The sequence below is a fragment of the Ornithorhynchus anatinus genome, chromosome 1 (genome assembly GCF_004115215.2).
Source record: "Ornithorhynchus anatinus isolate Pmale09 chromosome 1, mOrnAna1.pri.v4, whole genome shotgun sequence".
Taxonomy (NCBI): domain Eukaryota; kingdom Metazoa; phylum Chordata; class Mammalia; order Monotremata; family Ornithorhynchidae; genus Ornithorhynchus; species Ornithorhynchus anatinus.
Window position 1 is genome coordinate 21,913,483 of NC_041728.1, and position 280,997 is coordinate 22,194,479.

The window sequence follows — 280,997 nt, forward strand, 5'->3', positions numbered from 1 at the left end:
GACTGACTGATTTAAAAGATCAGGAGAGCATCTCTGCAGAGAGATGACGGACGGGGCGATGAGCTGAAGTTGGTCATTTTTGATGTGATGGGAAAAGCATCTCTTTGTTTCTGAATTAGTAAGCACATTAAAATGCATCATTAAATTTTCACGTGGCGATGCAAATTCAAAGGAAAGAGTCGGGAGAAGCAGAAAAATGACGGGTGCCAGTTTGGAACAGTGCAGTAGCAACAAGCAGGTTAAAGCCAATGTCACCCTCTCCTGACTGACTGGATTACCTTGCTGACAGGGCGATGGCCCCACGCACCCTGCTGAACTGGCTCTGGGGTTGGCACCCAAAGGGGCAGAGGAGGAATTGCTATGCAGGGTCCCTCTGTAGACCACGAACTTCCCTGCCAGGTCTAAGGCGCATTGGTTTCCACCTCCAAAAGGAAGACCTATTGATCTTGGAAAAATTGTATCTTGCAAGGACCCGTCCCCTTGAGTTAATGCAACCCCAAATTCAACCTAGGCAACTCGTGATGATTTGTTTATGTTTTAGACTTCTGTTGGGATCGATAGAAATTTCCCAGAAGGGGGAGATTCAAGGTTATTTGTGTTTTGCTTCAGTGCAGACATTATGTGTGGGGCCTGGACACTCACCACCGAGCTGTCTTTGGCTGGAACGACTCAGGTCTTGGCCTATGGGGCCTTGGCGATTCTGTAGCTGAGGAGGGAGAAGATGAAGCAGGGACTGAATCTCCTTCCCCAGGCTGGACTCCGGCCAGGAGGTGCGACAGTGCTAGGTTGGGGACCAGGTTGGGATTCTCTAATCAGTCAATCGTATTTATTAAGTGCTTACTGTATGCAGAGCACTGTACTAAGTGCTTGGAGGAGTAAAATAGAATAATAAATAAACATATTCCCTGCCCACGACAAGCTTATAGTCAAGAGGGGGTCTACAGTCCATATCACAGTGTGCTTTGGTGGAATTCCAGAAACAGGTCCTGGGAAGTGGATCCTTGTCTGACACCGGGAAAAGGAGAATGAACATTTGTAGAAACCTAGAGGAGAGTGAACTACTCATTTCATGCTCTGACTCCCAGTGATAATCCCTGTTCAGTGGAGCTCTTGGAATAGCCATGCCCTCTTTGATTTCCTTCTCTGTTTGTGTAATCTCCAAAGGCTCGAAGAAATGTTCAGCCTGAGCCACTTTGGTCATTCAGTCGTTCAGTCAGTGCCACTGCCCTGACCCACCCTGATTCCTGGCCCTCCCAGCCACTTGCAGCAGTTCTTGTAAAACGAGGCTCGGCTACCTAGAACGAATATCCAATGGGGTCATTCCGGCCTCCGATGCCACTCAGTTGCTGCCGCCTAACCTGGCACACTTTCCCTTGCTCCTTCTTCTTACTTAATGTAGTGCAATGCCTGTATCTCCTGCTAGATTGGAAGCTTCTCGAGGGCAGGGGTCATTCTTGCTACTTCTGTTGTACTTTCATAAGTGTTTAGTGTGGCACTCTGCACCCGACAAATGCTCGAGAAATACTAATGAGGCTCTGGGCTGAATATATCCCATTCACTATGGGGTGAGACCCACCTCGGAAATGGGGAAGGTTTATGGATTAGGAGTTCGGGAGCCTTAGACTTTAAAGCAGATTGTGAGTGCCCTGTGGGATTATGGGTACTGTTTCCATTGTACTCTCCTAACATCTTAGAGCGGTATCCTCAGAAAGTAGGTACTCAATAAACACTCCTGATGCCTTGATTTGCTTGATATTCCAGGGTCTTCCAAGTAGAAGTCCACAGAACCCAGGTCCTCTGTTTAATGCACCTGCCGTTCATCAATCCGCCTATGACCTCTGTGTTGTAGACAAGAAAAAGGCCAATCTGGTTTCCTTCCTTTCTCTTCCAGATGGCTCTCAATTCTCTCGGGATTCACAAGTTGAATCACTCACCCTCTAGACTGTAAGTGTGTTGTGGGTGGGGAACATGTCTGCCAGATTGGTTGTATTGTAGTCTCCCGAGCACTTAGTACAGCAGGCTCTCAATAAATACCATTGATTGATTGATTCTCTGGGCCATAGTTTCCTCATCTGTAAAATGGGGATAAGACATCTGCACTCTCTCCTTCTTAGATGCTAAGCCCTGTGTGGGAAAGAGACTCCGTCCGATTTGATTATCTTGTATCTATCTCAGTACTTAGTACAGTGCCTGGCACACAGTAAACTATCAATCAATGCCCTAACTGACTTCCTAAATAAATTAATTGGCAACTGTATGCAGACCACAGAGGAGTAATATCAATTCAGCGGAAGCACAGAAAGTTCAGTTTTATGTGACAAGAAAAATATTGTCCAGGCTTGTAGGGCAGACCCAAAGAACTCCAGAGCCAGCTGACTTGGCCCATGCTCCTTTGCTAAACCCTTCTTCCCATTTTTCCTAAAGGCAAAAAAATCTTGAGTCAGCATTAAAGGCCAAATTTTGGTTTGGCTCAGAGAAAACATCTTCATCTTCTTTGGGTTAAATTTGATGTCGCTTAAGAAAATAAGTCCAAAAGGACAGAAGAGCGGTAATAAAAGCATTTTTACTTTTGTCACATCTCCTATGATCCATCCCTTTCTTTTGACTGGCTAGAGACCAAAGCTTTCTCTCTCAGCAAAGGTCAAGAGGTAGAGAAACTGGAGAGCTTTAGAGTACCATGCCCAGTGTCCAAATGGTTGAGGCAGAAACAGCATGAGAGATCATGCCACGACATCAACTAATCAATAAATCATATTTATTGAGTACTTGTGCAGAGCATTCAACTAAGTGCTTAGGAGAGTGCATTATAACAGAGTTGGTAGACACATTCCCTGCCCGCAAGGACCTTACAGCCTAGAGGGAGAGAAAAACATAAATATAAATAAATTACTGAGGATAATAATAATGTTATAATAATTACTAAATTATTGTGGGGCTGAGGATAGGGTGAATAAAGTATGCAAATTCAGGTGCAAGGTGACCCAGAAGGGAGTAGGAGAAGAAGAATTAAAGGGCCTAGTTGGGGAAGGCCCCTTGGAGGAGATGTGCTTTAAATGGTATGTTTCGGCCATTCTAGCCAAGATTGTTGCAATTGAGTTCAGCTCCATGTGGTCAGGAAAAGGATTCCAAGGACTTTTAGTTTGGTGCAGAGGTGGATGGACAACCACTGGAGGTTCTTCTTATTATTATAGTGGTATTTGTTAAGCACTCACTATGTGCCAAGCACTGTTCTAAGTGCTGGGGTAGATACAAGTTAATAGGGTTGGACACGGTCCTTGTCCCACATAGGGCTCACAGTCTTAATCATCATTTTACAGATGAGGGAACTGAAGCACAGAGGAAGTGAAATGACTTGCCCGAGGTCACATAGCAGACAAGTGGTGGAGATGGGATTAGAACCCAGGTCCTTCTGACTCCCAGGCTGGGGCTCTATCTACTAAGCCATGTGGCTTCTCTGTATCTACCCCAATCCTTAGAATGCTTAGCACAAAGTAAGTGCATAGTGGTTAGCACTGATTATCATTATTATTATTACTGCTACTACTGCTAATAATAATAATAGCATTTGTTAGGTGCTTACTATGTGCCAGGCGTTCTCAGCGCTGGGGTAGCTACAAGGTAATCAAGTTGGACACAGCCCCTGTCCCACATGGGCATCACAGTCTTAATCCTCATTTTCCAGATGAGGGAACTGAGGCACAGAGAAGTTAAGTGACTTGCCCAAGTTCACATAGCAAAGAGTGGCAGAGCTGGGATTAGAACCCATGACCTGACTGACTCCCAGGCCCATGCTCTAACCAGTACGCCATGCTGCTTCTGCTTATTCCACTGCCTCTTACTTTGTTTGGGATTTGGGGGGCACACTGAATGAAGTTCATTTCCTGAGGATCCAGACATGGATTGTAGAAGGGATTTTTGAGAGGCCATCTAATTCTCTGCCTCTGGTTAGTACCAACTTCAAGATTTCCCAGAAAGATCAGTGTTTACCCTTTTCTTCAAAATCCCTCCAGTGTTCTTAGAATTTTTTTTCTCATGTCTAACCCTCACCTCTAAGCTGCATCTGAAGTTGGTTTCCTTCAAACCAACCAACCATCTTTTGGGGAAGGAGAGAAAAGCAGTGCGGCCTAGTGAAAAGAACATGGATTTAGGAGCCAAAAGAACTGGATTCTAATTCTGGTTCCATCACTTGTCTGCTTTGTGACTTTGGACAAGTCACTTCAATGCTTTGTGTCCTAGTTACTTCATTTGAAAAATGGGGATTAAGACTGTGAGCTCCTCATGGGATTGGGGTTGTGTACAACATTATGAAAAAACCAAAACAAAAAAAGGATATTCACTGCCACCCAGACAATACCTCTTCATGAACTTGAGGAGGGTAATTTAGGCCTGATCACCTTGCTCTTCTCAGGCAAATGGATCCCAAACTGTCATTCAGTCCCCAAATCTTTCTCCTTTGCTGCCCTATACCTCCCCTCGCCCCCACATCATTGCCATTCAGAAGGTAGATGGGACAGAAAGAGGCAGGCCCAGGTGACCCATTCCCTGGGCACCAAGGCCAGAGGGAAAGGAGAACTGGCTTTCAATCCTCTGCAAAAACCAAGTGGTCAGATCTGGGGCAGCTCCTGTCTTGTGAGGGAGCATGGAGGCTCACGATCCTCAGGTGGGACCCTTCCACCTCCCTTTTTTTTGCTTTGTCTTGGCTTGTTCTCAGAAGCCATCCCCCTAGGGGGTCTGTTCCCATTATATCCCTGCTGGGGTCAAGGAGAGCGAGAACGTTCTTCCCCTCATCAATCAGACAGTAATCTTCAAACAGGCCTTTGGCGAGAAAGGGGATGATAAAAGATAGATTCAAGGTATTCTGAATTGCCACTCCCCCTTGAATTTTAAAGAAAAAGGAACCAAAGGGGAAAAAAACCCCCTTTAATGAGACATGATTAAGCCAAAGAATTAGAAAACTCCCCAGGCAAGAGCCAAAACCCGGCCTAAAATCCTCATGGACGAATGCAACAGGACTGGAGCACATCTTCCTATCGTTCCACTGGACTGTACAAAGCAGGTGCAGGAGAATAATCTCTACATTTTTATTAAGAGGAAAAAAGGAAGGCAGCAGGTAGTCCTAGAAGAAGGTTTGTACAGGACCTTTGAAGTTGTTGTCAGGAACACAGTCTAATTAGATTTGCCAAGAGCCATTACTGGAAAGGCATAAACCTCTTCAGAGCAGCTGGATCAGGCATGACAAGGAAAACAGCAGAAAAAAAATCAAGGGAAGGCTTTGATTGTTAGTACTGTGTGGGACAGGGACTGTGTCCAACCTGATTATCTTGTATCTACCCCAGTGCTTGGCACATACGTGCTGAATAAATTTCCCTAATTAATTGAGACTATACAAATGGCCAGCTAGATAGATGTGGATACAGAAGAGCTGAGAGTCATAAAATAGATAAATGCTAACCGTTTTTGCTGGATGGGTACGATTAGAGGGCTGCAAATTAATCACGGAAGACTTCCTGGAGGCCCGTGGATTGACAGGTGGGAGAGGACAGGCATTTGAGAAAAATGCTGCTTGTCTCCTTTGCTGTGGGCCCTTGAGATTCCCTTTTTTAGGAGAGGAAAGGGCACTGAGGCAGAATTGCCCTTTCTTTAGAGCTTGGTGAGCTCAATGCTTATTGTTCAAAAACTGGGACTGGATGACTGCCTCCTTGCCCAAGAGAGGGGGTGAAATGGCAAACCAGATAAGCAGTAAGTCACAGCTACAAACATTTGCAGGACTTAGTTCAGTGCTCTGCACACAATGTTTGCTTAGTAAATACTATTGAATGATTATTGTCTTTCTGGGCTGCTGGACTGAGGAGAGGAACGTACCTCTTTCCTGGTGGGAACTAGGAAAGGAAAGGAATACCCCCAGTTCACTCACCACCGGCAGAGCACATTGGTGGGGCTGGATGACTGCCTCCTTGCCCAAGAGAGGGGGTGAAATGGCAAACCAGATAAGCAGTAAGTCACAGCTACAAACATTTGCAGGACTTAGTTCAGTGCTCTGCACACAATGTTTGCTTAGTAAATACTATTGAATGATTATTGTCTTTCTGGGCTGCTGGACTGAGGAGAGGAATGTACCTCTTTCCTGGTGGGAACTAGGAAAGGAAAGGAATACCCCCAGTTCACTCACCACTGGCAGAGCACATTGGTGCTGAGGAGAAGGTGAAGGACGTGTTCAAGGTCACCGGAGGGCAAGAACATGTTACACCTGATACATTCCAGTGCTCTGTCAGCTGAGGCCTGTTGCAGAGTCCTTAGCTGAACATGCCCAAAGAATTTGAATCTGCACAGCTGAGAAGGAAAGAGAAGATTCATGCCCTTCAAGCTCTCCAACCTGCCCGGAGTTGGGATAAATGCAGGCCGAACCCTGTCCCGCCTGTGATTTGTCAGGGGTTTGGCTCTGGGCCTCAGTTTTCCCCCCACTGTAAAATGGGGGTGATGGCACATGAGGCTTGGTAGGCAATCTGGCCTTGTCCCTGGAGCCGGTCCCTAAAATCATCCTCCAAGAGTTGAGCCAACAAGTAGGTTTTACTTCTCTCAGACACCTAGCCCTTTAAACTTTAAAGATTCCAAAGCCCCTTAGGGTACAATGAGACTTATCCCAGGCTCTTTAAACCAGGGGCTACAACTGCAGATCAAGAGGCTACTGGCAGCACTGAAACTCCCTGGTGAAACCTGTGGGGTATAATGGGATGGCAGCGGAAAGACACACGTGCCATGGTTCTTTGAGGAAGTTCACAGAGCCTACTGGTTGGTGAGTGGGGCACCGACCGGGCCCCTGGCTCCCTCCCTGCTTCAGAGCTATTGCACTGCCTCTCCCGGGGCCCTGAAGACCAGGAGCAGCTGCCGAGGCATGGAACGTGGCAGCAGGAATCGGGGAACAGGGAAGCTGGGCCTTTCAAAATCCTGGACGCAAAAGCATCCAGGCCTGTCTCAGCACTGACCGGGGGACAGACCAGCTGCAGATTGGACAGTCCTGTAGTAAACCCGATTCATGGCCACCCTTGTTGCTCAGCAGCTCTAAATGTTCTCATAGACTTTGGGATGGCGTGGGCTGAAGTCACAGAATCTGTGAACTAGTGGAAAGAGCACAGGCCTAGGAGTCAGAAGGCCTGGGTTCTAATCCTGGCTTGCCACTCATCTGTGTGACCTTGGGCAAGTTGCTAAACTTCTCTGGGCCTCAGTGACCTCATCTGTAAAATGGGGATTAAGACTGTGAGCCTTGGATGGGCAGGGACTGCATTCAACTTGATTATCGTGTATCTGCTCCTATCCTTAGCACATATTTAGCATTTAACAATTACCGTAAAAAAGCACTGTACTCAGTCCTGGGGTAGATACATGATAATCAGGTCCCACATTGGGCTCACAGTCTAAATAGGAGGGAGAACAGGTAATGAATCCCAATTTTGTAGATGAGAGAACCGAGGCACAGAGAAGTTAAGTGTCTTGCCCTGGGTCTCACAGCAGGTAAGTGGCGGAGCCAGGATTAGAAGACCCAAGTCTTGTGGCTCCCACCCCATGTTCTTTACACTAAGCCACACTGCTTCTCTAAACAAAGCAGATCTCAGAGGCAGGGAGCAAAATAATAATTGTGCTAGGCAGAGGAATTTGATTTGTGTGGGGCCATTTGCATTTTAAAATAGTATCATCAGGTTCCTTTTATGGCACTCTTTTTCTAGATAACTCAGGCTCTAAATATACATTTTGGCCTGAATTATCAGGGTATTTCAGGTGTTTTTTTAAGCCTCATCAGATTGGCCTATGCTACACAAGACCTGCGTTTCCAACCATTTAATATTATGTACCCAAATTTCTTTTTTGCCATTTGGGATCCAATCTTTCAACCCCCTTGAATTTTCTCAAGTCATCATGTTCCATTTGGTCTCCATACCCAACCTCTCTTCTCTTGACACATAAATCAACACCCTCAACTCTGCTCTCTCCACTGAACTCAACTCCCTACTGCCCTGTCCATCCATCAGTCTTGAACCACCAACTCACAGCGAGCTTCCTCCTCTCTTGTGCTCCCACTGCAGAGCATCAGGTTGACCTTATTCAGCTGAAATTCACCCTTGCCTGTTTTAACCCTGCCCTCTTCTCCACCCCACGAACATCCCTCTTCATCCTTATCGATTCCCATGTCCACTGGCCGTGCTAGCTATTTCAGCTTTTTACCCCCTCCTAAAGCCCCCCCACCCTCTGCCCCATCTCTTGCCCCTAATGACCATGCCACCTATTTCATTGATGAAGTAGAAGCCATCGGGTATAATATCCCTAAGATCTGGCCTGCACCTCTTCAGTCCCACCCTCCTTCTGCCTCCTCTTCAACTTTCCTGCAGTATCTCAAGAATAGATCTACTTCCTCCACCTGCACTTCTGACCCCATCCCTTCATACATTATAAACAGATGTACCCCCTCCTTTCTTCCTTTTCTGCCTGCTGTCTTTAACCACTCACTCTCAAATGGCTATTTCCCTGCCTTTCAAACATGCCCATGTACCCCCATCCTAAAACATGCCCATGTCTCCCCTCCTTTGATCTCCATGGCACCCTGCGGTTATTGCCCCATCTCTCTTCTTACCATTTCTTTCCAAACTCCTCAAGTGAGTTGTTTACATCCCCTACCTCCACTTCCTCTCATCCGATCTTCTCCTTAACCCACTGGAATCAGGCTTCCATCCCCTTCGCCTCACAGAAACCAGCCCTTCCAAGTTTACCGGTGATCTCCCACCATAAGCCAGTCCACCGACATTGCTCTTCCAATGCCAATCTACTGGCTGTACCTCAGTCTTGTCTACCCACCACTCTCCTCTTGCATATGTCCTCCGTCTAGATTGGAACTCCCTCCCCCTTCATATGCATAAAACCACCACTCTCCCCATTTTCAAAGCCCTGCTAAAATCATATCTCCTCCAAGAGGCCTTACTTCATTTAATCGTATTGAGCCCTTACTGTGTGCAGAGCACTGCACTAAGCACTTGGGAGAGTACAATACAGCAATAGAGACAATCCCTGCCCACAATGAGCTCACAACCTGGGGAGGGGCGGGGAGACAGACATCAATACAAGTAAACAGACATCAATATAAATACCTGACTAACCCTTAATTTCCCCACCCTAATGACCCTCCCTTCTGTGTCACCTGTGCATTTTGGTGTGTGCCCCTTTAGCACTTTAATACTCACCCCACAGAATTTATGTACATATCCACCTGTAATTTATTTTAATGTCCAACTCCCTTACTAGATAGTAAGGTCCTCATGGGCAGGGATTGTGTCTACCAACTCTATTGTATTGTCCTCTCCCAAGTTTACTGTGTTCTGCACCCAGCAAAAGCTCAGTAAATACCTTGATTGAATAATGGGGATGTTGAGGGGGGTGGGATGTAGACAGATGCAGCCATTAATGGCTAACCCTGAAGGCTTTGGTTCAGCAACACATATTTTCAGGAAACATCAGGCAAACCCATTCCTATTTGAAGAAGGAATTGTGTCTACTGACACTTGTGCTCTCCCAGTGTTTAGTACACTGCTCAGCACTCAGTAAACTCTTAATAAATGCCATTGGTTGAGTGAAGACCCCCACACCCAGTCACACAAACTGATTTCTTCCAAAACCTCCAACTGCTATATTGCATACCTGGCAAAATGAAGAATGCAAAAAGTTTATTCCCCGAGAGGATTCTGAGTTGTGCATGGGATTATATTAAGATTACAGGGAAAATTTTATTCCAGAAGACTTCTGGAGACAAGGGGCCCATAGAAAATAGCATCGTTTGCAAAAAAGCTGAATTTGTGAATGGATTTGTCAAAATAAAAATGCAGCACTGCAGAAGAAAGATCGAAATTGCTGCTTAAATAGAAGCATCTACAATTGCCAGTTTTTCCTCTTTTTTTTTTTTTCTTTTTTGGTCAAGCTGAACATCTGATTCTTGGAGAGTTTAAATTTGCATCAGATTGTTGCAAGTAAACATTCTGAATGAAAGAGAAAACATTGAAGTAAGTAATTTACTTCCAGTGTTTGCTTATTAGTTTATTAGTCATACTCCTCATGGAGGCAAAAATTTGTTTTTAAAAAATGTGTCTATTTCTTTGGGAGTAAATTATAAAAAACAGAAACATTGGATCCAGTTGGGTACATTTGAGCCATTACTAGACTAAAATGAACATTGAGGAGGCAACTGACCAGAATTTATCCATTCAGTGTCTACCCTCCCGACTTAACTCAGATTGGAACGGTGGGGAACCCTCAAGCTTCTCCGCAGCCCTAGGTGAGACAACCACTCATGGGGAGAATCGATCGGATTCAGTGGGCTGAGGGCAGAAGAGACAATACATTTCCCCACCCGCACCCTGGCCCCAGAGCAGTGGACAAGGTTGAGGCCAGGGGGCTGGTGGGCCGTGGCCCGCACTGGGGAGCATTCTGCTGTCTGCACAGCTTCTACCTCTCAAAATGATGTCAAGAGCCACGATGGAGGGGCGGAGTGATGGACTGACAGGAGGGCAAACTGGTGCTGCCCACACCAATTGACAAATTAGAATTGGGAGCGGGCCGTCCTCACGCATCATCCTGTATCACCTTCAACTTAGAAGTTGTAGTAATAACACTGTTTCAGTCGCTGGTTCCAGGGTACTGTACAGACGCTTGGGAAAATACAACATGGGAAGTGATGTGTTCCCTGTCCCCAAGAAGCTTACACTCTGATGGGATCCATGGGTGTGAGGACCACACTGAGATTGTCTTGCAAATGATAAAGATAGAATAGGGCACTGTTTCTGGCTCCTTATCATTCAGAGAACATGGTACAGACTCCAACCATTGAGAAGAAAGGTCTGTTTTACTGCCAGTAGGGCATGTACTAGAGTTTTTGCAATCCATTAAACTGTAAGCTCCTTGTGGGCAGGAATTGTGTCTACCAACTCTGTCGTTTGGTACTCTCCCAAGTGATTAGTACAGTGCTCTGCAGCCAGTAAGTGCTCAATCAATGCCACTGATTGACAGTACAGCAGTGGTGTTGGTTTGCTCTGGGCAGTCCACTCTCGCCCGGTCCCCTTGATTTTTTTTTAAGGTATTTGTTAAGTGCTTACTATGTGTCAAACACTGTTCTCAGCACTGGGGTAGATACTGGTGAATTAGGTTGGACACAGTTTCTATCCTGCAGAGGGCTCGTAGGAAAAACAGGATAACTGAGGCACAGAGAAGTTAAGGGACTTACTCAAGGTCACACAGCAAGCATTTGGCAAAACTGGGATTGAAACCCAGGTCCTCTGATTCCAAGACCCGTGTTCTTTCCACTAGACCATGCTGCTTCTTGTCCATAAGAGCCAAACTCTAAATTTGATTACTATAATTCTCCTGGGTTGGAACCGAGATGCTGATGAGAAACCCAACCCCATCACGGAGAGGAAATAGAAGAAGACTGGAAGCTGTATCAGGAATGTGGAAACATGGCTGTTTAGGCCACATAATGATTTTAAAATGTAGACATAAAGCCTGGACCTAAGAGAGCCACCCTGAAACAAAAGTTTCATTTAATTTGCATTGAGGATATTCTGGAGCGAGTGGCTTTGAAACCAAGGTAGCTTCACTTTGCACTAGACCTCAGATGACGTGGACTCAGTATACTGTGGTAATTAGGCTGTGGCTACGGGGAGTCAGTCTTACAAGGTAGAAGCACCTGAGGTCACCCTAGACACCCAGCAGGATGGAACCAGGTCAGTACATTAGGTGCTGCCATTAATTCAGTGTTTTCCGTGCAGGTTTGGGCAAGAATGCTGCTGGGAATTCGAGAACGGCCTCCTTCCTCATCATCAATGGTATTTATTCAGTGCTTACTGTGTGTAAGACACTGTACTAGTCAGTTGGGAGAGTATGCTACAACAGCGTTGGTAGACACATTCCTTGCCCACAGTGAGCTTACAGTTTATTGGGGGAGGCAGACAAGCACAAGCTTGTGGGGGCTGGGCCAGTCACGCTACTGGAAGAAGTGACATTATGCACATGCATTGCAAGAGCACAACCCTTCCTTGATGGGAGGACTGCACATGCCTTCGTTTCAGAGACCGAGAGATATTTGTCTTGCCTAGATAGAATGGGCGATTGAGATCGCAATGCTGCATTTTTCTCCCCAAAGGGCATAAATGGTGTTGAAATGCAGAGAGAGATGGGGAACACACATCTATGAACAATCCCTCCTGGCACATTAGGAGAGGATGGGACTGTGTGGACTGGAGCAGGAACTTGCTCATCCCAGGAACAATTTCCCCCGACCACCCCCATCCTGCCTGGTTGGTGAGAAGAAGGGTGGGAAGGAGAGTTAGGGCTAGGGATCTGGTAACAGTTGCAAATGCCGAGGAACAAGTGGCCAAATATGGACATGTGGAGCTGGACTGTAAGCTCCTTGAGAGCAGGTGATGTGTTTCCAAGAGTACCAGCCTTTATTATACAGAGAAGTGGCGTGGCTTTAGTGGAAAGAGCACGGGCTTAGGAGTCAGAGGTTGTGGGTTCTAATCCCAGATCCGCCACTTGTCTGCTGTGTGACCTTGGGCAAGTCACTTAACCTCTCTGTGCCTCAGTTACCTCATCTGTAAAAATGGGGGTTAAAAAATGTGAGCCCCACGTGGGACAATCTGATTACCCTGTATCTACCCCAGCACTTAGAACAGTGCTCTGCACATAGTAAGTGCTTAACAAATACCATAATTATTATTATTACTATTATAGCAAATATTTACTGTTACTCCCTACTGAAGGCCTACCTCCTCCAGGAGGCCTTCCCAGACAGCCCCCCTTTCCTCTGCTCCCCCACCTCCCCACCACCCCAACTCGCTCCCTTTGTTCTACCTTCCTCCCCTCCCCACAGCACTTGTGTATATATGTACATATTTATAATTCTATTTATATTAATGTGTATACATCTATAATTCTATTTATTTATACTGATGCTATTGATGCCTGTTTAATTGTTCTGATGCCTGTCTCTCCCCTTCTAGACTGTAAGCCCACTGCGGGCAGGGATTGTCTCTCTTTGTTGCTGAACTGTACTTTCCAAGCACTTAGTACAGTGCTCTGCACACAGTAAGCACTCAATAAATATGATTGAATGAATGAATGAATGAATATCTTCTGTTTTACTCTCCAAAGTGCCTAATTCAGTGTTTTGCATTCATTAGGCAGTCAAAAAATGGCATCGGTTGGTTGATTGAGCTTCTGTGGTCATCTACTCCAGCCACCTGCCTTCACTCTGTATTTGTTTGGTAATTTCTTCCAAAGACTACAGAAGCTTCCCACGAATACCTGTCTTGCAACCAGACATTGATGGAATCTCTTCCCGAAGGACCTCTCTTCAAGGCTCTCTTTCCAGCTCGAATCTAATGGAGCTATCTTGAAGTTGAGTGCGCCCACAGAGATACACTAAATGGGACCCGTTCGGACTCCCGGGGGCCCCCCTCCATGGGACAGGAGCCCCTGGGTAATCCCCCAGGCTGTGCTGGGCCCACCCACCCCCAAACAATGCCACATATGACTCTCAGCAGGAGGTCAATCAATCGGTGGTATTTTCTGAGTGCTTATTATGTGCAGAGCACTATACTAAACATCTGGAAATAAACAGTGCAATAGAGTTGGAAGGCATGATCCTTCCCCTTGAGGACCTTACAGTCTACAGGGGAAGATGGACATTAAAAATAAATTACAGAGAGGGAAAATATAGAATACAAGGATATGTATATAGGAACATGGGGTTGGGGTGAGTATCAAAGTGCTTAAGGGGTCTCCTGCATACAAAGTCGTGAAGTCTCTCTCTAGTTACATGCACACCGTATATCACTGTCCTTGGTGTCTTAAATTGGAGCTGCTGACGGTGAGATTGCAACCATGCAGGTAGTGTCTGGGAAAATCAAATTGCGCTCCTTTAATGATTAATAATAATTTTGGCATTTATTAAGCACCTACTATATGTCAGGCACTGTTCTAAGCACTGGAGTAGATACTAATTAATCATGTTGGAAACAGTCCCTGTCCCACATGGGGCTCAATCTAAGTAGGAGAGAGAATAAGTATTTTCTGACCTTCTGCCCTATAGGCTACCCTGCATGCCAAGAGGGTGGCCAACAGACACTGCCGGCAGAGGCCGTCCGCTGACACCACGGCCTCTCTTCTAACAAGAGACCAGAACGGGGCTGCCTCAGTTTCCTAGGATTTTTGGATTGAGGGGAGGGAAGAGATCTTCCCTAATACCAACAGGAAGAACACTTGATTGGTTTTGGCCATGGGGGTAAACCATCCACACCCTCTCACCTCGTCAGGCAATGCAAGATGGTCAATAATAGTAATAATTGTGATATTTATCAAGTGCTTACTATGTGCCAAGCACTGGGGTACATACAATATAATCAGGCCTCACGTAGGGTTCATGTTCTAAGTAGGAGGAAGCACACGTTTTGAATCCCCATTTTGTAGAGGAGGGAACTGAAGCAGAGAGAAGTTAAGTGACTTGTCCAAGGCCACAGAGCAGCCAAGTGTTAGAGTCGGGATCAGAACCCAGGTCTTCTGACTCCCAGACCCATGTTCTTGTCACTAGGCTATGCTGCTTCCATCACTGGTCAGCAAGGAGAGTGCAGCCTCTGGTCATTAAGTGGGTTATCTCTGCAAGAGAAGTAGCATGGCTCAGTGGAAAGAGCATGGGCTGGGGAGTCAGAGATCATGGGTTCAAATTCCGGCTCTGCTGCTTGTTAGCTGTGTAACTTTGGGCAAGTCACTTAACTTCTCTGCCTCAGTTACCTCATCTGTAAAATGGGGATTAAGACTGTGAGCCCCACATGGGACAACCTGATCACCTTGTATCCTCTCCAGCACTTAGAACAGTGCTTTGCACATAGTAAGCACTTAACAAATACCAACATTATTATTATTCTTATTATTATTAAGACCTCATGAGCAGCAAACCCTACCTTGTACCAAGTACTTGGGGAATGTTCAGAAAATGTGATCTCTGCCCTCGGGAAGTTTTCTGAATTTCTCTTCAAAATGGAAATGCATTTCTTAGACTCGAGGGGGAAGGAGGAGTGAAGGTTGTTGACTTCATCAATGCCCATCTTGGCTACGCTCCTTGCCATAGGCAAAAATGAGAATAGACTCTGTTTGTAATACACTTAGTGATCCCCCATGGGATGTATCATATATCACTGCAGCCTGGCATTAGGGAAAGAGCCTGAAGTTCTGGCCTAGCCACCCTCTTGATGACGATAATGATACTTTTTGTCTTTTGTATGGTGCTTTCATTGTTTTCCAAAGGGCTTTCATATCAGTTAACCCATTTTATTCTCACAACATCCCAGTGAGATAACAAATGGCTGGCAACCTCATTTTAAAGATGAGCAAACGGAGGCCCAGAGAGGTTAAGTGATTTGTCCAAGGTCATCTAACAGGCCAGGGACAGAGCCAGGACTAGAATTTGGGACTCCTGTTTTTTTCACTGAGCCACACTGCCTCTTAAAGAGGGAGCTGCCCACCCCTCCCCACCACATGACATCCAGAAAAAGCACAAGGATCCCAGAGGATGGGTGGCCTGTCTGGCTCTGAGATCATCTGGGACTGTCTGTCTCCTCCCTGAACAAGACAGCAGGTGTTTGCCATACATGCTCACTACTGCTTGCTTGAGCACTCTCTCTCTCTCTTTCTCTCTCTCACACTCACCACACACACAAATACACTCTTCTTTCCCAGTCTCTCTCTCTCTCTTCCTCTCTGTGTCTGGGTGAGGGAAAGGAGTGGGATGAGAGAGAAAAAACAAACAGGGAGAAAAAGGAAAGAGAGTGGAGAGTAGTCTTAGAGTTGCTGTTTGGGCTGATGCTCCAGGCCTTGATCAGAGAGTAGAAATCTCTCACTTCATCTAGGCTCTCCAAAGTCATCAGGTCCTTGTTGTTCTCCCGGATAATTATTTCCACTCTCAGCATTACTTGCTACCCAGAAGAAAGTGTCCAGGCAAAGCAGCAGTCCGATTTCAAGTTCTCCGGGCTTGAATCTCGATAAGAAATCTCAGGAACCTTTGGGGTTAACCCTTGAGACCCCTCTTTTGGAGCCTCGAGACTGGAGCTGTAAGCAAGGACAACGACCCACCGCATCTGCTCCTATGTTCAGAGCAAGTGGACGTTGAGATGGCAGGGAATGTCATTGTTTATTGTTGCGTTGCATTTTCCCAAGTGCTCAGTACAGTGCTTTGTACACAGTAAGCGCTTAATAAATATGATTGAATGAAAGAATGGAAATGGGGAGGGTCGGACAGGTGGCTTGCTCTGAAGTAAGGATCTGGTGCTCCTAGGATGGCCACCGTTGGTCCTTGTGAACACTGGACGTTCAGACACTCGTGATATCTCACGTTTACACCAGGCATTCAGCATGATGATGTGCAAAGCCATTTCGTGGGGGTCTGTCCAAGATCACCCAGATCCGGAGCCTTCTCTGGGGAACCCCTATCTTAGCCACTTGCTCTAGTTAGTTGTTTTTTCCTCCCAGGGACCTGTCAACACAGGTGCCGCTTCCGAGCTGTGGATCTCAGGAACAGGAGACTGCACACTAGAAATAAAAATGCCAGAAATAAATGCGTCCAGTTGCGCACCCAAATTGTACAGGGCAGAGGCTGGCCGAGAATCAGCAAAATGGCCACCCTCTGGGCTTTAACCCAAGCAGGGCATGGTGACTGAGGGGAATCCAAGTGTCCATTTGGGGCTGAAGCCCCTTGATGACTTGTTACTGTTTTTCTCGGTATTCCCTTGTTCCTGGGGCCCCAGCCTTGGCCTTTGCCCTTCTGTGAACTGGAGAGGCCACGTGCTCTTCCCCAAGGCTGTCTGAAGATGGGGGCTGCAGGGGAAGGTGGGGCCCAGAGCCCGCTGACCCTGCCGGTCATTCACTTCCCTGCTGCTCAGAGCTGAGCGAGTTGTGGTAAGCGTACCTGTGAGGCATGGGTTGGGGCTGAGGATGGATGGAGCTCTGACTGCCAGGGGGTTTAAGGCTCAGAAGGGCAGGACCTGGAGACCTGGAGATGCACTGGGGAGTTAGCAGTGGGGGCCTGACCCCAGAGAGCGAGCTGGACCAGCAAATTAACAGTCACTAAGGCAGGAGGATAGAAAAGTCCTGGTTACTGAGCAGGCCTGGAGGAGGAGGGGTTTCCTAGGGCCTGAGTAGGGCAGAAGGAAATTGAGTGGTGCAGCAACCTCATGGAGTCTGCAATAAGGCCCGATCCCAGACCCCCGGCCCCTGGCCCGCCCTCCTCCTCCTCTTGTCCTCGAGGCCAGTGGCTGGCAGGAGCCCTGGGAGAGAAGCAGAGATGTCTCCCAAGGAGAACCGGAAGGAAGGGAGAATCTGAAGCGGGGGAGCCGATCCCCCTGAAATCCCTCCCCCAGTCCTGCAAGCCCGAGGTGAAACCATCCCACTTCCCCCCCGGAAACTGCCCATTGGTGCTGGCATATTTTTCAGGCTTGGAGATACCTGGATTGTAGAGGCGCTGTCTGGATGAGTCAGGTTTGGCTGGGAAAAACAAAACACCGGGAGGTGGGGCAGTGATGCGCAGGAAATTGCAAGCAGCCTGGCTGTCCTCGGAGCAGAAATTTTTCTTGTCTGCTTTTAGGAGATTACTTTTCCTCTAGCTTAACTGGACCTCTGCTTTATCATTGCCGCCCAAGCTTCCAGCTGGAAGGAATCCTAAAGCTAAAAGCCTGAAACTTCTAGAGAACGAGGGCATTTGGCAGGGGCCGCTAATGCCGAAGAGTCTCCCAGGCCAGACGGCTTCTGGGTAATCGGACGGAAATTTTTATCTGCGTCTAGAGCTCTGGGCTGAATTGGATTTCTTTCTCTAGACACCTGCTGCATGCTTGTTCACAGTGGCTTCTGGGAGAACTCTGGAAGGCAGTGGATAAAAAAAAATATTCCAGTGGATTTGTTCTATCTCTTCCTCCTTGCTATCCTCCTCTCCTTATTTGCATTCCCCTCCCCCCCCCCAAAAATTAGCATGTCTGCTGGCCTGAGTCCTGGCCTGACTGAGTTCTGGCCTGAGAAGCAGCATGGCTCAGTGGAAAGAGCCCGGGCTTGGGAGTCAGAGGTCATGGGTTCAAATCCCAGCTCTGCCACTTGTCAGCTGTTTGACTTTGGGTAAATCACTTAACTTCTCTGTGCCTCAGTTACCTCATCTGCAAAATGGGGATTAAGACTGTGAGCCTCACGTGGGACAACCTGATGACTCTGTATCTACCCCAGCGCTTAGAACAGTGCTCTGCACATAGTAAGCACTTAACAAATACCAACATTATTATTAAAAAGGGGGTGCCCCCGTGTTAGGTCTTGGAGTGTCACCGGGCAGACTGCATGTCGGCTCCCCACCGAGAAGTAGCGTGGCTAGTGGAAAGAGCCCAGGCTTGGGAGTCAGAGGTTGTGGGTTCTAATCCCAGCTCTGCCACTTGCCGGCTGTTTGACTTTGGGTAAATCACTTATCTTCTCTGTGCCTCAGTTACTTCATCTGTAAAACGGGGATGAAGACTGTGAGTGCCACCTGGGACAAGCTGATAACCTTGTAACTCCTCCAGTGCTTAGAACAGTGCTTGGCACGTAGTAAGCATATAACAAATACCACCATTATTATTATTAGCACTGCGTGGCCTTTTGGAGGAGTTAAAGGTGCTGGGCCTTCCTCCTGGGACTTCACTGGATGGACCCCAGCCCAAGGACCCATAGCTTCTCCGTTAGAGAGCAGCATGGCCTACTGAAAAGAGCTAGGGCCTGGAAGTCCAGAGGATCTGAGTTCTAAACCTGGCTCTGCCACTAGTCTGTTGTGTGACCTTGGGCAAGTCACTTCACTGTGCCTCAATTCCCTCATCTGCAGAATGAGGATTCAATCCCCCTTCTCTCCTACTTAGACTGTGCGCCCTATGAGAGACCTGATTATGTTGTATCCACCCCAGCACTTAGTACAGTGATTGGCATATAGTAAGTGCTTAAGAAATACTATTATTTCTTTGGCCATTGGTTCCACCTTCAACTACCTGGGCTGCCATACGGAGCTTGTATAAGACCACCCTTCAGTGGAGCTGGCCAAGAGGGAGCCCAAGAGTACAGGAAGCAAAAACAGCTTGCACTGGGTCCATCTGGTCTGTCTTCCTCAGTATACTGCAGACTTCTTGAGGGCAAGAAGCAAGTGTCTTCTGTTGTCCTCACCCAAGAATTTAATGCTGTGTTTTTTCACTCAACAGATCCTCAATAAATACCACTGATTGAGTGATTGCCCAGGTGGACACCGGAATGATATTTCAATCTGCCATTTGGTTTATGACAAGACAGTGCTTGAAAATTTATGAAGAAAGGAGGTACATCAATTCGAAGTTTCGCTACTGGAGGGAGAGCCAGAGTTCAAAGGGGCTAGGCACCAGCCAAGATCCACGGCCTCTTTCTACCATGGTTCCAGCTTCAGACCCTCCTTATTGGCAGAGTATCTCAGTGCATCTGAACCACGGACCCTCGGGCTGGGCTGGGGTGGGAGGGCATACCAGTGTTCCTAGACTTCTGGCTTATCTCCTTTCTGGTCTCTGCTGGACTGAAGGCTCCTTGATCATGGCCTGGTGGAAAGAACTCGAGATCGAAAGTCAGGAGTCTCAAGTTCTCTAGCCTTGACTCTGCCATTTGCCTGCTGTATGATCTTGAGCAAGTCACTCAACTTTGCTGGGGTTCAATTTCCCCATCTGTAAAGTGGAGATAAAATACCTGTTCTCCCTACCCCTTAGGCTGTGAGCCCCATGTGGGACAGGGACTGTGCCCGATCTGATTATCTTAGATCTACCCCAGTGTTTGGTACCTAGCACTTTATAAGTACATTATTATTATTTTCATGCCTAACAATTCTTCCGTACTCTTCGGAGCACTCAATACAGTACCTTGCACAGAGTAGGGGCTCAGTAGATATTGCTGATGGATCGACTAATTTCCCATGGTGGAGAAGAGCTCAGAACCAAGTCTGTTGTGTTGTACTCTCCCAAGCACTCAGAACAGTGCTGTGTACACAGTAAGTCCTTGGTAGATATTATTGATTGATGGATCGATTGAGTGGGTCCCAGGATCCGGGCTGCATAGAAAGTTGGGGTCGAGAAAGAATCTGAAGTCTGCACCCCTGAGCTCTCCCAGAGCCTTCTGAGACAGGATTCTTCCCCTCTTCTGGGCTTCTGGCAGGTGAGAAAAGCATATGCAGAGGCTAAATCACCCGCGGTGGCTTAGACTCCGAGCACCGGCAATCTCTGAATTGTGTCTGCATAAACCACTTCTTTTCAGGAGGTCAACAATGAAAAGGGCCTTGAGTTAGCATCAACTAGTCAAAAGGGCCTGCACTTGGTCCTTCTGAGTGTCCGGGCTACTAAAAGTATGTTTAATGGTTCTATTCTGCGCATGCCATGACTCAGTGCTCTGAATTCTATTTTTAATTTCTGCCTCTTTGTTTAATTTTTCCACATATCAGATGGACAGTGATGTGTCCGAAGGACATGGACTACCTCGACCCTGGAAACTTTGCTAATGGCTATTCTTGTACTTTCAAGATTTACAGGATTATCCCAAGTGACACACCCAATGAAGGACCTGTGATCACTTACTCAGATCATTTAAAACTCCATTTAACCCATTAGAGGTGTGGGGGAGATTTCTGCATGTTTCCTTACCTGCTGAGAATGCTTCAGAAAAGGTCACTTTTCACTTCATTATTGGATTATGTACCCATTTCCTAACAACTGTATGTCATGTGTTAATACTTGAAGTTATTTTCCGCCTAGGATCTCATGGCCCACTGGAAAGAGTCTGAGATTGGGTGGTCAGGGGTCTCAGGCTGTAGTCCTAACTCAGCCACTGGCCTGCTGTGTGACCTTGGTCAAATCACTAAACATCTCTGGGCTTCAGTTTCCTCATCTGTACAAGAGAGGTCCGATACCTGTTCCTCCTCTTAGACTGTAATCTTGGGTAGGACAGAGACTGTGCCTGATCTGATAATCTTATACCTGCAGCACATAATACATATTAGTAAATATTGTAATTAATAAGAGGGATACCATAGCATTAGAGGATTGACTTCTGTCTACAGCAAGAAAGTTTCTTGTCCCCAAAATAAAACCAGTGGGTATTTTGAGATTTTCATAGGGCCCTTTGCTGAACAAAGTGGTGAAAGTGGTTTTAAATCAAATCATCACTTTGGTATTTGGGGGCATTGAGTGCACTTGAGGATGAGTAGGTTATATGACATGTTCAAAACCACATCACCACCCAGGTCTAGAAACAAAGGAAGAATCCACAGTTCCTTTCTCATCCTTCCTCTGCTAGATAGTAAGTTCTCTGAAGGCAGGGACTGTCTCTACTAACTCTTTTGTACTCTCTCAAGTAACTGGTATAGTGCTCCGCTCATGGTACACAAAAAATCACTTATATTAATGTCTTTCTCCCCTTCTAGCCTGGAAGCTTGGTATGGTCAGACAAGTGTCTGCTAACTCCATATTGTACTGTCCCGAGCACTTAGTGCTCTGAACATAGAAAGTACTCAGTAAATACCACTGATGGATAGGAGGAGCTCAATAAATACTATTGCTTGATCAACAGTTCTTTCCAAATATGGAGCAAGACAGAGCAGCAGCAGGTAAAATCCTCCCGGCAGCCCAGCGGGTGAGCTGGCTTCCCAGAAGGGCCTTCTCAGCAAAGAAATGGCCATCCCAAACATTTGCATATGGGCAGTGGGGTCCCGGAGGCAAGTGGGGGCTGGCCCAGGCCCGGACCCTGCTCTGCCTCTGTGGGACTCAGGAAATACAGTGACATGGAGACGCTGAGTTTTTTAGGGACTTTAGCTCTTCAGTCTTTCAGCCCAATCCCGGGCCCATAGCATCAACAAATCAGTGGAATTTATGGAGTGCTCACTCTGTGCGAGGCACTATACTAAGAGCATCCTAGCTGGGCCTATGCTAGACAACTATCAGGATAATTAGGGGTCAAAGCGCCCTCCAGCCTGACTCATCTGGACACAGCCTGAAGGTGAGGGCCCGGACCACTCAAGTCCGGAGTGTGTTTTCGGCCTGAATTCTCCCAAGACCTTACTCGTGAAACCCCAGTTCTGGCCCGAATGGCCATGGTGATAAGGCAGGGTGAGGTATGGGTAGATCAGAAGAACTGCCGGATGCAGGGGCTGGGTCACATGGGTGGGGCTTTGCCTTGGCAGGACCCAGGGGAGGACCTGGGAACGGGGTCAAGCCTGGACGTTAGTCCCCTCCGTGGAGAAAGAACACCCCTGGAATTTCTGTTTTTTCCTGTGTCTTCCTCTGGGCAGGCCTCTGGCAGAAAATGGCGGCTCTTTCTTGTGAGTCGATGCAGAAGCGCAAAGAGGGCGGAAAGGAATGGGTCTCCGCTTGGCAGCTTGGCCCCTCGCCCCACAGCTTAGTCAGCGCATTCTCTCCCGATCACTGAGAACGGCTGGGTTTAATGAGCTGCAACAGCCCGAGAAGATCAATACCCTGTGAGTGGGAGGAGGCTGTAAGCAGGAGCCTGGCTTTCACCGGGGCCCCATCCACACGGGTGCCAGCGGGAGGAAGCTTCGGTGGGCGTGGCCGGTGCCCGGAGCTGCAGAGAGGCAGGGAGAGCCAGCGATGGGAGGAATCTGGGCGGCTTGGCTGTGTCACCAAAAAGGGAGCAGAAGCAGAATTTTACATATTGTCGATCTACTTGAGCATTTAAAGAGCTACCCTATAAGGCCACATCTTGGAGACAAAGTCAGGAAGTGCTTGCAGTATGTCAGGATGAGCTTAGTGAAGGCAGCGTATCAGAGTGGAAACAGGATGAGACTGGGAGACCAGAGAACTGGGTTCTGCCCTGAAAGCTCTGCCACTGGCCTTCCTGGCAACCTTGACAAGTCACTGAGCTCCTTTTTTTTAAAAAAAAAAATTATTTGTTAAGCACTTACTATGTGCCAGGCACTGTACTGAGCACTGGGGTAGAAACTAGTTAATCAGGTTGAACAGTTTGTGTCCTACAATGGGCTCACATTCTTATACCCCATTTTACAGATGAGATAACTGAGGCGCAGATAGGTGAAATGATTTCCCAAGGTCACACAGCAGACAAATAGCAGAGCCGGGATTAGGACTCAGGCCCAGCTGACTTCCAGGCCAGAAGTTAAGTGACTTCTCAGTTTTCTTCACTGCCTTGTGCCTCAGTTTCTTCAGCAATAAAATGGGAATAAGACCTCTGCTCTCTCTGCCTCTCAGATTGTGAGCCCCATGTGGGAAGGGGACTGCACCTGATCCGATTGTCACGTATCCATCCCAGCGGAGTACTTGGCACGGGGTAGTGGATCGAGTATGGGTCTGGGACTCAGAAGGTCATGGATTCTACCACTTGTCTGCTGTGTGGCTTTGGGTAAGTCACTTCACTTCTCTGGGCCTCAGTTATCTCATCTGTAAAATGGGGATTGAGACTGTGAGCCCTACATGGAACAGGGACTGTGTCCAACCCAAATTGCTTGTATCAACCCCAGAGTTTAGTGCAGTGCCTGGCACTCAGTGGAAAGAGCACGGGCTTAGGAGTCAGAGGTCATGGGTTCTAATCCCAGATCCTCCACTTGTCAGCTGTGTGACTTTAGGCAAGTCACTTAACTTCTCGGTGCCTCAGTTACCTCATCTGTAAAATGGGGATTAAGACTGTGCGCCTCATGTGGGACAACTTGATTACCCTGTATCTACCCCAGCACTTAGTACAGTGCTTGGCACATAGTAAGCACTTACCAAATACCAACATCATTATTATTACATAATAGACACAACCAATATCACAATTATTATTATTAGTAGTAGTAGCAATAGTAGTAGTAACTTCTTAAATATCAGAACTAGCTCTGGAAAATCAAACCAAACAACAAAAAAAAGGCATTGTTTTACCCCTTTAAAAAACCATACTACAGCGGTCCTCAGAACCTTGCCTGTAATTCTATCTTAATGCATAATAGAGGGAGATGCAGAGAAGGCAAATCATGATTATCAAGAATAAAACGGTTTCTGGTGGAGGAATGCAGATGAGATTCGGACACTAGTGTGGAAGAGATGACAGCCGAGAGGAGGAAGGATTGAAATTTACCAACTAGTGAAGGGGGTGGACAGGGCGAGCCCCAAACTGTTGTTAGCTAAATCCCACAACCCCCGCAGTAGAGAACATTCATTGAGGTTTGGAGGTGGTTGGTGCAAAACAAACAGAAGGAAGCATTTCTTCACATGGTGGGCGGTAAGCATATGGAATTCGTTCCCACAGGAAGTTGTGCCAGCTGAAAATATCAGTCTGTCCAAGGGGGATCTGGATGGATTTATGACCGAGAGGTCCTTAAAAGGTTACCGGAGGGATGATTAGCGTTCGGTACCTCCCTAACCGTGGAGGTCGAGGAGGGCAGGCATCACTCCTTCGCAGCAGAGACAGAACACTGGCTGGCTGGATCACTGCTCAACCCTGGGAATGACATCTGAGCTTCGCTTCATCTTGGTTTCCTAAGAAACGATGTGAGCTCTGAAGAGAGAGCTCTCTTACACTGTACTCTCCCAAGCGCTTAGTACAGTGCCGCACACACGGTAAACGCTCGGTAAATATGATTGACTGGGGACAGCTCTGACTTGGGCAGAAGTGATGGGCTCAGTGACCAGAGGCATTATTCAAAGGGCTCCACCTTAAGCCCCTCTCGGACAGATGAATGTTGACCCTCTTTAAAAAGAAAGTCCTCCTGGAAGAAGACTCTGGACACAACACAGAAGGGTCATCTGTAGCATGGCCCAGCCCTCCACCTTGGGGAAGTCAGACAAATCTTTCTGAGCCTCGCTTTCCCCTTCCGTGGATTAGAACAGTCCCGTCCTTGATAGGGTAATTGCTTTAACCCCTGGTTCCGCTACTCTCTTGGGCCTTCCTCTCCCCAACTCTGCCAGGTGGCAGTGAGGGAGGGAGAATTACTAGCATCTGTCATCTTTATTCCAGACAGAGTATCCCTTCTCCATCTTTTTTTTAATGGAATTTGTTAAGGGCTTACTATCTAAGTACTAAGTACTAAGTGCTACGGTAGATGCAAGCTAATCAGATTGGACACAGTGCATGTCCCACGTGGGGCTCACAATCTTAATCCCCATTTTACAAATGAGGTAAGTGAGGCACAGAGAAGTGAAGTGACTTGCCCAAGGTCACACAGCAGACAAGGGGTGGAAGAGGAATTAGAACCCAGGTCCTTCTGATTTACAGGCCCATGCTCTATCTACTAGGCCATGTTGCTTCTCTATCTATGCCAGATCAATCCATCGTAATTATTGAACATTTACTCTGCACAGAACACTGTATTAAGTGCTTGGGAGAGTACAACGTAAAAGATTTGGTAGACACGTTCCCTGCCCACAATGAGCTCACAGTCTAGAAGGGGAGACAGACATTAATACAAATAAATAAATTACGGATATTTATGTAAGTGCTGTGCCAGAGACCTTGGTCCCTCCTTTCTGCACCCACCTGGAAAAGGTGCTAGATCTGCTAACTTTAATATAAATAATTGTGGTATTTGTCAAGCGCTTGCCTAGTGCATAGCACTGTTCTAAGTCCTGGGAAAGATACAAGATAATCAGGTCAGACACAATCCCTACCCCATGTGGGGATTATAGCTTAAGGGCGAGGGAGAACAGGTGTTTATCTCTGAAACACAGAGGAGTTAAGGGACTGGCCCAAGGCCATCCAGCAGACAAAATGCAGAGGTCGGATTAGAACCCAGGTCCCCTGACTTCGATACTTGTGATCTTTCCTCCAGGCCACACTGCTTCACTTCGTCTTATCACTGTTCGGGCAGTCCCTGGACTTCTGGTTCCTGAAAAATCTATCTTAAATAGAAACAGAGGAAGTCACAACCAACTTTCTCATAAGGATAATGTGGAAATGGGGAAATTGATTCCTATACTCACCCAAACTACCCAGAACTGACCCCTCAGTCACGTGGTGATGAGCAATAGAGCTATATGTATGTGTTTCTATTGTTTCGGAGAGGTTCCATGATCGGGTAGCTAGTGTTTTACTCCTTCCAAAGTTAAAAAGAAAAGACACAAAAATGGACCTTTCTGGCTGGCTCCACCTAATAATCAGGTATCTTTGCCTTCCTGGCTCCCTTCTTTGGACCTTCCACTCCATCACAGCTTTAAAAATGATTTGTCCATTGTTCCTTTGGCTTCTGTGCATCTGTCCCCGCCCTCCCACCCCCAACTCCAACCTCTGATGGACTGCAGGTGGTGGTCAGCAGAGCTACTGTGTGAAGTTACAATCATTGTGTTGTAAAACCGAATCATTGCAGATTTAGAAATGGTGTCTGTAGTGTACATCAAAACTCAGAACATGGTAAGTCAAGAACTGCTACGGGGACCAGATGAACAAAACGGTAAAGGGGCATCTATTGCTACTCTGTTCTCGGCCTCCTGCAGAAGGACAGAAAGTCAGGATCGTCTCTGGAAATGGAGCCTGACTTTCCTACCCTGACAGCCTGATGTTATACAAGGGAGACCTTCAGGGAGAGCTACTGGCAGCATTGAGCACGACAAGGCGCTACCCATCCCCCGAAAGAGCTCACACTAGAAGGGCGATGCATGTAGACCCTCTGTGGCAGAGAGGCATTTTGCCAGATGCTTTAAAAATAGCTTTCCCTTTTCACATTTTCACCACTCCCGCTTGCTATCCTTGCTAGATGAGCATGTCAGTGAGAGTTCTAGTTTCTGTTCTCACCCTGATGATGAGAAAAGGGACATGGTGTTTTAAAGAAAAAGGGGGGATGGTCTCTGAAGGAGGTCCATGGTGGGGAGGCACTCTTCAGCCAACAGGACCACAGTGGAATTTTTTGGGTTTTTTTAATGGTATTTGGTAAGGGCTTACTGCATGCCCAGCTCTGTACTAGCACTGGGGTAGATACAAAATAATCCCACATGAGACTCACAGTCTTAATTCCCATTTTAGAGATGAAGTCCCCGAGGCCCAGAGAAGTGAAGTGGCTTGCCCCAGATCACACAGCAGACAAGTAGTGGAGGCAGGATTAAAACCAATGTCCTCTAACTCCCAGGGCCCTGAGCATAACGAGTCAATTACTCTTCCCACCTTAAAAGTCTTTTTGAAGGCACACCTCCTCCAAGAGGCTTTCCCTTAGCCCTTATTTCCTTTTCTCCCACTCCCTTCTGCATCTCCCTGATTTGCTCCCACTATTCACCCCCAGAGCACTTTTGTACATATCTGTAATTTATATTTATGGTCTTCTCCTTTAGACTGTAAGCTCGATGTGGGCAGGGAATGTGTCATATTGTTAAATTGTACTCTCCCAAGCTTTGCACACGATTGATGCGATTACACGATTGATACGATTAAATACAATTGATTGATTGAGTCTGAGCATCTGGCAGGAAACAGGATCTTCAGGAACAGAATTCAAATCTAAATCAACCTGGTAAAGAAACTGGCAATACATCAGTAGCATTTACTGAACCCCTATTGAGTGTAGAGCACTGTTCTAAGTGCTTACCAGGACAGTAGAGTTAGAGGACATGTGAAACCTGAGACAAGTGGTTGGGCTGGTCAATATGTAGGCCGTGGTCTGGCCGAGATGCCAATCTTGTATTTACCACTGAAGGTTTTTTGGGGGTCAGTACTTGGCCCGTGATTCTAGCTGCTCTTTCTAAAAGGAGGATCATTCTAGAGGGTCACTCTAGCCAGCGGATGGGGAGAAGGGTGAACATTTAACAGGCTGGTAAATCTATTAAATCATCAACTGGAGGACAGTGATTGGGTGTCTTGCTTCTGCTGTACTCTCCCAACCACTTAGCCCAGGCATCACACTCAATATGTGCTTAATGAACACCATTGATGATGGGGATAACTCTCTGCAGAGTTGGTATAAAGTGCCTTCTTGGCTTGGGTAGCTATAGGTATGGGTAAAGGCATGCCAGGAATTCATCTGCCTGAACCAGTGAACATTTTCTGCCTTCAGGTAGGTGAGGGTGAATCTAACTATGAAAGCTGGGTTTCATTATAAGCTGCCAGGATTCACCTGAGGACAGATAAGGGCTAGACGAAGCAGCCTTGCTGCCTGAAACACTTCCTAAGTAGTTCTTTTACTGGCTTTAAAGCACCCAATCAGCTCTCACTTTTCAACATATCCACTCTCTCTTCCCAGTAGAACCAGCTTGCATATTTTGCCCCTCTAGAGCTAAACTACTCTCTGTGCCTCATTCTTGTCTGTCTCTTGTGTGCCAGGCACAGTAGTAAGCACTGGGATAGATACAAGCTAATCAGGTTGGATCCAGTCCATTTCCCACATAGGCTGACAGTCTTAGTCCCCATTTTATTAATTAATTCATTCATTCAATAGTATTTATTGAGTGCTTACTATGTGCAGAACACTGTACTAAGCACTTGGAAAGTACAATTAGGCAACAGATAGAGACAATCCCTGCCCATTGAGGGCTTACATTCTAATCAGGGGAGACAGACAGACAAAAACAACGGCAATAAATAGAATCAAGGGGATGTATACCTCATTAACAAAATAAATAGGGTAATAAAGATATATACAAATGAGCACAGTGCTGAGGGGAGGGGAAAGGAAAGGGGGAGGAGCAGAGGGAAAGGGGGGAAAGGGGGCTTAGCAGAGGGGAGGTGAAGGGGGGGGCAGAGAGGCAGCAGAGGGAAAAGGGGAAGCTCAGTGTGGGAAGGCCTCTTGGAGGAGGTGAGCTCTCAGTAGGGCTTTGAAGAGGGGAAGAGAGTTAGTTTTGCGGAGATGAGGAGGGAGGGCACTGAGTCACAGAGAAGAATAATAATAATAATTCTGGTATTTGTTAAGCACTTACTATATGCCCAGGCACTGTACTAAGTACTTGTATGGATACAAGCAAATTGGGTCAGACACAGACCCTGTCTCATGTGGGCCTTACAGTCTTAATCCCCATTTTACAGATGAGGTATCTGAGACACAGAGAAATTAAGTGACTTGCCCAAAGTCACACAGCAGACAAGTGGGGGATCAGGATTAGAACCCATGACCTTCTGACTTCCAGGCCTATGTTCTACCCACTATGCCATGTTACTTCTCTACTACTCAACTTGCCCCAAGTCATAACAGCAGTCAAAGAGCAGAGTCAGCATTAGAACCCAGGTCCTTCTGATTCCCAGGCCCGTGCTCAATCCACTAGACCATCCTGTTTCTCTACCAACTCTGTTGTATCATTCTCTCAAGCACTTAGTACAGTATTCTGCACATAGTAAGTGCTCAATAAATACCAGTGACTGTTTGATTCATCATTCTCCAAACTAACTCTCCTTCCCGTCCCGCAGGCCTGCAATCTCGGTGTCATCCTTGACTCGTCCCTCTCGTTCACCCCACACATCCTATCCGTTACCAAGACCTGCCGGTTTCACCTCTACAATATCGCCAAGATCCGCCCTTTCCTCTCCACCCAAACGGCTACCTTACTATTACGGGCTCTCGTTATATCCCGGCTAGACTACTGTGTCAGCCTTCTCTCTGACCTCCCTTCCTCCTCTCTCGCCCCGCTCCGGTCTATTCTTCACTCCGCTGCCCGGCTCATCTTCCTGCAGAAACGATCTGGGCATGTCACTCCCCTTCTTAAACAACTCCAGTGGTTGCCTATCGACCTCCGCTCCAAACAAAAACTCCTCACTCTAGGCTTCAAGGCTCTCCATCACCTTGCCCCTTCCTACCTCTCCTCCCTTCTCTCTTTCTACCGCCCACCCCACACGCTCCGCTCCTCTGCCGCCCACCTCCTCGCCGTCCCTCGGTCTCGCCTATCCCGCCGTCGACCCCTGGGTCACGTCCTCCCGCGGTCCTGGAACGCCCTCCCTCCTCACCTCCGCCAAACTGATTCTCTTTCCCTCTTCAAAACCTTACTTAAAAATCACCTCCTCCAAGAGGCGTTCCCAGACTGAGCTCCTCTTCCCCCTCTACTCCCTCTGCCATCCCCCCTTTACCTCTCCGCAGCTAAAGCCTCATTTTCCCCTTTTCCCTCTGCTCCTCCACCTCTCCCTTCCCATCCCCACAGCACTGTACCCGTCCGCTCAACTGTATATATTTTCGTTACCCTATTTATTTTGTTAATGAATTGTACATCGCCTTGATTCTATTTAGTTGCCATTGTTTTTACGAGATGTTCTTCCCCTTGACGCTGTTTAGTGCCATTGTTCTTGTCTGTCCGTCTCCCCCGATTAGACTGTAAGCCCGTCAAACGGCAGGGACTGTCTCTATCTGTTGCCGACTTGTTCATCCCAAGCGCTTAGTACAGTGCTCTGCACATAGTAAGCGCTCAATAAATACTATTGAATGAATGAACTCTCTTCCCCCTTTCAAAGCCCTACTGGGAGCTCACCTCCTCCAGAAGGCCTTCCTAGTCTGAGCTCCCCTTTTCCTCTGCTCCTCCTCCCCTCCCCATCGCTCCAATTCCCTCCCTCTGCTCTACCCCCTTCCCCGCCCCAAAGCACTTGTATATATTTGTATGTATTTATGATTCTATTTATTAATGATGTGTATATATCTATAATTCTATTTATTTTGTTGCTAGTCCCCCCTATAGACTGTGAGCCCGTTGTTGGGTAGGGATTGTCTCTATCTGTTGCCGAATTATACTTTGAGCTCTGTACACAGTAAGTGCTCAATAAATACGATTGAATGAATGAATTTGATGATGATGATGGTATAGATTTGGACATTTGTCTGGGGTTGCCCTAACCTTTGATTAGTACCCTCTCTTCTTTACCTTTGAAAAGAAAAATTGCATTCTGGGTCTGGCAAATCATCCCAGTCTGCTGCCAGGGTAATAATAATAATAATGTTGGTGTTTGTTAAGCGCTTACTATGTGCAGAGCACTGTTCTAAGTGCTGGGGTAGATACAAGGTAATCAGGTTGTCCCACGTAAGGCTCACAGTCTTAATCCCCATTTTACAGATGAGGTAACTGAGACACAGAGAAGTTAAGTGACTTGCCCATAGTCACACAGCTGCCAAGCGGCAGAGTTGGGATTCGAACCCATGACCTCTGACTCCCAAGCCCATGCTCTTTCCACTGAACTACGGTACTTGCAGCCAGAACACCCCATCTACCTTTCAATGGGTATTGAGAATCCCATTTAGAAGCCTGAATTACCTTCACATTCAGATTTTGAAGCATTCAATTCAAGCTGCACAGAGTAACTCGAAATAGTATTCAAGTCAGTATTAATCAGGCATAAAGCCCATTTAAAAAAATCTTTGGGAGATAAACTATTCATATCACCGACCTGATCAAATCTCCTCTGAAGTGAAAATATCCTGCAGCATTTTATCTAGTCGGCCAGATAGGAGTTGAGGGACGGGAGCTGGAGTGGGGGTGCCAGTTGTTTTGGAAAAAACGCTACTTTCTGTGGCTTAAGTTGAAATATTTTGTTTAAAGAGTTGGATCTACAGGGAGATGGGATCCAGTTAATATTGGGTATTAATTTCAGAATGTTTTCATTCCAACTTCCTCCACGCTTCCTCTCTGGGGTACCAATCAGAGAATGGTCAGGTGAGTGAACGGGTGAAGAGAGGGTCATTTTCAGGAGAAGCTGCCCACAGGACATTGTCAGATACAGAGGGACCTGGCCGGTGGCACTTCCCAGGGACTGGTCACTTAGACCCTGGCTAATTTGCATGGCTATATTCTTCACCCTAATCCTTTCGTTCTACAAAAAAAACCTCAGAAGGCCCATTACTTCTGGTTTGGAAACTGGAGGGTTTGGATAAAGCGTAAGGTTCACCAATCCTGTTGATGCTGGAAGATTTTGAACAGCCGAGTGGGAAAGGCAGGGGTCAAGTAGCTTTTTGAGACCCTCCTCCTGACCCTGACCTCCATTTTGCTCTGTGATTATGGACTTTTGACGTTTGTAGGGCATCTGGTAGCTATTTGTTCCTATCCCCCAGGCCTTCCTGATGGAACAAACTACTGCCTCTAAAGAGTTATCATCATCAATGGTATTTACTGAGTGCTTAGTTTGGCAGAACACTGTACTAGGTGCTTGGGAGAGTACAGTACAACATAGTTGGCAGACAGGTTCCCTGTCCACAGCAATCTTACAGTCTAAAGGATTATGTTTTATGATTTGATGGATCATTTTCCCAGCAATCTCTCAATATTGCTCTTGGGATCTACCCCTGGAAGCTGGCAGGGATTGGGTGGCCGTTATACTGGTTTTCAGCTGACCTATCTCCTCTCTGCCTCAGATATGGCATCAGGCGCTTTTCTGTCTGGTATTTTTATTTTCAGAAGCAGCTTCCCTCTACCTCAGCTCTTGCCATCAAGTTGCGTGGCTCATATACACAGGGAGCTGGAGGGGAAATGTAAAGGTTTTGGAGCCAGTGGCAAGGTGACCCAGCTCCCACCCAGGAGAAACACTCTGGGTCTGGATGGCAATGGGGGGACTGCTACAGGATGGTGCCTCAGACACAGTATGCCCAGTGGAATGGGTATTTTTTCAATGATATTTATTATGTGCTTACTGTGTACCAGGGACTGAACTAAGTGCTGGGGTAGGTACAAGTAATGAGGTAATTAGGTGGGACATAGTCCCTGTCCCTTATGGGGTTCACAGTTTTAATCCCAGAGGAGGTAACTGAGGCACGGAGAATTTAAGCGACTTGCCCTAGGTGTCTACCTGTCTGGTATCTGCGAGGGCTGTCCAGAGCTATGCTACTCAGGGGACAAAATGGAGATTGTCCTGAAAACCAGGTTGTCTGGGGGTTCTTCCCTACCTCCCGAGGGTCACTCCAAAAAGTAAACTTTCTACTCGGCCTGGGAGGAGCATGGGATGTGAAAAGGCCTCAGCGTTTCTGACTCTTTGGGGTAATAACTTCCATACAAGGCCCTTCTTGGTGATAAATGGCCCAGTCAGGTTAATGGCTTTCATCTCCACTCTGGCCCCTCAGCTGACCATTAATCCTGCGCAAATGTCCTGCCCGCTGATTGGTTTTCTCTCCAATCAATATCATTCCGCTTGTTAAGATGGCGAGTTGGAAACAAAGTGGGTAGAAAGTGATAACTGCATGGCTGAAAGCAGATCAGATTATTCCACTTTCCAATCTATTTTTCTGTGCAAAAACAAAAACAGTGTGGATGGGTGGTATAAAAAACCCTGTCCCCATGCCTAGCAGTTCACCTGTGCGTTCTGGGTGAGGCAGTGAAATCCAGGCCCTTGGGTCTTTTTCCTTAGTTATCACTGTCAACTTTTGTGATTTCGGTAAACCTAACATGGTCTATAGCGAGGTTAATATCATGGGTGGCCACCTCCATCAGAGGATTGCCATAAAAATGTCACTCAGGTCCCATAATGTTTTCTGACATCTTATCAATTTGGCCTAATGAAGCAATCTGCTTTCCAGTGGAGGCTTGACGGTCATAGTTTCTGATTTTCAGTACTTCTGCTTTCTGGGCTGGCCTCACCCGGTGTTCTCCTGCTGCGATATCAGTGGGTTTAAGAAATCCCAGGGTGCCATACAAACCCACGTTCCCACTGCCCAGCAGAAAAAGGTTGCTTTCTGGGGAGAAAAATTATTCCAACCTCTGTATCATTGACTGTTATGGGGAAGATACATGATAATCAGGTCAGACACAGTCCCTCTCCCACCCAGAGCACACAGTCAAAGAGGGAGAAAGAACAAGGTGTCTGAAGTGGCATGGCGTAGTGGAAAGAGCATGGGCCCGGGAGTCAGAAGGTCATTCATTCAATAGTATTTATTGAGTGCTTACTATGTGCAGAGCACTGTACTAAGCACTTGAAATGTACAATTCGGCAACAGATAGAGACAATCCCTGCCCAATAATGGACTCACAGTTTAAACGGGGGAGACAGACAGCAAAGCAAAACAGAACAAAACAAAACAAAACATCATCAAGATTAATAGAATCATGGAGATATACCCCTCATTAACAAAATAAATAGGGTAAGAAATAGTATATACAAATAAGCACAGTGCTGAGCGGAGGGGAAGGGGGAAGAGCAGAGGGCGGGGAGGGGGGTGGTGGAAGGGTAGGGGAGGAGGAGCAGACACAGCTCAATATCTACCAAATACTCAATGATGGGTTCTAACCCCAGCTCCACTACTTGACTGCTGTGTGACCTTGGGCAAGTCACTTCACTTCTCTGTACCTCAATTGCCTCATCAGCAAAATGGGGATTGAGACTATGAGTCCCACATGGGACAGGGACTGTGTCCAACCCGATGTGTTTGTATCCACCCCTGTGCTTAGTACACTGCTTAACAAATACCATATTATTATTTCATAGATGAGGAAACAAAGGCACAGAGAGGGTAAGTGACTTGGCAAGGGTCATGCAGCAAGCCAGAGCACGGCTAGCTCTAGAACCCGGGAACCTTGATTTCCAGTCCCTTGCTCTTTCCTCTGGGTGATGTTCTCTCACGACTGTCAATCAAAGGAGAGCCATTGCTTATGAAATCCAAGATTTTAATTGAATAGGATGGGTTTGGGGAAGAATCAGCAGGAGCTGAGGTTATTTTAGACAATAGAAAGAAATAAATTCAATGTGGCAACCAAAAAAAAGCCCTTTGAGTTTTATTTAAACTGCTACTCCATCGCCTGGAGACGAGTCTGTTCTCGGTTTTCTGTGGTGCACACATGCGAAAGGCCCCTAAATAAAACTGAATAGGCCATACAAGTCATTCTCTATTTTCAACTTCATGAAGAAGTTCAAGGCTAAAGGAGCTATTTTGAAGGTCGGCTAGAGGAATTCTGAGCCTGGAGGACCCGTCCCTGCAGCAAGTCAAGGGGGTTCTGGCTGAGACTTGAACAATAAAGAGAGAGAAGGAGCCAATCAGCTTCACTTTTCTGGGCTCCTGTGTCCAGCTGGGGGCTAGGATATGCCTGTGGGACCCCTGCTAGTCAGAGACCTTGATGCCTTTCAGGATTCAGGTGCACCCGATTGGTATTGGAGAGGGAGGGGAAAGCAATATGAATAGCTTGTTGAGGCCACCCTGATTCTTAGCCTTCCATTTCTGAGACTTCTCCCTTTTGCCTGCAGCAACCCCCCTTCCCTCCAATCTGCCAGGCCAAAGCTCTCCCCATCATCAAATCCTACCTCTTCCAGTCAGCCTTAAAGACATTCTTCACCGCCACTAGTTTATCTTCAGCAATCTGCACCCAAACCATCTCTAACACTTCAGTACACATTCATTTACCTAACCTTCTAATTTCAGCACTTATCTGTCTTTCTTCCCTTTCTCATTTTCCTCTTACCTCTTTCCTCTCTGTGGTTGTCTCTCCTGGTCTATTGTAAGCTTCTTAAGGGCAGGGATATTATCTCAAAACTCTATTGAACTTGAGCCCCAATTCAAGGCTTTATTGAAGGCATATTTCCTCCAGGAGGTCTTCCTTGACAAAGCCTTCATTTCCTTTCTCCCATTCCCTTCTGCATCACCCTCACACTTAGATTTGCTCCCTTTATTCACCCTCCATCTGCCCCACAGCACTTATGTACACGTCTGTAATTTATTTCTATTAATGCCTATCTTCCTCTTTAGATTTTAAAGTTAATTGTGGGCAAGGAACGTGTCCACTGATTCTATTAAATTGCTACATTGTACTCTTCCAAGAGCACACAGTAAGCGCTCAATAAATATGATTGATTGCTTGACTGATTGATTGATACAGTGCTCTGCGCAGAGTAGGGGCTCTGTAAATACCACTGGTGGACTGAAACTGACCCAAGAGAAGATCAATCTGTTTGGGACCCGTCTCCCCCTAGAACATGACAGGACTAAATCCATTCATTGTTCTTCAACAAGCAGACCAAGAGCTCTGCTGTGAATCAGGGAAGAGCATGGCCATTCCATTTTCTTCTCCAGTAGCTGCATCTCTTTGTTTACCAGCCCAGAGAAATAAGCTTCAGGGTCACATTACAAATCCGGCTATAAATGAAGTCAAGGTCTGAGCTGCTTCTGGGCAGTGAGAAATCTGTCCTTTCTTTTCTGAAGAGCTTTGGATCCCAAATGATTTCCAATTCAAGAAACGGAGTTCTTTCCCCTGCAGAGTCTCCCTGCCATCCTAAAACTCTCTCTCCACTTCCTTCCCTAAGCCACCATTTTGTTCCTGAAAACTACCTGGTCGAGGCTTCCTTCCTCCCACCTCCAGCCCCAGGGGAACTTAATTTCATGGGCAAAAGAAACAGTTGCAAGTGAATGCAAGATGTGCAAAATGATTTTAGATCCTCAGGGAAGAGAGATGCTGAACTATTAAATGTAAGGGGGTGTCCAGAGATGTTTTTAATAGCTGATTCCCAAGCACTGCCCCACTCACATTTTCATTTTTCAACACCTGGGTCAAAACCACCAGTTCTCATGACGCACCTCCAGAACCGTCAGCCCCTTCGTAGAAAAGCCAGGCCACATGTCTTCACCTCTGGTGATCTGGTACCTCCAGAACTGCCAGCCCCTCCGTGAAAAAGCCAGGCCACGCTTCTTCACCTCTGATGATCTGGATGGATGACGTGGTGCAGCCTGCTCTCACTTGTGGAAGGACTCACAATCCACTTTGTGGAGACGGTGGCGGTGGGGTGGTTTTGGAGCACCTACTGAGCACAGAACATTGTACTATGCTCTTGGGAAAGTATGACAGAAGCAGAACATGCCATCCCTGCCCATATGAGTTTGCCATCCCTGCCCACATGAGTGTACAGTCTCTTTGAGAGAGACAGACATAAAGAATGATTTATAGATAGTGGGAGTGGTTGGAATAATGAGAATCAGGGAGAGAGAATATTTTAGGTCTCTTTCCTGCCTGTTGCCTGCAGAAACAGAAGAAAAAAAACCAACCTGTCAGTGTAACAATTTGTTAGTAGTCCGATGAAAGGTTTGTAGGGGAAGAGATTGACACTATGGGAAAAAATGCGGTTCGGGATTAGCTGTGAATTGCAATTATCCATGTGATCGCGACCCCAGTCACCATGGATAACTCAGACTGGTTGCATATGAAAGGAAATGGTCTCTTTCTAGTGAGCTAACAGTAATTCATAGAAGCCCAAGGAAAAAAAACACAAATGGAAATTTGTTTGGTTTTTATCTTGCTTCATCATTCTGACCTTATCCCTATTTTCAGCGGGAGAGCTTTGAATTGTGGGTTAGCAATAAAGCATCACGGATATTTCAGTCTAATTTATATTTATTCAGCTCCTGTTACCATAGCCCCTGAGGCAAAATTAACACAATATAAATAGTATCATTTTGAAAAGCTTTCCTTTTATTAGACAATTTCCTCTGTTCTCCAATATATGTTCGTTTTCCTCCGGGAACAATTATTGGTGGGAGCTTTTTGTTATTTTAATGTATCATTTAAAATTAGCTTCTCCCCCTTCTCTCGATAAGACACTTTTATGTAACTATGAATTCAGCCATTGGGGGGCTGATGGGATGATGATGATGCACATTCAAGTGGTTTCAGTCTCCTAGCCCCTCCCACATGAGTTTGGTTTTCTCATTATTCAGTATTGGTTTAATAAATTCTCAGAGGCGATTCACAAACCTGATTTAGAGATGGGGAAAAAAGAACCTAGGAGAAAAGACGATAAGAAGTGGGATTATTTTGAATACTTAAAGAGGAGAAGGGCTAGAATCCTGAGAACGCTGATGAGCTGGTGATAACCATTCAAAGGAAATGGCCTTAAGATGCATGAAAGATTTCGACTCTCCTTCTCCCCATCCAGCTTTTATAGATAGCCTAGTCTTTTACAGGGGATTGGTAACTCTCCAATGGGTTGTGCTCATGGAAACAATGCAGCAGGTCTGGGATGTGTACTTCCTCCGGATTGGCCAGGGAGACTGCACAATTGACAAATTATGTCTAGGGATGCTGGCAGGCCTGCCCTCTTTCCCTTCTCCCTCCCTATTCCCTGTCCCCACCCCCCCAAACTCGAAGTATATGGAGCTTTATGATAGGGTCTCCTTCCTTGAGATTTCTCTCCCTGTCCTGGAACATGCCATTCTGAGGACCTTCCCTCTCCTATGCCACCTCCCAGGGCCTGATCTGATTCCTCCTGCGGAAGCTCCCAGCTTTCACGGTTGCGGGGTGGGGAGAGGAGTGGTTAGGGTACACAGGGAGCGGGGAGGTATTGCAGCTTAAGGGTCTCAGGGTTCAGAGCTGGCTTGGGTGTAGATGACTGTGGCCAGGACTGTGATGCTCCTGGGTAATGATGATGGTATTCGTTAAGTGCTTACTCCAGGCCAAGCACTCTTCTAAGCACTGGGGTAGATATCAGGTTATCAGGTTGGAAGCAATCCCTGTCCCACGTAGGGCTCACAGTCTTAATCCCCATTTTACAGATGAGGTAACTGAGGCACAGAGAAGTGAGGTGACTTGCCCAAGGTCACACAGAAGACAAGTAGTGGAGCCGGGATGAGAACCCAAGTCCTCCTGGCTCCCAGGCCCATACTCTATCCACTACGCCACCCTGTTTCTCTGGGTGTGTGACTTGTGGTTTTGCAGATTTTTTTCAAAGGCCGAATCCAAAGGAAAAACACTGTGCACTGGTTGGTTTGTACCCAGTACATACTAAAACAACTAGAGGAAGTCAACTTTAACCTACTGTGTCTATGATATGGCTCTCTGCAATTCTATTTAACAGAAAGCACACCTGTGTTATAGTGTAAAGAAAAGTCCATTCACTGCCAGCAATCTGGTCCCTGCATTACTTGCTCACGTGTATGCGTTCAGCTGCCCTGCGCCTTCTAGATGGTTGCTCTTAGTAGGTTACTGTACAATACAGTGCTATCTGGCACTGAGAAAATGTCAGTGAGAGATTGGTATCAAACTGTGGGAAAAGAATCAGCTTTGCTTAAAGCTGGCCGCTTCCAACCAATTGATCAATCAATTGTATTTATTGAACACTTTCTGTGTGCAGAGCACTGTACTAAGAGCTTGGGAGAGTAAAATACAACAGAATTAGCAGAAATATTCCCTGCCCATAATGAGCTTACAGATTTCTCCACCAATTTTTACAAAGCTGGCCCCTCCAGACTGTAAGCCCCTTGTGAGCCGGGAGCATGTTTACCAACTCTGTTGCATTACACCAGGATTTCGATTTAACATGTTTGGCCTGTACCAACTTGGTGCTTGAGTAACAACATGTCTCCTTTGTCTTGAACTTTCTCTGCTATTAATCCATCAGTGGTACTTATTGAGCATTTAATGTGCGCAGAGCACTGTACTAAGCGCTTGGGAGAATACACTGTTTCCCTGTCCACAGGAGCTTATAGTCTATAAGTGGAGACAGACATTATTAAAATAAATTATGAGTTACGTATGCAAGTGGTGAGGGGCTGAGGGTGGGGTGAATAAAGGGTACAAATTCAAGTGCAAGGATGACGTGGAAATGAGAGGAAGTAGGGTCAGTCAGGGAAGGCTTCTTGGAGGAAACATCATTTGAATAAATCTTTGAAGGTGGAGGCAGTGGTGGTCTGTCGGGTATGGAAGAAGAGGGAGGTCCAGGCTACAGGAAGGATGTGGGCAAGGGGGCGGCAGGGAGACAGATGATACTGAGATACAATAAATTGGCGGTAGAGGAGCCAAGTACGTAGGCTGGGCTATAGTAGGAGATCAGTAAGGAAAGGAAGGACGGGGTGAGCTGACTGAATGATTTAAAGCCAATGGTTGTGGAGGTGGGTGGGGAACCACCGACGGTTCTTGAGGAGTGGGGAAACACGGACTGAACTTTTTTTTTAGAAATATGATCCAGGCAGGACTTGGGGATATTCTTCCGACAACACGCTCCTGGAAGGAATACGAGGGGATGTCGGGAGAAATGGTTGCGTTTCCATCCGTAGCGTCATATGTGGCCTGTGTACTCTAGGGAGAGTTTTCCTTGAGCCCCTGGTTCTGGGGGAAATGACAGTATTTAATCATCTTCACTCCCAGGAAGTTCTCCTTTCTGTTGAAATTAAGTTCCTCCTGCTAACTTTAAGCACATTAGACCTTTGGAGGAGGAGGACCAGCCTGCCAGCACCTTCTTTATGTAAGCTCATCCAAATGACCATACCAACGCACGATGTCAGAGTACTAACTAGCCCCTCATTCCGGGATTCCTGCACAGGCCCAAGGAATCCGGGATCCAGCCTGACCCCCGTCTCCCTCAGGCTGGTTAGCCCAAGGCAGGTCCTGGTGTGAAGCATAAAGGAATGAGTTCCTGCTGGCCTCCCTCTCTGAGGGCTTGTCAAGAAAGGGTAGCTAGCCTCATGGGCTGCTGGGATGGACTGTCACAAGCACAACAGGATAGGCACCAACTCTGCATTGTGAGCTTGGGGATCTTAGGTGAAGCAGGGCCTGGGAGGGGATGGGCTTCAAGGAGCCTTCTGGCCACCACTTGGGGTCTTTTGAGCCCTGAGAAGGCAATGGCAGATGTTGTTACAGACCTGGAACGAGGCTGGGGGTCTCGCTCAGACAACTGATGCGGGGCCAGAGGTCCCATTGTCCTCTGAAGAGGGCACCTATGCATGGCAGCAGCCCGGTCCCAGTTTTGGTTAACACACGCATCCTTCCAGCCAGGTGGCACCACGGTGCCACAGTCTCTTAATCCAGCTTCCACATCTGACTGAGTTCAGTTTGGCACCTCTCCCAAGGATGTAGGACCCAACCCTGGTCCAATCAGGGCTCTGCTCCAGACTTTTCTCTGGGTGCCATAATCCCAGGTCCTTTAAGCTCCCTCATTTATCCCATTTTCCACTCTTTCAGTCATTCTTGTTGCTCTTCTCTGGGCCTCTCTTCACTCCAGTTCCTTTAAATTGGACTCAACTAATACAAAGCCTAGCAGAGGGTTGCTTTCTGGCTCTTAAAATATATATTCCCGTCCATCCAATTCCAGCTGATTCTAGCTTTTGATATAAACAGAGCACTGCTGGCCTTATCAAACTGTGGTCTTCTGTAAGCTCCAGGTCTCTTTGTGACTTAGCCTTTATTCTTCACCAGTACCAGTGTTTATTGAGGGTTAACTGTGTGCAGTAAACTCTCTACTACTGCACTACTTCCTCGCCGACCTCCCTGCCTCCTCTCTCTCCCCACTCCAGCCCATATTTCACTCTCCTCCCTGGATCATTTTTCTACAGAAATATTCAGCACATATTTCCCCACTCCTCAAGAATCTCTGGTGGTTGCCCATCCACCTCTGCATCAGAAAGAAACTCCTTACCTTCAGCTTTAAACTATTCAATAAGCTCACCCCCTCCTACCCTACGTCACTGATCTACTACTGCAGCCCAGCCTGCACACTTCGATCCTCTAGTCCCAACTTGCTCACCGTGACCCGATCTCATCTATCTCACTGCGACTCTCTGGCCTTGAACTCCCTCCCCTTCTATATATGCCAGATCACCATTCTCTTCATCTTCAAAACTTTATTAAGGTCATATCTCTTCCAAGAGGCCTTCCCTGATGAATCTCTCTTTTCCCCTGACTCCCTCTTTCTGCATCATCTATGCCCTTGGATCCATACCTTTTAAGCACATGATATTCACCCACCATCAGCCCCACAAGCATTTATGGACTCATCTGTAATTTACTTTTATTAATGTTGGTATCCTCTTCTAGACTGTAAGCTTGTTGTGGGTAGGGAATGTGTCTACCAACTCTGTTGTACTCTCCCAAGCGCTTGGTACAGCACTCTGCACACAGTAAGCACTCAATAAATATGACTGATTGCTGTTCTAGGCAATTGGGAGCCTAAAATAAAAGTAGACATTACAGTCCCCATCACGCAGTTTACAATCTAAAGGGCGAGGCAGGCAGACACAGCTAGAGAAGCAGCGTGGCTTAGTGGCAAGAGCCCGAGATCAGGGGTTCTAATCCCCGCTCCCTCACATATCAGCTGTGTGACTTTGGGCAAGTCACTTAACTTCTCTGTGTCTCAGTTCCCTCATCTGTAAAATGGGGATTAAGACTGTGATCTCCACGTTGGACAATCTGATTACCTTGTATCTACCCCAGGGCTTAGCACATAGTAAAACCTTAACAAATACCAACATTATTATTATTAGCTAGGGAGGCAACATAGCCTAGTGAAAAGAGCAAGGGCCAAGAAGTCAGAAGGCTTGGATTGTAGCCCCTGCTGTGTGACCTTGGGTGAGTCTCTGTGCCTCAGTTTCCCCTTCTGGAAAATGGAGATAAGATACCTGCTCTGAGATTAAGAGCCCTGTGTGGGACAGGGCCTGCATCCAATCCATTTATCTTCCATTTACCTAAGCCTGGCGCTTGGCATTAGTGAGTGCTTTAAAAATACCCTTCAAGGGGAATGGCTTAGACTGCAAACCCTATGTTGGACAGGGATCGCGTCTGACCCAATTAACTTAGATCTGCCCCAGGGCTTTAGCACCGTGCTTGGCACAGAGTAGGAGCTTAGCAAAATAGAGAAGCAGTGTGGTTTAGTGGTTAGAACATGGGCCTGGGAGTCAGGAGGACCTGGATTTTAATCCCGGCTCCTCCTTGTCTGCTGTGTGACCTTGGACAAGTCACTTAACTTCTCTGTGCCTCAGTTACCTCATCTGTAAAATGGGAATTATAACTGTGAACCCCACGTGGGACAGGAGCTTAACAAATACCAAAAATTACAAGAGGAAAACTAGGTAAGCAACAAAAGTAAGCAAAGGATATATAAACAAAAGGATTAAATAAACAGACACAGATGAGCGACAAGGTGATTTGTTGATGAGGTGACTTGCCTGGGAGTTGGGGGTTAGGTAGTGAAGACCTTTTTTCCATTTTTGGCAGTGCTTTGAAAATGGGGAGGGCTGTGTTTCGGCAAACTGGGGGAGTGAGTTCCATGCCAGGGGAAGGGCGTGACTACTTGGGCCTGTTCCAAGGAATGGATGTAGGTAGAATGTTTTTGCCTTTTACTTTAAAAAAAAAAATTTTAACAGCATATGTCAAGTGCTTATTATGTGCTAGGCATTCTACTAAGCACTGGGATAGATACAATCTAATTGGGTTGGCCACAGTTCCTGTCCCACATAGGGCTCACAATCTCAATTCCCATTTTACAGATGAGGTCATTGAGGTCCAGAGAAATGAAGTGACTTGCCCAAGGTCACTCAGCACACATGTGATGGAGCGGGGATTAGAACCTAGGTCTTTCTGACTCCCAGGCCTGTGCTCCAACCACTGGGCAATGCTGCTTCTCTTTTACTTGAAATCTTCCCTGTCACCATGTATCCCATTCTTGTCTTTAGAAAGGTTGGTAATCTTATTCAGTTTGGTGGTCATCATTGCCAAAGTAGTTGGCCACCCTGAATTCTATCACCCCCCTGGCTGCATAAACAGCGCCAGCTGCCTCAGGCCTGGCACCCGACTGTCAGCTCAGTGTCATCCCTTGGGGTTTGACTGCTGAACTGGGTGGATTTTGAACCTGTCAATCAGTTAATCAATCATTGGTATTTATAGAGTACTTACTGTGTGCAGAGCACACTAAGCATCTAGGAGAGTGCAATACAAGAGTTGTTAGGCTCGTTTCTTGCCCACAGTGAGCTTACAATCTAGAGGGGGAGACAGACATTAATATAAATTTGAGGGCGGGGCATACACCAAATAACCTAAAGGTCATAGACGGAAGTGCATACACGACACAGAAGGGAAAGGGAGTCAGGGAAAAGAGGGCTTAATCAGGGAAGGCCTCTTGGAAGAGATGTGACCTTAATAAGTCTTTGAACATGGGGAGAATGGGGGTCTGGCATACATGGATGGGGAGGGAGTTCCAAGCCAGAGGGAGGATGTGGAAAGGAGTTGGTCGAGAGATAGATGAGATCAGGACATTGGGCAAGCTGGAGCTAGAGGATCAAAGTGTGCAGGTTGGGCTGTAGTAGATCAGTGAATTAAGTAGGAGGGGGTGAGCTGATTGAGTGCTTTAAAGACAATGGTGAAGAGTTTCCGTTTGATGCGGAGATGGACAGGCAGCCACTGGAGGTTCTTGATGAGTAGGGAGATGTGGACTGGGCGTTTTCTGTAGAATAATGATGCAGGCAGCGAAGTATGGGCTGGAGTCGGGAGAGACAGGAGACAGGCCTGTTATCCAGCTTGTGACCTCTGTGGGGTGCAGGAAGATGACTGTGGGAGCTGCGATCTCGGCCCGCCTTGTGGGTCCCTACCCTGCCCATGATTCCATTTCTTTGTGCCCTTTTCCCCCAGGTATCAACTCTGAGGCCCTTGGACTGCACATTCATAACACTACTAATAATGGGGGCGTTTACTATCAATCAATCAATCAATCAATCAATGGCATTTACTGGGCACTTTCTATGTGCAGAGCACTGTACTGAGTGCTTAGGAGAGGACAATACAACAGAACTGGCAGATACGCTCCTCACTCACAACGAGCTTACGGTCTAGAGAAGTAAGCAATTACTATGTGCCGACCACTTACTATATGCTAAGCACTGGGGTAGATACAACGGTCCCCATCCCACAGGGGCACAAAATCTAAGCGGGAGGGAGAGTATTTATCGTATCTCCCATCAAGCAGAAACTCCTTGCCATTGTCTTTGAAGCACTCATCCCCCGTCCCCTCCTACTCCACCTCACTGATCTCCTACTACAATCCAGTCTGCACACTTCACTCCTCTAATGCCAACCTACTCACCGTGCCTTGATCTCATCATTCTCATCGCCGACCTCTCGCCCACGTCCTGCCTCTGGCCTGAACCGCCCTCCCTCTTCATATCTGACAGACAAATACTCCGTCAAAGCTTATCGAAGGCACATCTCCAAGAGGCCTTCCCTAACCAAGCCCTTTTTTCCTTTTCTTCCACTCCCTTCTGCATCACTCTGACTTACTCCCTTTATTCATCCTCCCAGTACTTTCGTAGATAATTTATTTATAATAATATTAATGTCTGTTTCCCCCTCTAGGCTGTAAGCTCACTGGGGGCAGGGAATGTATCTATCATATTGTACCCTCCCAAGAGCTTAGTACAGTGCTCTGCACACAGTTATGATCGATCAATACGATTGATCGCTTGATCTCTCCATTTTACAGATGAGAAAACCGAGGCCCAAAGAGGTGACTCGCTCAAGGTCACGCAGCAGACTTGTGACTAAATTAAAGGTAGACGTTAACATCTAATCTTTTCTGGTCTACGGGTTCTTTCTCCGGACTTCTCTGAGCGAACAAAAAACAGGCATAGGATGCATTTAAAATCCCTAACGCTGGGTTTATTAAAAAGAGGCATGTCATTGTCTTGTAAAAACAATTATAATTTTTGTTCCCTGCAGTCCTCCAAGGCCCACGGTGCTTATTCCTTGTAATGTCGTTGGGCAGGGAGGGGCCGTGGCCGATCCCAGAACTGCCCGTGGACTGGACAGCCCGGCTCAGCCCAGTCCTGCCCAGAGGAAAGGAAAACAGTCTAACCACGGGATGCTCTTCCAGCCTCCATTCCGGGCAGACCTGCAGACCCCGACCAGGGTCCCAGAGGGACCAAAGGGCTGAGGTGGGCACTGGGGAGGAGGGGCAGATCTGGGTGAAGGGAAACTTTCGTGTAAATTTGGGGGTGCGAGGCGTAATGAGGGGAACTCGGTGCCCCGGGCCCACCAAACCCAGGGTTTAGATCAAACACCCCTCATCCCCCATGTAAGCACCCACACAGACCCTACGGGGTGGAGGGAGTCTGGCTGCTTCTGGGATCTGCCCGTGCAGGGTGGAGGGTCCCAGGGCATCCTGGCCCCAGCTCCACATCCTCCACTCCCCCGGGGCCAGGGGTGGGCCTGTTGATCCTGGGGCCGGCCGGGCACCACCCTCCTCTTCCCTCCTCTGCACCGGCCTCATCCCTACCTCCGGATTGCCCCCCAGGCCGGGTGCGGGTGCCCTTCCTAGCCCCTTGCAGCCCGCCGGGGGCCTCGGCGCTGGGCATTGTCCGCACACCTCGTCCCTTCTGCTTCCGGGCCCGCCGGGGAGGGGAGCAGGGGGATGATTTGCTGCAGATGACATCAGCCCACGGCTGCCAGAGCAGCAGCAACGCGTGGGACTGTCGGATCCCCCCACCCCCACCCTCTCCTCCCCCTCCCTCCTCCTCCTTCTCCTCCCTCCCCCCAACTCCCAGCCCCTCCGAGTGTCCATATAAAAGCCCGGCCGCCTCCCCTCCCTCCCTCACTTTTCCTGCTGTCCGGCTCCTCTCGGCAGCTGCAGCTCAGAAAGCACGGGTGGGGGTGGGGGGGGACAGGGAGGAAGGACCGGCCCCTCCACCACCACCACCACCAAAACCAGGAGGAGGAGGAGGAGGAGGAGGAGGGAGGGTGGGGGGGGGGGAAGGGGGAGGAGGCAGCACCTTTGGAAATAATCCTTTCTCCCTGCCGCAGAAGAGAGGAGCGGCCAAGGAAGGGAGGAAGCCACAGCTGCTGCAGCAGCAGCAGCAGGAGGAGGAGGAGGGAGAGCAGCAGGCCGCAGGTTTCAGGATGGCGACCGTGGTGGTGGAAGCCGAGTCGGAGCCCTCTTGTAGCATCCCCAACCCGCTGTCCACCTCCCCCAGCCTCTCGCACCGCTTCCTGGACAGCAAATTTTATCTGCTGGTGGTCATCGGGGAGATAGTCACCGAGGAGCACCTGCGACGGGCCATCGGCAACATTGAGCAAGGTAGGCGAGGGAAGGAGGATGGAGGATGGAGGGAGGAGGAGGGGAACGACCCCCAACCCCGTCCCTCCGACCCCCAGCCCTGCCCACCCCTGCGGGATCTCAAAGCGCAGAGGTGGGAAGAGGCCACCATCATCGCCCTCTTCCCTTTTCTTCTCTTCTCAGAGCCCCCCCCCCCCCCTTATGGGCAAAATTGGGGGAAGGGAGGAAGGGGGCGTTGGATTTCTGTAACCTTGAGAGGTCTGCCTGTCACCGGCCTCTTTAAAATGCTGGTCTGCCACCCTAAGGGGCCACACTGCAGATAATCATTCGCTCGTATTTATTGAGCGATTACTAAGGACTGTTCTAAGCGCTTGGGAAAGTACCATTCTGCATTAAAGCGAGATAGTCCCTGCCCATACATATCTGATGTAGACCCCTCCGTGGGGGTGCGGCAGGTGGGCGGGGGGGAATTATATGCGGATTGCCCCCCTCCCCAACCGTCCCCTGCACCCAGCGCTCAGTACAGTGCCCGGCACAGATTAAGGGTGTAACAAACACCATCATGATTATTATCTCCAGTTGAAAACGTCGAGAGCAACTGGTCTGCAAGGATGCCGGTCCCCACCCTCCATCCCCGCCCTCCCCGCCTCCCGTGGGCTTTTTTTCCTCTAAGCGTCTCTGTAGGGGGGCTGGGTGATGGGTGGGGATGGGGAGGGGGCAGGGAGGAGATGCCCCCTCCCCTTAGCCAACTCACCAGCCTTTCTCTCCGCCCGCCACTCTCTCTTTTCTTCAGTTTTGGAAAAGGCCCGGCGGTTCAGAGTTGGTCCTTGGATGGGGTTTTCTTTAATAAAGTGGCGACCAAGCGGGTGGGCCTGGGGGCAGTGGGGGGCATCCAAGGGGGTCAGGTCCCGCATCTTGCCTCGACCGGTTTCGTCCGGGAGGCGGGGAGGTCAAGGTGCAGGCTCGGGAGACCTGCTGCAGCGGCTGCAACGGCTGCAGCAAGCTGCAGCAAGCTGCAGCGGTAGGCGGGGCCGCCGGGCTTCCGTGTCCTTGCCTAAGGATGCCCGCACCCAAGGAAAGAGGGTGGTCCCTCCTGCCCCCCGCTTCTTCTCTCCTCTCCATTGTTAGCCCTCTGAGCCATCGTTCATTCATTCGTTTATTAAGCGCCCACTGGGTGCAGAACACTGGGCTCAGCGCTTGGAAAGTACAGTTGGGCCACAAAGAGAGACAATCCCTCCCCACATCGGGCTTAGAGTATACGGGGGGGATGAGGAAGGAGATACATTAATACAAGTAAACAGACATCAGTAGAAATAAACGGAATTATATATATAATGGGGCTTAGTCTGGAAGGCCTCTTGGAGGAGGTGCGCCTTCAGTAGGGCTTTTAAGGGGGGAAGTGTGATTTGAGGATTTGAGGAGGGAGGGGATGCATTTTTTTCTTCCCTCTTCTTTTTCCCCCTCCGTGGCCTCGCCCCTCCCTCTTGCAGAGGTCGCTGGGGTGTCCTGCAGCAGAGCCCCAGCTCACCCACGCTCGCCCAGTGGGCATCTGCCCAGAAAGACCGGCTGGTGGGCGTGGTGCAGTCCGCACTGCGGTCCCTACGGCAGCCCCTAGCCGACACAAAGGGCCTTCACCCAGCCCCTCTCCTCTTGGCAATCAATGGAAGAATATCTCGAATCTTTTCCTCTCCCCACCCCACCCCTTCTATCCCCCCCCACCCCAATTATCCCACCAGTCCTTATTTAGAAATTGCCACTTGGGCACCTAACAAAAGGCTGCAGCCAAGGGCGGGGTGGAGAGGCGCAGAGCCGCAGTAGGTAGCACTCTCCAGCCCAAGCTTCCTGAGGCTCTTTTGTCTCTCTTTCACTTTAAAGCCCTGAGTTTTTTCTTTCGGAGAACGTGGTCGGAGTAGAACCGAAGGTATTTTATTCCCCAAAAGCCAGACTAAAAGGAAGCTTTGTGAGAGCATCATCTCTTGCCTGGCATTTCATTGTCAAGCTGCAGCATCCAACTGGACCACTCCTTGACTTCGTTCGGACATTTCCCCCACATTAGTTATTTTAGAAAACGTTTTCCCCATCCATAATGAAGCCCGACTTTTAGGTTCAGTTAATCTGGGTGTGGACAATTTGGGATTTCCGAAACCCTTTTTATTTTTAACGCAGACGACGTTTCTCTCTCTTAGCAAGAGTCTGAAGTAGGGCGGCGTTGCCGGAGCCTGCTGCTTCGTCCTATTTGGTATAGGTTGGGCATAGCCTAGGGCCTGCTGCAGATGGAAATTTTAGGGTAGTAATGCGGTCCTTTCCACCTGCACTGTCACGGACTCGCCGGCAGCGCCGACACGCAGGTGTGGTTCATCGTCGAGACCAGGACTTTAATGGCCTCTTTCCACTGCTGATTTCTTCACCACCGTTTGCTACAGTGCGCTACTTCTGGCCTCTTCTGGTGGAATGCTTAGTCATTGTCAACCAGCCACATGCAGATTGTACTTAATACTTCTTCATCGTTATTTTAAATGGCTGATTCTTCTGCACCGTCGGTCAGCCAGGCTTTACTCTTATTTCTGCATGCCACCCAAGTTTTCATAAAGCAGAAAAGAAAACTTGATTCCCATCAACAACTGACCGACAGAGTTATCTGCCGATCCCAAGAATATGTTGCCTTTTCTCTGAAAGTATCTCTTTCAAGTCCTAGAGTTCCTTTGTGCAATTTGCACAACACCCACTGCTATTAAGAAAAACTCCAAGCATGAGAACTCCCAAAATATATTAGATATTTTAGGAGCCTACCTACTCATAACTTTGGATAAGAAGGTTTCTTCTATCATTTTTTTGCCAGATGACCTGGTTAGGAATCCGGTGCTGTGCAGATAACTTCTCTGGTTTTCAGCTGAGAGGCCTGGGCACAGCCCCCTCTAAGCCCAATGTGGGCAGGGAATGTGTCTGTTTATTCTTATATCGTACTCTCCCAGGCGCTTAGTACAGTGCTGTGCCCACAGTAAGCACCCAATAAATAGGATTGACTGACTGATTCATTCAATCGTATTTATTGAGCACTTACTATGGGCAGAGCACTGTACAAGCGCTTGGAATATACAAATGTCAGCTGGGAAGTAATTCTCTGGGGCAAAAGTGGCCTTTGGGGAATTCTTGGAAAAAAGGGTGCTTTCTGGAAGAGTAGCTCCTCATCCCAATCATCAGTCCTCAACAGAAGCTTCAAGGATCGGGAGATCTAGATGACTTGACTATTTTATGCTTGACTGCGTGGTACTGGCCTTGAAGACTAAGCAGTGATTTACAATTACTGCAGGGAGGCCATTTCCAAAGAGGAAGCTGGCACTTGTGATGATGATGTAAACCAACAGGTTGACCCTAAGTAGCCCTGGATGAATGCCAGTATTGAAGTCTTTTAATCTTGGGCAGAGGGAAAGGATCACTTGAAAGGTTCTCTACCTCATCTTAAAAAGCAAGGAGGCCTCAGGTTATGAGTCTTCCAGTGCCTGAAATCACAGGTCTTGCTTTTCTTCCTGTTGGGACTTTGCCTGCCGAGATCTGTTTCTGAATCATCTGAGCCCTCATGGGTGTTCTTTAAGGATCTGTTTCCCACAGCACATGGATGCCCTGCCACTCCTTTCGGCATAAGCAAACAGAAGCCAGACCCAATTCTAGCAGTCTATTCTGCTATTGACTTTTTTTTTGTTCATAGCAATTTAAGAAACCCCTGCAAAGAGAATTCCAGTGTCATCCAAAAGATATTTTAATTGCAGGCTCTGATTGCAGTTACCCGACAGCAGCTTTAATGATCCAAAAATATAATGAGGAATAATTAGCAGTAGTGTAGTGATGCAAACTAGGATTAAAGGGAACGGTCTTCCTTTAGAAAGCACCAAAGGAGTTCCATGTGGCTAGGTAGAGTCAGTCCACATCTAAGAGTGGTGAGTGGCCCTCATCTTATTTCCCTCATATCTATTTTATAGGGAATTGCTCCCGCCTGCCACAGATTATCCTGATTCACCTTGACCCCACCATAATGGGTGCTACCTTTGGTAATATTCAAAATGCATCATGGCAGTCAGGGCACAAAGACACTTGATGGCCTTCAATGTGGTTCCACACTGAATGGAAGCATAAATGGAGTCAGTTATGATTAGAACTTTGCTTGCTTGCATTATTCTTCGCCATCAAAAGCTCTCTTTTGCCCTGCACAATTAGCAACAGCAGCAGTAATAATAGTAATAGTAATGGTATTTATTGAGTGGGTGTAATTGACCACACTCAGGCCTTGGGAAAGTTCAACAGAAGCAGGGGACACTTCCCTGCCCATAAGGAGCTTATACTCTAAGCCCTCTCTGGGCCTGTTCTCAAAGCTGAAAATGCAAGTCACTTTTACAGCTTTGACCCCTAGGTCGCGTATCTAAAGCACATTAACATTTAGGGCTCTGTGACTAGAGGCCATTTCCAAAGAGGAAGCTGGCACTTAAAAAAACGATGATACAAGGCAACAGGTTGATACTGGATGAATGCCACTATAGTTTTTTAATCTGCTGAAGAGGGAAATGATCACAGAAAACCTCTCTACCACACCTTAAAAAGCAGGGAGACCTCAGGACATCAAAAACACACCCTCCCCTGTTTTATGTGGGTCTCTACCCAGTTGCAGTATTTATTCTTCGGGTCGTCCTTAAGGTCCAGTTTTCAGAGGAAGCAGCAGAAGCCCAGAAGGGAAGGGACACCAGGGAAGATGAGGGGAGCTTGGGCTAGGTGCCAGGGTCTCTACTGCTTTACCAATCAACTCCACCAGACTCTGGTGCCTTCTTCTATTGCTCCTCTTATCTGTACAAGAACCTCTTCAGTGAGAGCAGGCCATGGGAACCATCAGAGAGGGAGAAGAGGATTGGCGAAGGACAGTTCTGGTTCTCCCTTTCTATTTCTGTCCTTGACTTGCTCTGTGCAATCAAGCTTAGCCCAGCGCTTGACTTTTCTTTTATTGACCGATGCACCTGTAAAATAGAGGTGCTGTTAAACACACCAGTGCTAATGATGGCAAATCTTTTTTTTTTTAATAGCATTTGTCAAGCACTTGCTCTATGCCAGGCACTGTACTAAGCTCTGGGGTAGATACAAGTTAATCAGGTTGGCCACAGACCCTGTCCCACATAGGGCTCCCAGTCTTGATCCCTGTTTTATAGATGAGGTAACTGAGGTCCGGAGAAGTTAAGTGACCTGCCCAAGGTCACACAACAGACAAGCGGCGAAGCTGGGATTAGAATCCTGGTCCTTCTGACTCCAGGCCTGTGCTCTATCCCCTAGGCCATGCTGCTTCAAATCGCTTTGAACTACCCCCGGGAAGGGAGCTGGATGATATTAATAACACTTCGCGGTCCTCAATTTATAAGGGGACCCAGGGAATTAAGTCATTTTGTATTTTAACTCTGATGACATTGAAAGTGCGGGGGTCAGATTATCATTAGAACTAATGATAATAATGCTGCTGCTTTTAAGTTCATCTGAAAGAGCAGCCTGTCAGAACTGTTTGAGGATTTTATAGAAACTAAGATGTTTTCAAATCAAAAATGTAGATTTTATTTTTATCAGTGAAATGGCAAGCCCAGAGGTGCCAGGGCAATAATTGCCAGGCCCACAGGTGCCAGGGCTCAGCCCCAACAAGCCCTGGCACCAACTGAGCACTGATAGTTGGTGGTGGCAAGTAGGAGGAAAATTCAGTTATTATGTTGCTGTAGTTGACGCAGGAGGTGGCGTAGTTCCAAATTCCTTCATCTTGAGCTAAAAGAATTAAGTAAATTAATTATAAAATTCTCCCCAAATAGCAATAGTGATTATCATTGTTAAGGAACAATTTGCTTGACAATTTTCTTAAATTTGAACTACTTTTGGAACTGTTGAAGCACCAAAAGCAATTAAGCACCCTCCTTTTCAGTTGCAGCATTCCTGTAGTTAAAAACATGACTAGACAGTGTTTAATTAGAATGAGTCTTTTTGCTATTGAGCTGCAAACTCCTCACAACGAGTTTGGAAAAAAAAAAATAGATCCTAACGGGCATGATAAGAGTTGGGAATGACTGGCCACGTGGTCTATAAGAGGAAGCTTCCGAAAGACTAACCTGATTCTGACATTACTTGAGAACAAAAGGTAAAATATTCCCTTGTATTTTAATTAAAAATGTGAGCTGTATCATTATTAACTTTATGACCCCTAATGATAGGCTTGAAAGAGAGTGGTACTCAGGGCCTGGCCAGTGGAGAATTTGATAGACAATACCAATTAAGCAATTCAGACAGGAACCCAGTGATATTTCACACTAGACAAGTCTGTAGCGCATATATTGAAGTAAAATATTCTAATGCATTCAGACCTCTCAACCTGTCAAGCTCCCAGTGTGAGGCGAAAAGAAGCCATTTATCAACTATGCATTAAAAAGATAGGCAAATCTCAACATGCATTTCTTGTTAAAATTTAAATACTCCATTAGTCAAATGCAAACTGAAGCTATTAATGCTACCAAGGAGACAAATAAAATGGAGTGTAATCATTTAGCCTTATTTGAGGAACGTTAACTCTTTCATACCTGAATTATTGAGCATCACTGTTAAATTTTATCAGCCCGGCGGCTCTCCAGATTTGAGGATATTTAATGGATTCACCTCAGTTTGAAATTTTTTTTTGTTGTGTGACTAGTTTTTCATGTGCAATCCAAGACATTTACTGGTGTCACGGGGGTATGTTTGAAATGAGGCCCTGAACTATATTTTATATAATTAATTGCCAATAAAAGCAGTGCATTATCAGGTGGGTATGCTAGTTCTGAACTGTAACAGCATTCGAGAATATGGTGGGATAATGCTCCCATATTGGTTTTTTGGGCTGCGTGTAATGAAACCTTTTATGTTGAGCGCCCTCTCCCCTCAAGAGGGTCATCTGTTCCAACTGAGCATGCATCTGGTGGAGTACCTCTTCTAACTTGGGGCTCCCTTCAGTGCTGTGGAGAGGAGAGAAGCAGCTGGCAAAGTTCAGTAGTTGGAAGACATCTATCTCTCCTATCTGGTCCTCTGTTCCCAAGACCCAGTCCCCTGTGCCTCAGACTGCTGCTGGTCCTCCAGTCATTTCCCCAAGGAAGGCAGGACAGGTAGTGGCAGCAGGAGAGAGGAAGAGATCGGAGTGGTCACCAAAGCAAGGAACTGGCTTTACTTGTGCCTTTTACCTCTGCAGCTCCCCTAGCTCCTGCTCACTCCTTGACCAACCAGTTGGGTGCTCTAATAAATGAGTTTTTAGGATTTATAAAAGGGATATTGCTGTCCTGGCATATTGAAGTTTCATAAAATAAGCCACAGTGCATAAAGGGATGACAGTTGAACCTGCTCAAGGTAAACTCCAGAGGGGAAAGAAAATACCCATTTCCCCCTTTCATTCATTCATTCATTTCTTCAATCGTATTTATTGAGCACTTACTGTGTGCAGAGCACTGTACTCAGCACTTGGGAGAGTACTATATAACAGTAAACAGACACATTCCCTGCCCACGATGAGCTTACAGTCTAGGTTTAAGTCCTGTTTAGACTTGTGAGCCACATGAAGGACAAGGACTCTGTCTGACCTGATTATCTTATATCTACCCCAGGATTTGGCACAATGTTTGGCACAGAGTAGGCCCTTAAATACTACAATGAGTCTTATTATAATCCAAGTCCTGAAAGTCAGCTAAATCATCAGAGTCATGCTCCATGCACTGACACTGAGGAAGTGAGAGACAGAAATTAAAGAGGGAGCTAAGGCAAGGAGTGGGAGAGATTGACTTTAAAACCGAACTATTTATAAGGAGGGTTGGCGATCCCCCGCTCAAAGTCATTGGTCCACCCCACAGGGGTGGTAGAGTATCCTTTCAGCAGCCCAGACCCGTTGGGCACTTAATTTGGAAATCTGGCATTTACATTTTATAAGGTTTGTCCTGCCCTCATCCCCCCTCTCCATCCCAAGGCCCAAATCAGCAACGACTCCCTGCTCCCTTTGAGATGGTCACCCACCCTTATGGAGAGCCGTGCAAATCTTAAAATCCGGCTGGTGGGCCCATCTCCTCTCCCCAAACCCTAAAAATGATTGAGCAGTGTTTTCCAAACCCCGACTACATGTTTTCTATTCTCTCTATCTTTGGGCAGGAATCCGATCATGGGACACAAATCTGATTGAGTGCAACTTGGACCAAGAACTGAAACTTTTCGTGTCACGTCATTCAGCACGATTTTCTCCTGAAGTTAGAGGTGAGGTTTTTTTTTTCAGTATTGGTCAATGTAGAGTTTGAAAAGGAAACAGTAAGCCATTGGTTTGGAGGGCCTCTGTATTTTTATTTATTTATTTGTTCATGTGGTGGGGGATAGAGGATGTTGTGTATTTTGGGATGGTCAGACTAGGTGTTATTTTAAGGTACTGAACCTGGCCCCAAATAAATGTTGGGAAATGAAAAAGAATCATGCTGCATGGTGAGTAATCGGGGCAGGAAACTTGGTTTATATGTCGTTCTTTGATTATTGCCTGAGTTTTAGATAAAACACAGTGCTTAAGGGTGTCTCGTTGGACCCCTGCCGCCCTCTTCCCTTACCAGATACAGCTACAGGGATGCGTTAACAAAGAGAGGATTGACCCCGGTATTTCTCTGTCCAAGATGGTCATATTCCCACCCCATTTACCATCCTGGTCAGTGTCCCATCCCACAGTTGGAGAATGAAACCTTGTGTTTGGGATCCTGAAGTGAATTTTTCATTCTGCCTACCAATAGTTCAGCCGGCAGTTGATGCAGGCATCCACAGCTCTTGACTGGATTCTGTCCATGGAGCAAGGCAGACCCAACCTTTCCGGCACAGGGCAGGGCCCTCAACCATCTGGGACACTTTGGTCCTGGACCCTGACAGATATTTCTATCTTTCTAGATTTCTGAGTAACATCAATGTCCAAACGTAAGCTCATATCTCTGGAAACAGCTACAGTGGTAGCATCCTCTCTTCTTAACCTCTATCTCCCGTCTTCCCGTCTCTCTTTCTCTCTTGTCTGTCTTGATCTGGCTTTCTCTCTTCCTGCCTCTCCTGCCTCTGACACTCTCTTTTTCTGCTTCTCTCTGCCTCCTGCCTTTTTCTGTCTCTCCCTTTTTCTGCCCTCTTTCTGTGTGTCTCTCTCTCCTTGTTTGTCTCTCTCCCTCCTTCTCCCTGTCTTCCTCCTTCTGCCCCATTTTCCTCCTTCTTTCCCTCCCCGCCCCGGCTCTATCACAGTTTCCACCACTGCACCTGGAAACCCTCCAGGCTGGCATGTTGCTCTCCCAACCAGAGGAGTGGACACCTCAGGGCTGCTCCCTTGGCAACCTCCTCCAACCTCCAGGACGGTTGGAGTTGCACACTTCTTTTCAGCTATGGCCAATCCCACTCCAGGCATTCCTCTGTTAGATCTCTGTCTTCCCCTTTACAAATCTTTTTGGAAATCCCCAGCTCAGACTGGGGTGCTACAGCCCAAGTCTTTAACCCCCAAAGGCTTGCTGGTAAAGGAGGCCAGATTTCCGGTAGCAGAAATAATAGTATTTACTGAGCACCTACTAGAGCAATGCATGGTGCTAAGCTGTTGGGAAAGCACAACAGAAACACAAGACACAACCAGATTCTGAAGGTTGGAATGTATTGAACTGAATACCACCTTTGCAGCCCTCCTATGTAAAGCCCTCTGAAAACTTACTCCACAGTAGTAATGCCTTTAATCTCCCTAAAACCTTGTGAAAGCCAGCTATTAAATGATTTGGGAATCATCACTAGGTCCATGTGCTGCAGGAGGCGATTTACTAAACCCAGGTACTGTATCAAATGTGTTTTTAAACTGTCCTTGAAATTTTACTTTTTTCTGATTTATGTCAAAGAATGAAATAGGATTGTTCCGTGGAAAGCTGATCGGTTATTTCAGCATGTGGGTAAAAACTTAAGCTTTCTGTCCAGTATGGTTACAGCTTCCCTTGTTCAAGAATGGAAAAAAATAATGTCTGCAAGACCACTTTGTCTTTGGGCCAAATGACAAAATTCATCATTTCTCAGGAAGAATTCCTCTGTTTGCATTATGCAGCAATAGTGGCTTTCAGCTTGAGGAACTCTGTGAAAGCCCCTATATTTAAAATGGGAGGAGTGGGCCTGGAATTCTTTGGATTCCCTACAGAATGGGTCACTTTTGGAGCTGGAAATGGGGGTCACTAGTTCAGGCCACCCAACTCCATCGAGCAGAAAGAACCTAGATGAGCAAGCATGCCCCTAGCATTCCTCCTGTCCAAACCCTGAAGCCAATTCTGTCCTGGGTCCAAGGTCCAGCCAATGAGGCCCTATGGTGGGCCTTTCCAAGACATCCGGCTGTCCCCCCGTGAAGCTTCTGGCCTTTGAGTCTGCCCCAGTCAAAGGAAGATTGGAGAGCAGAGAGCTGAGGTGTAAGAAAGACTGTCCAGTGATCTTTCCCCCCCTCCCCTCAAGCCCCCACTGCAGCCAATCAGTCAATGAATCATATTTATTGAGTGCTTACTATTTGCAGGGCACTGTACTATGCACTTAGGAGAGTATGACACAATATAACAGAAACATTCCTTGCCCACAGTGAGCTTACAGTCTAGAAGACTCGGTTCTTCTAGCTCTCCCCAACCCCTCCAACTTGGAGCTCCTCACCTCCTTCCCCATCTCCTTCAGCTCTCTCGATTCATTTGCATTCTTTCCTTTTTCCTTACAACATACTCTTCCCCTTCCCTTTAAAATGTCTTCCTATTCCTTTCAACCTCTGCCTGGCAGAAGTTAACCTTCTGCCACCCAGCCTTTTTGATTCCACCAAACCCTCTGGTATTTCAGTTAGGTGGCCACCAGAGCTACTGGGGAAATGACCAGCCCTTCTGTTTGGGGGAGGCTAAGACCAGCCTGGAATGGTCATTGGACTGACTGAGTATGGCTTTTCTTCGCATCTTATGCTTCCAATTTTCTCACCAGCAGCAACTGTCCACTTGCTCTGCCTTTGCGGTGGGTTAGTTCAGGGTCAAAGTCCCTTGTGAGATCATCTGACTGTGAGATATGGCCTGTGAGTAAATGTCAATGATGGTTTCAAACAGCTCTTTCCATGCTTACGATTTCGGTAGTTTCTCCCAAGTAGTCATTATCCTCTCCTGGGTGGTTAAGAAAGGGTCAAAGATTTGGTGGGGCACTGTTTTTCCCATGATTATCCAAAGTTTGAGGTTTTCCTATGTGGGTATCCATGGTGACTGCTTGTCTTTAGCTTGGGTGGCATACTTCTTCTAAGGTCCTGTACTATCAGGAGCCTAGGGGTTGTGACAGAAAGGGATTTGGAATTGTTTCTCTACAGAAGCTCAAAACACAAGAAATGGGGTAAAAGTCTCTTCAGAATACATCCTGCTTGATCATGGGAAAAAGCCCTCTGAAGTTAAAGGCCCCATTCCTGGCAATGAGAACCTACCCCTCCGTGAAGTGGGTCTGGTCTCCATCACCACACAGGCTGGGCACCATTATAGGACTATAGAGAAGCAAAGTGGATGGAGCACGGGCCTGGGAGTCAGAAAGTCATAGGTTCTAATCCTGGTTCTGCCACTTGTCTGCTGTGTGACCTTGTTCAGCTCACTTAACTTTCTGGGCCTCAGTTATCTCAACTGTAAAATGGGGATTAAGATTGTGAGTCTCACTTGGGACAACCTGACTACCTTGTATCTACCCCAGTGCTTAGAACAGTGCCTGGCACGTAGTAAGAGCTTAACAAATACCATCATTATTATTATTATTATTGGTGTGAAGCTTGGGACTCCATGGTTATCAAACTTGATCAACTTCTCAATTAACAGGCTATGTTCTATAGCTTAGATCTTTTATCCCTTTGGTTGTTGTTGGGAAATAAGCTGCTTAGGTATCCGAATCTAGTGTCAGCGTTCAGACGGGTTGCTGATAAAGTATTTGGTTATAGGATTTCCCACATAACCGTGGCTGTCTTTAGGCTTATATAATTCTGAATTATATGTGTGCTGTCCCGCATATATGCCTCCAGACCCCTGCCATCTGCATACTGCACTCTCTTATGATTATTATATTTGTCGAGCACTTACTATGCGTCAAGCACTGTTCTAAGCGCTGGAGTAGAGACAAGTTAATCTTGACTATCTCAAAAAAGTGATGAGCCTGAGGAGTTGGAAGACCAGGAAATCGAAGACCTATTTTGGCATTAGTTTCCAGGCTCCTTTTTGCCTCCCCAAGCATAGCAGTCAGTCAATTAATCAATCAATTGTCTCAGGGCAGCTAAGATTGTGTAGGAGTTTTCAGAGCCCTAGTCTACTGATGGGATCAGAGACTTTTGGAAGGTCTTCAAATGTAGTTTGCAGTTGCTTTTACTTTGCTGCTAAGTTGCTATGAATCTTGTCATGCTATGGTAGTTCTATCCGCTATGCTGCATTTTGCTCTGAAACCACATTGCAATTCAGGTAGTGCATGTTGAACAATAACTATAAGCATAGTTAAAACTGAGGGAATTCTGCAGGACTTAAAAAGTGCCAATGTAGTTTCCAGGTCAGCTCTTTCACTTCTGTTTTTGAAGATGAAAACTATCAGGGTATCTCACTGCTCTCCCCTGCTGGAAAGACCCTATCAATCAGTCAATGTTATTTATCAAGCATGTACTGGGTGCAGAGCACTGTACTGAGCACTTGGGAGAGCACAATACAACAGATTTGGTAGACACATTCACAGCCACAGGAGGCTTACTGTCTAGAGGGGAAAACAGACATTAATATAAATAAATTTTGTATATGTATGTTAGTGCTGTGGGACTGATTGAGGGTGGGGTGAAAACCAACTGCCCAAAGGGAACAGATCCAAGTGCAGTCCTCTGACCCAAGCTCCCAAAGAACACTGTGAACCACATATCTTTAATTCTTTTTATTTATAATAATGCTGTTGCCTGTTTACTTGTTTTGATATCTATCTTCCCCTTTCTAGACTGTGAGCCCATTGTGGGTAGGGATTGTCTCTATTTGTTGCTGAATTGTATTTCCCAAGTGCTTAGTACAGTGCTCTGCACACAGTAAGCACTCAATAAATGATTGATTGAATGAATAAATGAGTAGCATCTGATTGGATGACAGTGTAACTTTCTTCCCATCTTGTTTCACCGATCTTACTGTAGACCAACCAGTTATTTCCCTGTGGAAGACTCCTGGGGAATGAATTCTTCCAGGTTAGTAAGGTTGTCATTTTCCACAGTGGAGTCTATAAAATGATGAGTCTTCGTGCTTAACCTGGACTAAATTATCTTTGGCAAAAGGAGGCTAGTCTAGACCCTGTAGTTTACTAATACTAATAATGTTGGTATTTGTTAAGCGCTTACTATGTGTCGAGCACTGTTCTAAGCGCTGGGGTAGACATAGGGGAATCAGGTTGTCCCACGTGGGGCTCACAGTCTTAATCCCCATTTTACAGATGAGGGAACTGAGGCACAGAGAAGTGAAGTGACTTGCCCACAGTCACACAGCCAAGTGGCAGAGCTGGGATTCAAACTCATGACCTCTGACTCCAAAGCCTGTGCTCTTTCCACTGAGCCACGCTGATTCTTGGCTTCCCTGAAACTGGCTGCAAAAGTATCCATTGCATGGTTGGTCATTTTTGTGATGAAGCATTTTTCCAATGGGGGCTCAATTGTGCTTCAGGGTTAACGGGTCAGGGTCGGTCGGTCAGTCAGTCAATCGTATTTATTGAGCATTTACTATGTGCAGAGCACTGTACTGAGCACTTGGGAGAGTACAATATAAAAGTAAACAGACACATTCCCTGCCTACAATTAACTTATAGTCTAGAGTCCAGCTGATAGTCTCAGTCCTACCAGTTTAGGCCAGTGACAGTGACTGCTATACATGGCACCTCCCACCTCAAGATTAATGAACAATGTTCATATACAGTGGGGAGGCTTGATCTGAGAGCATGTTGAATCAGATTACCACTTTTCTCCAAATATACTTTCCTCCTGCCCTAACGAAAGTGTAGAGTTGATCACCTCTCCCTTCCTTAGGAGGGTTTGGGAGAGCTGGGCTGGGTTCGTTGACCGACTCAAATGTAACTCTCCTCTGCCCCACAGTCCTCAGCCATTCTCCTCCAAAATCTCTCAAAGACCATCAATCAATTATTTGTATTTATTGAGTGCTTACTGTCGGCAAAGCACTTTACTAGGCTCATTGGAGAATACAATATAATAGAGTTGGTAGGCACACTCCCTGCCCCCAAGGAGTTTACATTCTAGAAGGATTTTACAGTCTAGATTACAGGCTAGACTCATTCACCCTATGATAAATATTCCTGAATTTAGGAAGTTAACTTTAAAGATTTATCTTGTTGATACCATCCGAGGGACCTCATCAATGAATCAATGGTATTTATTGAGCACTTTATCAAGTGTTTGGGTGAGTACCATGCAATAAAATTGGTAGACTGGATCCCTGCCCTCAACAATCTTAGTGGGGAAGAGAGCTGTGGGAAAAAAAACTATTGGTAGAAGATTTGTACCTAAATGCCTTTGTGGGGTTAGGGTGAGTAACAGTGTGCACCATTCTTTAGCAAAGAGATCTTGATTTGCCATCCTACCCTCAAGGCTTTTACAGTCCAGGGGAAGAGACATTAAAATAAATTACAGGTGGAGGATATGTACCTGAGTGCTGTGGGCTGGGATGAGTAACCAGATGCTAGAGGTACACCTCCCATAAACAAAGAGATGTTGATTTGCTATGGTCTTTCTTGTATTAACAGTCTCCACACAGAATAATGAAGATGGTCTGCAAATTCTGCCAGTTTGGGAAAATTTTAACTTGTTGATTTCCTCCCCCGGCCCCCGCCCCCGCCACCACCCGCTGTCAATAAGCAGAACTTGACCTCTAACTGTATCACCACTAGTTTAGTGTCTCATGGACCACCCTGAGGAAAATATAAACTGAATTTTAAAATTGTACATGGCACCTTTTTTTACTGTGGCTAAAAATGTGTGCTTTTGCCTCAGGAGGAAAATCACAACAGACTAGTAGTAATTTTTTTATGAGAGACTGTTGCTTGGGTTTTGCTCGCGGATAGTATAATGTGAATTCAACCCCTTTGAATGAAATCACACAAATCCTCTTCTCTCATTGACATTAATGAGGCACGATTCTATTGCTAATATTTTCCCAATGAAAAACTATGAAGTCCTCCTGGAAAAATTCTAAAGATATATTTTTAGGCATCTTTCTCTGTCTAGACTTGGATGTTTAGTCTGTCATTGTGTAGAATTACAGCTTAATTGTATGGGACTAGAATGCTGCTCCCGCTCTCTGACAGGGAGTAATGAATGTGTTTCCAGGACTTTTCTCAACCTCTCAACAATAAGGCACAAAAATCTATGTTCCAGAGGTATTAAAGAGTCTGACTTAACCCTGAAAAAACCAGGGATTTCAAGGGGGAGGTGAATGCTTTATCCTTAACATGCTTCCTGAAGGCTTTGATGTTACTACACACATGAGGCCCTTCTGTCTCTCTCTGCACTTTGCAAATGGCTTTCACTAGGTGGGGGGAGGGGTTTGGTATAAGGAAGATGACAAAGAGAGAGCTTGATTTTTGTTAAGTGTCCAGGCCTGCATTTAACATCCATTCAGGCCAACGCTCTCTGTTGAGAAGGGAGACTCCCCCATTTTAATGCAAATTATTAACCATTTTCTCACTTTGTCTCCCTTTTAAGCTCTCTGAATCCCATTTATTTCAATAGGGTTAATCAGCTACCTCCCTCTTGCAGTCCCTACCCTGGTTCTTCCATTCAAATGTTAGCAGTCAGGAATATCAGATCTACGATGGCCAGACCACAAGTATTCATTTGTCCCCTTTGAAATAGAAAGAGGGGACTAAATCCCTCAGAGGAGATGTATGGTGCAACCAAAGCCTAATTTTGGTGGGATTTCCATCGAACCAATCCCCCAGAAATGGGGCCTTGAATTCCAGCCTTAACTGGACCATCCCTGGGTTCTTTGTATTCAAACCCTCCTATTATGTTACTGTGGTTTCTGAGCCATTTTTTTTTCTTCCTGCGGTGACTAGAGAGAGATAAAATGGAGGTTTTGCCCCGTTTTTCAGGCCCTTCGATTTTATTTATAATAGTTAATGAAGGCCCATTTCAGGCCAGTAAATACATCACCATAGGAATCCCCATTCACCCCTCTTTGTGGGGAAGAGTGGATGGTTTGTCCTAGAGGCCTTAATGGCTCTCAAATGGGCTCTAATGATGACTGTGGAGCCAGACTAAATGGATATTCACAGTCGGGAGAGGGAAGGGGAAATTGGCTCCCTGGGCCCAGCGGCCATTTTGGTGAACGTCAATACTCCTCCATTAAGGCCAACAAAGTGTGCTCCTTGGCAGCTGGCAACAAGGCTAATCACCGGCAGCGATTCATTTGGAAGGTCAGGGCTGCTGCTCCATTTCTAAAGCTCCAACAAAAAGCACCCAAAGGACCTCATAACTTTCAGGCAGGATAGTGCTCCTACAAAATGGCTCATCTTCCCACTGGGTCCTGTTGCACTCTCTGTGGAGGGCAGCCTCTGGAGTCATTTGGAGCTTGGGGCATGGAAGATTCTCAGGATGTGGAGGGAGATGAGGAGTGGGCAGGCACTTATTGATGTTAAAACAATCCCACTCTGTTGCAGAGTCTGAGAGTGTGACTGCTGTTTTAGTCCCCAACGAGTTTGAGTGAGCTTGTTGTAAATTCTTGCAAAATAGAGGGAAGGGGGAGATGCTAACAGGCACTGAGCTATGCCTGCGGAGCTGCTGACTCCTTCTTAATAACAAAGGCTACCCTGAGACTGTCTCCAGGTGCCAGCAAAAATAAAGAATGCCACAGCTCATTAAAGAGTTGCCAGGACAACCTGAGACATTCACCTAAAATTCATACTCTGGAGCTTACCACTTTTGTCTCCTCTATCAGGGCCCAGAGGCAATTTCTATAGCATTTTGAAGTCAGCTTTACTAAGACAAACGTAAGGCACTGAACAGTACCCATGGTGAAAGGCCCACATTGTATAAGGTTCCATGGAGGCAGTAGGGGAAGCAAATCTTAGCAGCAGCCTGCATTAAAAAAATAATGACAAGATGGCCATCTCTGATTTAAAATTATAACCGCTATTATTAATAATGGTAATAATAATAATAATGTGTCAAGCACTGTTCTAAGCCCTGAGATGGATATTGGATCATCAGATCGGACACAGTCCCGGGCCAAAAGGGGCTCACGTCTTAGTAGGAGGGAGAACGGATATCATATCTGCATTTTACAGATGAGAAAACAGGCCCAGAGAAGTTAAGTGACTTGCCCAAGTCACACAGCAGGTCCTGACTCCCAGGACCGTGCTTTTTCCTAGGCCATTACAAAAGTACTGAGGGGCTGGGGTAGGTATCAAAGTGCTTAAAGGGTACAGACCTACGTGATGTAGAATGGGGAGATGAGGGCTTAGTTGGGGAAGGTCTCTTGGAGGTGTGATAGCATCACAGAGAGGAAGATTTAAGCTCCCAGTGAGATCTTGGAATTCAATTTTTGGTAATGGCCTTGTTAAAGGGTGAAGGCCCAAACTCTTCTTTATTCTTCCCAAAGAAGGGATGTGAACAACACCCCTTCCAAGTCCCAGAGGGAACTGGGGTTTGGTTGGGCTTAGTTCTCCTTAGCAACGGCAGCTCATTACCAGGACTAGGGCTCAGGGGGGAGACCTGAAATTGCACTGGGGCACTGGGAGGTGTCTGCTTGGAAAAAAACAAGATGTTAAACCCAGCTCCCAAGAGGCTGCCCAGCCATCTTTGAGAGGAGAACTTAGCTCCAATTTGTTGGTCAGGCCCACCCTTCCTTAACAAAACAAATTTCCCTCCCCAAGGCCTTTTGTGAAGTCTTGTTGAGCCACAAGGCCATACTTACCTTGTCTTTCCAGACACCCGACAGGTCAATTGGACTGGGGAACCCCTTCTTATCTGCTGATAAAATTGCTAATAAATTGACAGTAGAGCCCATCTCTTCAAAGAACTCAGTCACCCAATAGCCTCTCTTTATTTTTTGTCTCTCTTTATTGCTGTATTGTACTTTTCCAAGTGCTTAGTATAGTGCTCTGCACTCAGTAAGCCCTCAATAAATATGATTGATTGAATGATAGCCATGACCTCATAAAATCTTGCTATTTCTCCAGGAAATAGGTAGGTGCACTCTTCTTTATAGATAGGGAAACTGAGGCAGGGCATGGTGAAACAACTCAACTTTCTGGTTGTACAGATAAGTGGAAATGTGCAAATATTTTTTATCCATCTCTCCCTAATTTAGAGTGAAAGTGCCTTATGGGTTGGGATCATATTTTGTGTGTACCTGTTGTTTTTTTCCAACTGCTGAATACACCCACTGGGTACTCAAGAAATACTCTCACTGCTTCTCCTGACTCTTAGCACTCAGGATGTGCTCTACTGTTGACTTCATCATTGGTTAGCTCCTAAAAACCAAGAGAAATTGGCTTCCAGCCACTGCAATGGATCCTTGTTTTCAGAGCCCTTTGGCTGCAGTTATGTATTAGACAAGTCTGGTCTTCCCCAAATAAGATGGCTCCTCATCTCTGCATTCTTTATATACCTATGCCCCAAACTAATTGCCTCTGCCCCATTCTAGATGTCCTGAAAGAGTTATTGGGAATGTAACAGCCACCTCTGTTCTCCTTCAGCTCTTAAAATGTTCTCGTTATGGGCAGCGAATGTATCTGCTAATTCTGTTGTATTGTGCTCTGCCAAGCACTTAGTACACTGTTCTGCACCTAGTAAGCATTCAATAAATACCATTGATTGATTGTTGGTGAGGCTGCTGGGAAAACTTAGATAAGGAATTTGGGTTTGTTCTTTCTCCCTCTCATCGGTCCCCTTAACTGCAACATGTTTGGAAGAGACTGTAGATGTACGAAGTTTTGGACGCTTACCTCTAAGACTTAGGTAGCTTTATCTTCCCTGAATAATATAGCTACTTTTGCCCCACATTCTTTAAAGTATACCCAGTTCTGCACTAACACCTACTTTCCCTGCATGGTTTAGATGCAACATGCTGCAAGAATGTGTTCTGCCCGCAATAAGAGTCTGTTTTGGCTTTGACGTGATCTATAAGTTGGCAAAGGTAGATTCGGTGTAGAAAGATGTGTTTAACTCATGTGTGTGGCATCAATCAGGATGAGATGCTGCTATACTTGCCTACCCCTGCCCCCAGTCTTACTGAACTGTTCCGTTCGGTGTTCTGTGTTTCTTTGTGGTTCTGCAGCTCTGCAGTAAAATAGCAGTGAGTGACAGGGGTGTAAATTCATTCATTCATCCAGTCATATTTATTAAGGCCCTACTATGTGCAGAGCACTGTACTAAGCACTTGGGAAATTACAGTACAACAGTAAACAGTGACAATCCCTGTCTACAACGAGTTCACAGTTTAGAGCTCACAGGTGTGTAAACCTTCTACTATTGTTGGGCAGAACAATAATACAGGAAATTTTATTGAAAAATGTCTGTCATAGTGGCACCTATCCTCAACTCATTAATTCCCATTGATTTAATGGTTACTATTATGCAGTATTTATTGCTTGTCCACTCTGTGCAGGCACTTGGAAGTCATACCAAGAAGCTAAAGATCCAATCCCTGTCCTCAACTAACTTGTAGTCTAATAGTAAATGGTGATGTCTTAGGATAAGAATTAAACTTAATTCTCCCGTATTTTGGAAGGTTTCCAAATTCTTGCACATAGGGGACAGTTTGTGGGGCAGACTGCAGTAAATTAGAATATGCGTCATTATCTCATAGCATTGGATTTACAGGTTAGCCAAAATTCCCTACCAATAAGACACATATGAAAATATCATTTTGCATGAAGTATGTTCCTGAATGTGTTGTATATTGCATCAAATCCTGGACTTTTGTCTGTGTTTTTGGATTTTTTTTAGGTCAGTAAAAACTTAATATTAGAATTCTGAAAAGTGAATTTGCAATCCATGATGGAATGAATCCTAAAGTAGAAATCAATTAATTCCAAACGAGCCAAAAGGTGGTCAGCCATTTTGAGCAGTTGCCCGGTGCCATTTTAAACTTACTAACTTATTAACATGTGAGCCTGATCTCTCGGGGGTAGCTGAGACAGATTTGGAACAACAACCAGGTAGAATTCTTCCTTATAAACTCCCCTGCTATTAGCTAAATGGGTTCTAAGTTGTTTTGCCAAAAGGAGGTTAGGGGAGTGTAGCTTGATTATTTTCATTTCAGGAGCTAATCTACAAGATAAGTGCTGAGTCAGGTGTTTCTTTCTACACCTGTATTCAGGCTCAAAAAATTAATTTAAATTATTTTAAGAACAGATCAAAACATACCCAAGATGCTGAATGTTTTTGTGGTACTGCAGTTGAATCTAAGCGAGGTTAAAAAGTTACCAGTGTGTTGGATTCACACTTTAAGCCAAGCCCTTTGAGCTTCGCTTGAATTAGGTGTGGACTAGAATCAGTGATGTAAGTACAGGGTAGAGAAAGTGCAGTGCCAAACAGATCCTCTACCTAAGGACTAAATTGACCCCTGTGGCACATGAGACCCTGGTCTTAGCAAGCCTTTGATCGAGGCAAACAGAGGAGAACGTTAACTAAAAATGAAATACGAAGCAATTCCTTGGAGAATAGATGCTCATACCATCCTGATTCAGGTATAGAGTGGCCATTTGTCCTATTTTATACTATACAGCCTGACATACAGCTAGTCGGTTCCATGTTTAGTTCAAATATGGTAGTAGAAGCCCTTATGTCTGGTATTTTTGAGAGCAACGATCAGGTCCTCTAATTCAGTTGTACTCCCTCAAGTTCAGTGCCCATAGTAGACACTGAAGAAATCGATTAGCTAAACATCCCAACTACCTCAGTCTCAGCTCCTGCTGCCAGGTGCCGGGTCTTGGATGCGGCATTCATGTTCAGTCAGACCTGAGAGGAGAATGTGTTCAGGAGAGGTCAGCGGACTCTCTGGAGAAGCATTCTAAATTCAGGTGAACCCAGACGCATTCCTGTGAAATGTGGTATATGACATCACTTCCTCCTACTGCAGGCCCAGTGTAATGTGTGTGACATCACGTGTGCCTCAGTGTCCGGTGACTATCCATCCATCCTTATGGAATGGAGGATGGGGGTACCAACCCCCCAAACTTGCTTTTTCTCATGGCCTTGGGGCTGTGTCTTAGAGAAGAGACAATTTGGTTCAGTGGAGAGAGTGAGCATTTAACAAATAGCACGGTTATTATTAATAGAACAGGACCAGGGCAAACACCAGGCCATTTCTGTTTCCAAGAAATGCATCAGAGCAGGTGTTTATAAATATGGCCTGCCCGTGGTCGTTACCACAGTCCTTTTTAACCATAGTTGATCCTTGGTTTCCCAGAAGCTGTCTGCCTTTTAACTATGTCAGTGGTTTTGGGGCGTCTCTCCAGAAAGTGAATAAGGCGAGAAGGCAAAGGTGAAACTCAGCATGGACAATTTGGCTACTTGTGGTTCCTGACAATAATAATCATGACATTTGTTAAGTGCTTACTATGAGTCAAGCCCTGTGTTAAGCACCGGGGTAGATTCAAGATAATCAGGTTGAACACAGTCCTGTGCCACAAGGGGATCGAAGTCTAAGTAGGATTTAATCCCCATTTTACAGATGAGGAAACTGAGGCATAGAGAAGTGAAGTGACTTGCCCAAGGTCACACAGCTGATGAATGGTAGAGCTAGAATTAGAACCCAGGTCCTCTGACTTCCAGGCCCGTGCTCTTTCCAGTAGACCATGCTGCTTCCCTAAAAGTTTGTTTCAGATGGGGGTTGAAATGACTAGCAAAAAATGAGGTCTGAGGCTCATTTGTGGGAGTGATTTGTTCAGCTTCTATTTTGTTCTCATTAGCATAGAAAATTGGGAGTTAGCTGTATTTAAATCATAAATATTAACTATGGACATCTGGACACATGCTGAATTAACAGCTCATAATTTAACAAGTCAGAACATGTGAAGAAGAGCGCACTCATGTAGAATTGCTCAAATCAAATTTGTACTGACAACACAAAACTTGTCCTTGCATGCCTTTTGGATGTGAACCTGAGTAATAATTACCAAGGAGACGTGTTCAAGGTACTCAGAAAACTGATCAATCCTTATTTCTGGTCCCTCTGAATTGACTGATAAAACTACTGAAGTCCTAGTTGCCAACATTGCATTTTAAGTGATGTGGAGAAAAGGGACAGAGATTTCAGAGGGAGTAGGGCTCCGAGTATGGGAAGGGTCGATAGGCTTCAGAGAGCTAATGGGCCAGAAAGCCACCATTTTGAGACTTTTCAGCCTTGATTGGCAAGGCTAAAGTCTGGCCAGGGAGCTGGGATGAGCGCAGCTGGGCTCCCGTGGAGATGACACCTGTGCTCTATATCAATATGAGTCATAGAGCTGACTAAAGGGGCTATAAGCCTAAATATTGCCTTCTATGGCCTCGTATGTGTAGATTATGTGTAGGTCTGCGTAGAAAGTACAGCAAATGCTTGCTTGTCTGAAAAATACACCCCCACAGGTCTAGGCATATGTGTGCCTACAAAGCTTTCTTTTTTGTAACATCAACTCGCTAAACCAAGTGGTTTCCTGAGAGCTGAGAGGGTGAGCTGAGGGAGTGTGGCTGTGGGGAGAGAGAGGAATGAGGGAATGGGGAGGAAGGGGAGTGATGGAGAAAATAGAAAAATGCTGGCATTTGTAGTCTGGAAAGCATATGCATTTACAGGTGGATATTATGTTTGCACAAGGTTTAAATAAAGAAGTAGAGCTCCACCTCCTCAAAAGAGTAACCACAACTCTATTCTGACAGTCCAAAAGCTCTGATTGCATGTGAGTTCTTAGCTTCAAGTAATTTTAAATCAAAATCCTCCTTTAACTGGAATCTTAACAGCTTCTCCCCCAAATTTCCACATTTTTAATCAGTGGTATGTACTGAGCACTTACTGTGTGCTAAGCATTCTACTAAATACTTGGGAGAATACAGAACAGGAGAGTTGGGGAGATGGGCATTAATGTTGTGGGCAGGGAATGTGTTTATTGTTGCATTGTACTCTCCTAAGTGCTTAGTACAGTGCTCTGCATATAATAAGTATTCAATAAATATGATGGAGTGAATTAAAATAAATTACATAGATGGGAAGTGGACAGAGTATAAGGATAAGTACATAAGTGTTATTTGGCTACTAAATAAAATCAATTAATCGGTTGTATTTATTAAGGGCCTGCTGTGTGCAGAACACTGTCCCAGGTGTTTGGCAGGGAATGATAGTTATTAGACCTGACCCCTGCCTTCAAGAAGTTTACAGTTTTGTGCAATCAGTCAATCAATGGTATTTACTGAGTGATTACTGTGTGCAGAGCACTGTATTAAGTGCTTGGGAGCGTATAACAGAGCTGGTAGATATGTTCCCTGCCCTGTTGTGCAGTCTACAGACTGCTGAGTTTTTTTTTAAGAATTGGTGCATTTTAGAGGGAGCGAGCTGATCCACTAGTCAAGTGGGGAAAAAAAATGAAAAGACCCTTCTTAGGTAGGTTCCTGGAGGGATGGAGTTATTTCAGTCAGTCAGTCAATCATATTATTTGAGTGCTTACTCTGTGCAAAGCACTGTACTCAGTGCTTGGGAGAGTACAATGTAACAAACATTCCCTGCCCACATAAGCTCACAGTCTAGAAGGGGAGACAGACATTAATATAAATAAATAAATTGCAGATGTTTCAGAAAACCAAGCCCAATAGGAAAACCTGCCCAAAGTCATCTTCTAATTTTGGTGTCCCGGGGGCTGCACCGTTTGTATTCCTGAAGAATCCCAGGGGGAAGGGATTTTCTGCACCTAACAAGGGGCAGCCCCCACCCCTTGCTGAACCCTGTAATTACAACAGGAATTACCATTTGTCTCCAGTTTGAGGGGGATAATGTCATTGCCTGTCAAACAGGGGATTATCATGAGACTGGAGAGGGAGCCTGACAACATTTTCATTTTATGTTAAGTAGGAGAATCTGATCGTATTGGTTTAATGGTAACCATGGTCCCGCTTCACCGGGGGAAATTACCCCCAGAAGAGAATCTGGACATTGGATGGCCAAATGAATGTGTTTCACACTCTCTGGAGCCCTTTACCCTCAATTAAAGAAAAGATCCACATGATGGAAACATTCCTGGCTAATGGGTCACTTAAAAAACACAAGCCAAAAGCAAGGGACCTGGTGTTGACAGAGCTCCCTCATAGACTTGGTCAGGTACCTCTTCAGAAGGAAGCAAGGAGAGAAATACATTAGAGGCTGAAAGACTCCCCTAGGTTTCATCAGCCTTCTCCAATTCCCATGCTTGCTCTATAACTGAAAACATCTGCCAGCCTTACTAGCTCGACTCCCTCCAACCCCTTTCTTTACTCGAAGGGACTGCCTGTGAAAGCCACTACCTTGGTTTTTCTCCAGCGTATTTATTTTCTGAAGCCCTTTCCCACTACTTCTCTCATTCCCTTGTGACAGTAAGGATGGGCAGGTGGTATTATCTTCATTATACTGATGAGGCAGCTAAGGCTCAGAGAGGTTATTAACTTGCCCAAGGTCACCCAGCAGTCCAGTGGAAGACTAGAACCTGGGTCTCCTCACTCCCAGGTCTATGCTCTTTTCACCAGGCAGGCAATGCCATCTCCCTATAGGCAAACAGAGCAAGGAATTGACTCAAAAAGCCTGACCTCACACAACTAGAGGTTTTTCTGAATCCCCTTGCACTGATGACTCCTTTTTGACTCAACCATAAGAGAGGACATTCTCTTTCAACTTGAGAGAACAACTTCTTTCTCTACCTCATCTTTTACAGTCTAGCCCAGTGGTCCATGGAGGACCTTAGGGAACACCATTTACTTGGTTAAAGAGGCCCTTTGCTTTCTCCAAATTTTGCTCTTGGGTTAAAAGATGCTGGATGAGCCACATTTTGGTCCATTCAGTTGAGTTTTGCAAATTTCAGTTCTCACCATTTGGACCTTTCGAGTTAGCATTCAATACTTGGTTTGTTTGGAATCCAAATGCTGGGCAAATACAGATTCCAAATCCAATAATTTCTGATTCTCTTTTACTATGCGTATGTTTCCTGCCCTCACGACCCCTCTTCTGGTGAGGGGGATTGGAAGCTATGCCTCTCCTCTCTCTTGGGCTTCTATGAGTGGCCTCTTGGCTCTTAAAAAGCTTGGGTCTTGGTCCTTCATGAATGGAAATTCTCTCCCTAGGTAATCTGGAGTGTAGCTGATATTTTCCAAAGCAGGAAACACCTCACTTGCCTGAGCAAATGGGCAGAGCTTTATATTTAAAGCTATGTGATATGAAACATATGAGAGTCAACCATTAGGTCCCAACTGCAACTGCTTAATCATTTGCCCCTTTCTAGCTTCGTCCATCTGACAGCCTCAGTACCTTCTGCAGTGATGTCCCCGCAACTCACTAGAACTAAAAGATTTGCAAACTGAGGCCCAAAGGGTGTCTAGCGCAGGGTCAGAGAATGAGTCAGGATGATGCCAGGTTAAGGACCCACAGAATACGAGTACATTACTATACCTGCGCAGTCGATAGAATCATCTCACTTGGTGGCTCGTGTGGCCGGTGACAACACTCCAGACCCTGAGATACGCATGACATCACATGAGCCATGCTGGTCTACAACGAAGTGTGGAAATGTCCCACGGCTGCCATTCTGTGGAGGTGGGCTCTCCTTGTCCCAGATGATAGTCATTCCTACAGAGTACTCTGCACTCCCAGTTGCTCTACAGAGCAATTGAGGCCCCCTCCCAGGTCCATCCGAAGTCTGGTGCCGCCTCTGAACCATGGAATGTGGTGAGAGGAGCTGCAGGGAAGGACGATGGATGCTGAAAATCAAAAGGAGACCAAAAAAGTGCATGGGATAAGTAGAGAGTCAGGCCCGTTGAAACCCGAACCCCCTGAGGGTAATACCAGACCTCTGGCCACCCTTTTACAGTCAGACCCTTTTTCCCACCCAGGGTGGGGAATTCCCAGTGACAGTGTGGCTCAGGGGAAGGGAATTCTCCCAAGCCCCAAGTCTATGTGAGTCTTCACATAGAAAAATCCAAAGACATTTTGCGAAGGATTTCGTATACCATTCTAATTTTTCACCAGCAGGTGGCATTAGTAATTATAAGATTCTAATCACCAACGTTGTGGCCTTTTTTGAAATTCTTGTGAAAATGAGTCCAACATTTGATATTTGATTGACGCCTGTCACCTTCGGTGTAAGAAAGGTGTATTCGAAAGTATTAATCATATGAATCTATTCCAGTGGCTTCAGAAGAGATGTGATCGCTAGACCCCATTGGACTTTACCTCTTAGTGGAAAGAGCATGGGCTTGGGAGTCAGAGGTCATGGGTTCGAATCCCAGCTCTGCCACTTGTCAGCTGTGTGACTGTGGGCAAGTCACTTAACTTCTCTCTGCCTCAGTTCCCTCATCTTTAAATGGGGATGAAGACTGTGAGCCTCATGTGGGGCAACGTAATTACCCTGTATACCCCAGTGCTTAGAACAGTGCTCTGCACATAGTAAGCGCTTAATAAATACCAACATTATTATTCAAGAAAGTACCCAGTAGGACAAAGGCACAATCTGGACCCTTTTTTATGCTATCACTTAAGGGTTTACTATGTGTCAGTCACTGTACTAAGTGCTGGAGTAGATACAAGGTACTGAAGTTGGACCCCAGTTGCCCCTGCTGAGGCTCATATTTTAAGTAGGAGGGAGTTGGATTTAATCTGGAGAAGCAGCACGGCTTAGTGGATAGAGTACAGGCCTGGGAGTCAGAAGGACCAGGGTTTTAATCCTGGCTCTGCCATTTGTCTGCTTTGCAACCTTGGGCAAGTCACTTCACTTCACTGTGCCTCAGTTACCCCATCTGTTAAGTGAAGATTTAGACTGTGAGCCCCATGAGGGACAGGGACTATGTCCAACCCAGCGCTTTGTACAGGGCCTGGAACACAGTTGTTAAGTAAAAAAAAAAAATCCCCATTTTACATAAGGAAACTGTGGCACAGAGAAGTGAAATGACTTGCCCAAGGTCAAACAGAAAAGTGGTGGAGCAGGGATTAGAACCCAGCTCTTCTGACTCCCAAGCCCATGCTCTTTTCACTAGGCCACATGGCTTCTTGTCAGTCCTTGTCAGTCTTAATAAAGGTATCCCTGTTCCTTAAGAAATCATAATCAGATCCAGAAAAAAATGATAGTGTTGTTCTAGCAGGTTGTTTTATATTGCCTAAAGTCAAGCTCAATAAAATCACATGCAATCCTTTTTAAAAAAACATATAAAGATTCTAAAAAAAATCCATTTTGCTAGAGGGGAGTAAGGTTGCTTATGCTTATTCACATCTAAAGATCCCCTGACTCCTAATTCACAAAGTCAGATGTACCTGACTCATTCCTCAACTCTCTTGAATTAAGGGTCACCATAACTCAAACGTGGTCATATAAGAATCTACAACATGCTAAGAATGTGCTAGGGAAGGCAAGTATCTTATCCCCATTTTGCAGATGAGATAGCTGAGGCTTAAAGGAAAGAAGCAGTGTGGCTCAGTGGAAAGAGCACGGGCTTTGGAGTCAGAGGTCATGAGTTCGATTCCCGGCTCTGCCACTTGTCAGCTGTGTGACTGTGGGCAAGTCACCTCACTTCTCTGTGCCTCAGTTACCTCATCTGTAAAATGGGGGTGAAGACTATGAGCCCCACGTGGGACAACCTGATTCCCCTCTGTCTACCCCAGTGCTTAGAACAGTGCTCTGCACATAGCGCTTAACAAATACCACCATTATATTATTATTATTAAAAGAGCAGTCAAATGAATATTTTTCAAAATGCATTTGGAGTGGAGAGAATTTTAAAGTCCCATTCCTTAGATTGGTTGGGTATTTTGACTGTGTCCTCCCAATGCAGACAGACCTTTCGGGAAGGAATAAGGAAGTGTACAGTTTCTTAAAAAGGAAACCAGACCACTCCAGGAAACATTTCATCTCGAGTTTTGTTTCAAACAGGTATAGTGAGGGAAGTTTTCCAGCCACATTGATTAATTAGCAGCAAATCATTATGCCTCTGCCTTTGGAAGACAAAAGCACCATGTGTTAAACCAGACAGGGCTTCATCTTCCCGAGCTGGTTAATTTAACCCACTGTCTTCTCTTTTACACCCTCTATCAACACTTTCTTTGTAGACTTGCTTTCTTTGGGTAGACCAGCCATAAGGTGGGAAGGGATACATGTTTGGAGGTAAATAATAGAGATGTGAAAGACACAGCCTTAATGTAGCTTTTAGCCCTCCAATTCCCTCATTTATCCAAATTCACAGGCTTATAATGAGCTGTTTTTGCTGACAACCCACCCCAAATGCTGCAGTTGAAGTCACATCAGGTGACAATATTTAAATTGCTGTGGTTTGTGTTCTGCTGCCTGATCAATTGATCTATAGTATTTTTTGAGTGCTTACTGTGTGCAGAGCACTGTACTAAGCACCTGGAAGAGTATAATACAAAATAGTTGGTAGACATGTTCCCTACCCAGAAGGAGTTTACAGTCTAAAATTAGGAGAGATGGACTTTGTTACAAATACATGTATTACAGATATGTGAATATGTAGGAAGATGTACATAATTCATACTACAGATAAAGGCATGAATAACACAAGGTGAATTTAAAATATGCATAGGTACATAAAGTAATGAGGGGATGATTAAAGGAAGGAGCATGGCCTAGTAGAAAGAGCATGGGCTTGGGAGTTACAGAGTGAGAACAGGTATTGAATTCCCATTTTACAGATGAGGAAACTGAGTCACAGAGAAGTTCAGTGACTTGTCCAAGGTCGCCCAGGAGACAAGTGACAGGTCTGGGATTAGAACCCAGGTCCTCTGACTCCCAGACCTGTGCTCTTTCCACTAGGCCATGAAAACCTCACAATTCGCCCTATTTGGATTTTCCAATTTTTCTTCCAGAGTACTAACCTCAGTATAGTCAGTGGACCAGGTTTCAGCTGGTCTGTCCCCCTGTCTGAGTTGTGCTGCTTGGATGATGCATCACATGTCACACACTGACCTGCGAGGGAAAGCTAAGACTCTGCAGCAAGTAGTAAGAGTGGGATGGGGACACTCAAGGGTATGATCATTTGAAATCTGTGCTCTTCCCCTAAGTCCCTCCCTCTAAAACTTGCCCTGTCACTGTGCCTCCTTCCTTACTCTTCCTCCTCCTACCCCTGACCCATGTGCTTCCTTCTGCCTGGAACTCCCTCCCACACCTGGAACTCCCTCCCACACAGAACCTCCTATCTTCGAAGTTCTCCAGAAATCTCACTTCCTCCAGGAAGCCTTCCCCAATTCATTCTTAGGAAGAGATCTTAGCAGGCAGGATCGGTGAGTCCTTGCTATTGCTCTGCTGAGCCTCCCATCCAGCTCCTGAGAGCATGCATCCAGAATGATCCTCCCTGAGGCTATTGAGTTTTATGATGCTATTAATTAAGTGCTTATTTATGGACCAAGCACTGAGATAGATACAGGTTAATCAGCTAAAGAGACAGTCCCTCTTCCATATGGGGCTTGCAATCTAAAAAGTAGGGGAGAGCACATTCATTCATTCACTTGTATATATTGAGTGCTTACTGTGTGCAGAGCACTATACAAAGTGCTTGGGAGAGTATAATATAACAATAAACAGAAACATTCCCCACTCACAACGAGTTTACAGTCTGCAGTCTAGCTACAGTCTAGTTCTTGACCCATATGGGGCACATACAATTTCAATAGTAGGAAGAACAGATATTAACTCCCCATTTTACAGACAAGGAAACTGAGGCCCAGAGAGTGACTTGCTCAAGGTCACCCAGCAAGCCTATCATTCATTCATTCATTCATTCATTCATTCAATCAGTCGTATGTGAGTGCTTACTGTGTGCAAAGCACTGAATTATGCCCTGTCCTGTCCCCAGCCCTATACTTTTTGCCCGATGCTTTTTCCACCAGGCAACTTTGCCTCCCAGTGGGTCAGTGGTCAGAGAAGAATGGCTCCGGCTCACTTCTGACCAGGAAAAAAAAGCCGGCCCCTCCCCACTCCAACAAGACATCGCCTTAATTCATGACTCAGAAGTGCTTTAGGGAGCCAAAGACACATGCCACTGGAATCAAATTTGTCTCCAAATTCCATATATGGCTAACCCAAAATTTGGATCTGAGAAGCAGTTTTGTGATGGTGTCTAAGAGAAAGAATTCAGTGCAAAGCTATCATATTACCAAGCCGGTTAAGGAGAAAACCAAACATCCCCTCAAATACTTCTCACCATAATCTAGACTGTAGCAGAGAGTTTGCTGAAAATCAGGAATTTCCACAAGATCAAATCCGATTGTCAGGCATCAAAATGTTTGAACCAAATGCCGCCCGAATTGGTGAATACCACCAGCCGAGCCCCTCTTTAGAGCGACCTGCCTCAGCTTCCTATTATTTCTGGAACGTGTCTCCCAGCCCTAAATCCTGACCCGCTGACAGGCTAAGAGCTTGGGAGACATAGGGAGGTGAAATAAATGGCTTTTTGATTACCCTCCGATTTTGGCTTCATGCCTGTGTGACCTTCAGCTCTGGGGGAAGAGCGATGGCATCGACAAGCTTATGCTTTTTGTCATCCGGCAACCTGGTTCCTTACCCCTTCCCCCTGCCACCGATGCCGTCATCTTTCCCGGCCTGACTGCTCATCTGGTGCCCGGGGGTTAATTAAATCACCTTTAAGCCCAAGTCTAGAAGGTGACCCAAGTCCCATCCTATGATCTGATAGCGCTTAGGAGAGGGCATTAGGTCTCCTAATGAAAATGCGTCACTCTCTCAAGTGGTGTGGCTACCGGGCTCTTTCTCACTTGGGCAGATCTCTTGAGCCATATGGCTTGACCCGCATAACTCTATGAACTCTCTTTAATTGAGGCAAGAGACAAGGTAGCTTTTATTCTGGAGATTCATGGATATGTCAGATTGATGTTTATTACAGCTGTGCTCTACAAGGAAGACTTAAGAAGAATCAATTTAGCCAGTCATATAGCACCTTGGCTCCCATCTCATTTGCATGCTGAACTATTTAAAGTGTTTATTGTTTGGAAAGGGATTTTTCTCTTTTTTTGCAAAGACTATTTATTGTTTGCTTTCTCCAGGATTAGCCCTCAGGTCAGACAGCTAGGAATCTAATCACACTAGATGAACATAACAATCATGATCATTATAATTAATATAATTATTATTATTGTACTTGTTAAGCACTTACTGTGTGCCAGACACTGTCCTAAGCACTGGGGTGGATAGAAGGTAAGGAAGTTGGACCCAGTCCCTGTGCCACATGGAGCTCACAGTCTAAGTAGGAGGGAGTAGGATTTAATTTCCATTTTACAGATGAGGAAACTGAGGCACAGAGAAGTTAAGTGGCTTGCCGAAGGTGACACAGCAGACAAGTGGTGGAACTGAGATTAGACTCTAGGTCCTCTGACTCCTAGACCCATGCTCTTTCCACTAGGCCATACTACGTCCCTGAAGAAGAAGTGATCAGCTGAATTAGGCAAATGTAGAAGTGAGGGAGTGAATCAGGCATTTTAGCTATCACTGGCATTTCTAGTAGTAGTTGAAATGGTATTTACTGAGTGCCTACTGAGTGCAGTGCACTGTACTAAATGCAAAAAGGGTAAATTAACCTAAATCGAGTATATGCTGAAGGACATGGGTATGTAAATGTATCTTCTACTGCCTGCTCAGGGAGCCAGAAGTTTGATCCTCTGGGCAGCTGGCTCATTCTCTCCTCCATCTGGGCAATCAGTCAATCAATCAGTAGTAGAGAAGCACTATGGTCTAGTGGCAAGAGGATGGGCTTCGGAGTCAGAGATCATGGGTTCTAATTCCGGCTCTGCCACTTATCTGCTGTGTGACCTTGGGCAAGTCACTTAACTTCTCTGTAAAATGGGGTTTGAGACTATGAGCCCATGTGGGGCAGCGACTGTGTTCAACCTGATTGCCTTGTATCTACACCAGTACGTGGAACAGTGCTAGGCACATAATAAGCGCTTAAGAAATACCATAGTTATTATTATTATTATTCATTATATAGTGAGTACCCACTCTGTGAGGAGCCCCATGCAAATAGTTGGAAGTCATTGTTCCCAGGCCTCCAGGAGCTAATTGGCAAAGGGGAGAATCTTTGCAGAATAATGATTCTTACCAAATAGAGAAGAAAATGCTCATGGAAACCCGTGTATTTTCCATGAGAGACTGGGGCTATTGATGTGTAGAGGATGAGTGCCCTGTTTGTGTTCATTTTTCCAGTCCAGAATCTTAAAAGCGATTTCTTTTGCAGGCTGTACTCCTGGACCAAATTCTAGGCTAGTCCTGGAAAAGGGACAGAGCAGGCCGGGTAAGAAACTGCCTGAAATAAACCCTGTACTGAGAAAAGTATCGGGCCCCTCCCAAGTGAGGCTGGAATGTCGTGGCTCCGACATAAATTCCTCTTCTCTACTGGCCATCTGGAGTCACAGTAGAATATTGGGGTTTATAAACCTCTTTACAAGGGAGAATCGTGTCTCTGCCTGACTCCATGTTGTGTATGAATTATACTTTGTTTGGGTGAAGGTCACTTTCTGTACAGCTGTTGTGGTACCCAGGCTAGAACAAACCCTCTCCTGAACTGAAGTGGGAAACAGTTTGTGTTCATTGCCCTTCTCCCGAAGGAAGGAATCACCAGAAGGGTGTCCCAGGAAAGATATGGGTGTTTAAAGGAAGGAAGCTAAAAAATAATTTTTTAAAAAAATCTGTAGTTGAATCTGGAAATCTGGGCTCGCACCCATCAGTCTTTTCTTTGCTCAAAGGAAACACTTTCCCCCATAGGAACTCAAAAGGGGGAAATGATATTAAACAGAAGGATCCTCATTTTTGGCAGTCACACACAGCACACAAAATCCTGTTGAAATTGTCACGCACCTGTCATTCTTCTGAACTATCTGAATGAGTTCTTTTCTTCTGCCGATGGTGGTCTCAAAAGCTCACTGTTTTTCATTAGCAATGTAAAACAGCACGTCAGTGTTACTGCTTTGTCATTCTGATGAGGTAGAACGCATGAGCCCCGTGTGATTATTCAGTGTTTGCGGAATCCACAAGATTTCCAAGGGGAATGTTGCACAACTAAAAAGGGGTCTAATTTTACCTGACAACCCACCATTCCGATGCCAAGTGTTTCCTCCAAGAAGCAGCTCAGAATTAAGTGACTTCCTTCAGGCGATAAGGCCGGAAAATTGAGCTGTACCGAATCGATAGTTCATTATGCTAATGAACTCTGACATCTTGTAGTTGTCCCTGCCCTGAGCCCTAAGTCATAGAGAGTGCTCCCTATTGTGAGGGACATTTGGCCCAATTCTCCTGTTTGGAGCTTGGGTAGGGCTGACAGAAGTCATATCTGCCAGAGGAGGAAGTCATTTAACAGTGAGTTTCACACCTCAGGATGGTGAACTGTGGGAGAGAGAATTCATTCATTCAGTCATATTTATTGAGCACTTACTGCATGCAAAGCACTGTATTAAGCATATGGGAGAGTACAATATCACAATAAACAGACACATTCCCTGCCCACAACAAGTTCACAGTCTAGAGGGGGAGACAGACATTAATAAACATAAATAAGTTGTTGACAGGTTCTGATAAAATAAACCCCATCATAATCCTTCTGCCCACGGGATAAATGGGGATTGGCTCAGGAAGGTTCCTTTTCCAGAGAAGAATCTTCATCCGAGATGTCACTGGAAGAGCTAGCAACATGTAGAGCTAGCATAAAGGTGACAGTTGTGAGGGGGGTGGATTTTTCATTAAGTGGCTTAAATCAATTTCTTTTAGCTCAGTCCGATATATAGCACCATAAAGCTGAATAATGCCCAGGGGCTAGAATTCAGCTCCATTCAGCTCATCTCATTCAGACTAGATTATTTTTTTTCATTAAAGTTTTCAAAGAATTTCAGTCAGCTCACTTTTCCAGTGTCCCCAGGGGCTAACCAGATTCCTGGAAGTGGGCTTGTCATTCTTAGACTCATTCTGGGCCCCTTTTCCTGCTTTCAAGAGAAGCTTGTCATTTTGCTGTTGTGCAGGTCACCTGACAGGCACCTAGGTGTGTCTTCTTTGCTGAAGGCTTGGGTCGTGATATTTTTAGAAGGCAAAGTTTCACAGTCCCACACTAGGGAAATCAAAATGGATTCTGCAACAGGCCCACGTATGCTCTTCCCTCACACTGCAGTTCATTTGCAAGGGGGAAAAGGTAGAAGAAACGAGTGCAGTCGATACAAATATTCAAGGAGAGAGAGCTGGTGCTATTTGGTCTGAGGGTATCCTGCTGGATGATTAATAGGCACATTTTATTGGACTTTCTTAGCTGCCCATTCCCCCATCTGCCCCAGGCTGAAGATTAGTGGTGTGGGCCTGCAGGCAACTGGGAGGGTAGGGCTTGAAAGGGATGTCAGAAAATTGTTGGTTATCAGATGGACCAAGGAAGGGGGATTGGCGCCTGTTGTCTGGGAGACCTTACACACTAAAAAATGAAGCAGCAGGATTTCAGTTGCTCACTGCGCTGGACTGAAGCCTTCCCTTTTTAACCTGAGGGAAATGTAGCATTAGCATCAGAATTGAAGTGATCCTTCCCAAAATAGAGGTTTGGCCATGCTTCCAGCAGAATCAGAATAAAGAGAAGTTTGACTCCAGGGATTTCTCCCCTGACCCTTTCACCCTAATGACCAAATGGGGCTCATTGGGCATCTGAAAGCTAGTCCCGGCCTTCTGCTCCTTCCACCTGCCCCTTCCCTCCTGTTGCCCCTTCATACCCAGAATCAGTTATGTCCAAAAAAGAGATGCCAAGAAGCTATGAGTGTCCATTTGACTCTCCTTTGGTCTTCTCTGACATTTAATTTAAGAAATCTCCTGCCAGCAGTCTTGCTCATTCACAGTTGCACTGCTTGAGTCAGAGCAGAGTCCCAACTCAGTTGAGTGAGGCTTGTGTTAGTGGCAGCAAGAGGGAATCGAGATGAAATAGGGAAAATAATAATGATTGTGGTATTCATTAAGCACTTACCAGGTGCCAAGGAGTATATTAAATGCTAGGGTAGATACAGTGCAATTGGATCAGAAACGGGGAGGGAGAACAGATATTTCCCCATTTTTACAGATGAGGAAACTGAGGCACAGTTGGGTGACTTGCCCAGGCTCACACAGCAGGTAAATGACAGAGTCAGGATTAGAGCCCCGATCTCCAGATTCCCAGTCCTGTACTTAGGGCAAGGAAAGATACCCTTCTCCCCTACCATACCAGGGAGAGGAGCCGGAAAATGATTAGTAGTTCTGGACATTGAAGAAATCACATTGTAATAATAATTATTATCATTATTATTATGGTATTTGTTAAGCACTTAGTATGTGCCAGACACTGTACTAAGCACTGGGGTGGATACAAGTAAATCAGGTTGAATGCAGTCCCTGTCCTACACAGGGCTCACATTCTTATTCCCCATTTAGCAGATGAGGCAACTGAGACACAGAGATTGAAGTGACTTGCCTAAAGTCACATAGCAGACAAGTGGCAGAGCGAGAATTAACACCCATGGCCTTCTGATTCCAGGCCCATCTTCTGTACGCTATCCCATACATAGTGGTGTTTCTCATATAGGCCCAATACTAAGTTGGGGATCCCCTCACCCCACCTAGAACCCCTGAGACATCAAAGCAGCAGTCGCACTCCCAACCACAGCACTGTGGAGAGCAGGTGGTCTAGAAGGTGAGCCCTGCAATGCAACTTTTTGGTACTAATTCCTCTTCCCTGGTCAGGTGTGTAGCTCCTGGATTAGCCACATTGAGTACAGGTGTGAACACTGCTGGGCTGAGGCCCTATTCAGGCTTCTCTCAGAGTGGAGCTGGCATCAAGGGGTTGAAAGAAGAAAATCTGAATCCTATCTGATAGCCCCATTTCCTAGAAGGCAGAGACACCCAATTTCCTGAGTCCTCTGGGAATGAGGACTTTTCTTGCCGGAGAAGGATTGTCTAGCATTCACTGCCCCTGTTATACTTTTGCTGTTGAGTCGGGATGTTGGTCGTGCAGACGAGCATGCTGTATGCCATTTGTGAGTACACACTTTCTGAACTTGGAATATTGAAGGAGCTTGGCTTGTGAAGGGATATGTTAGTGTGTGTTTTGTTTATAGAAGCCTGTCTGCTGATGGGAGGATGTAATTTGGATCTAGCGTAGGCTTCCTGTCTTTCTCTTCCTGAGCAGCAAAGTAACTATCCGAGTCTTACTTCCAAATATTGGGGAGATATTTCTCCAGGAAGTCCTGACAGGCCTGCTCTCACTTTAGTGCTATTTGGATAGGAACCACAGGGCTGTGACTCAGCGTCAGCATGATCCAAGAGCTCTTAAAGAGCTAAGAATCCAACACCAGGGTTGGGGATTTTTGGTAGGGTAGGTGAGAAGAAGGAAGGGGTTTATTTTTTCCCACCAGACTGGCCTTGTCTAGAGCCAACAGTCGCCGCTGCTTCCAGGCCCTGGACTGTTTTCTGCTGGTGGGTGCTGTAGGCCTCAGACTGACTGTGAGAGTGGGGAAAGGTCACTGTTCCTTCTTGGTCAATCCCCTGTTCCCACCCAGTACAAACTGGATCCCTTCTTTGAACTTGGATCCCTACCTCTTGGGCACTTGGTATTCATCTCACCCTCAGCCCCATGACACTTATGTACATATCCCCTATTTATGTCTGTCTCCCCCTCTAGATGGCAAATTGAATATGTGCAGGGAGAGTGTCTACCAATTCAGTTTTATTGTATTTTACCAAGTGCTTACTACAGTGCTCTGCACTTAGTGAATACCATTGTTTGATATATGTGAGTGCTGAGTGGGCATAATTGTATGAGGTGGCTGAAGAGTTAATAAGAATCAGGACAATGATAATTAGTCTGGGAGGGCTTGTTGGGGAGGTGGCTTGCTGGAGGAGGAGGTGCTAGCCATAGCCCCAAGCCCCCAGATATGAAGGGGAGATTCATGCTTGATATCTCCAAGGCAATACCTCCTTAAAGATCTTCCTTGTCGGAGATTTGCCTTTTTACCATGGAACCTCTTTTTATATATTTGGGAGTCCCCAGGGAGAGAACAGGAAGAATAAAGTCAGAGTTAAACTATTTAGCATTCTCTGGTCTGACCCCTCTAGTCTGACCTTGAAGGACTTGAACACGAATGCTGTCGGACCCAGTTTTCCCAAAGTGGGTATCCAGTGGGGCATGAACACACTGAACAGAAGCTATTTTGCATGCCCAGTTTCTTCATCTGCTTTTGGAAGTTGGGCTGGCAGGGGTGCAGAGGAAATAACCTGTTTCCCCAGAGGAGAGTGGGTAATCTCCTCTCCTTCCCATCTGCTACATTGGCTCTTTTAGGTGCTAGTCTATTGGGCTGTCATGGTTAAAGGGTCCCTTGGGTGTATTTCACTCCAGTCCGCAGGGGCATTAGCAGAAGCCCACTTGATCGAGGAGGATAGGAAGCGTTCCTTGGCCCAGGACACCCTAGGACTAGCAGTGAGCATTGTTGACCCTAGAAGCCTTTGCTCCAGAAGAGCAACCCTCTCTCCTGATTGCTGCATGTCAGCCTGGTCTCTCCAGTGCAGTGTTCTCCCAATAGGCCACCGCTGCTTCAAACTGTGTGAGGCTGTGCTTCATGGTGGCTCTTTTTCCTTTTATATACATGAATTGATGCAGCTATCTATAGAGTCTATTCAGGATGGATCACCTTATATATTTTTGAGCCAGTTGGTTTTCTTCTGGGAATGGAGTGGATCCTTGTCTTCTGAAGTGGATGCTCCTGTAAGGGATGACTCCCTGGGGACCATGGGGGCAATTGGTCCAGCAGCTTTTTGAGGGGGACTCTTACTCACTCATAGTGACTCCTAGTCACAGATGGCTGAAGAGAACCAAAATGGGGGCTTTCCGGCCATTTAGCCCTCTGAAGCCCACCCAGGCCTCACCCTCTAAAATCTGTTGCTGGGCCAAAAATAAAAAGTTGGCACCTTTGCTGGAAGTTCTAGCCCCTAAATCTCCATTTCCGCCCCCTCTACCCCAAACCATTTCATGTGATTAGAGGATCAGTGAAGGAATAAGTAAATTACCCTGAAACTAAAAACGGTCCTCTGAGCTGTTTCCTAAATATTTCTATTAAGTCAAGTAGATTTTATAAATACAAAAGTGTCATTTTAAAAAATATTTAAAACTTCTGAGGCTATGATGGCATCTTTTCTAAATGAGAGAAAAATGTTATAGCTGAGTTTTAAACTCTTGAAAACTCCAGCCTATAAAAGAAGCATTGACATAGCATTAATTAGAGCACACCAGCAGCAATCAACACTATAATAAGAGAGTCTGCTCAGAGGGTAGAATGTAGATTTGACAGTGGAACCACAAAAAGACTTATGCTGTTGAAGTCTCTTGAGAAGCCCAAGAATGAATGAAAGAAATCAAAATTTAGGTAGAAGATTGCATTATGGGAATGTCTGGTTTTATGAATTCCAACTACATGAGTATGTGCTGAGACTAGACACCAACCAAGAATAGCTCTTTGAAATGGATAACAGAAAAAAATATAAAATAGGAATCTGTGCACATATTTGCTTTCTTCCCTAAGTCAATAGTAGATCCATTGACCAAACTGTATAATTTATTGAAAGCTTTGCTGTTTGTCCATTTCCTATTATCTACAGGCAAATCTTGATGCCTGAAAAATGAGGACCCTGTGGGATTCAACCCAAGGGCTTCCATGAGCATTGGAGGTTTTTGTGGGGGTTTTTTTTTTTTGATCAATAGAAGTTGGCCTGCTGAGTAATGCATACATTTGAATACATCAAATTCAAACCTGTTTTCCTTCCTTCCTAATTCTAAGAGGATTTCACTTCCCCTCCTCAGACAAGGAGGTGGTGGAGACGGGGAGGGGAGACTTTTTCTCTTTGTTTAAAAGACTGACATTCTGTTCAGAATAGCAAATGAGAATGGAAATTACGTGAGTGTCTCCAGCTTAAGGCTGTGAGAGGCTGCAGTCAGTCAAGAAACTGGACAAAGACCAGCAGTGCTGTGGTTTATTCCTTTGCCGCCGTCTTCCGCCCACCACCCTTGTATGTTATTTTTTCTACAGCAAAATATAATTTCTGAGTAAAACCCATAGCTTGAAACTCTAGACAAGAGGTAGTTCTAAGAGTAAATTCATTTGCAGTTCCACACAAACCTGTTTGAAAGTTGGACAAATAGATGAACTCTTTAAGATCAAAATATTATTTTCCCATTGGGCAGGAGTGCAGGTTTGGGATTTTCATGGGTTTAGATTCCCACTTCATGCCTGGGGGGTTCTTTTTTAAGAGGACCCCTTATCCTCTAGGCCCAGTTAACACAGATCTTTTGTTCTAAAGCAGGTTTCTCCCGAGAGGTCTCTCTTGGGGCTGTGGTGCTGGGAAACTGTTGGCATGTGGCAGGAAAAGAGGATTTTGGCAGTTTTAGGTATCCTGCCCTCTCCCCATCCCTGGGCCTAGATACAACAACTCTTCTCATGGAATATGTATCTTGGCTGTGCGTTTTGGGTAGTTATACGATGGCCAAATTACATTTTATGACAATACACACCTCTTTGGATCTAATGTGACAGGGTGTCAGGAGGCACGGTTGTTTTCAACATGGTATGAGAATCATGGCATGAATTTTCCTCAACATGGGCTTTGTCAGGAATGGATTGTTATGTGGGGCCGTGCTGAGGGGCGCAACATGGAGGAGCTGTGAACTACAGGGCCTCTGGTCTGGGCCATTTGGAACTGAGCCTTCTGAGCCTCTCCAGCCCTGCTCTGCCTATTATCTGGGACTCCACAGGAAACAGTGGGGTGGACTGGTCATGCTAGAGGCTACATGGAGGTTTACCTTCCCCTTTGTGTGCCCTGGATGAAAACTCCCTGGTTGTTGTGGCTTGTTTTTAAGAGAATCATTCATTACTGAGTTACATTTGGAGGTGTTCGCGTATTTCACTAGTAGGAGTGAGTGCTGGGGAAGGCAGGCCTTCCAGTCACCCAAGTGTATGTTGTGATCCCCGGTTACTTTTTTTTAAATTAATGGAATGTGTTCATTATTCTAAGCCCTGGGGTAGACACAAGGTAGTAAGGTCAGACACAGTACCTTTCCCACATGGGGCACACAGTCTAAGTAGGAGAGAGAACAGGTTTTGATTCCCAATTTTACAGTTGAGAAAACTGCAGCACAGAGAAGTTAGGTGACTTGCCCAAGGTCACACAGCAGGCAAGTGAACCAGGTCCTCTGACTCCCAGGACCATGCTCCTCCCTCTCTATAGACTGTAAACTCATCGTGGGAGGGAGCATGCCTACCAACTCCATTATATTTTGCTCTCCCAACTGCTTAGTACAGTGCTCTGAACACAAGTACTCAGTAAAGACAACTGATTTATTTGACTTTCCCACTAGGCTATGCTGCTTCCCATGTGGACACGGCTGCACCTTTGCCCACCCCTTTCATGATCGAAACCCTCCAGCACTTACTGTGTCCCTGCTCTAGACTGTAAGATTCTGGGGACAGGGACTGTATCTACCAACACTGTTACATTGTATTCTCCCAAGGGCTTAGTATAGTGCTTGGCCCACAGTGAGTAAGTGCTCAATAAATACCACTGATTGATAGGAGGGAGGCAATATGGCCTAGTGGAAAGAGCAGGTGACTGGGAATTGGGAAACCCAGATTTTTACCTCATCTGCTACTGACCTGCTGTGTGACCTTGAGCAAATCACTAAACCTCTCTGGGCCTCAGTTTCCTACTTTACAAATGGGGGTAAGATACCTGCTCTCCCTACCTCTTAAAATGTGAGCCCCACATCGGGACTCTGGACTGATCTTGTTAGCTTCTATCCACCCTACCTTAGTGCATAGAAAGGGCTTCATAAATGCCCTAATTATTTGTCTTCATGGAACTAAAAAACACTATTTCAGAAAGTGGCTAGCTAGAACTTTTAAACCAAGTAAAAACCTGTGCAGAAGAAGAGTGCGAGAAGAAGGCCCCAAGTGAGTGGAACTCAGCGGTGCTGTAAGCTGAGGTCCCTGGGCCGGGAGGCATCTGCCCACCTGAGGCTGGACCTGGCCCCATCTCCTACCCTCCAGTCTCTGGTTTCCAGCAGCTCTAGCTTTAGCAGCTCTAGTCTTTCCTATCTCACCATGCCTGAGGCCGTGTGCGCTATCTGCAGTAGCTGGGCTGGGTCCCCTGCCCCCGGCATCCCACCCAAATGGAAAGCCTGCTCACTGGTCACTGGGCCCATGAGGGCCACCAGCAGTCTGATTCTAGTTTTGCTTGTGCTTTTGACATCAATGAGAAGATGCTCAATCAGTCAATCGATGGTATTTAGTGAGCGCATACTGTGATGATGATGTTGGTATTTGTTAAGCGCTTACTATGTGCCGAGCACTATTCTAAGCGCTGGGGTAGACACAGGGGAATCAGGATGTCCCACGTGGGGCTCACAGTCTTAATCCCCATTTTACAGATGAGGTAACTGAGGCACAGAGAAGTTAAGTGACTTGCCCACAGTCACACAGCTGACAAGTGGCAGAGTGGGATTCGAACTCATGACCTCTGACTCCAAAGCCCGTGCTCTTTCCACTGAGCCACGCTGCTACTGTGCACAAAACACTGTTCCAAACACTGGGAAGGGCACAGTACAATAGAGGTGATAGACCACCATCCCTGCCCACAAGGAGCTTAGCTGGCAGTGACCCCCACTGCAGGACTCCAAGGATGGTCAGAGTTCTGTGGCGGCTTGGGAGCAGGCAACACTAGTGGCCTGGGAATGAGACTTTTGCCCGCAGAGGGAAAGATGACACCGCCCCAGTAAAGGACTGCTCAGTTCTTAAAAGCCTTTATTCCAGACCTCTGAAGACAACTACAAAATTGCTATAAAAATAAGTTGAGGTTTGGGGGTGGAGGGAAGGTCTGTAAGCTCCTTGACAGCAAGAAAATATACAACTTCTGTATGTGTTCCAGGATTTATTACGGTGCTCCGCATACAAAAGTACCATTCTCAGTAATTACTATAGGTATTTTAGCAGAAAGAAGCATGTTCCTCGTAAAATAGCAGTCTAAGCTTTTTCACTCAGAGCAAATGTAGTTGGAAGCCCTCTGGCAGCTGAGGCCACTTCACTGCCTCCCTCCCCCCCCCCCCCCCCCCCGTCCTTCCCCCTCCTCTTCCTTCTCCTCACCAATCCTCATAAACAAGTGGTGGAAAGAGGTAAAAGGGTCAGGGAGTGCCTAGGACAGAAAGTGCTACAGGAGGAGGGAAAATGAGGGGTGGGTCTGTATATGTGTATAAACATGTGTGACTCCCTCCAAGTGTTTTCTGTCCTATTTATTGAGCTCTTATTGTTTGCAAAGGACAAGGTGGTAGTTGAGGAGTAGAATCTGGAAATAAAGAAAATCAACCAAGGAAGGCCGCCTGGAAGAGATGTGATTCCAGCAGAAGGGCTTTGAAGATATGCTATCTGTCACTAACCTGGTGATATCAGCTGGAGTTCAGCCCATTACAAGGGAGGGATTAATAATACTAATAAAATAATGATAATGGTATTTAAGGGCTTACTATGTGCCAGGCACACTATTAAGCACTGGGGTGGATACAAGCAAAACAATTTGGACACAGTCTCTGTCCCCATTTTACAGAAGAGGTATCTGAGACAGAATCAAATATCCTGGAGCCAGAAGAACAGGAAAATTCAGCAGTACTTTTAGAAAAACATGTAATGTCAGGAGGGATAAAGGAAGGATTTGAGGACAGCGTCACCTTAGGGGAGCAGCTAAGGGAAATAATGTGGTGTTTTGGGGAGGTTGGGCACTCCTGGGTTTAGGTTGAGAGAAGCAGCGAGGCTCAGTGGAAAGAGCCTGGGCTTCGGAGTCAGAGGTCATGGGTTCGACTCCCGGCTCTGCCACTTGTCAGCTGTGTGACTGTGGGCAAGTCACTTAACTTCTGTGCCTCAGTTATCTCATCTGTAAAGTGGGGATTAATTGTGAGCCTCACATGGGACACCCTGATTACCCTGTATCTCCCCCAGTGCTTAGAACAGTGCTCTGCACATAGTAAGTGCTTGACAAATACCAACATTATTATTATTATCAGGGATTGTATATTGATTTACAGATCTAGGTTGGGTTTCTTTTGTACAACTACTGTCATTATCCCTATTTAAAGTTTTTGTCTTTTAATTATATTTAGTGTTTACTAGCTATGTGCCAGGCATTGTTCTGAAGCCTCAGTTTTGCTGACCCATGGTACTATTCTGCTTCTTCTCATGCCTCACTGATCCACTCCATTGCAGTTTAACTGGTTCCTCCTCTGCCTTTTATCATGTTACTATGAGTGTTTGACAAGATCATCTATTTTTCTTGCTCTACACTCTTTCTTGAGGTTACACAGAAAGCCAGTGGCAAAGCAGCCTGGTCTAATGGGTAGAGGATAGGCCAGGGAGCCAGAAAGACACAGGTTCTGTTTCTGGCTCCGGCACTTGTCTGCTGTGTGACCTTGGGCAAGCAATTTCTCTGTGCTTCACTTACCTCATCTGTAAAATGGGGATTAAGACTGTGGGCACCATGGGGGTCATGGGCTGTGTCTGGCACCCTGTGAGCACTTAACAAATACCAGGTCCACTAGGAACCTGTTTATAGCCAAAGAGTGGATCAGAATAATCTATGCTTGTTCGTGCTAAATCTGAGAAGAGTTGCTGTCAGCAGGAGAGGGCTGGGCGTTTGGCATTTCCTGCCAATCTCAGTTTCTTGCCGATAGGCTGTAGGCCTTGTGCTCCATGGCCTTTGGAGATCTAAGGGAGTCTCGGGGTGATGGCAGCTAACACCTAGGACGGTTTGGCGGTGTTCTAGTCTGGAACCCCAAGAGAGTCCCTACTGTGGCTGTAAGAAGTTGTGAGCACTAGGACCCCGGGATTGCACCTGGACATCACCACCCCTCCGAGTCAGATGAACATCAGCCAAAGAGGTAGATTTGTAGAAGGTCAACCTGAAATAAAGTTTGGCTTTCTGATTTCTCCCACTGATAAAGTAAGCCTATCTCCTGGCCCCAGAAGGAGAAATGAGGGAGAGGAGTCCCATTTTATGAGGGCCTAGGGTGTGTGGGTGATGTGTTAGTGACTGACTGCAGGAGGGTATAGTGGTTGTGGTGGGGGAAACTTTCTTGTCTGGCAAGATGTGGTGTTTGGGGGCTATTTGCCCAGAAAGAAATTTTCCATAGCAAGTGCTCTTTGAGCTTGCATGAGCATATAGGAATTCATGTCAACTGGCCAGGATGTCCTTAATCCAGGTTTCTTTCCTGGTCTGTGGTGACTTCTGTTTAGAATATTTTATAAATCAGTGGGTTCGGTGATGTAAATGTAAAAATCCAAGTCTCTACCATAATCCAAAGAAGAGCTCCCTACCCCGACTTAGCCCAATTGGTGGGGAGCAGGGAAATTCAAAACCCATTGAGGGTCCATCTTTGTTCCCTTCCTTTTCCCCTACCAGACCTTCTCCACTCACCCCCTTAAGAAACTGCTGCTCAGCTGAACTTGATTTGATTCTGTGATTTTTTTTTTTTAATTCAGGATCTGTTTTGCTAGACAGGATGTTGGAAAAGTGAGTCTTTAAAAAAATATTCCAACCAGTTTTTGAAGGTGGATCCTGTTCCTGGGTCACACAGGCAGCCCTGCCCCCTCTCTTCTTTCAGGCCCTCTGCCTTTGGGAACATTGATTTTTTTTTTTCCTTTGACCATTTGCTGTCACAATCGATATTCCAAGCAGCAGGAGGGCGGACCTGTGGCCACACTGCAGATGGAGCCTATTGACCGGAAGCATCACAGGCCCCACTAAGAGGAGTTAGTGAAGAGACCCCTTACTTCCCTGGTCCCTGGAGCCCTCGCATGGAATAACTATTAGGGACACCAGCCAACAATGCTGGGGTGGAAGCCAGCAGCTCAGGCCCAGCTGTGTCATGAAAGTGTGAACTACTTGATGCAATGAAAAACCAAAGCTGGCTTGAAAGATAAACGGTAGAGATCTTTATCTCCGGTTGGGAGGGGCTGTGGAATCTGAGATGGTTATGAAATAGCTAGTCCAAATTTTCTGTACCCACATAAAGTGACTTGAAAATTAAAAGCCAGAAAATGAGGTAGAACATGTATGAAGCAGGACTTTGACTGGTCTCATTTGTCCTGGAGTTTTACAGTCATGTTCCAGTTATGGTGAGTGATTATTATAATAGTAAGTGCTTAATGAATACCATAATTTCCCCTGGGGTAGATGCAAGATAATCACATCAAAAACAGTCCCTGTCCCATACGAGGCTCCCCATCTAAGAAGGAGGGACTACAGGTAACTTATCCCCATTTTACAGATGAAAAAATAGAGGCACAGTTTAGCAACTTGCCCTGGATCACCCAGCAGGCCAATGGCAGGGCTGGGACTAGAACCTGTGTCTCCTGACTCCCAGCTCCTTGCTCTTTTCACTGTCTCCCGACCTCCCTTTGTCAAAACAGCAACAAAATAATGTCTAGTGTTCCTTTTTTTAAAAATGTAAGGTGATGTCCCTAAGTGATAGAGATACAGAGGGCAAGATCTCATGAGCTAAATTACTTGGGAATGTCTGGGTCATAGCATATAATCAAGGGCTTTTGGGCCACTGGCCTTCAAGTGGATGTAATAATTTAACAGAGGCCTGTAGAGTCATAGCTTAAAGAAACTTTTTGTAATGGTATTCAAGTGCTTACTGTGTGCCAGCCACTGTACTAAGCGCTGGTGTTAGATACAAGATAATCAGCTTGGACACATCCCTGATCCACATGGGGCTCACGGTCTTAGTCCCCATTTACAGATGAGGTACCTGAGACACAGAGACATTGTGACTTGCTCAGGGTCACACAGCAGAGAAATGATAGAGCTGGGATTAGAATCCAGGTCCTCTGACTCCCAGACTTGTGCTCTTTCCAGTAGGCTATGCTGTTTCTCAGATTACAATGGGTCTAAAAAGAAAACAGACTCTAAGCAAATGAGAATTTAAAATAGAATGCATTTCAGCCCCTAATGCCCCCTGCCATCAATCAATCAATGGTATTTATTGAGCATTTACCATGTGCAGAGCACTGTTCTAAGCACTAGAGAGAGTACAATATAATAGTATTAGCAGACACATTCTCTGCCCATGATAAGTGCTCAGTAAATACGATTGAGTGATTGAATGACTGACCTTTCAGTCTACAGGGGGAGACAGACATTAATATGAATAAGTAATTTATAATAAATAATTCAAAATAGGTACATATGGACTGTGAGGTTGGGGTAGGGTGAATATCAAATGTCCAAAGGTCACAGATCCAAATGTGTAGATGATGCAGAAGGGACAGCAAGCTAGGGAAAAGAGGGCTTTCAGGGGAGGCCTCGTGGAGAAGATGTGATATTAACTGTGCTTTGAAGGCGGAGAGAGTGGCGTTCTGGTGTATATGGAGGGGGAGGGGGTTCCAGGCCAGTGGAAGGATGTGGGAAAGGGGTCGGGGGGAGATAGCTAAGATCGGGGCACAGTGAATAAACTGGCACCAGAGGAGCGGAGTGTTAGGGCTGGGCTGTAGTAAGAGGTTGGTGAGGTAGGATGGGGTGAGCTGAATGAGTGCTTTAAAGCCAATGGTAAGGAGTTTCTGCTGATGTGCAGCCATTGGAGGTTATCCACCATTCGGTGGATGGGCAGCCATTGGAGGTTATTGAGGAGTGCGAAGACATGATTGAATGTTTTTGTTATTAAATGATCCATGCAGCAGAGTAAAGTATGGACTAGAGTGGGTAGAGACAGGAGGCCAAGAGGTCAGCGAGGAGGCAGAGGCAGTAGCCAAGGTGGGATAGGATAAGTTCTTGTTTCAGCATGGTAGCAGTTTGGATGGAGAGGAAAGGGCGGGTTTTAGAAATGTCGCATAAACACACCCTGCTAAATGGGAAAGTATAGTGAGATTGAAGTGTGAGGATTAGTATTTTTATGGTTTGGTAGATTATTGTGTAACTGCTATAAAGGGAAGTAAAGATCCAGATAAAATAATTGGTCTTTGAATTGAATAGCATTTAATAATAATAATAATGTTGGTATTTGTTAAGCGCTTACTATGTGCAGAGCACTGTTCTAAGCGCTGGGGGATACAAGGTGATCGGGTTGTTCCACGTGGGGCTCACAGTTTTCATCCCCATTTTACAGATGAGGTCACTGAGGCACAGAGAAGTTAAGTGACTTGCCCAAAGTCACACAGCTGGCAAGCGGCAGAGCTGGGATTGGGATGGGAGCATTGAAAATGGTCACTTAAAAATTTCCTGTTAGATCCTGGCAGTGCCACTGATGGCAACAGGAAGACTTACCTTGACAGAGTGAGGAAAGAGCAGTTTATTCGATCTCCTTTAGTAGATTCAGACACCGGTACTGGCGATATTAGTTTCCAAATGATGTTTCCCAAGTTGTCAAAATTCATATTCAGGATTCTATATTGGAGAGCTGTTGATGACTTCCATATAAATATGGATTTCTCACTGGCCACATCTCCATCTCTGAGCACTGTGATTGGCTGGGGAGAAGTGCCCGGGCAGCGTGATTAGCCGAGAGGGCTGGGCAAATGCACCCTGCCCTGTCCCCCCAACCATGTGATCATCCCCCATCTCCTGCCTGCTTCAGCCCTGCCTCCTGCAGGAGTTGGACAACACCAAGGAGGAAAGACCAGAGGGGCAGAGGATTAGTGTGAGAAGGAAAGAGAGGAACAGAAGAAAAGAAGGATGAGGAACGGCCCCCAAAATAAAGAAGAAAGAGTGTAAGAACGGCAAGAGGAACCCATACGAAAGGAGACAGGTAAATGGATGGAGTATGGAGCAGTTGAGAGACCTAGAGGACAAGGAAGACAGTTTTATGGTAGGAGAGGAAAGGGGCAGGAGAAATGGAGGAGGACGAGCACAGCCCCTGTCAAACCTGCTGCCAAAAAGCAGCTGTTTCTGCTAGTCGAGAAATCAAAAGGGGCTCTCCTCTCTCACCTTCACACTGTCTAGAGTTAGATCAGTGGAGACATCTATAAACTCTCTGAGGGAAAAAATGCAGTTTCTTGGGTCTGCTGAAAGAGACCGAAGGTGGGGAGGGACATCTCAGATTGTCTTGAGTCGGGTTATTCCCTCAGTTCTGCTAGCTGTCATGACAACATTTTGGCTAGAACGTGCAGCAGAATTAGGGAGCCTTCCTCCCAAGATGGGCTGCATTGGAAGAAGTGGACGTGCATGGATTCAGAACTGGAGCAAGCATTAGGATTCACATTTTCATTTATGCAGGGTCACCCGGCAATGCCCCCTGGGGTCTAGATGAACCGAAGGCATCATACTGTATTGTCTTGCAGTAGAATCAGACTTCCAGGCTCCACTTCCTTGCCCGGGACCTCTGGTCAATAATTTCATTGTTGTCAGGCATGGGAGTCCCCATTTTGTCTTATCACTTACTGTGTGTCACCTACTGTGTGTGAAGCCGTGTATGAAGCCCTTTGGTAGATACGAGGTAATCAGACCACACCCAGTCCCTGTGCCATGCGAGACTCGCAGTCTAAGGAGAAAGAACAGGTATCTTATCGGAGGCCCAGAGAACTGAAGTGACTTGCCCTAGGTCACACAGCAGGCTAGGGGCAGAGGTGGGATGAGAATCCCAGTTTCCTGACTCCCAGCCCTTTGCTCTTTCCAGTAGCCATGCTGCTGCCCTGTAAGGGTAAGAGCATTTGCTACATCCCTCCTGCCAGTCCAGAGAGAATTAAAGAGTTAATGTCAGCTGAGTTTTTGCAGGCCTCCTGTTGAAAGGCCCAGGAGAAGGACAAAGTGTTATTAGTCGCATTATTTAGTTGCTTTTCTATGGTGCTTTGGGTTAATCAAAGGCTTTTGTGGGTTTTTTTTTTAACTCAAATCTTCAATTTTTTATTTAGCTCGTTGCCTTTATTAACGTATTTGAAATGCAAATAACAGCAAAACACAGGTCAGCAGCTGCAGCTGTGGGAACAGACCATGCAGCCAAGGCAACAAGATGGAAATGGGATTCCCAGGGACCGGGCCGCCAGCCGGGCCTCCTTTCGGCTTTCTCAGGGGGCTGACCGCTTTCAGGGTTTGCCTTTGATTATGGAAGAAAGGGAGAGCATGGGGAGAGGATGTCCAGAAGAAACTAAAAAGGAAATATCGACCTAGCCCCTGGAAAGCAGAGATGAATAGAGTGTATTGGTCTGTACCTGCTTAATCAGATTTATGGGCCTCCACTAATGGTTCCCGCAAACCCCCAAATCATCCTGAAATAACCTCTTTGTACCGTGAAGTCACAGTATATTCCTTCTGGTCACGGATTGAACTGGAATATGGGTGTCGTGTGCCCAGACCATGTATTTTAGAGGGCCCCCAATCATTCTTCAGCATCTGCACTGATTACTGGGGGTGTCGTGTGAACTATGTTGTTGGGGGTTTTTTATGGTATTTAAGCACTTACTATGTGCAGGGGTAGGTACAAGGCAACCAGGTTGAATATAATCCGTGTCCCACAGAGGGATTACAAGTTTTATCCCCATTTTATAGATGAGGTAATTGAGGCACAGAAAAGTGAAGTGACTTGCCCAAGGTCACGCAGAAGACAATGGGTGGAGCTGGGATTAGAGCCCAGGTCCTTCTAACTCCAAGACCTGTGCTCTATCCACTAGGCCATGTTTGTTGATTTCATATGGTGTGTGTTTGCACAGAGCAAATTCACCTGGCTTTTTTAAACACCCATTGTAAACCATGTGTTCAGGGTGGGGTCGGGGGAGTGGTCAGGTTGAGTCTAGGTGGGTGATGTTAACTTGGATGTCAGGACGAAAGGAAGATGGTAGGAACTCTGGGGGTATTTCTATCCCCCTTTCTCTCTTCTACCCTCCTGGCCCCCTCTGACTATCTGATTCATGTCCCACCTGCTCCCCACTTCCCCATGACCTGGCACTGAAGATCCTGCAGCTGCAGGGGGTTCCATCCACCCTGCATGAGTTGCCAAAACCTGCCAGGATTTGGGACCTGCCATCACGCATGGCATCAGTAATTGCTTCAAACTTAGATGGAAACATTTTGCTAATGGTTAAAAATTAGTAAAGGTCTTAAATGGGGCCCCCAATATAGACTCATTTATTCTTAACACTGTGGGGAGGTACACAGGGTTTGTGAATTCTGAATTCTCCAAAGAAACCGGGAAAGCTGCTAGTTGGGGAGCAGGAATTCCCTTCAACTGCAAAAGGGATTTGAGTCTGCTTGGTCATTGGTGATGGAATGTAGAACTTGGTGGTGAAATGTCAAATCCATCCTAGTTTAAGCAGAGAAGGGGTGCTAGAAGGTGGGGCTAATAATACAGCCATTTAGGGGTTGGAATGGTATTTCACACAAATGGTTTACAGGGTTGCTTTGTGGGGACTGATTTGGGTGACTAGCAGTGGATGTTTGTTAGCCAAATGATGGTTTACTGGTAAAAGTGCAGAATTTGTGCAGAGAAGATGAGGTCTAGGTTATAAAAATAAGTCAATAAGTAGTATTGGTTCACAAAACTAGAAAGCTTGCTCCGGGGCGTTAAAGCAGCAGACAGCCGGATCTTTTGGACTGCTAAGAAACAGGAAAAAAGGCCCCTACATTTTACCCAGAAACAGTGGGAATGTCTGGTGTTGGGGAATGAGCTTAGGAAGGCAGAACCACCTGGGCGATGGTGACTGTGTAAATGACTCAAGACAGATAAAAGGCCCAGAATGCTCTCCCACTATTCAGATGAGTTTATTAGGAGTTAGAAAGTTAGGAGATAAACAGAATCCACTGTAATTGCAGGGAAACATACTCCCTACCATTATTCAGATTTCGGGCCTTTCATAACTTAGCAACCTGGTTGTGGCTGAGTGTCTTTAACACTGAAAAATGGTTCATTCCTGACCCAATCAGAGATATTTACTGACCACCTTTTGGGGGAGCTGGGTTGGGGGAGGGAGCTTGCAATCTAGTAGGGGAAACATATTTACATTACCTGTGGGAAAGCAGCAGAGTCTAAGGTTATTCATTCATTCAATAGTATTTATTGAACACTTACTATGTGCAGAGCACTGTACTAAGCGCTTGGAGTGTACAATTTGGCAACAGATAGAGACAATCCCTGCTCATTGATGGGCTTACAGTCTAATCGGGAGAGACAGACAAAAACAATAGCAATAAATAGAATCAAGAGGATGTACATCTCATTAACAAAATAAATAGGGTAATAAAAATATATACAAATGAGCAGATGAGCACAGTGCTGAGGGGAGGGGAAGGGAGAGGGGGAGGAGCAGAGGGAAAAAGGGGGCAAAGGGGGCTTAGCTGAGGGGAGGTGAAGGGGGGGCAGAGAGGGAGCATATGTACATTTGGAGAAATAATTGGCTAATAGTAAAGGATAATTCTTGCACTTGGGTCAAGTGATTGTAAAGTTTTTATTTGAGAAAAGGTGAGTTTTCTGATATTTGCACATCTGTTACTCTTAGTTAATATAAAGAACTGTATCACCCGAAGGTGACCTGGTTCTGGCTAACCTGGCTGTCCGTGGGAGAGGAGGCTTTGATTTAGGGGAATTTAGCACTTTTTGTTTTGGTTGTTTACACCAAGTCCTGGGATGTGGGCTAAAATGAAAGGACTGTCTTATTATTCGGGGACCTGTGACATAGTTGACTGTGATTTAGTTCAGCCCCTGAGGGAGGAAGTGCCTTCTGTATTGGCCCCCTCTTAATGCCTATTAAAAGGTGGCATTGATGGATATGGGGAGGAGTCCCACAAGGCTTTGAATGCAGAAGATAAAGCAAGATACATTTGTGGTGAAACCACACAGGCCTCAGGGACTAAGCCTGGAGGGGCCGACTAGTTTTCCAGAAAATTCACACGGTGATCTTCAGACAGTTCTGTCCAGAAGGCAGGAGGGGAGTGTCAGGCAACCCTCCCTGAGGTGTATAGGGCATATCTACCCAGATAGAAATCTTGCCTTGTATTTGCACCTCTTAGCCTAGTAATGAAAGAATAATCCAGTTGAGGTTACAGCTCAAGGCAGAGATGTTAACCTCCCGATAAGTATCTCTTTGGGATATTATTGAGGCAAGAGGCCTTAGAAGAAGAAACTAAACTATTTTTGAACCAATCTTTGACCTCACAATTGAAGAAAGAGAAGATTCTTTTCCTCCCTTCACTCGTTTTATTCACAATTTTCCTCTAAAGAGAAATGGGGGCAAGGAAGGGGAGGGAGAAAACACCACGCAGTATCAGAGTTACTGATGGAACAAAGGGTGATTTTTAAAACGTTGGCTGGAAATAGAAAAGTATAGGGATAGCTTCGGGGCAGCCCCCAGGAATGAGCCAAAAAGATCTTTATACTGTTTAAATGAAAAAAGGTGCATGTTCTGGAGGGGGATAAAACCTGACTCTTTTTGGTTCAAATTCCTTTTTTGGGTTAAGGCTGGCTTTTTCTGCATTTCTCCAAATAGCTATTTAAAACACTCTACTTATCGAAAAGGGGCTGGTAATAATAGACTAATTGCACGATTTAGCAATAAACACAGTTCTCAGGTCCCACAGGGAGAGGAAAGGGCTCTAAGACTGATGGGCTGATACGTTCGCTCACTTGATTTCTCTAGGTTGCCTTTGCCTTGTGTTTGTGCCGGTTCTTAATGCTGGAGCCAGTTGTTAGATTGGAATGGCTTCCTGGCAGAGTAATTCCCCAAACCGCACAGGCAAATGGTCCTAAAATAAAACAGATCAGGTTTAGGAACTGCCCCCAGACATCTTATCTCTCAATGAAGCAGGCGACCAAGGAGGTGCTGTTTGTTTACCTGAGATGGGGTAGGACACTGTTCTGTAAAGAGAGAGGATTTTCCCATTATCTTCTCCTTGTGAAGAGGTCAAGGTTTGCAGAGTTCTGACCCCCAAGTGGAGCGCACCTCCTGAATGTGCTTAATTCAATCCAAACGGCCAGGGAGCTTTGGCCACTGGACAGGAATAAATATCCACAACTCTCCCCATTCCTGTTAGCTAGCACTCACCCTCTCAGACTGATTTTTTGAGTCTAGTTATTTTCCAGTTGCCTGGGGGCTTTGCTTCGAGCTGGGCTTCAGAAATGGGTCTTGGACATCCTTCTGTCCTCTGCCCACCCTCTTTAGGTTCGTCGGAAGAGTGATACAGGGAATCTGTGGTCATCTCAATTCCGCATACATGTACTCTGCCCAAAGGAGCTGGTTTTTGAGAAATGTGTCTCTTATAGCCTCAGTATTGGAGACTCTATTTAACAAAGGCATGTAGAGTTGGAATTGATTGAAAGTGATGGCAGTTAAAGGATGCCCAAGTTATCTGTAGGAGATCTGAATGCTATCCAGTATGGAGAGTCAATTTGCCCTGAACATTCCCACAGCACCCCTGAAGTGAAGATAGGTCCGCCCTCCTCACAGTAAGCAGGGATTCTGCAGAGGGGTTTTTGTTTGTTTTTAATGGCATTTGTTAAGCGCTTACTATGTGCAGCCACTGTACTGAGCACTGTGGTACATTCCAGATAGGTTGGACACAGTCTCTGCCCCACATGGGGCTCACAGACTTGGCAACAGTACATAGCACCCCTTCTCACTTTGCAGACTTCACAAGCCTGACTCCTGAAGACAAGCAAAATTGAGAGGTCTACAGATAGCAAGGGGGATGTGTCGTTTGGGTGTCAGAACAAGCAGGAGGACGGGAAGGCTACACACGGAAGCCCTCATGCCATCTCACCGCGTTCTTTACCTGGCTCCAGAGCCAGCTACTGAAGAACATTGCTGACTCAGCACTCCTAGTGTATTCCCACTTGTTCAAACCTAGAGACACGCTCCGCCCAGCCTCACACAGAAGTAGCAGGAAGAAGTAAGACACTTTTGTAGATTGTGAGCCTTTCCAGGGACAGGGACCATGTATAATTCTCACCTGTGTACTCTTGCCCAGTGCTCTAAACAGAATAAGCACTCAATAAATAATACTACTATTTCTACTCCAGCTGATTCTCCCACTTGACTCCCGCTGTGTGACCTTGGGCAAGTTGCTTAACTATTTGACTGGTAGAATGGGGATTCAATACCTATTCTTCCTCCCCCTTAGACTCTGAGCCCCATGTCGGACAAGGACTTTGTCTGACATGATTATCTTGCATCTACTCCAGAGCTATGTACTGGGCTTGGGACAGTATAATCATTGAACAAATACCACAATTAATTACTATTGTTATTATTTTGAGAGAAGAATAGCTGCAGCAACAGACTCCTTGGAGTTTCAGTTGCTGGCTGGCACAGAGCTGATTGGGATTGCATCTCTATGGTGGACAGTGGCCGGAAGCAGCAGTAGGAAGTAGCAGGGCTTAGTGAAAAGAGCACAGTACTTAGAGTCAGGAGGCCTGCTTGCCTGCTCTGTGATCTTGGGCAAGTTGCTTAACTTCTCTGTGCCTGTTTCCTCATCTGTAAAATGGGAATTTAGTGCCTGTTCTTTCTTACCCATAGACTGTGAGCCCTCTGTGAAACAGAGACTGTGTCCAACTGGATTATCTTTTATCTACCCCAGTGCTTAACCCAGTGCTTGACACATAGCAAGCTCTTAACAAATCTCACCATTATTAATTATTCTTATTATTAGGAGCTCCAGGGAGATGGCCAGGCCCATTGCTATTGGGGGTACTGTTGGGTGACTTACCCTTTCCGGCCTCTCCTAATCACCTCTGCGCCACCACTGGCTCCCTGGGGTTCTCATCGCCACCCACGCAGCTGCCTTCGCCATCATGACAGCCATCCGCCTGCTCCGCCCACCTTCTGGCAGGCAGGTGACAGCGTGTGGCAGCCCCGCTGAGCGCGAGACGGCTGGCCTCTTTAGCCAATCTGACCAGCAAATGGCAAGGAGAGATGGTAAACAACGGGACCCCAGAAAGCCATCAGGCAGTCAGGGTTCTTAGCCACGAAGCTTTCCCGCTTCCGCGGACATGTCAGGAGGATGGATGACCGACCGTAGGAAAGTGAAGCAGCTGCAGGATGAAGAGCAGAAGCAGGGAGGACCGGAGAACAGCAGGCGCAGCCCAACCTCAAGTTGTGAGAGATCTGTGATTTTGCATTTGTCTTCTGTGTTGCCTACCCCTTTGGAGCTGTGCCCTTTGGGCACTTGGTATTCACCTCAGCCCCACAGCATTTGTGTACATACCTGTAATTTATATTAGTGTCTGTCTCACCCTCTAGACTGTAAGCTCGTTGCGGGAAGGGAAACCTGTCTACCAACTCCGTTGTATTGTACTCTCCCTAGCATGTAGTACAGTGCTGTGCACACAGTAAGCGCTCAAATATGATTGATTGGGGGCAGAGGGTTTAACCCCAAGGCAGCCATCCTGTGTGCTCTCAGTCGCATCATGGGAGTGGAACGACAAAGTTATAAGGTAGGCCAAATCCATTCCCTGCAGGGCTGGAAACGAAGCTCGTGACTTTTCTCTTACCCTCTGATGTTGCCCTTCCCGGATCTCCCAGTCATTTGATCTAGATGGCAACTGAATGGTGACTTAGCTGCTGTTTGCCTGGCCCAATGGATTTGTGGTTTATATCTGATTTAGGATTAACATGAGGAGTAATCCATTCTGGACAAAAAGAAGAAGATGACGAATCTGAGGGGGCTGGGCAAGGAGGGGTGGTGGGTTTCTGTCACCACCCTAAATTCCCCATCCAAGTCCAACCCCTACCCTGACAATCCCTTAGCTCAAGCTCTAAAGCCATCTCCCCCCTCTCAAACCTACTATTTTCTATCAACTGATGTTAATCTTTGGTCTCTTTGGTGAGATTTCTGTTTCATTTAGGCTGTTGTTCTTATGCAAGACCTAGCTAGAGTATTTTTTCTTCAGTTGTATTTATTGAGCACTTACTGTGTGCTAAGCACTGTACTAAGCGCTTGGGAGAGTACAGTACAATAGACAGACACATTCCCTGCAGTCCCCGACACCTCACTATGCAGTTCTAGGTATTTCAAGGGTAATCATAAATATCCAGAAAGCTTCTAGGATCCTCAAAGTATATAATTAGAACATTGCTTTTTATCCACTTCAAATATAACCTAAGGCTTATTTGCTGAATTTTAATGAGCAGGAGCATTAGAAACTAAGAGAGAGTCTAGGGGACCACAGGATATTTAATCCAAACTGAAGAACTATATGGTTATAAATCCACATTTGTATGTATACAGGGTGTTAATTGCTTGAACAAGCCTCCAATTTAAATCAAACTCCAATTTTTAACCTTACACTCAGGTCTTTTTTTTTATCATATTTCTTAAGCACTTTCTATGTGTCAGGCACCATTCTAAGTGTTGAGCACTGTTCTAAGCGCTGGTCTAAGGTCTTTCATGTACATATATAAAGTGTGGGAGTAATGTAGGGAGCAGATTTTCATGTTGAAAATCTGAAACCAACTTTCTAATTTATTTTTCCAAAATGTTCTTCAGCTTTCCACAACTATCCTAGTCCCTCCAAGAATCCTCTCCGGGTGGATGTGTTACTAAGTGCACAGGGTTTTTTTCTATTTTTATTGCTAGCTGATAATCATCAAATGTCCAGAGTTCCCCTGACCCGAGATCATTAAACGAGATTTCCACACCTGTTGCTACTCTTCAGGCACCACAATTGGGAAGCAGTGTGGCTCAGTGGAAAGAGCATGGGCTTGGGAGTCAGAGGTCATGGGTTCGAATCCCAGATCTGCCACTTGTCAGCTGTGTGACTGTGGGCAAGTCACTTCACTTCTCTGGGTCTCAGTTCCCTCATCTGTAAAATGGAGATGAAGACTGTGAGCCTCTCGTGGGACAACCTAATTACCCTGTATCTACCCCAGCGCTTAGAACAGTGCTCTGCACATAGTAAGCGCTTAACATACCAACAGTATTATTATTATTAATAGCTACTCTGAGACACTCCTGATTTTGCTGCTTAAAAGTTCTAATTAACAGAGCAAAATCCTGTGCTCCTGAATTTGCTGCTTAAAAGTTTTAATTAAGAGCAAAATCCTGTCCATTTTTGAATTTGTCCAAGAGAAGTATGTTTCTAGTGAAAGTAAGAAAAATAGTTTTTGTTTAGTCATTATTTAAATTGACAGGAAAAACACCTGGACTAAAATGTCTTCAGCCACTTACATTGAGTAGTCCCATATCTGCCCCCAGATAACCTTTCTGAGAGAGGGAATTAATCTGTGTTTTTGTTTACTTTAAACAGGGTTTTTTCTAGCATAAAGAGCCAGGTGGTGACCTCCAGTTGATTTGAAGAGAAAACCTACTAGTCTTTTCAAAATGTTTGCAGCCTAAATGAGATTAACTCCTCCATGATTATTGACATATCCCTGTGGGTTTTCAGAAAGCTGACAGGGCTAGTCACTTTGACTTAAACAACAGATCTGTCCTGCCCTTACTGAAGCATAGCTTCTATTGGCATTAATGGAGGTTGTGCTTGCTTATCAAGAGCGGATTAGATATTTAACTAAACATTTCCAAGCAGTATTATAGGATTCCCCACTGTATTAGAGGATTCCCCACCCCCACAGACTTTATTTGGTAAGATTTGTAGGTTTAAAATGATTGGCTTCCCCAACCACTGTCCTTGGAAGTGTTGTGTCAGGTGAGGGGGAAAAGGGAGGAGCGTTGTGATGATGGGAGGTGGGGGCAATGAGGAACAATGGCAGCCACAGTCATGGGGGGAGAGGGAAGCCCCAGAAGCAAAGGCTGAAGAGAACTGGATCAGAGGAGCTTGGGGTAAGACCGATGAGACACATAGCAATGAGGAGCCCATTTCTGCTAACCTCTTTCCAGCCTCACAGTCAATCAATTAATTCCCTCTCAGAAAGGTTATCTGTGTCTGTGTCTATGTGCAGACTACTGGACTAAGCACTTGGAGAAATGCAATATAGCAGGGTTGGAAGATTAGCTCCTTGTCTGCCTACAAGGAGCTTATAGTCTACAGGGGGAGACAAGCATAAAAATAAATTATGGATATGTACATAAGTGCTGAGGGAGGGGGGAATAGCATGTGCTTAAAGGGTCCAGGCCTAAGCGTATAGGTGATGCAGAAGGAAGAGAGGGAGTAGGAGAAATGGGCTTAGTGCAGAGGGTCTTTTGGAGAAGATAGAATTTTAGTAAGTCTTTGGAGATGGGGAGAGTGGTGGTCTGTCATATGAAGGGGGAAGGAGTTCTAGGCCAGAGGGAGGATATAGGCAAGGGGTCAGCAGCGAGATAGATGAGATTGAGGTTCCCTGAGTAGATTGACATTAGAGGACTAAAGTTTATGGGCTGGGGTTGGAGTAGAACAGCAAGGTCAGGAAGGAGGGAGAGAGACTATTGAGTGCCTTAAAGAATGGCAAGGAGTTTATGTTTGTGGATGTGGATGAGCAACCACTGGATGCTCTTGAGGAGTGGGAAGACCTGGAATGAAGGGTTTTTTTAGGAAAATTATCCAGGCAACAGAGTGAAGTAAGGACCAGAGTGGAGAGAGACAGGATGCAGGGAAGGCAGTGGAGAGGTTGATGTAGTAGTCAAGGTGGAAAATAAGGATTTGGAGCAGCATGGTAGCAATTGGGATGGAGAGGAAAGGGTAGATTTTAGAGGTTTGTTTTTTTAATGGTGTTTTTTAAGCACTTACTATATGCCAAGCACTGGGGGAAATACAGGGTTATCAGGTTATCCCAGGTGGGGCTCACAGTCTTAAACCCCATTTTACAGATGAGGTAACTGAGCCACACAGAAGTTAAGTGACTTGCCCAAAGTCACACAGCTGACAAGTGGTGGGGCCGGGATTAGAGCCCACGACCTCTGACTCCCAAGCCCGTGTTCTTTCCACTAAGCCATGTTGCTTCTTGTGTTGTTTAGACTGTGAGCCCGTTGGGCAGGGATTGTCTCTATCTGTTGTTGAATTGTACATTTCAAGTGCTTAGTACAGTGCTCTGCACATAGTGAGCACTCAAATGCAATTGAATGAATGAAGGTAAAACAGACAGGATTTGGTGACAGCTTGATTATGTGGATTGTATGGGAGAGAATGAAAAGAAGCATGGCCTAGTGAATAGGACATGGGCCTGGGAGTCAGAAGGACCTGGGTTCTAGTCCCGGCTCCACCACTTATCTGCTGTATGACCTTGGGCAAGTCACTTAACTTCTCTGTGCCTCAGTAATCTCATTTGTAAAATGGGAATCAAGACTGTGAACCCCATGTGGAACAGAGACTGTGTCCAATCTGATTAGCTTTATCCACCCCAGTGCTTAGAATAGTGCCAGGCACAGACGAAGTGCTTAACAAATACCATAAAAAAAGAGAGATGAGTTGAAGGATTGTGCTAAGTTTAGGGGCTTGTGAGCAATCTGGCATAAAACACATAGGGTTGGGCGAAAGGTGACCCATTCGCTGTCCACTTGCCACCTAGATCACATGACTGGGAGATTCAGAAAGGGCAACGTCAAATAGTCAAGGGTATTTATTGAGTTCTTACTCTGTACAGAGTTTACTGTGTGTACGTCAGAGGGAAAAGAAAAAGTGATAAAGTTTGTTTACAACCCTGAGCAGAATGGATTTGGCCTGCCTTAGAACTGTGCCGCTCCACTCTCATGGCACAATCAACAGCACCCAGGATGTACAACGTCCCCGACCCCAGCCCTTACACAGATGAGTTAGAGATTTGAAGTGTTCCAAAATGTGCTTCAAAACTTAGAGAAACAGTGGAAGTTGAAGAAGGGAGTTAATGTTATTTGGCCATCTTGTTGGCCCTTTCATCTGCTGTACCATTCAAATGTGAGACTGGCTTGGGCAGGAGAAATCTCTGGTCCTTACTGGTCAGCCCTCAGACTCTCCATATGGTTTGGAAAGTAGGTGGTTTGTGTGAGGCAGGAATGCTTGGCAGTGCCAAATCCTTGCCTCTTCACTTAACCCTAGGGCCCTTGGCATAAGCAAATGTTCAAGTCCTGCCAGGTAATCATTGACCGATAAGGATCGGAGGTAAAGTAACATGGAAACGAGAGCATTTATGTTGGGAAAATGAGCATGACCCTCATTTTGTGCTCTCTTCCGGAGGGTGAAACAAAGTCCTATCTCCTGATTTGAGAAAATAGGAAATATTGTTTCAGTCAGTGGAAGGAGTTACCTCCATTTGTTGATGTCACACATCTGACTCTGAGACTTTTCATCTTTGCGTCAGGTAATTTTAATATGGAAATGTGGGAAAACCACAAACTTTCACATAATATCTGAGTACTAATTTATATTTTATCAAGAGAGTCCTTTTGTCCCTTTTCAGTTGTGCCCACCTGTTATTAGAGGTGTCCGCATATCCACGCCTTGTGTGTCAGTATTTGAAACACTGGGGAAGCTATGCAAAGCCATAACAAGAACAAGCTGTATTGCTCCAAAACAAGATGAAGGTTTTTGTTTTTCAGACAGTGGAAAACTAGGATTCATCTTCTGATTGTGACTTATGATAGGGGTGGTCCACAATGTATTTCTCCCTAGTTGTTCCTGTTGCTTCTTTTCTTTCATTTCCCTCTTTCCCCAACTCCCTCCTGTTGCCCTTCATGCCCCTGCCTTGGGCTTCTCCTCTTGGATGTCTCCCCGAGTAACTGCTTCTTCTGGAGTCTGATTTCTTCATGCAAAATCTGATTCTCCCATTCCCCCCCTCCCTAAATCTGCCCCTCCCTTTCCCAAGTTTGGCCCAGTTCTCATGGCCTCCTGTGGAGAGGATTTTCAGAGATGGGAAAGGAGTAAACCCCCAGGAGTGTGGGTAAAATAATGGAGCCCTGCCCAGGCCAGGCTCAGTCCGTTGGACTGACCCAGTGCGGAGTAGAACCTGATGGGGCTCGGGGCAGGCCTTCCCTCCTCAGCTTCCCTCTGCTCCCAACCCCCGTTCTCCAGTCCATCCTGGCCTATGTCCAGTGATACCTGCAGCCCAGCGGTCCCCTCCTGAAAGCCAACAATCAGGCCTCCATCTCTCTTTCCCCTCTGGTCTGGATGTCCTCTGCCTCCTTGAAGGTAGTGCTTTCGTGGAAAGTTGGGAAGGGAAATGAGTGATGTTGGAAAAAGCCAAAATTTGGGTTCTGCAAAAAAGAAGAGAAGGAACAGAATTGTTAACTTGGGGAATTGTTTGCAAAGTAGTTCCTCACACACCTATGGCAAAACAAATAGTCGAGAGGATGTGAGCCTTGCTGCTTTTACAGCCCTGAAACCCACACTGGTTTTCCAAGCTCTCTCTTGCAAGAAGCTTTGTTGATTAACCAACTTTTGGCATGAAGCATGGAGAAACCAAGTTACCTCAAGTGGAGGCCAAGGCTAGTAGGCCAACAGGCCATAGTTCTGGAAGAAACAGTTCTCTACTCCTCCTTGGACTTAAGGATGTGGGTGGAACTTCAACCACAGGATAGGAATGAGTCCACTTAAAATAATTACCAATTAAGAGATAGACTAATTAAAACTGTGCATTTTCCCTGTGCCAAACCTGTAGGCACTTGCATTCCAGTTATTTTATTCTGGGATAAGAAACCTCTCTAAGATGTAGTGAAATAAATTGGGTTTTTAAAAGGAACGACTTTCCCAATGAACCTAATTGCAGAACAACAGTGCAGTGGGAAGAGGTGAGAAAAAGATGTAATATATTTCCCCAAACAAAAGTAAGAATTCCCATTACCTTGCCATTCAAGAGCTATAGAAATTCTCTCTGGGTCAAGTGTTCATGTGTATTTCTTCTCCAAGAACTATTTTTGGGGTTGGAATCTTGGGTAGATTAAAGTTATATGGGTTTCTAAGCAGCCAAAATACATTACATAATTCTGAAATCACTTAATTTTCATATTCTCCTTTGGCATGTGGATCTTGTGAACTGCTGCCTGTAGAATGATGACCTGGGTCCTGGGTCCTTAGTTCTGCATCTGAAATTCCCAAGTTGTTTCTAATTCAGATCACCTTTTTCCAGGTAATTGAGAAGGAGTTCTCCATTGTTCTCTCCCACAGTAGGGAAGGCTTTCTAGATTTGTGTATGCACCAGCTTCCCTGTAAACACCGCTTGATAGTAAGCTTCTTTCCCTTGTAGAATTTCTCCTGCGTCCCTCAAACAGAGGGGCCAATTTTCACTTTGAAGTTTGGGCTGAAGGGGTGGGAAAACGGGACATGGATTTTAGAGGCAGGAGCAGGCTTCAGAAAACTGCCATTTTGGGTCTTTTCAGGTCTGACTGGAAATTCTAAGATCTGATCAGAGACTCGGGATGAGCCTGAGGCACAGAAATCCAGATAAAAAAAAAAGTGACTGGGCAATCTGTCCCTACCCCCATTACCTCCCCCTCCCACCACAAAAACCCCCACACACTCCAAGCCACTTTCATGGAGGACCATGGAGCTGTGTAGGTGTGACAAATAGTTCAACAATAAAATCAGATCTGCACTAGCCTAATTAAGTGGAGAACTACAGGAAATGCACACCGCCTCCTGATTTTTCAGATCCTGGAAATGTTTGGAATTGAACATGTGGGTTTTCTTGGCATCCTCCCTGCCCTGCAGTCTGGAAATGCTGGGAGCTGGGGTACAAATTACCCATCTCATGCCAGAGTGCAGGGCTGCAGGGGGAAGGCGAGAACATTCCATCCTGTCTTCCTTCTGACCCCACCCAGAGTCAGACATGGGACCTGGGCCTTCCCCACCATCACGGGGTTGAGAAGAGCAGTCCAGATCTTGTTGGATATCGGAGTGATTGCTGAATCTAGGGAATTTAAAGACAAAATAAGCTTTCAGCTGAAATATCCAGAAAGTTGAAGCAAACGTTTTTTAAACTTGATTGGTCCATGTTATTGTATCAATTCCCCCTTTCTCTTTGGGCATGAATCGATCGATGGTATTTATTCAGCATTTACTATGTGCAGAGCACTGTACTAAACCCTTTGGGAGTACACTGTAACAGAATTGATAGACACATTCCCTGCCCCCAGTGAGTTTATAGTCTGGAGGGGGGAGAGAGGCATTTATATAAATAATTTATAAGGTAACCTAATGGCATTCTAAATGCCATTTTGAAACAACTGTTCATAATACTAAAAAATCCTTAATGTTACTGAATTAGGAGCATTCTCTCATGGCTTGTAAATCTTCTGAATTGTTTCTGGGGGTGGGGTTCAAGGGTTTTTTTTTTTTTAATTCTCTCCCCTCTCCTCCCCTATCTTTCCCTGGTCTTGTAATATACACCCCATCCTTTGGACACTCTTCCCAGACCTCTTCCCTGAAAGAAAGTAAAATCCAATCAATCAGTGGAATTTATTGAGTGCTTACTGTGTGCAGAGCCCTGTATTAAGTACTTGGGAAAGGACAACACAACAGAGTTGGTAGGCACATTCTCTGCCCACAAAGAATCTTTCAATCTAGAAGGGGAGTCAGACTTTAAAATAAGTTATGGATATATACATAAGTGTTGAGGGTTGTGGGGTGATTATCAAGTACTTAAAAAGGTACAGATCCAAGATATGAGAAGGCAGGGAAGGCCTCTTGGAGAAGATGTGATTGTAGTCAGTCAGTCAATGATATTTATTGAGTGTTTATCATGTCCAGAGCACTGTACTAGACCCTTTGGAGAGTACAATATAACAGACACATTCCCTGCCCAAACAAGCCTACAGTCCAGAGAGGGAGACACATTAAATTACAGATATGTACATAAGTGCTTTGGGGCTGGGAGGGAGCATGAAGAAGGGAGCAAGTCAGGGTGAAGCATTAGGAAGTGGGAGAAGAGGAGAGGAGGACTGAGAGCTTAGGGAAGGTCTCTTAGAGGAGATGTGCCTTCAATAAGGCTTAGACATCGGGGAGAGTAGTAGTCTGTTGGATATGAAGAGGGAGGGCATTCCAGGCAGGACATGAGTGAGAGGTCAGTGGTGAGATAAACGAGACTGAGGTACAATGAAAAGGTTAGTATTGAGGAACTAAGCGTGCAGGCTGGGTTGTAGTGAGGTGAGGTAGGAGACTGGCCATCTGTTGGATATGAAGCGGGAGGAATTAAGCTATTGCTTGTCCCTATTAAAAGATCTTATGGACCTGAAAAATAGTCAGCAAATGGGGATCCTCTGACTCTCTCCATGTTAAATGACTTCTTTAGCTCAGCAGGTGTAGTTCCTGTTTCTGAAATGCCCTGAGGTTAGACTTGATTGAGTAGTGCCAGCAATAAATCTTAATTCATTGAGTAAACACTTCCCCTTTCCGAGGTGTTAATATTTGGTTGGGAATTTATTACCTAATTGCCTTTTCCTGTGTCTGTCTGCAGACACTGCAGATTCCATCTGAGTTGTTTCTGCCCCACTCCTCTCCCAAAGAAAGGTATTTTGGTTGTTCTTGGATCCAGAATAAAGTGTTTGAAGCTAATAAAAGAGGTATTTTGGGCAAAAGGCTAAGTTTCATTCAGTTAAAATTTGTGAAAATCAGCTAGGTGAATTTAGATACAAACTCAAAGCAACTTGATGCTGCCCTGTTTTAACTCTAAAGACCTTCTGGTGAACTATCTGGATCAGTCATTCAGTAATGGTATTTATTGAGCACTTACTAGGTGCATAGCATTTTGCTAAGTGTTTGGGAAAGGACAGTTCAGTAGAGTTGGTAGATATGATCCCTGCCCACATCTGTAGGTAGGTGCTGGTCTCTGGGTCTCCCTGGGCACATTCAGTCCCAAGAATATCCTCAGGTGCTGGTTGATTGCAATCAAATCCTTTCTCCCAGCAAGTCGCGATCTTGGAGCTGCTCCTGTGCCTGCATGCGGCATCAGAGCGGCTCCTGCGTCCGCATGTAGCATCAAAGCAGTTCCTGCACATGGGTGCAGTTTCAGAGCTCATCAGTATTGCAAATATTAGATGACAAGTTATTAGTTGGCAATTAATGAAACTGAGAAAATTACATACCAGAGCACCAAAGTGGGTTGAACACTATAAGGTCATTCACATTATAATTCTCTAGGTGAATCTCTTAATTGCAGGAAGCTCTCTATGACTGTGTCTGGCTATTCTGTACCCCATAGACAGCCCGGACAACATCAAGATTATGCTTTTTAATAAAATCCTTTTTTACTTAGGGAAAAATATTTCTTCCCACAAAAGAAATGAATATTGGAGGCAGAACAAACTTGTTTAGAATGAGAAGGAAGCATAGTGCAGCGTGGCTCAGTGGAAGGAGCCTGGGCTTGGGAGTCAGAGGTCATGGGTTCGAATCCCAGCTCTGCCACTTGTCAGCTGTGTGACTGTGGGAAAGTCACTTCACTTCTCTGTGCCTCAGTTATCTGTAAAATGGGGATTAAGACTGTGAGCCTCACGTGGGACAACCTGATTACCCTGTATCTACCCCAGCGCTTAGAACAGTGCTCTGCACATAGTAAGCGCTTAACAAATACCAACATTATTATAGTGTTTTCCTAAATAGATGCTTGTTTTCCACAGCTAGATTTTTCTCTGACCCTGTGGAACTGTGAGTAGCTCTATCCTAAATGATTCGGTAGGACCTTCGTGGCAGAAGTGGCCCATACCCAACTGTCAGTGATGTCACTCCAGTTGCCCCAGACACACAGCATTCATTCATTCAATCATATTTATTGAGCACTTAGTGTGCAGAGCACTGTACTAAACACGTGGGAGAGTACAACACAACAATAAACAGACACATTCCCTGCCCGCAACATGCTTACAGTCTGGAGTGTGGAATGACATCACGTGCACATTCTTTCAGCAGGACACTAACATTGCCCAAATGCAGAACATTTCTCTGAGGAGGACCTGACCCTCTCCCAACACCCAACCTCCTCCGGAACCTTTGCGTTCTCTTCCCCTAGGCCCTGGTGGACCTAGGTACTACTTCTGAACTGTAGAATGTGGCGAGCTGTGGCTGAGGGAGACCGGGTGCTGAAAATGATGGGACTGGATGTAATGGCAGCTGGTGCCACAGCTGAAAACCGCACTGTCCGGGGCAAAAGCAGATGAACGGTCATCTGGCTCAAGATGCCAGGCAGGCTCCTTCTCCATCAGTCTGCTTGATAATAATATCAATGATGATCTTTAGGGTGATTTATTTGTTCGGTGCTTATTTTATGCCAAGCACTGTACTAAGCGCTGGGGTACATAAAGATAATTATGTCGGTCACAGTTCTGACTGCATGTGGAGCTTTAAGGGATTGATACTTTGATCAAGTTCATGCATAGGTTCTAGGACTGGGAGGGAAATGTGCAGCCCTGCCTGCCTGGCATCTCCTTCTGAACATTAGTCCTAGTAACGCCTTGTCCAAATACGAGCCAGAGGAAGAAAGGAAACATGGAAGGAGCCCAGATGCCAAAATAACATCCAAATTTTAAATGTGTGTGGTTTGTGGTGAGGTGGGCGGTTAGCATACCTAGAGAAGAATACATCACCTATTTAATAATCTATTTAAAAGAAGGGCTTCCAGAACCAGGAAATTTGGGTTTTGAAACCAATGAGACAGGGCACCTGCTAGGCCAAGGTTTGCACACTAGGCTGTAAGGTCGTTGTGGGCAGGGAAGGCGTCTACTACCTCTGTTGTATTGCAGTCTTCAAAGTGCTTGGTACAGTGTGCTCTGCACACACATAGTAAGCACTCAGAAATACCACTGACTGATAGCAAAAGGCATTTCAGCCTCCACCTGGAGTAAAGGTGCTAATCCAGGCCAACTATTACTTGTGCCAGTTGATTTTTTTTAACAAGGATCCGAAATAATTCAGCAAATGAGACAGTGGCACCCAGATTTTCTGATTGGAGAGCCTCCTCAGTATCTGTGTGTGGGGATTTGTGGGGAGAGGGTGCAGAAACAGGGTATAGTGGTGGCTGTGCATTTTTAAGGAGAAAAGTCCATTTTAAGTATCTATTTTGGCTGCATGCCTATGATAGAAAATGATGCCAGCTGCAGAATAAAGGCTCCGGGATACATCCTTTGGCATATCTAAGTCAATGGCTAGATGGTCATTTAATTTTCATCTTTTTTATGGTGCTTAAGCATTTATTATGTGCCAGGTACCGTACTAAGCTCTGGGATAGATAGAAGCTAATCAGGTTGGACATGGTCCATGTCCCACAGGGGCTCCTCATTTTGCAGATGAGGTAACTGAGGCACAGAGAAGTTAAGTGACTTGCCCAAGGTCACACAGCAGACAAGTAGAGGGGTTGGGATGAAGGCCCTCTGACTCCCAAACCCGTGCTCCATTGGTCCACACTGCATTCCCATAAAGCAGGATCCCAGGAGTCACTGAAGGAATGAATGATCTGCAAAGAACAACTGCTTACTCCAGCTCCTCTCTTGAAATGTTCTCAATATCAGCTGAGAAGTCACTGGGCCAAACTTCAAACCAAATAAGGGAATTGGACCAGTAGCTCGTGTTTACTTAGTTCTCTAGAGCTATGAGCTCGGACTGGGGCTTATGGGTCTCAGTCAACAGAGTTTGATGAGAGCCTAGTCCCTTATGGGTTTGCTCCTGTGGTCAGTTCTGCCTCCGATGGCTAGATTCATGAAAATTCATCTGCTTTAGGAGGTAGCTGGTTTTAAAGGTTAATGTGAAGGAGATTTGCCTCTGGATAGTATCAGATGAAGGCAAAAGGTCAGAAGTTTGCTGCTGTTTGATAAATGGGAGCAGTTTGATGGCAAACTAAAAAGCCAAATAAACCTGGGAAAGGATTCAGGAAATCAAAACCTAGCAGGAAAAGCCGTTAGGGATCCGCTTGGGTCTTTGCCCCCAAACTCATCCACCTGGGAAGTATCAGCGGTGTGAGTGATGTCTAGACGTAAGTTCATTGCGGTCAGGGAACATGTCTGCTAACTCTGTATTATACCCTCGCAAGTGCTTAGTACAGTGCACATAGTAAGCACTCAATAAATTACATTAATTGGCTGATGAGTGGAACTGCCGGATTTTAAAGGCAGTGAGAAATGAATTCATTATATTCAGGGGCCTCAGCAGCAACTCTCCCTGTATCTGTCATGTCTGCATCAATGCAATTTTACTTGGCCCAAATAAAATTCCTCCCTCTGTAAATAGTACCTTTGCTGCCTTGCCCATTAGCCTGTAGGATCCAGGGTGCAGGGAACTAAACATGGACCTGGAACTCAGAAGTACCTATGTTCTAATCCTGGCTCTGCCACTTGTCTGCTCTTTGACCTTGGGCAAGTCACTTCACTTCTCTGGGCCTCAGTTACCTCATCTGTAAAATGGGGATTAAGACTGTGAGCCCCACGTGCAACAGGGACTCTGTCCAACCCGATTTGCTTGTATCCACCCCCGTGCTTAGCACAAAGTAAGTGCTTAACAAATACCATGATTATTATTATCTAAGCACTTAGTTCAGTTTATGGCACTGAGAAGCAGTGTGGCCTAGTGGAAAGAATATGGGACTGGGATTTAGAAGACCTGGGTACTAATCCTGCCTCAGCCATTTAAAAGAACATTTTTTTATGGTACTTGTTAAACACGATCTGTCAAGTACTGTTCTAAACACTGGGGTAGAAAAAAGTGAAATCAAGTGAGACACAGACACTGACTCACATGAAGTTCACAATCTAAGAAGGAGGGAGAACTGGTATTGCATCCCCATTTTACAGTTGAGGAAACTGAGGCCCAGGTAAGTTAAGCAACTTCCCCAAAGTCACACAGCAAACAAGTAGCAGATCTGGGATTAGAACCCAGGTCCTCTGTCTTCCAGGCTCATGCTTTATCCACTAGGCCAGGCTGCTTCCCTTGCCCAAGGTCACACAGCAGGCAAGTCACTTCTCTGTGCCCCGGTTTCCTTCTCTGTGCCCCGGTTTCCTTCTCTGTAAAATGGGGATTCAGTATTTTTTCTGCCCCACCCTGAGACTGTGAGCCATGTGGTACAGGCTGATCTGATTATATTGTATCCTACCACTTAGTACCAGGCTTGGCACAGGCAAGGAACTGGTCCACCAACTCTTATTTTGTACTCTCCCATCGCTTAGCACAGCAATCTGCACACAGTAAGCATTCAATAATTAAATTAAATTCTGATTGATCTCCAGAGCTGTAACGGGTGGCTGAGGGCACAATGGTGGGTGGAAAGGGATGAGGTGATGGAAGAAAACTGAGAAATCTTACCGAGAGGGAGAAAAGTAGTTATGGTATTTAGTGAACACTCATCGGGTGCTATTCCCCGAACAGAAGAGGCACATGTGATGTGTCCCCTGCCCTCAGGGAACTTAGAGTGTGCAGCACACCCAGGGGAAAGAAAGAAAAGGTAATAACTGCCCTGTTGGTCCAGTGCTTACTTTGTGCCTAGTGTGGTACTAAGCTAAGAGGAAAGGAGATGGTGGAGGCAGAAGTTAAAGGGTTGAACCAAGTCTACCGGCAAGTAATAGTTTCTCCAGCCTCAGTGGAAATGGAATGTCATTTTTCCAGGAGGACTGGGGGAAAATTTGACTGTGGCTGAGATAAAGCAGAAAGAAGGCTGAATCACAGAGGGAGGACAGGAAAACAAAGCAGCCGGTCTGGGCTCTGGGCTCAGCAGTGTGGGCTGCAGTGGAGCAGGGGGTGGGTGGGAGCACAGCGGGGTTGTTGACGCAGGCCACAAAAGGGCCTTCAGTGTTTCTCAGCCAGAAGGATTCTATTCACTGAAGGGGGAGAAGAATGGGAAGACTGGGCTGGAGTTAGAGGCTTAGTATCACTTGACTGATCAGGGCAATGGAACATGTGGCTAAGTAGAATGTGGAGGGGTTCCTCCTTTTAACTATCCAACCACCATCCACCCCCTGAACTGGAGGGATCAGCACGCTAACCTACCTACTGTTATGCAACCAATGATTCTTCTATTGACAACCCTCTCCCGGCGGCCAGCCCCTCTAGGACAGGGAGGTTAAGGAGCTCTTTCTAAGGGTGGGACCGAAAAATCCCCATCACTAAGTCTCTCAGAACTTTTGTGTGAGCTGTACTGCTTCGGGAGCTCCCACCGAACGCTTCCCTGGGAGCCTAGACTTCCGTTACCTTCTCCGGGAAAAGGCTTATTTTTGTAGCTTTGGGCCTTCATCTATTTTTGTTCTCTCCATGTCCCCCGTGATCTCTTAAGCCAGTAAATTCCTCAGAAGATAAACAAGCCATGGCCAGAAGGAGTGGGGCTTTTGTTTATTCTGGGCTCCCAAATGGAGCTGGGGGATGGGGGAGTGGAGGGCGGGGCCTTTCTCTTCTCCTACTCCCCGAATCCTGAATGGGGTGAGCCTGAAAGTGAATCTGTCTCATGCTTTTTCCCAGCAGCACCATTCAATCCATAATAATAATAATTGAGGTGATTGTTAAGCGCTTACTATGTGCCAAGCACTGCACTAAACGCCCTCATGGGGCTCATGGTCTAAGTAGGAAGGAGAACGGGGATTTAAACCTCATTTTGTAGATGAGGAAGCCGAGGCACAGAGAAGTGAAGTGAATTGCTCAAGTTCACAGCAGACCAGTAGCAGATCTGGGATTAGAACCCAGGTCCTCTAACTACCAGGCCTGTGCTCTTTACACTAGGCCACACTGCTTTTCTATCCCCCTTTGGTTGTTAGCTCTTTGAGGACAGAGTTCGGGTCATACCAACTCTATTGCATGATCTGCACACACTGACCACTCAATAAATACTACTAACTGATGGAGTGATTAATGAGGGCTTCTGTGGGCAGAACATTATACTAACAATAGAATTAGAAACTGTGGCTCCCTACCCTCAGGGGGCTTATAATTTAGTTGGGAAGATGCAGACCTTCAAATAAATTACAGTGTAGCAGTGTTACAGGAGGTATGAGTACCCAAGTGTTTAGGAGATGCACAAATGTTGAAGTGACAGTAGTGGGTGGGAGATGAGAGATTAGTCAGGGATGGCCTCCTGGAAGTGTTGTGATGTCAGAAGATCTTTGAAGATGGGTGGGACAGCTGTCCCTGGCTTTTCTGTTGCAGATATTTAAGGTAAGGGCAAGGAGGGGGAATAGGGAAAATATTATCCCCTAATGAGTCTGATGGGAATGGACTTTTTTAAGGAATCTCCCATGCAGGTGGCTAAATTTTGGGACCATGACCAGAGGAATACGCAGGTGGAGAAGAGGATTCTGGATCATTAGATGCTAATGTCTGGTTGACCCCTGGTCTGCCTCGCGGTGGAAGAGGCCCTTTAGGGAATTGTGCTGACCCTGCTGCCTTTGGCCAGCCCCTGGTCCCAAATGCTTGATTTGTCCTGGTGAAAGGGAACCGAGGATGCTCTTTTGAATGGAGAGGGAACACCCTCCCTCTTCATGTGACAATCACTCTCCCCACCTTCAAACCCTTATTAAAAGCACATCTCCAAGAGGTCTTCCTCCACTAAGCCCTCATTTCCTCTTCTCCCCCTCCCTTCTGCATTACCTGTGCCCTTGGATTTGTCCCCTTTATTCACCCCTCCCTCAGCCCTATGGCACTTATGAACATATATCCATATTTTATTTATATTAATGTCTGTCTCTTCTAGATTACGATAAGCTTGTTGCGAGTGGGGAATGTGTCTACCAACTCTTTTCTATTGTACTCTCCCAATGCTTAGTACAGTGCCCTGTACACAGTAAACATTCAATCACTACAATTGATTGGTTGGAGTAGTTTAGTTACAGGAAGCTGCCCCAACCCCAAGTGGAGGCCTATTCTTCACCATTATTGGTTCCGGGGCCAAGCATTATCCAGTCTCCCCAACTCTGAGCCCCTTTTATCATTACCAGGCAAATTGATTCTGTCGTTCTCCTTCAAGGGCTCTTGGTGCTGAGGTCTCAGGACTGAAGCTTGTCCATGCCATGGTTCCCAATGTGAGATTCTGTCCTCAGCAGAGTACCAGAGTACCAGAGTCGCTTCTTTCTGGCGGCTCCTTTGGCCCCTGGGAGGGAGAATGGATGAGCTTACGCTTTATAGATATAGGAGGGTGGGGCTGCCCAGAACCCCCAGCCCTCTGGATTGGTGCTTGTGTTAGAGGCCTCCTGGAGGCTCCCTGAGTGGCCCAAAGTCCTAGGGCCGGGTCAGCCGCCAGCCAGACCCGGTCTTGGATGGGCTCTTCATCTCCCTGGCATCCCCATCCAGGCAGCGGGCAGCAGCAGTGCCATGCCCCCGTCTGGGGAAATGAGAATATAGGTCTCCCCAGAGGCGAGTTTCTGGTCCCTCTGGTTCGGCTTTAGGTACGGCCAGGCGGAAGCCACAGCCGTGACAGCCCTCGTGGTGGTGGGTGGCTCTAGGTGGGACCAAGAGCAGGAAAGAGCCAGGTGAATCGGGCCCCAGACTTTAGCCCAGACAGGGCTCCAGCTGGGAATGCTGAGAGCTGAGTAGCACCCTACTCTCTCTGTCAACTCACAAGGTGGCCAGGGTGGAGGCCTCTTCTAAGCCAAGGTATTGTCAGTTGTCCATCCTCTATTAGCAGAGCCTCGGCTCCCAGATGGTCATCTGATCCCAAGGCCCTTGTGTACAGAGAGCAGAGGGGATACCTTCTGGGCGAGCCAGGTTCCCTAGGGAAATTGTGAAGCACAATGGGACCCTCTCTGGACCCTTCCAAATGGCAGGCACCACTCACTTGCCAACTTGTTTCCCTGCCTTAATGACCCTCATTAAAACAAAGTTCTTTTTCTTCATCCTCTTCTTCTTATAATAATAATGAAAAATAATATTATGCACTTATGACGTGCTAAGCGCTGTAGTAAACGCTGGGATAGAAACAAGATAATCTCATATCTCTTGAGTCCCTCCTGCAGGTCCTGCCGTTTCCCTCTTGTTCGGTCCTTGCAGAGGTGGAGAGTAGCTGGCCACTGCTCACTGGATAATAACCTTTTGGCCCCTCAAAGATGGTTATTAAGTCCCCCCCTCAGGCTTCCATTCCACTGAAATGATTTTGGTTCCCTTAGCTTTCCTGATAGGCCCTATTTTCCAACCCTTTAATCATCTTTGTGGCTCTGTGGCTGTTCTCTGAACTGTCTTGAAATGATCCACATCTTTGTAAATTGTAGATTCCGGCACTGGACGCAGCCAGCATTTGGGAAGGAACTTGAGCCAAACCCGGTGCTGAGGAATGCCAGAGGCCCATTGTAAATGACTCTCCCGTCTCCCCCCTCTTCCCCCCCCCCCGCCCTTTGCCACACAACACAACACGGCCTCCTCCTTGGGGTTGTTGAATGAGGCAGAGGAGAGTGGAGTTGGAGCAGGGGAAGAGAAAATGGAAAGGACACCCTCTGCCTACATTCCTGGGGAATGTGAACCGATACGATGGCGGTCATCTGGTTACTATCAGTTGATTCCAAGCTTCCGCACCGAATCTCTTTAATGCTTTCTCTGGAATCCATAACAGTAATTATAACAACTGTAATATGTGCTTGCTTTGGTCCAGGTACTGAACTGATACAGTCAAATTGGACACATTCCCTGTCCCACCTGAAGCTCACAGTCTGAGTGGGGGAGAATAGGTATCTTATCCCTATTTTACAGATAAGTGAGATGCAGATGTTAGGTGATTTCCCCAAAGTCACACAGTAGGCATGTGACAGAGCTAGGATTTGAACCCAGGTCTTCTGCCTCCCAGACCCATGCTCTTTCTGCTAGGCCACACTGCTTCTCTTTGAGGTGGTTCACACCCCAGACCCAGTGCTTAGAACAGTGTTCCAGTGCTCAGAACAGTGCTTGGCACATAGTAAGAGCTTAACAAATACCATCATTATTATATTGTCCTTCAGTGAGGTCAGGTTCTAATCTCTCCCTACAGCCCTCTCCCAATCAAACAGTTGTAATTTTTGAGCACCTACTTGGGTGGAACACTTTTTAGGGTTGAGTGTTGTTAAAGTGCTTGGAAGAGGAGTCCAATAAAGGCAGAAGACATCAACATTACCCAGCTGCCTGTGTGCCTGTGTGTCCTTCGCAGTGCACATCCTGTATGCCCATTTGGGCTTTCCAGGTGAACCCGGGATCATCATTTCTCATGCAGCCCTTTAGTCTAATTGTGTCTGTGTTTCTGTGGAACCCACAGTGTCAGTGTGGGACCAGGAAGAAGGCGTCTCACTGGTGCCAACTGTGGGGAGACCCTTCCCCTCTCCTTCCCAGTGCTTTTTGGCAGCACAGTGAAAAGGGGAGAAAATAAATAAGCTGCTCGGGCCCCCCCTCAGCCCGCCCCTCCAAGCTGAGCGGAGCGGTGAAGGGGGGAAGGAGGAAGGAAGGGGAGTCGTTCACCCTAGCCAACATAAGAGTTTCCTTGTCTAGTGCAGGGTCAGCTCCGGGACCGTGCCTCTGCTTTCCTCGGAAACGTCTCTTCTGACACGCTTGAATGAGACCTCCCCCAGGGTGGTGGCAGCCGGCCCCCTCGGAGGCCTGGCCGCAAGCCCACTTGGGCGGGGGGAGGGGGTGTTGGGCGGGGGACGGAGGGAGGGAGGACAGGACACATCAGGCTCTTGACGGGTTCCCCGAGGTGGGCGGTGGGTGGCGAGACCAGGGCTGTGGCGGGAAACGGCTTGGAGGTCCTGGTGTCGAGTGCCCGGCTATCCCGGGACCTCTTCCCACACAGGAACGCGGGGTTCGGGCGGAAGCGTTCCTTCTCCCGCTCTGTCCTTTGGATCTGGCTCCATCTCTGAGGCCCTCTCATCGGAGGAGCAGCCGGGGTGGTTTCGCAGGGAGGACCGGACTGTCATCGAAACACGAGAGGAAAACAAAATTGGTGGTTGCCGTCCTTGGAGGGCGGCTCCGGCCGGGGCTGGTGTGGCGGCGGCGGGGGACCGGGGAGCGTCACGTGGCTCTTTCGCTTTGCCTCCCCCAAGTTGTGGAACCCAGAAAGGATAGTTTGGCTGCCGGTAAGGGGTTTCTGGGCTGGGTTTTCTGCCGGTTGCTGGGCTGGAGCCGGGGGCTCCACTCTCATCAGACAGAGCTACAGTGGCCTAGAGAATTTTGAAAGGGAACCATGTCAGTGGCCCCAGCAATCCCGCTGGCACCCTTGGGAATGTTCGAGGAAACAACTTGGAGTTGTTCCTAGCAACCTGCCAGGCGCTCTTGTTTCCCTCCCCTGGCTACGTCTGCTCCGGGCGTTTGTTTTATTGGGCGCGGGGGCTTGTTGTGACTGGCTCGGGCTCGGAACGGAATGCCCAGTTTTAGCTCCAGAGATGATCAAGTGGGGTGGTGGGACCCCGACAGGTAGGTGGCAGCAGGCGGGTGGGGATCGAAGATCCTCCTCAGCTTCCCTGGACCTCAGGGTCCTTCCCTGAGGTCTTCAGGGAGGAGGAGGAAGAGGAGGATTGGAGAGTGAGGGTTTGATTGTTTAACTCTTTTTCATTGTTCATCCCGCCTGATTTTTATAAATCAGATCTCGAGTGAAATGTGCATTGCGGTCTAGGGGCAGGCAGACAGCGAGATAGAAAAGCAGCATCCCTGGAGCCCCCCTGCTTGCCCAGCATGCGGGGAACTCACTGGCCTTCTGCTCAGGTTGCCCCCACCTTCCCGTCCCCCTTCTCTGCTACTTCTGGCCCCAGGGGCATTGGTCTCCCTTGCTGTTATTATTATTATTATTCTTACACTTGTTAAGTGCTTACTATGTGCCAAGAGCGGTTGTAACCACTGGGATTAGACACAAGTAAATGAGGTTGGACACAGTCCCTGTCCCATATGGGGCTCCCAGACTTTGTAGGAGGGAGTTAGATTGAATCCCCATTTTATAGATGGGGGAACTGAGGCCTGGAGAAGTGACTTGCCCAAGGTCATACAGCACAAATGTGGCAAAACTGGGACCGGAACCCAGGACCTTTTGACTCCAAGATCTCTTTCTTTTTAAGGAGCTTGTGACCCCAAAGCTTCCCTTCCTCTTACTCCCCTACCTCCGTTTCTGACTGTCCTGGAACTCGCCTCAGCTGTCCCTGCCGCCACCACTACCAGCTTCCTCTCAGCATCCCCACTGCGGCGTCTCTTCCCCAGCTTGGCTCCCGGCCCTCCCTTGGGTTGGGATCCTGCCACTCCTTTGGGCAGGCTGGACATTCACATCTTTGGTGGTCCCTCGTGGCATCCCAAATGAGCTGATGGGGTCGGAGGTGGCGGAAGAGAAAATGAAGGGCAGGGGCTGTGACTGGGGTGCTCGGGCCGAACCTGGCTTATTGTGGGGCTTAGCCAGGGCCGGGTGAGGGGATGGTGGGGCAGCTAGGCCGTGGAGGCTGTGGATGAGGATTCCCTCCTCCGGGGCTTCTGCAGCATTTTCAGGCTTTGGGGCAGGAAGTCAAACTAAGTCTGGAACTCTGAGTGCACGTGCCTCCTGACTTCCAGCTCCATCCTCCCTCTAGACTTGGCCAGTGCCTGATTGCACTCAGCTTCCTCACAGATTAGTGCTCCTTCCAGCTCAGTCCCCAGCTCCACCTCAGTGCTCCGGATGTGGCAGCAAGATCTGTCATCCCCTGCCCCTCCTGGGGGTCGCTTTTCTCTCCCAACCCCATCACAAGGGGCACACCCTTCCACCATCTCTCCAGCCAGTTGGCCAGAAAGGCCGCACGGAGAAGGCAGTCGGAGGGGCACCGACTCCCTCTTGGCCTGTCTGCCGTTGTTGCTTGCTCCTTGCGGCATGGGATAGGGGGTGAGGGGCACCCGGTAACAATTCACCACTGCTGCTCAGGGTGGGGATTGGGGGACCTGGCAGAGGAGGGTTGTCCAGGGGCAACCCCAGCTCGGCGTGGTATTCCCCTGGCTGGGGTGAGGCAAGAATGCAGCTGCTTTCTGGACCCATCTCCGTGGGTTTTTCTCTCTGGCAGGTTTGCCAGAGGGCAGTTGCCCAGCAGAAAAATCTTCGGTCATTCCTTGGGCCATTCTCTAAGCAGGATGAATGAAATAATCCCACCACAGATCGTAGCCGTAGCCGGTCTCAGTCAGCCATTCTCCTGGTGGGACTAATTGCTAGCCGGGTTTCTGGGTGACAGTCATTTCACAATAAGACCTCTAATTAATCTCAGCACAGTTCTCACCAGAAGAAAGGCTGAAAGAAGAAACATCCCCAATTATCATGAGAAAGGAAATGTCAAGAGCCCCCCTGGGCTTTCCTGGCGCCCACCCTGGCAGAGGAAAAATCATCACTGGCCCTCGGAGGCCTCATCCACGCTGGATGCAGCCTTCCCTCCCCCGCCAACTCCCTCCCCCAGCCCTTCCCCAGCCGAGCTGCCCATTCCGTGTGTCTGGTTGCCGGTGACACGGATGAACGATCCGCTGGGCCGGTAGAGCGATCCCACACGGAGGAGTGCCGGGTCTCAGCCGATGAGAGGAACTGACCCGGCATTTGCTTTTTGTCTTGTCTTTCGCGCTTCTAGGACAGAAAATCCTGCACCACCGAAGTGATGTCTTAGAAACGGTGGTCCTGATCAACCCTTCGGATGAAGCAGTCAGCACCGAGGTGAGCTGGGTTGGAAATGCGCTATCTGACCACGACGATGTGGGCAGGGGGTGGACAGAAGGTGGGCCGAAGAGTGTAGGCACCACCTGGTGGTCCGGTAGTTAAAACGTCCAGGCTGCCGACAGGGAATTGGGAGGTGGGCTGGAGGGCCGGGGGGTGTGAGCTGCTGCGGGCACAGACAAGTGTCCCAAAGCTCTGGCTTCCCTTCTGCCGGTTCCCACTCACCCGAGGGTGGAAAGATTTGATGGAAACCCCAGCCTGGGTCCTCTCCTCTCAAACCCCTCCCTGGTCTCCCCTCCCATCCCAGCTTCCCCAGCTTCCGCAGCTTCCCCTCCCAGTCCCAGCTTCCCTACCCCATCCCAACTGCCCCAATTTTGTTCACCTCCCCTTTAATGAGACCAAACTTCTGTCGGAGATGGGGAGAGCCCTGGTAGGGGAAGGGAGGGGAGGGGAAGGCAGCTTTATGAAAGACCATTTCCATGGCTCTAGTTCCGTGGCTAAAGTCTCCAGAGGGTAACAACTGTGGTTGCCTCACTTGAGATTGAACCCAAGGGAGCCAAGAGCCAGGTGAAGGTCCAGAAGGAAGGCCCTATTCCTGCCAGCCTCCATACCCTCTGGGCAATCCCCTTCTCCCGGGTTGAACCAAACCTGACTGAGGGCCAGAGGGCCTCCAGAGGGCTAGCGGTCACTGCCCCAATGAGTGTGCGGCCCCTGGCCGTCCTCCCTCCCCGCCCACAGCTGGGCTTTGGGACAGGAACCTATCACTGCCACGGGAAGGAAAAGCCAAGAGCTCAGGGTACAGTCAGAACAGAGTGAATTTCATGGGCAGAAATGCTTCTCTCTAGGGACACTCAAGGGCAGAGCCCAGATGCATGACAGAGTGGATAGAGCACAGGCCTGGGAGTCAGAAGGTTATGGATTTTGATCCCTGCTCGGCCACTTGTCTGCTCTGGGACCTTGGGCAAGTCACTTCCGCTTCTCTGGGCTTCAGTTACTTCATCTGTGAAATGGGGATTGAGACTGTGAGCCTCATGTAGGAGAGGGACTGTATCCAACCCGATTTGTTCGTATCTACCCCAGTGCTTAGTAGTCATTCAGTAGTATTTATTGAGTGCTTACTATATGCAGAGCACTGTTCTAAGCGCTTGGAATGTACAATTTGGCGATGGGCTCACAGTCTAAACGAGTAGAGTGCATGGTGCATAGTGTGTGCTTAACAAATACCACAGTTGTTATCGTTATTATTATTATTATTATTAGATGAGCCTTCCTCTGCCTCAGATTTGGGCCCTTCCAGGGAGTGGGGGTGTCCCAAGGCCTTGGCCACTCTCCTGAGAGGGGCAGCACCCCCCGAGGTCCACCATTCAGGCATCCGGGCTGTGAACAGAACGTGCTGTAGCTGTACCCTGCTGTTGTCCTGAAACCAGACCAGTTGATTTCAGACAGTTCCCATTTCCTGCCTTTTGTTCAGCACTCCTCTGTCCAGAGAGTGGTTCTCAGGCAGCAGAACCTGGGGGGCTCCTTTACACTTCATAACTGTGGTGTACGTAAAGCACTTACTATGTGCCAAGAACTGTACTAGGTGCTGGAGTAGATACAGTTTAGGTCGGACACAGTCCCTGTCCCACATGAGGTTCACAGTCTAAGAGGGAGCACAGGCACTGAGCAGGCAAGTGGTGGAGCTGGGATTAGAACCCAGGTCCTCTGATTCCCAGGCCCAGGTTCTTTCCACAAGGCCATGCTGAGTGTTCCATCCGTAGCCCCTGGTACATCCTGTGATCATCCAGCACGCTCAGGCCTGTAGATCCCGACTCTCACCCTGTCCAACTGTACGGTGGCCCTGCAGGACAAATGTGTCTTCAGGGTATCGAGCAACCCTGCTTAGGTAGATGAATTGAGTTGGGGGTGTCCCTCTCCCACAGACAGGAAATCAGTGCACCCCGTCAGTAGGGTGACCATACATTCTGCATCAGGGGAACAATCCTAGGACACTCCACTTCCTACGCACCTCTCTGGACTTTGGCCACCAGTCTTCGGATGCCTCATCAGATCGTCATCTTGGGTTTAACCCCTACCGACCGAGAGCAGGGGCTAGGTGGGGAGTTGGGGGCCGGGGAATGACTTCCGCTTCCCAGAATCTGTGGGGCTGCCTAAGACCCCAGTGCCCTCCAGCCCATGTGATATGTGGGTAGATCTTACCCTTCTCTCCACCCCTTCAACTCCACTGCCCACCTCCCCTGGCCCTTGCCCAGTCACCATCTCAGCTGCCAACCGATCCATTAGGGAAAGAATTGCCTTTGTACCAAAGCCCAGGGTTCAGCATTGGAGCCAACACAAGATAATCAGTTCAGACTTGGTCTTTGTCCCACCCTGTGCTCACTGACTAAGACTCCTCCTTCAGGGAAATAGGTGGGAGCTTTTCATTTTGAGGGAAATGGGGATGGAGCTCTTAAGGGTTCGGCAGGGGGAGCGGATGGACCAGAATCTGGGCAGAGTCAGTCCCAATTTGGGGTCTTCTCAGCCCCTCCCAGAAACTCCACCGTAAGCTCTTTCCGGTTCCGGTCCCATCGACCGTCCTCACCGACCTAGGTGAGAGTGGAATTGTTTTAAGGCAAAGAGTGGCCTGGACTGAGCCAATCTTGGGTGGCCCAAGTGTCACCATGGGGTCCAGTGAGATCTCCCTGCCTCCCCTGGTCTGAAAGTCTGGGGGCAGGGATCTGGTGTGCCAGACCAAGTGCCAGCTCTGCTGCCCTTGGACACTTTGGCAGTGAGTGAGCCCAGACAGCTCATCCTTGTCCGCAGAGGCCATGAATGTCTTGTGGCTGCTTCGGGAGGTTACCAGTGAGGGGACGGGGGAGAGGTGTCTTCATTAGCTTCTTCCTCCGGGACTGGTGAAGATGGGCACAGGGAGGCAGGAGGTGGGCGGGGGGGTATTCAAGGGGCAATCAGGCCACACCGGTGGTAGTGGGGAAGAGGCCGGTCTGTGTGGGGTGGCCAGGCAGCGCTGGGTTGGGGAGGGCTGGGCAGGCTGCCCCAGGCTCAGGTCTTGCTCCTATTGGGCTCAACTCTAGGTGCGCTTGATGATCACTGACACCGCCAGGCACAAGCTCCTGGTGCTGACCGGACAGAGCTTTGAGAACACAGGAGAACTGATCCTCCAGTCGGGGTGTTTCTCCTTCCAGAACTTCATCGAAATCTTCACCGATCAAGAGGTAGGTTGGCGGTCGTGAGTTGGGTGGGGTGGGGGTGAGAGGTGGCTGGCCCTCGGGGGCGGGGTGGGAGTCTCAGAGAACCTCTAAACACTAGTTTCCAGCTTGGCTTCCCCTTCCTCCCAACTAGTCTTTGTGGCCACTTTTCACAACAGGTAATTTTCAGATCGGACTTGGGGCGTAGGTTGGGAAGAGGGAGCTCCTTGTCTACTACTATACTCTGCTCTCCCAAGTGCTTAGCACAGTGGTCTGCACATGGTGCTCAATAAACCCCATGGATTGATTGATTGACAGAAGACAGTCTTGCTCTCTATTGAAGGGGCGATGCTGCTCTTAAATGGGAACAACTAGTTGGGTTTCCATAACCAATGGGCCCATATTTACCAGGGCCCTCGGGCACCCCACCGAAGTTTTGGACCTGCATTTGAGATCTCTAGCTTGTAGTAGCCTTGAAGCCAAAAGGGTATGGAGCGGGTACAACCCTCACCCACCCCTCCCTCTCTCCCCACATTGGGACTGCATCCCGCTTCACCGGGCAGTGCTAGGGAACTGCTTCCCCACACCAGGAGCTCCTGGGCACAGAAGGGTTGAAGAAAGTCTGGAATTTGTCGTGTCCTGGATCTGAAACTCCCCTCCTCCCTTGTTACCTCACCCAACCGCCCTTCCCTACCTCATGCCTGTGCCGCCTTCTCACCTGAGTGGGAAGTTTGAAAATTAAGCCTGGTTCCTAAAGAAAAGGATTCTGGCTTGCCTCCCCATGATTAAGTCAATCAATCGGCGGTATTTCTCAAGGACCTTCTCTGTGCAGAGCACTGTACTGTGCACTTGAGTACACTAATTAGTAGATATGACCCCTGCCCTCAAGGGGTTTACAAATCTAACAGGGTAGATGGACACTAAAATAGTTTCTAGGATTATTATTACTATCGTTATTTGCTTCTCCAGTAGGAGAGAGCTGCTCCGTCTGTAGACTTGGCTCCATTTTTTAAGACATTTAATGCTGCCATTCCAACCGAGGCCCGAGACCTCGGCAAAGCCAGGTTCCGGAGCAGCTGGGCTCAGGAACGGGAGGCTCAGTGGATCAGCAGGCAGGCTTCTGCCATCCTGCTGGGCGGGTACTTCCCTTCCTCAAGATGGCAGGACGGGTTAGAGCCCCGAGGCCCTGAGCTTTCTCTGCCAGTCATGGGGTACTCTGGTACCCGGGAAGAGCCATTAACAAGTTGTCTAACCTAATTTGCTTCAACTGAAAGTTTTTGTAAAACCAGCACTCAGATGTCTTATGTTGGAATTTTTCTCTCCACCACTAAGAAAGTAAAAAAAGTCTCCCTCAGCTGAACATTTAGTCAGAATTTAAAGCCCAATCTTCCCAAGGGTTGAGCCCAGCCTGGTCATTCTTTTTTTTTTAAAAAAAAATGGTATTTGTTAAGTGCTTACCATGTGCCAGGCGTTGAACTAAGTGCTGGGGTAGATACAAGATAATTGGGTTGGACACAGTCCCTGTCCCACATAGAGTTCACAGTCTTCAGCGCTTAGAACAGTGCTTGGCACATAGCAAGCGCTTAACAAATACCATTATTAATAATAATAATAATCCCCATTTTACAGTTGAGATAACTGAGACACAGAGAAGTAAAGTGACTTGCCCAAGGTCACACAACAGACACATGGCGGGGCAGGGATTAGAATCCGGGTCCTTCTGACTCCCAGGCCCGTGCTCTATCCACTAGGCCACGCTGCTTCAGTAGATGGGTTTTGCCTGTTGGAGGCCAAGGTTGACTGTCCTCACCGCAGATTCCACCAGCCATCTGAGCCCTGGATTTCTCCTTGAGAGACCTTGGCACCCACTTCCTCCCCCAACAGGCTCGGGCTCCCGCACTGACGCTGAGCACGTTGCCTCAGATGGCCAAGCCCCCCTTGTGACCTCTTCGGGGGTGGGGGGGGGCCCTGTTGGAAGATGAGTGGGATGGCTGACTCCCCCCAGTGCAGAATCGTGTTGGTGCTCAGAGTGCAGCTCTGTGGCTCATGTCATATGCCTCTAGTCTGGGCGGCAGCTGAAAAGAAAGCAAAATAGGCCAGGGCTAGGGAGAGTCCTGTATCTGGAGCAGTGGGAAAGCCCCTCGCTACTCTTAAAGAATCCACCTGCTGGGCGCAGAGTCCTGAACCAAGTCCTTGGCAAGAGTAAAGCAGAGGTAGGAGATACAAGTCCCTGCCCACATGGAGTCTACAGTCTAAAGGTTATCAATGGGAGAGAAAGTGCTCCTTTAGCAGAGCGGGTACATAGACCGGTTCCAAAGAGCGGCAAGAGGTTGGGAGTGCAGGAGTGTGGAGGTTGTAATTGGGAGGAGGAAGAGGAGAAGAAGAAGAGGGTGGCAGGTCCTGGCTGGCATCAATTCGAGGGCAGAGGCTAATTTTGTGATTTGCTGTCCAATCAGAGGATATAGGCATCCTCATGGGCTAGATGACTTGGCAGTTTTTCTGACCGCATTGCTGAACGCCAGAGGCCGAGGGGGACCCCCTCTCGGTGCTACATCGGCTCCGATCTCTCCTGCCGGGGGGTAAGGGGACAGGGGTTCTGGGAATGGAGACAGGGCTAGAGTCAATGGCCCCTGTGGTTGTACAACCCTGAGAGGGCACATCATTGGTAGCTTTGCAGAGGTTGAGGTGGGCTCAGACAAGTGGGCATGGTTCCTGAGGAAAATCCTGCTCAGACGGAGCCTGGCCTAACCCCCTTGAGAGCCTCCACTGTCCTCCGGGGCTCCAGATCCTTTCAGGGGCATCCCAGAGGGTCCCGCCGAGCCGGTTGATGGTGGAAGCCAGAACGGTGGCAAGCCCTAAGGGAGCTTTAGGGGAGCTCCCGCTCCCCTGGGTCCCGTTCAGAGCTGAAGCCACTAGAAAATCAGTGCCGCCCCCCCCCCCCCCCCAACCCAACCCCTTCCCACTGGGACTTCAGCCTGTGCTGCCCACTCCACTCCACTTCTCTCCTGCCCCTTGCAGTTGTATAAACTGCATTTAAAAAGGTGGTTTGGAGGAAGGGGGCAGAGCACCACCACTGTGAGAGCCCTACCAGCCCCACTGCCAGGCCTCCTTCTTCCTCCTGGTCCCCACACTCCCCTCATGATACTGCTCTGTGGACCCTCCCAACCCAAGGCTGCTACTTGGCATCACTGTACTGGGTGCCATGGTGAAGATGTGCTGTCCACGCCCCTCCTCTTCCTGCCCTGCCAGGCCAGGTGCCCTCCCCAGCTCCCCTCCTTCCCTCGGAAGGTGAGTCTTGCTCAGTAATAATCGCCTTGAAAGTCCACTAAAGGGAGGCTCTGAACCCCAAAGAAGTTTCTAGTTGTCTCTCACAAGAGCATTTAGATATGTGCTTGTCCATGGTATTCGAAGATGATGCCCTCAGGGAGGAGATGTGGAGGGGGGAGTGTTTACCACTGTTCAGGGCAGACACTCAGGTGAAGCCCATGTCACTGCAAAGCATGAATATTTTGTGGTTTTTCTAAAACCAAATTTTTCAGCTCCTCGCTCACTCAGTCAGGAAGAGAAAGACTTCAAAAACCAGAACAGTGGTTCCATTATTGTCTGGTGGAGAAGAGGCCTGCCAAGAAGCCGCAGTTCTGTCCAACTCTCCTTTTATAGGCTCAGCCGTTCTTCTACCCAATCAGGATCCCCGGATGGTAACGGGCCCCTGGAAAACACTGGGAAAACTCCGGCCTCCAGAGCCGGGGAGAATCCCTACCGAGCTCGCCTGGGCGGGGGCAGTCTGGAAGCCAAGAGCAAAGTGGGCTTTGTCTGGCGGCTTTATTTGCAGCTGAATACCCAGAATGCCTTTTCAGTTAGAAACCCCACCTGAACTAGTCTGTGAACTTTGAGGGCCCTCGGAGAGGAGGCTGCTTGCCAGAGATGGCTGAAATTCACTTTGGCTTTTCCTATTTACTCCGGAGGGACCACCGAACAGCCACCCGTCTCCGATTCTGTTCGAGGTGAAAAGTGGCTTTGTATATTGAAGCCCGGTGGCTTTCAGTATGGTAGCCCCATCGCTCCTGGGCCTGCGTAATCTGTCGATTATCTAGTGCGTTTTTAATAATCACACAGCAACACAGAGGAGAATGCGTGATGGGACAGGCCAGGTCAGGTGGCTGGCTTCTGCTCAGCTGCCGTGGCTGCTCTACTGCCCCCGAGTGTTTTGGCCGCCACCTCCAGGTCCCTTTTCCCAATCTGCCTCCACCCTGCTTGGGTGTTAGCAACCCCCAGGGAGACTCTACAGCAGACCACACCAACTGGATGCTTAATAAATGCTTCTGCAGCTGCTGTGCTACTGTTACCAGCTAGGCCCATCCCTCCCACCCTTTTAATCCCCTGACTGTAGCCTGACCCCTAATGAAACAAGCACTGTGATTTATCTGCTCCATAGATCAAAATAATACCCATAGCAGTCCACAAGTGTTTCTCACCTTGCTCTTCCTGTGGGAGGTAGGCATTTTTACCACAAATAAACCCTACACTGTCCCCTGATGGCCAAATGGTGGTTGGCGAGGCTGGTGGGCATAGGGCCTGTCTTTGGTTTTCCCCAGGAATCGTTCTCATTTTCCTTTTTCTTTAGCGGTATCTAGAAGTACAAAGCACATGTTTGCTTTAAAGACAGAGCATAGTGGAAAAGTGTAAGAAAGGCTTTCTGAAGGAGCCTCCGGGAGCCAAGTTGGAGCCTCATTTCAGCATGACCTAGTCGATAGAGCACGGGCCTGGGAGTCAGAAGGTCATGGGGTTTTACACCCGGCTCCGCCACTTGTCTGCTGTGTGACCTTGGGCAAGTCAATTTACTTTTCTGGGACTCAGGTACCTCATCTGTAAAATGGGGATTGGGACTGTGAGCCCCACATAGGACAGGGACTGTGTCCAACCTGATCAGCTTGTATCTATCCCAGCACTTAGACCAGTGCTTGGCACATAATTAATGCTTAACAAGTACCGTAATTATTATTATTTCCTAGCACGCCTCTGGCTCTGTGGGCAGGAGAAGGGATGAGACAGCTTCAGTTCTGCTATCCCTCATGCACAGGGACCCCTGAAGGGAGCACTTTGTCCCTCCAATAGTCTGTTTGTGAGAGCCCTTGAGTGGTCAGTTTCAGTGTGTGTGTGTGCGCGTGTGCACGTGCGCACACCCTTCACCCTTCCCGTACCCCTCAGCCGAGTCAGATTGTCTCAGGACAGTGGTGGAGCCATTTCCTCGACCCCTGGAATGTGCAACTGGAAGGAAATCCATTTCCCTTTTTCCGCGAGCCCCAGCCCCGTGGGCGGGTGAGCCAGAACCCGAAATCCACAGTGATTTCCATCTGGCTTCTTTCCCTGCGTCGAAAGGGTGAAAGACGAGCTCCGTATCAGAGGGGAAATGGCTGGTCCCGGTCTGTCCCGGGGACAGTCCGGTGTCTCTTAAGGGGAAGGCTCAGTGCCTGAGCGGGCCGGGGGCGGGCAGGTGTTTGTGCTAAGGACTTGTGGGCTGACGATGATGACTACTTGTAACAGTTTGTCCCCTTGTCTCCCGATCCTTTAGATCGGAGAACTGCTGAGCACCACCCATCCCGCCAACAAAGCCAGCCTGACCCTCTTTTGCCCCGAGGAAGGGGACTGGAAGAACTCTAACCTGGACCGACACAACCTGCAAGACTTCATCAACATCAAGCTCAACTCGGCTTCCATCTTGCCGGCGATGGAAGGACTGTCGGAGTTTACCGAGTACCTGTCGGAGTCCGTGGAGGTGCCGTCGCCTTTCGACATCCTGGAGCCCCCGACGTCCGGCGGCTTCCTGAAACTGTCCAAGCCGTGCTGCTACATCTTCCCCGGGGGCCGGGGGGACTCGGCCCTCTTCGCCGTCAACGGCTTCAACATGCTGATCAACGGCGGGTCGGAGAGGAAGTCCTGCTTCTGGAAGCTGATCCGGCACCTGGACCGGGTGGACTCCATCCTGCTGACCCACATCGGGGACGACAACCTGCCGGGCATCAACAGCATGCTGCAGCGCAAGATTGCCGAGCTGGAAGAGGAGCAGTCCCAGGGCTCCACCGCCAACAGCGACTGGACCAAGAACCTCATCTCCCCGGACCTGGGCGTGGTGTTCCTCAACGTCCCGGACGCCCTGAGGAGTCCCGACCCCAACGTCCGAAAGAAGAGGAGCCTGGAGGAAGCCTGTTTTACCCTCCAGTACCTGAACAAGCTGTCCCTGCGTCCCGAGCCCCTCTCCCGCAGCGCCAGCCAGCCCGTGGACCCCATCGTCCTCTTCCAGAAGATGGGTGTGGGGAAGCTGGAGATGTATGTGCTGAACCCGGTCAAGAACAGCAAGGAGCTGCAGTTCTTCCTCCAGCAGTGGACCGGCATCTCCGGGGACAAGGCCGAGCTCCTCCTGCCCAGCGGGCAGGAGGTGGACATCCCCGTCTCCTACCTCACCTCTGTCTCCTCTCTGATCGTCTGGCACCCGGCGAACCCCGCAGAGAAGATCGTCCGCGTCCTGTTCCCCGGAAACAGCACCCAGTACCACATCCTGGAGGGCTTGGAGAAACTCAAGCACCTGGACTTCCTCAAGCAGCCCACCGTCACCCAGAAGGATCTGACGGGCCAGGCCGCCAGCCCGGCGACAAAGCCGGCCAAACCGAAACAGAGGACCGACAGCCGGGAGAGCCTCCGGCCCGCTGCCCCCAAGCTCCCTGCCAGCAAGCCCCTACGGAAGGAGTCCAAGGAGGACGCTGCCGAGCCCACCAAGAGCAGCCCCCCGGAGAAACCCCCGAAAGCGGAGAGCAGGGAGAAGACCCCGCTGAAGAAGGAGAAGCTGGCCAGGGTCGAGGCCAAGCCTCCCGCCGCCGAACAGGACCTGCCGCCGGCCAGGGAGGGACCGGCCGCCGACGCCGCCAAGCCCAAGGTCTCCAGGGAGAAGGTCGTCAAGAAGGAGGTTAAGGCGAGAGTGGAGGAAAAGAAGGAGGAGAAGGAAAAGCCAAAGAAGGAGGCCCCCAAGAAGGAGGAGAAGACTCCCGCCAAGAAGGAGGAGAAGCCCAAAAAAGACGAAGTCAAGAAGGAGGTCAAGAAAGAGGTCAAGAAAGAGGAGAAGAAGGAATCCAAGAAAGAACTAAAGAAGGAGACACCTTTGAAGGAAGTGAAAAAGGAAGTGAAGAAGGAGGACAAGAAGGAAACCAAGAAAGAAGAAAAAGACGTCAAGAAGGAGATTAAGAAGATCCCAAAAGACCTCAAGAAGTCCCCGGCCCCTGTGCTGGACGTTAAAAAACCCGTACTGAAACCCAAAGTTCCCAAGAAGGAAGAGTCAGCCAAGAAAGAGACAGCGGTGGCCGGGAAACCAAAGGAGAAGGGGAAAATTAAAGTGGTGAAGAAGGAGACCAAGGCGGCGGCCGCGGCAGTGGCCGGAATCGGAGCCGCCGTGACGACAGCGGCCGTGACGGCGGCCGCCAGCCTTGCGGCTCCCGGCCCGGTCAAGGAACTGGAAGCGGAGCGATCCCTCATGTCTTCGCCCGAGGATCTGACCAAGGACTTTGAGGAGCTGAAGGCAGAGGAGGTGGACGTGACGAGAGAAACGAAGCCTCAGCTCGAGCTGACGGAAGGTGATGGCCAGCCCGGGGAGGCGGAGCAGGTGGGGACCTACGTCCCGCAGGAGGGCACGGAGGAGCTCAAGGGTCCCACCGAGTCCCCGGACGAGGGCATCACCACCACCGAGGGCGAGGGCGAGTGTGAGCAGACACCCGAGGAGCCGGAGGTGGCGGGCGAGCCCGGGGTCGACGACAACGAGAAATACGAAGACGAGGGGACTGGGTTTGAGGAGTCGTCAGAAGCCGGAGACTTCGAGGAGAAGGCAGAGACTGAGGAGGCGGAGGAGCCCGCCGAAGAAGCCGACGACACCGTCGGGGAGCGGGTGACCCCGGGTGCTGCCGAGAGCGGCCTGGGGGAGGTCGAGGAGGCCGAGGCGGACAGGGGGCCCGGTGTCACGGGACAGGGACCAGGCGAGGGGGGCTCTCCAGCAGGGAGCGACGAGCGCGCCGAAGAGGACATGGATGAGACGGCAGAGAAGGAGGAGGACGAGGGGACGGAGGAAGATGCCGACGAAGGGGTCCGGGAGGCCGAGGATGAGCCCGAGAAGGCAGAGAGCGAAGAGGATTACGCCGCAGACGAGGCCTCCGAAGAGCAGTTCGGCCTGCGGGCCGCCCCACCGGCGAAGGGGTCCGGGGCCCCCTCCCCGGTCAGAGAACCGGCCTCCTCCATTCACGACGAGACCCTCCCCGGCGGCTCGGAGAGCGAGGCCACGGCGTCCGACGAAGAAAACCGCGAAGACCAGCCAGAGGAGTTCACGGCCACCTCTGGCTACACGCAGTCCACCATCGAGATATCCAGCGAGCCCACGCCCATGGACGACATGTCCACACCCCGAGACGTGATGAGCGACGAGACCAACCACGAGGAGAGCGAGTCGCCTTCTCAGGAATACGTGAACGTCACCAGATACGAGTCCCTGCTGTACGCCCCGGAGGGCGCCAAGCCCCAGATCCCATCCCTCGCCGACACGTTCAACGGCTTGTCCGAGGGCTCCAAGACCGACGCCACCGACGGCAAGGATTACAGCGTCTCCGCCTCCACCATCTCGCCCCCCTCCTCCATGGAGGAAGACAAGTTCAGCAGGTCGGCCCTGCGCGAGGCCTACCGCCTCGGAGATCCAGAGGGCCGGCCCGCCACGGCCCAGCTCGAGGTCCCGGACGCTCTGGCGGGCGTTCCGGCCCAAAGACTCAGTCCCTCCCCGAGCCCGCCTCTCAGCCCCGCGGCCAAGACGCCCCTGGGCGAACGCAGCGTGAACTTCTCCCTGACGCCCGACGAGATCCAGGTGCCCGCTCGGGTCGCGGCCGTCCCCGTGTCTCCCGCCGTGCGGCCGGGGCCCGTCGAGGAGGAGCGCTGCGCCAGCCCCGAGGACAAGACCCTGGAAGTGGTGTCCCCCTCCCAGTCGGTCACCGGCAGCGCCGGTCACACCCCGTATTACCAGTCTCCCACTGATGAGAAGTCCGGCCGCCTCCCTTCGGAAGGCCCAGGGCAGGCCACCCCCACCCCAGGGAGCCGCCAGGACACGGGGGTTGAGGCGGGCAAGCCTTCCGTCAGCCCCTTGGATGAGGTGGGCAAGCCCTCCCTCAGCCCCTCGGATCAGTCCGGCAAGCCCTCCGGAAGCCCCTTGGATGAGGCGGGCAAGCCCTCGCTCAGCCCCTCGGATGAGGCGGGCAAGTCTTCCATCAGCCCCTTGGACGAGGTGGGCAAGCCCTCCCTCAGCCCCTCGGATCAGTCTGTCAAGCTCTCCGTCAGCCCCTTGGACAAGGCGGGCAAGCCCTCCGTCAGCCCCTTGGACGAGGTGAGCAAGCCCTCCGTCGGCCCCAGGGACGAGGCGGGCAAGTCCTCCGTCAGCCCCTTGGACGAGGCGGGCAAGCCCTCCGTCAGCCCCATGGACGAGCCGGTCCCAGACTCGGAATCTCCCATCGAGAAGGTCCTGTCGCCTCTGCGCAGTCCCCCGCTGATTGGGGCCGAGACCCCCTACGAGACGTTCCCGAGTGACGACGTGAGGACTCCCGGTGGGCCTCCGGAAGACGGGCGTGACCACCAGGCCTCTCCTGAGCAGGGGAGCCCGCTTTCCCAAATGACACCCACCGCCCCCTTCCAGGAGAAACAGGATGGGGAGAGCCTGGCGCCAACGGCCGACAGCCGGGATCGGGAACCCGAGACACCACGGGCTCCCAGCCCCCGGTCCGGACTGGCCCTGGATGACAAGAGACTCCCGGCCGACGTCTCTCCCACCCAGGCGGAGGTTGGCCCGCTGGGCTCCCTGAAGGAAGACACCAAAATGTCCATCTCCGAGGGGACCGTCTCCGACAAGTCAGCGACCCCCGTCGACGAGGGCGTGGCGGAAGACACGTATTCGCACATGGAAGGCGTCGCGTCCGTCTCCACGGCCTCCGTGGCCACCGGCTCGTTCCCGGAGCCGACGGCGGACGACGTGTCCCCATCGCTGCACGCCGAGGTGGGCTCCCCGCATTCCACCGAAGTGGACGACTCCCTCTCCGTGTCTGTCGTCCAAACCCCCACCACCTTTCAGGAGGCCGAGATGTCTCCGTCTAAGGAGGAGTGCCCCAGGCCCATGTCCATCTCCCCGCCCGACTTTTCTCCCCAGACGGCCAAGTCGAGGACCCCCGTTCAGGAGCACCGGTCGGAACAGTCCTCCATGTCGATCGAGTTTGGCCAGGAGTCCCCTGAGCCGTCGCTGGCCACGGATTTCAGCAGGCAGTCTCCCGACCGGCTGCCGGCCACGGACTTTGTCAGGGAGTCTCCCGACCGGCCCGCCCTCGCGCCCGGCTTGCTCCAGATCACGGAGAACGGGCCGACGGAAGTGGACTACAGCCCGGACCTGCCGGAGCCCGGCTACACCCACCAGACGCCCCCGGCGGAGGAGCCGGGCTGCCCGCCGGATAACGACCTCTCGGAGCTCCTCTCCGTGTCTCAGGTGGAGGCTTCCCCCTCCACCTCATCCGCCCAGTCCCCGTCGCAGATCGCTTCCCCTCTGCAGGAAGACCTGTCACCCACCGTCCCTCCTCCCGGAGAGGCGGCCCCCTATGCCTCTCTGGCCGCGGTGGAGGCCCGGAGCCCGGAAGGGGAGAAGTTCTCCCCCAAGTCAGATCTGTCGCCCCTGACGCCGAGAGAGACGTCTCCCCTCTACTCCCCTGGCTTTTCGGACTCCACGTTGGGGGGCCGCGATAACACCGCCATGGGGCACTCGCCGTCCCCGCCCCCGGGCGGATCCTCGGCCGAGAGCTACGGCTTCCGCTCGTCGGTACTGTTCGACACCATGCAGCACCACCTGGCCCTGCACAGCCGCCCACCCCCGGCCGGCCCCGAGGAGGGTGAGACGGACGGGGCGGGCCGGGCGCCGGCCGACTACATCTACACCTACCAGAAGACGGAGAAGACCGCGAGGACCCCCGACGAGGGCGGCTACACCTACGAGACCAGTGAGAAGACCAGCCGGACCCCCGAGGTGGGCGGCTACTCCTATGAGAAGACCGAGCGGACCACCAGGTCCCCCGAGGACGGCGGATACTCCTACGAGACCATCGAGAAGACCCGCCGGACCCCGGATGACGGTGGCCTCGCCTACGAGGTGACCGAGAAGACCACCCGGACGCCCGAGGAGGGCGGCTACTCCTACGAGACCAGCGAGAAGACCACCCGGACCCCGGAGGTGGGCGGCTACACCTACGAGAAGACCGAGAGGACCACCCGGCTCCTGGACGACATCAGTAATGGCTACGACGACTCCGAGGACGGTGGCCGGGGCCCCGCGGGAGGCTCCGGCTACTCCTACGAGACGACCGAGAAGATCACCAGCTTCCCCGAGCTGGACAGCTACTCTTACGAGACCTCTAAGAGGACCACGCGGACCCCCGAGGCCTCCACCTACTGCTACGAGACGACGGAAAAGATCACGCGGACTCCCCAGGCCTCCACCTACTGCTACGAGACGGCCGACCGCTGCTTCTCCGCGGACGGGAAGTCGCCTGGCGAGGCCCGCCAGGACGTCGACCTGTGCCTGGTGTCCTCCTGTGAGTACAAGCACCCCAAGACGGAGCTGTCGCCCTCCTTCATCAACCCCAACCCCCTAGAGTGGTTCGCCGGCCGGGATCCGGAGCAGCCGCCCACCCAGTCCGGCGGGGCCCCACCGCCCCCCGGGGGGAAGCCGCAGGGCCGACAGTGTGACGAGACCCCGCCCACCTCAGTCAGCGAGTCGGCCCCGTCCCAGACGGACTCGGACGTGCCCCCGGAGACGGAGGAGTGCCCGTCCATCACGGCCGACGCCAACATCGACTCCGAAGACGAGTCCGAGACCATCCCCACGGATAGGACCGTCACCTACAAGCACGTGGACCCGCCTCCCGTCCCCATTCAGGACCGGAGCCCTTCTCCCCGCCATCCCGACGTCTCCATGGTGGACCCGGAGGCCCTGGCCGTCGAGCAGACCCTGGGCAAGGCCCTGAAGAAAGACCTGAAGGAAAAGACGAAGACCAAGAAGCCGGGCACCAAGACCAAGTCTTCCTCCCCCGTCAAGAAGAGCGACGGGAAGCCCAAGCCGTCGGCCGTCTCCCCGAAGCCGGCGGGCCTGAAGGAGTCCCTGGAGAAGGCCTCCCGGGGGGCATCGCCCAAGAAGAAGGAGGCGGCCGAGAAGGTGGCCAGAGCCGGCGCCGCCCCCGAGGTCAAGGCTTCCCGCCTCGAGGAGAAGGACAAGGAGACCAAGAATGCCGCCAACGCCTCCACTTCCAAGTCGGCCAAGACGGCCGCTGCAGGTGAGGGAAGGGTAGGGTTGGGGCGGGGCTTCCCCACCGTGCCCTGTGTTTCCCACAGGTCGGGCTCTGGCCCGCCGCTACCCTGCCAGCCTGGAAGGTGGGGGCGGCCCCCCGGCTGACACCCCCTAATCTCCCGCGAGACCCCGGTCGATCGACTGTACGTACTGGGCGCTTCCCGTGTGCGGAGCACTGGACTCGGTTCTCAGGAAAGAACGTTAAAGAAAGGTTGGGGTGATCCCTGACCCTAAAACCCCCCACAGAGAATGCGGTTGGCTCCTGGAGTCAAAAGAGTCCATTTGAATATACTGCGTGAGGCAAGGAGAGGGTCTCCTTTGAGACTCATCAAGCAGGTCAGAACGCTCGTGCCCCGATCTCTTCATTCATTGATCATCCAGTAGTATTTATTGAGTGCTTACTATGTGCAGAGCACTGTACTCAGCGCTTGGAATGTACAATTCGGCAACAGATAGAGACAATCCCTGCCCGATAACGGGCTCGCAGTCTAAATGGGGGAGACAGCAAAGCAAAACAGAAAACGAAACAAGTAGTCTGGTGCAGACATCATCAAGATAAATAGAATCGTAGAGAGATACACATCATTAACAAAAGAGAGTAATAATATATACAAATATGCACAGTGCTGAGGAGAGGGGAAGGGGGAAGAGCAGAGGGCGGGAGAAGGGGGAAATGGGAGGGGAGGAGGAGCAGAGGGAAAGGGGGGGTCATTCTGGGGAGGCCTCATGGAGGAGGTGAGCTCTCATTAGGGCTTTGAAGAGGGGAAGAGAGTTAGTTTGGCGGATATGAGGAGGGAGGGCATTCCAGGACAACGGGAGGATGTGGGCCAGGGGTCGACAGCGGGACAGGCGCAAATGGGGGTCCGTGAGGTGAGCGGCAGAGGAGCGGAGTGTTCAGGGTGGGCAGTAGAAAGAGAGAAGGGAGGTGAGGTAGGAGGGAGCGAGGGGATGGAGAGCTTTGAAGCCAAGATTGAGGCGTTTCTGTTTCGTGCGGAGGTTGATAGGCAGCCACTGGAGGTTTCTGAGGAGGGAAGTGACATGCCCAGAGAGTCTCTGTGGGAATATGATCCGGGCAGCGGAACGAAGAATAGACTGGAGTGGGGAGAGACAGGAGGAAGGGAGATCAGAGAGGAGGCTGACACGATAATCCAGTCGGGATATTATGAGAGCCTGTACCAGCACGGTAGCCGTCTGGATGGAGAGGAAAGGGCGGATCTCGGCGATATTGTGAAGGTGAGACCGGCAGGCATTGGTGACGGATTGGATGTGTGGGGTGAATGAGAGAGCGGAGTCAAGGACGACACCAAGGTTGCGGGCCTGTGAGACGGGAAGGATGGTAGTGCCGTCCACAGTGACAGGGAAGTCAGGGACGGGAGATCTCTGACTGCCTGCATGTCTGCCTGCCCAGCCGGCTGGGATCCGTGGATTCACTGTGGGGCAAAGTTCTGAAAGGAAAAAGAATCAACTCAATTCAGTTGAGCTTGTTTAGCATCAAGGTGCTGTCTCCTTTTTTTAAAATCAGACTTATTTTTAAGGAAGCTAGATACTACATCCCGAAACCACAAAGGCTGTTGGCAGGCGGCGAGCCTTGGGCTTCCACGGGAGACGTTCATCCCTGCCGGAAGCCTGGCTCGGCAGTGATTTACCGTGCGAGCGCACGCACGCACGCCTCCGGAGCTGAGTCCCCCGGGGGGACCGGGGAGAAGGAGGGGCACCCCCTCTGGAATTGACGCTTGCCTTTCCCTCCGTCGAGGCTGTGTGGCCCGAGACCCTCCCCTTGGAGCAGGTCTGGCTCCCCCCATCTCTCCCCGGCTCTGAGGTGTGCTCCTCTTACGTGGCAGTGGCAAGTTGGCGCCCGTCTCTGGTTGGGCTGGAGAGGGGTCCGCATTCAAGCGCGGCTGTTTGGCCGAGGGGCGCAGACACCACGGGGAGGGGCCGGGCCGGCCTGGGGGAGACGCTGTGCTGTCCATTCAATAGACGGTATTTATTATTTACTCTGTGCGGAGCACTGGACTAAGCGCTTGGATGAGTATGACATAACGGAAGTGGAAAGGTTTCCCTCCCACACGGGGCTTAAGGTCTAGAGGGGGAGACTGGTGGATGTGGCCGGGGGAAGGGGACCCCTCAGTCCAACCAGCAGGTGTCCTATCCCCTCCCTTCGGAGCTGTTCAAGTGTGTTTCGGAGCGGTTGTGTGAGGAGAGCCATTAAGTCAGCGGCAGCGGTCAGGGTGAGGCGCCCTCTGCTCAACAGCAGTTACTGAGCTTCCGCTGGGGGCCGAGTGCCTGTCTCCAAGGAGTTTACGTGGAACGGGTAGACTTGAGTTGTTTACAGCGAGGAGGAGGGAGAGGACAGAGAGTCAGCGGGGCAGGGAAGAGCGTAGGACGGGATAGAGAAGGCAAGGGGAGCGGGTGGTTGCTCTACGGGCCTAGCACCGAGGTGGATGTTGACCCACGAGATTTGGGGTGGTGGCGGCGTTGGGTCGGAGGCCTGCCCCGGGTGGGCCAGGGGGCGCGGGTGCGGCAGATTGGAAGGGGAAGGTGGGTCCGGAGGGGAGGAACGGAGAAGCCCGAGCCGGGGCCCGGCGGGTGAAGAGAGCGGGCCGGGAGGGAGGGGCGGCCGACGTAAACCGGTGACCCCCGCCGCTTCCTCTCCGCAGGATCTGGGGCCGCCAAGCCCGCTAAAGCCTCGGCGGTGCCTCCGGGCCCCCCGGTGTACCTGGACCTCGTCTACATCCCCAACCACAGCAACAGCAAGAACGTCGACGTGGAGTTTTTCAAGAGGGTCAGGTCGTCCTACTACGTGGTGAGCGGGAACGACCCGGCCGCCGAAGAGCCCAGCAGGGCCGTCCTGGACTCCCTGTTGGAGGGGAAGGCCCAGTGGGGGAGCAACATGCAGGTAAGCCCCCTGGCCGTCCCACCCGTGCCCCCTCTCCCCTGGCTGCTAGCTCCCAGCTGGAGGTCCCCGAAACCCCCCAGCCCTAAGCGCAGTGCTCTGCACCCAGCAGGTGTGCTCTGCACACACTGAGCGCTCGATAAATATGATTGAATGAATCCCTTCATCCAGGGCTTGGTAGTGCCTGGCACATAGTAAGTGCTTAACAAATACCGTAATTATTATGCCTCCCACTATTCCTGGTAAGGCCAAGTATCGAGAAGCAGTATGGCCTAGTGGACGGAGCCTGGGCCTGGGAGTCAGGTCGTGCGTTCTAATCCCGGCTCCGCCACTTGTCTGTCGTGTGACCTTGGGCAAGTCACTTTACTTCTCTGCACCTCAGTTGCCTCATCTGTAAAATGGGGACCAAGACTGTGAGCCCCACTTGGGACAGGGACTGTGTCCAACACGATTTGCTTGTATCCACCCCAGTGTTTAGCACAGTGCCTGGCACATAGTAAGCACTTAACAAATTCCCTTATTATATTATTATTACTGAGGCCCTGCTGGGGCGTGGGGTGGATTAATTTGATCAGGTGAGGGGGCTGGAGGCAGGGCAGGGGAGACTCTCCCATGCCCCACCTCTAAGAGGTGGTGGGTCAACCCCCAGGGAGGAACCTCTCCACCGCCCCGTATAGTTGAGGGTGGCTCTGTCCCGGCCCGCTTGGCGTGGATGGGGAGTAGCAGCGAGCAGCTGTTACCGGACGGGACTGAGAGATGAAGAGGGAGGAGAAGGAAGGGAGGAAGCCCCAGAGGCCTGCATTCTTGCTGAGGTAACTAACTTGGGACCCAGCAGCCGGCCGCATTATCTCCTCTGGGAGAGCCTGTCGGAGCTGACTTTGCCCCCGCTCAGGCCACCCACCCCGCACCCCCGTCCAGCCAGTTGATCCCGGTCCCCGGCCTTTCGGGGCAGCCCCCGGCCGTCCTGCGGAAACTGCCCGCTTCAACCCTGCCGGCGGGGTCCGACTCTTAGCAGCTCCAAATGTAGCAAGCAGAAGTCAGAGCAGCAGTAAAGGGAAGAGAAATAGTAGTGTGCCCTCCCGGGGGCAACGCTGAGCGGGAGCCCGGATAAGAGGAGGGGTCTCTGACCCGCAATCTGTAAATGGCGGGGAAAAAGACCCACAGTAGAGCGGTAGTGAATATACAAAGCCAAACAGCGTGGGCTAGTGGAAAAAACACGGCCCTGGCAATCAGAAGTACCCGGGTTCTAAACCCCGCTCCCCGACTTGACTGCTGTGTGGCTTTGGGCCAGTCACTTCACGTCTCTGGGCCTCAGGTACCTCATCTGGAAGATGGGGATTAAGACTGTGAGCCCCGTGTGGAACATGGCCTGTGCCCAACCTGATTAGCTAGTAACTGCCCCAGTGTTCAGTACAATGCCTGGTACAGAGTAAATCCTTAACAAATACCATTAAAAAAAAAGAAGTGACAATCAGCCAGCTAAAGTCAGAGGTATGACTAAGAAGTTCAGCATAAGTCTTGGGGGGCGGAGTCCTCACTCCCCCCCACCGCCACCCACCCTTTGGCCCCTTGGTGCCGTGGCAACATTCGCATGTCTAATGATCGGGACTCGCCGGCTCTGAGTCCTTTCCACCGCCGCCCCGCTTTCCCTGCCCCCGATAAAGATCGCTTCGCACAGTCGTTCGTGACTGTCCGAAAACAATCGGGGCACCCCCGCACTGACCGAGTCTCCTCCGCCTGCCCTCCCTCCCACCTCAGGTGACCCTGATCCCGACCCACGACTCCGAAGTGATGCGGGAATGGTACCAGGAGACCCACGAGAAACAGCAAGATCTCAACATCATGGTTTTGGCAAGCAGCAGCACCGTGGTGATGCAAGACGAGTCCTTCCCCGCATGCAAGATTGAACTGTAAGACCGAGGGAGCCGCCCGGCCACCCCCGCTCCCCCCGTTTCCCCCGTCCCCCCGCCCCCCTCCCCCGGCCCCCGGAGCCACCCCGTCTCCAGATTCACTCCGGTTCGAAGCCACCTTTTCTAAAACGTCGGCCCCTCTAAACCTACCTGCTGAACTGTTTACCTGCCCACTGCTCTACTGTGTCACCAGTCTCTAAGGGAAGTCAGTTTCCCCCACACTAGGGTTCCAATTACTGCAGAACGTCAGCATCTGGTTCGACTCCGCCGAACCCGTGGAAACCACGCGCTAGCAGACTCAACCAACTTCTGCCAGGTAGAGGCATATGTCCGCAAGAAAATGAGTGAGTGAGAGAGAATGAGAGAGAGCGAGCAAGCGAGAGAGCGAGGGGGAGGAGGGGTGGACCGGAGGAGAAGGCCACAGCTGGTAGGCCCACGTCCACCTCGGGCGATTCGATGCATTGCTCACCGCAGTCCACTCGAGCGATCGCACGCAAAGCAAGGTTTCACTCTCTGTATCCATCTGAATTCCGGCCGAAGGGTCTTACCGTACTCGCGCGAGTTGGGGAGGAAAGACGAGAGGAGGGAACGTGGCACCGAGGGGGCACGAGACGGACACGCCGTTCACTAGCGCCTCAGACTCTGCACGCTAATGTAGCGAGGCCATCGTAGACTCAACACGCGGGTGGTTTGAACCCCATTCAGAACTCTCCAGACTCTCCTTTAAACACGCAACTCGGTTGGTCTGAGGCCTGCTCCCAGCGCCCGCCCCCTCAGCCCACGTGCGTCAACGCCCAAGTCAACAGCCAATGAACCGAAGCCAAAGACCAAAGCAATCGGGAGTGCAAGCGGTGTAGACAATTTGCCTTAGAAAGTGACTTGAATGTACAAAAAGATACTTGATGCACTTCTTTTTTAAACGCGAGACAGCAAGCTTAGGAACCATCTGTGTAGGATTCTAGTTGCACCGGTCGCTGCAGTGGTGCGAGCGTGCACGCGGGGAGTCCTAGGGAACATCTGATCGGTCCGTCGGCGCGGGGCCGGGCGTTCCGGATCTTCCCCGGAGGCCACGCTGGGGCCCGGCGGCGATGGCGACGGCCTCGTGGCCGAGGCGAGGGTCTCGGAGCGCTCCTCGTGGTAACTTACCTTTCTTTGTCTCACGTTGGGCTTCGGCCCGTTCGCTTCAGCAGGAGTGCGGATACACAGATGTACAGAAACCATTTTTTTTAGCTCTGCGTGAACTTTTACTAGACGAACTTTTACACAGATGTTTTCGTTTACAGGAAAATGCCAAGAAAAATTTCAGGTGATGGTGATTTCTTTTTCTTTTTCTTTTTAAAGTCTTTTTGTAAGGACAAACAAAACTAGAGTAATGCTGTGTGAAGTTCTGGTGAGAATGAAACCTGTGCTGTTGCGGTAACGTATTTATTGAGCGTGCTTAACTAACTGCCAGGAGTCCCGGGCCCCAGGTCTTGGCCCCCAGCCCTCCCTGAAATCGGAGAGTCCGTGAGGGGCGTGGTTGGCCGCCCTTTAGGGAGCCAGTCCACTCCCTTCTCCCCAAAATCTTACTGAAGCAGAAGGGGAGAAGATCGGCTCGAAATATCTACGCAGGTTTGGCTTTCGGGTCAGTTGTCTTCTTCCTCTAGAGAAAATAATGAATTTACAACCGGGAGCAGTCATGACCCCCCACTTTCTACAGCCCGGAGCGTGAGCCAGAGACAAGCTTGCTGACCCCAGCGTTGGGGTGGGCGGGTGGGCGGCCGTGGCCTTGCTTCCCGGGACGTTTGCAGGTGGGTGACCCCCAAATCTGAAGGCTAGTTCATCCAGAGGGAGTCTGGGCTCCTCTCCCTTCTCCACCTCCCCCCTCCACCCCCAGCATCTCCTGGAGGAGACTTGAAGGCCCGTCCATTCCGTAGTGAATGCTGACCTCAGTTGATTTCCTATGTTTGTTATTTATTTCAAAATTAACATTGTTGTTAGTTTTTGTTTGATGAGGGTCTCTTTGCACTGCTAATTTTTATGAGGGTTTTAAAAATGTACTTTTTCAGAGTCCTTCCGAGGGGGTCTGGGTAGGTCACTTAATACTGTGAATTAAGTTTTTGGAATGTTCTACCACTTGTTTTTAATTTTACAAGGGTTATTTTGTTAGATGGCTCTAGTGCTGCCGCTTTTATTTATTATTCTTTCTAAGTCCTTAAAGTAATTCTGGGAGATTTATGGTACAAAAAGGGTCGGTCACCCCCACGGAGGACAAGTGACCTGTGGGAGATGACTAGTGGAGTTGGCTGTGCTCCTATTCATATTCATTTGCTTAGAATTTCATGCGGTGACCGATGCTGTCTCTTTCTGGGGGTGAACTGAGGCTGCACGGTCAGCGCCGCGCTTCCACTTCCCTATAGCACAGCTCACTCGCTCTCCCTCGGCGGGGGAAGCGGAAGAGGAGGGGGCACTGATCTGAAACCTTTCCTACCCAAAGTGGGCCCCAGTGAGAATCTGCCTGTGGCAGGTCGGAGGACGGGAGATAGGCCCAAGTCCACAGCGAAGACTGTTTCCCTACCCCAGTAATTCTGCCATAGCTCCAATTTTGGTTTTTCGCTGCTACGGAATTTGAAACCTCCCCAAGCCGGCACTGTGCCCATCCAACCCGTGTACAGGTGAGGTGAGCAGCGGTGAGGACAGCGTGGGCTGACCTTGATAACTGTGGGGAGTCCCTCACTAGTGGAGTGGAGAGAACACCCTGGTGAAATCGTGGGGTTTTCCATGATCCCATTCGTGACCCTTTGGTTGGGGATGGCGGGGGGCGGGGGAAAGAGTGCTTTCCAACAAAAATTCGGTGGAGAGTGAACACTGCCCCTCATGCCTGCCACCCCCCACTGGTCCCCCCCCTTTTTTTCCTCAAGTTCCATGCTCTAGTGACTGGACCCCAAAGTGTAGATGAATGTTTCTAAGTGTTTCCACTAATTTATGTGGTTTAGGAGCACTCTGATGATGCTCCTTCCCTCCAATCTAATGATCAGTTTCTTCATGGAAGTGGCTGTGCCCCCTCCCCCCACCCCACCCCTGAGCTCCCTGGACACCCCCCCCCCCCCCCCCCCCCCCCGTGTAATTCTGAAATTGCCATCACCCGCCTCTTTCGTCACCTGGTCCCTGGAAGGATCCCGGTTCAGTGACGATTGCTATCTTGTGAGTTGTTGGGGTTTGGATTTAGCAGCAGAGAAAAAGCTCCCGTTTACATCGGAAAGGAACAACTGTCGGCTCTTATCTTTCACCTTCGTTGAACCACACACCAGAAGCATTCTAAGGCAGAGCATTGCTTCGAAGGCAAAGCACGTCATTCGTTTGGTCTGGAAAGCGTCGGCCAGCTCAGAACGGAACAACTCCGTGGTGACTTGACAGAAGCTACAAAAGGCACCATCCAAAAGCTGAAAACAAAGGGAAAAAAAAGCCCACAGCTTCTCTGCACTACCGCTGGCTGCTCCGGACAGGACTGAATCCAGACTGGCCGGGTGGGCAGGGCCCCGGGCCCCCTAGCCGTCCTGAACTGAGGGGGGCGGGGGAACCCCGAGCTCCCCGACGGACCCCTGCAGCCACCGGAGCAGCCGCGGACAAGGGACGGTCCTGCCCGAGGCCGACCGGCCGAGAAGCCCCCCCGTCCACACTCCTCTCTCGTGTTCTGAATGGTGTTTGTATCAGTCTGCGGCGGTGTATGGTATTATGTCTTATAATCGATCCTGCATCACTTCTATTCTATCAGTCATATCTAACGTAGAAAACTAGTTTCCAGTGAAAGTAATACGTAGTGCTTTTATGATATTTGTGTGCAATATCCCCTCTTCCACTGAGGATATTTGATGTAAAGGAAACAAACAAAAAAAATCAGTTCCACAATAAAAGACGAAAGTGGTCAAAGCCGGTGGTATGCTGGGAGTGTCTGTGGGGGAGGGAACGGGGCTGTGGTACCGGCATCCAGAGCTGACCCGGCTGCCACGGGCTTTTGAGCCGGCCGCTGGGGATGGTGGCCCCAACCCTTGCACGCACCCAACAGAAGAGGTCGGTGGCCACTCTCCCTTCTGAAAGCCAGCCGCCCGCTGGGGCTCCACTTCTGGACCTCCCCTGCCTCTCTGAGCTGTTCCCCTGGGCCCAAACTACTCACCGGGTCCTTGCTCCCTGCTGGGGGGGGCTGCGGCGGGGCTCCAGAAGCTGCCTGCTCCCCGAGAGCTCCCGGGGTGGTGGTGGTTGTCACGCTGGCCTTGGTCTTCCTCCTGGGATGGGATGGGACACTGCTTTCCTCTTCTGATTGGTTCCTCCTCCTCCTCCTCGGCTATCTTGCCCTTTGCCAGAGATGAGAGGGGCTGCACACATTTACCCTCCCTGCCAGGGATGAAAGGGGAGTGACCACGAGCAGGAAGAAATGCATGAAGAGAAACCTCCTCAAGAATTTCCAGAATTTCTTCCTCTGCTTCTCCCTCCCTTTCCTGCTGTAGTCAATCAGTGATATTTACTGAGCTCTGGCTATGCAGAGCACTGTACTAAGTAGCTGGGCGTGGACAGCAGAGTAAGTAGACACAATGCAGGGGAGACTGCACGCTGGCCTAGTTCAGACCCCGCCTGCAGGAGGTGGCTAAGCTTGGGGTCAGAATGTACCCATGCCTGCTCGGCTCTCTCTCTCCCTCCTTGGGCTTCCGCCCCTGTGTTCCTCCACAATCTCATCACTGTGACCGCCTGCTCTCCGTCTTGCCCGGGCGGCTCCTCTTCCCACCTTCAGAACGAATAGAGTGTGTTCGTTAGTTTAATAAAAGGGAAAGGGGGTGGCAAGACATAGGAATGAAGAAAGGGGAGAATGAGTTAGTCTCCAATTCTCAGGTTCCTGATTTTAGGGGATCTCCTTTAAACCAGAAGTATCTTGGTTTGGGAGGAAACTTGACCAGGCGAGGAGGGGAACTGACTCAAAATTAGAGGGTCTTGCGCTGACCAACTAGGTGCTCAGAGCCAGAAGGAATTTCCAGCTTGTCTCTTCTCCTCCCCATCTTCCGGCCAGCTCTACTTCAATGGCCCGGGTCCCGGTGTGGGGAGGGTCTTCTTCTTTGAACCACCCCCACTGAGGGAGTTTCCCCTCTAAAAGACAGGTGTTTAACAACTGCTGGGGCATCTGAGGCTTAAGCATTTGGGTCATTTTCCATTTTCGACTTGTGAGCCTCTGATTGAGCACTGGCCTAGTGGGTTAGAACTAGGGTGGCCACCTGCTTGTAAGAGTTAAGATCTTTACAGATCCAAAACTATGGATTGCTTTGTCGCGGAACTGGCTAGCCTATAGACACCAGGGCAAGGAGGGCTTTCACCCCAATTCTGAGGTCCCCCCTTGCGTCGAACCCAGGGCCCACTAGGCTAACTGCCCCTGCAGGTTCTGCGTGGTGTTGGGGGATCGCCGTCGCCCATCCCGGGACCCAGCAGGTCCTACCTCTCTTGGCTCGTCCCTCTGTCGGAGACGGGGCGCTCAGGCTTTCCTGTTTGCACCCTGCCAGAACGGGATTCCCATAGGAGGGCAGTGGAGCAGGGTCTTTAGATCCAGGCTCCGCCAAGAACCAGAAGGGAGTTGGGAACCCAGCTCACACCACAGACACTGGAGAGATGGGGAGAGTTTTGTTAGGAAAAAGTCAAGATTGCCTCTCCTCCAACCCTGCCCCTCCACCTCTTCCCCTCCCTCGACAGCCGGTGTTCACAGCCCATGGAGACAACGGATGCACAGCTGTCTGAGCCTGACCCCAGGGACTCGCTTGAGCCCAGATCTGACATACCCAAACCGACTGGGGAAGAGAGTGAATTTCTACCATGGAGACCATTATGAGGAATGCAAATCCTTTCCAGTCCAGTCCTGTGAGAGAGAAGAGAGTGTGGAGAGAGAAGATGGAGAGGAAGAAGTGGGGAAAGAGGGAGCGAGGGAAAGGGAAGAGGAAAGCCCCTAATGACCATGCTGCCTATTATACGGACATGGTCTCCGTAAAAATCTCCCCAGCTCCTCTCCAATCCCTTCCTCCCTCCTGCCCCATCTTCACAACAGTATCTCAAGAGGCCATCTCCCACCCCCTTTCAAATTCAAATTCTCCCACCTGTGCTTCTGACTCCATGTTTCTCACCTTAAGAAATAAATTGCCCCCTCCCTTCTCCCTGCCTTAACTGCCATCTTAACCACTCACTCATTTTTCAACGGCTCCTTCCCCACTGCTTTCAAACTTGCCTATGTAACCCCACCCCCTATCTCCAGAGCACCCTCTTGTTATCACACATCTCCCTCCTACCTCGTGAGAAGCAGCGTGGCTTAGTGGCAAGAGCATGGGTTTGGGAGTTAAAGGTCGCGGGTTATAATCCCAGCTCTGCCACTTGACAGCTGTGTGACTTTGGGCAAGTCACGTAACTTCTCTGTGCCTCAGTTGCCTCATCTGTAAAATGGGGATGAAGGCTGCGAGCCGCACGTGGGACAACTTGATTACCTCATATCTACCCCAGCACTTAGAACAGTGCTTGACACATAGTAAGCGCTTAACCAATACCATCATTATTATTACCTACCATGCCTCTCCAAACCCCTTGAGTGAATTCTCTACACCAGCTGGCTCCACTTTCTCTCCTCCAACTCTCCCTGAAGCCCTGCAATCTGGCTTCATAGAAATGGTCTTCTTTAAGGCCTTGCCAAATCCAATGTCCACTTCTCCATCCCCCTAATGCTCCTCTACTTCTCAGCTGCTTTTGGGGCGGTATCTGTTAAGCACTTACTGTGTGGCAGGCTGCTGCTGTAGATACAACATAGGTCGGACACAGTCCCTGTCCCAGACGGGGCTCAGTTTTAATCCCCATTTTACGGATGAGGTTACTGAGGCACAGAAGTTCAGTGACTCAACCCAAGGTCACAGAGCAGACAAGTGGTAAATGTGGGATTACGACCCAGGTCCTTCTGCCTCGCAGGCCCATGCTCTTCTACCGTGAACCACCCCGACCTGAAAACATTATGCAAGCGTGGCTTCACTGATAATGTCTTCTCCCGGTCTCCTCTTATCTCTGAACCACCCCGACCTGAAAACATTATGCAAGCGTGGCTTCACTGATAATGTCTTCTCCCGGTCTCCTCTTATCTCTGACTGCTCCTTCTCAGTCTCTCTCTGGTGGGCTCCTCCTCTATCTCACCCTCTCACTGTAGGGGTCCCGCAGGGCTCAGTTCTGAGTACACTTCTATTCTCCATCTACATCCACTCAGATGTCCCAACACCTCCAACTTAACATGCCCCAAACAGACTCCTCATCTTCACCCAGACCCTGTCCTCCCCTTGACTTTCCTATAGACAGCACCACCATCTTCCAAGTCACGAAGCCCGTAACCTCGACAGTGTCCTTGACTCACCTCTCTCGTTCAACCTGCACATTCAATCCGTCACAAAATTGTTGCCTCTTTTGCAGCATCCCTAAAACATGCCCTTTCCTTTCTTTACAAACTGCTACCATGCCGACCCAAGGATTTATTCCCCCCCTTGACTACAGCATCGGCCTCCTCTCTGACCACCTGCCTCCTATCTCACCCCTCTCCAGTCCTCATTTCACTCTGCTGCCCGGATTTTTCTGAAAAACCAATGTCTGTATCTCCCCACTCTACTCCTACTCTACTCCTCACTCTAGGCTTCAAGGCTCTCCATCACCTTGCCCCTTCCTACCTCTCCTCCCTTCTCTCTTTCTACCGCCCACCCCGCACGCTCCGCTCCTCTGCCGCCCACCTCCTCGCCGTCCCTCGGTCTCGCCTATCCCGCCGTCGACCCCTGGGTCACGTCCTCCCGCGGTCCTGGAACGCCCTCCCTCCTCACCTCCGCCAAACTGATTCTCTTTCCCTCTTCAAAACCTTACTTAAAAATCACCTCCTCCAAGAGGCGTTCCCAGACTGAGCTCCTCTTCCCCCTCTACTCCCTCTGCCATCCCCCCTTTACCTCTCCGCAGCTAAAGCCTCATTTTCCCCTTTTCCCTCTGCTCCTCCACCTCTCCCTTCCCATCCCCACAGCACTGTACTCGTCCGCTCGACTGTATATATTTTCGTTACCCTATTTATTTTGTTAATGAATTGTACATCGCCTTGATTCTATTTAGTTGCCATTGTTTTTACGAGATGTTCTTCCCCTTGACGCTGTTTAGTGCCATTGTTCTTGTCTGTCCGTCTCCCCCCGATTAGACTGTAAGCCCGTCAAACGGCAGGGACTGTCTCTATCTGTTGCCGACTTGTTCATCCCAAGCGCTTAGTACAGTGCTCTGCACATAGTAAGCGCTCAATAAATACTATTGAATGAAATACTAAATACTATTGAATACTCCTCAAAAACCTCCAATGGTAGCCCATCCACCTCTGCATCCAACGGAAACTCCTTACCACCAGCTTTAAGGCACCACCTGACCTTGCTGATCCACTACAACCCAGCCCGCACACTTCGGTCCTCTGACGCCAGCCTCCTCTCTCTACCTCGATCTCATCTATCTGGTCACTGACTCCCTTTACTCACATCCTTCCTCGGGCCTGGAACACCCTCCCTCTTCATACCCGAAAGTCCACCACTCACCCCACCTTCAAGACCCTCTTAAAATCACATCTCCTCCAGGACCCCAACACAGACTAAGCCCTCATTTCCGCTATCTACCCTGCCCTCTGCGTCACCTAAGCACTTTCCCGTGTACCCCTTAAGCCCCACAGCACTTAGGAACATATCCTTACCCTCTATTTTCCGTCCTTAATTTATTTTATTGTCTGTCTCCCCTGCAGACTGTGGGCTCCTTGTAAGCAAAGACTGCGTTTACCAACTTTATTGTACCGTACTCTCCCAAGTGCTTAGTACAGTGCTCAGCACACAGAAAGGGCTCAATAAATAATACTGACTGACTGCAAGATGGGGGAGAGGGGGGAGAAAGGAAAGGGAAGTAGAGCGAGGGGATGGGGAAAGAGAAGGTAGAGAGAGAGGAGGGGAGAAAGAATCTTGACGCCTTTTTCTGAAACAGGATTTTTTCCATCTCTGCTCTGCAGCATCACCAGCCTAGTTCTGAGGTGGCTACCAACTAGTGACCAGACTTCCCTGGCTGCTGTCTGACATTTCACTGCCGCCCCGGGGCCCAGAGAGGATGCTGGCTGACTCACCTCCCTGCTGGAGAGCAGGCTAGCACCATCAGGGCCCCAAGTTCTCACACTGAAATGTGGCCACACAATCTGGTCCGCACACAATGGAAACACAAGAACAGGCTGGCAGGAGGACCCTGAAGGGGAGAGGCGAGGAAGTCATTCATCATCAAACTGCCCTCTTGGGCTTAGGAGCTTAGGGTGGGGGTGGTTCAGACTTGTTCCTCCTGTCCCTTTCCGTCTCCCCCAACCCCACCCAATTCCCTACTCTGATATCCCAGGGCAGTTCTGGGGAACTCCAGAGCTGGTAGGCAGATATTGGTGAGGCAGGAGGGCTCCAGACTTCTGAAGACCCACAAGGGTCTCCCCACCTCACCACAGTCGAGACCGCCCCAGGTTCTCCCCGGCTGCCCCCTCGTGACTGGGGGATGGACCGGAGGGTCTCAGTCCTCGGAGCGAGGGTCGCATTCCTACCTGAGTTCTGAAGACGGGCTCCTGGCGGTGAAGTGGCCTGTCCTCTGGGAGTGGCACCTGGCTCCATCCGCAGCCGGAGGGAGCGCCCGTAGACTGGCACCGACCATAGCACACGGAGGCAGGAGGGCAGGCTTCTCCAGTGCCGAGAGCAGCATGAGAAGGCATGGCAGGCAGTGGGCCGGGACCCCGGTTTGGTCCAGTGATTAGAGAGGCCGGGCGGGTGATCATAGCAATCTCTTTGAGACCCGGAACCTAGGCTGCTCTACGCAGGAGCCGGATGTCCTCCCTCACCACGAGGCTCAGGGAGGTCTATGCCCCCACCTTTCCCCTTCTTGCCTGAGGCTTTAGATGGCATTTAAGCGCTTACTATCTGCCAAGCACTGTTCTAAGCGCTGGAGGGGATACATGGTAATCAGGTTGTCCCACATGGGGCTCACAGTCTTAATCCCCACTTTCCAGATGAGGTAACTGAGGCACAGAGAAGTTAAGTGACTTGCCCGAAGTCAAACAGCTGATACCTGGCAGTGTCTGGATTAGAACCCATGACCTCTGACTCCCAAGCCTGTGCTCTTTCTCCTGAGCCACGCTGCTTCTCATGGAGCTCAACTAATGGGAAAGGCGAGGGGGTGAGGGGAATGGGAAGGAGGAGGGAACTGGGAGACCAGAGAGGACAGGGTGGATGGATGGATCCATCCAAGAAGCAGGTTGATCCAGTGGAAAGAGCACGGGCCTGGGAGTCAGAGGACCTGGTTTCAATCCCGGCGCCGACACTTGTCTGCTCTGTGACCCATGGCAAGTCACTTCACTTCCCTGGGCCTCAGTTACCTCATCTGCAAAATGGGGATTAAGACTGTGAGCTGGCAGGTACTGTGTCCAACCTGTCTTGTTCATTCAATAGTATTTATTGAGCGCTTACTATGTGCAGAGCACTGTACTAAGCGCTTGGAATGAACAAGTCGGCAACAGATAGAGACGGTCCCTGCTGTTTGACGGGCTTACGGTCTAATCGGGGGAGATGGACAGACGAGAACAATGGCAATAGAGTCAAGGGGAAGAACATCTCGTAAAAACAATGGCAACTAAATAGGATCTTGTCTAGTGCCTAGTACAGTGCCTGGCACATACTAAGCGCGTAACAAATACCACTGAAAACAGGAAAAAGTAACCACAGCAGATAGTGTGTCAGTGCCTGGATGAGTGCATTTAAGCTCACCCAAGGCTGCCCCTATCATCGGCCCCTGCACCCAGCCTCCCGGCAAACAAACACTGCAATAAAGGCACAGATGGCAGCGGCAAACTCCAAATCTTTATTGTGTGGTTCATGCACACCCTCTTCCACCCCCGGCACACCCACCCGCTCGGGTGAGACCCGGGTGATGGGATGGTGGGAATCGGGGGTGGGACCCCGCCCTGGCAGAGGGGACCGTCACACAACGATCTTGGGATCCGATACAGCTTCCCCACTACTTGCCTCTCCTAGGAACCCCAAAAGATTCCTGGCGCCCGGCTCCACGTTTCCAGAACACGTTACTGACAGATGGCAGGGCGGGGGGCATGGGAGGGGAAGGCAGGGGCAGGAGGGGCCAGTTCCTTCCCCACAAACCTTTTCTCCCACTCCTCACCTGGACGGCCGGGGCAGCGCCGAGGGTCGACCCGGAGTCTCGGAGGCCCGGTGGGCGTCTCCGGCCGAATGTGTCCGACCGGACTACCATACGGAGTCAAAGCCCACCTTTGGGCTCAGAGTCCAAGTGAGCCATTCCCCTGGCTTTATTGTTAATCTTGCGGCCGCAGGCCGGCCTCGCCCTGCCCGACCCCAGCCAGGGTGTCACTCTGACCCGAACCCCCAGGCTCCAGGAGCCCAAGAGGAGGGGACTGCTCAAACTGCCCCATCAGTCACAACTCCCCCAGCAGGCCGCCACCATTCCAACAGCATCCGACAGAAGGTTTGGGGGCGGTGGAAGGGCACGGGGGCGGGGGGGGGGGGCGGGGGCTGCCCAGCCAGGTTCCTCCCGTGGCCCCCGGGGACGGGCCCCACTAAACCGAGGTCTTGGCCGCTTCCCTGGCGGCCCTCCTGGCCTCTTGCTCACGGCGCGCGATCTCTTTGGTCTCCGCCTCCCTCTGGATGAGGTGCAGCCGCTCCCGCTCCCACTCCTGCAGCTTCTGCTCGTACCGCGCCACGTCCTCGGCCTCGCACGCCGGAAGCTTCTCCTCGACCAGCCGCGCGGTCAGGGCCAGCAGCCCGTCCGTCTCCACCCGGCCCAGCGACTGCAGCTTCCCCAGCGACGCCTGTCCCGGGAAAAACGAAAGGAAAGAAAGGACTGGACGGGCGTGGAGGTGGGGGCCCGGGCAAAGCTCGAGGCCACGGCTAGGCCACGCCAGCAGCCCCTCGGCCTGCCCCGTCTCGCTCCCGACGGGGGGGGGGGACCCGCGGTCTTGGCCCAGAGCAGTGGGCCGCACCCCTCCCCTTCTCCCCAGTCTCAAACGCCAAGTGGAGGGGTGGCGCTGCCCGCACACGCCCACCCACTGCTCCCCGGGCAAGCCAGCCGCAGGAAAGAGGCTGGCCCGACACTACTATCGGATCCCCCCAGCTGCAAAACTGGCGGCGGCCCAGGCAGACACTTTTTCCTTTTTAACAAGGGAAGAAGAGGAGCCTTTGGCCTCTCCTGCCCCAGCTGGAACTCATTCCAAGAACTAATGGTTCGCCAAACAGTTCCCGTGAATCCCTGCAGTGACCCTGCTCCCCCACCCCTAGCAGCAGCCCCGCAGGGCCACTGGTGGCCTGGTGGTGACCCATTATTTATACATTTAAGAGATCGGATGTGAGCATTATTTGAGCCCAGAGGCCCAGAGCTCCACCAACGCAAGCTATTCGTTGGCGTGGTCTCCCAGACAGTGTGGGGGTGGAGTTAGGGGAGTTGCTCATCACAGCTCAGAGAGAAGAAGACTGGAGAAGTGGGTGGGGCCAGAGAATACCTCCGGGTCCGGAAATGAGCCCCGAGGCCTCACTGGGCCTCTTGATCAACCATTCCAGGTCCCCTGCCACCTTTTACAACCCTGGGAGGAACTTTTTGAGAGACCAGTGCTTGCAATCTCTCGCTGGCCACTGAGGCCGAGGCAGCAGGAGGGAGGAGGAACCTGAGGGGGGCTCCGGGTTTACTAGGTGGAGTAGCATGGCCCAGCCCCCTGCTAACACTGGGGAGGACTCAAGGAGAACGCTGCAAGGCTAAATGACTTGCAGAGCGGCTTCCGCAAAACCCTCAGAAGGGGATGGGGGACAGTGAGGAGGGATGAGGGGGAGAAGCACATTCTGACAAACTCCCCACACTAAGCCCAGCAGGCCACCAAACCAGTCCAGGCCTCGGCTTCCTCATCTGTGAAATGTGCAGACCCCACGGTGATCAGAGGGGAAAATATCCTGAGTCTGTTCGCTGGAACTAAAGCCTCATATCAAAGCCGGGCAGAGTTGGAGAAACAATTTCTACTCGCTGCCCCTCCCTTTTCCCAGTGGCTTTTGCCCTAGGGAATAATGAGACTAAAACATGGGACTGGCATTTGCAAAGTATCTAAATACCCGGAGTTTATATTTCACATCCCAGTCAGCCAAAAGGCAACTTGTATTAAAAGATCTGGCTTTGCCTCTGCAAAAGATGTCATGATCTACTGTAAACTGAGCTGAGTTTTACGTTGCCGGATCTGAATTCCCCAAGGGGGAGGAGGAAGCCCACGCACCTTGTATCGTTCCAGGTATCCGGGCAGCTTGAGCAGCTCTGTTTCCTCGGTGTCCAGTATCTCCGGGAGCTGTCCCAATCCCTGGGCCTCCTCTGACTCTTGGGCAGGATCAGCGGTGGGCTCGGCGGCTTGGGGAGTAGGGGGAGCCTGCAGCACCGCCTCCAAGACATCCAGCTGGGGGACGGAGAGAGCGGAAGTGAACGCCTAGCATTTCTTCCAGAGGCAGGGTGGCCTAGGGGAGGCAGGAGACCTGAGTTCTGGTCCCAGCTCTACCTCAGGCCTGCTTGGCAACCTCGGGCAAATCGCTTAACCTCTCTGGGCCTCTGGGGACAGAATATCTGTTCTCCCTAGCTCCTTTGACTGGGAGCCCCATGTGGGACAGAGCTTGGGTCTGATGTGACTCTGCTGCTTTTATCTCAGTACTCAGCACAGTGCTTTGGCACAGGGTGCCTAACCAACCCCACAACAAATACCCTAATTATTATCGTTACATGGGAATACCACCACCCATTTTTGAACACATAGGCTGGGCCTCCTGCTTTACTGCCAAGTGCTGAGATCTTCTAAGAGAAAGGGGGACCAAAATTGGGGAAAAGGAATCTTCAATGAGATATATTCCCATCTAATCAATCAAACAACAGTACTGACTGAGCAGTAACTCTGCGCAGAGCACAGCTAAGCAAAACAGAATGAATGAAAGCTAATTATCTCGTCCAAACTCAAATTCCCACTGCACATTACAGAAAGCGGTGGCCACGTTAATAGAGCAGCAGCTGATGGCATTTCCAAACCAGTTTGCTAGCTTAGAGCCCCTGCTCCCTGCTCAGAGCGCCCCATGCCCACTGTGTCTTCACCTGTGGACTAGCAGCTCTCCAGAGCCCCTCAGAAGCCAACGGAGCATATACACCTCTAGTGGGTTAGTTATGGGCAGGGAACGTATCTGTTCTATTCTCCCAAGTGCTCAGTACAGTGCTCTGCACAGAATAAGCGCTCAATAAATGCCACTGATTGACTGATAAACATCTGGGCTGGTACACAGGTGGCTTGTTGGCCACTTGGAGTCACAAGACACAGCCCCTTGGATCAGAGAGCATATTCTGACATTCGAACAGTCTCCCAAACAGCTAGTCTAAGCCCACTGAGCCACAGTGGCCAAGGAGACTCGTTCCCCCGCACTTATCGGTAAACACCATCACTTCTTTCCCCTTACCTGTAATTTGGTTTTGGGTCTTCCTCTCCCACTAGACTGTGAACTCCTTAAGGGCAGGGACTGTGCCTATCTGCTCTACCAAACCCTCCCAAGGGCTGAGTATGGTGCTCTGGACGCTATGGATAGACAGAATGGTGCACAGACGGACAGACGAATGCACTCTGTGCACCTCCGAGCCTCTTAGGAAGAAGGGTTCAGGGCCCCAACTGCCCGGCTTTGGGCCTCTGGGTATGGTGGAGTCTCCTTCGGCTCCCAGAAGAACGAGCTTGATCTGTCACCTCGTACTCGCCGGTCAGAGGGAGGGGAAGTCTAGTGGGGCCGCCTCAGCCATGGCTACGCGGACACCCAGGGGACCCTGCTGGGTCAGGAGTGGCTTGGGCACGGGGCGGGCGGGTGGGGGGAGGAGATACGCCAAGAGGACGCTTCTACGAACAAGCGATCCGACCGCCCCCGCCCCGTCTCCTCAGCCCTCTGCACTTCTAGGAGACCCGCTCGGATCTCCTCGTTGGCAGCAGTGACTGACTTGGCTGAAACCGGTTTTGGAAGCTCAGCCCAAGCCGCTGGCGCCAAACTGATTTGTGCTGGGCTTTCTGCCAGCGATAAACCCCAAACAGAGCACTAGTCCGGGAGGGTGGCGGGGTGGGGGAGGGGAGGTGTCTTCCCGAGTCGCTGGGGGAGGCAACGCGGCCCATCTGACACGGAGATAAACAAATGGAAATGGGAAACTCTGCCGACTTGGTCTCTTTCCTGACCGGCCAACAGGACAGCAGGCCCGAACCCACCGCTTCTTTGCAGAGCTTCACGTCCCCAGGGTGGGCGGCTGCCTCCTCCATCACCTGCAGGGCCCGGGCCAGGTATCCGGGGGTCCAGAGCAGCGGCATGTCGTGGTACACGGCCCGTAGCCCCCGCTGCAGCTCCACCTTCCCTGGGTGGGGAAATACATCAAGACTGTGATCCTTTGGGGGCATACCCATTTGTAACTTCACGTCTGTCTCCACCTCTAGTACATAAACTCCTTGTTGCAGAAATCGTCTATAAGTGCTGACTGAGTGCCTTAAAGCTGATGGTAAAGAGCTTCTGTCAGGGAGGGAACATATCTACCAACTCTTCAAGGCACCTTAAGTCTAATAAATACAGAATCATCAAATTAGCTCCAGTCAGTCCTGCTTCCACCTGGGACCTACGATCTTGGCAGAGCAGGAATCTCTGCCCCATTTACAGATGAGGAAACTGAAGCCTAGAGAGATTAAGCGACTTGTCCAAGGTGCCCCAGTAGGCCATGGCCTAGTGGATAGAGCACGGGCCTGGGAGCCAGAAGGAATTGGGTTCTAATCCCAGCTCCGCCACTTGTCTGCTGCATGACCTTGGGCAAGTCACTTCACTTCTCTGTGCCTCAGTTACCTCGTCTGGAAACTGGGGATTAAGACTGTGAGCCCCACGTGGGACAAGGACTAAGTCCAAAGTGATAAGCTCGTACCTACCACAGTGCTTAGAACAGTGCTCGGCACATTGTAAGCACTTAAAAAATACTATTATTATTAGGCTGGTGGTACAGCTGGGACGACTAGTTCCTGGGTCTTCCAACTCCCACTCCCACGCTCTTTCCCAACCACGTTGCCTCTACAGGGCAAACGCGGGGGAAATGTTTCTTTCTGCCGTCGGCTGGGCCGGCAGCGAGCCGTGGGAGCGACCCGAGAGCTGGAGGAAAGCGTGAGGGGCCACTGGCTCACCTCCTTTTGATGCCTGGGCTTGGGCCGGGCCCTGGAGTGTCTCTCCTAAAGGGGAACCAGGTAAGCCCTGCCCAGGAGGGAGCGGTAGCGTGGGTCAGAGGTCGCCTGCCCAGCAGAGGGGCCACTTACCCAGCAGGGCGTAGCCATACAGTCGGGAACTCCAGCCCACCGTGTTCTCCTGCTTCAGGCCAGGGAGCAGCAGGGAGGCACCAAAGTTTCTCTCCTCTTCCCACTGCAAGAGTTGGCAACAGATGAGCATGTCAGATGCTGGTGGCCAAGAAATGTGCCCCGTTTCCGCAGTTCTTTCCCAAATGCGTCAGTAGTGTGTACCGCATCCAAGTGGGTATGCAATCAGAGGTGTCAACGTTTCATTCTGAGTACAAGGAGGCCGGTGGACAGAAATTTTAGTAGGGCGGGATGCAGAAGGGGACGAGAAGACTTCAGAGGGCTAACCGAAAGCCATTACTTTGGTCCGTTCCAACCCCGGATGGAGATCCTTTGACTCTGTAGGAGACCTGGGCAAAGGGAGGTGGGGTTTCCAGCTCGCACAGTTTGTGGGGGCCACTGGCCCCAACGCCCCTTGAAGCAGGCACTGGTGCGCTCACTAAATACCACCCCTGCTGCTGCTCTTCCAGAAAAGCAAGGCCTGGGGTTCAGGCTGACTCAATCTCGACTGCCTAGGGTGGTACAGGGGAGGACGCCAATGGGAAGCTTGGAAACAAGGTGATACCGGCCTCCTGATACAAGCGGGACTCAGCCTTCTAGTTGGGAGCAAACCTGGGCCTAGAGAAATCTGGAAAAACTGCTATAAACCAGGTCTGCAAAGGCCCAGCCAGGGCCACCCCTGCCTCCAACCTAGGGTAAATCCAGGGAAACAACACTAGCTGGATTGGTGGGTCTCGGAGCCAGGGGGGACACGGGTAGCCCTGGGGCCATGTGAGCTGGAATGCAGGAATTTACTGGGGAGGTGGGGTTAGGGTTCTGTGAGCCCAGCTGGAAATACCCACTGCTAAAAGCTCAGCTTGTTTTTTTTTTTTTAAAAAACAGTAATTGTTAGCGCTTAATTTTCACCTTGATTCTATTTATTTGCTATTGTTTTAATGAGATGTTCATCCCCTTGATTCTATTTATTGCTATTATTCTTGTCTGTCTGTCTCCCCCGATTAGACTGTAAGCCCACCAAAGGGCAGGGACTGTCTCTGTTACCGATTTGTACATTCCAAGTGCTTAGTACAGTGCTCTGCACATAGTAAGCGCTCAATAAATACTAATGAATGAATGAATGAATATGGTATTTGTTTAGCGCTTACCTAGTGCCAGGCACCGTTCTAAGTTCTGGGGTAGACACAAGCAAATCGAGTCAGACACTGTCCCTGTCCCACATGGGTCTCGCAGTCTTCATCCCCATTTTACAGATGAAATAATGAGGCACAAAGTGAAGTGACTTGCCCAAGGTCACACAGCAGACAGGTGGAGGTGCCTGAATTACAACCCAGGTCCTTCTGGCTTCATGCTAAGCAATGTACTAAGTAGATACAAGATAATCAGAACGGACCCAGTTCCTGTTCCATATGGAACTCACTGTCCAAGCTTGCTCTGAACTGCCTCCCCAGGGCGCATGAGACAGGGTGGAGCACAGGGCAGATGATGGGTGGTCCCAGGATCCAGTTTCAACCCACGGCAGAGCGAAGAAGGGGCCAGTGGTGGGAAGCTTAAGGGGAAACTCTCCATCTTCTCGAGGAACAGCTTTGAGGTCAGGATGGTACTTTCTCAGGGTGTCCCCAGTACTGGAAACAAGTCTGACTCACCCTGGGGGAAGGCTTCAAATCACCCCCACTGGACATGAATGTGAAATGGCGATGGGGCTAGGTCTCCTTGAACACTCTACTGTTCAGGCTTTACAGGGCAGCCTGCTCAAAATATGAAACCAGTTTGATGGGCAAGAGATTGGGGAAAATGAAGGGCAAATGGGGAGATTGACTAATACACTGGCCACTCTGCATGCGGCGCTCTTCTCTTCCTTTGCCAAAAGATCCTGCGTGACACTAACTTCTGGCTCTGCAGAACCAGAGGGAGGCACGATCTGACGGGGAAGAGACGGGAGATAAGGGTGGAGGGAAAGACTGCTGGGCACCTGGAGATCCCAGGGGCATCGGCTGAACGTGGAACCGGTCTCACGGTTGCCCGGGGGCCGCCTCTTTCCCGGTCCTTCTTGGCTGTGCTTCTCTGAGAGATCCACTCCTGGCCAAGTGCATTTCTTGGCCATCGGGACCCCCCGAGCACCGGGTGCCACTGCCCACCCATGCAAGCGGCTCGGCTTTAGCACTGGGCCCTGGGACCACCCCAATGTGCATTTTCCTACCCCCGACCAGCGATCCCCACACAAGAGCCAGGAGCTGGAAGTCAAGCCCCAGGTCTGAGGGGCACAGCCCGCCAGAGGGCCAGCACATGTGGTTCTTGGCCGGTGAAGCCCGAGAACACCACCAGCACCTCGCCAAGGCTGAGGGAGGGCTGACACTGCCGCCCGGATATGACCCTTCCTCCAGGGTCCACCGACCGCTCCCCCTTCCCCGGCCCCTCACCCCGGTTTCCGAGCAAACACGAAGGAGGCGTAAACTCAGTGTGCCGTGGGGTCACGCCAGGTCGGACGTCCTTGGAGCAGCTCTTTCCCTGCCTGTCTCTGCTCTGCCGAGCTGCAGGGGTCCGTTCTCTGCTGGCTCCCTGCACCACCCCCCGGCGAAGGAGAGAGCTGCCCAAGACACCTAGGCGCCCCAGAGGATGCGTCTACCAGCTCTGTTCTACTGCACTCTCCCAAGCTCTCAGTACAGTGGTCTGCACACAGTAAGCGCTTAATAAACACCACTGATTGACAACTGACATTTACCTTGAGCTCCGACCTCTCTGACAGACACTTGTACAGGATGTAGAGGGACAGAAGTTGGGTGGACACCACATCGAATTCCTCCTGCTGCATGACTTCGTTAACCACGGCCAAAGCACCTGGGGAGAGAGCGCCGATGATAGAAATTAGCTAACGCCTGCTGGGTGACCCCGGATGGTCATTTAACCTTGCTGCCTCTCAGTGTCTTTCTCTGTAAAGAACGGCTCTCGTGCCCTCTTAAGATTTAATCTTGCTGCCTCTCAGTGTCTTTCTCTGTAAAGAACGGCTCTCGCGCCCTCTTAAGATTGGCAGCAGGGACTGAGACTGCGTCTGCAGCCTTTGGACCTAGCAAGACAGTCAGTCAATCATATTTACTGAGTACTTACTGTGTGCAGAGTACTGTACTAAGTGCTTGGGAGAGTACAAAATACAAGACTATAACACATTCCCTGCCCATAGCGAGTTTACAGTCTAGAGGGTGCTCAATAAAGGCCACTGTATATGCTGAGGCAGTTTTCATTCTACCACTTCCACAAAAAAACATTTCAGTTCAAATGAATTACTGAGCTTTTATTGCTGCCTGGACTAAGCTATCTGTAACGTTTCCCTGCTGCAGCACTCTGGGTTCAGACCCTGCAATCTCCAGGCGGAAGCTTCCGGGAAACTATTTTGGGTGGCGGCATGAAGCTGATCTACCTGGTAACAAAGGAGCTTGGGCCTCGGAGTTGGAGGACCTGGATTCTAATCCTGGCTCTGCCACTTGTCTTGCTGTGTGACCTTGGGCCATGTCTGTGCTTCAGTCACCTCATCTGTAAAATGGGGATTAAGACTGCGAGCTCCATGTGGCACATGGACAGTGTCCAACCCTGATTATCTTATATACCCTGATTATCTTATATTTACTCTGGCGCTTAGTACAGTACCTGGCTTATAGTAAGTGTTTAATAAATACCATTAAAAATAAATGAACACCTCCAATTAAGAGCGGGAATGGGGGAGTTGCCTCTACAGGGTCTGCCTTGTCTAAAAAGATGACTCTGGATGGAAAACACCGGGACCAAATTCTGCTGCAAAGGCTGCTCTTACTGGGGTGAGGAAGGAAGGAGAGAGAGAGGCAGGAGAGAGGCTCAGAGATGGACAGAAAGTGGATGGGGGTGGAACGAGGGGTGGCAGAAATGGCTTCTAGACTAGGCAGCAGCACTCTTATGCCCTATAGTCATCCCCATCATCGTAACTGTGGTGTTTGTTGAGCCCTTACTATGTGCCAGGCACTGTACTAAGCACCGGGGTGAATTCCACTTGTCAGCTGTGTGACTGTGGGCAAGTCACTTCACTTCTCTGTGCCTCAGTTACCTCATCTGTAAAATGGGGATTAAGACTGTGTGCCCCACGTGGGACAACCTGATTCCCCTGTGTCTACCCCAGCGCTTAGAACAGTGCTCTGCACATAGTAAGCGCTTAACAAATACCAACATTATTATTATTATTATTACAAGCAAATCGGTTTGGACACAGTCCTTGCCCCACGTGGGGCTCACAGTCTCAATCCCCACTTCACACATGAGGTAACTGAGGCACAGAGAAGTGAAGTGGCTTGCCCAAGGTCACATAGCAGACAAGTGACAGAGTAGGATTAGAACCCATGACCTTCTGATTCTCAGGCCCAAGCTCTAGCTATGAGTCCATGCTCCCCGCAGAATCCCCTGTCTCAATCCGTCAGGACCCAAAACATGCTAACAGGGAAGCAGGAAGAGCTTAAGGAGAGGGATCGGGAGCATGTTCTATTTTCCTTCTAGTTCACCCTTAGTTCATTCTCCCATGGCAAACTCCTGGCATAACTGCATCCCACTTTCCTGGCACCCGTGACCCCATAGCTAACCTCAGAGCCGAACAAGAGGCTAGTCTTTACCTTTGCTCTTTTCCCAGTGGAGTACAGGTTAAGCTATCATTTTGAATTTTTTTTCTGCTTTTATTCATGTGAAAACTTCTGTGATTTCCAGAATGGAGTACTTGCGGCCTGAGGCAATTTTGTAAAGGGCAACATTTAAAGGAATTGCATTAATGATAACTTCAACCACTCAAAATGTGTCCAGGATTTCTAAAGAGCCAGCCGCTGATTTTGGTACGGGAGGGTGGCAGGGAGAGAGGGTGCTTGTAGCTTAAGAGCCACTTGTCAGCTGTGTGACTTTGGGCAAGTCACTTAACTTCTCGGTGCCTCAGTTACCTCATCTGTAAAATGGGGATTCAGACTGTGAGCCCCACGTGGGACAACCTGATTCCCCTCTGTTTACCCCAGCGCTTAGAACAGTGCTCAGCACATAGTAAATGCTTAACAAATACCAACATTGTAAATGCCAAGTACATGAAGGAGGAAGGCTTGAAAGTGTCCTTCAGAGTACTGATTGAAGATAAAATCTTTCTACACAATCCAGGACTGTGGGAACCCAAACCGACCACCTCTACAGGGCTGAAAGGAAGGCTGCAGAATGGACTAGTGAGAAATCCAGAGTAGCCTAGTGGACAGAGCACCGCCCTGGGAGTCAGAAGGCCCAGGGTCCTAATCCTGGTTCTGCCACGATCCAGCAGTGTGATCTTGAGAAGCAGCATGGCTCAGTGGAAAGAGCACGGGCTTGGGAGTCAGAGGTCATGAGTTTGAATCCCGGCTCTGCCACTTGTCAGCTGTGTGACTGTGGGCAAGTCACTTAACTTCTCTGTGCCTCAGTTACCTCGTCTGTAAAATGGGGATTAACTGTGAGCCTCATGTGGGACAACCTGATTCCCCTGTATCTACCCCAGCGCTTAGAACAGTGCTCGGCACATAGTAAGCGCTTAACAAATACCAAATCTTGGGCAAGTCATTTAACTTCTCTGTGCCTCAGTTCCCTCATCTGTAAAATGGGGATTAAGACTGCGAGCCCCATGTAGGACATGGGCCGTGTCCAACCTGATTAGCCTGATGGCCTGGCACGTAAGTAAGCACTTAACAAGTACCATTAAAAAAAAAAAAATCCCAGAAAGAGCAATGGACTTCTTTGGGGCTAGAATTTGGAGCTGCACAAGGTACCTTGGGACTTACACCGTAGAGTACTGGAGTTGAAGTTTCTTACCTTCATAGTTTTCCTTCTTTATAAAAGAATCCATGAGCAAATTGAATGTAAAGTTATCTGGGAAAATTCCATATTGAATCTATTGAGAGAACAGAAGAACACGAAAAGAACTGAGAAATATCCAATGGATTCCGATCATTTTGCCCAAATTTGGCCGGTCACGCTGCCAGAGCCAACCATGCTCCTCGGTGGATGCCTTTCTCGGTGTCTGTAACGGAATCTAGGGTACCGGCTGGATGTCTATTGTGGGCAGAATGCCATACCCTGGGCCTCGGGGGTTGTGCCAAGCTCCCTGTCCACAGGTCCAGTGGTCAGCCTTTGGGAGTCCGGAGTTAATTAAAAAAAACATTCGCATGTGAACAATGCAGTTAGGTTTAGCAAGGCAGAGGCCCTGCCTGGCCACCCCATGGAGGTTTTGAACCAAAGCCGACTTGCTCAGAGGGCTCTCCTGCCAATACAGACCCCCTCAGAAGGCTGTGCGTCAATATGGGTCGTTGAGGGGGTGCCCAACCAACTGTACACACAGGTCAAGAAGGGGAAATGTGGGAAATGGACCTCAGCAGTGCCCTTCTGCTGGCAGATCCAAGATCTGAGCTGCTCGTGTCCTTAAAAGGGGAGCAGAGATTTGGGGGTAAGCGGGGAAGGGTAGATGAGGACTAGAAGGTGGTAAGTTTCAATGAACAGGCCAGGACACCACCACCACCAATCCCGGTCGAAATTCCCCGGTGTCGTCAGAGAGCTGGGATGAGGGAAACAGCTAAGGGGGCCGTCACCCTCGCCCTGACTACCCCAGTGAGTGGTAGCGATGTTAGGATCTCATGCCAGTTTATATTATAAATTATGTACCTGTATTAATCAATCAGTGGCATTTATAGAGCACTTACTATATGCAAAGCACTGTTTTAAGTGCTTGGGAGAGTACTAATACAACAGAATTAGCATTCTCTCCACACAGACTGTATGCTGATCATGGGCAGGGACTGTGTCTACCGTACTGTACTCTCCCAAGTGCTCAGTACAGTGCTCTGCACACAGAAAGTGCTCAATAAATACCAGTGATCGAGTGATGTCAAAACTTTGTAACTACTCCAGTGCTGAGCAAACGGTCAGCACTTAATGGCCACGGTTACTTAATTAATGATGAACTGAGGAGGCCCCGTCGGTGGGCCCCGCGTGGGCCGGGCCCCTGTGGGTCAGCCGGGCGGACCGACCTTGTTGACGAGGGTATACAGGGCTTTGTCCTGGGCGTTGTACTTGAGGCACTGCCGGATCCAGCTGTGAATCGTCCAGTCCCTGAGGTACCAGCAGTTGGGACTGTGCCGAAATCTAGAGTTGCAAAAGAGAGGAGAGTGGGCCGGCGGCCTTCACCCCGCACCGCCCGGGCCCCCCCTCAAATGGAGCCTCTGACAGGCTCCGCGTTCAAACTGCACAGATCGATGGGGTCGACGGGCGGCACCCCCTCCTCTTTTTCTCCCCCCCCTTAGCAAACCAGCCGAGTGAAGCCCTCAGGGGCCTTCGGAATAGAACTAGAAAAAGGAGGGCGAAAATAGCCGACGTTTCATTCGGTGAGTCCTTGATCCCCGTGGCAACATCTGGTTTTGATCAAGATCTGCAGACCAGAATTTCAGAAAATAGTTTCCTAACATCGGAGCCCCTGGCTCTGAGAAGACGAGGGCTCTCCCCCACTAAGCTTGGGGAAAAATAGGCGAAGCGAAAGGAGGATAAAGGAAAGGCCCAGAGGTCCTGGGGGAAGGTGACTCTGGCCAGCAGGAGGGGTGAGGGGGTGGGGGAGGATTCTGGCAGGGCAGCGGAGCCAAGATGACGGCTCCTCCCTGAGAAGAGGAACTTGGAAGGGAATGTGAGCTCGCTTATTTGGGGAGGTGCCAACTCTCTGTAGCATCAGCCTCATTTTACCAACTCCTCTAATTTGCTTTTAGGGTTTCCTATGTGCCATAATGAGCAGCTGGGGGAGGAGGAGGGGAGGAAGAGACCCTGTGGCTGGGCCCTTCCCTCGAAGGCCACCTGGCTTTGGCAAGCCTTTGGCAGTGGCCGGAAAAAGAAGAAACAAACACAAATCTGGTCAGTTTGGTCCCAAGCCAAAGAACTCCAAATGCAATTTCTGGTCAGAAAGAGCTGTCAGGGCTCTCTTTGAGCTAACGGGATTTACTATGTGCCACGTGAAGGGCCAAGGAAGGTGATAAAAGATAATTTGATGCCATCCCTGACCTTCGTAGGGCTCCCAATCTAAGAGTGAGGGACACTGGGGAAATTAGCCCCATTTTACAGTTGAGGAAACACTGGCCTAGATATGCTAAGCCACTTGCCCAGCATCACAGAGCGCCGGCTGGTGGCAGTCTGGGACCAGAACGGTGTCTCATGACTGTCAGCCCCATTCTCTTTCCACCACATCACCCCGTCACTTTGTTTCTCTATCCGCCCCCACGGCCCTGAGGCCCAGCAGGCCGGGGGGACGGTACCATTGCCCCTTTAAAAGAGCCCGGCACTTGGAATTGAGTTGGGCACTGAGGTGAGACTGTGGGAGCTTGGAGGGAAGCCAGCCGATGTGTGGTAATAAAATCACGTTACGGCAAATTAATCAAAAATGAATCAAAATCAGAATATCTGTAAGAGGCAAAAAAGCAAGCAAAGCTTCTGAAGCGTATGAGGTGCTGCAATAAAACCATGCTTCTGGCAAACGCCTTGGGCTCTACTGGCCCAGGGTTCTGCTGAGGGAAACCAAGTCTGAGGCCACAGGTCCCAGCTGTGGGGCTGCTCGAGCCAGCCCCCCAACATCACTCGCCCCAGCCTTCCCCAACACCGGACAGTTTCCGATCAGGACCGAAAGGAACAAAAATGGGGGCCTTCAAACCTATTAGCTTTCTGTAGCCTCACTCCCTGAAAACCCCTGCCCCCTCCTCGTCCCTACGCTCAGTGAGCAGCTGGGGCGGACCTGTGGCCCAGGCCCTTTGCCGCCAGCCACCTGGCTTTGGCCAGTCCCTGGCTGCGGCCGGAAAAGGGAGAAGGAAACACAAATCTGGCCGGTTTGGCCCCAAGCCAAAGGACTCCAAATGCAGTTTCTGTTCAGAGAGAGCTGTCAGGGTCGTCTCTGGGCTTACAGATGGGACTTCGGGGGCCGAGGCCCTGGAAGCCTCGGGGGAAGGAGACAAGAAGGAGTCTCCCTGCAAAACCAGCAGGGATGATGGGATTTTCTGGGAGAACATGGGGAAAATGGCTTTTCTGGGTGGCCAGGGGGAAAAAACACCCCAACAAAACCCCCAAATCAGACCATCAGGAAGGGTGGGGGCTCCCTGGTGTAGATGGTTACCAAATCACCCAGGAAGGGGGAGGCGTGGTCCATAGTGGTGGGTGGGAGGGGTGTGCCCCTGTCTGCCCATAGTCTGAGGACCTTCGGGGTCTTTGGCAACACCACTCTTAGCTGATATCTAGTTGGCTAAATGGGGCAGCATTGCCTGGATACTGGATTTGTGTATTTTCATTTGTGTAGCTTTGCATACTTCAGCCCTGATGTGATTTCATCACCCAGGGCACAAGTTAAAAATCTAGCTCGCGGCCCAGCACAATTTCTAAAACTGGATCTACTCTTCTCTCCCTCGAAACCCTGAAATTCTCACAGCTGCCTGGAGTACTTTAGTACATATTTACATACGCTACTCTTCCAGCATTTACTCAGCCATCCATTTGAATACTCTACTATTTCAGCATTTATTCGCCTATCCATTTCCATACTCTACTATTTAAACATTTATTCACCCATCCATTTCCATACTCTACTTAAGCATTTATTCACCCATCCTCCATTTAAATACTCTATTTAAGCAATTATTCTCCTAGCCACCTTTCTGATTTTTTCCTGTTATCGTTAAACAGCTCGGTGCCTGTCACCTTACCATCAGCTTTAAAGCACTCAATCGGCTCACCCCCTCCCACCCTTACCTCGTTGATTTCCTACTACAATCAAATCCACACATTTCCATCCCATCTTGACTACCCAAGTCCTCCCCCTAGTTTGGGACTCCCTCCCCCTTCATATCGGCCAGACCACCACTGTCCCCACCTTCAAATCCTTATTAAAATCCCATCTCCTCCAAGAGGCCTTCCTAGACTAAGCCCTCATTTCCCCTAATGCCAGCTCTGCTCTGATGCACTCACTACCTTCCACTGGCTCTCGGCACACACCTTACGCATCCTATTCCTTAAGCACCGACTTCCGTACCTATCCTTTTTTCGTTAGGCTCACTATCTGCAATTTATTTTAGTGCCCAACTCCGCTCCCACTTGACTAAGCTACTCGAGTTCAAGAGTCATGTCTATTATTGTACTCTCCCAAGTGCACAGTAGAGTGCTCTGCAGACAGTAGGAGCTCAACAGGTACAGCAGACTGAGTTACCTCTGCAAAGCCCCTGTCCGGCGTGAGGCTCACGGTCTCAATCCCCATTTTACAGATGAGGTAACTGAGGCCCAGGAAGTGAAGTGACTTGCCCAGCGTCACACACCAAACAAGAGGGGGAGTCAGGATTAGAACCCATGACCTTCTGACTCCCAGGCCCGTGCTCTACTGAAAACTTTCTGCCACTTTCTTCTCCCCTCCTTAGGCCTGAGCCCTTCTTCCGAACACACTACAGCTCTGTGAGAGTTGGGGGCAACTTGGAGAGAGCCAGAGACACAAGAACCCGACTTGGCGGGCTGACGTTGACACTCGCCCTTTGTTCTTGCCTGCTCGGTCCACCGGCCCGACGATCGCCGTGCCAGCTGGCGAAGCGGCAGGGGCACACCCGCCGCGCGCCACACCACCGGCTGTTCCCTCACCCGGGCAGGCAGAAGCCCTGGCGTTGGCAGAGACGGCGGTCGGGGGGAAAGGGATTATGGGTGCTGGGCGCGAGAGACGAGGGCAAATCACGAGAGGCTTTCGGGAACCCGTGGAGCAGAGAGAATGAACAAACTGGCCACCCACTGGGCAGGTTTGGAGGCTGGGGGGCCTGGGAGGGGACGGAAGAGAAAGGACTTGGAGGACTGCAGGTGGCAAGACTGTGAGTCCGTTACTGGGCAGGGATTGTCTATCTGTTGCCGAACTGTACATTCCAAGCGCTTAGTACAGTGCTCCGCACATAATGAGCACTCAATAAATACGACTGAATGAATGAACGGTGCCCTTCTGTTTTACGGCGAAACTGCCGATGGAGAGATTTCAACCTGGGTGTGTGTGACATACTGAGAATCTCTTGCCCATTTGTACATTCTCCTCATGCACATCCACCCTGGCCGATAGGATGAGCATCTCTCGGGCACCAGTGATCAAGGAGGAGGAAGGTCAGGCCTACCATCAGCGGGGCGCGCACGTGAAAAGCAGCATGGCATAGTGGATCGAGCGCAGGCCTGGGAGTCAGATGGCCATGGGTTCTAATTCCAGCTCCGCCACTGATTAGTCGTTCCGACCGAGGCGCCCTGCACCGCTGGTGTGTCTGAGGGTTCTCCGAACTGAGAACAGAAACTGCCAGGCGTCAGCTATTGGGTTAGCTACAATTTGATTCCTCAATCGGATTAGGCCTCTCCCTATCCTATCCCAAGAGCAGGCAGGTCCTACCCGGCACTGGAAGGACGCTTGCCGGAAGCATCAATCCTGAGAACACAAATCGATTGAGATTTGGATGAAGCAATGTCTTAATTGCAACCGGCTCTGGGGGCTGCCGTTTAAAAAGGGGTCAGGCGGCAGCACTGGCATTTAATGGGCAAAGCACAGCGCTCCAAAGGCTCTTGGATGAAGAGTCCAGTCCCTTTCCCAAGTGGAGATTCACGTTTCTGTCATCCGCAGAGACGGCAAAGATGCCCTCAGGTAAATGAAAGGCTCCAGGGTCATCAGCCATAACCCCAGCAAGGGCACAGAGACCAGGGGGAGAGCTGGGCTTCTGGCCAGAAGCCATTTCAAGTACTTCCGTATCCACGCCTTCCACAAGTACAGTCCGGTGGCCTCTGTTCTAGTCCCCTCCTTCAGAGAAGAGCTGCCTTCAGAAGCAGAAATCTACTTCTCCCCTTCTTTTCAGAGATAAGGGGAAATTCAGAAAGGAAGCTCAGGAGGGTCAAGGTAAGGATCGAAGGAAGAAAATCAAGGCCCTGGGAGGAGATGCCTAAGGAACCAGGGTCACTGCATTTAATCTAGAGAAAAAGAGGTGCAGACCATGTAGCACTTCCTCTAGTACCTTGGGCTACACTCTAGTCGGGCAGCAGGGAATGTCTGTTAATTGCTGTATTTATTTTCCCAAGCACTCAGTACAGTGCTCTGCACACAGTAGGCGCTCAATATATATGACTGACTGATGGATAACCTTGGTATGATAGCTGTGGTATTTGTTGAACGCTTACTCTGTGACAAGTACTGTACTACACGCTGGAGAAGATGCCAGACAATCAGGTCCCGAATGGGGCTCACAACCTAAGTACGGGGGAGAACGGGTATTGAACACCCATTTTACAGATGAGAAAACTGAGGCACAGGGAAGTTATGTTACCGATCCAAGGTGAAACAACGGGCAAATGGAGAAACCGGAATTAGAAGCAGGTCTCGGACTCCCAGATTCGGGCTCTTTGAGAAGCAGCAAGGCTAGTGAACAGAACACGGGCCTGGGAGTAGGAACGAGCCGGGTTCAAATCCTGACTCCGCCACGTGTTTGCAGGGTGACCTTGGGCAAGTCTCTTAACTTCTTTGTGTTTCAGTTAGTCTGTAAAATGGGGATTAAGACATGTAAGCCACATGTGAGACGGGACTAGGGCCAACTTGATGGCTTATATCCACCCCAGCACTTAGTACAGTGTCTGACACACAGTAATTGCTTATCAGATACCATTATTATTATTAATAATAATAATAGTATTTAATTCATTCATTCAATAGTATTTATTGAGCACTTACAATGTGCAGAGCACTGTGCTAAGCGCTTGGAATGAACAAGTCGGCAACAGATACAGTCCCTGCCGTCTGATGGGCTTAGGCCCCATGGCAAAGACACACATAAATTACGGTAAGGAGGAAGCAACAGAGTGTAAAACTCTGGATATGAGGGTGAGGGGTGAGGGGAGGGAGAAAGTGCCCAAGTGCTTCAGTGAAGCGGACGAGCTCAGGTGGCAAATGGGAGATAGGTGGGCTGCCTTCAGCCTCTCCCCTCTCCAGTCCACACTTCGCCCTGCTGCCTGGACCGCATTTCTAAATCATCGTTCTGTTCCCAGCTCCACACTCCTCAAAGACCTCCAGTGGTTACCCGTTCCTCTCAGCATCAAGGGGACTCTCCTGACCATGGGCTAAGGCCCTCGATCAGCTCTCTCCTCACTACTTAGGCTTGCTCCTCTCCCACTATGCCCCAACTCACACACTTCCCTCTTCTCAAACCAGCCTCCTCACTGTGCCTCGCTCCCAATGACCTCCTGCTCACGTCTTCCATCCTGCCCGGAGTCCCCTCTCCCTCCACGTCGGCAGACTACTGCTCTCCCCATCTTCAAGGCCCTTCTGAAATCATACCTCCTCCAGCAAGCCTTCCTTGATTAATCTCTCATCTCCCCATCCAATCCCTCCGCCCCTACTGCCCTTTCGGCACTTCCAGGTCACCTAAGCATTTGGTTACCCCCACCCCAAACCCACACTTTTGCGTATCACTTTATACTCTCTTACTTCCCCCAAATGCGATTTATTTCTGTGCATCTCCTTTGATAGATTGATTATAAGATCCCCGAGGAAAAGGATCACATCTACCAATTCTTAGGTACTGTGTGACCACGGGCAAGTCACCTAACTACTCTGTGCCTCAGCTCCTTCATCTGCAAAATGGAGATTCAACACTCGTTCTCGCTTAAACTCTGAGCCCCATGTGGGACCTGATTATTCTGTACATCTACCCCAACACTTAATACAGTGCTTGACACATAGTAAGCGCTCAACGAACGGAACAATTATTATTATTATCCCTGCGTGGGTGGGGGACTTGGGGCAACTCACTTTTAATTTTCATATTCATGAAGAATAGGGCCATTCCCTTCACCCCTTCAGGCCGTTTCTCCTCTGCCCTCTTGCCCCTACTTCCCTCCGAAATCATTTAAAACAATGTTTTCTCTTGTCTCTCTGTCACATACAAACACACAGAGGCAGGTGCCCTGGGGAGCCCTCACCCAGCCCATCCTCCATCTTTCTCTCCACAGCACAAGTCAGAGGTCAGAAGGCGGCCAGAGGCTGCTTTGTGATGGGCAGGGGAGAGGGAGACAAAGGCAGCTGCAGTGTTCTGGGCCTGGGGGAAGGGACTGCCTTTTCTCATGAGCTAAAACAAAGACAGCCCAGCTTTGGCCAGCTTAGAGGGGCGGGAGGGTTTACACAATAGCCAAGTCCCAGCAACCTAGGGGCAGAAGGGGTTCCCGCTTTTGCAATTATTACTCTTATTACTATTAACAACAACAATAATAATAGTGGGATTTACTAAACACTTGCAGTGTGCCAAGCAGTATACTAAATGCTATAGTAGATGCAAAATAATCAGGCTGGACACACTCCCTGTACCACAAAGGGCTTACAGTCTACATAGGAGGGAGAGCTGATAGTGACTCCCCATTTTACAGAAGAGGAACCTGAGGCACAGAGAAGTTATGTGACTAGCCCAAGGTCACACAGCAGGCAAGTTGCACGGCCGGAATTAGGAGTTTGATCCTCCGACTCCCAGGCCCATACTCTTTCCACTAGGCCACCCTTCTTTCGTTCCCAGAGAGAATCGAAGCAAAATTCCCGGCCAATCTGTTCGAAGGCCACGTGATGGCAAACTGACTTGACCGTGCCAATCCCGCACCCGGGTGAGGCTGGGGGTAGGTGGGCACCATTAACAGGTCTCCCCCATCCACCCTCCGATCATAATCTGAGCTACATAAAGACCCAAACGACACACCAACCGTCACTGAAAAACACCCCAAGCGTTTGTCTCTGCCACAAGGAGAGTTTCTGGTCTCCCAACCCGACCCAGTTGCGAACTGCCCCGAGTCTTTGATCTGTCACCTGGGAACAGAGCAGCGGAAAAGCATTTCCTCCTTACACATCCGGGGAGAATGAGGAGAGGCTCCCAAGCCAATCCAGAGTGGGAGAAAGGGGAAAGGCTAGAAAGGGAATGGGGGAGGCAATCCGTTGGAGGAAGGTTCAAGACCTCACGGCTCCTCCCCACACAGGTATTCAGGGTCAGGCAAGCAGACAAAAGGCAGGGCTTCGGTAATGGGGTGGCGGGAGAGAGAAGCCAGAGGCCCCGTACTCTCTAGTGTGTGGCCAAAGGCATCCTCCAGCAAGCCCCTGAGCTTCATTGATCAGTCAGTCCTAGGTACTTGCTGAGCACTGTGGGCAACAAGAGCGACGCCAAATGTTGGTATTTGTTGGTATTTGTTAAGCGCTTACTATGTGCCGAGCACTGTTCTAAGCGCTGGGGTAGACATAGGGGAATCAGGTTGTCCCACGTGGGGCTCACAGTCTTAATCCCCATTTTACAGATGAGGGAACTGAGGCACAGAGAAGTGAAGTGACTTGCCCACAGTCACACAGCCAAGTGGCAGAGCTGGGATTCGAACTCATGAGCCCTGACTCCAAAGCCCGTGCTCTTTCCACTGAGCCACGCTGCTTCTCGATGCCAAAGAGAATCATCAGCTGCCACTCAACTTCCAAGCACACGATGGGCTCGGCCAAGTCCGGCAAAGGGTTGAGGGGGTCCTCTTTTTAACGAGTGTGGTATCTGTTAAGTGCTTACTATGTGCTAAGCACTGTTCTAAGCACTGGGGGAGATACAAGGTAAGCAGCTCGAAGAAATTACTCCAGGGAGCGACGAGGCAAGACGCGTCTGCTCTCCTCCGCCCGGGAGGGGTCCGCACATCCTGCTCCGTCTCGCTGGTGCCGGGGATCTCGCTCAGCCACAGGCTCCCCAATCCGGCCAGATATCCGGCCAGTGCAGAGGCCGGCCCTGAGCAGGGGCGGGGCTGCTTAGCAGCAAAATGGTGGTCCATTCGGCTGTGGAGGAGAGGGACCCCAAAGCTCTGCCGTCCCGCGTGCTCTCGCGACGCGTCTCGGCTAGGATGCGCTCAGGGAACGCCCGGCCGTCGGTCCGGGCCAGGTGTGCCGTGTCACTCTTCTAGATTGGGGCGGGAACCCCAGATTCGGACCCCCGGGGCCAATATGTCATCCCCCGGGTCTGGGCGAACGTGGACTCTGTGCCCACTGTGCCGGTGGGAGGCTGGACACTGCTGAAGGGCACCGGACACGAGGGCGTCCGGCTCCACGTGGGCACGGGCTCGGAGACCGGCCAACTGAGCCCCAGGCAAACGGCCACCGTCGCAGTCTCCAGGCCTCCTCCCTTCTCTCTCAGAGCCAAGCGGCGGTTCTTCCGCTCTGTCTGGTGCTGCCGCCACGTGGTGAATTTCTTTCGCTCCCGGGCCCAGCTAGCCCCAGCAGTCACCCTTTTTACAGTGACAGATTTATCCTTTCCCACATGACATCCGAAGGGATTACAGGCTCTCAGAAATGACCGTGCAAGAGTTAACCGAGAAATACAGTTGGGGGTAAAGAGACGAGGAGAGGGAAAGAAGCAGGGAGAAGAGAGGGAAGGGCCGGGGGTGGGGGGAGGAGGTAAGGGGAGAAGAAGAGGAAAACGGTGAGGAAGAGAGGGTGGGAGGAGGGAATGGGGAGAAAGGGGGGGGAAAGGGGGGGAAAGGGGGAAGAAGATGGGGGAATGAGGGGAGGGGGTGGGAAAAAGAGGTGAAAGAAAGTGGGGGAATGAGGGGAGGGGGTGGGAAAAAGAGGGGAAAGAAAGTGGGGGAATGAGGGGAGGGGGTGGGAAAAAGAGGTGAAAGAAGGTGGGGGAATGAGGGGAGGGGGTGGGAAAAAGAGGGGAGGGAGGGTGAGAAAGGAAGAGCATATATAAAAATAGAGGGCTGTTGGTTTAGCTGGCAGTGAATCAGGCTGGCATCTCCAACTGCTACATAAAGGTCTCGAGCCTGGCCGGGAAGTAAGGAATGAACCATCTGAAAAAAACCTTCATTATCTAGGAAACTGAAGGAAAAAAATCTTCAAGGGCCAAGAAAGACCTGCCTCACTGTGAGTTCAGGCAATTTTCCAAAACTGCTTGGGTTTTCTAAATACACATCATTTGAGGCGGGGGGAGGGGGAGGCCCCACTTTGGCACAGACACAATTTTTCCTTTCCTCTCCACTCCCGCTCTCTTACAAAGAAAGGCCTGGGTGAAGAATGGAACGATCAGACAGAGTCCAGACACTTCCAGCTGTAGAAACTTGAACGCCGAGGAAAAACGACAGCTAAAAAGTCTCCTCTGTCTGACGTTCTGTGCGGCATGAAGTGGAAGGAATTTTCTTCGGGTTAAAAGGCCCTGAGCCACTGACTGGACATCGGCTAGCATCGGGGGTGGAGGGAGCTGAGAAGGAAGTCCAAGCAGATGAAGACCCTCACGCTCACCTCTCCTCTGGACCCTCTATATTTACAAGCGCCCACAGCGAGCTGCCGACCAGGGCCTCAAAGGAGGTATTCAGTCCGACAGTCGTATTTATTGAATGCTTACTGTGCACAGGGCACTGAACTAGGCGCTTGGGAGAGAACGATACGATAATGTAACAGACACATTCCCTGCCCACCACGAGCTTCCAGTGTAGAGGGATGAGCTTAGTCCAGAGGGGAAGGCTGCGGCATGGCCAAATGAAGAGAACCCAGGCCTGGGAATCAGGAGACTGAGTTCTCATCTTACCCCGTGTGACCCGGGATAAGTCCCTAAACTCTCTGGACAGCAGGGCTGAAGAGTCAGAACGGATTTTGACTCCCTTGTCATCAGGGTCATGTCGGAAGCTGGCTACTTCTCCTGGCGCTAGGCGGTGCCTGACGGGAGATGGCTGAGCTATAAATGAAAGAGAGCCGCAGTTCAAGGAAACGCATGCCGTTGCCACGGCAACGGGATGCGGGCCAGGGCTCAGAGAGTGAAAGAACATGTATGTTAAAGAAGAAGAGGAGGAAGAAGAAGAAAAACCCCCCACAAATCACACAGAGCTGGCTAAAAAATCGGAGACACTGACTTGCCATCGAGGGGAGGGGAGAGAAGAGTTCACTTCTTCAGGTGCTCATTAGGTGGAGTCATGCTCATAAGCAAGGGTCTTGCTTTGTAAATGTGAATAAAGACAAGTCAAATGGAGCTGTGCCTTCTGCTCTCAGGGATTCACAGCTCCTCTGGCATAACGAAAGAAGGAAAAAGGGGAGGGGGGAGCAGGTTGATGACCTATGGATCCAGAGGGGGTTGTGCAAAGCCAGCTGGTGATTTCTGAAGGAAACTCCTAGGGGAATAATGCTGGATGGATCCAGGTCTCTCCTGTGGATTCACAGTCTTTTCCTTCCAAAGCGATCACCTGTTCTATCCCCGTGGACGTTTATACGGGCAGTACCAGGGGAACCCAACCAGCAGTTCACATTTGTTATAAGCAATAAGCTCATTAAGGCTCAAAGCACGCTCAATTCTGCCAGAAGGTGGGCTTCCACCGTGTGCTTTGGACCCAGTATGTGAGCTGGATGTTCTTCCAGCGCACGTCTGTCTGGACCTAGCACACATCTATCTGGATCCAACAATGCCGCTGCTGCAATTCACCGTGGGCAGCAGCAGCTTCTGTGCCTGAGCCCTACCCCTGCATTCCAAGAGAACTGGGCACGCTCTATTTACAGGACACGGTGACCGATTCCACTTAAACCTAATCCACACCAAACTTGCTCCAGTCCTTCCGTTGCCCGTCTGCCGCTTCCCATGCTTAATTAAAACACTAATTTCGACATTTTATTTCAATCTTGCTTATTGCTGATTTTACTCTCGTGCACTCCCAAGCACTTGGGAGTTTTCGTACAGTTAATCAATACCACTTACTGATTCCTGGTCACCCATAACTCACTGTCTGCGATTAGCACCCGCGGGGCACCCCGGGATCCCATAGCCGACGACATCCCCTTTTGCCACTCTCCATTCCCACGTTTTCTGAACTCAGAACACTCTAGTTACTGGATGAGTGGGGCTGGAGGAAAGATCCCTGCCCTGAGCCGCGGGAGAGCCAGGTTCTAGTTCCGGTCTGCCCGCTGGGACTCTGTCATCACCGGGGAAGTGTCATCATCACTTCTGTCACGCCCGAAGAACGACTTAGGACATTCTGGGAGGACTGGCAGGAATCTGGAAAAATAGCAAAATGACGTGGACAGCACAGAGCGTAGCAGTCACCGACCTGCTGGCTTGGGCACAACGTTGACCCTGTGCTGTGGTCACTTTGACCCTCACTGGGTCAAAAATCTTTGTGTGCATTTCACAGAAGGCTGCATCCCTGCCTGTGTCCTCGCTCACTGCCCTCTGTGCTCCAGCGGGCACACGACTGGTGAGGATAGGAGTGGAAGCAGCGGTAAGCAAACCACCATCACTATGAGCAATCCCTTCATACAGGTTTTCAGGCTTCAAGCCTAAGGACGGAAGTTGGACCACCATTCCCGTTGAGATACCACTCCGGTCTCATCCTGCGTTCTCTTACGCTTGATAAAGCCAAAGAGCACCTTCCCAGGTCGAGTATTGAGTATGCCAGAGGATCTCTTTACATTTACATCGCCTGTTTCCCCCTCTGGACTGTAAGCTCATTTGGGCAAGGAATGTGTCTGTTTATTGTGGCATTGTACTCTCCCAAGTGCTCAGTACAGTGCTCCGCACACAGCAAGCACTCAATAAATACGACTGAATGAATACATTTCCCGGGAGACTTCCCAACAGCCACATAAAGGAGGAAGGGGCGGCAGCAGTGGGGAACATTATGATCCCATTTAACATGGCCTAGTGGATAGATCATGGGCCTGGGAGACAGAAGGACCTGAGTTCTAATCCTGGATCCGCCACATGTCTGCTGTATCACCTTGGGCAAGTCACTTTACTTCTCTGGGCCTCAGTTCCCTCATCTTCAATGGGGATTAAGACTGTGAGCCCCATGTGGGTCAGAGAGGGTGTTTATCTTGATTAGAACAGTGCTTGGTGCATACTAAGTGCTTAACAAGTCATTATTGTTGCTATTTGGTAAACTGAGACAGTAAGGGCAAGTCAAGTTGCTGAGATCCAGTAGACCCTCAGTTCCTCTCTAGCCGTGCTCTCCAGTTAGTCCAGCTCGGCAGTACTCAGAGTGACAGCCCACGGCCCTCGTGTCTTCCCACGGACCGGGCTGGGGCTAAGCGGGGACACCCTCCCACCAACGGTGGTCCCTCCCAGAAAAGAATGTTATGACAGCATGGTTCTCCTCTTTGTGGAAAGTCAACAGGACACAAATGTCCTCTCCCATTAGATGTACCCTAACAGCCTGTGACTTCTTAGCCATGAAGTGAGAATGATGGGTATGGAGCACCTCTACCCGTTATCAATCAATGAATCAATGGTATTCAGTGAGCGTTCCTTGTGTGCAGAGCACTGCACTAAATGCTTGGGAGAGTACAATATAGTAGAGTTGGTAGACACGATCCCTGCCCACAACGAGCTCCCAGTCTAGAGGGGGTGAGACGGACAAGAATATAAATAATCGATATGTATGTAAAGTACTGTGAGATGAAAATGAAATTCCCGGAGGGCACACAGATCCAAGTGCTGGTTATACCCAGCTCAAGGAACCCAACTTCTGGCACATGGGTCTGTTTCCAAGAGGAAACATGTAAATGAAATCTTTGGGAATTATTACATGATTCCCTTTTTACTTATTTAAGATCGAGACTGGGCTTTGATATGAATGGCCAATAATAATCTACTGTTCAGAGGGGCTCGGGAAAATGAAGAGACTGACGGGGTGAGCCGTTGCTATGGTGACTCCTAGATCAGAGTCTCCGGTGCTTTCCGCAATCTCCTCGCAACCATAACAAGGTCTAATTTATAACCAACACTTGCCCTGATTATATTTCCTCCGGCTAGTCTGTCATGGAAAATATACTTTTTTTCTTTTCACAGAACTGTGCCATGCATGCCCATGAGTGATTTCCAGAGGGCTTGGGTTTTTGGCTTGAAATCACAGGAAATCTCCCCAATCCTGATTGGACAAAGATTGACCCGAGACACAGTCTTGCATCTCGGCATTGCCCACAGGAACTGGCAGCATGCTCCATAATGTCCAGAAAAACCCAAAAAAAGTCGCAGGAGACCCAATGATCCCTCTAGACTGTAAGCTCATTGCGGGTAGGAAATGTGTCTGTTTATTGTTATACTGCACTCTCCCAAGCACTTACTACAGTGCTCTGCACGGAGTAAGCGCTCATTAAATACAATTGACTGACTGACTCTAGGGATGGATAAATTGTTTAGAAGCTAGCCAACGTGTTTCCAGCTAGATGTACTTTGTAGAAAGTAAATACAATCATAGAGGATAGGAAAATTAGAGTCAAACCATTTTGAATTCATGAAGTGACCGAAAAATCAACTTCTAAAATGTCACCTGTAAATTAAACTATTAGAACAATACCAAAATCTGCCTTAGTTCAGTCAATGTCAGCCACCCTTGTCTTTATTTACCTGCATCATTAATTTTTTTACACTGCACTTGACCTGGATACCTATCTCCTTTGCTCCTTATACTAATTACTCCTATGATTTTCTGCTCATTAGCCTTCCCTTTGTTGTTGAGTCTTGATAATGAACACGATTTCTATAGCTCACTGAATGTATAATCATTCCTGTGAGAAATGGTGGGATGGTTTTCATTATCACCATTTTACAGATGATGAAACTGAGTCACAGGGCCATAACCCTGATGTCATCTTTGACTCCACCCTCAGCCCCTTAACACTTCTACATCTATCCTTACACTCTGCCGCTTTGCCTAACCATAATTCATTTCAGTGTCTCTCTCTCCCCCTAGATGAGAAGCAGCATGGTTCAGTGGAAAGAGACCGGGCTTGGGAGCCAGAGGTCATGGGTTCGAATCCCGGCTCTGCCACTTGGTAGCTGTGTGACTGTGGGCAAGTCACTTAACTTCTCTGTGCCTCAGTTACCTCATCTGTCAAATGGGGATTAACTGTGAGCCTCACGTGGGACAACCAAATCACCCTGTATCTACCCCAGCGCTTAGAACAGTGCTCTGCATATAGTAAGCGCTTAACAAATACCAACATTATTATTATTATAAGATTAGAAGCTCCTTGAGGGCAGGGATCATTCGTTCATTCATTATTCATTCAATCGTATTTATTGAGCACTTTCTATGTGCAGAGCACTATAGTTAGCACTTGGGAGAGTACAATATAACATTAAACAGACAGGTTCATGTCTACCAACTCTATGGTATTGTCCTCTCCCAAGTGCTTACTACAGTGTTCCACAGACAGGAAGTGCTTAAAAGATACCACTGACTGACTAACGGATTGATTTTTCTCCACTACATTTCTCAGACCCCTTCCACCCTTATGGCCATCTCCTTGGTTCAAGCTCTCGATGCCCTCTCATCTTCACTACTCCATCTGCCTCCTCACTGGTAACTTCAACCTCTTCCCTTAGCCTTACTCTACCGTGCAGCTAGAATCATCTTCCTAAAGCATTACTCAACTCACACCCCTCCTCAAAAACCTCCACTGTTTTTCTACAGTGCCTTGTACCCTAAAAATTCATTATAAATACTATTACTACTGCTGTCCCAGAAATGCAGTCAAAAGATGTAACACAGAATCCCCAAACCCTCCTCTTTACCAATTCCCTTCCTTCTTTCCCTCCACATCTTTTACAAGAGCTCAGAACAGCAAAACTGTGTGACTCGGGTTTATCCCTTTGGCCCCTATTCCTCACGTTGGTAGAGAGAAGCAAATAAGCCTCGAAAAGAACACATCAGGAAACAAGAGAGAGAAGGAAGACTGCAAGGGGTGGGATGTTCCACAAACCAATCAGGACTTTACCACCCACTTCCCTCCATATCATGTACCAAGTCCCGACTGTGGGTCCCAGGGCCCTCCGCTAGCTCTCTCTTCACTGAAACGGTCTCTCCACCCACTATCCCGTAAGTTACATCAGTACACTGCTAAGTACACTTACCACAGTGCCCTGCACAGAGTAAGCACTCAATTAAAACCACTGACTGGTTCTACGCTGCTCCCGAGAGAACTTTTTCACTGTCCCTTGCTCTCACCTCTCCCGCCTCCAGCCCCAGGCTCACACCTTCTCCCAAATCAAATCTGCCCATCTGGGTTTCTTCCCAGCTTCAAAGACTTTCTGAAATTCCACCTCCTCCTTGAGAGTTTCTCTGAAGGATTTTCTTGTCTCCAGGCCCCATCCTCCCAACTGCCCCCTCGGCATGCCTATGCCCACACCAACCAATAGTGTTTATTCACACATCCATTTATGTACTCTGCCGAATACTTAAAAACTTATTTATTCACTTATCCATCTTTCCATTCTCTTGTTATAACCAATTGAATGTCTCTTTTTCCACCTCTCTGTATAGAATTTTGTGGACGGATGGACTCTTACCTCTACAGTACTCTCCGAGGGCTTAGTACAGCGTACATAATGCTAAGCGCTCCACAGCAGAGGCTCAATAAATTTCACTGATTGATTAATGTGTCCAAAATTACCCAGGTGTCAGAACTAATCAGAACCTCGTATGTCCTTTCCATCTTTCAACTCCAAGTACACTACTACATTAAAAGCACACAAGGGTAGCACTGAATTCAGAGAAAGCCATCTTGGAATTTTTAAATCCAACTATGTAGTTTTGGGGGCAAAAATCCCAACCACATAGAGCAAGACTGAGGGGTTTTTGGGTGAAGTGAGGGGGGAGGAAGAAATGATCAACTCTGAACAGTTGAGGACTGGAAGATTTCTTTGCTATACAACACTTCAGTTATATGGCAGGAATTAAAATCTATCCTAAAACACACATTGCATCTGCTCTTCAGTTCCCACTCAGATGTCTAACCAATCAATGGTATTTTTACTTCTCTGGGCCTCAGTTCCTTCATCTGTAAAATGGGGATTAAGACTGTGAGCCCTATGTGGGACAGGGACTGTGTCCAAAGCAATTATCCTATAGCTACCCCAGAGCTTAGAACAGTGCCTGGTACGTAGTAAACACTTAACAAATATTATTATTATCTAAAAAACGAATTACATAAGTGTTGTGGGGCTGGGAGAAGGATGAATATCAAAGAGCTTAAGTGAAAAGTACTAACATAGAAGTGGGTCAGGGACCAGTGTTTAGTACAGTGCTTTGTCCCCTATAAGTGCTTTTTAAAAATTGTTATGACTACTGTACTGGAAATTAAGTTAATTGAACAGATATAACACAGAACCCCCAATCCCTCCTTTTAACCAATACTTTTTGCCTCCTTTCTCTCCAAGTCTTTTACAAAAGCTCAAAACAGCAAAACTGTGTGACCCAGGTTGATCCCTTCTGCCTCTTATCCTCACACTGGTGGAGAAGTGAAGAATAAGCCTCGAAAGGAAAAGACAAGGAAATAGGAGAATGAAGACAGCACAGGGTGTGGATGTTTCACAAACTAATTATGACTTTTTGCATCATCTAGAGTTGATTGTAGAGGAGACAAACTCAGAGAGAATGTGTGTGTTTGTGTGTGTGTGTGAGAGAGGGAGAGAGAGAGAGAGAGAGAGAGAGAGAGAGAGAGAGAGAGAGAGAGAGACGTAGGCACAGCAACAGTAAAAAAACAACCTCCCTTACACCATCCAACGCACAGCCCCACCTCCTTGATTCCTCGTGGGTGCCTCCTTTGTGAAGAAAATGGAGACTCCCATGGCTAACCATAAAGCTAACGGCAAGATTGCTCATGGTGGCTGAATATGCAGCACAGTTCAGTAGTAGCTACAGGTTTTCCTTATGAACACAAGGGAAATTCATCACAGAGGGATTTACTTCCATTACCCCAAATTGTTGAGAATTCCACCTCTCACAACTGGGTATTTTCTAGAACTCAGTCCCACCCACTTAATCACAAAAAAAATCCCCGGGGAAGGTATCCAAGATTTGACTCTACATTGGGTCACTTTTTAATCAGTCACTTGTTTGAAATGTTTCATGGCATTTTGCTCTCTGCAGGCCACGGTTCTTTCCTTCACCAAGTGCCTGCTGCTGAGAAATTACAATTACCCAGGCAACACGGGTGGGTGAGGGGTCATAGGGGAAAATGAGGGCTTAGTCAGGGACTACCTTCTGTACCTATTTTAATACACTGTACTCTCTCATCCTCTGTGTACAGTGTCTGTACACAGTAAGTGCTCAATAAATACCACTGATTAAGGCAAGATGGGAAGGAGGGTCCCAAAAGCTCTGATTCTGAAAACGTTATGCAGTCCAAAAAATCTTCCCCAGCCCTACTCACGTCTGAAGACACACCACTTACCCTCCTGCCACAGTACAGCATTGGGGCTGTGAAGAAAGCATTAGGCTGCCTGCACTCACCAGCCAACCATGGGTCCACACGGATCTCACCAATCCAGATAGAGCAGTACTGGAAAGAGGAGTCTGGACTTTACCCCCTTCCATTTAGCCTGGGGCTGAGACTCACCAATTAGCCCAGCCCACAAATGACCCGGCAGGACTTCCTGGGCCACTGTATGATCTGAAACGCTGACTCAATGGAGCCACAGGTGGCCAACAAGAGCCCCTTCTCTGAGCCAGGATCTACTTTGGGGCTCTTCTGGGCACATCTGCTTCTGAATTCTTCTTCCGACTTTCCTTACAACGTGGATATCTAGGCCGAGAACTCTAAAATGTACCTCTCTGATCTCTCTCCTCCTCCGCAGTCTCGCATTTCCTCCTGCCTTCGGGACATCTCTACTTGGATGTCCCGCTGACACTTTCAACTTAACGTGCCCAAAAGAAAACTCTTCGGCTTCCCACCCAAAGCCAACTTTCCCATTACTGCAGACAACATGACCATACTTCATGTCTCCCAAGTCCCATAAGCTTGGCAGGACAACCCATCCTTTAGACTGTAAACTCACCGTGGGCAGGGAATGTGTCTGTTACATTGTTATACTGTACTCTCTCAAGCGCTTTAGTACAGTGCTCTGCAGACAGTGAGCACTCAATAAATACGATCATCTCTTTCACTCAACCCACGTATTGCCAGTCACCAAATCAAGTCAGTTCTACCATTGTAATACCTCTAGAATCCTCCCCTTCCTCTCCAGCAGTAGTCCAACTACTTGTGTACCCTGCCTCAACTACTGCATAATAATCTTTATGATATTTAAGTGCATACTGTGTGTCAGTGCTGTACTATGTGATGGAGTAGACACAAGACAATCAGGTCAACTCTGTTGTATTCTCTCAAGTGCATATTACAGTACTCCACACACAATAAGCACTCAGAAAAACCAGTGACTGATAGTCGTTTGCTGCAAAGACACAACAACCGGGATCCAGACATCCTGATTTCCAATTTTGGCTGTTCGTATTGAGACATACAAACCCTGCTATTTAAGCACTAACTCATGCACACACTTCTCCTCCTTCCTCCTAACTGTAAATTATTTCAACATCTGTCTCTCCAGGTAGCTTTCAAGCTCCTCGAGGGCAGGGATTGTGTTTACTCTATCGTACTCTCACAAGAACTAGGACAGTGATTCTACCCCCAGTAGGCATTCAATAAATACTAATTATTGATCTACGGATTGGCAGTCTTCCAAGCACCAGGCAAACAGAAGGGAAAATGGGACGGAAGATGTACTGGGCTCTTGGGATTTTTTAAACCAGGAATGAATCTTAATATAACGAGCAGGAGTGTGGACTAGTGGATACAGTACAGGGCTGGGGGTCAAAAGGACCTGGCTCTGCCACTTGTCTGCTGTGTGACCTTGGGCAAGTCACTTGACTTCTTTGTGCCTCTTACCTCATCTGGAAAATGGGTATTAGGACTATCTACCCCAGCACTTAGAAGAGTGCCTGGCACATAATAAGCGCTTAACAAATACCACTAAAGAAAGTGTGTGTGCATATAAGTGTATAAAAATATACTCGTATATATATAAACCCCACCTCCCTATCAAAACAAAAGTCCTAACGTTCAGAGGGAGTAGATATTGAACAAAGAGAGGGACAAGGCGAAGCTTCCACAGGAAATTAAGCAGCAGGGAGCAAACCTATCTCACGTGGCTTGGGAGACGCTGTCACAAATTTGTAGAGCACTGCAGATAATTATGGAGCTCCTGTCATAAGTGAAATCCTAGGCTGCGTTTCCAGGGTAACAAAGTACAAAATTCCACATTGCATTCAGTAGCAATTAGCCCAATCGTTCCCATCTAAGCGGCACTTTCCACAGGTCTCCGGAAGCTGCTTCGGAAGCCTGGCTGCCGGGCTGAGCGCCAGCCAGCTCTTTCACGGCTTGGTTCGGATTGCCGACCGTGCTGAGGAATCAAAGTCAACGGTCAGCGAACTGGCGGTAGAGCCCTGAAACCTGACCCGGCCTCATTGCTTCCTCTAGTCTAGAGTCACAATTTAAGCTACTTTCACGCTAGCAAAATTACACTCGGAATGACCTAGGTTCATTAGGAATAGGAAGACTCACTAAAACCATTTTCTTATCTAGATCTGACGATAAATGTGTTTTCCCCTAAAGTAGTGCCTCGTGGTCAGTGGTGGTGAAACAGGTGCCCGCTCACTGGTGGGGGGAAGGCGGGAGGTGGTCCTAATGGCTGTCTGAGCTGGACCTATGGCCACGCTCAACCCAGCTCTCTGACGAGACCCGACAGTTTCCAATCTGAAATGAAAAGACTCAAAATGGCCGTTTCCCAGCCCATTAGCTCTCTGAAGTCTGTTTCCGCTCCCAGACCCCAAACCAACACACATACAAGGTATTCACACATAAAGGTAACATTCAGCATTGGCTGGCTCATCTTTAAATTCATCTCATACAAACAGACGTACACACACACACACACACACACACACACACACTCCCCCCGCCCCAATACACAAAATAATTATGTGCAATTTTTTCAAAGGTAAAATAAAACAGACGGCAGTACTAATGCGATAACATACCTGATAAGAGTATAAAAGAATACATTTCTCTTGGTCCAACTCAAGATAGTCAATAAAACCATCAAGTTCTCTTAAATGAACACTGTTAGAAGACGAGAGGGGGCCAAAGAAAGTGAGGTGCAAAATAAAATTATCCACTTCCAGCCCTGGTTCAAATAGAAAGGCAGGCTGAAGGGTTTTTTCTTGCACAAAGGAGGGGCTTAATAAATGCCTTTTGATGATTACATTCCCATCTGTGTGAACTCCATACATTCATTACTATTATTTCGGCTTAAGGTACCCCATTAGCTTTCTCCCTCCTACCGACCACGCTGATTTCCTACTACACACCAACCCTCACACTTTGTTCCTCTAACATCAACTTTCTCACTGTATCTCGATCTCATTTATCTTACCGCCACCCTCTCACCCATGTCTTCCATCTGACCTCAAGCTCCCTCTTCCTTCATATCTGACAGTCCACCACTGTCCCCACCTTCAAGACCCTCCTAAAATCCCATCTCTCCAAGAGGCCTTGCCCGACTAAGCCCTCATTTCCCCTACTCCTTCTTCCCTTCTGCCTTGCCTCTGAAATTTGATTTGTACTCTTCCTTCATCCCACAGCAGTGACGTACATAGCCGTAATATAGATTAATGTGCCTCCCCCTCTAGACTGTAACCTCCACATGGGCAGGGAACATGTCTACTAACTCTGTTATACTGTACTAGCAAATGCTTACTATGGTGCTCCACACACATTAAGCACTCAATAAATACCACCGATTGATTGAGGTACATGGTCACACAGCAGGCAAGTGGCAGAGCTGGGATAAGAACCTGGATCCTTTGATTCCCAGGCCCGTGCTCCTTCCACTATGCCACGCTGCTTCCCAAGTGTTTTGTACAGTGCTCTGCACACAGTAAACACTCAATAAATGCCACTGATCGATCGATACGACTAAGAGGAAGGTCAGACCCATTAACTAATTAAGCTGGTCAGGTCAGCTTGGGACAGTCCCCTTGCTTGCCAGTCCGGTTCCCTTAGGAGGTCTCAGCCTCTGTGGCCCATCTCCTACATCTGAGGATAGGGCACGCTAATCAAGCCATAAAATTCAGGGAGGGTTTAGGCTCACTTCTCCCTTCTTCCCTACAAAAAGGCAGCTTGTTGCCTGATAAATATGGTAGTTCTGTCTCAAGATGTTGGCCTTCAGTCTCAGCCACTGGAAGAGAAGAGGAGGTCATTTTGGGGAGGCCAATTAGCCTAGGGGAATACTCTAGTGGAAAGAGTATGGAGTTGGCAGTCAGAAGACCAGGGTTCTAATCCCAGCCCTGCCACTGGCCTGCTGTTTGACCTTGGGCAAGGCACTTAACCTCTCAGCTTCCTCAGCTGTAAAATGGGGATAGGACACTCACTCTCCCTAGACTGCAATCCCATCAAGGGTAGACTGTGAGCCCGTTGTTGGGCAGGGATTGTCTCTATCTGTTGCCATATTGTATATTCCAAGCTCTTAGTACAGTGCTCTGCACATAGTAAGCGCTCAGTAAATACGATTGAATGAATGAATATCCAATCTGATTATTTTGCATTATGTCTCTTCCAAGGTCTTCCCTAAGCCCTCACTTCCTCTTCTCCCACTCCCTTCTGTGTCACCCTGACTTTCTCCCTTGATTCACCCCCCTCTCAGCCACACGGTACTTATGTACAGATCTATAATATATTTATATTAACTTCCGTCTCTCCCTCTAGACCATAAGTTTGTTGTGGGCAGAGACTACTGACTCTACTCTCCCAAGCAGTTAGTACAGTGCACTACACGTAGTAAGCATTCAATAAACACGACTGACTGTCTGCATTTACTCCAGTGTTTCGCACAGTGCTTGGCACACAGCAGGATTTTACTACTAAGACTGTAAACTCCTTATGGGCAGGGAATCTGTCTACCACCTCTGTTAGATCACACTCTCCCAAGGCTTAGTATAGCACTCTGCTGATAAGTAAGCTGTCAGTGTACACCACTGACTGAATCTGAGTCAACATTTACTGGGTAACTTTCCAATCTACTTCATGTTGGTCCCAGAAGAGGTGATGTTATTCTTCTCTTTGCACCGCAAGTGTTTTTGTGTAGGAAGTGAAGTGTTTTTACACCCCTGGAAAGGTGATATGAACACACCAGAAATATCAGGCTGTGCTATGCAGCACTGATACCATTCCCCCTCCACACCCCCTCTATTCATTACGCACTATCCACTACGCACAGGTAGGGCTTCTTCCCCCTTCCCCACTTTAAGTTCATCATCTCGGATGTTTCAGAAGCTGGCACGCGGCGCTGAAGGGATACCCAGTGGTTTCCACATCATGGCTAGTCTTAGATTTCTTAAATCCTAAATCAGCTGTGGTTCCCCTGAACCTCTCGGGCTGCATATTTCGGATGTTTCCTCTTCCTCGATTCACAGAGGACAGAGTTCAGGGGCCCAGCAGCTGAACTTAATTCTTGCAGAAGAGGAGAAGGGCCCTGGGGGGTGAGTGCAGAGGACTGTCCCACAATAACAGTCAAAAATAACCAAGCCACCAAAAAAAAAAAAACAAAAAAACCACAACGACAACAAAAAACCTTTCAAGTCCTGCCCTTCTCAAGTAACTCATAGTATTAAGGGATGTATGAAGGAAGGAGGGTACAAAGGGGGCCTTCTCTCCATCAGCCACGTACATACCTACTCCATGTTCTTCTTCCCAGGTGCTTCCAGGAACTGGGCTATAAGGCAGCACGCTGGTTGATGGCAGCCATGAGCCAGGCCTCAATTTTCTTTGGGATTCTGGTTTTAAACTCATTCATGGCCTAATCCAGAGGAAGGATGAGGTTCCTATTCAAGGTACTGAGTGGAAACCGTAAAAGCTTCCATTTTTTTTAGGGTACTCATTCTTTCTTTCAATCGCAATTATGAGCACTTACTATGAGCAAAGCACCGTAATAAGCACTTGGGAAAGTACGATATAACAATAAACAGACGCATTCCCACCCCTCGATGAGCTCCCAAGGTTAAATGCTTACTAAATGGCAGGCACTGTACTAAGTGCTGGGGTAGGTACAAACTTGGACACAGGTTGGACACAGTTCCTGTCCCTAATGGGGTTCTTAGTCTTAATCCCCATTTCAGAGTCGAGGTAATTGAGGTACAGAGAAGTGAAGTGACTGGCAGACGAGTGGCAGAGCCGGGAATAGCCATTCAAATGTGTTCATGAGATTAAAAGATGTCTTCATTTTATATTAACAAGAAAAAGGTAAAGCCTAAGTGGACTGAAAAACAAGCATCAAAGCCCATTTAGATGGGAAACAGTGGCTGAACCACCCCATCAGCTATGAAGCTGGGAATAACAGTAATAACAATAATAATAGTAAAGCACTGTTCTAAGCACTGGGGAGGAGATAAGATAATCAGGTCAGACACAATCCCTGTCCCACACGAGGCTCCGAGTCTAAGATGGCTGAAGGTGACAAGTTGCAGAAGAGTGGATCGATAAATCAATCAGTCATATTTACTGAGTTCTTACTATGTGCAGAGCACTATACTAAGCACTTGGGAGAGTACAATATAACAGTTGGTAGACACGTTCCCTGCTCATAACAAGCTTAAGGATGTGGATTTTCCAAGATGGATGCTTTGCACTGCCTCCCTTAGCGCTTAATGTCAAGGCTGCAGATTTCCTCCCAAGATTTAAGTTCATGTTGGCTGCTTTTCAGTTGAATTGGGAATTCTTTCTCCTCTCCTCAGATTCTGTGCATGTTCAATTAACCTTGTGTCAATCAAAGCTACACTTTCATAGTTACTTGAGGAATAGTCTGGTTTATTGTGATTAACTAAGTAACTACTGAGGCTGCTTCAAGAATGTTTTATTACCTGCCTTGCTGGAGGGGAAAGATGTGAGCCGAGTGGGATTGATTAGGAGATTTTCCTCAAATGGCAGTCAATGTGCTATGAGTTAGGCCCCCTGGGAGAAAAGTCAGGGCTCCTGGATTCTAATCACAGCTGTGACTTGGGCCTAGTTTATGAGCCTTTGGTCAAGGGCTCGACCTCCCCATGATTCCATTTTCCAAAGTCACACAATCATTAGAGAAACTCTGTGGCCTACTGGAAACAGCACAGGCTTGGGAGTCAGAGGACTTATTCTTCTTGTTGCTTTGTTTTGTTTTTTTAAAATGGTATTTGTTAAGCACTTAGTATGTGACAGGCGCTGTTCTACGGACCGGGGTACATAAAAGATAATCAGGTTGGATGCAGTCCCTGCCCCACATGGGGCTCTCGGCCTTACTCCCCATTTTATAGATGAGGTAACTGAGGCCCAGAGAGTTAACTGACTTGCCCACTGTCACCCAGCAGACATATGGGAGAGCCAGGACCAAAACTCAGGTCCTCTGACTCCCAGGCCCATGCTCTTTCCACTAGGCCATGCTGGCCCCGGGTTCTAATCCCACCTTGTGCAAATAAATCACTTCTCTGTGTCTCAGTGACCTCATCTATAAAATGGGGATTCAACATCTATTCTCCCTCCTACTTAGGACTTTGAGCTTGATGTGGGACAGGAGCTGTGCACAATATGATTACCTTGTATTTACTCTACTGCTTAGTACAGTGCTTGGCACACATACCACATAACATATACCGTGATTATTATTATTATTATTAGATTGGCAGCAACCCACAAGAGGTCATCTGGTCCACCCCTCTGTCTTCACCCATGTGCACTCTCAGGTCATCCTGGAAAAATAACAGTAATGAATAATTACGGTATTTGTTAAGCATTTAACTATGTATCAGGAACGGTACTAAGCGCTGGGGTGGATACAAGCGGACTGGGTTGGACACAGTTCCTGTCCCATGGGGGGGGGGTCATAGTCTCAATCCCCATTTTACAGATGAGGTAACTGAGGCCCAGAGAAGTAAAGTGACTTACTCAAGAGGTGGAGCCAGGATTAGAACCCATGACCCCCCGACTCCCAAGTCAGTGCTCTACCCACTACAGCGTGCCGCTGCTCCATACCACTCCTTTCTTCAAAATCTCCCGGGAACCCAACTCTTCCAGTTTTTTAATTCTTTCTAGTGTCCAGCCTCAATTTCTCCCGTTGCCACTTATGTAAATGACACAACCTCCTTGGCTTGCCCTCCGTGGAGGCAGGAACAGCTGCTTACTGCCACTATCCCTTCCTATATCTGATAGATGGGATTAAATTCCTCTTCAGCCATCTGTCTTCCTAGCTAAATTAGTCAGTTACATTACTCTTGCCTCAAATTTCAGCTTTCCTTGGGGCTCGCTGGAGGTTCCTCTGAAGTTGCCGGTCCAAAACTGGATGCAACTGGAAAGATGAACGGAAGTAGGGCACCTCACCCTTATCTGCCTTCCTGTAGGTGGAGGGAAGAGGAGGGGTGCGAAATAATCTGAAAATGTATATAAAATACCATTGAACTCATCTGTGCTCCCAGGAGAAGATGAGTCTCTAAACGTGAGTTATTTGTGACAGCTCTGTAAACAGCTCTACCAAATCAGCTCTTTAGCCAAGGTCCCCGCTGAATGGGACTGGGTCAGGCCAGGCGGTGGAGGCAACTGTTAGACTGTAAATCCTCAGACAGCAGGGACTGTGTCTCTTGTTTGTGGGATTCTCTTTTTTTTAACGGTACTTGTTAAGCACTTAAAATTATAAGGCACGTGCGCTCCAAGAAGCCTTCCCTGAGTAAGCCCTCCTCTCCTCTTTTCCCACTCCCTTCTGCATCGCCCTGACTTGTTCCCTTCATCCTCCCTCCCATCCCCACAGCAGATATGTATATATCTCTATTTACTGATTGATTCATACTGATGTCTGTCTCTCCCGCTAGACTGTGAGCTCGTTGTGGGCAGGGAATTCATTCATTCATTCACTCAATCTTATTTATTGAGCGCTTACGCTTACTGTGAGCAGAACACTGTATAAACGCTGCTGTTTGTTGTCCCAAGTGCTTAGTACAGTGCTTTGCACAAAATAAGTGCTCAATAAATACAATTGAATGAAAGAATGAATGTCAAACACTGTTCTAAGCGCTGGCTAGATACAAGTTAATTAGGTGGGATACAATCCCTGTCCCTCATGGGGCTCATAGTGTGAGTAGGAGGGAGAATGGGTATTTAGTCCCCATTTTACAATTCAAGAAACAGGCATACAGAAGTTAAGTGACTTGTCCAAGGTCACACAACAAGCAACTGGCAGAGCCGGGATGACAGCCCAGGTCCTCTGACTCTCAGGCCCGTGCTCTCTCCACTGGGCTGGGCTACTTCTCTTCCAAGCATTTAGTACAAAGCTCTGCACAAAGTAGGTTCTTAATACCTACCAATGCAGGTGATGGTGGCGAGGGGAGATAAGGGAATGTGGTACGGGGAGGTGAGGGAAACACTACTGAACTTTGGTTTTTCTGAGCTCTCCGGGCCCTCCTCCTAACCTTTCCGGCTGATGCTTCTCAGTCGCCAATGCCGGTTCTTCCTCTGTCTCCATATTTCCTGTGAGGGTCCCTCAAAGTTCCCTTCTGGATTTTCCTCTACACTGCATGCTGTCTGCGGGCTGGGATGGTGTCTTCTAACCCTCCTATACTGTACTCTCTAAAGCACCTAGAACACTGCTCAGCACGGTAAGTGCTCAATCAATACCACTGATTGATTCTTCCCTTATCTACATTTGGGGAGCTCACCCACTTTCGCAGCTTCAACTACCACCTCTCTGAGAGTGACTCCCAAATCTGCCTCGTCCTACCCTAATCTAACTCCTTCTCGGCTATTTTACATTTCCACCTGCCTCCAAAACATCTCTACAAGGATGTCCCGCCAGGACCTCAAGATCAATATGTCCAAAACTGAACTCCTCGCTTTCCCCCGTAAATCCTTTCCTGCTCCTAAATTCCCTATTACAGGTGACTTTCCCCATCACATTTTCCACCTCGACTCCAAGTCCGTTACTGAGACGTTATCCTTGCTTGACTCCTCTTTCAACCCCTATCCTCAGTTGGTCACCAGATTCTACTGGTTCTTTCTCTACATTTCCAGGACCTGCCCTTCCTCTCCATCCACACGGCCACCACTCTAATCTAAACACTTCTCATATCCCCACTGACTACCGCGTCGGCCTGCTGGTTGACCTCCCGGTCTCCAGTCGTTTCCCTCCGCTTCCTGAGTTATTTACCTAAAACTTCATTCTGCACGGGTTTCTCCACAATGGTTGGTTGCCCATCCATCTCCGCATCACGCAGAAGCTCCTGACCACCGGCTTTAAAGAACTCGATCGGCTCTCTCCCTCGTCCTTACCCACTCTCTCCTTCCACCACACCCCCATTTTGCATGCCTGTTCTTGATCAAGCTAATCTCGTTCTTGCCTCTCCCACCACATATCTTGCTCCCTCCTCCGCCTTTGACAACAAGCACAACACCACTGCTCACTCCCATCGGCCCTCTGAAATCACTTATCCTCTATTTTATTCCTCATCTCCCCACTCCACTTGCTCCCCAACTGCCATTTCCATGCCCCCTAAGCACTTGGGTTCCCCCTCCCCACCCAGGCCCTGTAGCACTTATGAACACTTTATGCTCTATCATATTCTCCTCCCTATAATTTTAGTGTTTATCTCTCCCAGTATTTTACAACTTCTTAAGGAAGGGCTGGGACCACATCTACTAATTCTATTGGACTCTATAAACTGCCTAGACCAGGGTTCTGCACACAGCAAACATTCAATGAATATGACTGATTGATCACAGAGAAGAACAGACACCCTAAACTATTCAGGATCCAGAGGGAGCTATACCCAAAGGCCCTCTAAACACCCTCATAAACCAGGAGCAGCAAAGGTTACCATTTCCTTTTATGGCCCTGAACATAAACATTCCGTGCACTTGCCGAAGAGAACCGCTTCTAAGTGTAATGATCCCGCAACGTATGTGCAATAACTCCCACAGCAATCTCACAAACACATACACCTCCCTTCCCACCCGCCTTCTGGGAGTCTTCACACCTGGGCCTCTGGTCCGGCCCAGCCCTCCCTTCCTCTTCTTCCGACGTGCTGCAGAGGGACTGCAGTTAGGTTATCGAGCTATTTTTCTCAGGAATTTGATGCCTTTGTCAGGCAGCCCTGCCAGACAAAGGTACAGGACTGCCCATTTTACAGATGAGGTTACTGAAGCCCAGAGAAGTTAAGTGACTTGCCCAAGGTCACACAGCAGAAATGTGGCAGAGCCAGGATTAGTACCCAGGTCCTTCTGACTCTCAGGCCTGTGCTCTAGCCATTAAACCACACTGCTTCTCACATAGAGCCACTTCTTCACTTTCATCAATTTACAAGTGAAAATGTGATAATACAAGGAAGGCCATCAGTTCAGATTACTGACACTTTGCCTCCAAATGGAACAAGTTCAATTTCATGCATCTCTACACGGCCCCGTTCCTGAAATGATTGAAGAGTGCGCATCTAGCTCTCGGAGTTGCAATTCGCTAGCATGAGAATTATGAGGACATCATGCGTAAACGACTTTCGTCGCTTTGCAATCTCGTCCCACAGATGCAGTAATCAGGCAGTAACGCCGGAGAGCTTCCGGCTTGTCATCCACAGGGAAAAGCGGGAAAGAACGGCTTTTGTAGGGGCCTGAATCGATGCCATCGACTGGGCAAAGATTTATCTCCTGAAATTGAGAAACGAGAACCTGCCAGTGAAATGGGACCTGGGGTTTGCATGTATCAGGAGACCAGCTGGGTGGAGAAAGTCTGGGACACAGAGTCCAGGACCCCTGGATTCTAGTCCCAATCCCACACTTAACCTCCAAGGAAGTAGAGATCATCGGCCATTACTCTTTGGCTGAGGTGCTGTCGAGCTAAACGAGCTCTCGGGAGGCCCAGGGCTCTATAATATGAATTATTGTAATTGCAGGATGTGGGCTTTTACTGTTCCTCCAGTTTGGAGAAGCAGTGTGGCTTAATGGAAAGAGCCCGGGCTTGGGAGTCAGAGGTCATGGGTTCTAATCCCAGCATCGCTACTTATCAGCTGTGTGACTTTGGGTAAGTCGCTTAACTTCTCTGTACCTCAGTTACCTCATCTGTAAAATGGGGATTAAGACTGTGAGCCTCACATGGAACAACCTGATTACTTTGTATTTCTCCCAGTGCTTAGAACAGTGCTTGGCACAGAGTAAGCGCTCAAAAAATACCATCATTATTATTATTCTCAAGGGCCTTGTGGATAGAGCACGGACCGGGGAGTCAGAGGACCTGGGTTTTAATCCCGGTTCCGCCCTTTGTTTGCCGTGTGACCTTGGGTAAATCACTTCACTTCTCTGGGCCTCAGGTACCTCACCTATAAAATGGGGACTTAAGACCGTGAGCCCCCTTTGGGACAGGGACTGTGTCCAAGCCAATTACCTTATATCTACCCCAGCACTTAGAACGGTGCCTGACACATAGTAAGTGCTTAACAAATACCATTATTATTACTGTTATTGTTAGGGGCCAGTATCACTCAGGTGAAGGGATTCTGTAGGGACCTGGCCACCAAATCCAGTGCTCCCTTCTCCTCTGCAGCTCTGTTCCTCTCATCCACTGCTGTTTGCCAAGGCTGCCACAGACGTTCGGCAGAGGGGGTGTATTTTATGGTTGAGGCAAGAAAGGGCCAGGTGAGGTCACCTTTGCTGCAGCAGGGGCAGTGACCCAAAATATCCCCACCCAAACTATAGGGTCCAGGAGCCTTTAAGGCAGGTGTCCAGCACAGTGCTGTCCCCAACTGGGAGTGGAAGGATGAGGAGAGGAGTGGGCCCCTCCCACCCCCCAAGCTCTAGAATACTGTGAGAGCTGAATTTCCAGCTTCCAAGCAGGGTGGGTGGGGAATGGGGTGAGTTCTATGTGTCCTCTTGGTCCCCAGACCAGCCCTGGTGCTGAGTCAGAATCCCCTCAGAGGGTGGGAGGGCAATAAGGGAAGGGAGAAGTTGCAGTCTGCCTTAAAGGGGGCATATCCACGGTCACGGCATTGCAGAGCCCACGGAGACAGCCTGGGATTGGAAATGGCCCCTGGGGCAGGGAGAAGAAGCGGGGACGGGGAGGCCAGGCAAGCTTGGCCTTGGGTAGGGGAGCTCGGGGGGCACTTTGCAAAATCTTACCCTTCCACTGGCAGATGCATACAGCCATGCTGGTAGTTACTATTTAAAACTGCTGCTAGTTGCCCCCTGCTGCTAATAATAAGTGGTGAGGACAGAACTGGATTCGAAAATACATCTCATTGCTGCCATTATTAATATTGACTCAGTTTATTATGGGTTTTTAAAATCATTTTTAGCCTATTTTTAGAATGAGCACTCTATTTCTCTGAAATACCCACTCAGGGTTCCAATCCTGACTCTCCACTTGCCGACTCTGTGACCTTGGACATGTCACTCAATTTTTCTGTGCCTCAGTTTCCTCATTTCTAAAATGGGAATTTAATACCTGTTCTACTGATTATCTTATACCTACCCACGCACTTTGCACAATGCTTGGCACATGTTGAGCACTTAGCAAGCACCACAATTATTTTATTATTATTATTAATAACTGACCCACATTAATATCAAACCTGGGCTAATCTGATCCAGAGTAATCTGCCCCAGGCCAAACTCTGCAGTTGCCTGTGGCACTTATCTATTTATACTCATCCTCTGCACTAGTCTCTATTTCGACTGAACAATCTATTTATTCACCCTGATTCCACTGCTTCCAATATTTTCATAACTGTCTCTCCCGTTAGTCTGTAAGTTCCTCGAAGGCAGGGAATGTCTCTCTTGCTTCTGCTGTAATTCTCAACAGTGCATTGCACCCAATGGGTGTTCAATAAATATCATTATTCCTAGTGCTCTGCTTACTACTTCAAATGTTCATAACAGGAGAAAACTGATGTTTCTGGGAGTTAGAACACCAAAGGGTAAAATGTGAGTGCTTAATACCAGTGGCTTCACTTAGAACTGAATTTACGATGGAGTTCTAGGAGTTGGAAAGGATTTGAAACTATGCAACAGAAAGTGTTGCGGGGGGCTCTCAGGGAAGAGTGTGAGGGCAATGGGCCATCTGCTCCCAATTTAGAACCAGGGCTGCCCTTGTTCTGGTTGGGGAGGCTTTCCTCGCTCAAGGAAAAACCAACAAATCAGAAAATGCTGCTCCTGAGACACAAGGACAGAAGATCCACTGGCAGTTGTCAGGGGCTTCCTCTCTCCAGAAGCGCCACGCCGGCAAACGCCAAGCTCAGATTTGTCAGACTACAGATTTAAGGGCTTGGAAAACAGGGCGGACTGACCATCAGCTCTGTCCCTCTTAGGAAGTGGCAGCTCTCTCGACTCACTACTCCCCACTTCACCTTCTGAGCGACTGAATGCCGCTCTCCACTGCCCTGCCTCGCCCACACTCTTCATCGAGCCTGGAACTCCCTCCCGGACCAAATCCCCCAGACTGCAGTTTGTCCTGTTTTATAAAATCCCGCCCCCTTCCAGAAGCCTTCCCTGACCCCCGACCGCTTAAATCCCAACAGCCACCCTTAGCACTTGCCCAATTATTCCCATTCTCCGTACATTATATTCATGTTTAATTGGCCATTCAATGATTTATCCTGATATTTTATTCTGGCATATTGGTTCTGTCCTTGTCAGACGCTTGTTCTTCCTAACTGATCCCACTATTTGTAACTACTGTCTATGTCTACTTCCCCCTATAGACTGGATTAAAAAAAAAAAAATCCAGTCCTTGTCTCTTCCCTCTTCCAGATCCTCCAGTGATTGCCCATCCACCTCTGCGTCAAACAAAAACTACTTACCATCAGCTTTAAGGCAATCAGCTCTCTCCTTTCTAACATACCTTGATTTCCTACTACAACCCAATCGACACACTTTGCTCCTCCGATGCCAACCTACTCACTGTTCCTCAATCTCGCCTATCTCACCTCCAATCCCTTGCTCCTCTGGCCTGAAGCTTCTTCCCCCTTCATATCTGACAGACCACCACTCTCCCCATCTTCAAAGCCTTATTAAAATCCCATTTCCTCTAAAAGACCTTCCCCGACTAAGCCCTCATTTTCCCTACTTTCTCTCCCTTCTGCACTGCCTCTGCACTTAGATCTGTACCCTTTAATTACATGATATTCACTCTACCCTCATCCCCAAAGCACTTATGTGCACACCTGCAATTTATTTACACATGTTAACAATGTTTACCTCCCCCTCTTGACTGTAAGCTCGTTTTGGGCAGGGAATAATAATAAGGATGGTATTTGTTTAGCGCATACTATGTGCCATGCACTGTTCTAAGCAGTGTCTGCTATACTGTATATATCCCCCCTTTCCCTCTGCTCCCCTCCCCTCAGTACTGTGCATATTTGTATATATTATTTAACCATATTTATTTTGTTAATGATGTGCATATTTCCATGATTCTATTTATCTTGATGATGATGTTTTGTTTTGTTCTGTTTTGCTTTGCTGTCTCCCCCATTTAGACTGTGAGTTTGTCGTTGGGCCTGTCGTCTCTACCTGTTGCCGAATTGTACATTCCAAGGGCCTAGTACAGTGCTCTGCACAAAGTAAGCGCTCGATAAATACTAGTGAATATTGTACTCTCCCAAGCACTTAATAAAGTGCTCTGCATGCAGTTAGCGCTCAACAAATACGACTATGCACACAGTTGGAACTCAATAAATTCCACTGGTTAGACCTTAAACTCTGGGGGCAGGGAATGTGTCTACTGTTTCCACTGCACCTTCCCGACTGCTCAATAAAGTGTTTTGCACTCAGTAGGGGATCAATAAATTCCATTACTGCTATTATTACCACCACCACGAACTAAACTTCTATCACAGCAAATCTGGTTCTCGGTGAAAAATGTTCCTTCAAAACGGCAAAATGAAAACAAGAGGCTGCGAGGGTGCTGAATATCTTGGTCATGAGTGAAACAATCTCCTCCTGGGTAAGGAGCAGCTTGTTGCTGTTCAGATCCCAAGCACCTGCCCCGGGATTGGGGGGAATGGCTGGGGAGTCATTCTTTACAATTCCCTGCTTGAGGGGCCGGAGCAGCTGCATCCTTTGCTGAGCCATCCCCTGCCACCCTCTTCTGTCCCTAGTAAAACGCTCATTAAGTAAACTGGCTAGTGAGGGGTTGCGGCGCAAATACCAGAGGCTTTCGAAATGCCAAGCCAAGTGCTCAGACGGCTGTGGGGGTCAAAGCGAGAGAAAAGGAAAGCTTACCTGTAAAGGTAATACTCGGCGTGGTCTATCTCTTCTCGGGAGGAAATGTTGTCCACAACCTGGTTAGAAAAGGTTTATTTTATTAAGTCATATCCCATGGCAGGACAGATTTTGCAATGTAAAGAGAGAAGCAGCATGGCCTGGTGCATGAAGCCCAGGCCTGGGAGTCAGAATTTTCTGGGTTCTAATTCTGGCTCCGCCATTTATCTGTTGTGTGACTTTGGGCAGGTCGCTTCACTTCTCTGTGTCTCAGTTACCTCATCTGTGAAATGGGAATGAAGATTGTGAGTTCCACGTGGGACAGGGACTATGTCTAACCTGATTTCCCTGTATCTTTGCCAGTGCTTAGTACAGTGCCTGGAAAAGAGTAAGCACTTAACAAACACTATACGTATATTGTTTTAAGGAGCTATGGGTAAAACAGAGGGAAACTGTGCCTACAAAGTTTGTGGTACAGAACAGACTTTTGAAGGAAAGCTCCAACTACCTAACTCCGTTTGAATAACTTGATTGTGTAAAAAACCTTTTCCACAGACTACCATGCACAAGTGTATTATATAAAGGTCCGACCACACCACGGTTTGGTTTTTGTTTTTGTGGTATTTGTTAAGGGCTTACTATGTGCCAGGCACTGTTCTAAGTGCAGGGGTAGATAAAAACAGTTAATAAAAACAGCATAGGGCTGGGCCATTACTCACCCCCTTGCACCTAGGCATATATCCCCTTTCCTTAACACCTACAAAAGAATATAGAGCCAGTGGCCTATCTGGATTTCTTTAGGTGGTCCTCCCATCCGCTGTGATGGCCACCTCGGCCCACAGTAAGCATTCAGTAAAAATGACTGTGGTTTGGCCCTGTAGATAGAGGAAGCGCCCACAAGTCCAAAGGACAGAGTTCTAATCCCAGCCCTGCCACTTGTCTGCTACGTGACCCTGGGTAAGATACTTCACTTTTCGGTGCCTCTATTAGCTCATCTGTCATATGGTCATCTGTCCAACCTGATTAGCTTGTATCTAGTGTACTGCTTAGTACAGTGCCTGGCATTCAGTAAGCAGTTAACAAATACCATTTAAAAGAAAAAAAAGAAAAAGGTGCTCAGCACATTCTATTGACTGATGGCCCTAGAACGATACCAGTCAACTGGTGACCAGAGCGGAAGGGGTCACAGCAGTGCCAACCACTTCTATACCAAACCTAAAACCGCTTTAGAAATTCTGGTTTCCCTTGCCCGTCATTTTTATCCTTAAAATGGGCTTTTGTTTGGTCTGTGAGTTTCAATGAGCCGGGAGCAACTGGCCCTCAGTGTGGCCCGAGAGGAACGTGGCCCAGGCCCCAGCAGTGCACCTCAGCACAAGTGGCTCGGGAGATTTCACTCACGGATGAACCGAGCATGAGGGAGCTTAACTGGACACTGACTGACTAAAAGCTTCTCCGAGTCCCATTTCTGTCCCAAAAAGTTGGACTCTCCAGTCTGTGGCCAGACTATGTGCCAGTGGCTGCCAAGCCCCCCTGCCCAGACATGGGATCAGTTCCGAAGTGCCTTAATAGTAATAACTGTGGTATTTGCTAAGCGCTTACTCTGTGCCAGGCACTGTACTGAATGCTGGGGTTGATACAAGATAATCGGGTTGGACACTGCCCTGTCCCACATGGGGCTCACAGCCTCAATTCCCATTTTATAGATGAGGTAACTGAGGCCCAGAAGTGAAGTGATTTCTCCAAGGTTGTGCAGCAAACAAGTGGCGAGGCCGGAATTAGAATTCAGGTCCTTCTGACTACCCGGCTTTTTCCATTAGGTCACACTGCTTCCTTTTTACACCAGGTGTGTGTGTGGGTGTGTGCGCGTGCACGCACACGCGCGTGTTAGGGGTGGGGGAAGAAATAACGTGACACTCCTTACCCTGGATATGGTCAGAGAACTGACGGGAAGCTTCTTTTCGTATGTCCTCTCCATCAGGCCAATCAGCTCTGCTGTAAAATCCAATTCAACCAAGTACCCATGATTAATTCAAAGTTATCCTTTTCAGAAAATATATGTAGCACAGCAAGAGGCATCAAAAAACCAGATATTTTGCAAACTACCCTCCAAAAACAGTTCTTGGCTCTCAATCAGAACAGCCCATATTACCCTAATCCTCTTTCTATGGTATTTTTATTCTAGGAAAAGAAAAGGAAGGAACACTAGCAAGGAGAGTTTTTCAAAAGTTTTATTCCCATGTTATTAAAAAAGTCTTGTAATTGGATAGTCATCTGAATAGAGTACCTGGGAGATTTCCTGATGGCTTTTGGCCAGAGCAGGAGGCTAAGATCCGCACCCCCTCCCTCAACTCTGCTTTCAAAGTAACATCAGCAGGAGAAACTGGCACCTCTGTGACTATCACCTTTCACCCCAGGATCTGAAAGTGCCTTCCAAGCATCAAATCGCTAATCCTCTCGACCTCCCGGAGGAGTTGGCTGGTGGCAAATTACACTGGGTTTAGGAGGCGGCAACCCAATTCATCCAGCCATTTTTTTCTCCTCTTCCCCAAAGTCACCGCGGCTTCTCCACGATGACTCCCAGCCTCACTACCCCAAAAGCTAAAGTGGAAAATAAGAAATCCAGCTTTCTAGGGGCATTGGAGGATGGGAATGAAGGCGCTGGGTTGGTACCATAGCTCTCTCCTCAAGTCTTAAGTGTGACACTGTATTGATGGTGTCAAATTCTTTTCACATCAGAGATTCCTGCTCAGTGAGGAGAGTGGGCAATGTCACCCAGCTTTACTAAAGTCGTACAAAAAAAAGCCCTGCCCAAACTGAAATGGTAACTGTGCCCTATGACATGTGCAATTCTTTTCAAAAGGTCTGAATTAGATAAACATGTGATAGTTCTGGGCTAAGTGATTTTCATAACTAAGGTGGCCACTCAGGGCCCTCTGGGATATCGAACCGCACGCGCCACAGCAGAAAAACAGCTTGACGTGATGATGCTGTAGGTGCCATTTTGAGGCGAAACACAGAGATCGCAAGCCTCGGCAGGATGCGGGGGTATGACCTGACCCTTCCGCTTGCTCCAGAACCACTGTGATTTCTTACCCAGGTCAGCACTGACATGGGCGCCACATCTGAGTCACGGAACTCAGGGTCAGGAGGGAGGCAGAGGAGGTCTCAATGCCAAGCACTTACCCTTTCCCACCTATCCTTCCTGACCTCCCTGCCTCCTATCTCTCTCCGCTCCAGCCCATACTTCACTCTGCTGCCCGGATCACTTTTCTTTAAAAACAATCAGGCCATGTTTCTCCACTCAAGAAACTCCAGTGGTTGCCCATCCACCTCCGCATCAAACAGAAACTCTTTTCCAACGGCTTTGAAGCAATCACCTTGCCCCCTCCTACCTTACCTTGCTACTCTCATACTACAACCCAGCCCGCATACTTCGCTCCTCTAAGGCTAACCTTAATGTAACTCGATCTCGTCTATATCACCGCCGACCTCTCACCCACGTCCTCCCCCTGGCCTGAAACACCCTCCCTCCTCATATCCAAGAGACATTTACTCTCTCCCCCTTCAATGCCCTAATGAAGGTACATCTCCTCCAAGAGACCTTCCCTGACTAAGCCCTCTTTTCCTTTTCTTCCATTCCTTTCTGTGTCACCCTGTCTCGCTCCCTTTACTCATCCCCACTCCCAGCCCCACAGTACTTATTTCCGTAATTTTATTTATATTAATGTCTGTCTCCCCTTTTAGACTGTAAGCTAGACCCTGTCCTCTCCCAAACTTTCCCGTCACCATAGACGGCACAACCATCCTTTCCATCTCACAAGCCCGTAACCTCGGTGTCATCCTTAACTCCGCTCTCTCATTCACCTCGCATATCCAATCCGTCACCAAATCCTGCTGGTCTCACCTTGACAACATTGCCAAGAACCGCCCTTTCCTCTCCATCCAAACCGCTACATTTAGTACAATCACTCATCCTAACCCGACTGGATTACTGCAGCATCCTCTTTTCTGAACTTCCCAACCTTCTGCCTCTCTCCACTTCAGTCTGTACTTCACTCAGCTGCCCGGATTATCTTTCTACAGAAACGTTCAGGGCATGTCGCGCCCTCCTCAAAAATCTCCAGTGATTGCCTATCCAACACTCCGTATCAAACAAAAACTCCTCACTATTGGCCTTAAGGCTCTCCATCACCTTGCCCCTTCTTACCTCACCTCCCTTATCTCCTTCTACAACCCAGCCCACGCATTCCACTCCTCTGGTGCTAACCTCGCTGTGCCTCGATCTCACCTGTCTCGCTGCCAACCCCTGGCCCACGTCCTACCTTGGGCCTGGAATGCCCTCCCTCCTCAAATCCGCCCAAAAAATCACTCTTCCCCACTTCAATGCCCTACTGAAGGTGCACCTCCTCCAAGAGGCCTTCCCAGACTAAGCCCCCTCTTCCTCAGCTCCCCCTCCCTTCACCTAGACTCGCTCCCTCTGCTCTTTCCGCCCCACAGCACTTAGGTATATATGCATATACCTATAATTCTACTTATTTATATTGATACCTGTTTACTTGTTTTGACATCTGTCTCCCCGCCTCTAGACTGTAAGTTCATTGTGGGCAGGGACTGTCTCTCTTTTTTGCTGTATTGTACTTTCCAAATGCTTAGTACAGTGCTCTATACATAGTAAGCACTCAATGAATAAAACTGAATGAATGAACTCGTTGTGGGCAGGAAATGTGTCTGTTATATTATTTTACTGTATTCTCCCAAGCGCTTAGTACAGTACTATGCACATAATAAATGCTCACTGCAGAGCACTGTATTAAGTGCTCAGTAAATATGATTGATTGAACACAAAAATTCCAGACATTAATGCCTCTGGGGCTGGATCTGTCCCTCAACGGTGACAGACGGGCTGGAAACCAGACCAACGGTCAACGCTACTGGAAGCTTCCACCTGACCTGCAAAGCCACCGCGAACAACTGTGGAACAAGGCTGCTCTTTAGAGCGGCACCACATGAGCTTAAGGCAAACCATAGAAGGGTTTGCTTCTTAAGCGAGTGCATTATGGAGCCAATCATCTCAGGCTACCGCCCTGGGCAAAGACACCAGTGGGAGGGATAAGAAAGGATGTGAAGCAGGGCAGAGAGAAGGCAGAGGCGAGGGCAGTCCCAGCCAGGCCCAGGGGCACAGTGGCCTTGTACGAGCACCGCTCTCCTGCTCGGGCTGCCAGTGGCCACTGTGGTCGCATCCCCGATCACGGACAGCCGTGGGCCGTCTGGATGGGAAGAGTGGGTGCTAGTCGCTCGATTCCTCGGATTCGTTACCCCCAACCTCGAAAGATCAGAATCTCAAAGACCAAATAGGGAAATGTAATGTTTTCAATAAAAGCATTTTAAATTTATCTGTCTATAACCACCTTCGACACTTACAGCCAACTCTACATCAATCAGTCAATGGGGACTTACTGAGTGCTTACTGTGTGCAGAACACTGTACTAAACACTCGAGGGTACAATACGACAGAGTCGGTAGACTCGCTCCCTGCCTACAACAAGCTTAGAGGAAATTCAATCTGTCCCAATACTTTAAATTTATCCATAATACTAGACACTGGGTGCCTCTAGGCTAGCTCGGTGTTGCTAAGAGAAACCTCTCAGCATATTTACTATCCTGAAAGCATTAAATACCGTCCCCCTAAAAAAGCTGATGAAATCCAGCAATTAGAGAGAAGCTTACTCCCTAATTTAAAGATTTGGCTTTTTACCAGCCTACCCAACACTTGAACTCAAAAACAATCCTGATTTAGAAGAATCTTAATTAGAAATAGTGATTTTTCTTTCAGGCATCGCACTCCGTTTACGGAGAACAATGTGTGGGAGGAGAAATTTCTTGCCGATTCCAGCAGAATACAGACAGGGTCACTGAAGACAGGGTTCAGACAGGGGAGGGGAAGAAGGGGACTTCTGGAGCACCCGGGAGTTTTATGTAACTCCCAAGATTCCCAGCAAATGAATTCTGGACATTCATTTAAGCTAAAGCAGAAGTCTTTATGTTCTGGGTTTCTTGAAACTACCTAAGGTCCTCTAGACTGTAAGCTCACTGGGGGCAGGGAACGTGTCTACCAACTAGACCCCCTCCAATCTGGCTTCCGTCCCCTCCGCTCTACTGAGACTGCTCTCTCTAAGGTCACCCATGACCTCCTTCTTGCCAAATCCAATGGCTCCTACTCCATTCTGATCCTCCTTGACCTCTCTGCTGCCTTTGACACTGTCGACCATCCCCTCCTCCTCCATACCTTATCTCACCTTGGCTTCACGGACTCTGTCCTCTCCCGGTTCTCCTCTTACCTCTCTGGCCGGTCATTCTCGGTCTCCTTCGCTGGAGCCTCCTCCCCCTCCCATCCTTTAACTGTTGGAGTTCCTCAAGGGTCAGTTCTTGGCCCTCTTCTGTTCTCCATTTACACTCACTCCCTCGGTGAACTCATTCGCTCTCAGGGCTTTGACTACCATCTCTACGCAGATGACACGCAGATCTACATCTCCGCCCCTGTCCTCTCCCCCTCCCTTCAGGCTCGCATCTCCTCCTGCCTCCGGGACGTCTCCACCTGGATGTCGGCCTGCCACCTAAAACTCAACATGAGCGAGACTGAGCTCCTCATCTTCCCTCCCAAACCTGGTCCTCTCCCAGACTTCTCTATCACCGTCGATGGCACGACCATCCTTCCCGTCTCTTGGGCCCGCGATCTCGGTGTCATCCTTGACTCATCTCTCTCGTTCATCCCACACATCCTATTCGTTACCGAGACCTGCCGGTTTCACCTCTACAATATCGCCAAGATCCGCCCTTTCCTCTCCACCCAAACGGCTACCTTACTGTTACGGGCTCTCGTTATATCCCGGCTAGACTACCGTGTCAGCCTTCTCTCTGACCTCCCTTCCTCCTCTCTCGCCCCGCTCCGGTCTATTCTTCACTCCGCTGCCCGGCTCATCTTCCTGCAGAAACGATCTGGGCATGTCACTCCCCTTCTTAAACAAGTCACTCCCCTTCTTAAACAACTCCAGTGGTTGCCTATCAACCTCCGCTCCAAACAAAAACTCCTCACTCTAGGCTTCGAGGCTCTCCATCACCTTGCCCCTTCCTACCTCTCCTCCCTTCTCTCTTTCTACCGCCCACCCCGCACACTCCGCTCCTCCGCCGCCCACCTCCTCACCGTCCCTCGGTCTCGCCTATCCCGCCGTCGACCCCGGGTCACGTCCTCCCGCGGTCCCGGAACGCCCTCCCTCCTCACCTCCGCCAAACTGATTCTCTTTCCCTCTTCAAAAACCTACTTAAAACTCACCTCCTCCAAGAGGCCTTCCCAGACTGAGCTCCTCTTCTCCCTCTACTCCCTCTGCCATCCCCCCTTTACCTCTCCGCAGCTAAACCCTCTTTTTTCCCTTTTCCCTCTGCTCCTCCACCTCTCCCTTCCCATCCCCACAGCACTGTACTCGTCCGCTCGACTGTATATATTTTCGTTACCCTATTTATTTTGTTAATGAATTGTACATCGCCTTGATTCTATTTAGTTGCCATTGTTTTTACGAGATGTTCTTCCCCTTGACTCTATTTATCGCCATTGTTCTTGTCTGTCCGTCTCCCCCGATCAGACTGTAAGCCTGTCAAACGGCAGGGACCGTCTCTATCTGTTGCCGACTTGTTCATCCCAAGCGCTTAGTACAGTGCTCTGCACATAGTAAGCGCTCAATAAATACTATTGAATGAATGAATGAACTCTGTTGTACTGTACTTACCCAAGCACTTAGTTCAGTGTTCTGCACACAGTAAGTGTTCAATAAACACCACTGATTGATTGACTGATGAGCACGGGCCTGGGAGTCAGAGGGACCTAGATTCTAATCCCAGGTCTGCCAACTGCTTGCTGTGTGACCTTGCGCAAGTCACTTCACATTTCTGCACCTCAGTTTCCTCAACTGTAAAATGTGGACTCACTACCTCTTACTTAGACTGTGAGCTCCATGTGGGACAGGGACCGTAACTGGCCTAATTAACTTGTACCCACCTCAGCGCTTAGAACAGTGTTCGACACATAGTAAGCCCTGAATAAATACCATTCATAAAGAAAAAAAACTTTGACGGGAATAAACAACTAAATGTAAGTGCTTCCTGGCACATATACCAGTCCATCAAAAATGTTAACTGATCGCCCTTAGCGTGCGGAGCACGGGTGTCTCCAAAAGAAGGCACAGGTTCGGCCCCCAAGAACTTTATACTAGATGAAATCAGGGCCACACACTCATGAGAAAATTCAGTCAGTGCTTGTAGCTGACTGAAATACAAAATCTCCCAAAACATTTCAGGTTTATTCTTTTCAGAATAAAAACTGGCCAGGATCTGCTTCCCAAAACACTGGCGGACAAAGCAACACGGGCCCAGAAGCAGAGGGAGAGGGAGGGAGAAATTAATATGAAAAGCCAAACTGGAAACACCGGGCTTTGCTTAAGGAGCTTTAAAACAAATGCACAAACAAACAAACCCCACGAAGAGAAATTAGGGAAGGAGCGTATTTCCGGAGAGGAGCGAGCCCCACCCAGGCCCAGACACCAGAGCTACCAGCCTCCAGAACGATCGGCAGATGGGAGTTGCGAAGCCTTGCGGAGGAACAGATGTCCCGGAGATGCAAATAGCGAACTGACAGAAGTTGGGCAGGCTTCGTACAGCCACCGCTCCCGCCGCGTCTCAACAGCCCCAACTTGAGAAACGAACTCCTCCTGGCTGAGAGACTTCACACTAGACATGGGGCTCAGCTCCCAGCCGACGGCAAGTGTGGCCACGGAGCCAGTGGGCTCAGTTTCAGGACCAAATGGAGGAATTGGGACAGGACACCTGTTTCCAAAGATGGGTGGGACCTCCAGAGGTCCAAGAGAACTGTCGGTCAGGGTGGCATGTTGGGACTGGGGAGGGGAAAGGGCAGGAGGGCACCTGTCGGTCAGGGTGGCATGTTGGGACTGGGGAGGGGGAAGGGCAGGAGGGCACTATGGAGTGTCGAGGGGCGAGTCCGAACACATTTCCTTCAGGGTGTTGGCATTCTGGGGAAAGAGCACATAGTGGGGAAGGCAGAGGATGTAAAGGGGAGTGGTTTCTGAAGGAAGAGAGTAAGTGGGAATGAATGGCTTCTGAGGAAAAGAGGGAAATCGTCATCCCCTCCAATAAGACTCTCCCTTTAGGAAGAAGCAGTGTGGCCTATTGGCTAGGGCACAGACTTGGGGGTCAGAAGGACCTGGATTCTAATTCTGACTCCGCTACCTGTTTGCTGTGAGATCTTGGGCAAGTCGCTTCACTTCTCTGTGCCTCAGTTCCCTCTAAAATGTGAGCCCCATGTGAACAGGGGCTGTGTCCAACCCGATTTGCCTGTATGCACCCCAGCGCTTAGTACAGTGCCTGGCATATAGAAAGCACTTAACGAATACCATTATTCATTGATTCATTCATTCAATCGTATTTACTGAGCGCTTACCGCATGCATAGCACTGTATCAAGCGCTTGGGAGAGTATGTTGTTGTTATTATTATGGGCCCTACAGGACTCACAGACCACTACTGGGGAATGGTGTGTGGTACATTCTTCAAGTTCCTGGGTTCAGTGCTCTGCATACAGTAGGTGCTCAATAAACACGACTGATAGGAACAGAAAATGGGACTTCAAGTTTTTCTGGCTGAGGGGCTGCGATTTAAATGTGGCCCACTGACAGACACCCCGATGGCTTGTGACGGCCTACTTGAATCAAGAGGCGTCACACTCTTCCTACTGGACCGCGCCCCCTTCCCCGACAGCGCTGAGCATCGTCCCAGGGGCAGCGGAGACCGAATCCCCTTCCTCCGTCAGGTGGGGCCAGGCCCAGCGGGGCGGTTAATCTAGCCCGCTGGCCAGGGTGTGCGGACAAGGCGCGGCCGCCCTAATCGGAACACAGATCGAGCATCTCGGCTGCGGTGCAGGCGGATCGAAAAGACAGATTCCACCCACACGCGCGACTGAGCCACCCTGCCCTCTTCGCCCACTCCACCGAGGATGGGGTGAGCGACTGCGTCGCCGCTCACCCTCTGCCCGCCACCCAGTCAGCCGCGTCTCATCCGGCGTCTCACGGCTCTCTGAGTCGCAGCACCCAATCATAGCGTGCCACATGCCAGGCGCATCCCTCCCCTACATCCGGACATCCTCACAAAAGACCTGCGCCAAAATGTCCAGTCTGCACCGTGGGCAGAAACGCGGGGACGCGGGGCTACTGCGCGGACCACGCTGCCACCTGCAGTTCGAATACCAGAGCTGGCATTTGGCCTTCCGGAATTTTCCTTGGCCCTGAAAACCCGTGGGCGAACCCGAGACCTTGGAGTTGAAGGGTGCTCTAGGGGTCTTGACAGTCTGCTAAGAGCTACATTTATTTTTGATGACTCCAGCGATCCAGCAAATGGAAGTGAGGCGCATCAAAATTGGAAATCTGAGTAGTGCCCAAAGAAAGAGTTCCTGGGGGGGGAGAACCCCTAACACACTGCATTTTGCTTTTGTTTTCTGCTTTCTAGGGAGGATATCTCAGGAGAGGGAAGCAAAAAATGGAGTTGATATGCCACCCAGAGGAGATTCTTTCATACAAAAGAACTTAAAACCAAAAATGAAATATAGAGGATTTTGGAGGGAGATATACAGTAGTGTGGTCACGCTGGAGCATCAGGGGTCCACAGATCACTTGAGGCTAGTTTTCAAGTGAAAACTCTCCTCTCCCTCCTCTCCCTCCTCTCCCACAGTGTACAGAAATTTGATAAGATCCACCAAATTCACTTAACTCCCAATGACCTGTTCCAATTTCCTCCCTCTCTTTCCTCTTCTGCAGCTAATAGCGGTGACTTCTAGTAAACCAAATAGCTTTCAAGACTCCTCTCCCTGCTCCCCACACACATATATTCATTATCACGAGAATCAAACAAAAGGGGAAAATAGAAAGGAGGAATACGACCAACTTAATTTTCTTTTGCTTCACTGCCTGATTTTCATTAGGCCTGTGCCAGGTTTCTCAAGAGGCAGGAACCGGGGGGGGTTGGGGGGTGGGGCACTGTGCTTATTTTCACGGCTGGGGTTTGCGGCTTTGACAAGCCTTTCTGCATCAGGTTTTATCCTCACCAAAAGGAGGACAAAAATCCCTACAGAATGGTGGTGAGTTCCCTCCCACACTGATACGTGAAGAGGAAGAATAGGGCGGTTACAGGATGCCTTTTCCAGACGCTGCGGTTGTCAGAGAAAGAGAAAAACACAATGGGTTCTCCCTGTTTTGCTGAGTTCACAAGCAGTCCTTAACTTGTACGTACGTCCACTCCAAAGGCGCAATAGGGGTGCTGGTCCCCACGGCTATCTGGGCCGGACTCCCAACCTTGCCGGCACTCTCACAAGTCCTGAGAATCCAACCGTGATCAAAAAGACCCCAAATGGTGGCTTTTTGGCCTACTTGCTCTTTGAAGCCTGTCCCCTCTAGTGCCCGCCCCTCTGAAAGGTCCCTGCCCCTTTTCCGTCCCCCTTTTCCAAGTGATAAGCTGGTCTCTACGGTCCCTAGGTCCAATATGCTGGAGGCAGTGCACTGCCTCGGGGTTGCTGGGAGCTGCCCTCCTGGTGACACCCGGACTCGAGACAGAGAGAATACGGAAAACAGTTCTCAGAGTGCATTCCTCGGTTTCTGAGGACTCAAGGGCTTAGGGGGCCTACAAGGGCTGAAACGGATTACACGCAAATTCGTGAAGGGTTCCATATTTTTATATTTTATTACCCTATTTATTTTGCTAATGAGGTGTACATCCCCTTGATTCTATTTATCGTGACGTTGTCTTGTTTTTGTCCGTCTCCCCCGATTAGACTGTGAGCCCGTCACTGGGCAGGGAGTGTCTCTATCTGTTGCTGAATTGTAAATTCCAAGTGCTTAGTACAGTGCTCTGCACATAGTAAGCGCTCAATAAATACTATTGAATGAACGAATGAAATGGCATTTGAGGGATATTACTTGGGGAGGTGAGCAATTCATCCGGGGAAGGCCTCCTGGAAAGGGTGTGGTTTCAAAAGAGCTTTGAAAGTGGGAAGCTGCCATATCCAAAGGAGAAGCCATTTGAGGAAAGAGAGATGGGAGGCACCCTCCCTTCCTCTTCTTCCTCCATCCCCACACCATCCTCCCCAGCCCCCCAGGGTCCACAGCTGGGTCTGGCCAGCCCAGTGCGGAATGCTTTTTTCTTTTAAGTGCTTTAAGTATTTAGGCGCTTACTATGTGTCAAACACTGCTCTAAGCACTGGGGTAGGTACAAGATAATTAGGTTGGACCCAGCCCCTGTCGCGCATGTGGCTCACGGTCTAAGGTAAGTTGGAGGGAGAACAGGTATACCCACTTTCCAGTTGTGGAAACTGAGGCACAGAGAAGTTAAGTGATTAAAAATCAATCATATTTTATGAGTGCTTACTTCACGCAGAGCACTGTACTAAGCGCTCAGGAGAGTACAACACAACAATATAAGACACATTCCCTGCCCACAAGAAGCTTACAGTCTACAGGAGCTTACAACCCCCTTGCAGCATATATATATATATGTATATACACACTCTTCATGCTCTTTTCATCCCCACTGCCAATTCTCCACCCTCCTCTCCTTCCGTCCCCCAAGCCTCTCCCCAGGTTGAGCAGCGGAATAGATGCTGACTGGCCCAAAACTCGCAACCCTAGGCTCTGACAACCAACTTTGCTGCATTAACACAGAAAGTGCATGGACTGACTCAATTGGTTTCGGCTGGCAGTAGAGAACATTCATTCATTCATTCAATAGTATTTATTGAGTGCTTACTATGTGTAGAGCACTGTACTAAGCGTTTGGAATGTACAATTCGGTAACAGATAGAGACAATCCCTGCCCAGTGACGGGCTCACAGTTTAATCGGGGGAGACAGACGGCTGAGCAAAACAGAATGAAACAAAAACAAGAAGACAACATTATCACGATAAATAGAATCAAGGGGATGTACACCTCATTAACAAAATAAATAGGGTAATAAATAATATATATAAATGAGCACAGTGCGGAGGGGAGGGGAAGGGGAGGAGCAGAGGGAAAGGGGGCTCAGCTGAGGGGAGGTGAAGGGGGAAGGGGGAGGAGCATAGGGTGGAGGGGGAGCAGAGGGTGGAGGGGGAGCAGAGGGAAAATTGGGGAGCTCAGTCTGGGAAGGCCTCTTGGAGGAGGTGAGCTCTCAAACCCAATAGATACGGTCCTGACCCTCAAGGAGCTTAAACTTTCATTAACACAATATGCTAAGGGTCACAAGAAGGATGGAGGAGAGAGAGGAGGAGCCATCTATTCCAGGATGAATATACAGAGATGTACATCAAACAGTCCAGTCATATTGAAGGGAATCTGTTCTTTCCTCTCCAGCTTAGTACACAGAAGAAATACATTTCAATCCACCAATGATATCGGTTGAGCACTTACTGTGGGCAGAACACTGTACTAAGCATTTGAGAAAATTAAATAAAACAGAGTCGGTAGCCCTTTAAGAGCTTACAGTCGCAGCGGTGGGGAAGGTACACAGTAAGCGCTTAATAAATACCGTTCCTAAAGAAATCCTATTACTATTATTCCAGTGCTGGGGAAATAAATTGAAAATCCTAGAGACAAAGGCTTTCTGGGTTTTGTGCAAAAGCGGGCTCGGCACTGGCTCAATAAATGCTCAGCAGAGGAGGTCACTGAGACACAGAGCGCAACAATTCGATTAATGGCAAATACCGGGTTACAGTGGATGATGTCCCCCAAAAGCTGAAAATACATTTCCTTTAGTTCATGGATGATGAGGTAGAGCAAGGTCGTAAAGGCCACCAAAGACAAAAAGGGGAAAATCATCAAGGGAAAGAAAGCAATTATGAAATAAAATGAGAATCGGGGAAATACAGAGAAATCAAAAGCATGGCTAAACACGGTTAAGTTGGCTAGCAACGAAAGTTGGCTAGCAACGAGGATGATTTGAATGCAAAATACTCGCTTATTTGGCTCCTGATTCATCCACTGCCACATACGAAAAGTTCACTTGGAGTTATTCTACTGAGTAACCAGCAACAGCTCATCATCAGTCCAGGAAAAAGAAGGATCTTTACCTACCCATGTCACAATGCTCCTTTTCTCTAGCCTCCCATTTTTGGCTGTCCACATAAGCTGCAGAGAGTAAGCATCTTCTACCTGAGGAAGAAACAAATTCCAAGTGAGCCAAATTAGTTTGTTCAAGCGGGGGTGATTGGAAAAGTTTTATTTCACCAACAATTTTACTTCCATCGATTAAATGGTTTCAAGAACTCTTTTGGTGGATGTTGGGAAATCGTATCATAACCATTCACTTTGTATACATATGATTTATTACAAGATGGATGGAACAAGAGATGAAATTTCTCCTCTAAAAACTCCTGGTCAGAAAGTGATTCACTGGGGTTTCTCCTAAATGGGCCCAAACACATCCTGGAAAAACAAAACTGAATTACAATAATAATAATAATAATAATAATAATAATAATGGCATTTGTTAAGCACTTAAAGCACAGGCCTGAATGGCAGGAGACTTACGTTCTAATCTGGGTTCTGCCACTTGCCTACTGGGTGACCTTGGGCAAATCACTTAACTTCTCCACACCTTAGTTTCCTCATCTGTAAAATGGGAATAATGTACTTCCTCCTTAGACTGTGAGCCTCATGGGAAACAAGGACTAGGATTGATCTGATTGTATGCTATCTGTTCTACCACTTAGCACAGTGCTTGCCACAGAGTAAACACTACAATAATAATATTATTATTATTAACCAGTCAGTCCCTTATGCAACAGGAACTATGTCCAATTGGATACTGCTTGAATTGCTAAAGGGTTTATAGCAGTGCTTGGCACTTAGTAAGCTCTTAACAAATACATCTGTATTATTAGCTGGCCCACAGAGCACTTCCCATAGACATAAATCATAAATAGGGAGGTTCACAGATTTACCCAAAGCCATGAAGCAATCTAATGACAAAGCTAGGAGAAGCAGTAGCAGCAGCAGCATTTATTAAGTGCCCACTTTAAGCAGTGCCCACAGGGAGCTTAAACACTAACGGGGGAGACAACGACATTAAGAAAACTAGAGAGGTCAATAATAAATTATATACAGCTATTTATATATAGCACTACATTTACTTAAAAATAGGGCATTTAAATATATATTTTTATATAACTATATACAGTGCTAGGAAATTAACCAGGGAAAGTTTGTTGGAAGAGGTGGGATTTGGGGAAGGACTTGAGTGCGGGCAGGAAGAACCTGGAACTCAAAAATGGGGATAGAGAGAAGTATATATTAGGAAATATATAATTAAGATATTAGGAAAATATCTAGGATTCCAGAGGATTATAAACTCATTAGCCAAAAATGTAACTCCAGTGAGGGTCATTTTAGGTTTCATTATTTTTTAAGTAAACAAGCTCTATAACAGGTGCTAAACAAAGGAAATAGGGTGGTGCTAACGATAATAGTAATAATTGTGACATCTGTTAAGCATTTATGCCAAGCACTATGCTAAATGTTAGGGTATGTACAGTTGGATCAGACACAGTCCCTGTTCCTTATGGGGATCATAGTCTAAAGGTGTGTGGAGGGAGGGAACAGATGATTACTCTTCTAGAAATGGTAGACGTTAGGGCCCTGATAGACTGTATTAATTACTTGCTCATGCCTCTGTTTACTCAAAAAAGTATACTCTGGGCTCTGCTGCTAAGTTTCTCTCCTGGCTCATGCCACTGCTCTTCAGGAATGTGGCAGCACACATAAGGGCGATCAATTAAGATTTGCTATTATTGATAATGGTGGTGAGGATTTGGATGCGGGGACAGCACTCCCCAAATTATAGGTCACGAGTCAGACTCAGCTGAAAATTGGCGGCATTTACAAGGAAACTGAGCCAGAGATAGTTTTCATTTTAAGGAACAGCAGATAGAATATGACAGGCAGGCTGGAACGGGGGTGAACTCTGCAGTTCAAAATCTAATGTGTGCAATGCTCGCTTGCAAAGTGAAAGTGCTTTTCAGTAGTGGGAAGCAGCATGATCTAGGGGCGAGAGCACAGGCCTAGGGGTCAGAGTGACTGGGTTTGGATCCTGGCTCCACTGCTTGCCTGCTGTAAGACTTAACTTCTCTGGACCTCAGTTCCACCATCTGCATAATGGGGATTCGATACCTGATCTCACTCCTCTGTGAACTGTGAGCTCATGTGGGACTTAATTAGCACACATCTATCACAGTGCTCAGTACAGGGCTTGAAACATAAGTGCTTAACAAATACGACAATTATAAGTGTCAGCTATATGCAGGTATTATCACCACTTTACCCTTTGGGGGCCTTTCAACTGAGATTCCATATCATTATTAGTATTGATAATTTGTTATATCATATATACATATCATTATTATAATTGATAATTTGTTAACCACTTATTATGTGCTAAGCTCCAAGCTCTACTTGTTTGCCTGACTACTTGCTTTGTTTTGTTGTCTGTCTCTCCTGTTTAGACTGTGAGCCCGTTGCTGGGCAGAAATGATCTCTATCTGTTGCCGAATTGTACATTCCATGTGCTTAGTACAGTGCTCTGCATGCAGTAAGCGCTCAATAAATACAATTGAATGAATGAATGAAGCTCTATTTTAAGCACTGGGGTAGATACAAATTTTTTTTTGCTTCTTTTTCTTTTTTCTAATACTTGTTAAGCAAGTATCAAGTACCTGTTAATAGGCTATACACGATTCTAAACACTGGGGAAGAGACAGGATAATCAGATTGGACATGGTCTGTGTCCCATATAGGGTTCAGACTAAATAGGAGGAGTAAATCCCCATTTTACCGATGAGGAAACTGAGGCACAGAGAAGTTAAGTGACTTGCCCAAGGTCACCCAGCAGAGAAGTGTCAGAGCCAGACTTAGAACTCAGGTCCTCTGACTTAATCAGGTTGGACATAGTCACTGTCCCATGTGAGGCTCACAGTCTGAACAGGAGAAAGACAACAGGCAATGAATCCCCATTTTACAGATGAGGACGAGGTCCCTCAGCGACAAGTGGCAGAGGCAGGATTAGAACCCAGGTCCTCTGTCTCCCAGGCCCGGGCTCTTTCCACCAGGTCCCTCTGCTCCCACACTGCACTGGAATCTTCATTCATTCAACCGTATTTATTGAGCGCTTGCTCTGTGCAAAGCACTATACTAAGCGCTCGAGAGTGTACAGTATAACAACACATTCCTGCCCCCAACGAGCTCATGGTTCCTCTCTCCCACAGGTTTTGCCAGAAGGGGATCTTGGGCGGTTCCAACGTCCGTCCAAGGTCAAGGAACTCATGGCGGGGCAAGGGCGGGGACACACGGGCCTCCCTGGGCTCATGCGGGGGCAGGGAACGTGTCTGCCAACTCTTCTTATTCTGTACTCTCCCAAGCGCTTAGTACAGTGCTCTGCCCACAGTAAGGGCTCAATAAATACCACTGATTGATGGAGGTCAGAGCTGCTCCCGTGGCAGACCTCGTCCCGGAGGGGGGCCATGGTGAGGCTCCGCACCGGCCCACTGCGGCCTGATGAGAAGTAGCGTGGCTTAGTGGATAGAGCCCGGGCCTGGGAGTCGAAAGGTCACGGGTTCTAATCCTAGCTCTGTCACTTGTCTGCTGTGTGACCATAAACAAGTCTGTTCACTTCTCTGGGCCTCAGTTACTTCACCTGTAAAATGGAGATTAAGAGTGTGAGCCCTATCTCAGTCAGGGACCGTGTCCAAACTAAGTTATATCTACCGCAGCGCTTAGAAAAAATAATAAGGCAATAATAATGGCATTCGGTAAGCATTTACTATGTATTGAGAACTGTACTAAGCGCTGGGGTAGATACAAGCAAGTCGGGTTGGACACCGTCCCTGTCCCACGTGGGGTTCACAGACTCAATCCCCCTTATACAGGTAAGGGAACTGAGGCCCAGAGAAGTAAAATGACTTGCCTAAGGTCACCCAGCAGACAAGTGGTGGATCTGGGTTTAGAACTCACAACCTTCTGACTCCAAAATCCATGTTCTATCCACTACGCCACGCTGCTTCTAACAGAACTGGGCACACAGTAATCACTTGACAAATAGCATAATTATTATTATTATAGTGTCCTTTCCCAAGAGCTTAGTAAAGTGCTTTGCACACAGTAAGTGCTTAATAAATACAATAAACAATAATAATACAATGGAGAGAGGGCTGAAGCCTTTCTTATGGCATTTGTTTGTTTTGTTTGGTATTTGGTAAGCGCTTACTATGTGCCAAGCACTGTTCTAAGTATTGGGGTAGATACAAGGTAATCAGGTTGTCCCACATGGGGCTCACACTTTTAACCCCCATTTTACAAATGAGGTAACTGAGGCCCAGAGAGGTTAAGTGACTTATCCAAGGTCACACAGCAGAGAAGTGGCGGATGCGGGATAGGAACCCACGTCCTGACTCCCAGAGCTCTTTCCACTAAGCCACGCTAGTTACCTACTACGTGCCGGGCACCGTACTAAGCGCCGGGGTAGCTCCAAGCTAACCGGGTTGGACCCAATCCCTGTCCACCGTGGGGCTCCGATCCTCACCCCACTTTCACAGGTGAGGGAGCCGAGGCCAAGTGGAGCCACCGGCCCAAGGTGACAGCGTGGACAAGTGAGGGCGGTGGGGGTTGGAACCCAAAAGGAGAAGCAGCGTGGCTTAGAGGATAGAGCACCGGCCTGGGAGTCAGAAGGTCACGGGTTCTAATCCCATTCCGCCACATGTCTGCTGTGTGAGCTTGGGCGAGTCACTTCACTTCTCTGGGCCTCAGTTACCTCATCTGTAAAATGGGGAATGACACTGAGAGCCCTATGTGGGACAGGGACTCTGTCCCACCTGACTACTTTGGGCAAGTCACTTAATTTCTCTGGGCCTCAGTGACCTCATCTGTAAAATGGGGATTAAGATTGTGAGCCTCAAGTGGGACAACCTGATGACCCTGTAGAACAGTGCTCTGCACATAGTAAGCGTTTAACAAATACCAACATTATTATTATTATCTACCCTACCACTTAGAACAGTGCTTGGCACACAGTAAGCGCTTAGCACACAGTAAGTGCTTAACAAGTACCATCATTATTGAGAGCTCACCTCCTCCAGGAAGCCTTCTGAGACTGAGCCCTCCTTTTCCCAACCCCACCTCCTCTCCCCATTCCCTTCTACCCCCTCCCCCTCGTACGTGTGTATATTTGTATGCATTTTTAATTACTCTATTTTATTAATGATGTGTCTCTATCTACGATTCTATTTATCTTGATGGTAATAATGTTGGTATTTGTTAAGCGCTTACTATGTGCAGAGCACTGTTCTAAGCGCTGGGGTAGACACAGGGGAATCAGGTTGTCCCACATGGGGCTCACAGTCTTAATCTCCATTTTACAGATGAGATAACTGAGGCACAGAGAAGTGAAGTGACTTGCCCACAGTCACACAGCTGACAAGTGGCAGAGCTGGGATTCGAACTCATGACCTCTGACTCCAAAGCCCATGCTCTTTCCACTGAGCCACGCTGCCTCAATGCCTGATTACTGGTTTTGTTGTCCGTCGCCCCCGTTTAGACTGTGAGCCCATTATTGGGCAGGGATTGTCTCTGTGGCCGAATTGTACATTCCAAGTGCTTAGGACAGTGCTCTGCACACAGTAAGTGCTCAATAAATAAGATTGACTGACTAAATGAATGAATACAATTGAATGAAAGTGTTCTTTTGGAAGAAGCAGCGTGGCTCAGTGGAAAGAGCCCGGGCTTGGGGGGGTCAGAGGTTGTGGGTTCTCATCCCAGCTTCACCTGTCTGCTGTGTGACTTTGGGCAAGCCACTTCCCTTCTCTGGGCCTCCGTTCCCTCGTCTGTAAAAGGGGGATGAAGACTGTGAACCCCACGTAGGACAACCTGATTACCCTGTGTCTACCCCAGCGCTTAGAACAGTGCTCTGCACATAGTAAGCGCTTAACAAATACCAACATTATTATTATTATTACCCCAGGACTTAGAAAAGTGCTTGGCACACAGTAAGCACTGAAATACCATCGTTATTATGTGAGCCCCACGTGGGCCAATCTGATTACCCTGTATCTACCCCAGCACTTGGAACAGTGCTTGACACATTGTGTTTCATAAATACCATAGTAATAATAATAAAAAGGGGGAGGATGCCTGGGAGCCCCAGGTGGGCCAATGGGATTACCCTGTATCTACCCCAGCGCTTAGAAGAGAGCTCAGCACATAGTAAGCAACTTCACAGATACTATAATAATAAAAGGGGGAGGATACCCGCGAGCCCTACGTGGGCCAATGGGATTACCCTGCATCTACCCCAGCGTTTAGAACAGCGCTCAGCACATAGTAAGCACTTCAAATACCATAATAACAATCATAATAAAAAGGGGGAGGAGGCCTGGGAGCCCCACGTGGGCCAATGGGATCGCCCTGCATCTACCCCAGCGCTTAGAACAGTGCTCAGCACATAGTAAGCACTTCAAATACCATAATAACAGTAATAATAAAAAGGGGGAGGACGCCTGGGAGCCCCAAGTGGGCCAATGGGATCGCCCTGCATCTACCCCAGAGCTTAGAACAGTGCTCAGCACATGGTAAACTCTTCAAATACCATAATAACAATAATGATAAAAAGGGGGAGGAGGCCTGGGAGTCCCACGTGGGCCAACCTGATAGACTCGGGTCTTCCCCAGCGCTTAGAACAGTGCTCAGCACATAGTAAACACTTCAACTACCATAATAACAGTAATAATAAAAAGGGGGAGGAGGCCTGGGAGCCCCACGTGGGCCAACCTGATAGACTCGGGTCTTCCCCAGGGCTTAGAACAGTGCTCGGCACATAGTAAGCACTTCAAATACCATAATAACAATCATAATAAAAAGGGGGAGGACGCCTGGGAGCCCCACGTGGGCCAATGGGATTACCCTGCATCTACCCCAGCGTTTAGAACAGTGCTCAGCACATAATAAGGACTTCACAAATGCCATAACAATAATAAAAGGGGGAGGAGGCCTGGGAGCCCCACGTGGGCCAATGGGATCGCCCTGCATTCCCCCCCCAGCGCTTAGAACAGTGCTCAGCACATAGTAAGGGCTTCACAAATACCATCATCATTATTGTGGTTATTATGATTATTATTATTTCCCCGCCGGAGGGAGGGAAAGCCACGCACCTGGGCCGCACACTGCACGCCTGGCCTGCCCGGCCCGGGCCAGGACCGCCAACGCCGCCATCGTGGAAGGGACCAAGTGCGCGCCGGGGGGGAGGAGGCTCCTCCTTCTCTCCCTTCCTCCCCCCCCCCCCCGCGGCCCCGCGCGTTTGGTAGGGCCCGGGGTCGGCATGGCGATGGCGGCGTTGGCGGCCCGGAGCGCGCGGCCGGCGCTAGTGGTGGGCTGGCGCGCGGGCCTCGGCGGCCCTGCAGGTAGCCCTAAGGCCAGCGTGGCGCAGGGGAAAGAGCGCGGACTGGGGAGTCAGACGTCGCGGGTTCGAATCCCACTTCGGTCCAGTCGCGCCTCTGAGCCTCAGTGACCTCATCTGGAAAATGGGCCTGAACGTGGCTCAGGAGAGTCGGGGGCCAGGGGTTCGAATCCCGACTCTGCCACTTAATAATAATAATGTTGGTATTTGTTAAGCGCTTCCTATGTGCAGAGCACTGTTCTAAGACATAAGGGAATCAGGTGGTCCCACATGGGGCTCACGGGCTTCATCCCCATTTTACAGATAAGGGAACTGAGGCAGACTTGCCCACAGTCACACAGCTGACAACTGGTGGAGCTGGGATTCGAACCCATGGCCTCTGACTCCAAAGCCCGGGCTCTTTCCACCGAGCCACGCTGCTTCACTTGGCTGGGGCAAGTCACTTCACTTCCCTGGGCCTCGCTGACCTCCTCTGTCAAATGGGAAGGAAGACTGGGAGCCCCACGTGGGACCACCTGATTAAAATAAAAATGGTGGTATTTGTTAAGTGCTTACTATGTGCAAAGCACTGTTCTAAGCGCTGGGGTATATAAGGTGATCAGGTGGTCCCACGTGGGGTTTACAGTTTTAATCCCCCTTTTACAGATGAGGTCACTGAGGCACAGAGAAGTGAAGTGACTTGCCCAAAGTCACACGGCTGGCCAGCGGCGGAGCTGGGGTTAGAATCCGTGACCTCTGACTCCCAAGCCCGCACTCTTTCCACTGAGCCACGCTGCTTCTCTATCTCACCCAGCGCTTAGAACAGTGCTCTGCACATAGGAAGCGCTTAACAAATGCCAACATTACTATTATTATTATTATTAAGTCACTTCACCTCTCTGGGCCTCAGTTCCCTCCTCTGTAAATTGGGGATGAAGAGTGTGAGCCTCACAGGGGACAACCTGATGACCCTGTATCTACCCCAGTGCTTAGAACAGTGCTCTGTACATAGTAAGCGCTTAACAAATACCAACATTATTATTATTATTATTACCTTGTAGAGAAGCAGTGTGGCTCAGTGGCAAGAGCCCGGGCTGGGGAGTCAGAGGTCATGGGTTCAAATTCTACTCTACCACTTGTCAGCTATGTGACTTTGGGCAAGTCACTTTACTTCTCTGTGCCTCAGTTCCCTCATTTGGAAAATGGGCATTAAGACTGTGAACCCCACCTGGGACAACCTGATCACCTTGTATCCTCCCCAGCACTTAGTGCTCTGCACAAAGTGCTTAACAAATGCCATCATTATTATTATTGATCCCCATTTTACAGATGAGGTAACTGAGGCCCAGAGAAGTTAAGTGACTTGCCCAAAGTCACGTAGCTAACAAGTGGTGGAGTAGGGATTAGAACACACAACCTCTGACTCCCAGGTCCGGGCTGTTTTCCACCAGGCCCTGCTGCTTCTCATTTCTGCCCCTCAATAAGTCTTGAATAGCTATGCTGGGGAAATGGCTCAATCTACTATTTATGGTATTTATTAAGTGCTTAAAATGTGTTAACTTCTCTGGACCTCAGTTTCCTCATCTGTAAAATGGAGATTCAAAACCCATCCTCCCTCCTACTTAGATTGTGAGCCCCATGTGGGGCAGGGATCGAGTCTGACTTGGTTTGTGCTTTATTGCTGTATTGTCATAATAATAATAATGATGGTATTTGTTAAGCATTTATTATGTGCCAAGCACTGTTCTAAGTGCTGGGGTAGTTACAAGCTAATCAGGCTGTCCCACGCGTGGGGCTCATAGTCTTAATCCCCATTTTACAGATGAGGTAACAGAGGCACAGAGAAGTTAAGTGGTTTGCCCAAGGTCACAGAGCAGACAGGTGGCAGAATGGGGATTAGAACCCACGTCCTCTGATTCCCAAGCCTGTGCTCTTGCCGCTAAGCTATGGTGCTTCTCTATTGTATTTTCCAAGCGCTTAATATAGCGCTTTGCACTCAGTAAGCGCTCAATAAATACGATTGAATGAATGAATTACCTTGTCTCTATCCTGCTGCTTACCACAGTGCTTGGCATGTAGTAAGGGTTTAACAAATGCCATTATTATCATTAAACCTACTTCTTCCACCTGGACTCTTGCCAGATGGTTCACAATGGCGGTCATGCTTAAATGGGGATGAAACAGACTGATTAGAAAGTATTTTTAACCCCGTTCAGCTGTCATCTGCCACATAGATGCTAAGTAAAAGCATTGGCATTATAGCATATTTAATTTTCTCTCTTTCTCTTTGGTACTTTTAGCTAAACGTTATCTGCTGACAGATGATATTGTGAAACTGCAAGAATTTCAGCAGAAGAAGGTGGCTACTTATAAATTTCACGGCAATAAAGGTAATAAGTGGATTTGGCTAATCCCGCCGGCAGAGCTCCGTCTGTGTATTGTGCCTTCAGGCCAGTCAGGTGACGAATCTGAGGGCAATCTGCTTCACACTTTGCACCCCTTTGACCATCCCACCTCACTGATCCATTTTTACCACTGATTGGATGTGGCTGAGCTGTGTGATTTTGTAAGACGAGCAGTGAGTCTGGACTCCTAGATTCAAGTCTCAGATCTGCCACTGCCCTGTTGGGTGGGCTTGGACAAGTCCCTTAACCTCTGTACCCCAGTTTCCTGATTTTTTGCGTTGAGGATAAAAATGTCTGTCTCTTTGTACCTCAAAGGGTATACCTTGGAGCAAATTAACTCACTGTTGTGCAATGCTTTGGAAAAATAGCACTGCAAAATTGAGATTTTTAAAAATAATTGGTATTATTATTATTACCTATAGGGGCATTGCCGATTATCATGGAAAATAGACCAGTCTTTCCCCAGAACAAATAGTTCTCAAGGATCCAAACAGCAATTTTGGCACAGCTACCAACGAAACAATGAAATAATTGGTGCTTTTCATGGAAAATTTCTTTTTTCATATTTTGTAGCAATATATTATTGGCCAAGAGATCTTGAACTTCTAAATATTAGTCCTTAGTAACCTAACGTTAAAAGATGTGGCCACAAAAAATGCGACTGGTTGTAAATAGCAGGCCCAGAAAAATCTCCTTTACAGGCCATTGCTCCAGAACCGACAACTCACACAAAGCCCCATTCAGATACTGAAACTGTCTTCCAAAGGATAAAATCTGAAAGGAGAGATTTATTTATTTTCCTGTGTCTTTAAATTTTTCCTGTGTGCATTCACATCTCTGTTAGAGGAGCTGGGTTTTTTTTGAGTCATTTTGTACAGGGCACTTAATAGTATTTTTTTAAATTATGGGATCCATTTAGCATTTGCCATGGGATAAGCGCTGGTATTGACACAAGATAACCAGGTGGGATATAGTCCCTATCCTGCACAGGACTCACAGTCAAACTGGGAGGGAAAACAGATATTTTATTCCATTTGGCGGATGAGGGAGCTGAGGCGCAGAGACATTCAGGGCCTTGCCCAAGGACACACAGCAGTTCGGTGGAAGTGGCAGAACTGGCTTCAGAGCTCTGCATCACCTCGCCCCCTCCTACCTCACCTCCCTTCTCTCTTTCTACTGGCCACCCCGTACACTCCGCTCCTCTGCCCCTCACCTCCTCACGGTCCCCCGTTCACACCTGTCCCGCCGTCGACCCCTGGCCCACGTCCTACCGCTGTCCTGGAATGCCCTGCCTCCTCACCTCCGTCAAACTAACTCTCTTCCCCTCTTCAAAGCCCTACTGAGAGCTCATCTCCTCCAAGCGGTCTTCCTAGACTGAGCCCCCCACTTCCCCTCTGTTCCCCCTCCCTCCCCCTACCCTCTGCTCTTTCCCCTTCCCCTCCCCTCAGCACTGTGCTCATTCGTATATATTATTTATTACCCTATTTATTTTGTTAATAAGGTATATATCCCTTTCATTCTATTTATCTTGATGATGTCTTGTTTTTGTTATGTTCTGTTTTGCTTTGCCGCCTGTCTCCCCCGTCTCTATCTGTTGCCGAATTGTACGTTCCAAGCGCGTAGTACAGTGCTGTGCACATAGTAAGCGCTCATTAAAGACTGTTAAATGAATGAATAAATGAATGAACTGGAATTCGTACCCGGATCTCCTGGATCTTGCCGCTGAGCGCCCCTTGGTGGTAATTGGTGGTGGTGATGGTTCTAAAAATCACAGTGTCTCAGGAGGTTGTCCTGTTGTCCCTTTATCATCATCATTATTATTATTATTATTATGGTATTTGTTAATGCTTTCTATGTGCCAGCCACTGTTCTAAGTGCTGGGATAGATACAAGATAGGTTGGACACAGACCCGGTCCCACAAAGGGCTCACAGTCTTAATCCCCATTTTACAGAGAAGGGAACTGAGGCCTGGATAAGTTAGGGTGACTTGCCCAAGGTCACACAGCAGACAAGTGGCTGATCCAGCACTTGGCAGAAGGAAGCCCCCGGCAGCATTGAGGAGGTGGCGGGCGGCATCAATGGTGCCATTTTTCATTTTCATCAGGGTGCATTTATCGAGTGCCCACCGGGTCCAAGATGCTGGGTTAGGGAATGACCTGCTGTGTGACCTCTTTACCATTCCTCAGTTTCCTCATCTGTAAAATGGAGGGAGTAATTCTGCCCATCTCCGCTGACAGAACTGTCGTGGAATGGATGAGATCAAAGTCCTGAAATGTGCTTTGGAAAATAATTGCTTTTTAAATTCCAGGGGTCGTTGTTATTCTTTTCAGAAACTTACTTCAGGAACATAGAAGAAAAATTAACTAAGAATGAGCTAATCTTGAAGGATGAGTTGAAAATTCTGCTCCATTTGTGTGAGAGTCAAGCAGACGTGGACCTGGCCCGAAATGTCATATATAGGTAAGACCCAAATCCTCCCCCTCTGGCCTCGCTCTCTCTGGCCTTTTTTCCTCAGAGGAAGAAGAAGAGCTTAAGTGGAGGAGGTGATGAGAAGGGTTCTGGCAGTTGGTTTGGAGATGAGGCCTAGACCCAGGTCATTGCCAAGAATGTTTCTGGTGGAACCCAAGCCACGGCACGGTGTTCTCTCCCCTGACCCACAATGGGAAGCCAGCCAGGAAATGAGCCCATCTGCAGCACCTTCAACCCCCCAGGAACCCTCTGCCCTGGACCTACTTCCCCTCACCCTACATTTTTGGGCTGCTGCCTTACAAGAATAGTTAGTACTGGTCATTTCTTGGTGGGCACAGCCCCGTCCATCCTCAGTCAATCAGTCAGGAACAACTCACCCCAGATCCATAGCACCTCACTTTTCTGTGGTGAAATTTGGACTTGAGGGCTCTGGCTAGTTTGGAGAATCTGGGCCCTCCTTGGTCTAACTCTTCTGATGCTACCGGAGGATATTGGGAATGACAAATGGCTTTTGAAAATTGCAGTATTATAATGACCTGAAAGAGGCTGCTTTTCCTCTGCCAGAATGGGGATGGCTGGAGCGACCGCAGGGTCCCCACCATCCCTGAAATCCAGGAGTGCCATCTGGTCATGCCTCTCTTCTCCAGATCCGTGTGCTTCTTGGGACCTGGGGGCTTCCAGAGGTAGAAGGGGAACAGAACTCTCTCCTTCCTCTCTTGTCCTTCCTCCCTTCGTCTTCCCTTTCTCCTTCTCCCTTCCATGTTGCTCTCCCCTTTTTCTCCCCTCTTCATCTTCTCCCACCCTCTGTGTCTCTCCTTGACACAGGGTGACTTTGTGTAGGAAGTTGCATATTCCACTTCCTGAGGATGGAGAACCCCCCATCCCCTACACCCTCAGCTCTGGACATACTTCCCTTCACCTTAAATGTCTGGACTGCTGCCTTATAAGAATAGTTAGTACCATTCATTCATTCAGTCATATTAATTGAACGCTTACTGTGTGTAGAGCACTGTCCTAAGCACTTGGAAAGCACAGTTTGGTAACGGATAGAGACAATCTCTACCAGGCATTTCCTGGTGGGCATAGGCCTCTCCATCCTCAGTCAATCAGTCATTCAATAGTATTTAGTATTCATTCAGTCAGTCATATTTATTGAACAATAAACAGACACATTCCCTGCCCACAGTATTAAACTGTGCCGGGCCCTGTACGGAATGCTTAGGAGAGTGCAGTTCAATAAAGTTGGTGATACAATCCCTATCCACAAAGAACTAACAGTCTACAGGGAGAGACAGACACTAAAATAAATTACAGAAAGGAGAAATGGTAGGCCCTCACCTACCCCTGTGGTCTGAGGATTTCCCAGATGCTTCTCTTCAAAGCCTGCCTCTGGGCCCTCGCTGCCATATAGGGAGCAGCAGAGTAGCAATCTCCAGCTTTATTTTTGCTCTCCCGTAATTAAAAGCCAACACTCAATCTGCTAGAGTAGGACACAGAGGCTCTTAGAGACGACGACCTCCCTCCCTTCCCCCTCCCCAACCCCAGTACCGTTCCCATAACATCCACCCAAGCCGACCACAGACCGAATGGAGGTAAATATGTGGGAAGGAGATTGCAAAGATTCATTCTTTCCCCTCGATGGGCTCTCGGGTCTGGGAAACAAATACCACCAGCAGCTTTTAGACAAGAATAATGATGCTGAGGATGGTAGGAATAAGAGCTCTGATCCCAAATGGGCACTCATGGGTCATGGGTGGCCCAGGCCCCATCAGTCAGTCAATCAGTGGAATTACTGAGTGCTTATTATGTGCACAGCACTGTACTAAGCATCTGGGAGAGTATAGCACAACAAAGTTGGTAAGCATATTACCTGCCCACAAGATGCTTACAGATTCTATGAAAAATCCATCTCATTTGCAGAGTTTCCCCTTCCACTCCCACTTTGTGTTTGACCAGAACTAAAAGAAGTAAAAGCTTGCAGATCCGAGTTTTCTCCTCTGTCACCCGGCTCTGCCCATTCTTGGGGGGAAGACGGGGTATATGCAGAAAACTAGCCAAATGGCAGCCAGCAGCTGCAAGAGAAGACTGAGAAGAAAGGCGGCGGCCTAGACGAAAGAACTTGGGGTTGGCAGTCAAGTGACCTGCTTTCTAGTCCCAGCTCTGCCCCACCGGCCTGTTATATAATAATAATGGTATTTATTAAGTGCTTACTATGTGTCAAGCACTTTTCTAAGCGCTAGGGTAGATAGAAGCTAATCAAGTTGGACACAGTCCCTGTCCCACATGGGGCTCACAGTAATAATAATAAGAATGTTGGTATTTGTTAAGCACTTACTATGTGCCAAGCACTGTTCTAAGCACTGGGGTAGACACAGGGGAATCAGGTTGTCCCACGTGGGGCTCACAGTCTTAATCCCCATTTTACAGATGAGGGAACTGAGGCACCGAGAAGTTAAGTGACTTGCCCAAAGTCACACAGCTGACAAGTGGCCGAGCTGGGATTTGAACCCATGACCTCTGACTCCAAAGCCTGTGCTCTTTCCACTGAGCCACGCTGTCTTAATTCCCACTTTACAGATGAGGTACTGAGGCCCAGAGAAGTGAAGTGACTTGCCCAAGGTCACACAGCAGAGAAATGGCAGAACTGGGATTAGAACCCAGGTCCTTCCCACATCCAGGCCTGTGCTCTATCTACTAAGCCACGTGACTTGGGACAAATCGCTTCACCTTTGGGTTTCCCCATCTGTACAGTGGAGATAAGATACTTGTTCTCTGGCCCTGTGTGGGTCAGGAATTGTGTCCGATCTAATTACCTTGTATCTTCCCTGTTGCTGGGCACCTAGTAAGCACATGATAAATACAATTTCAAAAGAGGTAAAAAGCTGGTTGATACACAGTTTGGGTCACCGAAAGGGAGTCGGGGGGTGACTATTGCCCCGCATTTGCACCCTGGGCCCTCTTTCAGTCCGGCCACGGAGTTCTGGCGAGGTTGGGTGGTGACAAAGACACGTTGACAAGACTGTGCTGTGCTTTGATCAATCAATCAACCATTTTTATTGAGCGCTTACTATGTGCAGAGCACTGTACTAAGCCCTTGGGAGAGTACAGTACAACAGAATTAGCAGAAACGTTCCCTGCCCATAGCAAACTTACAGTCTAGAGGGGGAGAGAGACATTAATGTGAATAAATAGGTATAATACAATGTAACGATATGTACGTAAGTGCTGTGGGGTTGAGGGTGGGCCAAATATAAAATGTCCAAAGGTCACATCTAAGTGCATAGATGACACAGAAGGGAGAGTAAGTTGGGGAAAAAGAGGGCTTAATCAGCCCAGGCCTCTTTGAGAAGGTGTGACCTTAAAAAAAGTTTTGAAGATGAAGAGAGCGGTGGTCTGGCATATATGGAGGGGGAAGGAGTTCCAGGTTAGGGGGAGGATGTGGGAAAGGGGTTGGTGGCGAGATAGATGAGATCAGGGCACAGCGAGTAAGCTGGTGCTAGAGGAACGGAGTGTGCGGGCTGGGCTAGGGTACATCAGTGAGGTGAGGTTTCTGTTTGTTGCGGAGGTGGATGGGCAGTCGTTGGAGGTTCTTGAGGAGCGGGGACACACAAACTGAACGTTTTTGTTGCTAAATGATTCATACGGCAGAGTGAAGAATGGATTGGAGTGGGGACAGACAGGAGGCTAGGTGGTCAGCGAGGAGACCTGTAGTCAAGGTGGGGTAGGATAGGAGCTTGGATCAGCGTGGTAGCAGTCCAGATGGAGAGGGAAGCGTGGATTTTAGCGTTGCTGTGAAGGTGGAGCCAACAGGATTTGGTGCCAGATTGAATATTGACTGCCAAGGCTCAAACTGGTGAGAGTGAGCAAGGGCTGCCTGCAACAGGGTGGGCAGGTGCCCCCCGCCCCACAAGAGCCTGAGCACCCCCAAATGGCCTACTCAGCCCACGCTTCACCATGGGGTTTGCACCTTGTCCCGCCCCCACCTTCGATCCTGACGTGACCCGATCTTTTCCGTGCCAGGTACCACGCCCAGAACAAAAATATGGCCTTCGGCGAGTTCAAGTTCGGGCCCCTGTTCATGAGGCTTTGTTACGAGCTGGACTTGGAGGAACCTGCAGTGCAGCTCATCAAAGACCAGGTGTCCGGTTGGCCCTTTGCCGTGGAAGGTGGGGTGGGGGGATCACGAAGGGGGCTGTTTCACCCTCTGGGGCTACTACGGCTGCAGCATCACTGGCCCAAGGTGGCGGCTGGCGTGGGCTGGGGGGCGGGGCTGCTCCGCCAGTGCTCCTTCTCGGGATTTGGTCCTGTGCTCTTTCCACTAGGTCACGAGGTCACCCCCCCGCCGCCTCACAAGTGTGTCAGGATGAAATAGCTGAATATATAAATATACATACATAATCGGTGAGAAAAGGAATAAAATCCACGAGGTCAGGGTGACAGCTGGTATGACGAGATCGATGTGCTGCAAATTAATTGGGGAAGTAGAGGGGATGATTTGTTAAGGGTCAAAGGCTGGAACAGATGGGCGTGGCCAAAATGGGGGCCTTTCCAGGCCGTGGAGGTGGGGCTCGGGTGGGCTCCCAGAGAGGGAGCCCCGCCCCAAACCACTGCCGTTTTAGGGTCTTGTCACTGCTCCCAAGATCTACATCATCGGTCTGGCTTTGACCCCTACACCTCTCCGAGCAGAGGGGACTGGCAAAGGAAGGAGATATAGGGCCACTGTGGGGTGATCCTGGGGTGGACGGCCTGAACCCCCTCCCCATCCCCCCGCCCTGGCATTGCCAGCATCTCGGGCAGAAGATCAGATTGCATTATGTAGAATGATGATGATGGTCGTGGTGATGGTATTTAAGTGCTTACTATGTGGCAGGCATTGTTCTAAGCACTGGGATAGATACAAGCTAATCAGGTTGGACACAGTCCCTGTCTTAAGTGACGCTCACAATCTTAATCCCCATTTGACAGATGAAGTAATCGAGGCACAGAGAAGTGAAGTGTCTTGCCCAGGGTCCCACAGCAGGCAAGTGGCGGAGCCGGGATTAGAACCCCGGTCCTTCTGATGCCCAGGTCCCTGCTCTATCCGTGAGACTCTGCTCCTTCCCTAGAAGCTGAGAACAGTCCTGCTGACTTGCTTTGGTCAGTACGTCAGAGTTCCCAGATAGGGGATTGCTGGTGGGCTTTGAATCAGGCCCAGTTTATCTGGGCAACATTGGCTTTAGTAGTAGAAGTGTATCATCATCATCATCATCATCATCATCATCATCATCAGTGGTATTTTTTGAGTGCTTACTCAGTCCAGTGCTTGAGAGAGTTATACTACAACCGAGTTGGTAGGCATGTTCCCTGCCCACAACGAGTTTACAGTATTGAGGGGGAGACAGGCATTCATTTAAGCAAGTAATTTATAGTATTTAATTTATAGATATGTTCATAAGTGCTGTAGGGCTGAAGGTGAGGCAAATATCAAATGCCCAAAAGGTCACAGCTCCAAGTGCATAGATGATGCAGAAGGGAGAGTCAGGGGAAAGAATACTTAATCGGGGAAGGCTTCTTGGAGGAGATGTAACCGTAATAAGGCTCTGAAGGTGGGGAGGGCAGTGTTGTGGTGGATACAGGTGGTGAAGGTTGTTCCAGGCTGGGGGGAAATAGGGGAAAAGGGTTGGTGCCGAAATTTGGGAAGCAGCATGGCCCAGTGGATAGATCGTATGCCCGGGAGTCAGACGGACCTGGGTTCTTATCCCCACTGTGCCACTTGTCTGCTCTTTGGCCTTGGACAAAACTTTTCTGTACCTCATCTGTAAAATGGGCTTTAGGTCCCCCATGTGGGGCATGAAGTGGGTCCAGATTGATCGGCTTGTATCTATTCCAGCACTTGGAACCATGCCTGGCACATAGTAAGCATTTAAAAAGTACCTTTTAAAAAAAAGATAGATGAGATTGGAGCACTGTGAGCAGGCTAGTGCCAGTGGAGTAAACTGGGTAGTAGGAGATCCGTGAGGTCAGGAAGGAGGGGGCAAGCTGAGCACTTTAAAGCCAATGGTGAGGAGGTTCTGTTTGATGCAGAGTTGGATGGGCAACCACGGGAGGTTCGTGAGGAGTGGAGAGAAATGGTTTGAACTGTTGAGAGGTGTCACCCACAGTCTGAGTAGAGGCAGAGGCAGCGTAAAATTCACCCTGGCTGGTCCAGCTTTTAAAACCAACCCTGCTCTTTGTCTCCTCTAGCACCTGCGGGGGTTCTTTTCCGACTGCACATCATTCAACATTCTGATGGACATGTTATTTACCAAGGGCAATTACCAGAGTAAGTACGATGGTTTGTCAGAGGTGAAACTTTAATAATGTTGGTATTTGTTAAGCGCTTACTATGTGCCGAGCACTGTTCTAAGCGCTGGGGTAGACATAGGGGAAACTTTGCATTTGGAGTATGGGGTGGGACCGGAGGGGATGGATTTTCGGGAGGCGTATATTAATGTCTCCCTCCCCCTCTAGACTGTAGGCTTATTGTGGGTAGGGAATATGTCTAGTGTTATGTTCTACCCTTCCAAGCACTTAATATAGTGCTTTGCATACAGTAAGCTCTCAATAAATACGATCAAAGGAACGAATGAGTGGGAGGAGGGTGAGGGGTAGGAGGGCCGGGCTTCAAAGAGCTACCGGGTCAGAAAGCCGCCGCCATCTGGGTTCTGTTCGGCCCTGACCAGAAATAGCCCGGTCCTGCCAGCAGCCTGGGATGAGCAGGGCTGAGGGGTCTAGGTGGGACCACTGCGAGGAGCGCGGCCTCTGGGCCATTCGCGTTTCCCAAAGTTGGTGCTCGCCCCTGCCCCACAGCCGAGAGAGAAATGATCCTAGACTAGGTTAAAGATTATGTGTGTGATTCCACAGAGTGGCGGCAATCAATCGATCAACGGTATCTGTCGAGTACTTACTTTGTGCAGAGCACTGTACTACGCACTAGGAAGAGTACAATATAACATGTACAGTCCCCATGCCTGCATGCCGTCTGTTCCCTGGTCATCCTGAGCCCATTTATTGTAATAATAATAATAATTACATTTATCAAGTGCTTATTATGTGCTGAGTGCCAAGGTAGATGCAAGGTTGTCAGGTAGAACATAGTCTCTGATACAAGGTTATCAACTAGAGCTTAATCCATGACCTGCTCAAAGCCCATTTTACAGATGCAGAAGAAACTGAAGCCCAGAGAGGTCTGGCCCAAGGTCACACAGCAGACCAGTGGCATAGGCCACTGGGACCAGAGTCTATGTCTGTGACTCTCAGTCTTGCCCCTAGACCTCGTTGCCTCCACTAGGCTGAAACGTGCCATCGTAGGGGCCTGGGTTAGGTATGTGTTCGTGGCATAATCATTTCAATTAAAATACGTTCATTACCCAACCAGCACCCATTGTGCTACGGTGTAAGCTCGATGTGGATGGGGAACTTGTCTACCAACTCTGTTGTATTCTTCTGAGCGCTTAGTACAGTGCTCTGCACACAGTGAACCCTCATTAAATACCAGTGATGAGGCATGTATTTTTCTGTAGTTGGTGCCTATCCCGATAGAGCAGTGGGAGCTAAAGGTAGCTCAAAAAGGAGCGAATACAGCCTGGTGGTCAGAGCCTAGGACGGAAAGTCAGGAGATCTGGGTTCTAATCCCAACTCTATCACTGGCCAGATATGTGACCTTGGGCAAGTTCCCTAACCTCCCTGGGCCTCCTTTTCTTCATCTGCAAAATGGGTATAAAATTCAAGGTCTCCTTCCCTCCTAGTGCCAACCCCAGGGAGGTTCGGAACTTTGTCCAATCCAGTTATGATCGTCCCATGATAATACCCCTGCTGTCCGACTCTATCTCTTGACAGGTGCTTTGGAGGTGTTGATGGAAATGAAAAACCAAGATGTAAAATTCAGTAAAGATACCTACGTCCTTGCCTTTGCTATATGCTTCAAACTGGTAAGAGCATCGCCCTGAATTTGACCTGCAGAGTCTTGTAGAAATAACAAAAATAATAATAATAAAACTAATGCATTTGCTAGGTGTTTACTATGTGCCAGGCACTGTACTAAGCACTGGGGTGGATACAAGGAAATCAGGTTGGATACAGTCCCTGTCCCATATGGTGCTCGCAGTCTTAATCTTCATTTTACAGGTGAGGTAACTGAGGCCCAGAGAAGTGAAGTGACTTGCCCAAGGTCACACAGCAGACAAGTGACAGAGCTGGGATTAGAACCGATGACCTTCTGACCTGTACTGAGCCTTTTTACGTGTAAAGCTTGAAGTGTTTCAAGGTGATTTTTCCATCTGGTTCAGTGTAGAGTAGTAATAGTAATTCTAGTAGTTGAGAAAAGCAGTGTGGCCTAGTGGAAAGAGGATGGGCCTAGTAGTCAGAGGACCTGGGTTCTAATTCTGACCGTGCCACTTTGCTGTGTGACCTTGGATAAGTCCCTTGACGTCTCTGCGAAATCGGGAATGGGTACCTGTTCTCCCTCTTGCTTAGACTGTGAGTCCATATGGGACAGGGACTACGTTAGACCTGATTACCTTGTATCATCCTTAGTGTTTAGAACAGCGCTTGATACATAATAAGAATTTAACAAATACCACAATTATTAATTATTATTAGTTTTAATGGTATGTGTTGAGCCACCACTGGGTGCAGTGCGCTGTACTAAGCTCTTGCCATAATACAAAAGAAGCCCAAGTTAAATGTTCCTTGCCCCCAAGGAGCTTACACTCCAGAAGGGGAAAGAGACCTCACGATACCTGCAGATAGTGGAATTGGAAAATAGGGACCAGAGCTGATGGTGGGAATAAATAAATACATTGGCGTGAGAAGCAGTGTGGCTCAGTGGCAAGAGCACGTGCTTGGGAGTCAGAGGTCATGGGTTCAAATCCCAGCTCGGCCGCTTGTCAGCTGTGGGACTTTGGGCAAGTCACTTAACTTCTCTGTGCCTCAGTTTTCTCATCTGTAAAATGGGAATTAAGACTGTGAGCCCCACGTCGGACAACCTGATCACCTTGTATCCTCCCCAGCGCTTAAAACAGTGCTTTGCACATAGTGCTTAACAAATGCCGTCATTGTTATAAGTAATAATAATTTGTGCCAGGCACTGTAGTAAGTACTGAGGCGGTTACAAGCAAATCAAGTTAAACAGTCCCTTGTCCCACTTGGGGCTCACAGTCGCAATCCCCATTTTACAGAGGTGGTAACTGAGGCCCAGAGAAGTGACATGACTTGCCCAAGGTCACACAGCAGACAAGCAGCAGAGCTGGGATTAGTTCCCATGACCTTATGACTCCGAGGCCTGTGCTTCATCCACTACACCATGCCACTGGAACTCGGGTGTGGGGCCATGGTGGTGTAACAGGCTGGCATGCTCAGCTCTTGTCTCTGAGAATCGTGTAGGAGCCAGGGCCATAAGGGCGGTGCTGCCAGTTGGGAACTGCTAGCCTGGGCTCGGGGCGTCTATTTCATGGTCAAGGTCATTGAGCGGGATGCCCTCTCCCCACAGAACAGCCCGGAGTCTTTCAGAGTCTGCACCACCTTGCTGGAGGAAGCTGTGCTCAGGGGAGCAACACTGACCAAGGGGGCATACTGTTTTGCCGCAGCTCTTGCCCTGAAGCAGGTAGGGATTTGGGGGAGGCAGGGAGTGGGTTTGGGAGAAGGCCACGGGGAGGATAAGTTGGAGTCGGAGGTAGAGGGGGGCCGATGCGGAGGGCCAGTCCTCCATGTTTGATTCCTCGGCTTTGTGCTTCTCGAACATCAGATTTTGTCTTAAAATCCCAGCAGCTTTTGAAATTGTGACTGGGGCCATCTGTGCTCGCAGTGCCAAGGGAAGCCATGGGCCTTCTCAGGTCCTCAACCTGATGGGCAGAGAGAGCCAGAATGGCTCACACAACGCTGGCCCCATCGTGAGGAAAGGTGGAGACAACAAAACCCAAGGCGGAGGTTGCCTCTCCAGGAATCCCCGGCCCCTCTCCTCACCCGCACCTCTGAGATCACCAGGACAGTTCTGGTGGTCACATCTTAAGCAGGGTGTCATCAGGCTGGAAGAAGCAGCAAGATGGGCAGCCTGTGAACGGAGTGGGACAGAATAGCTTACGTCAGCGGGGGCTGAGGAGATCGGTCCTCCCTTGGCGGGGGCAAGCCCTCCCTCAACAGCGGCCAACCCAAATCCCAGCCACGGCCCCATGGGAGTCAGTTTCCCGGCACGCTCAGCTCCTGGGACCCCAAGTGAGTTTTTTCTACCAGCACATTTCTGTGGCCTTCCCGGGAAACTCCCCTTGTCCAGTTGAGACCAGATAGACCCAGCTCGGAGCCGGTCGTGCCCTACCTCTTCCCTGCTTGTGGGCCCGACTCCCTCTGCGTTTTCTCCTTCATGTACTTTGACAAGGAAGTTGTGCTCTGTCTATGGCAGTGGAATGATCATCGTCTATCGGTGGTATTTATTGAGCAACTAATGAGTGCAAAACACTGTATTAGGGCTTGGGGTAATATGATAGAGTTGGTAGGCATGCTTCCTGCCCTCCAAGAGTTCAATCAATTAATCAGTGATATTTATTGAGCACTTACTGTGTGTAGAACGCTGTATTAAGCACTTGGGAGAGTAGAATAGAGTTGGTAGAAACACTCCCTGTCCTCCGAGAGTTCATTCAGTCAGTCAGTGGTATCTATTGAGCATTTACTGTGTGCAGAACACTGTACTAAGCGCTTGGGGGTGTATACTAGAGTTGGTAGACACACTCCCTGCCTTCCAAGAATTCAGTCAGTCAATCAATGATATTTATTGAGCACTTACTGAGTGTAGAGTACTGTATTGAGTGCTTGGGAGAGTATAATAGAGTTGGTAGACAAGCTCTCTACCCTCCAAGAGTTCACAATCAGTAGAGGTGGACTAACAGATAAAAATCAGTATTAGAGTGGCCATATGTCTGATTTTCTTTCCGTCAGTCCGGTTTCCAGACAGTCTGGCCCTTGTCCATTACCGTTGTGGAAGTGGACACGTTTTCGCTCATTAAAAAATTTTTTCCAGGACCCAATCTCCAGCTCCCGAGGCTCCTGCTGCTGAGTTCCACGGCTCAGAAGTGGCTCCTAGGTTCTGAGGGCCGGGGAAGGAGAACACAGTGGCTCTGGATCCCTCACAGTCACACTCTAGGTTTGGGTCAATGTGACATACTTGGGCAAAATGGCAAATGTAAAGTCATCCCGTGCCACTGCATGCCCAGAGTTAAACATGTGACGCCACACGTGTCTCGAGAACCATCAAGAGGCTCCCCCAGGACCCATTTGGGCTTGGCAAGAGAATCTACAGAATGTTTTGCCACAGGGATTGAGTCCTTTAGAGTTAGAATGAACAAATCTGGTTACAGCATTTTCATGGAGTAGAGGTTTTCACATGGGTGACAGTGGTGTGATTTTTTTTTTCTTTCCTCTGTCCCAGAACCACGTGGCAAAAGCCAGATCCATTTATTCTCAGATCATGAACCCAGGAAGCAGAGCCTGCAGAAATCTGAATGTGAGTCGATTCGTCTGATGTGAACTAAAAAAGATAAAACAAATGCAACATAATCTAGATGCTGGGTAAAGTGGAACCCAGTCCTTCCATTGGTGGAATTTATTGAATGCCCACTAGGTGTGGAGTGAAGTATTATATGTGTGGGAGAGGACACCAAAAGTAAAAGGCAACAGGCCCTGCCCTCAGAGGGCTTCCCCAGGGAATGGACTGCTTCCATTAACTATATCTGGACTGGATCCTGTCAGGCCTCTAAGACTCAGTTTCCTCCTTTGTAAAATGGGAATAATGTGGAAAGAGGTGCCCTCTACTGGCTGCACAAGGCTATTGAGAAAATGAATTCACGGTTGTTTGGCGTTCCATGCTAATAATACTAATAATAATAATTGTCATATTTATTAAGTGCTTACTATGTGCCAAGCACTGTCTAAGCTCTGGGGTAGATACAAGATAATCAGGTTGGACACAGTCCCGGGCACACAGTCTTAATCCCCACTTTAAAGATGAGGTAATTGAAGCACAGAGAAGTGACCTGCCCAAGGTCATACAGCACTCAAGTGGCGGAGCCAAGATCAGAACCCAGGTCCTTCTGACTCCCAGGCCTGTGCTCTATCCACTAGGCCACACTGCTTCTGGTTCCCAGACTCCTCTTCTGTAAGATTACTGGGATCGGCTAAGGTCCCCCCTTAACAGACCTTGGCCGGCTTTCTTGTCAGATCCTCATCCTCGCGCAGTCTGATTTGCCGGAAAGTCTTCTGCGGGCCTTAGAGGCAGCTCTGGAGCTAAATCCCTCGAGCCTGGTGAAGAACCCCGAGTTTTCGGAGGAAGTGGTGAGTACCTAGTTACTGCAGAAGCTGTGGGAACTGGGAAGACTCCAGCGAAATGATCGGTCTGTTTGCTTCCCTCCCTCAGTCAGGCCATCCATCCAGGGAATTTGCTGAGTGCCTGCTGGGTGTAAAGCACTATCTTGAGCATCTGGAAGAAAACTAATAATAATAATAATAACGGTATTTGTTAAGCGCTTACAATGTGCCAAGCACTGTTCTTAATAATTGCAGTATTTAAGTGCTTACTATATGCCAGGCACTGTTTTAATTGCTGGGGTAGATATAAAATAATCAGGTTGGACAGAGTACCCGTCCCACAGAGGCCTCACAATCTTAATCCCCATTTTATAGATGAGGTAAGTGACTTGCCCATGGTCACACAGCAGAAGTATGGTGGAGCTGCGATTAGAACTCAAGTCCTTCTGACTCCCAGGCCCTTGCTCTATCCATTAAGCCACGATGTTTCCCTAGGGAGAGTAGAGTAGGTTAGACGGGATCCCTGCCCTCATGGAGCTTACAACGTAGCAGAGGGAGACTCCCTAAAAGAAATTACTGAGAGAAGAAAGCTGTGTGCATTCCTGATCAAGTACCCCACCAACTGTGAGGTCACTTCCTTCATCCTGCTGATGGGGAAAACACCATGGTGATCTTAGAACCAAAGGAATCGGGGTGGAACCGAATTTCTGTCCTGTCCTTGCTGCAGGTCCCTCATAGTCCGGTTCTCCCCTGGCAGACCAGCCCTGGCTGGGGAGCAATCACTCAATCAGTGGTATTTATCGAACGCTTACTCAGTGTGCAGAGTGCTGTATTAAGCGCTTGGGAGAGTATAATATAAGAGTCAGAGAAGCAGATGGCATAGTGGACAGAGCATGGGCCTGGGAATCAGAAGTTCATAGGTTCTAATCCCATTTCCGCCGCTTGTCTGCTGTGTGACCTAGGGCAAGTCACTTTACTTCTCTGTGCCTCAGTTACCTCATCTGTAAAATGGGGATTGAGACCGGGAGCCCCACACGGCACAGGGACCGTGTCCAGCCTGATTTGGTTGTATCCCAAGCATTTACCCCTGTACCCCAGCATTTAGTACAGTGACTGGCACACAGGAAGTGCTTAACAAATGCCATCGTTATTGTTATTATCATTATTATTATGATACACGTTCCCTGCTTATAGTAAACTTACAGTCTAAGGGGAGGTGATCTCTGGCACCGTAAGCAGGACAGTTAGCATATGCTGCCGTGGTCTGGGTGGTACAGTAAGCTAAAAAGCTGGTCCTCCTCTGTGTGAACTAGCAACACGACCTAGAAAGCAGATTTCAGGAAACAAAACGAATGCCCCTTGGGCTTAATTAAGAAGCGATTGGGTTACAGGGGCTGAATGGGACTCTGCTATCCTAATGACTCTCTTAATCTAATAAGTGCCCCATAATTGGCTTCCAACCCTTGTTCTCTGGCATCACTCCCCGGGTAACATATGTCGTTCTAAATCCTCTCTTGCCAATCGTGTCTCCAGCTGCCCCCCTCCGCCTCCTCCCCGTGGCTTCCGGGCGGAGGGTGGCGGGTGGAATGACAGGATGAGAGGAAATCAAGTGAGATGAGAGCTCGCTGGGAAGTCCCAACTTGCTTTTTCTCTCCTATACAGCTGGCAACCGTGAGGGAAAAAGTGGCTACCCAACCAGCCCTGCAAGCCAGGTTTGAGGAGATTTACGACAAGCTGCAAATATCGGGCCAAGTGACCACAAAGCCCCTGGAGGCCCTGCTCTGCCACGTTCCTCAGGGCAGGAAGCCCCACGTGCTTTCCTTAAACATGAGGCTCAAAAGCCGCCGGACTCTCCAGCCTCTCAACTCGACTCTGTTGGCCGAGTAGCCCTGGGCTCGCGTGAACCCCTGACCTGGAAGTCAACCCAGACTGCAGCTGGAACCACCACCGGTGGCTTGCCTGACTTGCGCTCTAGTGGAACGAGACTCACAATAAAAGAATCGGATCCCTGTGGGATTGCGGCTGGTCTTGACCCCTGTACCCAGAGCCCTTAGGGCCGAGTTTTGCCCATTGCAAGGTTTAATATCACTATCTGGAAAGTCCTGGGCCTGGGCTGCTTGTTCCTCTTGGCAGTGGTGTAGCAAAAGTGGACTTGGCTGTGAGCTGCAAGTCTGTGCGATTACAAGAGTTATTTTTTAAGGGCGATCATTGCATCCCACGTAATAGCGGGGAAGATCCTTGGGAAGGTGTTGCAGAGAGGGACTGGTTTATAAAAGGTGAGAAGATGCCAGTCGGCATAAAGATCAGGGCCGGCATTGAAGGGCTTGCTGGGTGGCACTGGAAAAGTTACCTCACCTCTTTGACTTACAGCAGCTGCCCCTGTAAGATGGCACTGATGGATGGGGCTTGGTACGCGGCAGAAGCTGAAAAATGGCTCGCGAGCCGAGAGTGCAAGATCAGGACCAAGTCAACTCGGTCCAGCCAGAATGTGGGCTTTTTTTCTGTTGGGAGCACTGGAGGTCTGTAGGGATTTAGGGAAAGTGGTCTGGTCACTCTATCCTGTTTGGATACAGTGAGAGGGTGGGGTTGGATGAAACTGTTCAGCGTGTGTGCGTGGCCGGGGGGGGACTGTGAGGGTTTCTGGGGGTGAGCGTTCCTGATTGCCAACTTTGACGAGAACCCAACCCCTGCGTTCTAGGAGACCCGGAGGTGCTGTGTGATCAAATTCTGAGGCAAATAGGATTCTTGGTGAACTAACAAAAAAGCCATAGAATAAAAAGCATTTCACAGAGTTGTTTTCAGTGGAACAATGCAGGGGGCATCCTATCTTTTAGTTTGTCACTTATGCTTTGTGTGGCCCTGAGTCTTGGCTTCTCCCTTCCCAGTACCCACAGCTCATCCCTAAGGCAGGTTTCCACTCTGTGCTCTGGCTAGATCATTTTGACGGAATTAAGTAATGTTCTCCTGAAGCCTCATTTTATGGGCAATATCAAGTGGTGGAAGAGGTACAGACCTGAGCTCATAGGCGACACAGAAGGGTGGGCAAATACTGTGGGGAAATGAGGCTTCTTGGAGGAATTATGATTTTAGTGGGGCTTTGAAGATGGGGAGAGTGGCGGTCTTTTGGATATGAAGGGGGGAAGGAGCTCCAGGCCAGAGAGAGGACATCGGCAAGAAATTGGCGACGAGACAGAGAAGATTTGGGTACAGTGAGTAGGTTGGTGTTAGAGGTGCAGGCTGGGTTATAGGAGTTCAGCGAGGTAAGGGAGGCCAGGGAGAGCTGATCGAGTGTCTTAAAAGCTGACGGTAAGGAGTTCTGTTTGACGTGCTCCTTGTTTGGGAAGCAGCACGGCCTGATGGAAAGAGTACGGGCCTGGGAGTCCGAAGATATGTGTTCTAATCCCAGCTCTGCCGCTTGACTGCCATGTGACCTAGGGCAAGTCATTTCACTTCTCTGGGCTGCAGTTTCCCCATCTGTAAAATGGGGATTCAATACCTATTCGACCTCCTAATTAGACTAAGCCCAGGACTGTCCTTGACATATAGTAGGCTTTTAACAAATACCATAATTATTATTGTTATTTGGAGGAAGATGGGCAACCATTGGAGGTATCTGAGGTGTACAGAGATGTGGACTAAGTGGTATTGTAGAAAAATGATCTGGGCAGCAGAGTCGGGTATGGACTAGAGAGGGGAGAAATAGGGGACGGGGAGGTCAGTGAGGAGGCTGATGAAGTAGTCGTGGTGGGATGTGATAAGTGTTTGATTCAGTGTGGTGGTTGTTTGGATGGAGGAAAGGGTGGGTTCTAGGGATATTATGAAGGTAAAACAGGATTTGGTGAGAAATTGAATGCGATGGTTGAATGAGAGATGATCCAAGGGCAATGCCAAGGTTACGGGCTTTTAAAACAGAGGGCAGATGTGTTGTTTACAGTGATGGGAAAGTCTGCGACGAGACAGGGTTTGGGTGGGAAGATGAGTTCTGTTTTGGCCATATTCATACATGCACTCTCTGTGGCCCAAGATAAGGAGGGCCTGTTGGTTTTTCTAATTGGGGTTTTTCAGTACTGTGGAACAAGAATGAGTTCACACCAGCAGAAATCAGTTTGAACAATTCCCGTTTGGCTAGCTTAGGTTTGTTGTTCATTTAGGATGTAACTGCAGTGTAGTAAGGATGAGAATTACTTTTTGTGGCTGGCAACTGAAAGCCAAAGCGGAACCAAAAAAATATTAGTAGCAGCTCAGTGTTAAAACAGTTTTCAATCCCTTCCCAAATGAGGAGAAACGAACACACACACGCACCGCCCCCCCACATTTGGACAAGACAAGCAGGAGAAAATTGTCCGCAGATTGACCATCCAGTGATGTTTATTGAGCATAGACCGAGGGCAGAACACTGTAGTAAGTTTGGGAACGAGCATCAGAAGTAAGAGACAACCGCCCGGGGAGGGGGGTTTACCATCGAGTCAATTCATGATGGGATCCCCTGGTTTTCAGCACAGATGCCAGGAACAGGAGTATCAATCCAGCTGAAGCCTGTGTCGGAAACGATTCGACAGCATAAGACAACAGGCCCGAATGGGTTGAGGCTGAGTGTCCGGCCCATTCAGGCGCCGTCCTGCTTCGTAGCATGAAGGTTCGTAAAAATGACCAGACGGCGCATCTTTACACATGGGATTCCCAGGCCTGCAACTGTCATGGATGGGGATTTTGCTGGGAGCAGTGCTTGGGGGATTTCCACCATAGTGTAGCATCGCCGGGCCTTCCCAGGACTGAAATTGGACAGAAGCCCTGATACGAACCATAATTGATAATCTAGAATGGCAGGCCCACTACGGAATATGCTTGTCTCCTCCCAAGCGCTTACTGTAGTGGTTTGTTTGCACATGGCCAACTTTGTTATGTTGTAGTTTTTATGAAGCGCTCCGTTCAGTGCCCCGCACAAGATAAGCACTCAACGACAGATGGATGGTAGGTGCTCAATAGTTGACTGATTGCCACGCTTTGGGAAATACATATTCTCCCCCTCACACCAGAAATTCACTCCAGAATCTGCCCCTTACCTGACCAAGTGTCACTGTAGAGGGAGGAACCACCTTTGGAACACCAGGCTGCGTGTTCCAAGATCACCAACTCCCATAACTACATCTTTGAATTAAAAATATCTAAGAGCAAATTTGGGGCCACTCAGCGGACTCAAGCCCCACAGTCCTCCTGAGGTGAATTTAGCAGGAACCCAGCCTGGGTGTCCCTGAGCTAATCAAGAGCGTGTCAGGCTCCCTGTTGACAGGAAATAAATCTGGCCCTTCTATAGTACTTCCCAGGTGCTCAGTACAATACACTGAACTGAGCAGGTGCTCAGTGAATACAATCACTACTGCTAATCTGTATTATCCCATCCCATTCTCCTTCTGAATAGGTTTTACCCCTGCTCTAAAGCAGTTCACTCTGAGCCACAAGGAGCCTGAAATTCCTCTGGCCACAGGACCCTGCTGCTCTTACTGTATTTATAATTGTTCATAATTGTTCCATTTGTTAAGTGCTTCCTATGTGCTAGGCTTTGTATTAAGCGCTGGGGTAGATACAAGATAATCGGGTTGGACACAGTCCTAATCCCGCATAGGGCTCAGTCTTAACCTCTATTTTACAGATGAGGCAACTGGAGAGAAGTGAAGTGACTTTCCCAAGGTCACCCAGCAGACAAGCAGTGGAGCTGGAATTAGAATCCAGGTCCTTGCCCTCATCCTTTATGCTGTTCTCGTGCTTTATGGTTTCCTCAGTCTTTATGTCTCAGTTGCCCACCCCTCCTGTTATTCAGGTAGATCTTGAGTCCTCTGGGGGCCAAGGACCATATCTAATTGTCCTCCGGGTCTTTTCTTCCCAGCACCCGGTAGAGTGGTTTGCACACAGTAGGCCCTAAATGTCCACCATTGCTCCTGCTCATCTACTGCAGCCCCGGGTGCAAACAATTCCAAGCTAAGGCTGAGAATTTCAGCCAGGAGAACAAAGGAAGCTCTGAGTGTTCCAGATCCCAGAAGCTCCCTCAGAGAGCAATGGGTAGCAGAGAAGACTCCATTTCAAATCTGGTTCCCAACGGCATCTCCTGTGTCCCTCCATAGACAGGCCGCCCCTTTTGAGATGGGGTCGTGCAGGTCTGTTTCCATGGAGACGGTTGCCCTGCTAGCCCGGTGGGACCAGTACTGGGGTTAGAATGGACCCTTCCCGGGAGGGATGGGATAGAATGTGGGCAGGGAATGTGTCAGTTTATTGTTGTATCGTACTCTCCCAAGCGCTAAATACAGTGATCTGCACATGGTAAGCGCTCAATAAATATGACTGAATGACGGAAGCTGGGTGGTTGGGCCCAGCCCCACGTCGGGGACGGGAGGCTGGCACCGCGCCCTGCCTCCATCCTCACCCAGAGGGAGGCAGAGAGGACAGCAGAGGGCACCCTGTGACAAGACCTCAGGGAACATACTGCGCGGAGCAAAAAGCCTCTTCTTTCTCATCTGGAACCAAACTCCCACAGCTTTTCTGCACCCAGATGAAACTGAGGAGAAAAGACACTTTCCCCAAAGGGAGGGGGACTCACCCATCCATCCCTCGGGTCCTTTGCTAAGCCCAGAAATCTTCAGTTCTGTCTTTCTAGAGTGCTTTTCATATTACTTAGCTCATTCGAGAAGCAGCATGGTATAGTGGAAAGAGCACAGGCCTGGGAGGCAGAGGACCTGGGTTCTAATTCTGGCTCCACCACTTGTCTGCTGTGTGACCTTGGATGCTCAGTTCCCTCATCTGCAAAATGGAGATTCAATACCTGTACTTCCTCCTACTTAGACTCTGAGCCCCACGTGAGACCTGATGAACTTGTACCTACCCTAGCGCTTAATACAGTGCTTGGCACATAATAAGCACTTAACAAATACTACAATTATTATTATTATTGTTACCTCACAAATGTCCTCAGGGATGTCCGATATCCCTGTGTAGTAGAGAGAGGAAGAGATCAATATCCCCATTTTACAGACGAAGAAACTGGGTGGCAGGGAAGTCAAGGGACTTGCCCAGGGTCTCCTAGCCAGCCGGTGACAGGGCTGGGCCTAGAACCCCAAGTCCTCCAACTCCCAGAATTGGGTGCTCTTCTCAGGGACTTCCACCCTGCTGGTCCACCCCAGGGCCGAATGCACTGTTAAGGAATTGAGGAGTTGGAGATTTTCATGGAAACGAGCCTCTGTTTTGCTCAGGCAGACTCTTCCACCGTGCGTTCTAATAGTTCTAAAAAGGGCACTGATTGAGGGCCCGCAGGGACGTCACATACTGTACTAAATGCCTGGGAAAGCACAACTTGGAAAGAGCACGAGCTTGGGAGTCAGAGGTTGTGGGTTCTAATCCCGGCTCCGCCACTTGTCAGCTGTGTGATTTTGGGCAAGTCACTTAACTTCCCTGTGCCTCAGTTTCCTCATCTGTAAAATGGGGATTAAGACTGTGAGCCCCGCGTGGGGCAACCTGATTACCTTGTATCCACCCCAGTGCTCAGAACAGTGCTTGGCATATAGTTAGTGCTTAACAAATACCACCATTATTATAAATAATGGGATATGTACAAAGTTATACTTAAGGGCCTTCCTAACTGCTTTTGTACTTCCTCCTAACTCAAAATGCTCTCTCCCCGCTTGATATTTTCTTTTTATATAAATGGTATTTGTTAAATGTTCACTATGTGCCAGCCACTGTACTAAGTGATGAGGGAGGTTCAAGCTAATCACGTTGGACACGGTCCATGTCCAACCTGGTGCTGACAGTCTTATTCCCCATTTTACAGCTGAGGTAACTGAGGCAAAGAGAAGTGAAGCGACTTGTCCGTGGTCACCCAGCAGAGAAGTGGCGGAACCAGGGTTAAGAACCCAGATCCTTTTGACTCCCAGGCATGGAGTCTATCCACTAGGGCAAGCTGCTTCTTGATGATGAGCTCCTTGAAGGCAGTGGTTGTATCTACCAACTATTGCATTCTCCCAAGAACCTAGTACAGTGCCGGGCACCTGGCACTCAGTCTATAAAATTGATTGATGATTGATTGATTACAACAGGAAGAAGTGGCCCGTTCCCTGCCCACTCAGAGCTTACACTTGGGCTTCAGTGTGAACCCACCCCAACCTTTTCAAGGGAAATGAGCTTGGAGGTCAGGATGTCTTACCGGCTCCCCGTGACTGCTCACAGCCGCTCGTTCCTCTGGCCGGAAAATCCAGAAATTTAGGATTTTTCTCCCCCTCTTCTACTTCTCCTTCCTCTTTTGTTTTTCTCTGTTCTTCTCTCATTTCGGCTCTTCCCCAGCATTTTCAAGAGCTTCTCCCTCCGAAGAAGTATTTTTAGGTTCCCTTTCTGGCTCTCGGTGGTTCTCGGTGACGGAGGTCGGCTTCCTGTGTTCTCCTTCTTTCACTCCCTGACTCAGAGTGAGAAGCGGCCCCTGGCCTGACGTCTCGCTGTGGCGTTAGTTAAGCCCTTACTACATGCTAACTCCCGAGGTAGGTACCCGGTTATGAATTCAGACAGAGTCCCCGTTCCGCTTGGGGCTCACAATAGGTCTTATTCCCATTTTACAGAGAAAACTGAAGCCCAGAAGATAAGAGTGCGGCCCAAGGTCACAGAGTAGGCCAGTGGCAGAGCTGGGACATAAACCTAGATCTTTTGACTCACAGTCCCGTGCTCTGTACACTTGACCACGTCGGCTTGTTCTCAACCCAGAGTTTCTCCCCTTGCTCTGAGCCTTCAAGAGGAAGATATAACTTTGATCAACTTTTGTGCCTGTTTTCTCATCTGTAAAATGGGGGTGAACTGCCTGCTCTCCCTCCTAGGTTGGGAGCCCCGTGAGGGGAAGGGACTATGTCAGATCTGATTATCCTCTATTGTTTAGTGTAGAGTAAGTACTTAATGAATACCAGTGTTATTAAAGAAGACTTCCATCAAAAGCCTGTTTTGGGGGAGGGAGGAAAAAGGAAGAGGTCAGAGGAAGAAGCGTGGTCTGGTAAAAAGAGCAGGGGCCTGAGAGTTAAGGGACCTGGATTCTAATCCTAGCTCTATCATTTTATGAATTTATTTTTATGGTATTTAAGTCCTTGATAGGTGCCAGGCACTGTACTAAGCACAGGCATACAGAAAAGCTAATAAGGGTGGACTCAGTCCATGTCCCACATGGGGCTCGGTGTCTTAATCCCCATTTGACTTATGAGGTAACTGAGTCACAGAGAAATAAAGTGACTTGCCCAAGGTTACATAGACAAATGGCAGAACTGTTCCCTCTCCTATTTTATTGTGATATTTGTTCAGGACTTACCGTGTGCCAAGAACTGTACTAAGCGCAGGGGTAGATACAAAATAATCAGGTCCCACATAGGGTTTGCAGGCCAAGGAGGAGGGAGAACGGGTATTGAATTCCTATTTTACAGATGAGGAAACCGAGGCACAGAGAAATTAAGTGACTTGCCCAAGGTCACACAAAAGACAAGTGGCAGAGCTGGGATTAGAACCCAAATCCTCTGACTCCAAGACCCGTGCTTTCCACTAGATCATGCTGCTTTCCAGGGAGTCACAATGTAACTTGGGACTCCCCAGCTCCCAAGCCCCCTTAGCAGGCTCACTTCACTCCCTGTGAGAGAGGCTTGGTGTCTGTTGTCGTGGTCTGAGGAGCAAGTGTCACAGCATATGACCCTTCACAGCTTTGACTGTACACTGGAATAGATGTTCCTAATTAAAGTGAAAAGCAGTGGATAGAACACGGGCCTGGGAGTCAGAAAGACCTATGTTCTGACCCCACTTCTGCTACTTGTCTGCTGTGTGATCTCGGGTAAATCACATAACTTCTCTGGGCCTCAGTTACCTCATCTGTAAAATGGGGATTAGGACTGCGAGCCCCAAGTGGGACATGGAATGTGTCCAACTTAATTATCTTATGTCTACCCTAGCGCTTAGTACAGTGCCTGGCACATAGTAAGCATTTAACTAATACCCTTAAAAAATGTGAAGCCCTCTTTCCACCCCTGATGCATTATTCTGACTTCTCAGTGTTGGCTGGTATATTGATACCCCTGCTTGTCCTCCCCTTGGGATGCAGTGCTCATTTCTTGTAACTGTACTGTACTCTCTCAGCTGCTTGGTACCGTGCTCCGCACTCAATAAATAACATATTTACTTGCATAATTATCCCTCTTTTTTGCATAGTTTTTGTACCCCCAAATCAGGATTGGGGTTATTGTGTGAGGAATTAAAATCTAGTGGTAAGGGAAGCAGGAGAAAAAAGAGGAGAAGAAAACAGGGAGAGAACGAAGAGGAAAGTAAGGGGGTGACTCTTTTTTATATTGCTGTCTCCCAAATCCCAGTACAATAGGCACTCAGTAAATTACTGCAACACCCCCTTCCCCTCCTCTCTTCCTACCTTGGAGTGCACCTGTTTTAAAGAACAAATTCACCTGTTGCAGGTGTGCACCTTAGCATTGCCAACCCTTCCCTCTTCCTACACTAGAAAATGCGTTCATGAGAAGCAACATGGTTTAGTGGTCAGAGCATGGGCTTGAGAGTCAGAGGACCTGGGTTCTAATTCTGGCCCTGCTACATGTCTGCTGTATGACCTTGGGTAAGTCACTTCACTTCTCTGGGCCTCAGTTACCTCTCCCGTAAAGTGGGGATTAATAGTGTGAGCCCCCATGTAGAACAGTGCTTGGCACATAGTAAACGCTTAACAAATACCACCATCATTATTAACATATCTACCCCAGTGCTTAGAAAAGTGCTTGGCACATAGTAGGTGCTTAACAAGTACCAAAATTATTATTATTATTATGTTTTAAATAAGCAACTCCTCTTTGGAGTAAACACTCTGACCCTTCTCATCTTCCTACCCTAGCATGTGCTGCTATCACTACTGATGATTACTGCGGGGGGAACGAAGAATGATCTTATTTCCTCCAGAAAAATCAGGGTGGAGAAGGGGGAAATTGCCAAGACAATTATACGAGTAAATATGGAACCACTGAGTGATCGCTAGTTATCCCATCCTGTCTGTACCCACTTGTTTATCAAGTCCTGACCATCCCCACCTTGGAAATTCACAGAGAATTTCAAGAAGAGAGATCAACAAGAGATTGAGATGACTCAACAGAGTCCCTAATAAGGGTGGAATCACCTTAAAGACATTGCAAAGTCTCCACCACGCTCCAGGGGAGGGACTTTTGGGGTGATGGATGGGGTTGGATTGACGTCCAGAATGAAAGGGGATTTCTCCAGGGAGCCTCCGCTGGGGTGGGCATTCGCTGCTGGAAGGAGAGCCTTCTGGAAGGATTTCTTTCAAAATCCCTGCCTAACCCCAACTTTTCCCAGCTGTGACCCTTCCAAATCCCTGTGTTTTCATTCTTTTACAACTCTTTTTATGATTCTTTATCCATGTGCTTTGGTTGCTTATTGGAGAGGCAGTGTAGCCTAATGAAAAGAGCTCAGGAGACCCAGGCTCTAATCCCAGCATTGCCACTAACCTGCGGTGTGGCTTCAGGCAAGTCACTTAACTTCTTTCTGACTCAGTTTCCTCATATAATAATAATAATGGTATTTGTTAAGCACTTACTCTTGTCAAGCAATTCGAATTGGACCCAGTCCCTGCCCCATGTGGGCTCACAGTCTCAATCCTCATTTTACAGAAGGGATAACTGAGGCACAGAAAAGTGAAGTGACTTGCCCAAGGTCACTGAAGCAGACAAGTGGTGGAGTCAGGATTAGAAACTGTGACGTTCTGCTTCCCAGGTCCGAGCTCTATCCACTACGCCATGCTCCTTGTCGTATGAAAAGTGGAGATAAAATACCTGCTTTCCCTCCTTCCTAGATTGTGAGTTCTATGTAGGTCAGAGCCAGCCTGATATGATTGACTGGAATCAATCCCAGCATTTAGCACAGTGTTTGGCTTCTATAAGCACTTATTAGATACCATCATTATACATTTTAGCCTAGTAAATGGATGCAGTGTTTTCATCATGCCAGTATTTCTATCCAGGAATATTTTCATTTGGTTTGAGTCCCAGTGATATACACCAGTCATATAATTAATCAACCAGTAGTATTTACTGAGTTGTTACTCTGTGCAAAGCACTGTACTGAGCACTTGGAAAGGTACAGTAGAATTAGCAGACATGATCCCCATCTTCAAGAAACCTACAACCTAACAGGGGAGATAGCCATTAAAGTCAATTACAGATAAGGGGAAGCAACAGAGTTTAAAGATCATATCCCTAAGAGTGGCAGGTGATCACCCAAAGTCCCCAAATCTACCCACTCCACCCAAGTGGATAGAGTTTTGCCTTGGGAATCAGAAGAACCTGGGTTCTAATCCCAGATCTGCCATTTGTCTGCTGTGTGACCTTGGACAAGTCACTTTACTTGTCTGTGCCTCCTTTACTTCATCTGTAAGACTGAGCCCCTTGTGGGATGTGAATGGCATCTTACCTTATTAGTTTGTATCTACACTAGCGCTTAGTACAGTGGCTGGCTCATAGTAAGCAATTAACTAATACAATTTTTAAAAAATGTTTAGGTGGCCGGGAAGTAGCAGTAGAAGGGGAAATCGGGTGGGGAGATGAGCAGTTTTATGGAGGAAGCCTTCCTGGATGGGATGTGGGAATCAGTCCAAATGCTTAACTGGCATCTGGAAGAAACTAGAGCCAAATGTAATACTTGCCTCCTGTGAATTTATCAGGGGTTGCACCTATCAGTCAGTGGTATTTAGTGAGAGCTTACTGTGTGCAGAGGACTGTACAAAGCACTTGGAAAAGCACAATTCAATAGAATAAGTAGACATGAGCCCTATCTACATGGATTTTACAGTCTACAGCGAGAGACGGACATGAAAATAAATTCTAGAAAGGGGACATGGCAAAGTAGAAGGCTGTGTTCCTAAGTGCTGTGGGGTTGGTTAAGTACGTTAGGGGGACACAGCCAAGAGGCAATCCCTGTCTTTATGGAGCTTACGATCTAACAGGGGAGATAGACCCCAAATAATTTATAAATAGGAAGAAAAGAGAACAGAAAGGTAAGTGAATAAAAAGGACTTATAGGTAGGGAATGTGTCGGTTAATTCTATTGTATTGTGCTCTCCTGAGCGCATAGTACAGTGCTATGCACATAGTAAGCACTCAGTAAATACTATTGATTGATTAAAGAGTAGGCATAACAACCAAAATGTACAAAAATGCCATGGATGGCTGTGAGTGCAGAAGGTGCTGAGGTACGAGCTGAGAAGCTCAATCAATCAGTGCTATAAATTGAGCACTTTCTGCAGAGCACTGTACTAAGCACTTGGAAGAGTACAGTACAGAAGGGTCAGTAGACACATTTCCCGCTCACAAGGTGGTTACGGTCTAGAGAGGATGTGACCTGGAGACTAGGAAATTCATGAGGAAAAGCCACCTTGGGGAGATGGAATTTCAGGAGGGCTTTGAAGGTGGGGAGAGCTATAGACAGGGCAGGATTTAGGATAAAAAATACTCATTAAATTGCCACTAAGTTCCTTAATTATTGCTTATTCTTTATCCTGGTAAACCTTTGTCTTCCCCAGAGCTAAATTCCTGGCATGAGATGGCAGAAACAGCAAGGAAGCAGGATGAAGCATACAGTCACCCGGAGCCACATAGGCCTCTGGGAGAATCCTGGGTCCTACAGTAACCAGAATGAGTTCTCATTAGCAAGTGTGACTAACCCCTGAGTCACTCCACTGGCCTGGAACTGAGCTGAGTTATTTCTAGTAAGAGACCTAAACCTAATTCAACTGTATTATTGTGGATTTTTAACTGACTTCTGGGTGATTGTACATGAATTCTTTCTTGGATTCTATGATGATGACATAGGTGATGATGCTGGTGGTGATAACAGTATTGGTGATGATGTCTCTGGTGGTGGGGGTGGTGATGATGAGGATGATGGTGAGCGATTCAGCCTGGACCCCAGGACAACTCTAGAATCCAATTGAGAAAGAGATTCCCTGCAGTCCCTGGTGATCTCCCTTTAGGAATTCTGGAAGACAATCCCCAGACAGATGGGAGAGTAATACTTTCCACTTTATTGGAGAATGGGGAGAGGGAGAATGGGATTCCTAGTCAGTGCCTCTGGTTTGGTGAAAGTGGGTTAATAATATTATAATATTATTAACCTAACCTCCCTGGTGCAAAGAGACGAGAGAAGGCCCCGGGCTTGACAGCCTGAGTTTTGAAAACCCTCGCTGCTAAGGATTCTCCCAGAAATCATACAACTCTAAAATCTGTTCATTATGAGGACCACTTCTGTTCTCCCCAAAGTCAGGTGGAATGGAACACATTCCTTCAAGATTTTAAGCTGCAACACTTAGAGAGAGTTCTTATAGGGCCCCAGAGGAAGCACCTGGTTTTGTTTTCACACCTCCTTTGCCCACCCCCCTCAGTATGGAAGAAGAGAATGCCTTTAAGGAGCCCCGAGGGACTGTATCCCCTCTCCAGGGAGGAGTCACTTCCTCAGAGCTAGGTGGGAAGCAAAACGGCCCTGCTGGAACTAGCTATTCCCCAACCCAGTTATGCCTTCACCCAGACCTTTGATTTCTCTCACTGCGAGACTGGGTTCTCCCTAGGAACGGTAGCCATGTTTCCTGAGCAGAGAGTGGGCCCAGGCAGGGTGGCCAACCACCGGGAAAGTCAGAAAGACTGACAGACATTTGGGTGGGTGGTGGAAATGCCAGAGGCTCCTGTCAAGGGGGATAGGCAGCTTTGGGACAGCAGGAAAGACTGATCGGGACAGAGAGCCTGTGTGAGAGAATGGATTCTAGGGCTGGAGATTTCTGCGGTGCCGCTCACACTCTCTGATCTCTGCCTGCCGTGTTCACGCTAGACCTGGGTAAGAAAGGCGAGCAGATGGGTTGGGGGCAACATATTGCCAAGTGCACGTGAGAATTTGATAGGCAAAACATTTAATCAGTTGATAGCATTTATTGGTCCCCCCAGCCTTGGGCAGAGCACTTTACTGAGCGTTTGGGAGAGTGTGACCACAGCATTGTGCCAATGCTGTGCCATAGAACCATAGTTCAATGGTGCTGCCAAGGTCTTCACTGGCCTTGTTTAACAACAGGCCTTTCTTCAGGGCTCCTGCTGAGCCCGACTGCTTCACGGAAGCCAAAGGATGGGAAAGGAGGGCAGTGGAAAAGACACTCTCTCTCCCTCTCTCGCCCTCCCTCCCTTCTCCCTCTCTTACTATGTGCAGAGCACTGTACTAAGCACTTGGAAAGTACAATTAAGCAATAGAGACAATCCCTGCCCACAGTGGGCTTACAGTCTAGAAGGGATGAGACAGACATCAAAACAAGTAAACAGGCATCAATATAAGTAAATAGAATTATAGATATATACACATCAAAACAAGTAAATGGGAAAAATATGGAACGTTTCACGAATTTGCTTGTCATCCTTGCCTAGGGCATCAAACAGTAACTCCTCACCATTGGCTTTAAAGCAGTGGATCACCTTGTCCCCTCCTACCCCACTTCATTACTCTCCTACTACAACCCAGCCCGCACACTTCACTTCTCTAATCATGTTGGTATTTGTTAAGCGCTTACTATGTGCAGAGCACTGTACTAAGCGCTGGGGGAGATACAGGGTAATCAGGTTGTCCCATGTGAGGCTCACAGTTAATCCCCATTTTACAGATGAGGTAACTGAGGCACAGAGAAGTGAAGTGACTTGCCCACAGTCACACAGCTGACCAGCGGCAGAGCCGGGAGTCGAACCCATGACCTCTGACTCCGAAGCCCAGGCTCTCTCCACTGAGCCACGCTGCTTCCCAATGCCAACCTACTCACTGTATCTCAGTATCATCTATCTTGTCGCTGACCGTGCCGTCTGTCACGTCAGACCTCTTGCCCCCATCCTGCCTCTGGCCTGGAACGGTCTCCCTCCTCATATTTGACAGACAATTACTCTCCCCCTCCTTCAAAGCCTTATTGAAGGCACATCTCCTCCAAGAGGCCTTCCTTAAGTCCTCTTTTCTTCCACTCCTTTCTGCATCACCCTGACATGCTCCCTTTTTATATACCCTCCCGCCCCCGCAATCCCACTAGCACTTATGTACTGTAATTTATTTATTTATATTAGTGTCAGTCTCCCCCTTCAGACTGTGAGCTCATTGTGGGTAGGGAATGTGTCTGTTATATTGTTATAGTGTAGTCTCCCAGGCGCTTAGTACAGCGCTCTGAACACAGTAACTGCTCAATAAATACGACTGACTGACTGACTCACCTCCTCTCTACTCCCCCACCTCCCAGTAGTTATTAACCGGGGTGGGGGGTGTGGCGAGGGCAGCTGAACCAGTCAGCCGCTAGTAGTAATCCATGCTCTGCCTCTCCCTCCTGCTGTCATGTACGCTGCTCTCCCTGACATTTGACTCCTGATATCATTTCCACCATAACCATTCATTCAATCGTTCAGGCTTATTTATTGAGCGCCTACTGTGTGTAAAGCATTGTACTGAGTGCTTGGAATAGTACGATGCAACAACAAACAGACACACTCCCTGCCCACAGCGAGCTTACAGAGGCCACTTTCTGGCAGCCCCAGGAAAAATGGCATCAGAAGTTGTACGGCAGCGAGAGTAGCCAACTTGGAAGTTGGCGGGGGGTGGGTGGAGGGAAGGTGGGGAAGAGTCACTGCTGCACGGCCTCTCTGTACCGTTGATAGACTCTGCCACAGCCACCACCCCGGCTGAAAGTGGGACCTTCGGAGTCCTGCTGGCCAGAGTTCGGGTGGAAGGCCAAGGACCAAAATGCGCTGATGAGCCTTCCCAAAGCAGGGCACCCGATTACTTTCTTACCTGGCCATCTAAACACAAATAGGTCTCTGTGCACCTTCCTCATTTGTTATGACCATTGGTTTTTTGGCTCATGCTCTCCCTCCTGCTTGGAACTCCTTCCCCTTTCACCTCCAGGAGTTTTTTGTTTTGGTTTGATTTTTTAACAGTATTTGTGAGGTGCTTACTATGTGCCGGGCGCTGTGCTAACCATTAGGATAGATACAAGCTAATCGAGTTGAACACAGTCTGGGTCCTACAAGGGGCTCACAGTCCTAAACCCCATTTTATAGAAGAGATAACTGAGGCACAGAAAAGTTAAGTGATTTGCCCAAAGCCACACAGCAGACAGGATTAGAAATCAGATCCTCTGACTCCCAGGCCTGCGCTCTTTCCACTAGGCCGTGCCGCTTTCTCCGTCACAGCTCCTCCATCTTCCAAACCCTCTGAAATCACATCTCCTTCAGGAGGTCTTCCTTGATTAAAGTCTAATTTTCCCACTTCCTATTTCTTCAGGTGCCACTTCAACGGTTTCATGCCCCCTTAAGATCACAGAACAATGCATATACCCTCAGAGCACTTACATAATATAATATCTATTTACTCTATCACATCCTCCTCTATGTAATTTATTTTGCTGTCTGTCTGCCCAGCTACACTGTGAGCTCCTTGAGTATAAGGATCGTGCATTCTGTTTCTACTGTACTCCCCCAAGTATTTAATAAAGTACAGGAGGTACTCAACAAATACTCTCGATTGATTAATCTTTTGTTTTAAAGTCCGTGATGGGGCTGAGCTAATCACTGCAACATTCTGATGTGTTCCCCAAAGCTAGCACTGAGAGGAACTCAACAGTTCATCTACCTGCCTACCTATCCATGCCTGTGGTAAGATCGCAGGGGACTGTTTGTACTCTTTAGTCACCCCTCCCTCAGCTCCACTGCACTTCCTTCCATAGCGGTAATTTATTTATATTAACACCCATGTCCCCCTCTAGACTGTTTTCTCCTTGTGGGCAAGGAACGTATCTATCAACTCTGTTATATTGTACTCAGATGTTTAGCACAGCGCTCTGCTCTAAGTAAGCACTCAATCAATACAAATGATTGATCATTCGACCTATCTTGAACACCCCTGGAGTTGAAAGTGGTAAGTCTGATAATAGCGATTTGAAACCTTCTCCTTGGATGTGCCAGTCTCAGATTTTCTTCCCCACAGTAGATGTGGAGAGTTGGTTAATGGTTCTGTGTGCAGAGGCCACTTGTCAGCCATTACCCAGAATGTAATGGGTTTTTGTTGTAAAAGATGGGTGCCACTGAATCGTCCTCTCTCACCTTGAAATTAAACATCTCATTTCAGCTTTGGTGCTCATGGGCTAAAGCTGGAAAAGGCCATTACTCTGTTACCATGTTCCAATCCACTTCAGTGACACTGGTCTATGGAGGAACAACTTTTTTCCTCAGTGGAGCAATAATTTACACAAGGTTCATCCTCTTTGTTGGCAGAAGCTCAACCTGATCCCCTGGCTTCAATGCCTGCTCTCCTTCCCTGCTAGACCATGAGCCCCATCAAGGTGTCAGACCTGATTACCTTGAATCTACTCCCGTGCTTAGAATAGTGTTTGGCACATAGTAAATGTTTTTCAGGCACTTATCCTATCTCGCCTTGATGACTATATCAGCTCCTTGCTGATCTCCCTGCTTTCTGCTTCTCTCCACTCTAGTCCATACTTCACTCTGCTAACTCGATCTTTTTTCTACAAAAATGTTCAGTTTATGTTTTCCCACTTCTCAAGAACCTCCGGTGTGGTTGTCCACTCACCTCCGCATCAAACAGACATTCCTTACCAACGGCTTTAAAGCACTCAATCACCTTGGCCTCTCCTACCTCACTGCACTACTCTCCTACTTTAACCCAGCCCGCACACTTCAGTCCTCTAAAGCCAACCTACTCACTGTCCCTTGATCTCATCCATCTCATCGTTGACCTCTCTCCCACATCCTGCCTCTGGCCTGGAATGCCCTCCCTCCTCAAATCCGACGGACATTTACCCTCCCTGACTTCAAGCCTTATTCAAGGCACAGCTCCTACAAGTGGCCTTCCCTGACTAAATCCTCATTTCTTTTTCTCCCTCTCCCTTCTGCATTGCCCTGACTTGCCCCCTTATTCACCTTCCTCACAAGCCCCACAGCACATATGTACATAATTCATAATTTATTTATTAATGTTAATGTCTATCTCCCTCTCTAGACAGTAAACTCATTAGGGGCAGGGAATATGTCTAGTATATTGTGCTGTACTCTCCCAAGTGCTTAGTACAGTATTCTGGTTGCAGTAAGTGCTCAATGAATACGACTGGTTGACTGATTAGCAAACACCACTCTTATTATTAGAGCTTCTATTTCAACTTCTAAAACTGTCTCAGGCATCACGAACCAAATTCTGTTTCCCTCCAAGCTGGATAGAATTTAACTGGCCGGTCCCTGGGATTATGCCAAATTGTTATGCTTACTGTTAGGATACTGTAAGTAAATTCACCTTTTACACTCACAACTCAGAGAATGTGGGAAGTTTTCCAGCCCTATGGGTACCACAAAGACATTGGCCCACAGTAACTGCAGCTGGAAGTAAGAAACTAAAATTCACACAATTTCACCCTTCCCGAGCAATAAACCTCTGAACAGAATCCCCAGAAACTCCTCAGTACCACTTTGACAGACTCTTGGCTCTGAAAAAAGGAGAAATAGAAGGTAAAGACCTTGGAACTTCTTCTTTATGTTCATAGTTTTATCTTTTCTCACATTAGAGTGACAGGAACAGAGAACCAGGGTAGAAATGGTATGATTGATACATTTACAAAATCACTAGTGGTTAAGTACTTTCAGGGGAAATTGAGACCACAGAATCTGTTCTGCTGAGCTCTTACAACTCTTTGGGGGTGGTTCTGTTTTTCACAGGCAGATAATTTGGAACTTTGGAGGCCCTAAATGCAGTCTGACCCAACAAGGTAACACTGTGACTCAAGAAATAAAGACTTGTAAGCTCATTATGGAAAGGGAATGTGTCTGCTAATTCTGTGTTTTGTACTCTCCCAAGCACTTAGAACAGTACTCTGCAGAGAGTAAGTGCTCAGTAAATACCATTATTGATTGATCGGGCAGGGAACGTGCCGATCAACTGCATTGTATTGCACTTTGCCAAGCATTTAGCACAGCACTCAATAAAAGCCATTGATTGATTGATTAATCTCAACCTTTCTCAATTTCAGCAGACAAGTTATTCTCACAGCCATGAAGTTGAATGATACTTCTCGTGCTCAAATGTGGGCTCTAAATCCAAATCCAATCTAGCATAGGAAAATGGAGAATTGAGCCAATTATCAAGGTAAATCAGATTTTAAATACTTTTAACCAAAATAGCCAATGAAACCAAACTGGTTTTTTGTTTATGGTTTTTTTTTGGCTTGAATTAGCTGGGTAATTAAATAAACAAGATTATCAAGGCACACTTAGCTTGGAGGGGAAACTTCATGAATGGGTGTTGACTGGAGAAGCAGTGTGGTCTAAGTGGATAGAGCATGGACCTGGGAGTCAGAAGGTCATGGGTTCTAACCTTGGCTCTGCCAATTGTCTGATGTTGACCTTGGGCAAGTCATTTCACTTCTCTGGGCCTCAGTTACATCATCTGTAAAATGGGGATTAAGACCTTGAGCTCCAAGTAGGACAGGGATGGTGTTCAACCTGATTACCATGTATCTACCCCAGTGCTTAGAACAGTGCTTGGCATATAGTAATCACTTAACAAATACTATTATTATTATTAGAAACCAGAGATGAAGCCAGAGGTCTGTTCTGGCTATAGGCCTCCATGGCCCTTCTCTCCTGTCATTGGCTCAAACTGATCCAAGCAGCAGCTGCTCCATCACAGGGGCCAGGAGAGATGGAACTTTTCATCCTTGGTGAGGCCAAAGCCTGTTGAGGGAAAGCTGGTGTGACTAATGAGACTAATTATTACCAATAATGATAATTATGGAAATTGTTAGACACTTACTATGTGCCGGGCAGTGTACTGAATGCTGGAGTAGATACAAGATAATCTGGATGGACACAGTCCCTGTCCCATGTGGAGTGCACAGTCTAACTAGGAGGGAGTAGGATTTAATTCCCATTTTACAGATGAGATAACTGAGGCATAGAGAAATTAAGTGATTTGCCCAAGCATGGCATCATGGATACATCACGGGCCTGGGAGTCAGAAGGCCATGAGTTCTAATCCCGAATCGTCGTATGTCTGCTGTGTGACTTTGGGCAAATCACTTTACTTCTTTGTACCTCAGTTACCTTACCTGTAAAATGGGGATTGAGACTGTGAGCCGCATGTGGGAAGGGACTTTGTTCAACGCGATTTGCTTGTATCCATCCCAGCACTTAGTACGGTGCCTAGTAAGCACTTAACAAATACCATTATTATCATTTTAATTTGGTAGAGCCAGGATTACAACCCAGTTCTTCTGATTCCCAAGCCTGTACACTTTCTACAATGCCCCTCTGCTTCAATTACAGTGTTTAGCAAGCACTTCGGTGCCAAGCACAGCTCTGACAGTCCCTGTCAAACTGTAAGCTCTTTGAGGGCAGGAATTTTGTTTCCTAACTCTTTTGTACTCCTCCAAGTGCTTAGTATAGTGCTCTGCACAGAGCATGTGTTCAGTAAATATGACATTGATCAGAATACAGTCAAACGTACTTATTGAGTGCTTACTGTGTGCAGAGCACTGTACTAAATGCTCGGGAGAGTAAAAGACAGCAATAAACAGACACATTCCCTGCCCACAGTGAGCTTACAGTCTAGAGGTGGAAGAGACACAAGATAAACAGATCGAGCTCAGTCCCATCAAAGAGGCAAGGAGAACAGGTATCATATCCCCATTTTCAGATGAGGAACCTGAGAAGCACGAAGTGCTCAAATGACTTGCCCAGGTTCACACAGCAGGTCAGTGGCAGAAGTGGGGCTAGTAGGTCCTGGCCTCCCGATTCCCAGCCCCATTCTCTTTCCACTAGGCTGCACTGCTTCCCATGCTGACTATATCAATCTGCATTGAAAGTACCACTAATCTAGGACTCCAGTGAGAAGCAATTTCTCTCAGGCAGAGCAGAAGGTGAAAAGAAGGTCAGCCTCACACTGCCCTCTCCTGCCAACTCCCAATCCTTCCAGCCCATGACGTGCTGGGATTCCAGCCTGGATATGGAGTGGTCCTTAACAAGGGGTCCAAGCCAATCAGCCAGTCCTGGATCAGAGTGGGCCCCCAAGGGACTCAATAGCCACGGTGAGCTGTTATCCAGCTGAGTGGGCCACTAATTAAGCTACTCATTCCAAGAATTTCAGAAACCCCTCTTAGTGATAATTAACAGAATCTACTCCTCGGTGCTTGACACTGATTAATCCTAAGGCCGGAGAGTAGTTTGGAGAGTCTCCTGCAGAGCAAAGAAAGCCACTCCTCAGCCATGCTCCAGCTCCACAGCAGCTGGCTAATGTAGGCAAAGATGGCACATGTATTGCGTTCTTGCCCTTCTACTCATGCTCCGTGACCTCCTGGGAGCACCACTGGAGTGGGATTGGTGTTATGGCAAGCCACTAATTAGGGGGAAGAGTTGGCTTCCTTCTTGCTCCCCAAAGCCACTTTTGAGAAATCCCCCCATCCCCACTCCCTCTTTTTCCCTTCCTTTGAACCTCACACCGTCCCCCTCTACCGCCCATCCCAATTACCCGTTGCCATTATATACCAACCCCAGGCCCCACCTCCAACTTTCTCACATTCTTTCTCTCTTTCTCTGTCCATATGCTGATCCTTGGGGACTTCAATATTTACATGAATATTCCTGACAACCTTTGCACTGCCTGCTTTCTATCACCCATCAACTCCCACTCCACTTCACCCTCTCACCAACTTGCACACATGCTTAATCTCATCATCTCTACTCACTCTGCACAATTTCCAACCTCACCAAGTCTGCAATTCCACTCTTCGACCACAACCTTCTGAACTATGTTCTCTTCCCAAAATCTGTCCTGCTTCCCCAAAGTTCCTCTGCTCTTTTGATTCCCTCCAGTTTTCTAAAGTCATCTTGCCTCACCTGGCCTCCAAATCCAGCCTATTAACACACAAATCTACATCCTCAACATTGCCCTTTCAACTTAATTCTCTTGCTCCCCTGTCCCTCTTCTAGTCTCATACCAACGCACAGTCCTGGATCACCTCCACACTGCACTTCCTCCACTTTTGTGCAAGCATGGTGGAGCACTGCCGGTGGAAATCCGGACACCAGACCACCCTTGTCCATCTCAAATTCATCCTCAGTGGCCTCTTTTCCACCCAGCAACAATTCTCCATTCTTATTGATTTCCATGACCATTGCCCATTACAGGTCCTTCAGGTCCTTCAGACTACCTTCTCACACTCCCTTGCCTCTCATCCCCCATTCTCATCGATAAAAATTGAAACCATTATCTCACTTAAATCTCCCCTGCTCCTCTCCAGTTTCTTCTTTCTTCTGCCCCTCTTTGAGTCTTCCATCTTTCCCAGGAGTTCTCAAGAGATCTCCTGCCTCCTCTCAAATTGTACCTCCTCCAGTTGAGGCTCTAACCCCATATATTCTTATCTTATCAAAAAAATTGCCCCCTCTCTTCTACCCTCCCTGACCTCCTTCTTCAACCTCTCACTTTCCAATGGCTTTTCCAACATGCTCATATCTCCCCTATCCTAAAAAAACCCTCCCTTGACCCCACAGCACCCCCTTAAGCAGCACTTAAATAGTCAACCCAGCCCCACAGCACTTATATAAATATCCATTTACTCTACTTCCTCTTTCTGTAATTTATAATAATGTCCATCCCCCCTTTGGACTATAAGCTCTTAGTGGGCAGGGCTCACGTCTACCAACACTGTTGTATTGCATTTTCCCAAGTGCTTAGTACAGTGTGTGCTCAATTAATAACATTGATTGATTATCTCCATTATGTTTTACCCAAATTGCATGATGAAAACCTGGGCTAGAACAGAACTGACTGCAGGAAGAAAAAATAAATCGGTGGGAGAGACAAAGAAAGCACAGCATCGAGATGGGGGAGGAAGAATCCTTACATAGATTCCTTCATTCAATCGTATTTATTGAGCACTTACTGTGTGCAGAGTGCTGTACTAAGTGCTTGGAAAGTACAATTCGGCAACAGATAGAGACAATCCCTACCCAACAACGGGCTCACGGTCTAGAAGGGGGAGACAGACAACAAATCAATACAAGTAGAGTGGCATCAGTAGCATCAAAATAGATACATAGAATTACAGATATATACACATTAATAAAATAAATAGAATAATAGATATGTACAAGTGCTATGGGGTGGAAAAGGGGATGCAGAGAAGCTCTGCATTAGGTCGTTAATTGGTACAGAGCAATAACAGTAATGGTAAGTTAATAAGGTGTAGGGGACATCACTAATGACATTCAATCAAATTGTGGTATTTATTGAGTCTTTACTCTGTGCAGAACACTGAACAAAGCACTCAGGAGAGTAAGGTAGAGTTAGTACATATGATTCCAGCCCTTAAGGAATTTACAATCTAGGGATTTGCTAACTGGTTTGGAAAGAAAACAGGCTAAATATTTGGCTCTGTAGGCCGTGAGCTCTCTAGACTTCAAGCTTCTTGTGGGTAGAGAGCATGTTTACCACCTCAGTTGTATTGTGCTCTCCAAAACACTTAGTACGGTGCTCTGCACACAGTAAGCACTCTGAATATGGATGACTGACTCTGGCTAAGCAAGCCATTGACAGGGAGAGGTTTTCATATCCATTAGTAATTCACTACTGAGGGATGTCTTGGGGTCCCAAAAAGAAGAGGCCTCCCCTCCTACCCGGCCCTCCGAGGTGTGGCCTTTTCTATTTTTGACTCATAGTCAAACCCATGCAAGATGATCAGGCTATTGGTTGAAGGACATGAGATGAATTGAGGTCTGAGCCCTGCACATGGAAAAGCAAAATCTGGAAGAAGAAACTGTTACTCAGTGTGGGTCCCTTCCTGGATTCTCCAAGAATAGCATTTTTCAAAGGAAATTTTAATAATGCAGCAATGAAAGCTCATGACAAGGAAAGATGTCCTCCTCCTCCTCCTCTCCACCCCACCCCACCTCCCTTCCCGTTCCACCCCCCCCCCCGGTGAAAAAGCTCATAGGTGGCAAAGTATTTGGAGAATGAATATAAGAATCCCCATTTTGCAAATGAGGGAACTTCGGCCCAGAGAAGTTAAGTGACTTGCCCAAGGTCACAGAGCAGGTAAGTGGAGGAGCCAGGATTAGAACCCAGGTCCTCTGACTTGCCAGCCCTTTACTGCTTCTTTTGCTATTTGTCAAGCACTGTACTAAGTCCTGGAGTAGATACAGGATAATCAAATCGAACACAGTCTCTGTCCTTCATAGTGGTCCCAGTCCAAGATGGAGGGAGAACAGGCATTTCATCCCCATTTTACAGATGAGGAAACAGGCACAGAGAAGTTAAGTGCTTTGTCAAAGGTCACACAGCAGGTAAGTGGCAGAGCTGGGATTAGAACCCAGGTCCTCTGACTCCTAGTCTTGTGCTCTTTCCACTAGTGCATGTTGCTTCCTGAAGGGAAGGAAATACAATTAAACCTGTAGGTAGAGTGCGTGCTCCTTGTTGTGGACAGGGAACATGTCTACCAACTCTATTATATTATACTTTCCCAAGTGCTTAGGACAGTGTCTGCACACAGGAGCAGTAAAGGGCACCTGATGGAATTGGCTTTTAGAAAGTGGGGGCAGAGGCATCAATGTGATCAGGGCGCAAAGGAAAATGAATCACTGGTATTTATTGAGTGTTTATTGTGTGCAGAGCACTGTACTAGGCTCTTGGGAGAGTACCATACAACAGAGTTGGTAAATTCCTGCCTACAGCAAGCTTACAGTCTAGAGGAAATGGCAAAGCGTGTGAATCAGGGATTTGAGAGAAATGGTGTTTGCATTAAATAAGGCCCTCAGGGTTAAGACCGTCACCTTGATTCCACCCTCAGGAGAGAGAGTTGCAAATGATGAACACAGACCTTTTCCCAGTGGATTTTTTTGCCTAGATTAATAAAGAAATATGGCAAGTCTGAGTTTCCCCAATAGCCTAGCCTCCTTTCATAAAGAAAAGAAAAAATAGCAGGATTAGCAAAGGAAAAATAACAAGGGAGGGAGGGATCCGTGGCAGGGGAGTTGAACATTCACAGGAATAAACATCATTGAGGAAGTCCTCCGAGAAAAGCACACATAAAAGTGGAGCTCAGAAGTCTTTGGAGAAAAAAGCAGCAAGAGACCTAGTAAATAATTTTTAAGAACTTGAAACTGCCAGAGAGAAGTAACAATGGAATGTGGTTTTGCCTCACAAGGGGCAGGACTAGTGAAAGGAAATCCAGAGTTTCAGGGTTTAGGGGGCCAAAGTGTGACCCGGCCTGTCCAGTTAGATGAAATGTTGAAAATCCCAGTGGAAGAACATTTTGGGAGCGAGCCTCAGAATTCTAGGGGCTACAGAATAAAAGCACTGGGGACACACACAGTAGTGTGGTCTAAGGGAAAGAGCGCGGGACTAGGAATCAGGAGACCCAACTTCTAATCCCAGTTCTGCCAATGGCTAGCGGTGTGACTTTTGGGCAAGTAACTTAATCTCCCTGGGCCTCAGTTTCATCAGTAAAATGGGTATAATTAAACCTGCCTCTTCCTTTCTCACAGGAATGTTGAGAGGATAAAATAAGATCACTGATGTAAAAGCATTGTAGAAAAAGAAAATAACCTTGCTATCCCAAGAAAAAGGGACAATCACCTGGGTGAGCATGATCATATCTGGGAGAGAAAGAGAAGGCTGTATACGTGTGGAGAGAGAATAAACGGCAAAGAATGTGTCCGTTTATTGTTGCACTGTACTCTCCCAAGTGCTTAGTTCAGTGCTCTGCACACAGTAAGCGTTCAATGAATACAATTGAATGAATGAATGACGGGTATGTTTATGTGTTCTGGGAGCAGAGGACATGTGTGTTTTTGCAAGGGGTGTATATGTCTGTCCCTCTCGATCCCTGTCTCTCTACCTGTCTCCTTTTCCACCACACTAATCATGAACTAGTCTCCACCCACTAATACGGTTTCTCCAAGAAATAAATGAAGGCGGTTAAAGTAACCAATTTCATTTCCTCTTGTTCCATTTATAACAGTGTATTTGGTTGCTCACCATTTTGCAGAGAGTCAATTAATAATCGGTCATGATTTCAGCACGGCCAGCGGCTGACTATACCTGCACGTAAGCATTCGGTCCAGAGGAATGAGCTTGGTCCAGGGCCTGGTCCCGTGCCCGGAGGCCAGTATCACAAAGCCAAATCAAGGGACAAGGGCATGAGACCTGAGGCTCTTTGGGGATCAGCTCTGATGAAATAGTTGGACTGGAGCATTCTGGGACCTAGAAGAGACAAAACATTCCCGGGGTGACAGGGACACCTAGTTTCTCTTAGGCTTTTTTCTCAGTCCTGTTCCATTTACCCTTTACCCTTTCAAGAAGGAAAGACCTCCCAAGAATGGATGGAAAAGGGTAAATTTGTGCTGGCTTTCTCTTCCTTCCCTCAGAGCCAACTGGCACCTCTTCAGGCATTCAAGGTTGAAACATCCCTAGGACCCCTAAGCCAGGTGTATCCCTCTCTGGAATCTACAGGAAGGGCCCCGCCTGGGCTGGGCGACTGCTTGAGTTTGAGGCAGCACTGTGAGCCGACCAGTGGTTCGCCTTCTACATCACCCACCAGGCAGCTCCCAGCAGCCGCCGCCAACCGACCCTGTATAGCGATCCGGGTGGCACTGGAGAATCGCTTTGGCTTCCGGGCAAAGGATCACAGCGGCGGTTCCCATTTTCGGGAGCTTAGATCTAGCCATCTGGCCTTGCCCTGAGAGATCCAAGGAGCTGCAGGAAACAGGAGGCATTTGCTATTTATTTTTCTTGCTATTGTCAGAAAAGAAAAGCTCAAAGAAAAGTCTGTTTTTCATGTACAATACTGCTTCGGAAAAACCAAGCCTCTGGGGCACCGGCTCCAGGAGAGATTTAAGCCTCTTCCCCAGTGTTGTGTTCCCGACAGTGTAGGTTTTATTAACCAACAAACAACTTGTTCATTTATAAAAGTTAACTGTGTACATTTACAGCTCTCTCCACTGAGTTCCTCTTCTCTTCTGCTGGCCCTCCGTCCCTGTCCTCCTCATCCCTCCCTGGAACTATTTTTGTGAAAGATACACTATGCAGAACAATGAGTTCTGAATGATTTTATCCTCACTTCATCCAGGAGGCCTTCCCTCATTCATTCTTCCCCCAACTATCGCTCAATCAATCAACCAATGGTATTTACTGAGTGCTTATAATGTGCAGAACACTGTTCTGAGCACTTGGGAGAGTACAACATAACAGAATTAGCAGACACGTTCCCTGCCCATAAGAGCTCACAGTCTAGAGGAGGAGACAGACAATACGAACACACAAGTAATTTATAATAAATAATATAAAGATACATAACAAAAGCGCTGTTGCACTTTTGTGCCACCTCCGTACCTAATGACATACAGGCCCCCGTAGCTCTTCTGTACAAATAAACTTGCAAACTCTATTACTCATCCACATATGCATCTTTCTATTATTTTTCTTATACTAGATTGTAATCCCGCTGAGCTCTGTAAACTCCTTGAGGACAGGGATTGGGAGTCCTAACTCTACTGTACTCTTTCAAGGGCTCAGCCCAGTGCTGTGCACAGAGTTAGGTGCTCAATCAATACCGTTAATTCATTGGTGACTGTTCCCAGATGGGGTGAAAACAGCCAAGACCCCGGATCTCTCCTTTCAAGTGCAAGGGTGAGTGTTAAGATGAAGAGGTTTTTGGAAGCTCCTAGTGAGGCTGCACATTCAGAAGAAACAGGGGGCCAGAGATTTTCAGAGTCAGAAAGAATAAAAACACAGAAAGAGAGAAAAAAATAAAGCAGGAGATTGGGGATGGGGAGGAGAGGGGGGCTGACAGTGATACCTGAGAATAACTTCCTTGTTGCTGCTGCTTTCAGTTAGCAGGTTTCAAGTCAAAAACTGGTGCACTGGCAGGCCCATAAAGGTGTTTGTTGCAGAAGTGCATTTTTCTTGTCTGTCGACTTCTTTCTCTCCTACCAAAAACCACCCTGAATTGAAATGTTTCGTGGCTGTAGGGATATTATAACCAAAGGTCCATTCATTCATTCAATCATATTTGTTGAGAGCTTACTGTGTGCTAAGTACTTAATAATAAGTACACTAAGCACTGTACTAAGCACTTAATAATAATAATAATCATAATAATGATGGTTAAGTGCTTACTCTGTGCCAAGCACTGTTCTAAGTGCTGGGGTAAATTCAAGATAATCAAATAACCATCATTACAAATACCATCATTATTATAATCAGGGTAGACACAGTCCCAGACCCACATGGGGCTCACAGACTTTACAGATGAGGTATCTGAGGCCAAGAGAAGTGAAGTGACTTGCCCAAGGTCACACAAGTGGCAGAGCTGGGCTTAGAACCCATGACCTTGTGACTTCCAGGCCCAAGCTCTATCTACTAGGCCGCCCATGATCTCAGACCTACCAAGCAGATGCTGGTGAGCAGCATTTTCCACATTCCTGCTACATCCTCCTGGAGTCTTGAGAGCTGAATAATGCCTCGTATTTGTGCCCAACTCCGGTTCTGCTCTGGGCCTTCTTTTTACCATTTGCCATTGTGACTTAACTGTGCTTAGGCAGTAACAACCTATCTGGGAGCCCTGAACAGAATATGGAGTTGGACATGGGCTCTTTCCAGTGTGTGTGTATGCTGGAAAGCAGTGTGACTTCATGGAATTGCGGTCAGGAGAACTGGATTCTACTCCCCACTCTAACCCTGGCCTGTGGTGTGACTTGGGGCAGTCGCTAAACCTTCTTGGGCCTGTTTCCTCACCTGTAAATGGCACTGAGATAACTCCTCTCCCCACTGTGAGTCCTGAGTAGAATAGGGACTGATCACCTTGTATCTACCCCAAATTTTGGCAAAATGCTTGGCACATATTAAGTCTTTCATCAGTACCATAATTATTTTCAATTTTGTTTTTAATGGTATTTCTTAAGCACTTACTATGTGCCAGGAACTGTACGAAGCACTGAGGTAGATCCAAAATAATTAGATTGGACACAGTCCCTGTCCCACATAAGGTTTACAGTCTTAATCCCCGTTTTCCCGGTGAGATAACTGAGGCACAGAGAAGTGAAGTGACTTGCCCAAGGTCACATAGCAGAAAAGTGGTGGAAGCAGGATTAGAACCGAGGTTCTCTGACTCCCAGGCCCCGCTGCTTCTCTTATTCTTATTATCATCAAGATCTTAATCCATCATGTTAGGGTGGTAAAAGCACTGGTATTGATCCAGGAGAACATTGAAAAGTTTAGCCTGGGTGGGATCACCCAACCAACCAACCAACCATGGGTATCAATTGAGCCCTTACTGAATGAAAGACACACTAAGCACTTGGGGGAGCATAACTGACACAATCCTCAGAGTCCAGATTGCTTGGGATCATAATCATTTTTTTAGATTTCTGAATCATGTATTTTTCTTAAGGGAAGGGCACTCAATAAATACATGAATGAATGAATACAATAAACAGAGTTAGTGGACCTGTTCCCTGCCCATAATGAGCTTACAGTCTAGTATTCACTTTTGGTAACATTTCATGTTCACAAATCGTTGTCCAAAAAAAAAAAAAGACCACCTCTCTTATCTGGCCCCTCACCTTAGGAATACTGTATTTCAAAACAGCCTGCAATTCCAAATTCAAAATGCTGTCCTTCAGGCTTTCCCCCTTCCTGGTTCCTCCTTCCCTTCTCCGTGTCCATTTCCCCTTCTCCCTTCCCCTTCTTTCCGCCACCCTTTTCCTCCCTCCTTCCCTCGGCTACCCGCTTTGCCCCATCTTCTTCCCCTCCGCCCCAATCCCCTTTCTACTTAGGGTTTCTGCCCCTGCGACTCCAAATTTAGAACACTGTTCCTCAGACTTCCCCCCTTCCCTTTCCCTTTCTTTCTCAGGGTTGCTCAGTGGAAAGAGCACGGGCTTGAGAGTCAGAGGTCATGGGTTCTAATCCTGGCTCTGCCACTTGTCTGCTGTGTGACTTTGGGCAAGTCACTTAACTTCTCTGTGCCTCAGTAACCTCATCTGTAAACTGGGGATTAAGACTGTGAGCCCCACGTGGGACAACCTGATCACTTTGTATCCCCCAGCGCTTAGAACAGTGTTTCTCACATAGTAAGTGCTTAACAAATGCCATCATTATTATTATTTCTCCATTTCCCCTTCTCTCCCCTACCCTTTCTCTCCATCCTTCTCTCACCTATGCCCTTCGCTTCACCCCATTTTTGCACCCCCTTTCCACCTGGGGTTTCTGCCCACAGTGAAGGGTTAGTTGCTCTTTGGTATCAGCGGGGCCTCCACCAGCTTCAGGTGAGGTAAGGGAAGGCCATTCATTCATTCAATAGTATATATTGAATACTGTGTGCCGAGCATTCATTCATTCAATCGAATTTATTGATTACTGTGTGCCGAGCATTCATTCATTCATTCAATCGTATATATTGAGCACTTACTGTGTGCAGAGCACTATCTTAAGTGCTTGGAAAGTACAATTCAGCAATAAATAGTAACAAAGTTCCTGCCCACAGTAATAATAATAATGTTGGTATTTGTTAAGCGCTTACTATGTGATGAGCACTGTTCTAAGCGCTGGGGTAGATACAGGGTAATCAGGTTGTCCTACGTGAGGGTCACAGTCTTAATCTCCATTTTACAGACAAGGTAATTTAGGCACCAAGGAGTTTAGTGACTTGCCCAAAATCACACAGCTGACAGGTGGCAGAGCCGGGATTAGACCCCATGACCTCTGATTCCTAAATCCATGCTCTTTCCACTGAGCCACACTCAATGAACTCATGGTCTAGAGCTGGGGGAGAGAGACATCAATACAAATAAACATCCATACAAATAAATAAAATGACAGAATGTAACCATGAGTGCTGTGGGGCGGGGAGAAGGAGCAAGTGAGGGTGCCACAAAAGGGAGCAGGAGATGAGGAAAAAGCAGGCTCCCTCTCCCAGGCCACCAGGCCTTCGTGTCCTCAGGTGCTTCAGACATACTGGACGTGGACGAGTCTGACTTCCTCTCCCTCCGGAGCGGCCGGGGGCTACCGACTTTCTCAGGGGTCGAGCCCCTTTTGGGGGCCGGACCCTGGCGGGACTGGGGCAGGCCTGGAGCCATGAAGGGCGGCCCGCAGGTGAGTGACTTCATGCGTTTACACCGGAGGGCAGTGCTTTTATAGGGGGACACCCGGGGTGGCTCTAAGGGTGAGTTCACATCATTTTCAATACTAAAAAGGTTTTCGGGGCTCCAAGGGTTGACTTTGGTGAGGCCTCACGTTTTGTGGCCTGAAGCCCTTCTGTCGAAAGCAGTCTCCCAACCCATTAGGGAAGTCCAGTAACTGAGGAGGAGGGCAGGAGTAATGGCAGCTGGGTGGGGCCAGCAGCCCGGGAAGGCCTAAGGAAGGATTGTGTTGTAGTCCTTTAAATTCTGCTAACTCTGTTCTGTTGTATTCCCCCAAGCCTTTAATCCAGTATTCTGCACGTAGCAAGCAGTCAACAAATACTGTTGATTGATTGAAGGAGGCTCGGTGTGAGTCTTCCCCCGAGAGGAATGGCAATGATTTTAGTGAAGGGATTTTATCACCTGGACCCGGCTCCACCACTTGCCCTTCTGGGTAAAGGGCAAGGCACTTCAATTTACTGTGCCTCACATCCCTAATCTGTAAAATGGGGACTGAGACTGTGAGTCCCAGGCAGGACAGGAACTGTGTCTGAACTGACAACCTTGTCTCTACCCCAGTGCTTAGTAAAGTTTCTGGTGCATAGTAAGCGCTTAAGACTTAAGACTAAAAACCAAACCAAATAACAATAAAAAAACCTTTTGGAAGAAGGAAAATGACCCCTTAGTGGCCAATGGAGTGACCTGAGGAAAAGGGAAATATGTCTTCAGTGACCAAGGGACGGGCCAGGGCAGGAGGATTTTGACAAAGAGCAGAAGCTAGTGAAGAAAGGCCAGGACTGTGGTGGTTCTTGGTCTTCAAAGAAGAAATGAACCCTGAAAAGGGACTTTTAGATGCCAGAAATGGTGGTATATGATTTTGGCAGTGGTCGGTTGTTCCTCAGGAATAAGGGCCACATGGAAGAAGGAAACAAGTAAGAAATGTTTCTGACTGAAGGGAAATAAGTATGAGGGGATGACTGGCTAGGCGGCTGTAGGAGGAGCGCAGTGGGAGCCTGTGAAGGAAAGATAGGAAGTTGACCTTTGGTCGGGAAGGCCCTGGAGGAGCCACTGGAGAGACTGGAGGGTTGGGAGGAGAGTGGGGGGATACTAATGGGGTCTTTGGGGACTGGGCCTAGGATTCAGACTGTGCCCCCTCCTCCTCTGATCTATCCAAAAACTCATGTCTGGGTTACTCAGCCCGGCCACTTGGCAGTCCCCAAATAGAATGACTGGTTAGAGCTGTCACTCTTCAGTCATAAAGTCAATATTCTGTTCCTTAAAGCATTCTGGAATCCTCTGAATAGGAAACTGAGGAAACAGCTTGATTATGTTTATTAAAAAAATCTATCCGTTCTGATTAAGCAGACTCTTCATTCGACCTCCCCCGCCTGCCTCCCACCACTCTCCCACCGCTCTCCCTGGGTCTCACACCAATCAAGGTAGAACTAGGCCTCAGGGAAAGAGTACAGGACTGAAAGTCAGAGGACCCGAGCTCTAATCCCAGCTTGCCACTTGTCTGCTGTGTGACCTTGGATAAATCATTAACATCTCTATGCCTCAGTTCACTCACCTGCAAAGTAGAGATTGAATACCTGTTCTCCTTAGACTGTGAGCCCCATATAGGACCTGATTATTTTATATTTACCCCAGTGCTGAGTACAGTGCTTGGCAAATGGTAAGAGTTTTACAAACATCGCTATCATTATTATCAATAATAATAATAACTCTTGCTGCCCCTGAGGGCTTGGTCTTGTTTTCCCCGGGTGTGAGAATCCCATCATCTAAGAGCTGGAAGGTTTATCTCGTGGAAAAACTAAATCATTCAGGATGGATGATTGCCTAGCCTTTTCAAAGTTTTCTAACCAAGCAATCTTTGGCTTTTACCGAGTAGCTCCTATAGGCAGAGCATTTTACTGAGAAGTGGGGAGAGTATATCAGGGACAAAAGACACAGTCCCTAATGTCAGAGGACTTTCAGTCTAATGGAGGAGACAGGCCAAAATAAAAAATGAATAAATATAGCGGGAGCAGGAGGACTGTGGGATGGGGACTATGTCCAATCCGATTCATTTTTTTATGGTATTCGTTAGGTGCTTACTGTTTGTCAAGCACTGTTTTAAGTGCTAAGGTTGATACAATTTAATCAGGTTCACACATTCCCTGTCCCACATGGGGCTCACAGTCTAAGTAGGCAGGTTTGGAATCCCTATTTTGTTGTTGAGGAAACTGAGGCCCAGAGAAGTTAAATGACTTGCCCAAGGTCACACAGCTGGCAGGTGGTGAGCTGGGATTGGAACCCAGGTCCTCTGGCTCCCAAGACTGAACTTTATTCACTAGACATCGACCCCAGAGCTTAGAACAGTGCTTGACACATACATAGTAAGCACTTAATAAATGCTCTAATTACAATCATTAAGTAGCATGGCTATGTTAGGATGGAATGGCTGAATAAGTCATTGAATATACATGTGTGCATGAGGGCAGAGGATGCTCTTGAGATGGAAGAACTGAGGGTAAAGGTTGTGTTGATTTGGCTTGGGGTCTTGGGAATTAATCAGAGAAGGCTTCTTGGAGGAGGTCGGGCCTGTCCCATGGGACACAGGTGAGTGTCCCACCTTCCTGGTCATGTTATATCATCAGCCTCTTCAGTAAACAGAGGATATTGAATACTTTTTCTTTAATTCCTGAGCTTATCACTGGCCAACCAACAGTGCTCTGCGCATAGTAAATGCTAAATAAATACGATTGAATGAATGAATGATTGAAATCATCTGATGAGAGGTAGACGAGTTTATGGATGAAGAAATAGTAACCTTCTCTTCTATGGGTTGAGTAGTGATTGAGTGCCCACTGAGTACAAAGAAACTGTACTAAAGCTTGGGCAAGTACAACGGGAGCAGAACACATGTTTCCTGCCCCACCAGGGGGTTACAGTCTAATGTAAAGGTCGAAAAAAGACTTATCAGTAGTGGGAGCAGGAAGAATACGACCGAAATGGCATAACTGGTCATTGATTGTATCATCCAAAATCCCTGCATTAGTGCTGGGGGTGGAAATAGAGATTTCCCTGCTCTGGGAGGGCGTCAGCTCGGCAAGGCTCAGGGTGGAAGGAGTTAATTAAGGAAAACTTCCTAGAGGAGGTGGGATCTAGGGCATAACAGCCTGAAGGTGTGTGAGTTGTTCTCAACAGAGGAGCACAGTTCCTTTCCTGGGGTGCTGTGACCCTCAAGGAATCAGCTACATAACTCCGGAGACTGACAAGACTTGGAGCCATGACTCTTGTGGCCATAACCCCCAAACTCGGCCCTCATCCCGCAGGCGGGCAGAAGGCTGATGTCCAGAGCCTGGTCTCCATTTGAATCGAGAAGGTGGGATGTGGAAGGGGAAGGGGAGCAGAGGGGAGGGGCAGAGCCACCCTTCCCCCATCTTCGGGGAGAGGTTTGAGAAGGGCCAGTTGGAGCTGGATGGGAGGGATCTTGCTATCCTGTCTGTTCCAGAAAAAGGTAAAATCCATCTTCTCTAGCTTCTTCCAGGAGCCAGCTTCGCTAGGCCTCAGACCGACAAGGCCTCAGGCCTCCTCTCTCTCAGAGAAAAGTTTTCAGGCATGGGCCTGGAGGTAGGGGGCTCCCCCTCACCTTGTAGGGGGTCCACAGACTGGGACACAGATGCCTGGACGTGCCAGGATGGACGTGGCTCTTTCTCAGGAGCACCTGCCCATGCAGGGCTGTGGACAGTGGGCCCGGGAAACGTCAGGAGGAGTGAGAGCATGGGGAGATCCAGCTGAGGCTTTCCTTGACCTCCCCATTCCTGGGCCTTCTTCCTGCCCCAGCCACTCACCCAATTCCTCAGTATTGCCTCCCAAAGTCTTTGTCTCTACATTGACTGATTTACCCTAACTCAGCTGCATATCCTCTTTTCCTTCCTCCTATCAAAAAATTATTTCCAGTGTCTGCTAGATTGTAAGCTCCTTATGGCAGAGGTTGGCAAGGGGGCCTAAAGGCAGAAGTTTTGGGTTGAGAGTCAGGGGCCCCAAGATCTATGTGCTCAATAAATACCTTTACTATTACTAATCTCAGCACTGCTGTGACCTTGGGCTAGTCCCATAACCTCTCTGAACCTCAGTTTCCTCATCTAAGTGAGAAGAAATTACCTGTTCCCAATTCCTCTTAGATCGTGAACGCAGCGGGGGATGGGAACTGTGCCTTGTTCTGATTATCTGGTGTCAAACTGAATGCTTAGCACAGACCTTGGCACACAGAAGGTGATTCACGAATACCATTATTATTACAGACACGATCGTTCTCGAGTCAGTCGAGTCAGACCGCGCAGTCCAGAGTCCCATAGATGAGAGTGGTTGAGGCCAACACGGAGCCATCGACAGGTGGCGACTTGAGGCCTTCCTCCTCCCGTTCTGGCCGTGGCCGATTCCTCTGCTGCTTTTTCACGTTTGGGCAGCGTTCAGTAGGGAACTTGAAACTCGCTTCTTCAAGTCCCCATGTTCACCTGTTTTCGCCGAAGCACGCAAGATCCAGAGCTCTTTACCCCCACACGAAATAAACTTCCCTCTTTGCTACCGGGCAGCAGGAATGATAATGATAATAATAATAGTCCCATCTCCTGGGGGATGGATGTCCTGGAGCAGCTGCTCATCAGGGGGTAATGGTGAGATGGTCCCCCAGCTAGGGGCTGGGGGCTGGACTGTGAATGACGGCACATGGGGGTAGGTCAAGGAGTGTGCTAATTGGTTGTGGAAATGAGAGGAACCATCGACCAGGCAATCTATAACATTTATGAGCACCTTTTGTACTCTGAATTCTGTACTAGACTCCATCTGGGTGGCTGTCTGGGGCAAGTACACCTGGTTCAGGAGGCACAGCCCCTAACTTCAGGGGGATGTTCTGATCTCATTAGACCTAGGTTCTAATCCTAGGTCCCCCCCTTGCCTCCTGTGTGACCTTGGGCAAGTGACTTACCTTCTCTGTGTCTCAGTTTCCTCTTCTATAAAATGGGGATTCGATACCTGTTCTCCCTCCCCCTTGAATTGTAAACCCCATTTGAGACAGGGACTGTGTCTAATCTGATTGTATTGTAATCTTCCCCATCCCTTGGTACAGTGCTTGACACATGGTAAGTGCTTCATATACAATTATAATTAGTATTCTTAATGATGATAATAATAGCTTGGTATATAGAAGCAGTTGCAGGAGCTTCTGGAATTCAGAAGGTCATGGGGTCTAATCCTGACTCTGCCACTTGTCTGCTGTGTGACCTTGGGCAAGTGGCTTTATTTCTCTGTGCCTCAGTTGTACTAAGTATGTACACAAACTTGTCCTTGGCTCCTTCCGCTCTCTAGAATCTATTGTGTCTGTCTCTTCTAAACACCTGGAGGGCAAGGATCATGTCCACCAACTCTATTATATTCTCCCAAGCATTTAGTTCAGTGCTCTGCACACAGAATGAGCTCAATAGTCACTGCTGATTGATCCACAGAGCACATAGAAGCAGCTTGGCCTTGTGGAAAGAGCCTGGGCCTAGGAGCCAGAGGACTTGACTTCTAATTCTGGCTCCACCACTTGCCTGCTCTATGTCCTTGGTCAAGTCACTTAATTTCTCTGTGCCTCAATTATGTCATCTGTAAAATGGGGATTAAGACTATGAGCCACATGTAGGATATGGCCTGGGTCCGACATGATTATCTTGTATCTACTGCAGCACTTAATAGAGTGCCTGTCATATAGTTAGCACTTAACGAATACCATTAAAAAAAAAATCAGTCACTGGGCACATGAGACTAGATGTCTATATCAAGATACAAAGCAGGAAGCATAGAACAACATGGCACAGAAGTGGCCCAGTGCAGCCTCCTGCTGTAGACAGACCGGTCTGGGGGGCGGCAATCAGGGAGAGGGGGCTTCTCTCCTTAGGAAAAGGCTTTACAGAGATCACTGTGGCAGGTGGCAGGCTCAAAACAAGCGACAAACCCACTGGTGCAGCGAGAATGGAGCTGTTCTCTTTGTCTCTCTTTAGTGAAAGATCAAGGAGTTTTGATTAACCCAAACGTGACAACTGTTTAACATATGCCTTAACACCGTTTGGTAGGAGATTTCCAACTCTGCTCGGCTGTTGGTCACTGACTAAGCCTTAGAAATATGATCTCTTAAAGACACAGAGAACGCAGAAGGCAGTGCACTCCATTACTGAACAGCTTATGCTAGTTACACGCGGATCTGTAACGGTCTCAGCTCTGCTAGGAAACAGCCTACCACCTACATGCTCTGTGTTATTAATTACAGGTGAAACTAGGGCAATCAATGAAAAGAAAAAAAAAAGAACCCAGCAAATTGATAGAACTACATGTGTGGAAGAGCAGGGTTAGAGCGAAGATGTTTGGTTTACAACTTTATTATAATAAACCTTTTCCTGATATGGACTAAAAAGCAGAAGCTAAATATCCTCACTAAAGGGGAGATATATTATCTCCAGCCTAGGGAAAAAAATAACTCTACTCACTGAACCCAAAGTAAAGCAACAGAAATGATAAAATAAGGTCATGAAGACAAATGTGGATTCTGCCATTTAAAAAAAATTGACACTCCTTTTGCTCTCTGCAGTCTCAATCATTAAGCTATTCCCTAGGAGTAAGTTAAATACATTTGGAAACTGCGTGAAATTCTTCTAGCCTCTAGAATAACCCTTCGTAAATTACTGCTGCAGGGCCACAAATGATCCCTTTGCGTAGGTGAACCTCTAGGTATTAGGTTTCTGGTTCTGTAATTGGTAGCACTTAATCCTCTAGGCAACCTTGTTTCTGTTTTTAAAATTCTCTTCACGAAAGGACCCGGTCATTGCTGTTGAATTTTTTTCATGATCTGTTATAGATGGCGATGGAAGAGGAGAGATTTTTTTCTCTAGCTCTCAAGAAACACACATCCCATCACAGCTCTACATTATTATTCTGAAGTAGTAAACATGCTGCTTTAGATAAGCTGCTTTCTTCACCCAATTATGCACAACCAAGTGAGGATAAAGCTGTCAGCAATGAGAAATAATACTGTTCCTGCCTCCGAGGAACTCAAGCTGCTTAGCAGATTTACCTCATTAATTTTCTCATCTCAGAGGGAACAGACAGTGTGAACAGTCCCCTTCTCTAGGTGGTGAAACGAAGTCATTAACCAAAAGGCAACTTAACTAAGGGAGGATAAATAACTTACCTGGCAACCATTTCCTTATCAGCGTTTTGCCAAATTTTATAGAACTTTCACTTGCAAAGTGTCTTAGGTGTGCTACTTACAAGACTGTTTCCTGCTGTTGGTAGAAAATGTTTCTTCAGAAGTGATAGTCTCCAACCTCCCGTAGCTCGTCTGTAAATATTTTACGTATCCCCATCGCTTAAGCCTGGATTCATATACCTTCTGTATCCGGAATTTATTTCAGTGTCCGTGTCTCCTGTTAGTCTGTAAGCTCCTTAAGGCAGATATTTTGTCTAGTAATACTATTCTACCCATCCTGGAGCTTAGTACAGGGCTCTGCACACAGTAGAGTAGCCTTATTGAAAGCACGTCTCCTCCAAGAGGCCTTCCTTGATGAAGACATTTCCTCTTCTCCCACTCCCTTTAGTGTCATTTGGATTTGCACCCTTTATTCACCCCTCCTTCAGGCTCACAGCACTTATGTGCAGATTTATAATTTATTTATTTTAATGTCGGTCCCCCTCTAGACTGTAAGCTCGTTGTGGGCAGGGAATGTGACTACCATCTCTGTTATAGCGTACTCTCCCAAGTGCTTAACATAGTGCTCTGCACATAGTAAGCACTCAATAAATACGATTGATAGTATGCAGCCAGT

General features: G+C 48.5%; 3 protein-coding genes and 1 long non-coding RNA gene across 7 annotated transcripts; 3 read left to right on the top strand and 1 right to left on the bottom strand.

Moving 5' to 3' along the window:
* Positions 1 to 46,392: 46,392 nt before the first annotated feature.
* On the top strand, positions 46,393 to 147,730 carry MAP1B (microtubule associated protein 1B). Of its 3 annotated transcripts, XM_039911289.1 has the most exons (8): positions 46,458 to 46,719; positions 54,871 to 54,972; positions 124,231 to 124,313; positions 127,385 to 127,525; positions 133,071 to 138,842; positions 138,891 to 139,878; positions 142,550 to 142,788; positions 144,544 to 147,730. In XM_039911289.1, the coding sequence occupies exons 1-8, from the start codon at positions 46,542 to 46,544 to the stop codon at positions 144,697 to 144,699; spliced, it is 7,659 nt and encodes a 2,552-aa protein (XP_039767223.1). In that variant the 5' UTR covers positions 46,458 to 46,541; the 3' UTR covers positions 144,700 to 147,730. The 3 variants fall into 3 exon arrangements, with proteins under 3 accessions (XP_028927224.1, XP_039767223.1, XP_028927225.1); XM_029071391.2 differs by having other exon boundaries at positions 46,393 to 46,719; positions 133,071 to 139,878; XM_029071392.2 differs by lacking the exons at positions 46,458 to 46,719; positions 54,871 to 54,972 and adding an exon at positions 82,803 to 82,952 and having other exon boundaries at positions 133,071 to 139,878.
* A 7,859-nt stretch (positions 147,731 to 155,589) lies between these two features.
* Positions 155,590 to 223,582, bottom strand: MRPS27 (mitochondrial ribosomal protein S27). Of its 2 annotated transcripts, none has more exons than XM_029074011.2 (11): positions 223,500 to 223,582; positions 216,382 to 216,459; positions 204,147 to 204,217; positions 202,247 to 202,305; positions 168,174 to 168,288; positions 166,963 to 167,041; positions 163,859 to 163,974; positions 161,104 to 161,206; positions 160,027 to 160,169; positions 158,035 to 158,208; positions 155,590 to 156,591 (listed from the first exon to the last, which is right to left on the bottom strand). In XM_029074011.2, exons 1-11 carry the CDS (start codon positions 223,558 to 223,560, stop codon positions 156,340 to 156,342), a joined length of 1,251 nt encoding a protein of 416 aa, XP_028929844.1. In that variant the 5' UTR covers positions 223,561 to 223,582; the 3' UTR covers positions 155,590 to 156,339. The 2 variants fall into 2 exon arrangements, with proteins under 2 accessions (XP_028929844.1, XP_028929852.1); XM_029074019.2 differs by lacking the exon at positions 223,500 to 223,582 and adding an exon at positions 219,764 to 219,834.
* Positions 223,583 to 223,661: 79 nt separating this feature from the next.
* On the top strand, positions 223,662 to 242,926 carry PTCD2 (pentatricopeptide repeat domain 2). Its single transcript, XM_039911290.1, has 10 exons — positions 223,662 to 223,748; positions 226,024 to 226,113; positions 228,460 to 228,589; positions 232,619 to 232,736; positions 234,821 to 234,899; positions 236,456 to 236,547; positions 238,107 to 238,220; positions 240,036 to 240,110; positions 240,824 to 240,937; positions 242,573 to 242,926. Exons 1-10 carry the CDS (start codon positions 223,667 to 223,669, stop codon positions 242,795 to 242,797), a joined length of 1,119 nt encoding a protein of 372 aa, XP_039767224.1. The 5' UTR covers positions 223,662 to 223,666; the 3' UTR covers positions 242,798 to 242,926.
* Positions 242,927 to 246,580: 3,654 nt separating this feature from the next.
* Positions 246,581 to 260,788, top strand: LOC114806582. Its single transcript, XR_003754625.2, has 3 exons — positions 246,581 to 247,062; positions 254,499 to 254,684; positions 260,704 to 260,788. It is a non-coding gene; the product is annotated as an uncharacterized LOC114806582 (long non-coding RNA).
* The last annotated feature ends 20,209 nt before the right edge of the window (positions 260,789 to 280,997 follow it).

Bases quoted from the DNA above. Each gene is read 5' to 3' on its own strand.
- MAP1B (XM_029071391.2), top strand. From the start codon at position 46,542: ATGGCGACCGTGGTGGTGGAAGCCGAGTCGGAGCCCTCTTGTAGCATC. The intron at 124,314-127,384 runs GTGAGCTGGGTT...GCTCAACTCTAG, and splicing joins ATGAAGCAGTCAGCACCGAG to GTGCGCTTGATGATCACTGA. The intron at 142,789-144,543 runs GTAAGCCCCCTG...CTCCCACCTCAG, and splicing joins AGTGGGGGAGCAACATGCAG to GTGACCCTGATCCCGACCCA.
- MRPS27 (XM_029074011.2), bottom strand. From the start codon at position 223,560: ATGGCGGCGTTGGCGGTCCTGGCCCGGGCCGGGCAGGCCAGGCGTGCA. The intron at 161,207-163,858 runs GTAAATGTCAGT...CAACTCTTGCAG, and splicing joins CAGAGAGGTCGGAGCTCAAG to TGGGAAGAGGAGAGAAACTT. The intron at 156,592-158,034 runs GTGCGTGGGCTT...TTCCCGGGACAG, and splicing joins GATACCTGGAACGATACAAG to GCGTCGCTGGGGAAGCTGCA.
- PTCD2 (XM_039911290.1), top strand. From the start codon at position 223,667: ATGGCGATGGCGGCGTTGGCGGCCCGGAGCGCGCGGCCGGCGCTAGTG. The intron at 226,114-228,459 runs GTAATAAGTGGA...TATTCTTTTCAG, and splicing joins TAAATTTCACGGCAATAAAG to AAACTTACTTCAGGAACATA. The intron at 234,900-236,455 runs GTAAGTACGATG...ATCTCTTGACAG, and splicing joins TACCAAGGGCAATTACCAGA to GTGCTTTGGAGGTGTTGATG.